Genomic DNA, 288,358 nt, shown 5'->3' with positions numbered 1-288,358 from the left:
GCTAGAAGACCGAGACCCCATTCGTTACCCCAAAGGGGACTCTGAGGAAGTGATAGAGGCGTCTGTTCGCCTCGAAGGCGGTGTATGGGCGGTCCTCCGGCCTAATGGGGAGCTGGTGGTATGCTGATTTTAGGTCGATGGTGGAAAACACCCGGTATTGCGCGATTTGGTTAACCATATCCGCTATGCGGGGCAGAGGGTAGGCGTCTAGCTGGGTGTATAGATTAACCGTCTGGCTATAATCTATCACCATCCGCTTCTTTTCGCTACCCTTAACTACTACTACCTGGGCGCACCACGGGCTGGTACTGCATTCAATGATACCCTCCCGCTTGAGTCTTTCTACTTCCGACGCAATGAACCGTCTGTCCTCCCAGCTGTACCGCCTACTCTTGGTCGCTATGGGTCGACAGTTGGGTGCGAGGTTGGTGAACAGAGAGGGCGGCTTGACCTTCAGGGTAGCCAGACCGCACACTGTGAGGGGCGGCTGGGACCCACCATAGGTGAGCGTGATACTTTGGTGGTGGCACTGGAAGTCCAGACCCAAGATCACGCTCACAGAGATCTGGCATTATCAATAGTTTAAAATCTCTGTAATCAGTGCCTTTTACCGACAACATAACCGCGCAGAAACCTGTAATTTTTGAGGTATGGGTCTTATCAGCCATGGCGATTTTGCCCTGTGTAGGGACTATCGTTAATGAAAGTCATTTTACCAGGCTAGGATGAATAAAGCTTTCGGTGCTCCCGCAGTCAATCAAGCATTTAACCTTGTTCCCGTTTACCTCTATGTCCATCATCGATCTAGACAACGGATGCGGCCTGGATTGATCCACCGTGATCGAGGCCACCAGTGGGTCCTTGAGGTCCGTGTAGTCGGGACAAGATGGTGGACTCCATGAGGGTGGACAAGATGGCATCCAAGATGGCCGCCCCCATGGCGCGCGCGCGGCGGTGGCGGAGTTGGAGGCTGGGTTCCCTCTGCAGACTTTGCTGAAATGTCCTTTCTTCCCGCATTTAAAACAGGTGGTGCCCTTCGCTGGGCACAGATGCCTGGAGTGTTTGTCCTAGCCGCAGAAGTAGCATTTCGGGCCCCGATGCATCGCGGCAGTAGTGGGGCTCCTGGGTGGAGGCTGGGGCTCCGATGGTGCTGGACTGGCCTGAGACCTGGGAGGTGAAGATAGCTTCCAAGATGGCGGCCCCCACGGCGTGCACAAGGCGGAGTGGGCCACGTGGCCTGAGGAACAGGATTCAGAGTTCCTCTGGGCCATATCCAGCGATCGCGCTATGCCCATAGCCTGTTTTAAGTCCAGTCCCTCCTTTTCAAACAGTTTCTGCCGAATGTAATTTGAACTGAGGCCCGCAATAAAGGAGTCTCGGATCAGCTCCTCCGTGTACACGATGGCAGACATGGCCTTACAGTTACAGTCTCTGCCCAGTAATTTTAGGCTTAGCATGAAGTCCTCTAGTGACTCACCATGCTGCTGCGTGCAGGTAGTCAGAAGATGCCTGGCGTACACCTCGTTTATTGGCCGCACGTAGTGGGCCTTCAGAATGGTGCAGGCATCCCCGTAGCTGGTGGCATCTCGGATGAGAGGGGAGACCCGATGACTCACCCAGTTTCGCAGGATTCCCAGTTTCACATCTCCGGTGGCGGTCGCGGCTGCGATGGCGGTGGCTGAGCTTTCGATGAAAAATTCGAAGCATTGGAACCAGTGTCCGAACTGTGTGGCTGCGTCTGAGGCATGGGGGTCCAGATCCAAGCGCTCTGGTTTCAGGAGTCGATCCATCTTCGTGTTTTAGTGATTAAAATTGATGGGCCATCAATAATTCAAAGACAAGGAATTAAAGGATTCAACTGAAGGCTTTTAATCACTAAGAACATTGCATGTCTTTCCACATCGGATTCATCTGGCATAAATGACTCATACAGCTCTTGAGACCTTTATATGACAAAAGACAGGGGCGGAGCCAATACACACAATAGGAAAACAGGGGGCGGTACACACAATACAATGCAGGTAAAACACAGGGGCTGATGAAGGCATATATTTCATCACACCGAGGCCCTGTCTGCTCTCTCAGGTGGACGTAAAAGATCCCATGGCACTATTTCAAAGAAGAGCAGTGGGAGTTATCCCCGGTGTCCTGGCCAATATTTATCCCTCAATCAACATCACTGAAACAGATTGCCTGGTCATTATCACGCTGCTGTTTGTGGGAGCTTGCTGTGCACAAATTGGCTGCCGCGTTTCCTACATTACAACAGTGACCCCACTTCAAAAAGTACTTCATTGGCTGTAAAGCGCTTTGAGATGTCCAGTGGTCATGAAAGGCGCTATAGAAATGCAAGTCTTTCTTTCTTCGGGCTCTTTTGCCAGCACTCCGATCCCCGGGGGCCCAGCTGGGCCCTGGATCGCGCTGCGCAAGGCCCCCCCTTTAAGAAGGAGAGGAAGGTCTGCAATACCGCGGTGCGACGTGCCACAGTGCATGGCGCTGCGGCACGTAACGCCGCAATATTCCCTCGCATCGCCCCATGAGGGAGGCCGGGCACTTCCAGTAGCTATCTTTCAGCCGTGCGGGCGCTAATTTTCCAGGGCGCTAAAAGTAGCTCCCCGGTGAAGTTAGTGCCCCAAAGGGGACGCAACTCAATTTTTTCCCCTTAAAGTTTTTTTTTTCTCTCTCAAGACTGAAATCTTGATTTTACTGCTACATCCGAATATTCTTTTGGGATGAAGATTCCAAAGAGATGCATTGTGCCATAAGAAATATCATGGAAACATTCTCAAGATGCAGTTTGGTTTACAGTATAGATAAGAGATTCCTACTCAATATACACCTTTTGGAAAATAATTTTCCATGGCGCACTGTATGAGATTACTGTGGATCATTCAAATGTAGTTCTCTTTCCTGAGGAAGAGTTGCATATTTTAAAAGATCAGGGGCTTATAACCAAACTGCTGCTGTTTCTGGTCCAGGGAGAAACAGCTGGCCATGCTAGATTAAGGGATAGTCTGTTCAATATACAAAATTAAACAAACTAAGACAACTAGCTTATGAGTGCCTTCAGAAAAATGGCAGATTGTATTTCCCGCTGTACCTCAACTAAACCTTTGAAAGTCCAAACTGGTCGATGCCTGCCTGTTGAATGCTGTGCAGATTTCTGTGATTTTGTCGCTATTGTCAGATTATGGGAATCATCGAGGAGACTGGTAATCACCTCTTTAGGGATCTCCAGAGACATTGGAACCTGTACATGGTCTACCCAGTGTCATCACACTTACACTGGGTAGCTCCTCTACTGAATGGATCAAAAACACTTGTACTGAAGTCAAACAAACCACCATCACAGCCCTTCTCTGCTCTTGTTCACATCTGTAATCTGAAGAACCTCCATCATTATGCTGGAGTCTAGCTCGTCCTCCTCAGAAGAGCTTTAACCTGGGCCCCCTATGCTGCAGTCTGCAGCAACCTGCACCCTGATCCAGTTTTCTAGGCAGTATGTAGTTCAGTGGTTGCCACTGCAGACAATCTGGAGGGATGCAGAATAGACTGAGAAATGCAAGCAGAGCTCGAATTCTTTTCAAATTAAATCTAAAAAAAAATGATTAATTGCTCCCTTGCAAAGAACAAGAGTGACTTAAATTTGCATTTAAATTGTTGATTTTAAACAGAAAAAAACACACACACATCTCTTTGGCATGAAACCCAATGGAAATACTCTCTTTCAGGTGAGATAAAAAAAAACTGCCCATCCTTGAAATGCGCGGCAGGTCTGTCAGCAGCTGAATCAAAGATTGATGAATGTTTCTGGCAGAGACTCTCCATCAGAACACAGAAAATAAAACCTTCACAGTTCTGGCAAAAGGTCTCTACCTGAAACATGAATCTGTCTTTTCTCTTCAGATGTGGACAGACCCACACGGTGCGTTTTCTATTTTTATTCCGCCATTTTAAGTACAGTTTACAAAAATATTGCAGAGGTGCCTCAAGAACCATCTTAAAAAACTTTAATAAATGAAAGGCAGCTGAAAGAATCTTTGTGTTGAAAAGCGCTGGACAGGTTATGATTATGTAATATTCATGATTAGAGAAGTGACATCAAATTTAAGAAAATAGTAAACCTTAAGATAATAGTATACGACACAGTAAGAATTGGACTATAAAACATAAGTACTTATAGCTCCAACAGTTGTGGCTTTTACTGATTATTACCAATGCAGTAAAGATGTTAAAGTGTTACCAAGGTAACAGTCTCAATTCACAAGCCATTCACAATTATCAGAGGTAGAATTCTGTAGCGATTCAAAACAAGTGTTTTATACAGATCTCTGCACCCTCCCAATAGACTATTGTTAGATTATAAACTAGCACTGAAGCATGGGCCTGCTTATATCAAAAACAAACATCAATGGCAGGAGTTCACACGACATGAATCTCTGAAACTAGCTGTCCACCTGTGCAGAAGCTTGCATGTGTGCTAGTTCCATTATTTCCTCACGACTCCCGTGATGCATGTAAACCCAGCCACCCACACAGAGCAATGTTCCACAGCGCTATCATGGATACACATTAACCAATCAATTAAAGCATTAAATAAAAGGTACCACCCCATTGCGAGAGACTAGACCACTACATTAACCACAGAAAACACCTGGATAAAAAGCAGTGAAATGTGAAACAATTTCACCTAGATATTCAACACAAATCACCTCAGATAGGTCCTGCTCCATCTGAAAAAATGTCTTTCCACTGCTAAGTGTTCTGCCTTCCATAAAACCTAATATAGTAGCTGGTGCAATCTTTGCCCATTGAACTCAAGCCATTGGGATCACTTAAATTTATGGACCTCCTCTGCCCATTAATTAATGGAATAATTCAGCCTTGATTCCATCCTCACCTTGTATTTGTGACATTAGGTAGCATTGTCGTTTACTCATTTGGAGTGGTTGGAGCAGTGACTTTGCCATTGAATGTCAGTCTTATATTGAATTTGCAAAGTGCATGTCTGTTCACTTTACTGGAATGGAAGACCTTGTTCCCCTTGCTGCATAACCTAAATCTACAAAAGCCAACCTCAGATTCAAGGAACAACAGGAAAAAAAAAGATAGTAATATATGTATTAACTGTAAGGTTTTTTTTGGTCTCCTTTTAACAAGGCTAACTCGTTCTTAGTTTTTATAATTTCTTGTTCAAAACTGCACTGATACTCCTGAATCCATGCAACTTGTTTTTTTAAACTGAATCATCACGGGGCAGCACGGTGGCATAGTGGTTAGCACTGTTGCCTCACAGCGCCAGAGACCCGGGTTCGAATCCGGCCTCAGGCGACTGTCTGTGTGGAGTTTGCACATTCTCCCCGTGTTTGCGTGGGTTTCCTCCGGGTGCTCCGGTTTCCTCCCACAGTCCAAAGATGTGCGGGTTAGGTTGATTGGCTATGATAAATTGACCCTTAGTGTTAGGGGGATTAAATACGTGGGGTTACTGGGATATGTGTTGGTGTAGGGGTTACGGGGATCGGGTGTGATATGTGTTGGTGCAGGCTCGATGGGCCGAAATGGCCTCTATCTGCACTGTGGGGTTTCTGTGATACTGTGATTTCTGTGATCACAATTTTTGAGGTAAAGCGAGGCTGTTCAGCACACAGTACTAGTGCTGGTGCTAGCTCCGCCAACTTTCACACATTTCATTGATTTCTCACATTGCACTTTTAAAATGCTGAAGGCAGCATTAGAAAGACATTATCACCTCAGTGGAGAGCTGCTGCGTTACCACATTGACAGCTAGGGCAAGTTTATGCTGCAGCAGATGTTACAATTACTGCAACATCAACCATTTCAAGCATGATATTTAAAAAAAACTAAGATATAACTAATAAATTGCAAGCAGCAGATAAGACCTGAGATGCATTGCTGCCCCCTCTTGCAGTTATAAATTATGTAGAATATGTTGCTGATACTGACCCTTTAAAACCTAATTGCAATTTACTGACCTTTGACTTTGTGTTTAAATTTAGATGTTATTGGTAGTAGAAGTTTAATAAATGCAAGTCTTTCTTTCTTTCCTCCATCAATAATTTGACTCTGAGTGCACTATAGGAGAGATGTGAGATTATCATCAGTTTGACATTGCAACAGGTATAGTATAACTCCGGTCCAATGCAAAACAGCATCTTAAAAGTGATCTCTTCAACCCCGTGTGAGTTCCACAACTTTACTTTTCAATGCTTTTAATGGTATTGGAAGAAAGTGGTTCCAGACATGGGGTCTCATAACACTCAAACTGAGCTGTCCTGGAGTTGCAGCTGTTCAATCTATCCAAGCATGCACCTGTGGTGCACTTTTGTCATTGCCTTCAGTGCACTCCTCAGCGGAGAGTTCCTGGTAGTATAACTCCTGTCTGCCTTGCAAAGAACATAAGAACATAAGAAATAGGAGCAGGAGTAGGCCAATCGGCCCCTCGAGCCTGCTCCACCATTCAATAAGATCATGGCTGATCTGATCCTAACCTCAAATCTTCTATCATTCTGCATCCACCCGAACTCATGTGATCTCCCAGGAGAGGCGAAAAACCAGATAAAGACACAATGGCCAATTTGGGAGAAAAAAATCTGGAAAATTCCTCTCCGACCCATCTAGGCGATCGAAATTCTTCCAGGAGATCACTCTGTCCCTATATTTTCTACAGTACTTACCTTCTGTAAAGGCGATCTCCACCCCAGCCAGGAACAGGAATAAAACCATCTCCTGAAATCTAACACAGAATTAGAACACAGTAGGAACAGAACCAGGCTACACGGCCCCTGGGCCCACTCCACTACCCACAGGGCCATGAACATTCCGAACCTAGACTCATGTCCAATTTCCTGCCCGCTCCCCGTAACCCTTAATTCCCTTTACTTCTAGGAAACTATCTATTTCTGTTTTAAATTTATTTAATGATGTAGCTTCCACAGCTTTCTGGGGCAGCAAATTCCACAAACCTACCACCCTCTGAGTGAAGAAGTTTCTCCTCATCTCAGTTTTGAATGAGCAGCCCCTTATTTTAAGATTATGCCCCCTAGTTCTAGTTTCACCCATCATTGGGAACATCCTCACCGCATCCACCCGATCAAGCCCCTTCACAATCTTATATGTTTCAATAAGATCGCCTCTCATTCTTCTGAACTCCAATGAGTAGAGTCCCAATCTACTCAACCTCTCCTCATATGACCACCCCCTCATCCCCGGGATTAACCGAGTGAACCTTCTTTGTACTGACTCGAGAGCAAGTATGTCTTTTCTTAAGTATGGACACCAAAACTGTATGCAGTATTCCAGGTGCGGTCTCACCAACTTGGCTTGTCCAAGACCATGGGGTGAATTCCCGCTGCAGTTCTCCCGCTCATTCATGGAACCTTCAACAGATGAGCTGCAGAAACCCTTAAAAACTGGCGTAACCAATTTGGCGACAAAGTTGCACCTGATGAGTGGGCGAAACCCCGTGGAATTTCACACCCCACATTTGTGGTATTAGCTGCAGTTTAAGTAAGATAATTAGATAGGTGAAAGCCTTGGCTCAGTGGTGGCACTCTCACCTCTGAGTCACAAGCTTGTGGGTTCCAGTCCCACTCCAGCGACTTGAGCAGATAGTCTAGGCTGACACTTCAGTGCAGTACTGAGGGAGTGTCGGTGGTGCTGTCTTTCAGATGGCATGTTAAGCTGAGGCCTGATCTGCTCTCTCAGGTGGACATAAAACATCCATGGCAGTATTTGAAGAAAAGTGGGTGAGTTTTCCTGGTGTCCTGGCTAAAATTTATACCTCAACCAACCACTAAACAGATTAGCTAGTCGATTATTTCAGTGCTATTTGAGGGCAAATTAGCTGCTATGTTTGGCTATATTACAGCAGTGGCTACACTTCAAAACTACTTCATTGGCTGTGAAGTGCCTTGGTACATCCTAAGAGTATGAAAGGTGCTATATAACTCGGGGGCGGGGTGTACAATGGGCAGCTGACTCATTGCCACCCACTTCCTGCCTAGTGGGAACAGTTAAAATTGACCCTTATGATTCTGCACTTTATTTTTGGAAAAAAAAGCAAGGCTGCCAAATACCATGCTAACATACAAGCTGGTGACTCCTGCAACCACCGCATGTCCCTCGAAATCCAAGCTCTTCAATTCAGGCACTAGCTGAAAAAAGCATAAACTCCCCACCCCTTCACCCCTGTAAAACTAAAACAAAAGATAATCCACAAAAGCTATTTTAAAACAGAGCTGCATGATGCGCTGCCTGTGATCATGAACAAGCTGGACATGCAGGGAATGGAACCCTTATCTATTGAGTAAGATACCATGCTGGTGATGGGGAGCATGCAAGACAATATGGGTGCAGTGTCTGGTACCTTGGATTCTGTGGAAGCCTGCAGCATGGGCAAGGACTAGTGCTCTCTCGTCCTGCTTTGATCTGTCCATTGGGAATGTGATGCAGGTGTTCCTCCTGGTGTAGAGGGCATTGGTGACCTCCCTGTTACAGAGGTGCACAGCAATCTGCAGTATTTCACTGATGTAACTTTCTTCAGCCTGGAACGAGCCCGTGATGTAAAAGTTAAGGGCCATGTTGACCTTGACAGCTGTCAGCCGCAGGCAGTGCTGTCCGTGCCCTAGTGTGAAGCTCAAGATATGGCTGTAGCAGGTGACATGGCCTCCTTGGTGAAGCACAGGGGCGTGACACATTGCTTCTCGGTGAAGTTGAGATATGAGAAGTCCTTCCCTGAAGACCCACTGTGGGTATGGTCTCTGGCACAGTTCCCTCCTCCACACTATTCTCCCAGCTGCTCCTGCTCCCTCCTCCCTTCTTCTCTGCTCTGTCTCGTCCTCCAGCCCCAAAGGTAGACCTACAAGACCACCCATGACTGCAATAAATCTGTTTCCAGAGCCAAAGTAGAAAACAGCAGTCCAGCACTATCACAAAATTATTCTCAGAATGAACTCTGGAAAATGTTTTTGCTGATTTCAAGTGGTTGATTTCAATTCTGATGAAATGCCTATAGGTGTTAAATAATTGAAGCTTCATTTTCAAAGCTTTCATCTATGATGGATTATTTACTGGATTCTTTCTTGCTGACTGGAGCACACACAGGGTTAAAATTGTTTGTTGATAGCTTCTTCTGTAAGCTGTGGAGGATTATAAAGTATGACCTGCTATGCTAAAGGCACCAGTATGCAGTTGTTTACCTTATTCCCATGGTTATTGGAGACTAATGAGGGTTGATTGAATTTCTCCTTTAGCTTTGAGGTGGCCATTGCCCTTGGATGGAACCCATCTCACAGATTAGTCAAAGGGCTCGATTTTAACTCAGCCGTCAGGCGGGCTTTGAGGCGTGTGGGGGGTTAAAATTGCAAAACCTGGGGGTCGGGACCCCCCCGCGCATGGATCCCGACACCTAGCCATTTTAACCCAGGCGTGTCTGATGGTCCCGATTCATTCCCGCCTGCCACCGGCGGGACTGGTCTTTAGGGCCCTTAAACAGCACTCATTGGCCTTTATAATCCCATTTTAACAGGCCCTTGCCTGTTTAACCCTTTTCCCACGTAAAACACGCCTGGTGGGGATCACGCCTGTGAAACCTGGCATGAACACTATTGGCTTGCTGACTATCAGCTGCAGGTCAACCATTAAAGAGGATATTTGATCAGTCCTCATTTGCAGGTGGCAGGACTTTGTTGTCTCAGGCCTGGAGCAACTTTTACCAGGCTTAACCACACCTGTGGAAGGTTGGAGCCTCACACACTTCTCCAGTGTGACCTCCTGCGAAACCCCTCTCGCCACCCTCACTCAGCGCTTCCTCAACTGAGGCATCTACCAGAAGCATGGGAGGCCTTTTTTTCCTTCCCTTCTTGGCATTAGAGGACCTCCAGCCCCATTCGCGAAATGACACACGCCACAACTGCAGAAGTTGCCATCAGAATTTTTATGCAAAACAAACTGATGGCATTTTTACAGAATACACAACATTTCACCCAAGTGACTACCCTTGTGATTATTTGTGCTTTATGTTCCTCTTACGCGTGCTCCTACATCGTGGTTCCCCTGTGGCTTCTGCAGATGTGGAGGCCGCTTGCTCACTTTCCCGCTGCTCCTGTCTCGACACCTTTGGCAGGCGTCCTCTGGGGTGGCAAGCCTGTGAGGGCTCGTCAGCAGTCTGCTACTCCTGCGGCTGTGCAGGAGTTGAGACGTCTATCTCAGTTGGGTATGGACTCCGGCGGGGCTCTGACCGAGGGCTCTGCAGTGGCATGGAAGTGTGAGCGCTTGGAGAGGAGCCCCCACTTCATTGAGGTCTGCCACCAACCTCCCTCTCATGGGTCAGGTCCCCCTCAGTGCCTGCAAGTGGCTTGAGAGCACCTTGTTGCACATCAGGGGGGCCATGGGGACCCGTATCTGCAATGGCTGTCCTACTCAGAAGGACTTCCATGAAGGTCTGGTTTCTCTGTTCAATAGATGCCCATCGCTCCTCAAGAGATGTCATTCTATTCTGAACACTCACCATGTTTTCCATACCCTGGCGACTAACCTCCTCCATGGCCGTAGCCCTCCTCTCCTCTACCGTAGCCAGCCTTACCACGGAGACAGCAATCATTTCCACGTAGGTAGCCATCCTTTCCGCGTTGATGCGTTCAGGCTCTGCTCATGTTCGCTATGGACCCCTCCATTCGCTCCACACTCACAGCGATCCTAGAGACAAAACCTGCCAGAGACTCCTGCATCTGTGCCTGGAGTTCCATCACCTCTGATCTTACGGATGGACCCAGAGGCAGAGGGTCGACATGCAGCTGAGCAGAGCTGGCAGAATCCCGCGCCCTCCGATGAGGACTCTCCACTGCTGTCCCTGTCTCCACAATCTGCTGATGCTCACTTGTGAGCTGTGATACACCAGGTGACAACTCTACTCTATGTCCCGAAGGCTCCACCGAGGTGCGAGTGTCTGCGCTGGTGCTGGGTGCGCTTATTTCTGCTGACGCTGCACCCTCAGAGGTTGCAGATTCCTCTGAGGAGTCTGGCTGCTCAGGCTCTTCCTCCTGCACAGTGGGGACGGGGGCTCTCGATGGTCTTGTGGGGGAGTCAAGGAAAAAGTTAGAGATGTGATGCCAAGGTTACATGCACATTGCATTTTGCAGATGATCATAAGTCCATATGATATAGCTTCAGAATCATTATCAGCGACTCATGCAATGCCAATGAGAGAGATGGAAAACTATTCTGTCACCAGCTTGCGGGGATGCACCTGTCTCTCCTTCCCCAACTCCCGCATCTATGTCAGCCCCGACAATCTCCAGGACGCCTTCCTCCCAGGGGGTGAGCTGGGTTAATGAGGGTGGCCCTCCTCCTGTCCTGGCTCGCTCTCTCCTGTTGTGAGCTCTCTTTTCCTGCAATGAGGGAGACAAGTGGAGGTTGAGTGAGAATGAAGGAGTGAGTGCAGAGATTGCATAATATAGATACTTAGAAGGAGACAAAGATGGGAGTGAGGTTGCAAGACCAAGGGCCCTCCCTGTGTGTTGTCAGTTGTGTTCAAAGCATCAGAGTGAGAGGGAGTGTGAGGGCTGCATGGTGGAATAGTTCTGTGAATGTGTGCATAGAGAGAGAGGGAATGGGTAAGGGTGCATGGATGTGACTGTCAAGTGGGATGTGGAGGAAGAGATTGCTAAAGCTGAGTGCTGGTGAGGAAAGGCAATGGGGATCAGATTGAGGGTGATGGAAACTTCATACAGTACTTACTTTTCCAGTGCGATGAAGGTCATGGAATCTTTTTCTGCACTGCATCCAGGTGCGCCATGTGAGCCCCAAGGAGTTGACTTCACCAGCCACCTGTAGCCACACAGCCTTGGTCTGACTGGGAGGCCTCTTTCTCCCTGAAGAAGAGAACAGGACCTCCCTGTGGGCCCTAGCACCATCCAGCAATGCCTGGAGTGAAGCCTCATCAAATTTGGGGGCAGCTCTTGCCCTCCCGCTGGCCGTTCCTCCTGCAGGCTCCTGTGCCATCTCAATGGTGAAGCTTGGAAGCCTGCAGAAGAAGCAAGGCTTGCTGTGGGCCCTAAAAGCAGCAGCAATGATGACATCATTGTAGTGTCCGTGTGTAGATAAAGACACTGAAGACAGGAGTTGGTTCATAGGTATTTACTAAGCAAGTCTGCGGGGGGTTCTAAAGGATATACACAATACACAAGCTTATATAGCCCAAGTGGCAATTACCGGCATTACGCACACCTGGGGCTCTTAAAGGCACATACACCACAATTCCTCCCCTTTTAGCTAACCAGTACATCATATTTTAAGTAATTATTAATTACATGTTATATGCAAAATAATATACATTGCTGTAATTAATTAATTAGAAGTTAGTCTCTCAGGAGGCTTCCTGACTCGGTCCGGATAACGCCTCGGGGGTGTAGTAGTTTCTGGTGGTGTAGTAGGTTCTTCTGGCAAGGCTGATTCGGCTTGAATGCCAGTGTCGGGTTCATCGGGTTCCAGTATCACCGGATCGGAGGTAGATATGGGTATCTCTACTTCATCGTTAGGTGTATAGAGTGGTGGTGTAGGTTGTCCCTTTTCGGATGACTTTATGATTTGGTTAGCATGGCGCCTTATTATGCTTTCTCCGATGTCCACAGTATACATCAGTGGTCCTAGTCGTGTGCAGATAGTTCCAGGCTGCCATTTCTCGGTACGGTAGTCCCGGGCCAAAACCTGTTGGCCTATCTGGAAGGCCCTAGTTGGCCTTTCATTCATGCCTTGAAACTGCCGGTTCTCCACGTCCCTTCGGATGTTGGGCTTGACCAAATCCAGCCAGCATCTTAGGTTTCTATTGAAGAACATCATGGCGGGAGTTTGGTTGGTAACCATATGTGTTGCATTCCTGTATGCGAATAAGAGGTTATCCACCTTGTGCTGAAGTTTTATGTCTTCATTACCCATGGCCTTTATGGCCTTCTTGAAGGTCTGGACAAACCTTTCAGCCAATCCATTGGTGGCGGGATGGTATGGGGCGGACGTGTAGTGCTTTACCCCATTGTTCTTTAAGAACTTTCTGAATTCTTCGGACACAAATTGCGGTCCATTATCAGAACATATCTGTTCCGGCAGCCCATTCCTGGCAAATATGGTCCTTAATACTGTGATGGTTTTTTCCGTGGTGGTGGAGGACATCTTTATTACCTCCGGCCACTTGGAGTGTGCACCAACCGCGATTAAGAACATTGAGTCCATAAATGGACCAGCAAAGTCGATGTGCACCCTTTGCCATGGAGATGAGGGCCACTCCCATGGATGTAGAGGGGCCTGTGGTGGAGCATTTTGGACCTTCTGGCATCCTAGGCAGCTCTTGGTCATGTCTTCGATGTCTCCATCGATACCTGGCCACAATACAAACGCCCTAGCTAGGTTCTTCATTTTCACTCCACCCAGATGCCCCTCGTGAAGCTCCTTTAGCACTTTATCCTGGAGTTTGGGTGGAATCACCACTCTGGATCCACACATCAAGGTTCCTCGGCACACTGACAGCTGTTCTCTTCTTTGCGAGAATGCTGGCAACAGTGGTTCGCCATGTGCTGGCCATCCCTTCACTGTTAAATCGTAGACCCGTGAGAGAGTCGGGTCATTTCTTGTCTCCCTTTCAATGGCAGAATTTGTCACTGGTAGTCATTCCACTATGGTAGAGTGGAATATCTCTACTGGGTCTACTGTAGGTGCCTCTTCTATCGTTGGCAACGGTAGGCGCGATAAACCGTCAGCATTCCCATGCTGTTTTGACCCTTTGTATTCTATGCTGTATTGGTGTGCCCCTAGAAAAAGGGACCACCTCTGTAGTCTTTGTGCTGTCATAATGGGAACACCTTTTTTAGGGTTGAATATGGAGATGAGGGGTTGATGGTCAGTCAACAAGGTAAATTTTTGTCCGTGTAGGTAATGGTTGAATTTCTTCACTCCCCATACCAGGCTGAGTGCTTCCCTGTCTATTTGGGCATAGTTATGCTCAGTTGAGTTTAATGAGCGTAACGCAAAAGCTATCGGCCGTTCTGAGCCATCAGGGAATTTATGGGATAATACTGCTCCTATGCCATAAGGGGATGCATCGCACGCCAGTCTGATTGGTAGTGATGGGTTGTAATGAGCCAAAACTTCTTCGGATGTAATTAAGTCTTTACATTTATGGAAGGCACGTTTACAATCTTCGTTCCATTTCCAAATCACTCCTGTCTGTAGAAGTTCATTAAGAGGGTGTAGAAGAGTTGATAAGTTCGGTAAAAATTTATGATAGTAATTTATTAATCCCAGGAATTACCTTAATTGTGAAACACTTTCAGGTGCTGGGGCTTTTATAACTGCTTCAATTTTTTCAGGTGACTTATGCAACCCTTCCTTATTAATTATGTGGCCACAATATGATATCTGATTTTGGAAAAATTCGCACTTGGGGCGACTTGCTCGTAGGCCCCGTTCTTTCAGCCTAGTGAGCACCTGCTCCAAATTGGCAAGGTGCTCGTTGTCGTTTTCTCCTGTTATAAGGATGTCGTCTAGGTAGCATTGAGTCCCCGGACTCCTTGCAGGACTTGCTCCATAGCTCTTTGCCAGATAGCTGGAGCTGATGCTACTCCAAAAAACAGTCGATTGTACTGGTACAGGCCTTTGTGTGTGTTTATTGTGAGATACTTTTTAGAGGCGTCCTCAACCTCCATCTGTAGATATGCCTGTGCCAAGTCAATTTTGGTGAAACGTTTCCCTCCGGATAGTGAGGCAAAAATATCTTCTATCCTCGGAAGAGGATACTGTACCGTGTGAAGGACCGGGTTTACAGTCACCTTGAAGTCTCCACAGATGCGAATTTTTCTCTGTTTTTCAGATTTATATTTATTCAACGTTTTCTTCATGACCGGGACGATGGGTGTTGCCCACTCGCTCCAATCTATCTTGGATAATACGCCTGCCTTTTCCAAATTCTCCAGCTCTGCCTCGACTGCTGGACGTATTGCGTATGGCACCGGCCTTGTCTTAAAAAATTTGGGAATTGCTGCATCTTCCACTTTTATTGAGGCGGTGATGCCTTTCAAGGTTCCTAGTTTCTCTTGAAACACTTCTTTGGCGTTGGCCAAGATGTCTTTTAATCGTTCAGGTATGATGTCATCATTGTTTTTTTCCTTACTGGTCACCGTCAGTGCCTGAATGGAGTGCCAGTCTAAACGTATCTTCCTGATCCATTCGCGTCCCAACAACGGTGGACCACCATCTTGTAGAATGTATAAATACAACTTTTGTATTTCTTTGCCGTTGTATACAACAGGCACCCTTATTTTTCCTTTGGGGTATACTTTCTGCCCCGTATATGTTTTTAAAATAATGGATGTGTCTTTTAGAGGTACAGATAGACTATCCTTTATCCAAAAACCTCGGGACCAGCCGTGTTTCGGTTTTCGGAAAATTTCGGATTTCAGAAGGTATTTTATAAGACTGGGAAATTTGTCGGGGGTGGGGGTCGGCGGGGGGGTCGGGGTCGGCGGGGGGGTCGGGGGTCGGGGTCGGCGGGGGGGTCGGCGGGGGGTCGGCGGGGGTCGGCGTCGGCGGGGGGGTCAGCGGGGGGTCGGCGGGGGGTCGGGGTGGGGGTCGGCGGGGGTCAGCGTCGGCGGGGGTGTCGGCGGGGGTGTCGGCGGGGGGGTCGGGGGCGGGGGTCGGCGTCGTGCGCACGACTTACGCTGAACAAAAAAACTTTCGGTTTTTAGAGGTTTTCAATTTTCGGAAGTTCGGATAAAGGATAGTCTACCTGTATATGCGAAAATAGCCTCTCGTAATCTCGTCGATTTATTACGGTTAGAGCTGATCCTGTATCTAGCTCCATTTTAACTGGGGACCCTGCTATTGTGAGGGTAACCCAAATGGTTTGGTAATCCTCTTTGGCAAGTACATTATGTAATTTGAGACAGCTTAGTCTCTTGTTTCCGGAGTCACTATCGCTCTTCTGCTCTTCGGAGCTACTGTCCGTCATCATTTGTACCTTTCTGTACTTTTCCTTATTGATTTTTTTTCTGTCAGTGGATTTTTTGTTTCCAGATCGGCATACACGTGCAATGTGTCCACTCTTTCCGCATTGCCTGCATGCTTTGTCCTTGAACCAGCAGTCCCTCTGGTTATGGGTGGATCTGCCGCAGCGATAACATCTTCCGAACCCCTGTGTCATTTCATGGGTGCCGAAGTCCTGTGTCTTTTGTTGTATCTCTGCAGCTCCTTTTGCTGCTGCTTCGTATGATACAGCCACACTGAAAGCTTTGTCCAATGTTAAATCTTTTTCAGAAAGCAGTCTTTTTTGTGTTCCTTCACTTAAGAGACCGCAAACAAATTTGTCTCGAAGATAATCCGATAGTCCTGCCCCGAAGTGGCAGTACTTTGATAGCTTTCTTAATTCGGTTAGGTAATCAGCGTTACTTTCATTCTTGGGTTGATTTCTCTTGAAGAACTTGAATCGTTCCGCTATCAGCAGCGGTATTGGGTTGAAGTGCTCCTGCAGGGTATCAACAATTTCTTTAAAATTCTTGTCCTTTGGTTTGGCTGGAGTGATTAAGTTTCGTAACAGCCCGTATGTCTTCACGCCCATTAAGTTCAGAAGTACTGAAGCTTTTTTTTCATCTTCTATTCCATTTGCAGTGCAATATACCTCTACTCTTTCCACGTATGTGGTCCAATCCTCTATTTCGCTATCAAAAGCATCAATATTACCAGATTTAGGCAAGTCAGAAAAGATATGGCGCTTCCCGCGCTTTTTTTTTTCTGTAGCAAAGATATGGCGCTTACCGCGCTTTCCCGCCGCTGCTGCTGATAACAACGCTGTTTTACTGCGGTTTCCGTTTATTCACTGTTGGAGACTCGTTCCTGCCGGAGGTCTGAACGCTGACCTGCTTGCCGCGCCGGCCGTCTCCAGAGTGCGCCCTCCCAGTCCGTTATTGCTTGCCTCCGATTTCGCTGCCTGTCTCAGCTGTACAGCCCGCCGCTGGAGCCCCAGCCTGACGCCCAGGAAGGATTAGCGCAGTATCTGCCACCAGCTTGGCCAGCTGGTGAAACCACAGTTTCTCTTACTTACTTGTGTCTTCTGGACGCCAGAGGAATCGATGTTCTTGAGGTGCTGCCGAATTACAGGTAAGTCCGTTTCCACTTCGTCGCCACTGTAGTGTCCGTGTGTAGATAAAGACACTGAAGACAGGAGTTGGTTCATAGGTATTTACTAAGCAAGTCTGGGGGGGGTTCTAAAGGATATACACAATACACAGGCTTATTTTGCCCAAGTGGCAATTACCGGCATTACGCACACCATGGGCTCTTAAAGGCACATACACCACAATCATATTCTGCGACTTTCTGACTGGAGCTACTCAATTGCCAAGGCTTCCCACACGTTGGAAATCAATTGGCCAATTGAGTGAAAATTACATCAATCTCACAGACCCATTTAGATTCGTGTGGGAAACACCAAATTTGGGGAACCCGACTATTCCCCGCACCTGCGTTAAAATCGAGCCCAAAGGGCTTGGAACAGATTAATGGGTTTTCCAAGAAGGAGTCAAGCCGTTCTATTGAATGACAAGCATCTTGTGGGGGTGTTTACAATATCTGTTTGTTTGGCAGCTGTAATTGTGCGGGCAAGTACTGTTTTCAATCCTGTGAAATGTAGTTATGAGAAATACTGTTTTTAGTGTCCTTTGTTGTAGGATATGTTTAAATTAGAAGCTATATCTCAGGCAGTATTGCAATTAGACGGTAGTCATTCTGAGGCCATCTTGGGTACAAGAGTAGTCAGAGGACTTCATAGTAGCAGAAATCCACTAAGAAGTAAAAGGTCCACTTTTGTATTGCGAGTTAGCACTGGGGAAGTGCCATTGTTATTTTTAACATTTTGAAGAGATTAGTAACGTTTGCAATTACTGTTTGTATCTGTCTATTGTTCAATAAATTTGTCTGGCGGATTGTAGCTGAGCTGTAGTCTAAGGGTAAATTCTTCTGCCTATCAAAGAAAAGGAGATCGCGTGGCAGATTTCTGTAAATTGTAACTGGGAGTCCAGGGTTCTCTGGTTGAGCCCTGGTCCTCACTACATCTACCCAGATATTGGGCAGGTAAAGGCATTCTCTGTAGGGGGATGGGAGGTCCACTTACAAGTGTGACCAATGGTGCTGAACCTAAGAATAATATCCACAGTAAAAACACCAAAATATACAACTGTTATACAAGAAGGATATTGCAATAGGAGCTGTATTCAGTGGATTATATTGGTTTTAGGAATTTAGTGGCTGCTTTACCACTGATAATCCAAACAAACTTGTATCCATACAACATCTTTCAGGTCCTCAGGATGCCCTACAGTACTTTACAATCATTGGATTACTTTGTAAGTGCAGTTACAGTGAACTTACATAAGTCCCACAAATAGCAAATGAATGAATAACCAGATACTGTAATCTGCTTCTTGACGCTGTTAGTTAAGGAAGGACTGTTGGCTAGGACACCAGAATAACTCTCTGCTCTGTTCCCAATAGTGCTATGAGATCTTCTGTATACACCTGAGCAAGCAAACAGGGTCTCTGTTTGCGAATGCATTTGAAAGATGGCATCTATGACAATGCAGCCCTCCCTCAGTACTGCCCTTAAGTGTTGGGGTAGATGATGTCCTCAATTCCATAATGGGGCATGAACCTACAACCTTTTGACGCAAAATTGAGAGTATTACTAACTGAGCCAAGCTGAAAAACCCATTCCCCCCTCCAGCTATTGACACATACGTAGTCATAGACGCTTCCCTGGTACGAAGAAGCTTAATAGCAAGGGCGAAAACCTTGAAAAAATTATAACTGAATGGTACTACTTGAAAGACTTTTGGATCATTTCTCCTGGGCAGTGAAAACTAGAAATTACTTTAGATGTCACTAGATGACATCGCATCTGTAGAGGTTCTGCTGGATCTCCTGTCATCCTTGATAATCATTTGGACCACATTATAAATGCTAGCATGAAATGGTTTAGAGCCATTTGCCAGTCCATTTGAGTCATTATACTACTTCAGCCCTCAGAGAACAGACAGTGCATTACTTACTCAGAAAATATGCTCAAGTGCAAATTGAATTTTTATGATGCTTTGTACATCATTTTAGATTTTAAATCTTTTTAGGAATTAGTATCAAAACATAAAGTGTAACTTTGTAGCTTGTGAAGAATATTTTTATCGCAGACATCTTTCGGGGAGTTTAAACTCCTTGGCAGTTGAACAGGCTGTCCGGGAGGTGCAAGCGGGCGTCCAAAGGCAGCTCGCCAGGTTTGGGCTGGGCCAAGGTAAATCACTGGGGGGAGTTCGGCGGGTTTCGGGAACACAGATGGGGGGAGGAAGCCTGGGGCGGCAGCAGCCCAGACTATTTTTGTAAGATCTGGAGGAGCACTCCTGGCCCTACATAAGTAGTTTTTTTTTACTCAGCTTGGAGGGTCTCCGCTTCTGCTGAGCAGAGCGTTCTCACTCAGCTGGCTGTAAAAATGGCTTTATCTAAGTAAAAGGACCCCGATTAGCATACATTCACGAGGCTCCCACCTCAGCTGCTGACAAGGGTGGTGCTATTGTTATTTGGCGAACCGACCTCTACCTAGCGGAAGCTGAACGCCAACTCTCCAACACCTCCTCCTACCTCCACCTGGACCATGACCCCACTACCGAACATCAAGCCACCGTTTCTAAGACTGTCACTGACCTCATCTCCTCTGGAGATCTTCCCCCCACGGCCGCCAACCTCATAGTTCCCCAACCCCGCACAGCCTGCTTCTACCTCCTTCCCAAGATTCACAAACAGGACTGCCCTGGTAGACCCATCGTTTCAGCCTGTTCTTGCCCCATGGAACTTATCTCTTCCTGTCTCAACTCTATTTTTTCTCCCCTTGTCCAGTCTCTTCCCACCCACATCCGCGACTCTTCCGACGCCCTCCGCCACTTTAACAGTTTCCAGTTTCCCGGCCCTAACCGCCTCCTTTTCACTATGGATGTACAATCCCTCTACACTTCCATCCCCCACCAGGATGGCCTGAGGGCGCTCTGCTTCTTCCTTGAACAGAGGCCCAACCAGTCCCCATCCACCACCACCCTCCTCCGCCTGGCTGAACTTGTTCTCACATTGAACAACTTCTCCTTTGACTCCACTCATTTCCTCCAAATCAAAGGTGTTGCTATGGGTACCCGCATGGGTCCTAGCTATGCCTGCCTTTTCGTGGGATATGTGGAACGCTCTTTGTTCCAGTCCTACTCGGGTCCCCTCCCTCACCTCTTTTTCCAGTACATTGATGACTGTATTGGTGCCGTCTCCTGCTATCGCCCTGAACTAGAAAATTTCATTCACTTTGCTTCCAATTTCCACCCTTCCCTCACCTTCACATGGTCCATCTCCGACTCTTCCCTTCCCTTCCTCGACTTCTCCGTCTCCATCTCTGGGGTTAGGTTATTGACTAACATTCACTACAAGCCCACTGACTCCCATAGCTGCCTGGACTACACTTCCTCCCACCCCGCCTCCTGTAAGGACTCTAATCCATTCTCCCAGTTTCTCCGTCTCCGCCGCATCTGCTCTGATGATGCCACCTTCCATACCAATGCTTCTGACATGTCTTCCTTTCCTTCAAACGAGGATGTCGCTCTACCGTGGTTGACACGGCCCTTGACCGTGTCCGTTCTATCTACCACACTTCTGCCCTCACCCCTGCCCCTCCCTCCCGGAACCATAATAGAGTTCCCCTTGTCCTCACCTTTCACCCCACCAGCCTCCACATTCAACGGATCATCCTCCGCCATTTCCGCCACCTCCAGCGTGATCCCACCACCAAATGCATCTTCCCCTCACCTCCCCTTTCAGTATTCCATAGGGACCACTCCCTCCGCGACACCCTAGTCCACTCCTCTACCACCCCCAGCACCCTTTCCCCTTCGCCCGGCACCTTCCCGTGCAAGCGCAGGAGATGCAACACATGCCCTTTTACCTCCACCCTTCCCACTGTTCAGGGCCCCAAACACTCCTTCCAGGTGAAACAGCGATTTACTTGTACTTTTTGCAATTTAGTATACTGTATTCACTGCTCACGATGCGGTCTCCTCTACATTGGGGAGACCAAACGCAGATTGGGTGACCGCTTTGCGGAACACCTCCGTTCAGTCCATAAGGGGGACCCCGAGCTTCCGGTGGCCTGTCACTTTAATTCACCGCTCCACTCCCACTCTGACCTCTCTGTCCTCGGCCTCTTACACTGTTCCACAGAAGCTCAGCGTAAGCTCGAGGAACAGCACCTCATCTTTCGATTAGGCACTTTACAGGCTGCCGGACTCAACATTGAGTTCAACAATTTCAGATCATAACCTCGGCTCCTATCACATATATATATTTTCTTTTTTTTTATCCACAATTTTTGTTTGGCCCTTTTTTCTTCTCTCCCACAGGACAGCTGTCCTTCATTCTGCCAGCGCAATTCACACCCCATCTAGAGCCATCCTTTGTTCCTTAACCTGTCCCATTATCACCTCCTCTCACCTTGAATATCTCTTAATGTCTCTCAATGTCTCTTAATCTCTCCTGCTTTCTATCCTATCACAGACCCTCTCTTTTGTTCTTTCATCCCCTCCCCCTTTTCCCAGCCCCTAAACCTGCTTTCTGTAGTGTATGTACCTTTAAGGGGAGAACTACTTTTTACAGCTCCTGTATACTGTAGTACCGGCAGTGACCACACCTGTATATAAACCCTGAGTAGGGATCTGTACGTTTAGTTTTAGAGTAACTCTCATCCAGTAAACACCTGTTGATTGTTCCCTGCAGTCTCGTGTCTAGTTATTGAAGGACACACAACTTCAAAATACACGGATCTAACATTGGCGACGAGGCAGATTCGAACCTACCTGCAACTCTGCATCACCTCCCAGGGATTCGTTCCTGGAGAACAGTGGAAGAAGGTCGAGTCCAGAGGCACGGGCGTCGACCACGAGCAACCGCCCAGTCATCCAGCGGAGATTTGAGCATCGCAGGGGAGGCTGTTGAGAGCTGGGCTTGGTTCTCCAGTCACGGTGGTCCAGCGAAACAGGCTGGCAACAGGTATGGCGCAGACCCTTCCCGGACAGCGGTGGCTAGAGCCGACCGACGGCACAGGAAAGGCCGAGCAGCGTCGACGGGAGAAAAGAGAGGGTAGAGCGCACAGGGCGCAGCCGGTGTTCAGGACCGAGCGGCGTCGACGGGAGAAGAGAGCGGGCAGAGCACACAGGGCGCAGCCGGTGTTCAGGACCGAACGGCGTCGACGGGAGAAGAGAGAGAGGCGCGAAGGAAAACGCACAGAGCGCAGCCGGTGTTCAAGGGACGAGCAGCGTCAGCGGGGAAGAAAGGGAAACGCGCAGAGCGCAGCCGGTGTTCAGGGGCCGAGCAGCCGCAGCGGAGAAGAAGGGAGAGCGCGGGAAACGCCATTTTGAGCCGCAGCGGAGAAGAAGGGAGAGCGCGGGAAAACGCCATTTTGAGCCGCGAGAAGAAGGGAGAGCGCGGGAAAACGCCATTTTGAGCCAGTCTAACCACACCCAGGGATGCCGAAGAGTGGCAGTATCACAGCGTTCGACAATGAAGTCGAAGATTGGACGACATATGTCGAACGCATAGAAGTGTACTGCAAGGCGAATGAAGTGCCAGATGAGAGGAAAGTGCTGGTATTGTTGAATTCAACAGGTGCAAAAAGGTATGGCTTACTGCGAAACCTAGTAACCCCAGAGAAGCCAGTGGAAAAGGGTTTGGAAACATAGGGCTAAAAATTCAGTTGGGCGCCGTTTGGGGTGCCAAGCTCGCCTGGGCGCTGGAATTACCGCTGCGAGCGGAGCCACTTGCGCCATCCGGATATTCAGTTTCTGCACCCCAAATGGAAGCGGGCCGCTACTCGAGGCTTCCAGTGCCCCGCTTGGGGCGCTCTCCCTGAATATCGGCGCGCTAAGGGCCGCAGCGCCACACGCTGTGGCACGGCACGCTGCGGTACTGCAGGCCTTCCTCCCACTGTTAAGGGGGAGGTGCCTGCAACAGCGCGATCCCCGCTCGCGAGTGCCGGCAAATGAGCCCGGCACCAAGGAGAAGTGCCGGGCTCTCGGGAAACAGCCGGCAATGCCGCGGGGGGGGTGGTGTAGGAGGCCGGGGACGGAGGTGCTGGCAGGCGGCGGCCGAAAAAGCGGCCGCCCCCACCTCCACCTTAACTAGCACCACTACCACCACAGGTAGGCCCTGCGAACCGGTCGCTATTTGCAACCGGCGTTAAAGAGGCGGGCGCGACCAAATATGGTCATCGGGGCGGGAGCGGGGCGCTGTGCACACCGATGACGTCATCGGTGGCGGCGCAGCGCTACAGGCTAACGCCACCATTAGCGCCCCGCTAAATGTCGCGGTAGGTGTGGCCAGTGGCGCTAAAGCCACTGAGTGCCCTCTTTGGGCGCAAACTGGTGGCGCAGCCCACTGAATTTCTAGGCCATAGTGTCAATCCTACAGGACCACTTAAACCCCACACCGCTGCTGATAGCAGAAAGGTTTAAGTTTCACAAAAGGAACCAGCATAAAGATGAAAGTAATGCTGAGTATTTAACGGAACTGCGCAAGCTATCGAAACACTGCCAGTTTGGAACAGGACTAGCAGATACTTTAAGGGACAAGTTTGTGTGTGGGCTTCAAAGTGAAGGAACCCAGAAACGGCTTCTATCAGAAAAGGATCTTACGCTGGACAAGGCTTTCAGCATGGCAGTATCACACGAAGCAGCCGCACGGGGCGCTGCAGAGATACAATGGAGACCGCAAGAATATGGCACAAATGAAATGCCATACGGAACAGTGAAGTGCTATCGCTGCGGCAGAACAACACACGACCATAATGATGGCTGGTTCAAGGACAAAGTGTGCAGACAGTGTGGAAAAGTAGGACACATAGCAAGAGTCTGCAGGTCAGGAAAGAAAACCAGCAGCAAGAAATCTCCACAGGAGAAGTACAAGAAGGTACATAAGGTGACGGAGAGTAGTTCAGACGAACAGAAAAGTGATACAGACTCCGGAAGCAAGGAGCTGGGTTGTCTGCAACTACATAAGGTGATCAAAATGGAGGATCACCAAACTATCTGGGTCACGCTCAAGATAGCTGGAGTCCAAGTGAAAATGGAATTGGACACAGGATCAGCCCTAACAGTCATAAACCGAAGGGACTACAAGTGGCTATTCTCACATGTACCCTTGAGAGATACAGAGATTGTCTTGAAGACGTACACGGGGCAAAAAGTCCACCTCAAAGGAAAAATAAGGGTGAACGTTATATATAACGGCAAGGAAACACCAAAAATGGACCTATATGTATTGCCAGATGGAGGACCATCACTACTAGGATGTAAATGGATCCGGAAGATACAGCTAGATTGGCATTCCATACAAGCACTGACTGTAGGACTTGGAACACTAAAAGGCATAACAGCGACGATCAAAATAGAGGAAAATGCAAGCCCAGAGTTTTTTAAGGCCAGACCGGTCCCTTATGCGATCCGCCCAGCCGTTGAAGCAGAGCTGGAAGGTTTGGAACGTTCAGGAGTACTGTCCAAATTGGACTGGAGCGAGCGGGCCACACCCATCATTCCTGTAATGAAGAGGTCGTTGAGTAATACGCCTGGGGAACCAAAGAAAGTTCGCATCTGTGGGGACTTTAAGGTGACAGTGAACCCAGTCCTTCACACGGTACAATATCCGCTTCCGCGGATTGAAGATATTTTCGCCTCACTATCTGGAGGGAAACGCTTCACTAAGATTGATCTGGCCCAGGCGTACCTGCAAATGGAGGTAGATGAAGCCTCGAAACAGTACCTCACGATCAACACTCATAAAGGTCTCTATCAATACAACCGGCTGGTGTTCAGGGTAGCATCAGCTCCGGCTATTTGGCAAAGGGCAATGGATCAAGTCCTGCAAGGGATTCCAGGGACCCAGTGTTATTTGGACGACATCCTGGTCACGGGCGAAAATGACAGTGCTCACCTTGCCAACCTGGAGCAGGTGCTCACTAGATTGAAGGAATATGGGCTCCGAGCAAATCGCCACGAATGCGAGTTTTTCCAGAAGCAGATCTCGTATTGTGGACACGTTATTGATAAAGAGGGGTTACATAAGTCCCCTGAAAAGATTGAGGCAGTAGTCAAGGCTGCAGCACCGGAAAATGTGTCACAACTGAGGTCGTTCCTCGGGCTGGTGAACTACTACCATAAGTTCTTGCCGAATTTGTTTACAGTACTACACCCACTGAACACCCTACTGCAAACTGGGGTACCATGGAAGTGGAATGACGAATGTAAACAAGCTTTCCAGAAGTGCAAAGAATTGATCACATCAAAAGAGGTGTTGGCTCATTTCAACCCAGCACTACCAATTCGGTTGGCGTGTGATGCATCACCCTATGGCATTGGAGCGGTGCTGTCGCACAAGTTCCCGGACAGCACGGCGAGGCCGGTAGCCTTTGCGTCTCAGTCACTAACCTCAGCCGAGCGTAACTACACCCAGATTGACAGGGAGGCCCTCAGCCTAGTGTGGAGAGTGAAAAAGTTCAATCACTATCTGCACGGGCAGAAGTTCACCTTGCTGACTGACCACCAACCACTTGTCTCCATCTTTAATCCAAAGAAGGGCGTTCCGGTGATGACTGCGCAACGGCTACAAAGATGGTCCCTTTTTCTAGGGGCGAACCAATATGAAATCGAGTATAAGGGCACGAAACAGCATGGAAACGCTGATGGGCTATCACGCCTGCCACTGCCTACTGCGGAGGAAGCACCAGCAGTGGACCCTGTCGAAATATTTTATTCGACTATAATTGAACGCTTGCCAGTAACTAACACTGATATAGAGAAGGAGACCCGAAATGATCCGACACTGTCTCGGGTATATGATTTGACGGTGAAGGGATGGTCAACACATGGCGACTCACTGTTGCCAGCATTCTCATCCAGAAGAGAACAGCTATCAATATGCCAGGGGACCTTGATGTGTGGATCCCGAGTGGTAATTCCACCCAAGTTAAGGGAGAGAGTGCTAAATGAGCTTCACGAAGGCCATCTGGGAGGGGTGAAAATGAAAAGCCTTGCTAGCGCTTATGTGTGGTGGCTGGGGATCGATCAGCAAATTGAGGACCTGACAAAGAGCTGCTCAGGATGCCAGAAGGTCCAAAATGCACCACCACATGCCCCTCTACACCCATGGGAGTGGCCCTCATCTCCATGGCAACGGGTGCATATTGATTTTGCTGGTCCATTCATGCACTCAATGTTTTTAATAGCCGTGGATGCGCACTCGAAATGGCCTGAGGTGATCAAAATGTCGTCCACCACCACGGAGAAAACTATTGCAGTCCTACGGACCATATTTGCCAGGAACGGCTTGCCAGAACAGATTTGCTCCGATAACGGACCACAGTTTGTGTCCAAAGAGTTTCGAAGATTCATGAAAAGGAATGGGGTAAGGCATTACACATCCGCCCCGTATCATCCAGCCACAAATGGATTGGCTGAGAGGTTCGTACAAACCTTTAAGAAAGCATGTGCGATGACGACATTCCACTGCAGCATAAGGTGGACAATTTCCTGTTAGCCTACAGAAATGCGACACATGCAGTCACCAACCAGACCCCAGCCATGATGTTCTTTAACCGAAGGTTGAGATCTCGTCTGGATTTGCTCAGACCAAATGTACGAAGAGATGTTGAGAATAAGCAATTCCAGCACATCAATGAGAAGCCGACAAGGAGCTTCAATGTAGGGCAACCAGTCTTGGCCCGCGACTACCGAACAGAGAAATGGCAACCAGAAACGATATGCACACGGCAGGGGCCATTAATGTACACAGTGGATGTTGGGGAGAACATTGTGAGACGCCATGTCGACCAGATCCTAGAGTCACAGGAACGAGTCAACCCCATGTCTCGCGCACCTGGTGTTGTACCCGACATACAGGTAGCATCTACCCCAGAAACAGTAGCATCGGAAGCTGATCACAGAATCACAGAATCTACAGTGCAGATAGAGGCCATTTCGGCCCATCGAGCCTGCACCGACACATATCCCACCCTATCCCCGTAACCCCATGTATTTAATCCCCTAACACTAAGGGTCAATTTATCATAGCCAAATCAACCTAACCTGCACATCTTTGGACTGTGGGAGGAAACCGGAGCACCCGGAGGAAACCCACGCAGACACAGGGAGAATGTGCAAACTCCACACAGACAGTCGCCCGAGGCCAGATTTGAACCACTAACAACTGACAACAGGGGGCCTCCGCACCAAGAGCAAGACACTCAGGAAAGGCGCTATCCAGAAAGGATCAGGAAGCCGCCCCAAGACTGAATTTATAAATGGACTATTTTCAGTTAATGTGCATGTTAAAAGTGTTAATTGTTAAATGAATGTTATGGTACTGTTAATCTAAAAGGGGAGGAATTGTAGTGTATGTACCTTTAAGGGGAGAACTACTTTTTACAGCTCCTGTATACTGTAGTACCGGCAGTGACCACACCTGTATATAAACCCTGAGTAGGGATCTGTACACTTAGTTTTAGAGTAACTCTCATCCAGTAAACACCTGTTGATTGTTCCCTGCAGTCTCGTGTCTAGTTATTGAAGGACACACAACTTCAAAATACACGGATCTAACACTTTCCATTTCCTGCTTTCTTCCAATTCTGACGAAAGGTCATCGACGTGATACGTTAACTCTGTTTCTCTCCCCACGGATGCTGTCCTGGCCTGCTGAGTTTTTCCAGCATTTTCTGTTGTTATTTCCCACCTGAGCTGTCTGGCTTTAAGATGGCCGCAGGGAGTAAAATCAATGTTAAGTGGACCATTTCGATTTTATCTCCCGTGCCACCTGGTTTCTGCCGGGCTGAGGAAGCTCAAATCTCCCCACTTGTATTTCCTTCTTTCGTTCTTCCTTTCTCTATTTCTGTCTGCTTTCTATTTTCAAAGGCTTTCTGCTCGATCCTTGGATCTCGTTACATCGACCTGGATATTAGACAGGTAAAGGCACACTTTGGTTCATGGGGCTTGCGAGATTTATTTATGGGAGTAGACTGTGACACTGAACCCAAGGAGAATATCTACCATTGAAACTCCACAATGTAGAGCCTATCAACAATTTAAAGAATTTATCTGAACTAGGAATGAGCCTGTATTTGAAATAAAGACTTGCATTTAAATAGCGCCTTTCACAACCTCAGGACGTCCCAAGATGCTTTGCAGCCAATGTAGCACTTTTGAAGTGTAGTCAATGTTGTAATGTAGGAAACACGGCAGCCAATTGGCACAGCAAGATGCCACAAACAGCAACAAAATAAATGACCAGATTACTTGTGTTAGGAATTGATTGAGGCCTAAATGTTGGCCAGGACATTGGGAGAACTCCCCCTGCTCCTCTTCGAATTCCGAGGGATTTCTATGTCCACCTGAGAGGGCAGCTGAGGCCTCGGTTGAAAGTCTCATCAAAAGACGGCACCTCCAACGTGTAGTGCTCCCTCAGTACTGCACTGAGATGTCAACCTAGATTACGTGCTCACGTCTCTGGAGTGGGACTTCAACCCACAACTTTCTGACTCAGGTATATCAAGGCGTCAGAGACCTCATTATAAGTAGTATAGTTCTCCTGTTTCTCGGAAAACTTTAGCATGATTATTTCATATTCCGTACGATTCACATTCTTCTTTATTCTCTGTCAGTTTCCTCTTTCATTTCCAGTTTTTAACAGAGGAGGGAAGAATTCCTATGGTCACCATTTGCGAAGATTTCCTCTTTTTGGTATTTCTCGTGATATTGTAAAAACATTGTAAAAGAAACCCAGGGTTAAGTTATTTATTTTAAGTGGGTTAGCATCTCTGAGAAAATAGTGAGCAAAGGAGCTTCATACAGATGTGTTAATTAATGCTCATTTTGCACAGTACAATTTAACCCCTTAGAAAAAAAAACTAAAAATATTTTTGTACATTTAGAGGTAATTTTCTGACTTTGTGTCCTCACAGGGAGCCTTGCCCGGCAGGAGCACATATCAAATATTTCTGCTGCGCAAATTCTCTGAGCTTAATTTCTGAAATGCGCTTCCGGTAGACGAGACTCCCCATCATTAACACAAAGTCAGTAAATTAGTCCTTTTAACACTTCTCTCCTTCATTGTCCACTTCAATTTTTCTCTTCTTACTTTGTCCCGTGTGTTTGGCCTTCAGATACTGCTTCTTGACTCCCCACTGCTCTATACTCAGTGTAGCATTCATGACAGACCTGGCTACCCACTGGGCAACAGTAGGCAGCTGATGCTAGCAGGAGCTCAGCCATTCAGATGCATAACAAAGAGTTGCCGCTCGCTGCCAGTCACAGGGATACCTATTATAGCTTGAGGATCTCGGCTAGTCCAAGAGATTTTGTAAGCAATTTTGACAGCCTACTGAGCAGAGTGCCCGCCATGGACAGGGTTGCCAACTTTGGTTGGATGTATTCCCGGAGATTTCATTATATGATCTTACATCTCCAACTGCCCCGCGCAGTTAAACATCCTTTCTTCCCCCCATCTGCAATATTTTTATAGCTAATAAACAAAAGTGTTCAAAGAAAATGAAAATAAGCCCCACACAATTCTTTTTCAAGCCCCTATGATTTTTCTCTCCGGTTGCTCGCAGCTGTGTCCAGCAGATTAATCTTTAATTCCTAGAGACTCCAGGATAATCCTGGAGGGATGGCAACCCTAGCTGTGGACGCGCCACTCAGTAAAATCTGGTTGTTATTGTGGGGCCCGAAGGAGCAGGAGACTTGCCTGACCGCCAGCCTGATGGCTTCCAGACTGCCCAATCTTGGTAAGCCCACAGTGCGGGCCATTGCCGCCCCGGTCTCCCCTCCACCCTTCCCACATACGAATTGCTCCCCCAGCTTCCCACCTCTACGCCTTACCTGACTGCCAGCAGCCTGGCGGCCTCTAGTCCGCTCAATCTTCATAGGCCCAAAGCCGGCGAGCTGCCTCTAGACGTTTCAGGCAGACAGTTGGCCAACAGCAAGTAACTGAGGCCTGCCCGTTAAATTAGTCGGGGCTTACCACTGAAGCTCTCGGGCAGGTGGGCTTTGCATCCCACTGGCTTTATGCCTGGGAGTTAAAATCTCCTGATGGCATTCTCAAAAATGGAAATAAAAGATAAAAACAGCTTCTTTTCAATTGGCGCAGCGACTACATTTTGTCAATCTTGCTGTATTATTTTGCACTTTGATAGATTTTGTATCTTCCTTTTTTCTTCTCCAACCATTACAGGGAGTTTAAAACCCCTTTTCTCCAAAGGAACAGACTGATTCTCACACACCTCTTACTTCAGCTCTCCCATGCTCCACGGCACATACTCCTCAACTGCCAGCCTTCCCCTCATTTAGTCTATCTTCATTCAGGAGAAATTGGCACACAATGCCCGCCAGAGCAGGCCACTAGAGTGGGTATTCACACCTTTAAACCCCTCGTGTCATATGAGGAGAAGACCATGGAACTCATGCCATGGAAGATGACAAGGCCGGTGGCATATTGCTGACACCAGGTTAGTGATTGAGCACCTACACTGTCACCCTGGCACTCCGGTGAAGTACCACACAGACACAGCTTTTTAATCCCCTTTTCTGTCTCCGTAATCCCAAGTATGTGCTGCTCACCCATACTTAGTTTTTATCCTCCTGTCCTACAGATCCATCACAGTAATGGTGGGGCAGAGGAAGGGAAAGGTGATGATGATGATGATGATGCTGAGGAGGACGATGATGATTAAGAGGGAGATGATGGCCAGACTGAAGCCCACACTCTGATCTCCAAGCTCTCCTAGATGAAGTTGAATGAGTTGGCACAGATCCCTGGATGTCCAAGCCAGCAAGCCTCCCAGGAATGCCACCCAGAAGGAGACTTAATTACCTCTACAACTACAGTAACACTGTCCCAACATTGGGGTAAATATTCTATTTTTGCATTCCTAGCATGTGCCGGGTGCATATACCATGAAATTGTACACTCCCAGCCCATGATTATCCATCCAGTTATTAATGAATAGAAAATCTCGGGCTGGAAAAGCACAATTTTGTGATATGCACACCCAACTTGCACCAGGTGTGCAGAAGGGAATTTGTAACCCAATTCTTAACATCAGCCTCAGAAAAGCAGTCCGCAGTGTACAATTGCAACATTTCGAATTCCTTTCCCAACCATCCTTGTGGTTTTGTCAAATGAGATTTAAATGAGAGTTAAACTTAATGACGTGCTGTGGCAAAGCCAACAAGAGACTCTTGCAGTAATGTATATAACAGCCTTTAACAGGGGTTTGTTACCTTTAAATGTTTGCTCTGTATAAATAGCGCGGGTTCAGTAAAATGTCGATCCAGCGCGATGACGTCATCATGCAGGTCACGTGATGTTCCCAACAGCGGGAAACATGATGACATCATGACGTCAGAGGGGAGAGGTGTGTCCTTTCAGTCCTCGTGGAACCAAGTATTGTACAGACCTGTTTAGAGTTTCTCCTGTGTTTTTGTTTGTAACTTTTACCAGTGCATTAAACCACGTTTGGTTAACTGCTAGTTTCAATCTCAGTACTTTCGTGACCCCGAATCCTCGCGGACGTTTTTCGCGGCGGAAACGGAACACAGGCCATGACGGAAGCCAACGCAGTGGCTTTGAAGCTCCCCCAATTTTGGGAACAACAGGCGGCCTCCTGGTTCGTACAAGCGGAGGCGCAGTTCGAGCTCCGCAACGTCGTGCAGGATCAGACCCGTTATCTTTACGTGGTCTCTGCACTCGACAGCTCGACAGCGTCGAGGATCATCAGCCTGCTGGAAAAACCCCCGGCTACCGACAAGTACGTCGCCATTAAGGCTTGGCTCATGCAGGTATTCGGCCTTACGAAGGCAGAGCGCGCACACCGCCTACTCACGCTGCCCGGGTTGGGTGACTCCAAACCTTCGGAGTTGATGAGCCAGATGCTCACTCTCCTGGGGTCGGAGCCGCAATGTTTCCTGTTCCACGAACTGTTCCTCACTCAACTGCCCGAACAGGTGCAGGCGACCCTCGCCAGATCGGACGCCGGGGATTGTATAGCGCTCGCCGAAGAGGCAAATAAAATATACGCAGTCCGACAGCAACACTGCGCCATAGCGGTACGCCCTGCCCCAAAGGGCCCTGCCTCGATGCCTCCTCCAACCGGTTTCTGCTATTACCACGCTCGGTTTGGCGTGAAGGCCAGATGCAGCCGTCCGCCTTGCAGTTTCGCGCCCAAAGCAACGAACAGACCCGTGCGCGTCAAGAGCACTGGATCCGGGGCGTGCCCCGCAGCCACGATGGCGGTCGGCAATTCTGGGAAATTACTTTATTTAACCGACTCCATCTCGGGCCGTCGTTTTTTGTGCGACACGGGCGCAATGCAGCATCCTTCCCGCGTCGGTCCTCGACCTTCGGTCTGGCAGGCGGGGTTCTCCCCTCCAAGCTGCCAACAGGGGCGCGATTCGTACTTTCGGGACCCACCGGGTCCAGGTCTGCTTCGGTGGCCAACATTTTATATGGGATTTCGTCACCGCCAGCATCTCACAGGCACTCCTAGGCGCCGACTTTTTATGCGCCAACGGCCTGCTGGTTGATTAAAAAAATTGTCAGCTCGTTCACGCCGTCATGTTCGACTGTATTCCATGTGTACGCGGCACGGTCGCGCCGCATTCGGTCTCCTGCGCTCGGCCACCTCCCGACGACTTCTCCCGCCTCCTTGGGGACTTTCCCGAGCTGGCCAAGCCCACCTTTTCGGCTTCGACCGCCAAACATGGGGTGGAGCACCATATAACGACGACCGGCTCTCCCGTCTATGCCAGGGCACGACGGCTCGAGCCCGGTAAGCTCGCGACTGCTAAGGCAGAGTTCACCGCGATGGAGAGGTTGGGGATTATTCGGCGGTCGAACAGTCCCTGGTCTTCACCTCTCCACATCGTCCCCAAGCCCGGGGGTGGATGGCGGCCCTGCGGTGATTACCGTTGCCTCAATGATATCATGACTCCCGACCGGTATCCCATACCGCACATACAAGATTTCTCCGCACATCTGGCGGGTACTTCGGTTTTCTCCAAGGCCGACCTCATCCGTGGGTACCATCAGGTACCGGTGCATCCCCAGGACGTCCAAAAGACAGCGGTCATCACTCTTTTTGGCCTGTTTGAGTTCCTCCGCATGCCGTTTGGACTTAAAAACGTGGTGCAGGCGTTCCAGTACCTGATGGATTCAGTGCTGCGGGATCTCAAATTTTTGTTCGTCTATCTGGATGACATACTGATCGTCAGCGCCACAAAGGAGGAACATCTCCAGCACCTGCGCATCCTCTTTCATTGCCTTCAACAGCACGGCCTCATTGTCAACCCGGCCAAATGCCAGTTCGGCCTGCAGCAACTCGACTTCCTCGGCCACCGCATCACTTCAGAGGGGGCCATGCCGCTTCAGGCCAAGGTGGAGGTGATCGCGGCTTTCCCGCAGCCGCAGTCCGTGAAGGCGCTCCAGGAGTTCCTGGGTATGGTAAATTTTTACCATTGTTTTGTTCCCAGGGCCGCGCAACTAATGCGGCCGCTCTACGACGCCCTCAGAGGGAAGCCGGGTAAGGAGCCCGTGGTTTGGACGCCGGAGATGGACCGCGCCTTCGGAGACATGAAGACCGCCCTCACGAATGCGACGATGTTGACACACCCCCTGCCAGGAGCCACCATCGCCCTCACAACTGACGCGTCGGACTACGCCGTTGGAGCCGTCCAAGAGCAATGGGTCGACGGCACGAGGCAACCACTGGCATTTTTTAGCCGACAGCTGCGACGGCACTAACGCCAGTACAGTACATTTGACAGGGAGCTGTTGGCGTTGTTTTTGGCCATTCGCCATTTTCGTTTTCTGCTCGAGGGCCGCCACTTTACTGCGTTTGTCGACCACAAACCGCTCATGTTCGCGATGGCCAAGACTGCCGAACCGTGGTCAGCTCGTCAGCAACGACAGCTTACATATATTTCCGAATTTACCACTGACATCCGGCACGTGGCCGGGAAGGACAACGTGGTAGCGGATTGCCTGTCCCGTGCCACCGTCCAGGCCGTTCACTTGGGAATTGATTATGCGCGCATGGCGGCCGACCAAGCTGCCGACCCGGAGACTCACGCCTTTCGTTCCGACTCCGCCAGCCTTCAGCCGAGGGATGTGCCATTCCATTCGGCTGGCACCGCTTTACTCTGCGACGTCTCCTTGGGGGACCCCCGTCCGATTGTTCCGTCTGCCTGGCGCCGGACAGTTTTCAACGTCATACACGGGCTTTCGCATCCTGGTGTGAGGGCGTCGCAGAAGCTGATGGCATCTAAATTCGTATGGAGAGGGATGCGCAAGGACATCCGTGGCTGGGCGAACACTTGTGTGGTTTGTCAACGAGCCACAATGCAGGGTTTCATGCACCTTCTGACGATGGTCGATCGCACCACGAGATGGCCCGAGGTGGTTCCCCTGACGTCTACCACCTCTGCGGATGTCGCTCAAGCCTTTATCTCGTCATGGGTAGCACGCTTTGGAGTTCTGACGGATATTTCATCCGACAGCGGTCCGCAATTCTCATCTGAGCTTTGGAACGCGGTGGCCTCGGCCTTAGGCACCACACTCCATCGCACCACGGCCTACCACCCGCAGGCGAATGGGTTGTGTGAGCGTTTTCACCGTTCATTGAAGGCGTCGCTCAGAGCTAGCCTCCTGGATGTGGCATGGGTCGATAAACTACCTTGGGTTATGCTAGGGTTGCACACGGCGCCGAAGGAGGACCTGCAGTCTTCTGCCGCGGAGATGGTTTACGGCCAGCCACTCCGGGTTCCAGGCGAATTCCTGCCAGCCCCTACACAGCCGTGGTCTGCGGCCAGCCAGCGGGAAGCCCACCGGGAAGCGGCCCAGTGCTTCAGGCCGGTTCTGACGTCGCAACACGGTTTTCCTGCCTCCCACATTCCAGTGGAGTTGATGAAGGCCAAATTTGTGTTTGTTCGTCACGACACCCACCGCAGCCCGCTCAGGCCTCCGTATACGGGTCCCTTCCGGGTTTTACAGACAGGGGCTAAGAGTTTTTTGGTCGACCTCGGGAGCCGGCCGGACCACATCTCCATCGATCGCCTCAAGCCTGCACACCTGGACCTAGAACAGCCAGTCGTGCCTGCTCAACTGCCGCGCCGGGGCCGACCACCGGCTGTTGCTGCCCCTGACCGAGCTGCTACACCCGCCAGCTCACCGCCTGCTCAGCGTTTTCCTCTCCGGGAATTTAAGAGTCATTCCAACAGGCTCGTCCGACCTCCTCGGCGATTGACTTTTCTTATTAAAGACAATTCTGGGGGGGCGTATGTGGCAAAGCCACCAAGAGACTCTTGCAGTAATGTATATAATTGCCTTCAACAGGGGTTTGTTACCTTCAAATGTTTGCTCTGTATAAATAGCGCGGGTTCGGTAAAATGTCGATCCAGCGCGATGACGTCATCACGCAGGTCACGTGACGTTCCCAACGGCGGGAAACGTGATGACGTCATGATGTTAGAGGGGAGAGGCGTGTCCTTTCAGTCTTCGTGGAACCAAGTATTGTACAGACCTGTTTAGAGTTTCTCCTGCGTTTTTGTTTGTAACTTTTACCAGTGCATTAAACCACGTTTGGTTAACTGCTAGTTTCAATCTCAGTACTTTCGTTAGGAGTTGAGAACTCCTACAGTGCAATATAAATGCCCACAACTTCTGATGGATAACATAACTCCTTTAGAAAATTGGCCCAGTAAATAAACATTGATGGCAAATTAATGGAGAAATTGTTAAATCTGCCTGGGAAACTGCAGGGTCTAAAATGTGCATAAAGTTTTCCTCGCAATGTTTTCCAGTCCATATTGGAATCTGGATAAATGAATTCCATTTAAAAACATTCTACCCCCAAATTATACTTCCTAGTTTTAAGGTTTATTATCTACATGTGAGCCCCAGGATTTTGTGAACTGGTGGGATGGCACATTTTTTGTATCAGGTCACACCACAAAGGCATCTGGGGTGCCCACCTATCCCATACAGTTGAAAACTCTGGTGTCTGGCAACCATTGGGGAGGTGCCCAGACCCATCTCCTCCTCAGTTTGTTGTGTAAGGGAGATGAAAGTGACATTATTGACACTTCTGTTCTTCTGGAGACCAGTGCGCTTCGATTCACCAGGTGTGCCCACCTCCAGTATTACATCGAGTCCCTTGCTGACCAAGGAAAGTGGGAACTCCCAATGTAGGGAGTCCCCGCTTCTGACCCTGTCTCTTCTGACATTGGGCCTGCTCCACTCAGGTTTAGCTGTGGCCTAGCCAGTTGCTGCCGATTTTTCCTAATTTTATGTTTGCGTGGAGCTTGGAGGGCTCCACAGCACTCCTGAGGGCCGCCACCGGCCCATGCTAGGTCCTTCCACAATTTACCAGAGGCCCACTGCCAACGAGGCAGCTGGTCCAAGTTGGAAATCTTCCAACCGAGGCACGACTGCTTGCTAGTAATATTGAAATGAGTCCCAGAGACCAATTTCAAGAGATCCTTGGGTCATCCTCGTTGGCTGTTTTGAGCACGTAGTCTCTTCCACAGCCTTTTGGATGAAAGGGTAACTGGAAGCCCCGACTGCCTGCTCAGATGGATGTAAAAAGTGGAGCAGGGCATTCTCCTGGTGTCTTGACCAATATTTCTCCCTCAACCAATACCATATCACTATTACAAAAACATACTCTGGCTATTCATTCATTTACTGCCTGTTGTTGTTCCGTATGATGGGAAAAGCTTATAATGGGATGTCTAGTTTGGTTATCCATTCGATGACCTCCTGAGATGCAGAGTGGATAAATGAGAGGCCTCCCCCCAACAGATCTCAGTGGGCTGGTTGATGTGATGTGTTCCACGGTCTGGCACTCATGGCCACAGTCGCACTTCGGGTCGTCCCTCATCTTCCACTTGTGGAGCAGCTGGCTGCATCGCCCGTGCCCTGTGCGGATCCGGCTGAGCGCTGTCCACCGTCTGCGAGGGAGGTCGAACCCAGGGACCTCTGCTGTTGGGTCTTTATGTTGCACGTGTCCCACGATTCCATCCGTCTGGATAGTGGGTCGATACCAGCTGCGTGAATTTACTGCCTGTGGGACCTTGCTGCATGCAAATTGGTTACCACGTTTGCTTATATAACAGTAGCAGCACTTTTAAAGTAGCCCATAGATTGTAAAGCGATGTTGAACTTCCTTAGGAAGTCATAAGGCTTTGAATAAGTCAAAGTTTTTCTTACTGATATTTTCTTTATATTTTATTTTGGAGTTTAAAGTTTTCACTTATTTTACAATGCCAAAAATTGTCTGTGCTTGTATCTGTGTTTGTGTGTGTGTGTATCTGTGTTTATGTGTGTGTGTGTCTGTGTTTATGTATCTGTGTTTGTGTGTGACATGAATTAACTGAGCGGCCTGCGGGTGCCGCTGTCCAGGGAGAGTATAAATACTCGGGCACGGGCTCAGCTTGCGCAGGACATTCTTAACAGGAACTAGTGAAGGACACAACTAGACCTCCATGTTGTAAAACAGTTGATTAAAGCTTTGTTTAATGCTTAGACAAAATGCCTAGTAGTTTTCTTACGTCAGTGTGTCTGTGTTGGTGTGTGAATCTGTGTGTGTGTGTGTGTGTGTGTGTGTGTCTGTGTGTGTGTCTGTGTTTGTGTGTGTGTGTATCTGTGTTTGTGTGTGTGTATATCTGTATTTGTGTGTGTGTATATCTGTGTTTGTGTGTGTATCTGTGTCTGTGTGCATCTGTGTCTGTGTGTATATCTGTGTTTGTGTGTATGTGTTTGTTTGTGTGTGTGTCTCTGTGTGTGTGTATATCTGTGTCTGTGTTTGTGTGTTTGTATGTGTGTGTCTGTGTTTGTGTGTGTGTATATCTGTGTCTGTGTTTGTGTGTGTGTGTTTGTGTGTGTGTGTGTGTTTGTGTGCATGTGTGTGTGTTTGTGTGTGTATTCTGAGGGACAGAATTAGCCTCCACTTGGAGAGTCGGGGATTAATCAGGGATAGTCAGCATGGCTTGGTCAGGGGGAGATCATGTCTAACCAATTTGATTGAATTTTTCGAGGGGGTGACTAGGTGTATGGATGAGGGTAGAGCAATTGATGTAGCCTACATGAACTTCAGTAAGGCTTTTGACAAAGTCCCGCATGGGAGACTGGTCAAGAAGGTAAGAGCCCACGGGATCCAGGGCAATTTGGCACACTGGATCCAAAATTGGCTTAGTGGCAGGAGGCAGAGGATGATGGTTGAAGGTTGTTTTTGTGACTGGAAGCCAGTGTCCAGTGGTGTACCGCAGGGATCAGTGCTGGGTCCTTTGCTATTTGTAGTGTACATTAATGATTTAGATATGAATGTAGGAGGTATGATCAGTAAGTTCGCAGATGACACGAAAATTGGTGGAGTGGTAAATAGCAAGGAGGGAAGCCTCAGGCTACAGGATGATATAGATGGGTTGGTTAGATGGGCAGAACAGTGGCAAATGGAAATTAACCCTGAAAAGTGTGAGGTGATGCATTTTGGGAGGACTAACAAGGCAATGGAATACATAATAAATGATAGGACCCTAGGAAGATCTGGTGTGCATGTACATAGATCCCTGAAGGCAGCAGGACAGGTGGATAACATAGAAACATAGAAGATAGGAGCAGGAGTAGGCCATTCGGCCCTTCGAGCCTGCTCCGCCATTCAATGAGATCATGGCTGATCATCCAAATTCAGTACCCTGTCCCTGCCTTCTCCCCATATCCCTTGATCCCTTTAGCCTTAAGAAATATATCCAACTCTTTCTTGAATATATTTAATGAACTGGCCTCCACCGCCCTCTGTGGCAGAGAATTCCACAGGTTCACCACTCTCTGGGTGAAGAAATTCCTCCTCATTTCAGTCGTAAATGGCTTACCCCTTATCCTTAGACTATGACCCCTGGTTCTGGACTCCCCGGCCATCAGGAACATCCTTCCTGCATCTAGTCTGTCCAGGCCTGACAGAATTTTATAGGTTTCGATGAGATCCCCTCTCAATCTTCTAAACTCCAGTGAGTATAAGCCCAATCGACACAATCTCTCCTCATATGTCATTCCTGCCATCCCAGGTATCAGCCTGGTGAATCTTCGCTGCACTCCCTCCATGGCAAGAACGTCCTTCCTCAGGTAAGGCGACCAAAACTGCACACAATACTCAAGGTGTGGTCTCACCAAGGCCCTGTACAACTGTAGCAAGACATCCTTGTTCCTGTACTCGAACCCTCTTGCTATGAAGGCCAACATACCATTTGCCTTCTTAACCGCCTGCTGCACCTGCATGCTTACCTTCAGCGACTGGTGCACAAGAACACCCAGGTCTCTTTGCACATCCCCTTCTCCCAATCTATTGCCATTCAAATAATAATCTGCCTTCCTGTTTTTGCCACCAAAGTGGATAACCTCACATTTATCCACATTATAGTGCATTTGCCATGTTTCTGCCCAATCACCCAACCTGTCCAAATCGTACTGGAGTTTCACGACATCCTCCTCACAGCTTACCCTCCCACCCAGCTTTGTGTCGTCTGCAAATTTGGAGATATTACATCCAATTCCCTCGTCCAGATCATTAATATATATTGTGAACAGCTGGGGTCCTAGGACCGATCCTTGCGGTACCCCACTAGTCACTGCCTGCCACTCGGAAAATGACCCGTTTATTCCAACTCTTTGCTTTCTGTCCGCCAACCCGATTTCTATCCAAGTCAATACCTTGCCCCCAATCCCATGTGCCTTAATTTTGCACGCTAATCTCTTATGTGGGACCTTATCGAAAGCCTTCTGAAAGTCCAAATACACCACATCCACTGGTTCTCCCTTATCTATTTTACCAGTTACATCCTCAAAAAATTCCAGTAGATTAGTCAAGCATGATTTACCTTTTGTAAATCCATGTTGACTTTGTCCGATCCTGTCACTGCTTTTCAAGTGCTCTGCTATTACATCTTTTATAATAGACTCTAGCATTTTCCCCACTACCGATATCAGGCTTACCGGTCTATAATTCCCCGCTTTTACTCTACCACCTTTTCTGAATAGTGGGGTAACATTAGCTACCCTCCAATCCATGGGTACTGTTCCAGAGTCTATCGAGTTCTGGAAGATGACCAGCAATGCATCTACTATTTCTAGGGCCACTTCCTTAAGTACCCTGGGATGTAGATTATCAGGCCCTGGGGATTTATCAGCCTTCAGTCCCATCAATTTTCCTAACACCATTTCCCTACAGATACTGATTTCTTTCAGTTCTACCCTTTCATCAGACCCTATGTTCCCCGGCATCTCTGGGAGGTTATTTGTGTCCTCCTTTTTGAAGACAGAACCAAAGTATGAATTTAGTTGGTCTGCCATTTCTGTTTCCCATTATAAATTCCCCTGATTCTGACTGCAAGGGACTTACGCTTGACTTCACCAATCTTTTTCTCTTCACATATCTATAAAAGCTTTTAAAGTCAGTTTTTATGTTCCCTGATAGCTTACTCTCATATTCTATTTTCCCTTTCTTAATTAATCCCTTTGTCCTCCTTTGTTGAATCCTAAACTGCTCCCAATCCTCAGGATTATTGCTTGTTTTGGCCAATTTATATGTCCTCTCCTTGGATCTTATGCTATCCCTAATTTCCCTTGTTAGCCACGGTTGGGTCACCTTTTTTGTTTTATTTTTATGCCAAACTGGGATGAACAAATTCTGTAGCTCATCCATTCGGTCTTTGAATGTTTGCCATTGCCTATCCACCGTCAACCCTTTGAGTGCCATTCCCCAATCAATCCTACCCAACTCGCTCCTCAGACCATCGTAGTTTCCTTTATTTAAATTGAGGACCCTAGTCTCTGAGTCAACTACTTCATTCTCCATCTTAATGAAGAATTCGATCATATTATGATCGCTCCAACCCAAGGGGCCTCGTACAACAAGATTGCTAATTAATCCTTTCTTGTTACATAATACCCAGTCTAAGATGGCCTGATCTCTGGTTGGTTCCTCGACATATTGGTCCAGGAAACCATCCCGTAAACACTCCAGGAATTCCTCCTCCACAGTATTGTTACTAATTTGGTTAAGAAGGCATATGGGATACTTGCCTTCATTAGCCAAGGCATAGAATATAAGAGCAGGGAGGTTATGATGGAGCTGTACAAATGCTAGTTAGGCCACAGCTGGAATACTGTGTGCAGTTCTGGTCGCCACACTATAGGAAGGATGTGATTGCATTGGAGAGGGTGCAGAGGAGATACGCCAGGATGTTACCTGGGCTGGAGCGTTTCAGCTATGAAGAGAGACTGGACAGGCTGGGGTTGTCTTCCTTAGAGCAGAGAAGGCTAAGGGGGGACCCGATTGAGGTACAAAATTATGAGCGGCATAGATAGGCTAGATAGAAAGGAACATTTCCCCTTAGTACAGGGGTCAATAACCAGGGGCCATAGTTTCAAGGTAAGGGGCAAGAGGTTTAGAGGGGATTTGAGGAAAAACTTTTTCACCCAGAGGGTGGTTGGAATCTGGAACTCACTGCCTGAAAGGGTGGTAGAGGCAGGAACCCTCACAACATTCAAGAAGCATTTAGATGAGCACTTGAAGTGCCATAGCATACAAGACTATGGACCAAGTGCTGGAAAATGGGATTAGAATAGACAGGGCTTGATGGCCGGTGTGGACACAATGGGCCGAAGGGCCTCTTTCTGTGCTGTATAACTCTATGACTATGTGTGTGTGTGTCTGTGTTTGTGTATCTGTGTTTGTATATGTGTGTATCTGTGTTTGTGTGTATCTGTGTGTGTGTGTGTGTGTGTATCTGTGTTTGTGTGTATCTGTGTGTGTGTGTGTGTATCTGTGTTTGTGTGTGTGTGTGTATCTGTGTTTGTGTGTGTGTGTGTATCTGTGTGTGTGTGTGTGTGTGTATCTGTGTTTGTGTGTATCTGTGTGTGTGTGTGTGTGTATCTGTGTTTGTGTGTGTGTGTATCTGTGTTTGTGTGTATCTGTGTTTGTGTGTGTGTGTGTATCTGTGTTTGTGTGTATCTGTGTGTGTGTGTGTGTGTATCTGTGTTTGTGTGTGTGTGTGTATCTGTGTTTGTGTGTGTGTGTGTATCTGTGTGTGTGTGTGTGTGTATCTGTGTTTGTGTGTATCTGTGTGTGTGTGTGTGTGTGTATCTGTGTTTGTGTGTGTGTGTATCTGTGTTTGTGTGTATCTGTGTTTGTGTGTGTGTGTGTATCTGTGTGTGTGTGTGTGTGTATCTGTGTTTGTGTGTGTGTGTATCTGTGTTTGTGTGTGTGTGTATCTGTGTTTGTGTGTGTGTGTATCTGTGTTTGTGTGTGTGTGTATCTGTGTGTATCTGTGTTTGTGTGTATCTGTGTGTGTGTGTGTGTGTGTATCTGTGTTTGTGTGTGTGTGTATCTGTGTGTATCTGTGTTTGTGTGTATCTGTGCGTGTGTGTGTGTATCTGTGTTTGTGTGTGTGTGTATCTGTGTTTGTGTGTGTGTGTATCTGTGTTTGTGTGTGTGTGTATCTGTGTTTGTGTGTGTGTGTATCTGTGTTTGTGTGTGTGTGTATCTGTGTTTGTGTGTGTGTGTATCTGTGTTTGTGTGTGTGTGTATCTGTGTTTGTGTGTGTGTGTATCTGTGTTTGTGTGTGTGTGTATCTGTGTGTGTGTGTGTGTGTATCTGTGCTTAAGGGCGCAATGTTACCAGACCTGGGGAGGCCGGTATGAATGCAGGACTGCCGGGAAAATGGCAGAATTTGGGGGCGGCTGCCCAACCCACCTCCATGCTATCTTCCCAGGAGGCGGGTAGCCGTCCCGCGCCGGATCCCGTCTCTTTGGAGGCATGAAGGGATTAAAGCCTATTAACTGCCAGGTAACAGATAGTTAACAGGCAGAAAATAGGATTATCCCCTTTTTGCCCTCACAAGTGCAGGCTTCCCGAAGGCTCCGAACCCCGCCAGGGTCACCGAAGTGAGTAATGGGTCTGCGGGCTGCCAGAGGGGTCCAAAAGTGCACTGTGAAGGTAAGTGATGGGTGCAAGAGTGGAGAGTGTAGTGTATGTACCTTTAAGAGAGAACTACTTTAACAGCTCCTGTACACTGTAGTACCGGCAGTGACCACACCTGTATATAAGCCTTGAGCATGCCTCTGTACCCCAGTCTTGAGACTACCCTACTCCAGTAAACACCTGTTGATTGTTAAGTTACAGCATCCGTGTAGTTATTTGAAAACATCATACTCTCATAATCACGGATCTAACAGTGGCGACGAGTGTCAATTCGAATCTACCGGCAACTCTGCATTTCCCTTCAAGGATTCGCTCCGGGAGGACGGTGGAAGAAAGTTGAGGCCAGAAGCACAGGCGTCGACCACGAGCAACCGCCCAGTCATCCGGCAGAGAGTGAACATCGCAGGGGAGGCTGTGGAGAGCCGGGCTTGGTTCCCCAGCCATGACGATCCAGCAACAGACGGACAACAGGTACAGCGCAGACCCTTCCCGGACAGCGGTGGCTGGAGCCGACCGACAGCATAGAAAAGGCCGAGCAGCGTCGACGGGTAAGAGAGAGAGTGAAGCGCACAGGGCACAGCCGGGAGTTGAAAACCAAGCGGCGTCGAGGAAAAACAAAAACAGAGAGAGAGAGGGTAAAGCAGCAGCCGGGTTCAGGACCGAGCAGCGGAAATGGGAAAGGCGCACAGGAGAAGGCGCAGAGCACAGCCAGGGCTCAAGGGCTGAACAGCGTCCGCGGGGAGAAGAAGGGAGAGCGCGGGAGACGCCATTGCGCCGCGGAGAAGAAGGGAGAGCGCGGGAGACGCCATTTTTAGAAGCCGCAACGGAGAAGAAGGGCGAGCGCGGGAAGAAAGGAAAGCGCGGGAGACGCCATTTTGTGCCAGCGGAGAAGAAGGGAGAGTGCGGGAGACACCATTTTTGACAGTTAAATCACACCCAGGGATGCCGAAGAGTGGCAGTATCTCTGCGTTCGACAATGAAGTCGAAGATTGGGCGACATATGTGGAACGCATTGAAGTGTACTGCAGGGCGAATGAAGTGCCAGATGCTAGGAAAGCACTGGTTTTGTTAAATTCCATGGGTGCAAAAACTTATGGCTTACTGCGAAACCTAATAACCCCAGAGAAGCCCGTGGATAAGAATTTCAGAAGCATAGTAGAAATCCTACAGGACCACTTAAACCCCACACCGCTGCTGATAGCAGAAAGATTTAAGTTCCACAAATGGAACCAGCATAAAGACGAAAGTAATGCTGAGTACTTAACGGAACTGCGCAAGCTATCGAAACACTGCCAGTTTGGAGTGGGACTAGCAGATACGTTAAGGGACAAGTTTGTGTGTGGGCTTCAAAGTGAAGGAACCCAGAAACGGCTTCTATCAGAAAAGGATCTTACGCTGGACAAGGCTTTCAGCATGGCAGTATCACACGAAGCAGCCGCACGGGGCGCTGCAGAGATACAACGGAGACCGCAAGAATATGGCACCAATGAAATGTCATATGGAACAGGGAAGCGTTATCGCTGCGGCAGAACAACACACGACCAGAAGGATTGTTGGTTCAAGGATCAAGTGTGCAGACAGTGTGGAAAAGCAGGACACATAGCAAGAGTCTGTAGGTCAGGGAAGAAAACCAACAGCAAGAAATCTCCACAGGAGAAGTACAAAAAGGTACATAAGGTGATGGACAGTAGTTCAGACGAAAAGAAAAGTGATACAGGCTCCGGAAGCAACGAGCTGGGTTGTCTGAAACTACATAAGGTAACCAAAATGGAGGATCACCAGACTATCTGGGTCACACTCAAGATAGACGGAGTCCAAGTGAAAATGGAATTGGACACAGGATCAGCCCTAACAGTCATAAACCAAAGGGACTACAAGCGGCTATTTTCACACATACCCTTGAAAGCTACAGAGATTGTCTTGAAGACGTACACGGGGCAAAAACTCTACCCCAAAGGAAAAATAAGAGTGAAAGTGATATACAAAGGCCAGGAAATACCTAAAATGGACATATATGTATTGCCAGATGGAGGACCACCACTACTAGGACATGAATGGATCCGGAAGATACAATTAGATTGGCATTCCATACAGGTACTGAAGGTTGAGGCCAAAAAGGATGACGACGTCACACCTGGACGACTGTCAAAAATGCTAACTGACGCAAAAGAAATGTTCCAGGAGGGACTTGGAACACTAAAAGGCATAACAGCAACGAATAAAATAGAGGAAAATGCAAGCCCAAAGTTTCTTAAGGCCAGACCAGTGCCTTATGCGATCAGACCAGCCGTCGAAGCAGAGCTGGAAAGGTTGGAACGTACAGGAGTACTGTCCAAAGTAGACTGGAGCGAGTGGGCTACACCCATCGTTCCTGTAATGAAGAGGTCGTTGAGTAATACGCCTGGGGAACCAAAGAAGGTCCGCATCTGTGGGGATTTTAAGGTGACAGTGAACCCAGTCCTTCACACGGTACAATATCCGCTTCCACGAATTGAGGATATTTTCACCTCGCTATCTGGAGGTAAACACTTCACCAAAATTGATCTAGCCCAGGCATACTTGCAAATGGAGGTAGAAGAAGCCTCGAAACAATACCTCACGATCAACACTCATAAAGGTCTCTACCAATACAACCGGCTGGTGTTCGGGGTAGCATCGGCTCCGGCTATTTGGCAAAGGGCGATGGATCAAGTCCTGCAAGGGATTCCAGGGACCCAGTGTTATTTGGACGACATCCTGGTCACGGGCGAAAATGACAGTGATCACCTCGCCAACCTGGAGAAGGTGCTCACTAGATTAAAGGAATATGGGCTATGAGCTAATCGCCACAAGTGCGAGTTTTTCCAGAAGCAGATCTCGTATTGTGGCCACGTTATCGATGAAGAGGGGTTACATAAGTCCCCTGAAAAGATTGAGGCAGTAGTCAAGGCTCCAGCACCGGAAAATGTGTCACAACTGAGGTCGTTCCTCGGGCTGGTAAACTACTACCATAAGTTCTTGCCAAATTTGTCTACGGTATTACACCCACTGAACACCCTACTGCAAACAGGGGTACCATGGAAGTGGAATGACGAACGTAAACGAGCTTACCAGAAGGTCAAAGAATTGATCCCATCGAAAGAGGTGTTGGCCCATTTCAACCCAGCACTACCAATTCGTTTGGCATGTGATGCATCACCCTACGGTATTGGAGCGGTGCTGTCGCACAAATTCCCAGGCGTGTTGGAGAGGCCAGTAGCCTTTGCATCTCGGTCACTAACCTCAGCCGAGCGAAACTACGCCCAGATTGACAGGGAGGCCCTCAGCCTAGTATGGGGAGTAAAAAAATTCAACCACTATCTGCATGGGCAGAAGTTCACCTTGCTGACTGACCACCAACCACTTGTCTCCATCTTTAATCCAAAGAAGGGCGTTCCGGTGATGACTGCACAACGGTTACAAAGATGGTTCCTTTTTCTAGGGGTGAACCAATATGAAATAGAATATAAAGGCACGAAACAGCATGGAAACGCTGATGGGCTATCACGCTTGCCACTGCCTACTGTGGAGGAAGCACCAGCAGTGGACGCTATCGAGATATTTTATTCGTCAATAATTGAACGATTGCCAGTAACTAACACGGATATAGAGAAGGAGACCCGCAATGATCCGACGCTGTCTCGGGTATATGATTTGACGGTGAGGGGATGGCCAACACAAGGCGACTCACTGTTGCCAGCATTCTCATCCAGAAGAGAACAGCTGTCAGTATGCCAGGGGACAGTGATGTGTGGATCCCGAGTGGTGATTCCACCCAAGTTAAGGGAGAGAGTGCTAAATGAGCTTCATGAAGGTCATCTGGGAGGGGTGAAAATGAAAAGCCTTGCTAGGGCTTATGTGTGGTGGCCGGGGATCGATCAACAAATCGAGGACCTAACGAAGAGCTGCTCAGGATGCCAGAAGGTCCAAAATGCACCACCACATGCCCCTCTACACCCATGGGAGTGGCCCTCCTCTCCATGGCAACGGGTGCATATTGATTTTGCTGGTCCATTCATGGACTCAATGTTGTTAATAGCAGTGGATGCTCACTCGAAATGGCCTGAGGTGATAAAAATGTCCTCAACCACTACAGAGAAAACGATTGCAGTGCTACGGACCATATTTGCCAGGAACGGCTTGCCAGAGCAGATTTGCTCTGATAATGGACCACAGTTTGTGTTCGAAGAGTTTTGGAAACTTATGAGAAGGAATGGGGTAAGGCATTACACATCCGCCCCGTATCATCCAGCCACAAATGGATTGGCTGAGAGGTTCGTACAAACCTTTAAAAAGGCGATAAAGGCCATGTGCGATGATGAAATTCCACTACAGCATAAGGTGGACAATTTCCTATTAGCCTACAGAAATGCAACACATGCAGTCACCAACCAGACCCCGGCCATGATGTTCTTTAACCGATGGTTGAGATCTCGTCTGGATTTGCTCAGACCAAATGTGCGAAGAAATGTTGAGGATAAACAATTCCAGCACATCAATGAGAAGCCGACAAGGAGCTTCAATGTAGGACAACCAGTCTTGGCCCGTGACTACCGAACAGAGAAATGGCAACCCGGAACGATATGCACAAGGCAGGGGCCATTAATGTACACAGTGGATGTCGGGGAGAACATTGTGAGGCGCCACGTCGATCAGATCTTAGCGTCACAGGAACGAGTCAACCCCATGTCTCGAGTACCTGAGGATGAACCCGACATACCGGTAGCATCTACCTCAGAACCAGTAGCAGTGGAAACTGATGAACTAACCGACGAAAAGGGGCCAGAATCGCCTCCGCACCAAGAACAAGAACCTCAGGAAAGGCGCTACCCAGAAAGAATCAGGAAGCCGCACCAAAGACTGAATCTATAAATGGACTATTTTTGTTTAATGTGCATGTTAAAGTGTTAATTGTTATTTGAATATTATGGGTACTGCTAATCTAAAAGGGGAGGAATTGTAGTGTATGTACCTTTAAGAGAGAACTACTTTTACAGCTCCTGTATACTGTAGTACCGGCAGTGACCACACCTGTATATAAGCCTTGAGCATGCCTCTGTACCCCTAGTCTTGAGACTACCCTACTCCAGTAAATACCTGTTGATTGTTAAGTTACAGCATCCGTGTGGTTATTTGAAACATCATACTCTCAGAATCACGGATCTAACAGAGAGGTGAGGATTTGAGGTGAGTGCAAAGTGTTAGAAAAAGTGTACTTACCTTTGTTTCTTCCTGCAGGCTTCAGTCGGTGGGGATGCGGAGAGTCTCGCACCTCCGCGGTGGAGATGACAGATGGCCGCTGCATTCTCCATTGCAACAGCCATCTCATTTCTGCAAAAGAAAGAAGTTTGATGAGGTCTTGAATTCAAGACCTCATCAAACTACATAGAATGTCAGTGTTTGACAGCTTCACAGGGCTGTCAAAGGATGACATTTCATCTGTCAAAAATTTTTGACAGATGAAATGTCGTACGTTGACGATCTCTGTAACCGGATTGCCCTTAATTGGCCTGCTAAGCCCGATGGGCGGGCTGAACAAGGTCAATCAAGGGAAAATAGCGTGGGTTGGCCAGAAGTTGATGGAGGCGGGACTGAAACCCGACAAGTGGGAGTCCCGCCTCCAAATGCTCCCCATTGGCAAAATCACCCCCTAAGTGTGTGTGTGTATCTGTGTTTGTGTATCTGTGTTTGTGTGTGGGTGTGTGTATCTATGCTTGTATCTGTATGTTTCATTGTTACTCTGGATCTCTCCGTACAGAATTCAGAACATTGTGGTTTTTAAAAAATCAACACCGTCCTGAATTTTCCCATATATAAAAGATTATGGTTTGATTCAGTCAATACAAATCCTACAATGGCAACGAAAAAAATTGATATGGTTTGAAAATATGAGCTTTTTTGAAATATAAAAAGATCCTGCATAATTAATATCCATGTAGGAAATGTCATGTTGAAATATTAAATTTTCATGACCCTCGTGTGTAAATGTTGCAGCAATGATTTAACCTACTCAAATCTTCATTTGCATTTTTCCACTGCATCACACAAAAGGTTAGAATCTGTAATTTCACACTAAATATAATCATAGTTGATCGCCTTTTATTTCCTATTTAACTATTCTGGTTTTATATAATTTTTTTTTTTTTAAAACAGCAAATCCATGTTTAATTCTGATATAAATATTTAAGGATAAAATGTTTGTAAAGAAATGATCATTTAAATGTGTTTAAACTAACCCTCGCTTTTAAAGCCTATGATGGTAAAACTAGCACGGTGGCATAGTGGTTAGCACTGTTGCCTCACAGCGCCAGGGACCCGGGTTCGAATCTGGCCTCGGACGACTGTCTGTGTGGAGTTTGTACATTCTCCCCATGTTTGCGTGGGTTTCCTCCGGGTGCTCCGGTTTCCTCCCACGGTCCAAAGATGTGCGGGTTAGGTTGATTGGCTATGATAAATTGACCCTTAGTGTTAGGGGGATTAAATACACGGGGATAGGGTGGGATATGTGTTGGTGCAGGGGTTACGGGGATCGGGTGGGATATGTGTCGGTGCAGGCTCGATGGGCTGAAATGGCCTCTATCTGCACTGTGGGGTTTCTGTGATTCTGTGAAGATTTGTCTTTGTGTTCCCTGGTGTTTTAATGGTTTGTGGTATTTTTTGAGTTGCATTTGACGGTGAACTAAACTGGGAGCACACAACATCCTCCATCACCGCAGCAACTGCAAAGTGCCTTTTTTTCCCCCCTAAGAGATATCCCGAGATTTTTCACCCACTGACTACGAACAGGCTGAAATATAGTCCATTATGTTGATTTCTCATGTCTAGTAGAATAAATACCTTTTGAATCATTCATATCTAACAAAGTTGTGGTTTTTGAGAACTTGCAAATTGCAACAAATTGAGAGAAAGGCCAGAATGCGATTATACTTTCAGGAGAGGTGTGGTAGCGCAGTGGTTCTGGTACTGGTCCATCAACCCGGTGATTGACGTTGGGAATTTCCTTGGGGGGTTCTCCTGATCAGCTGCCATAATTAGTTTTTCTAATTAAAAGATGAAGAGAGGGGGCCTCCCAGAAAATAACCGCATCTTATTTTAAAGTTCTTCACGTAAGGAAAAATAGAATTACATCAAAGAATGCGGTGAAGTTCGAGTAAAGTTCTGTGAATACATAACAGAACCTTTGAGGACAAATGTAGGCTGTATTCTTTGAATAGCGCACTTCCCTGTAATTTCTCTCAATTGATAATCTGTGAAAGTATGATGAATCTTGCAGAGAATGATGAAACCAACAGTAGAGCAAAATGCATAGAATTTTTCTCCTTATGTTAAATTGTGATAAAAATGGGATTCAGCACATTGGGAGTTAAGAGCTAATTCTTTCACTTGGAGATATGGGGGGAGAAATTTGGTATTGCCCCATTTGGGGTGCAATTATCAGACGGGCGTAAAGTTTATCACCTCCGACTGCAAACTTGGCTTCTATCGCCCCTGGAGGTCATTGGAGTGCTAAATCAGGCACTACACACCTCTCTTAAGGCGCTAACGCCGAGGAGCGAGCTGCTACCTCAGAGCGCTGACGAAGCTCAGGTAATGTCAGTCAGCAATGGAACACAGACACACTGGCGCCCGCCAGTTCTTAAAGGGGAGGGTTGATCTTGCTCTCCATCCACACCCTGCTCATTGTAGCCTTGAATCGCTCCAGAAGTCTCTCTCTCTCTTTCTCAGAATGCGTGGTGAACAAATGTCGCAGACAAAAAACGGCAGGAAGCGGTCGCCTTTAAATAGCACTCCCTCGGTCCCTTCCCAACTGCAAAACGCTCCCCTCAACCTGTCGTTGCTAGCGGCAGGCGGTAAGGCAGGGGGCGCCACTCAATAGCCGGTCCGGGGCGCTACCGGGGCGTTGCGCACTCGATTGACGTCATGATCTGTGGCCGCAGGATATCATGGCGGTAGTGTTTAGCGCCGCCGCAAAATGTCTGGTCAATTTTGCGAGCGGCGCAAACATCGCCGCGCCCGGGCGCTAGTTGCTTTGCGCCCCATTAGCGCCCTCTTATGGCGCTAATGGGAGGCGCAAAGCAACCGAATTTTTCCCCCAAGCATCCTCCTCAGATAGATAGGATGAACATTTCCTTCATCTGATGGCTGAGAATCTTAATTGAAGTGATTTTGAGCAGTCTGAATCTGATTCTGTATGATCTAGACAGTGGTAAAAGTGCTGTATTTCAGTACTTAGTGACATTGTTTGGTAAACTTTAGGTAGAAAGAATTGATCGGACATGGAACAGAAACACTAAAATAAACCAGGAATTGATCCAAGTCTCTTTTAAATGCTTGAACGAAGTCAGGATTTACTGTACTAGGTGTCAGTCTGTTCCATAAGTCGATGGCGCAGTTATTCTTTATACTAAGCTTAACGTGTGACTTCCTCAGTTTATAATCATGTCCTGTGTGGATTCTAGTTGCATGAATATCCAATTTATCGGTTCTTTTCATAATTCTAAAATTTGGAAACATATCCCCGTTAATCTTCTTTGTTTCCAATGAGAATAAATTTGCTTTCTCAGCATCTCTTCATAGCTTAATGACAGGGGTACAATGCGGGAATAATTGCGTTTGTGCAGACTTGTATAACCAGTTACAAGAAAGTCAACTCTGATGAAAATGGAATATTTGAAACATTCTTTCTACTCATCAAAGAATTCATAGAAGAATGCCTCAAGTTTAATTTATTTGGGAGCTGAATATTGTGTTATTTATGCCATTAAAGTTTCCAGGAAATACTGCAAAAGAAAACTCTATAAATGTATTCATGTAATGTAGGACTACAGTTCGTCAAAAATGGGACAGAAAATCACCACAAAAATTGACCTAATCACTCCTATCATCTGACTAATTCAATCTTTACACTTCTGAGCCTTAATTAGCTGAATAAATGATCCATTAAGCCATTTTCAGCCAATCGAAAGACACTTTTTTTGAATCTGGCTCCCATCTTCAAAATGGTTGGTGGGTTCCAGGAGGCTGAGAAAGAAAGGGAAGTTAGATGTTTTAACTTCATCTATTTTAGCAAAAAAGGCATGGGGGGGGGGTACTTTCAACTTGGGAATGTTTGTTCTACCGCCAAAACATTCGTGCTAAGGCACTGAAACATAGGTTGTGATCACTTGCCCATTTCGTGCACTGAATTCGCCGGTCGCCATTTTAAATTGGGGCTTCTTTTTGACAGCCGGGTGCCGAGTTAAACAGGCTAATTAGGATCTCGTGCTTATTTCAGGACCCGAAAGCCCTTTTCAACATCTCTGGTGTCCTATTCACCAATTCTAAACCACACAAATCCTCCAGAGCTCCTCTGGGCCCGAAGAAACCTCGGGCTTCTCCAGCCTGGGCTTCCCAATCAAGATGGAGTCCGTCCCCCAACACACTTACTGGGCTGCTGGGAATGATTCCCGTGGGTCCCCAACGGTGGCCAGTGGCCGTGCTCCTGCCCCCGGTATCCGCATCATTCCACCGGGTTCAGACAGGACTCGATCCTTCAGTACGGTAATGAGATCCCGGGAATTAAAATAGCCCCGGGCCTCACGCAGGTGAACGAATTCAAGCCCGTCGGCCCCAAGCTCGCTCCTCACCCTGGGTTAACATCGGGGCTAGTTGTTTCAGTACGGTCACAAAATCCACCAGCAATTTGAGGTTTCACGTGTGAATTGAAATATAAGTGCTGGTTTCCACAGTTTGGGTGTCCAGGAGGATGTGTATTGACTGCAGTTGCATCATTTACTCTGAATCACTCCTATGTGAAAAGAAAGAACTTGCATTTATATAGCACCTTTCATGAACTCAGGGCATTCCAAAGTGCTTTACATCCAATTAAATATTTCTTTTGAAGTGACAGGTGGGATCTTGCCAGCCCTGGGGAGGTGGGTATGGAGGCGGGACTGCCGGGAAAATGGCAGAATCTGGGGGCGGGTGCCCAACCCGCCTCCATGCCATCTTCCTGGGAGGCGGGTAGCTGTGCCGCGCCGGGTCCCATCTCCTTGGAGGCGGGAAGGTATTAAAGCCTAGTAACTGCCTGTTAACAGGCAGAAAATAGGATTATCCCCTTTTTGCTCTCACAAGTGCGGGCTTCCCGAAGGCTCTGAAACCCGCCAGCTCAGCGAGGCGAGTAGGGGGTCGGGGGGGGGGGGGGGGTGCAAAAGTGTGCTGTGAAGGTAAGTGATGGGTGCAAGAGTGGAGAGGTGAGGATCTGAGGTAAGTGCAAAGTGTTAGTTAAAGTGTACTTACCTTTGTGTCTCCCTGCAGGCTTCAGCCGGTGTGTATGCGGAGAGTCTCGGACCTTCGCGTTGGAGATGACAGATGGCCGTTGCATTCTCCAATGCAACAAACATCTCATTTCTGCAAAAGAAAGAAGTTTGATGAGGTCTTGAATGTCACTATTTGACAGCTTCACAGAGCTGTCAAACGATGACAATTCATCTGTCAAAAAGCTGGGCAGGCTTAACAAGGTCAATTATGGGAAAATAGCGTGGGTTGACCAGAAGTTGTTGGAGGTGGGACTGAAACCCGACAAGCTCCCCATTGAAAAAATCACCCTTGTAGACACTGTTGTAATGTAGGAAACGTGGCAGCCAATTTGCACACAGCAATGAGATAATGATCAGATAATCTGTTTTGGTGATGTTGGTTGGGGGGTAAATATTGGCCAGGACACCGGGGAGAACTCCCCTGCTCGTTTAAGAAATAATGCCATGGGATCTTTTACGTCCACCTGAGGGGGCCTCGGTTGAAGGTCTCATCCGAAAAATGGCACATCTGACAGTGCAGCACTCCCTCAGTACTGCACTGGAGTGTCAGCCTGGATTTTTTGCTCCAGTTCTTGGAGTGGGACTTGAACCTGACTCAGAGGAGAGAGTGCTACCAACTGAGCCATGGCTGACACTAATGTGCACAATGGTGGTGTGTCGCGATGATGACACCAGAAGTGAGCAAACATCCAAGCTCGTGATACTTCAGAATCACGGAGAAATTCAAATCTCTGAGTGGGAGTTTAATTGTGCCTTTGAAAACTCAGATGAACCAATCTCGTGCCACAATGCACAGTGTAATTGCACCTTATGGGTTAGAGTCAGTCATAGTCATATTTGGTTAAAAGGAATAAATGGTGAGATTCCCTCAGTGAGTAAAATTATGTCACTATTTCTTGTTCGATTAAATTTAACTCTCTTTCACATCAATTACGAGGTTGATTCCGGAGATGAAGGGGTTGTCTTATGAAGAAAGGTTGAGCAGGTTGGGCCTATACTCATTGGAGTTTAGAAGAATGAGAGGGGATCTTATTGAAACTTATAAGATTCTGAAGGGGCTGGACAGGGTAGATGCAGAGAGGATATTTCCCCTCGTGGGGGAATCTAGAACTAGGGGGCATAATTTCAGAATAAGGGGAACCCCTTTTAAATCAGAAATGAGGAGGAATTTCTTCTCTCAGAGGGTCGTGAATCTTTGGAATTCTCTTCCCCAGAGAGCTGTGGAGGCTGGGTCATTGAATATATTTAAGGTGGAGATAGACAGATTTTTGAATGGTAAGGGAGTCGAGGGTTATGGGGAGCGGGCAGGGAAGTGGAGTTGAGGCCAAGATCAGATCAGCCATGATCTTATTGAATGGCGGAGCAGGCTCGAGGGGCCGAATGACCGACTCCTGCTCCTAAGTCTTATGTTCTTATGTAGAAACATAGAAACATAGAAAATAGGAGCAGGAGTAGGCCATTTGGCCCCTCGAGCCTGTTCCGTCATTTAATGAGATCATGGCTGATCATCCAAATTCAGTATCCTGTCCCTGCTTTCTCCCCATATCCCTTGATACCTTTAACCTTAAGAAATATATCCAACTCCTTCTTGAATATATTTAATGAATTGGCCTCACTGCCTTGTGTGGTAGAGAATTCCACAGGTTCACCACTCTTTGGGTGAAGAAATTCCTCCTCATCTCTGTCCTAAATGGCCTACCCCTTATCCTTAGACTGTGACCCCTGGTTCTGGACTCCCCGGCCATTGGGAACATCCTTCCTGCATCTAGCCTGTCTAGTCCTGTTATAATGTTATAAGTTTCAATGAGATCCCCTCTCATTCTTCTAAAATCTAGCGAATATAAGCCTAATCGACCCAATCTCTCCTCATACGTCATTCCTGCCATCCAGGTATCAGTCTGGTATGTTCTTATGTCTTATGTTCTTATGTTCAATGTTACAATGAGATTATCTACAAAGTATTACATATGTCTAATTAATATTTCAATTATAATATATTTTTCATCATTAATACTAAATATATGAGGAAATCTAGGTTATAACCAATTGCATCTACATTTATATCACTGATGTCTGAGAAATGTATTAATTACCCTTTATTCACACCTTATCATGACAGCTTGACATCATTTACTCTGAATCACTCGCATGTGAAAAGAAAGAAACTTGCATTTATATAGCGCCTTTCATGAACTGAGGACATTCCAAAGTGCTTTACAGCCAATTAAGTATTTCTTTTGAAGCATAGACACTGTTGTAATGTAGGAAACGTGGCAGCCAATTTGCCCCAGGCCCCAGGACATCGATAAAGATTGAAAGTGTTTCCTTGAGCAACAAGAAAGAAACAAAAAAATGAAATCGACTTTGAAACTGAGAGTATCTTTCCACTGCTGATGCATCAACCATTAAAAATGGAAAGATGGATTCCTTTAAATTGAAGTAATAATGATAAAAAATTGTTGTGAAATGCTTCACTTGGCACAAATATAAAAACTCAAACAAATTGATTTTATCCTCACCTTAAAATCACACAAATAATAGGAGCAGAGCCTCCGTATCATTGCAATAAATGAAATTGTAGCTATTAACTTAACTGATTTGATTCCTATAAAATAGCTGGCATTAAGGGATTCTTTTTTGTAATAGAATTAACCTAATGTCAAGGTCATAGGTTTCTTATCACACCTCACACAATTAGTGTTCCGGTTCTAGTGAAGCTGGATGTACAAATGTAGCTCATGCTACTGTATTTGAACAGCTGCTGAATTCTGTGTAAGTATTCAAACTTGTACTTGTTATGCAAAACATAGTATAAAGACTGAGAGATATTGGCCCAGAAATTCGGGTCTCCATGGGTGAGTACCCCAATGGAAGTGCCGGTTTCCTGCATGCACTGCGCATGTGCGGGAAACCGGCACTTCCGTTCCCCTGAAAGAAGGGGTTCAGAAGTCAAATGTGTGCGCGGGAGAGGCTGCGCGTGCGCATCGAACTTACGTTTTTTTGCAGGTTTTCCTGGGAGGGTAAGTCTCCAGAAGTTACACATATAAAAAGCAGTCGCAAGGCCTGCTTTTTACAAGGTAAGTGGTGAATTAATTAAAATTAAAACATTTTCTCCACAGGTTTATTATTTTTAAATACTTTAAAGAAAGGTAAGTTTATTTTTAGCCCTGTTAGAAAATAAAATTATTTTTTTCAAAAATTTAAATTATTGTTTAAAATAGTTATTTCATGTAATTTATAGTTTATTTTAAAAATGTGATTTAAAAAAATTTATTTGAAGATTTAGTGATGTTTTGGGGCTTATAGTATTTATACATTTGACAGCCCTTCCTGTCAGACTTATGAATGAAGCATTCCCTGCTCCGATTGGCTCCCCATGGCCCACGTAATCCCAGGGGACACATCGAACTAACTGCGCCCCTGGGATACGCAAGCACTGCGCGCCAGCAGTTGGAGCAGGCCCAGGATCGGAATTCCACGGGGGCCCACAGCTCAACGGCCGGCGCGCAAGGTAAGTGCAGGTCGGGGGCTTACACCCGCGGGAAGCCCTCGACCCGAATTTCTGGGCCATTATTTTACTCAAAGTGAAATTTGTAGCCTAACCTCACCACTTTAAAGAAACGTGGATATACGTATAACTCTTGACTCTGCTATACAAGCTGAATCATAGAATCTTACAGCACAGAAGGAGGCCATTCGGCCCATCGTGCCTGTGCCAGCTCTTTGAAAGAGCTATCCAATTAGTCCCGCTCCCCTGCTCCCCACGTTCCCCTCAAATGTTGCTTTCATATAATGGTGAGTTCAGTATGCAAAAGGTTATAACTTCTACCTTCTGCAACCTACCTGACATATTGGGTGTAACGACACATTGCATTCCTCAGCACATGTCCGGACTGGCCAGTTCTCCAAAAGACATGTGGCAGTGCCATTCTAGTAATACGTGCAGAGATATGCAGATCTGAACTGACTATGACATCAAATCATTGTTTCCCAACTAAAGCGGATAAACGTCCACTTGCTGTAACGGTCATTTTCATCATTGACTCTGATGAACATAATAACATTTTCTTCACGTGGTGCATTCTTCACACCTTTTAACAGCAGTGCCACTTCTCTGCATCCCACTGTTACCGAAGAACATAGAATCATAGAAACATGCAGCGCAGAAGGAGGCCATTCAGCCAGTGGTGCCTGTGCTGGCCCTGTGAAAGAGCAGCTGTGTTTAGTCCCACACCCCCTGCTTTTTGTTCGTAACCTTGTAAGTTCCTCATTGTCAAGTACCTGTCTAATTTCCTTTTAAAATAATTTATGGAATAAGCTACCACCACCTTTTCAGGTCGAGCGTTCCAGATCCCGACAACCCTCCTCTTCTCCCCTCTAGATCTTTTGCCAAAGATCTTAAATCTAGTTATTGACCCACTCGCCAGTGCACAGGAATGCCTTAGTGAGCACAAACCAGGTATAAATACAGTGGTGGTACATACTGCATTGCTGATTGCATACATCTACCAGCAGATCACTGCACTGAGCAATAGAGTTCATTCACCCCGCAGTAACTCAAATTAGCTACTTTTCAGTATTGTGTATTTTGTTCATACTACGTATCCAATGTTACATTTTTGTTTCAGTATCCGATTACGGACGGTGAAACCGCAGCCATGCATTTACAGTACTCTACACCATAGGTACTGGTTTGACACTGATACCCACTAGGATTGATGTGGGATTGGCAGACCTGAGTTACATGGCCATCACAGGATAACAACAACTTGCATTTATATAGCGCCTTTAACTAGTAAAACATCCCAAGGTGCTTCACGGGAACGTTACCAAACAACGTTTGACACCGAGCGACATAAGGAGATATTAGGACCGGTGACCAAAAGCTTGGTCAAAGAGGGAGGTTGTGAGGAGCGTCTTAAAAGGAGAGAGGTAGAGAGGCGGAGAGATTTAGGGAGGAAATGCCAGAGCTTAGGGCCTAGGCAGCTGAAGGCAATGTTGGAGCAACTAAAATCGGGGATGCGCAAGAGACCAGAATTGGAGGAGCGCAGAGATCTCGGAGGGTTGTAGGACTGGGAAAAGGAGGACTCGGTGCCATCAGAATGCCAATTCAATTTTAACATCAGCAGAGCTATCAGCATTCTGCTAGCAGTAAAAAAAAAGTGATTTGAAAAGTTCCCAAACTGTTCAATGGGCCACCTGGGAACATTGTAATCTTCGCTGCACACTGCCTGCAGTTATGAAGCCAAAAGCGGTGTAAGAATACCTTCCGGAGTTACTCTGTATTCAAATCCCACTTCGCAATTGTGGTGATGAGAAGTCAAAACTGTGTAATATAATTGGCCTATTATTAACCATCAGCAATACTTTCATTTCGGGCAGCTGTCTTTCTTGAAGTGAGAAAGATGTGGGGGGGGGGGGGTGAAATCAACCATTAAATTGATAGTTTTCAGCTTTTGAAACATTATAGGACTATTAATGAGTTATTTACTATAATTAAGGTTATCGCTGATGGGATATCCACCCCTAGGCTAAATAATGTGTTGCTTTTTTTATTAAACTGACTGATCATTAAATAATTAATTTTATTGACCTGGTCTCATGACACACTCAGGATTCTAAGCAGCTCAGTGCTGCAGTAGTTTTTATTTTTCATTATTTATATATAACTGCTGAAAAAAATGGATGCTGCTGTTCGACATGCACTCCAGCAAACCAGCAAACCTGTCGGCTAAAAAAGTCCTTAGCCAAACCGTCTTTATGGTGTGTAGGTCATTTTAATAGTCAGGAAAATGACTGCTGCAACCTTTAAAAGAATGTAACACAAATCATTGGCTTTTAAGCAAAGGTCTTTGGAAACCCCATTTTATTTTCTTCTTGCAGTTTGTAAAATAATTTTCTAGACCAATGTTTCCTCATTCACTGCCCTCCCTCCTTGTTGGTGCATGGTTGCATGTGCAATCAGTGCCCTCTGGTACTTCACTCAAGAGGCCACTATTCACATGCAACTGCTTTAAGAAAAGACTTGCATTTATATAGCACCTTTCACAACCTTAGGACATCCCTTTACAACCAATGAAGTGCTTTTGAAGTGCAGCCACTGTCATAATGTAGGAAACGTGGCAGCCACTTTGTGCAGAGCAATTTCCCACAATCAGCAATGAAATAAGTGACCAGATTAGGTGTTTGTTAAGGGATAAATGTTGGCCAGGAAACCAGAAGAACTCGCCTGGGAGTGCCCTGGGATCTTTTACTTCCACCTGAGAGGGCAGACAGGGCTTTGGTTTAACGCACCATCCGAAAGACGGCATCTCCGACAGTGCAGCACTCCCTCAGTACTGCGCTAAAGTGTCAACCTGGATTATGTGCTGGAATCTCTGGAGTGGGCCGTGAATCCATGACCTTCTGACTCAGAGGCCAAAGTGCTGCCACCAAGCAATGGCTCACATCTAAAGGAAGTGATTCTTGGGCTGGACAATTCATTGAGAACATACACGCTATAAAAGAAAACCGAGGCCAAACAAACAGAACCGGATCAAGCGGTTATTGTATAGTGAATCAGCTAACTAAAAGGACTTCTTTTTTATTCCCAAGATTTATCTGTTAAGAATTTTTATAATTTTCTATAATTAACTACAGAAGTTTTACTTAAAGTAAACAATTCTTTAAAAATATTTTTTAAATGAATTAATAGGATGTGGGCGTCGCTGGCAAGGCCAGCATTTATTGCCCATCCCTAATTGCCCTTGAGAAGGTGGTGGTGAGCAGCCTTCATGATAACTGAATGGCTTGCTAGGCGGTAGTTAAGAGTCAACCACAGTGCTGTGGGTCTGGAGTCACATATAGACCAGACCGGGTAAGGATAGTAGATTTCCTTCCCTAAAGGACATTAGTGAACCAAATGGGTTTTTACAACAATCCGGTAGCTTCATGGTCACTGTTATTAATACTAGCTTTTTATTCCAAATTTATTTAAATAACTGAATTTAAATTCCCCAGCAGCCATGGTGGGATCTGAACTCATGTCTCTGGATCATTAGTCCAGGCCTCTAGGGTATCTGTTTTACACATAGCCTGGTTAGAACGACGTGAGCTAAGCAGCCCCGACCTATACTGTTGGCTGTGCACTGATTTCTGGTCAGAGAAAGAGAAGCTCCATTTAAGACATCCAAACAAAAACCCAGGATCAAACCGTCATTGCTCTGCTAACATCAAAAATATTAGAAGTGAAGCTTAAGATCCATTAGAACTTTTCAAACTTAGCTTGATGCTGGTTGTCATGTCGGAGTCAATGAGTAGCCACTTTGCTCCGAGACCACTGCCACAAGGTGGTCTTCCAGCTTTTTGGCCAACTTCACAGTTGCCGAGATTATGCAAGACAAAAAGCACTTTGCATCAATGTGCAGTATAATTGGCCTATTACTTAACAGAACAGGCAGCGCCCTGTATTAATGTGAATGTAAAAGAGATGGGGTTATATAAACGTAAGCAAAGTTTCTGGTTTTTGCAAAATGTTTATTTCTACATTGTCATACATGATTCAAAGCTGCTATACAAAAGTGCTTTGTACAAAAATAAATTCTGTTGATACAAAAGGATAAATGCAATGTTCATCGTCTTCTTACAGGAACCTTCAGCATGTTAAACATATCAAAATACCAATGTTAGAACCATTTCACATATTCAGATATTTCTTCATTTCATATAAGCAATAACCAATTTCTAACCATTTTTCACATAAAAATATTCAGTAACAATCCAAAATATTTCTGTCTTCCTGGGCAACAAAAGTTGTTTTTCTATTAATCTAATTACTGTGAAAGCACAGAGCTCAATGCAATGTTTTCTTTCATGATGAGATATACACTTAACAGAAACTTAAGCACATTAAGTGTGATAATGAGAGGGCTTTAATGAAGCATTGCCCCATTCCCAATTTACTCGCTTTCTCTCCCGAAGCTCATGGTCTTGTCAGGTACAGATCCATGGCCTCAGCAGGCCTCCATTAGCTCACCCAAGGTACCACTAGCCATGTGTGACCCTATTCGATTGACAGGGGCTATCGGTGCTGAGCCCAATCCTATTCTCGTCTCAAATGACACAAACACTTTCCAGCAGGCGTGGACCGATAGCAATCAGGAATGAGAACAGTGGCCATTGTCCCCCTCCCTACAGGTACTGAGATCAATTGTAACACACCTACTGCCGCCCTGACTGAGGTCAGATAACTTAGCCCAGAATAAGGATTTGTATTAATAAATCAGAGTTGGGGTGAAATTACATTGGGGTAGATCTCGACTTTGTGCGATAGTGTAAAATGGGTGATAGCGAGTCAGCAGCCTGCTTTACATCGCTCCCTACTTTTACTTCCGTTGACTTCAATCAGGTGAGACGTAAAGCGTGCTGGCGATTCACTATCACCCGTTTTACACTATCGCACAGTCAAGGTCCACCCCCATTGTATGATATTAACATACAAATGAATTAGTGAATCTGAATAGAAATTTTTCTGTAAAACAAAAAGCAAAAATACTGCAGATGCTGGAAATCCAAAATACTAAACAGAAAATGCTGAACACACAGCCGGTCAGGCAGCATCTCTCCACATATGCTGCCTCTCGTGTTTCCAGCATTTTCTGTTTGTATTTAAAATTCTTCTGTCCTTTTTTTAATCAAAGGCGTTAACCTGTTTAAAATAGAAGTGGCAGTAGGGTGTTATAATTTAAAGTAAATGAGTTAATACCTCTGTTAAAACAGCAGTCAAAGATAGGGACATATTAACACATCTGCATACTAATATTACAAAGTACAGTAAAATCCCAATTGTGATTGGTCAATGGATCAGAACTTATTGATTGTGAAACAAAAACGTGTGATAGCACCACCTAATTTTGACTGTTTCTGTTATGTATGCTTTATTACTGTGGTCCCAAAAGACTGTCTTCAATGACATATCCAGAGATGCATGACAAGGAATACTGCAATCTGACCTCCTCTGCACCGTACCATCTCACTGTCTGAGGGGGTTCAACTTCATTGTGGAAACCTTGACCATTTCATAATATTATGATCTCGTACAGAATTCAATCACAGGCTGTTTGTGTGTGGTGGAGACCGCATTTGATTAAAGAGAAAGGCTACATAATCTAGAATTGAAATTGGCATTTTTTAACAGTATAAACTAAACAGAGGTAAAGAACAATGCACATTGTCTAGCCAAATTATGGAGAGACTAAATGACTCTGTCTTTGGTCTTGACCTTCAGTTTTCCATCTTACCCCAAATTTCCAAAATCATACATCATAATTTTAAGACCCTGATATAAAGTAATTGTCACAAAGCTAATGGAAGTATTTAGCTACATCACTGAATATGGTTTACATAAATAATAAAGTACATCGCCATTTCTGATTGATCCCAGTAACAAGTACGTCTAACTAAAATAGTGGCGGCCATACCGGGAGCGGGAATGGCTCGGTCGGTAAGTGGTGTCCTGCCATTTTCAGCCCACTATTGTCCTGTTCCCACCGGGCGGAGGCCATAAGTTTAACGTTGATGCAAAGCCAAAAACCACTTTGCAGCCGAGTGTAAATTGGGTGCCAAGGTCTGAAGTGACGCCCCAAGGAAAATGCAAAGAAACTCCCTCTCTAGGGAATCGCACTCAGTTTGGTTCTTATGTCAGGTCAGGCCAAACCTCTTTGCACTGACTGCGCCCTGAAATGGGTAAAAGCCATCTCACACACATATAAGCCTGCTGATGTGCTTTGAATGCTCCGCTCCCGTTAAAAAATTAATGAAAAACCTTTTTTTCGATGAATGAATTATAATGAAAAAGTAAGTCATGATATAAGGTGACTACTCAATAGGTACGTGGAATACCATCCCGAATCATAATGCATAACTCTCATTTGTGAGTGTTTTCTTACTCAAGGGTTATGAATGAGATTCCATGTAGTCATGGAATGGCTAGTATTTGTTTTACTGGGCACTACGGTGCTCGGTTTCATATACTGTCACTCAGATGAGTCTTTTGACTCATAAAAACATTTATTTTAAAGAACTTTTACAAAATGGAACAAGGAGCTGTTAGCCACATATCCCTTTTTCACACATGTAACATTGAAACATTACCGTTAGGGTTTAAGGAATTAGTAATTATACCCATTGAATAGATTTACATTGTCATAATTTATGACTTAAGGATTCCCAATAGTTTCTCCCACTTTTTTCAATAAGAGGAACTCTTAAAATTAAAGTCATGTTTACTTCACACTCTCGCCTCTGAAGTGAATCTGAGGTTGAGTTTACTGTAGCAAAAAACTTCACTGGTTTTAATTCAAATAAAGAAATTCATCTCGCCTTGTAGTTTCCTTTCCACCAATTACCCCCCATTTTTCTCTTCTACTCTCCTCCTGAGACTGACTCTTACTGGGGTACACTGCCATAGGCACCATTGGACATGTGGTGCTTTGGCCAACTTGCCAGCCTTCATTTGCGAGCCTGGACATGGACGATGCTTCTACACTGGGTTTCTCCCATTGGGATTCTGCCACTCAGAAACCAGCAAGGTGACAAGAAACTGTATTCGCCACACTTAAGCTCCATCTACGTTTACCAGGAGTTTAGAATTAGCTGCATAAAGAGTCCCAGCGAAATGGTTCCCACTGTGCTGGATTGATGTGAAAAGCGTGCAATCTTTTTTAAACAATATATTAAAGATGTAACTTTCCTAATACGAGAGCGTGGGGAGGGGGATGGGTGGGGGGGGGCGGGTGGCGGGTGGGAACTGCCATCACTGAACATTGGAAAATCACGGGCAAAGTCCTCAGAGCATAAATTCTCAAAATATGAATAGGAACTTCAGGATCTACAGAATTCAAACACAAGGGTAAAGTCCCAGAACCGAGAATTAATATGTGGCAGACAAATATAAGCCAACGCAACACAGCTTTAGCCTCACAAGGAATGTTTTAACAAATGGAACTTGGTTCTCAAAGACTCTGCGTTAACAAAATGTAGCATTGCGCTGGTAAGAGTGTGACAACTAGGGGCACTGAATACAAAAAACAAGGAAGTCGTGCTAAACCTTTACAAATCTCCAGTTAGGCCTCAGCTGGAGTATTGTGTACAATTCTGGGAACCACACTTTAGGATGGAAGTCAAGGCCTTGGAGAGGGTGCAGAGGAGGTTTGTCAGGACAATTCTTTGATTCTATAACTCTGGTTCATATTATGAAATTACTGTGTATGGGCCACATCTTTAAAAATAATAAATAGAAGTTTAGGAATATAGAGCCCTATAGATGAGTTCATAATTAGTTATTTTTCTAGGGGAGAGGTTCAGGTTTCAAGTACAGGAAACTTTGGTTTATCCGGAGGTTGTATGGCCGGAAACTTTGCTCTAACGGCAGAAATCAGCAGCCGTTTTAGTTCATTTTTTTTTCTTCTCCTAGCATTCTGTTAACAGGCAGGCTCTGGAAAGCATCTTTGGAGCTTCGCAACAGCTTCAGAGACGCTTCAAGGTACGGGCCGAGTGTTTACGAGCAACCGTATTTGTTGTCAAATACGGAGATTTTCATCTCCATATGCTTCAACGTTGACTTTGCATGTCCGGCACTTTTGATAGATCGGCAACACGCCGGTCCCGTCGGTGCCGGATATCAGAACTTTTCCTGTATATATATATATATATATATAGGGGTGATTATTATATATATAAAATTAAACAATATTGTCTGTGTAATTGTGAGTGCTTCCTTCATAAAACAGCTTTGGTAAAAACTGGAACTGTAATCATGCTGAAAGCAATGTTTTCAGGGCAGCAGAACAGGGCACATTTTGCTGCTAAATAACCAAATACAGTGCCATCTCTTAAATAGGTGGAACAAAAAACAAAATGACCTGATTTAAGTAGGTAGCAACCACACAATCACCTCAAATGGGCAGATAATGCCAATGCTAATGTGCTACTGGCAGCAAATTGCAAAAATACATTAGATCTCATGGTATCAAGAGGGGATATAATTGTGCTTGTGAAAATTCTTACCGTCCCTCCACAATATGGCATTGAAAAGAGCCACATAAACCGTGATGGTCTTGAATTTACTTTGAGCGATACTGATGTATCCATGCTTAATGTGTTTATATGAGCTTCCTTTGTATGTTATTTTAAGAGGGCATTCGCTAATTTATTTGGATTCAATTAAGACCTCCGTTAAAACACGGAATTTCATGCAAACGTACAAAAACAGGCACATACCTGTCAAGCACAAATCAGGGTTCACAGTTAATTAGGTTGCTGATGCCCTCACTTTCAGTCTGAGTCCGCTTCATCTCCAGAGCTGCCTACCCAAACTGCATGGGAGATCTTTCTGCTAGTTTGGCATTATAAGCAATGAGGAAGACAGTGGGAGCTCACCATTGCAGTTCTATTTTTCTTATGTCTGAGATGTATAACAAGTGAAAACATATTCTGGTTTTATTTTGGCCTGTTGCTTAAATAGAAAAAGATGTCCATGTGCAGTGACATGCATCTTACTCATAGGGCTACACGGAGTTATCTCGAATTATATTAACTCACAGCACAGCATGATTTTTAGATAGCCGGGGGGGGGGGGGGGCGGGGGGAGGTGGGAATCAATTCACAAATTAATAATTGAAAACCAATGGGGTGAAAATCGTGCTGGTTCTCTGATGGGTGGACCAGATTATCACTCAAATGGTGAAGGGGACAATTGCTCCCTTCCCAATGGTGATTCTCTGTTGTACACAGACACCATTTGGCAGTCACTGACTGCTGGCTGCTTCCCTAGGATACAGCTCTGATTAATAACAGCCACCTACCAATCTTGTGTACATCTTGACTCTATCTGTGAGATCTGTCTGACTGCACCTTTCCAAACCACTTCCAGGTAGATGCATTTAGATTAAAAAAAAGAAAGATGGGTTCAATACCAGACTTGACCAGACAATGTCAGATCCGACTGCAATATATTGGGTTACACTAACTAATGGTTCTGAGTTATATCAGATGGGATAACAGCATTACATAGTACTTACCCTAATTCAAGAAGGGAAATTCAATGTGGTATCTGTTATACTTAAGCCAATGCTTTTAGTATTAACATTGCCTTGATTTGTTTATTTTTTGTGGTGAGGGGAAATCTTTTGTTGAGCCACCGTCAGATCTTTCTCTTTGTAGTTGGCCATTTCTATTTTTTTTCATTCAGCTCTTAGTGTCGTTCCACCTATGGTAGGTAGCATGCTCGTGCAGATCGGGTGGTGTGAGAAACATCATTAACTTGGCAACTAACCTGTTCCTATAATTGTTTTTTCCTGTTGAAGTCACTTTGCTGATTGCCTCTAAACAGCCTCCAATGTTCTTCTAGATATTGCACCTGAAATTGCGGCATCCCGCGGGCGAGTGCCTCCAAACCACAAGTAAAATCCGTACTTACCTGACGGCCCCGGGCCTACGAAGGCTCGCACTCCTGGGCCTGCCGGCGTACGCCTGCGTAAAGGCCCACGTATCCCAGGGGCGCAGGCAGTTTACAAGTGTCCCTGGGAACACATGGGCCGGCCCAACCAATCAAAAAGGGGGATTCTATTTACATACGGGCCATTGTTAATTTTCACCTGGGCTTGGTCTCTGCAGTTTCATCAATGGTATCTGCTAATGGTACAGCAGTTAACTCTATAATTGTAACAGATTAACTGCTGCACAAATGCAACGATAGTGACTAAGGATAGTGACGTTGCTGTATAGCTCCTGAACTCCACTTACTTCATATCTGCACACAGTTCATTTTGCAGCATGCATTGCATTAGCTGTGGTGCGAATTTGACTTGCAATCCAGATATGAATGATGTAATCTTGCCAGATAAATCCTGCTGCGGTCGCCATTACAGCAGCAGAGCACAATTGTGTGAGAATCAAGCTCCTTGGCTGAAACGATGCGATAATTTAAATGAAGATCATTATTAGCCTCCGTTAACAGCAGAATTGGAACTGCAGCAGCATTGCTTGGGCTGTGCGAGCAGTCTTGTCTCCCAGAGTAGCTTTAATTATGTCAAGGTGTGTTGATGCTTCTTAAAAATTTAAATAATTGCTTAAAAAAAATGCAATTTGTTTTGTGATTCGGAAATCTTTCCTTGACTCGGCTCAGTATGTGGGTAAATATTCAGGTAGTCATATATGCCCAGGTGATGGTGAAAAAATAGTAAAGTACCGTTGATACTGTTTGTTGTATTGCAATAAAGGGAGGTTGCCTGGTAATACCATGGGGGAGAAATTCTGTATCACCCCACTTGGGGCGCAAAGATTAGCCCCTGGTGCTAATTATCGCCTCTGACTGTAAACTTGGCTTTTATCGCCCCTGGAGGTGATTGGAGCGCTAAATCAGGCGCTACACACCTGTCTTAAGGCGCAAAGGTCGAGGAGCGAGGCGTTACCTCAGAGCGCTGGTGAAGCTCATGTGATGTCAGTCAGCAATGGAACACAGACACACTGACGCCAGCCAGTTCTTAAAGGGGAGGGTCGATCTTGCTCTCCATCCACACCCTGCTCATTGCAGCATTGAATCTCGGCCTGGAGAGACCTGTACATCAAATCTGATGGAAAGAACAAAGGAGAGGCCCAGGGAAAGAGCTCAAAGTGCAGCCCCCATATTCTCTTTTAAATCGATGCAAGGAAGATCAAATCAGAAAGAACTTGCAAAGTGCTGCTCAGTACCCAAAACTCCTCAACACTGCGTTGAATCTCTCCAGAAGTCTCTCTCTTACTCAGAATGCGTGGTGCAAAAATTTCACCGACAAAAAAAGGCAGGAAGCGGTCGCCTTTAAATAGCGCTCCCCTAGTCCCTTCCCGACTGCAAAACGCTCCCCTCAACCTGTCGTTGCTAGCGGCAGGCGGTAAGACAGGGGGCGCCACTCAATGTCCGGTTCGGGGCGCTACCAGGGCGTTGCACACTCGACTGACATCACGATCTGCTGGCGCAGATTGTGGCGGTAGTGTTTAGCGCCGCCGCAAAATGTCTAGTTAATTTCGTGAGCGGCGCAAACATTGTCACGCATGGGCGCTAGTTGCTTTGTGCCCTATTAGCGCCCTCTTAAGGCGCTGACGGGAGGCGCAAACCAACTGAATTTTCCCCCCCATATCTATAAGAAACTCAAACATCCTAATGTGGGAATTGTTATTGTTGCTAAGGATCTAAAATCCCCTCTATTTTTTTGGTAGTTACCACAGGATGTTACAACTGCAGCAAAGAGGGCAAGTAACCTGTTCCAGGCCTTCACCGATGGTGCTCAATGTCTGGTGCTAGAAGATACACAGAAGCAGCTCAAGGGTGACTCCCTGTAAAAACATCAAGGACATTCAAAAGGCAGCCCGCTGCTATATTGGATGAGCTCGGGTACGAGGGGGATGAGTTTCACTGGGCCGAATTGACTATTCTCATCTTTCACTTGTGCTATGTTCCTAAATTTTTCTTCTAAGAGATGAGGAACTTAACAAAGTGCAGGTGTTGAACAATTACCTAACCTGCACCTGCCCATACTACCGAAGGTATTAAGAACTGTTACATTCACGCTGGTTAATTCCAATGCGAGATGATAAAATCTTACCCCAATGTTATCAAATGACAATCATAGGTAATCAGTGCGTGGATTGAAACTGTTTTAGCTTTATAAACAAGTGGATGGGTTACTGTCCTGTTCACATAGACTGTATTCTTAAACATTTAACAATGGATTTAAAAAATATTAAATCTTGTAAGTTGTTATCATACAAAGACGTAACACACGTTTAATTTTTCTTTGCTATTTTGACAGCAGCATTAATCCAATCAAAACAAACAAGTTAACACCTCTGTTAAAATACTAGAGAGGAACTTCACACTACTGCAGTAATTGTTACCATCGTCAAAATCCCCCACTATCAACATCCTGGGGGTCACCATTAACCAGAAACTTAACTGGACCAGCCACATAAATACTGTGGCAACAAGAGCAGGTCAGAGGCTAGGTATTCAGTGGCAAGTGTTTCACCTCCTGACTCCCCAAAGCCTTTCCACCATCTACAAGGTGCAATTAAGGAGTGTGATGGAATACTCTCCACTTGCCTGGATGAGTGCAGCTCCAACAACAAGAAGCTCGACACCATCCAGGACAAAGCAGCCCGCTTGATTGGCACCCCATCCACCACCTTAAACATTCTCTCCCTCCACCACCGGCGCACCGTGGCTGCAGTGTGTACCATCTACAAGATGCACTGTAGCAACTTGGCAAGGCTTCTTCGGCAGCACCTCCCAAACCCACGACCTCTTCCACCTAGAAGGACAAGGGCAGCAGGCGCACAGAAACACCAACTCTAAGTTCCCTTCCAAGTTACACACCATCCTGACTTAGAAGTAAATCGCTGATTCTTCATCGTCGCTGGGTCAAAATCCTGGAACTCCCTCCCTAACAGCACTGTGGGAGCACCTTCACCATACGGACTGCAGCGGTTCAAGAAGGAGGCTCACCACCACCTACTCAAGGGCAACTAGGGATGGGCAATAAATGCTGGCCTTGCCAGCGACGCCCACATCCCAGGAATGAATTTCAAAAAAATTGTTCAAATAGTAACATAGCTGACACTAATTTCTCTTCCTATATGTCAAAATGATATAAAAGCACTACATGAAAAGTGCCAATAGTTTTTATGAATGCAGGTGTTTTTAGCATTAAACTAACTGCTTGAATGGTAACAATTACTGCAGTAGTGTGAAGTTCCTCTCTAGTATTTTAACAGAGGTGTTAACTTGTTTGTTTTGATTGGATTAATGCTACTGTCAAAATAGCAAAGAATAGATTTTAGCTCGGAGGTGGGGAGGGAGTGGGGGGCCTGTTTTGAGGTGGGAAAACCCAGAATACAGACTTCCCGCATGTCCTACAGTTAAAAACTGCAGGATGTCTTTACATTGTTTTCTGTAGGTTTACCGTCCACAGCCAGCCTGATTACCAGACTGAAGGCCAGTCGGGCCGGAACTCCTACAGCAGAAGGCCACAGCCAGACTGGCCGGAGAGTAGGTTGGTCTAGTGGGGGGTGGAAGAGATCAAGGGAGGAGGGTCCAATCGCAGTGGGCTTCCGATCGTGGGGGAGGTTCCGAACACGGGGATAGGTTCCGATTGCAGGGGGAGCAGATAGTGGTTGGGGGGGTCCGACGGTGATTGGGGGGGTCCGATGGTGATTGGGGGGGTTCGATGGTGGTTGGGGGGGTCTGATGGTGGTTGGGGGGGGTCTGATGGTGGTTGGGGGGGTCTGATGGTGGGCGGAGGGGTCCGATGGTGATTGGGGGGTCTGATGGTGGGCAGAGGGGTCCGATGGTGATTGGGGGGTCTGATGGTGGGCAGAGGGGTCCGATGGTGATTGGGGGGGTTCGATGGTGGTTGGGAGGGTCCGATGGTGATTGGGAGGGTCCGATGGTGGTTGGGGGTGTCTGATGGTGGTTGGGGGGGGTCCGATGGTGGTTGGGAGGGTCCGATGGTGGTTGGGGGGGTCTGATGGTGATTGGGGGGGGGGGGGTCCGGTGGTGGTTGGGGGGTGTCCGATGGTGGTTGGGGGGTGTCCGATGGTGGTTGGGGGGTGTCCGATGGTGGTTGGGGGTGTCTGATGGTGGTTGGGGGGTGTCCGATGGTGGTTGGGGGTGTCTGATGGTGGTTGGGGGGGTCCGATGATGGTTGGGGGGGTCCGATGGTGATTGGGGGGGTCCGATGGTGATTGGGGGGGTCCGATGGTGATTGGGGGGGTCCGACGGTGGTTGGGGGGGTTCGACGGTGGTTGGGGAGGGTCCGATGGTGGTTGGGGGTGTCTGATGGTGGTTGGGGGGGTCCGATGATGGTTAGGGGGGTCCGATGGTGATTGGGGGGGTTCGATGGTGGTTGGGGGGGTCCGATGGTGGTTGGGGGGGTTCGATGGTGGTTGGGGGGGTCCGATGGTGGTTGAGGGGGTCCGGTGGTGGGCAGAGGGGGTCTGATGGTTATTGGGGTGTCCGATGGTGATTGGGGGGGATGGTGTCCGATGATGGTCAGGGAGTAGGATGTCGTGGGTGACGGGGGTGGGGGGAGCAGACAGATCATGGGGCGAGGTGGTTTACAGGTTTGCTTGTTGGGCCTGGTGGAAACACTCCTGCTTCTCCTGGCCCACAAGCAGTGCTTACCTCATGGATTCAGCCCTTCTCACCTACTTTCAGCTGCCTGGTTTCCCGAGGCCTGGGAAACCCGGCTGCTTGTAGTTAAAAATAGAATGACTGTTAAAATGAAGGCATGCAGCCTCATTATAATATTTAAATGACCAACCTGCCTCCTGCGAGCGGATTGGATGCCCACTCATCGTCCCACCTCCGTTAAAACCGGTGGGTTTGAGGTGGGTTGCTGTTAGATTTTTTGGGCGTGATCTTACCTTTCGGTGCGAGTTGGGAGTGGGTCAGCTGTCTTGTGGGTTTGATCCCACCCCCAACGATGCCCGAACACTATTTTGTGTCAATTGGCCTTGTTAAGCCCCGCCCTGCGGGCTTGCCAGCCAATTAAGAGAAAGCCAGTGTCAGATGACATCAGTTGATGATGCATCATCTGCCGGTTTTCTTAAACGGGACATGCTCATTTATTTTGACAGATGATTTTTCAGTGTTTGACAGCATTGAGGTGCTGCAAACACTACCAATCACTGCACAATGGTGAGCCCTTGCACCCAGGCTCTCCAGAGACTCTCTCCTTAGGATAAAACAGATGGTAGCTGCAGGTGAGGTTACAGAAGTGATCTGTCACTGGTGAGAGAGTTTCTCCCAATGAGATGGGACTACACAAAAACTTCAAACTTTGTTACCTACAGAAAAGTCTAAATACATTAAAAATGTTTTCCCAACACTTTCTTACCTCTGAAACTCACCAGTGTACCATTGGATCCTTCGCATCATTTCTGCAGCTGTCATCAATGCACAAACCTTACAGTAGACCCACAGCACGCCACACTTACCCTGGCGTGGTGTCCGGATGTCGCGAAGCCTGCAGTCGACCTGGCAAAATTGAAAACAGCCTCTTAACTGCCTGTTAACTACCTGTTAACAGGCAGTTAAGTGCCTATAATCCTCTTCATGCCGCTAGGTGTCGGGTCCCTGTGCAAATCGGGGACCCGACACTTGGGAAGATTGTATGGAGGCGGGTTGACTGCGGGTTCGGGACCCGCTGTCAATCTTTGCTATTTTGCCATAGTCCCGCCTCCAAACCTGCCCCCTGAGCGCCGGCAAAATTCCCTCCTTTTTTTATTTTAACCTCTGACCTGACTCCAGCCCACCCATTTTTGGGAGTTGAGATTCAGCCCGTAGATTATGTCCAGACTGCTTCAGTGTTTAAAAGTATATATTCTGTGTGATATTGAGAATGACAAACAAATTTATTGTCTGCTTCAAGACACAACACACATAGCAAAGAATAACAGAAAGCTGTAGATGACTGAAGTGGTAGGCCCTGAAATTCTGCATGGGCTGCTCTCAGTCTCCTGCCGTAACTCTGGCAGGGAGACTGGGCAGTCGGCACAGAATTTCAAGGCTGTAATGTAATTAATGGGTTTGGATGATATCACTGTTATAAATCTCATCATCATGAAGAAGCTACTCATGAAATAACACTGAACAGCCAGCTGGTGGCGCCGTCCAATGAGTATAAATACTTGGGCGTGGGCCCAGCTTGCTCAGGGACACTTTGTAAGACAGGAACTAGTGAAGTACAACTAGACCTCCATGTTTTGAAACAAGTTGATTAAAGCCTTGCTTTATATTCAAACCAAGTGCGTAGTGAGTTTTATTACGTCAATCATGAACCATGAAAGCAAAGCTGGGTGGATTATGAATAACATTTGAATCCGAGAGAAGATTACTGCCTTGAAATCACTCTCGTAGTATCCTTTGGAGTTTGTGTGGTGGAGGGGGGTTCTTTTGATGTAATTGTTTTCTTTTTTGCTGACAGACATTGTCCACACAGACATCAATGAACACAATGCTCTGTGGCTGGTCAATACCGAAGGATCAATAACTGATGTCATCATTGCAAGTTTATCAAGTCATAATCTGTAGTTGATCACTAGGAAATAAGATAGAATATTGGATTGTTTTATCGGCAAACTGAGGGGAAGAGCTAAGGTCTGTAGTGCAGGACATCACCAAGGTTGAAAAGAACAGAAGAGAAGATGAGAGAATCGAAGAAGCAATAGTGAGGAAATGACAAGCTTGGGTTTCAAAAGCCTTTTAGGAAGAAAGGAAAACCATAGGAGACCTACTGAGGTCCTGAGAAAGGCAATTAATCTTGATCTTAACACAGTGATGATGCAGTGAGAAGTGAAAGAGCAGGTAGGACACCATATTTGGAGATCAGGAGGAGCAAGAAAGGAATGCCGCAGAGCAATAATTGCAATAGTATCCATGTAATGGAGAGAGAACAAGAAAGGCTGTGAGGGAGAGATTAAGTTTGGAGGCTGGAAGTAAGAGAAGGATCACGGGTCAGATGGAAAACATGCAGTAAATTGCAGGCAATGTACATATTACAGTAAAACATTGACAGCAACTTGCCTGTTCCACACTGCTACCGGCTATCAGTATAATATATTCTACAATAAGATTCCCAATCAACAAACCTAATTTTACCCTTTTACTTAAATTAAATTATACTTTTTCTCCCACTCTGTGGCACTATTTTATGAGACTAATACATTTAGAACGGTTTGTGATTTTCTCATTTTAGCTGAATGGATAGTTTAGATAAATTGGCTCATATTTTATTTAAAGTGTTTATTTTTAGTGACCCAGTAACTACAGCGTCGGAGTGGTGAGCCTCCAGCTGGGAAACCTGACTGAAAATCCTGATTTTGATACAGTTTTTTAAATCTGTTAATTTGCCATTATACTGTATGTCCTCAGGTGATGCTTATGTTGCAGTAAATGCAGTTCATATTTGATTAAACCAGCTAAATAATGAAACTACTCCAAGAATTAAAAGTTCATCATGCACAAACATACATGGCAAAAGGACTAAAATATATTGTAAGTGAGCAGGACCACAAGGACAAAAGAATCGAGCTTCGCCTTCACCATTATTCTGAATGATCGATTTTCTTTCAGGACCTCCTGGTGGTCTTGGTCTGTCCCATGCACCACCGTTAGCCAAGGCAGTGGTCAATTTGTTTCTGGGCATTTGTCGGTGCTTGGCAGAAGCTGTGTTATGGGGGACGGGGGGTGGGGGGTGGGGGGGAGGTGGTGGTGGAGGGGCGCAATAACTCTGGCCTCTTGGTTTCCTTTCACCTCTTGGGAAGATGCCTGGCTCTTTTCCCAGCAAGGTGGTGCAGTCAGGGAGGAAAAACTGACACAGTCCAGCTAGTTCTACATCAATCACACACTCTTTGTCGGCCAGCAATGCAACTAGCCTAAAGTGGAAGTAGGTCTTTTCTCCAGCCTGAAGGAATTTCACTGTGACATGAAGAGAAGAGAAACTACTTTACCGCTACATGTCACCAGTTTTGTCATGTACACCTCAGCAGATCTCCCGTGGCATTGCTCAGTGAATTAGAGTATGTTGTATTATTATATACTATTTAGGACATAGAAACCTAGGAACATAGAAAGAGCAGTGTTCCATTCAGCCCCTCAAGCCTATCAAGTAGCACGGTGGCATAGTGGTTAGCACTGTTGCCTTACAGCGCCAGGGACCCGGGTTCGAATCCGGCCTCGGGCGACTGTCTGTGTGGAGTTTGCACATTCTCCCCGTGTTTGCGTGGGTTTCCTCCGGGTGCTCCGGTTTCCTCCCACAGTCCAAAGATGTGCGGGTTAGGTTGATTGGCTATGATAAAATTGACCCTTAGTGTTAGGGGGATTAAATGGGGATATGTGTTGGTGTAGGGGTTGCGGGGATTGGGTGGGATATGTGTCGGTGCAGGCTCGATGGGCCGAAATGGCCTCTATCTGCACTGTGGGGTTTCTGTGATTTCTGTGATTCTATGGCTGATCTGCATCTTAACTCCATCTACCTGCCTTGGCTCCGTAACCGTTAATAACCTTGCGTAACAAAAATCTATCAATCTCAGTTTTGACATTTTCAATTGACCCCCAGCCTCAATAGCTTTTTGGGGGGAGAGAGTTCCAGATTCCCACTACCCTTTGGGTGAGGAAGTGCTTCCTGACATCACCCCTGAATGGCCCAGCTCTAATTTTGAGGTTATGCCCCCATGTTCTGAACTCCCCCCACCAGAGGAAATAGTTTCTATTTAGCCTATCAACTCCTTTAATCATCTTAAACACCTTAATTAGATCACCCCTTAATCTTCTAGACCAAAGTGAATACAAGCCTAGTCTATGCAACCTGTCCTCATAATTTTAACTCTTTTAGCCCAGATATCACCCTGGTGAATCTGCGTTGCGCCCCCTCCAAGGCCAATATATCCTTCCTCAGCTGTGGTGCCCAGAACTGAATGCAGTGCTCTAAATGGGGTCTAACCAGAACTTTACATAACAGTAATATAACTTCCACAGTTTTTATGTTGCATAAAGGGACGACCATGAGGAAAACTGCTTGCTGCTAGGGTAAAATTTGCTTAACTTGACCTTTAAGGCCAAAAAGTGGGAAAGTGTTCCAAACAGGCACATTCTATTCTATGATCAATTAGTGGCTAATTGCAGTTGGTAAGAGAATTTACAATTGTTTAAATTGTGTGTGGGTGGAATTTATAACAGTGAGAGACGGAGATCCAGAATGGTGGGGTGGGGGGCGGGGGTGGGTGGATCAAGAACACAGGGAGTTGCACGAGAAGAGGAAGACCGACAACAGTGGGAGCGAGTGGGGATCCACAATATGGGGACAACCCACAATAGAAGGACATTCATAAGAAAGGAGCTGCATAAGCGATGATAGACAGATCTACAAAACTGGTAGTGGGGAAATGGGGCTTGGTCTCTACGGGGGATCCATAATGGTTGGGGGGGGGGGCAGTAATTGACAATGGGGTGAAATGACGGGAGGAGAGATGAAAAGGGTGAGATATACAACAGGGGGAGACATCAATAACTGAGGGGAGGGATTCACAATGGGAGGGGATGGCAGAGCAGCAACCTTAATCAGAATTTTCCCACTTATTAATGCCAACTAATTAGATATAAAAGTTATAATAATTCTTTCCTGAATCCTTTCAGAAAGGCCTAAAATTTGCAAGTGGCCTCTCACTTTCCAGCATGGCACACTAGTGCATGGATGTTGAGCATATTTGCCTGGAATCCCCTCTCCATTATTTCAGATGAATGTGTTAAGTGTTCTTACACCAGTATCCCACAGTGTAATTACAGAGCAATAATGTGAAAAATACAGCATATTTGTACGTACAAATAGAAGTGTGTATACATGTTTAGTACATTCTTTTTCAATTATACTCTCAGGTTCCAACTACCTGTTGCCTCTGCATGGTGTTTGGTCAGCAAGGAGGGGAGGATAGTCTGGAACAGAGATCGTTTTACTATAGCTGTCATCAATGGGACTGCATAATGAGCCAATAGGAGAGTTCTCTCTGCCCACAATGAGCTCCACCTAGTAGCCTGGTCAAGAATTGGTAAGCCACAGAAAGTTAACAGGGTTCAAATGATAAGTTGAAGCTGAAAAGTGAACTCAAGTTCTTTAGAATCATAGAATCATAGAAAGTTACAGCACGGAAGGAGGCCATTTCGGCCCATCGTGTCTGCGCCGGCCAACAAAGAGCTATCCAGCCGAATCCCACTTCCCAGCTCTTGGTCCGTAGCCCTGCAGGTTACAGCATCCCAAGTGCACATCCAAGTACTTTTTAAATGTGGTTAGGGTTCCTGCCTCTACCACCCTTTCAGGCAGTGAGTTCCAGACCCCCACAACCCTCTGGGTGAAGAAATTTCCCTTCAAATATCCTCTAAACCTTCCACCAATTATTTTAAATCTGTGCCCCCTGGTTTTTGACCCCTCTACTAAGGAAAATAGGTCATTTCTATCCACTTTATCTATACCCCTCATAATTTTATACACCTCAATAAGGTCTCCCCTCAGCCTCCTCTGTTCCAAGGAAAACAGACCCAGCCTATCCAGTCTTTCCTCATAGCTAAGATTTTCTACTCCCGGCAATATCATTGTAAATCTTCTCTGTGCCCTCTCTAGTGCAATCACATCCTTCCTGTAATGTGGTGACCAGAACTGCACGCAGTACTCCAGCTGAGGCCTAACTAGTGTTTTATACAGTTGAAGCATAAACCCCCTGCTCTTGTATTCTATGCCACGGCTAATAAAGGCGAGCATTCCGTTTGCCTTCTTAACCACCTTATCTACCAGGCCTGCTACCTTCAGGGATCTGTGGACATGCACTCCAAGGTCCCATTGTTCCTCTACACTACTCGGTGTCCTACCATTTAATGTGTATTCCCTTTCCTTGTTAGCCCTCCCCAAATGCATTACCTCACACTTCTCTGGATTGAATTCCATTTGCTACTGTTCTACCCATCTGACCAATTTATTGATATCTTCCTGCAGTCTACAGCTTCCTTCTTCAGTATCAACCACACAGCCGATTTTAGTATCACCTGCAAACGTCTTAATCATACCCCCTATATTCAAGTCTAGATCATTGATACATACCACAAAAAGCAAGGGACCTAGTACTGAGCCCTGCGGAACCCCACTGGAAACAGCCTTCCAGTCACAAAAACATCCATCAACCATTACCCTCTGCTTCCTGTCTCCGAGCCAGTTTTGAATCCAACTTGACACTTTGCCCTGGATCCCATGGGCTTTTAACTTCGTGATCAGTCTGCCATGTGGAAACTTATCAAAAGCCTTGCTAAAGTCCATATACACTACATCAAATGCACTACCCTCATCTACCCTCCTTGTTACCTCCTCAAAAAATTCAATCAAGTTTGTCAGACACGACCTTCCCTTAACAAATCCGTGTTGACTATCCTTGATTTATCCGTGTCTTTCTAAATGAAGATTTATCCTGTCCTTCAGAATTCTTTCCAATAATTTTCCCACCACCGAGGTTAGGCTGACTGGCCTGTAATTACTCGGTCTATTCTTTTCTCCCTTTTTAAACAAGAGTACCACTTCAGCAGTCCTCCAGCCCTCCGGCACCACATCTGAAGCCAGAGAGGATTGAAAAATGATGGTCAGGGCCTCTGCTATTTCCTCTTTTGCTTCACTTAACAGCCTGGGATACATTTCATCCGGGCCTGGGGATTTATCCACTTTTAAAGCTGCTAAACCCGTTAATACTTCCTCTCTCACTATGTTTATTTCATCTAATATTTCACACTCCTCCCTCCTGATAGCAGTGTCTGTTTCGCCCCTCTCCTTTAATAAGAACATAACATAAGAAATAGGAGCAGGAGTAGGCCAATCGGCCCCTCGAGCCTGCTCCGCCATTCAATAAGATCATGGCTGATCTGATCCTAACCGCCAATCTACTATCACAGAACCAGCTCCTGAATCTAACAGAATTAGACACACGAAATAGGAGCAGGATAAGGCTCCACGGCCCCTGGGCCCGCTCCGCTACCCACAGGGCCATGACCGATCCGAACCTAGACTCATGTCCAAATTCCTGCCCGCTCCCCGTAACCCTTAATTCCCTTTACTTCTAGGAAACTGTCTATTTCTGTTTTAAATTTATGTAATGATGTAGCTTCTACAGCTTTTTGGGGCAGCATATTCCATGGACCTACCACCCTCTGAGTGAAGTAGTTCCTCCTCATCTCAGTTTTGAAAGAGCAGCCCCTTATTCTAAGACTATGCCCCCTAGTACTAGTTTCACCCATCATCAGGAACATCCTCCCCGCATCCACCCGATCCAACCCCTTCACAATCTTATATGTTTCAATAAGATCGCCTCTCATTCTTCTGAACTCCAATGAGTAGAGTCCCAACCTACTAAACCTTTCCTCATATGTCCATCCCCTCATCCCCGGGATGAACCGAGTGAACCTTCTTTGTACTGACTCGAGAGCAAGAATGTCTTTTCTTAAGTATGGACACCAAAACTGTATGCAGTATTCTAGGTGCGGTCTCACCAATACCTTGTACAACTGAAGCAATACCTCCCTATTTTTATATTCTATCCCCCTAGCAATGAAAGCCAACATTCCATTGGCCTTCTTAATCACTTGCTGCACCTGCATACTAACCTTTTGAGTTTCGTGCACCAGGACCCCCAGATCCCTTTGTACTTCAGTACTTTCCAGTTTCTTGCCATTAAGGTAATAGCTTGCTCTACGATTTTTCCTGCCAAAGTGCATAACCTCACACTTTCCAGTATTGTATTCCATCTGCCAAATCTCTGCCCACTTACTTAGCCTGTCTATGTCCCCTTGCAGGTTTTTTATGTCCTCCTCACTCACTACTTTCCCTCCCATCTTAGTATCATCTGCAAACTTTGATATGTTACACTCGGTCCCCTCCTCCAAATCATTAATATAGATTGTAAAGAGTTGGGGACCCAGCACCGACCCCTGCGGAACACCACTAGTTACTGATTGCCATTCTGAGAATGAACCATTTATCCCAACTCTCTGCCTTCTGTTAGATAGCCAATCCTCTATCCATGCCAGAATATTACCCCCAATCCCGTGATTTTTTATCTTAAGCAATAATCTTTTGTGTGGCACCTTGTCAAATGCCTTTTGGAAGTCTAAATACACTACGTCCACTGGTTCCCCTTTATCCACCCTATATGTTACTTCCTCAAAGAACTCCAGCAAATTTGTCAAACATGACTTCCCCTTCATAAAACCATGCTGACTTTGTCCTATTAAATGATGATTATCCAAATGTCCTGTTACTGTCTCCTTAATAATGGACTCCAAAATTTTACCTACCACAGATGTTAGGCTAACCGGTCTATAGTTTCCAGCCTTCTGTCTACTGCCCTTTTTAAATAAGGGTGTTACATTAGCAGTTTTCCAGTCTGCCGGGCTCTTTGCTGAGTCCAGGGAGTTTTGGAAAATTATTACCAATGCATCCACAATCCCTACCGCCACTTCCCTCAAGACCCTAGGATGTAAGCCATCAGGTCCAGGTGATTTATCTGCCTTGAGTCCCATTATTTTACCGAGTACCACTTCCTTAGTGATTTTGATCGTGTTTAGCTCCTCCCCCCCCTATAGCCCCCTGTTTGTCCAGTGTTGGGATATTCTTAGTGTCTTCTACTGTAAAGACTGATACAAAATATTCATTCAGTGTCTTTGCCATCTCCATATTTCCCACCATTAATTTCCCGGTCTCATCCTCTAAGGGACCAACATTTACTTTAGCCACCCTTTTTCTTTTTATATAACTATAAAAACTCTTACTATCTGTTTTTATATTTTTTGCTAATTTACTTTCATAATCTATCTTCTCTTTCTTAATCAATCTTTTTGTTATTTTTTGCTGTCTTTAAAGTTTTCCCAATCCTCTATCCTCCCAATAGATTTGGCTACCTTATATGCCCTTGTTTTTAGTCGAATACTATCCTTAATTTCTTTACTTAGCCACGGATGGCTGTCTTTTCTTTTACACCCTTTTCTTCTCAGTGGAATATATTTTTTTGGAAGTTGTAAAATAACTCCTTAAATGTACACCACTGATCATGTATCGTCTTACCCTTTAATCTATTTTCCCAATCCACTCTACGCAGCACGGTGGCATAGTGGTTAGCACTGTTGCCTCACAGCGCCAGGGACCCGGGTTCAAATCCGGCCTCGGGCGACTGTCTGTGTGGAGTTTGCACATTCTCCCCGTGTTTGCGTGGGTTTCCTCCGGGTGCTCCGGTTTCCTCCCACAGTCCAAAGATGTGCTGGTTAGGTTGATTGGCTATGATAAATTGACCCTTAGTGTTAGGGGGATTAAATACGTGGGGTTACGGGGATGGGGTGGGATATGTGTCGGTGCAGGCTCGATGGGCCGAAATGGCCTCTATCTGCACTGTGGGGTTCCTGTGATTTCCTGTGATTTACTCAATTCCGCTCTCATACCTTCATAGTCTCCTTTATTCAAGCTTAGCACGCTTGTTTGAGATCCAACCTTCTCACCCTCTAATTGAATATGGAATTCAACCATGTAATGGTCACTCATTCCAAGGGGATCCTTTACTAGGACATTTTTAATTAATCCTGTCTCGTTACACAGGACCAGATCTAAGGTTGCTTGCCCCCTGGTCAGTTCAGTTACATACTGCTCAAGAAACCCATCCCTAATACACTCAATGAACTTATCCTCAAGGCAGCCCTGCTCAATTTAATTTGTCCAATTAATATGATAGTTAAAATCCCCCATAATTATAGATGTTCCCTTATTACAAGCCTCAACTATTTCCTGATTGATACTCCGTCCAACATAGTTGCAACTGTTCGGAGGCCTATAGACTACGCCACTAGTGTTTTTTCCCCCTTATTATTCCTTACCTCCACCCAAATTGTTTCATTATCCTGATCTTTTGACCCAATATCATTTCTCTGTATTACAGTGATTCCTTCCTTTATTAACATAGCCACCCCACCTCCCCTTCCTTCCTGCCTGTCCTTCCTGATCGTTAAATAACCTGGTATGTTTAATTCCTGGGCATTGTCACCCTGCAGCCATGTTTCTGTAATGGCCACAAGATCATACCCATATGTAGTTATTTGTGCCATTAACTCGTCTATTTTGTTACGAATGCTACGTGCATTCAGATAGAGAACTTTCAAATATGTTTTGTGACACTTAGTTCCTGCTTTTGCCCTTTTTATTCCTTTACCTTTTACTCCATACCTTCTGCCCCTTCCTGACACGCTCTGGTTTTTAATTTCCCCACTGCTACCTAAGTCTATGAGCTTCTCTGTTGTCATTTTTATCATTTGCTCTCTAGGAACCTCCCCCCCACTAGTTTGTTTAAAGCCCTCTCTACAGCCCTAGTTATATGATCCGCCAGGACTCTAGTCCCAGCACTGGCCAAATGAAGCCCGTCCCAACGGAACAGCTCCCTCCTGCCCCAGTACTGGTGCCAGTGTCCCAGGAAGCAAAACCCATTTCTCCCACACCAGTCTTTGAGCCACGCAGTTAACTCTCTAATTTTATTTGTCCTAGCCAAATTCGCTCGTGGCTCAGGTAATATTACCCTTGAGGTTCTGTTTTTTAATTTGACCCCTAGCTGCTCATACTCCTTTAACAGAACCGGCTTCCTAGTCCTATCTACGTCGTTTGTACCAACATGGACCACGACAACTGGATCCACCCCCTCCCACTGCAAGTTTCTTTCCAGCCCAGAGGAGATGTCCTTAACCCTGGCACCGGGTAGGCAACACAGCCTTCGGGACTCTCGCTCTCGGCTGCAGAGAACTCTATCTATCCCCCTAATAATACTATCCCCTACCACTACAACATTTCTAGTTACTCCCCCCTCTTGAATGGCCCCCCATTCCATGGTGCTGTGGTCAGGTTGCTCATCCTCCCTGCAGTCCCTGCTCCCGTCCCCACAGGGAGTAAGAACTCAAACCTGCTGGACAAGAGCAAGGGCTGCGGCTCCTCCAGCTCTACCTCCTGGATCCCCGTACCTGCCTCACTCGTAGTCACACCGTCCTGTCCCTGACCATGGGCTACATCTGAATTAATTAACTTCATAGGTGTGACCACCTCTTGATACACAGAGTCCAGGTACTTCTCCCCCTCCCTGATGTGTCGCAGTGTCTGAAGCTCAGACTCCAGCTCATCAACACGGAGCTGGAGTTCCTGTAGCAGCAGACACTTGTCACAGACGTAATCACCGTGAGCCTCAATGGGGTTCACCGGCTCCCACATCTCACAACAGTAACACATCACCTGCTCCATTCTATGTAATTAATTAAATTTTTTATTGTTAGTTATGGACACCCTCTGCCCGATTATAGATGCTAGTATCCCCTTTAATTAATTGGATTTAATTTAAATCAATCCCTCTAATTACACCAGTAAAATGGTTTACCAACAGTCACTCTGCACCAGAAAGGCCTTATTAACTACAACCCACAGAGTTAAAGTTTGAAAAGAGCACCTAACACCCCACTTACCCTAACTCACACACTTACCCAAACTCACAGCACTCTCTGCTGACTCACACTCACTGCTTCCTCGCACTAGCCTGGTCTTTTTATACTGTTTGTTTGTTTACAGCCAAATGAGTCACCCCTGCTGATTGGTTAGAAAACTGGTTTCCACTGCCTGCTGTGCCAATTTACTCCTACTGCAGTGTAACCTTGTTTTACTCTTCTTAAACCAACAGAATCCCAAATATTTAACTTTTCCCCTTTACTTAAACTGCTTAAGTAATCTTATCAAGAATGATTTAAAGAGAAATAACAATTAAAGAACTCACACACTTACCCAAACTCACAGCACTCTCTGCTGACTCGCACAAACAGACACAAAGTATTCATTAAGAACCCTACCGACATCTCCTGCCTCCACACACAGATTACCCGCATGATCTCTAATAGGCCCTACCCTTTCTTTAGTTATCCTCTTACTCTTAATGTATTTAAAGAACATCTTTGGGTTTTCCTTGATTTTACTTGCCAAGGATTTTTCATGCTCTTTCTTTGCTTTCCTAATATCCTTTTTAATTGCACCCCTGCACTTTCTGTACTCCTCTAAAGATTCTGGAGTATTTAGCCCTTGGTATCTGTCAGACGCCTCCCTTTTTTTCTTTATCCTACCCTGTATCTCCCTAGACATCCAGGGGGCTCTAGATTTGTTAGTCCCACCTTTTTTCTTTAAGGGCACATATTTGGCCTGAACCCTTCGGATCTCCTCCTTGAATGCCTCCCACTGCTCTGACACTGATTTACCTTCAAGTAGCTGTTTTCAGTCCACTATGGCTAAATCCCCTCTGAACTTAGCAAAATTTGCTTTTCCCCAATTTAGAATTTTTATTCCTGGTCTATCCTTGTCCTTTTCCATAACTACCTTAAATCTAACAGAATTATGGTCACTAGCACCAAAATGTTCCCCCACTGATACCTGGCCAGCTTCATTCCCTAAAACTAAGTCCAGAACCGCCCCCTCCCTTGTTGGGCTTGCTACATACTGGCTAAAAAAGTTCTCCTGGATGCATTTTAGGAATTCCGCACCCTCTATACCCATCACACTAATTTTATCCCAGTTAATATTGGGGTAGTTGAAATCCCCTACTATTACTGCCCTATAGTTTTTGCACTTCTCAGAAATTTGTCTACAGATTTGTTCTTCTATCACCCTCTCACTGTTTGGGGGTCTGTAGTACACTCCCAGCAGTGTGATCGCCCCTTTTTAGTTTTTCAATTCGATCCATATGGCCTCGTTTGATGATCCCTCCAACATATCATCCCTCCTCACAGATGTAATAGTTCCTTTAATCAATACCGCAACCCCCCCTCCCTTTTTACCTCCCTCTCTATCCCGTCTGAAAATCCTGTAACCAGGAATGTTGAGCTGCCATACCTGCCCCCCTCTTTAGCTATAATATCATAGTCCCAAGTATCTACCTGTGCCCTCAGCTCATCTGCCTTGCTCGCTATACTCCTTGCATTGAAGTATACACCATTTAGTACAGGCAAACCTCCTTGTTGACTACTATCTAGCCGTTGATTCCTCTGTCCTTCCAATTTACTTTCTATGTTTTTGTTTTCCAATTCCAGTTTTTCTTCCCTCCCTATTGACTCTATAATTAGGTTCCCATCCCCCTGCCAAGCTTGTTTAAACCCTCCCCAACAGCACTAGCAAACCCTCCCGCGAGGATATTGGTCCCGTTCCTGCTGAGGTGCAACCCGTCTGGCTTGCAGAGGTCCCACCTCCCCTAGAAACGGTTCCAATTCCTCAGGAATCTAAAGCCCTCCCCCCTACACCATCTCTCCAGCCATGCATTCATCTGCTCTATCTTCCTATTTCTGTACTCACTAGCACGTGGCACTGGTAGTAATCCGGAGATTACTACCTTTGAGGTCCTGCTTTTTAACCTCTTCCCTGGCTCCCTAAACTCTGCCTGCAGGACCTCATCCCTCTTCCTACCTATGTCGTTAGTACTGATATGGACCACAACCTCTGGCTGTTCACTCTCCCCCCTCAGAATGCCCTGCAGCCGTTCAGTGACATCCATGACCCTGGAACCAGGGAGGCAACATACCATCCTGGAGTCACGTCTGCAGCCACAGAAACGCCTGTCTGCTCCCCTAACTATTGAATCCCCTATCACCATTGCTCTCCCTCTCCTCTTCCCCCCCCCCCCACCGCCTTTGTTGGGAACATAACACTCAGCCCCCAAAGGTACTGGGCTGGCACGTTTAGGACTCATAGGAGCTTCTTTCTTTAGTTGGAAATTGTCTTGCTCTCTCAAAATTAGCAAATTTTAGTGAACAGCCATGACCTAATATTACAGTAATGCTCTTAATCCTTTCAGAAATCATTGGTATTACAACCAAAACTGCAAGCATTGACCACTCATTGGACCTTAATGTCAGTCCGCTCTCAGTAATCCCTGATGGAATGGATTTTATGATGGCAAAAAATAGTATTATTCTTTCAATTCTTGTATTGATATTTCATTAATTCAGTAGCTTTGTTTTTATGCCCGCCTAAATCCCGATTAGGAGAGTGGTGTTAACGTTTAAAAATGTGATTTTTAATAGTTATGCAGTAGACCAGGAAGAAGCTTAATTGAAATTTACAATCATTGGTTCTTCTTTCATTCTAGTCACAAGAACATATACAGATGTAATTCTGTCTACAAGAATCACAATGAAACTGTCAAAACAAGAATATTTAATTTATAAAAGATAATGTGCAACTAATCCAGGGTGGGTGGAAAAGCAGTCTAGCCTGTTGATACTTAAATCTGTAGGACATGATGCATTCTGTGGCCTTGCATTCCCCTCGCTGTATAATACTATTTGGCACTAATGTTTACACCCAATATGGCTTAGGACAGACAACATATAAGTAATTCATACACTATTAATACAGGAGCTTTTTAAAAAAAAAAAGTTTGACTATTTTCTTCTATAAAAAGAAATATTTGAGGCTAGTGAGCTGAGAAGGTTGTAAAATACGTCACTCTGCAGTGTTACATAACCTTTACTTTAATTCTTTATTTAAAAAAAATCAAAATGTATTATTAATTGTCGAGTTTAATGTTGGCTGTCTAAATAAAAGCAACTAATTTCTGTGTCCTGATAATATTTCAATAATTGTTACCATGACAGCCACATTGCAATTTTTAAAAATTCTGCTCATTAATTTTCTTGAGTCATGGCCACAATTATTGAATAGAACAAAAAGAGGAAATAAATTCAATTTTTAAAAAATGTACAAAACTGCATATTATGCAGACAGCTCGAGGGTGAACCTTGGCGGTGGTGCAAAGCGGGCAATGGTGAATCGGCAGCCTACCTTACAGCCCGCCCATTGTTCTTTTCCATGGACTGCCGACTCATTATCGCCCGTTCTGCATGACTGCTGAAGTCAAATTTCACCCCCCCTAGTTTCTAACTTGAGAACCAGGCCACTTTGCCAATGTCTGATCTGTATTAAAATAACTGATCTTAATGATGTTCATTAGTAATGTGAAGGTATCACCCTTTTAGACTTTGCTGTTCAAGTAGATGTCTGCATACATTTTAACTATCTTTTATTCACTCTCGGGATGTGGGCATCACTGGCAAAGCCAGCAATTATTGCCCATCGATAGCTGCCCTTGAGAAGGTGGTGGGCCTTCTTCTTGAACTGCTGCAGTCCATGTGTTGAAGGTACTCCTGCAGTGCTGTTAGGTAGGGAGTTCCAGAATTTTGACCCAGCGACGATAAAGGAACAACGATATATGGCCAAGTCAGGATGATGTGCAACTTGGAGGGGAACCTGCCTGGAGGTGTGTGGGATCGATTCCTCCTGCCCCCAATGGTAAAAATATTGGACTATGAAATATGAAAACCCAGAACTGCAGAGCCCGCAAAAAGGGCTCGGCAATAAAGGGTTAATTCAAACATTGCAGCCGAAACTAAGAATCTAAAATCTGAACAAGAATATCTGCATATTCATGTACCTCAAGGGGTTACATTATCCACCTTAGACCATGGCCCCCGAATAACTAGTTTCAGTGCAGGCCTAGACAATGGGCCGGGCCTTGAACCCTTTGAATACGAATGCTAACAGAAACCAACAACTTCGCATATGCAGTCACTTTGGGAAGGTTGCATTGTCAGAAAGATATCTCAAATCAATGGACAATACCAGGGACAATTCACATATTTTGAAATGAATCGTATGCTCAGGAGGGGGCCAGGAAATACTGCAAGTTGGTTTTGGTTTAAAGTAAGATCACTTCGAAGACAGTGGTGGGGGAAGCCGACGGCAGAACAGTGAACAGAGATTCGGGCCTACAATCAACTCCAAGAGATGGCCGATCGGGAGTGGTGATTGTATGTTTCAGTCAAATCATACAGGGGGCTTTTATGATTGAGTCTGAGTAAGTTTGCGAGTTTCAGTCAGATCACAATAAGAGCTTTGTGATTGAGTCTGGGTAACTTTATATGTAACAGTCGAATCGCAGATGGGTTTAACTGTGTCATATTGTGTCAATGCAAATGACCCTTGCGTAGGGGTTTGTATTTTGGGGTTGATATAAATCGTAGGGATTTATACTGGGGAAGTAATTGTGTGTGTGTGTGTTCAGTAAACGAACAAATCAAAGTTGAGCCAAAACCCTGTGCCGTGTGTATTTTGTTCTGATAATTCCTGACGTCCAAGAACTGAGTGTAACGGGGGACCAGTATCGGAGAAAACCCCTTACAGGTGATAATGTTATCATGCACCTGCTGCCCTTGTCCTTCTAGGTGGTATAGAACACAGGTTTGTGAGGTGCTGCTAAAGAAGCCTTGGCGATTTGCTGCAGTGCATCCTATAGGAAGTACACACTGTAGTCATGGTGCACCAATGGTAGAGGGAGTGGATGGGTGAGGTGGTGTATGGGCTGCCGATCATATCAGCCACTCCATCAACCACTGATGGGCTTTATACACAAAATATTAAAATAATGTGACTAAGATACAAATATTAGGGTCAGAAAATTGGTTATTATTTCAGAAACAAAAACCTTACCCTTGTGTTACATAGAAATAATTTAATATTTTTCATGGAAGTTAATAGTGACCTAAATGTATGTGTTTATTTCAGTGACACATATCCTAAACTTTCATAGTGCTCTGCAAAATCTTGAAAATAAAGAGCTGGATGGGAACTAATAAGACCTCAACCTTGGTATACAGCCTCGAGCCACAAAGGGCAACGAAATGGCTAATGGGATGTGCAGGGAATGAATAATTGAACTTTCTTTGGGGAATTATAATGTAAATTAATTTGGCTTTGCAACTAACAACCTGAACGGTTCAACTTTTCAGAGAGGGTGCTATATGCACTCTCCTGTGTTTGCTCATTTTAAACAAATAAACTCAGAACCAGGCAGGACGCCATGGGGTAGATTTTTAACTTTCCAAAGGAAATGAAATTCATATAATCCCACAACGTCAGGTTTCTGCCTGGACGGTAAGTTGAAAATCTACCCAATAAGTCGTTCAGAAGGAACAACTACAGGTTTGCACTAAAAGAAGCCTGTTTTGCAATTCCTGGGTAGTGACTGTTTGGTTAGTTGGAATAAACAAGTGTGAGGGTTAATACAATTTACTCTTATAATCATAAAATTCTATGAACATCAATATTATAATGACTCACCCACAAATTGGAATTCATAAAAGCAGTGAAGTATATTAAAATATGTTTGGTGAATTTCCACATCATAAATTGTATCATACTAATACAGGTAGACTATCCTTTATCCGAAAACCTCGGGACCAGCCGTGTTTCGGTTTTCGGAAAATTTCGGATTTCGGAAGGTATTTTATAAGACTGGGAAATTTGTCGGGGGTGGGTCGGTGGGTCGGCGGGGTCGTCGGGGGTCCGCGGGGGGTCGTCGGCGGGGGTCAGGGTCGTGCGCACGACTTACGCTGACCCTCTGCTCAGCGTAAGTCGTGCGCCACTCTGGTCATGTCGTGCGCACGACTTACACTGAACGAAAAAACCTTCGGTTTTTAGAGGGTTTCGGTTTTCGGAAGTTCGGATAAAAGGTAGTCTACCTGTAGTAGCATACAGCTAAAGGAGAGTCCAGGCAACACCAAGACAAGAAATAGTTTGCACTTATTCAACCAGCGCAGGATAAGTAACCGACCAAAATGGCTCAGCTAAAATGCACTGTTGCCCTTGCGTAGTGTTAAGAATTTTGCGAAAGCTCCCCTGATGATTCAGTGAGTTATCAAGTGAGTATCTGGGCAACAGAGACCTGAAGGAAGGTCCCAAACTGTAATCTGACCTTTTTAAAGTTTAAAGTTTACAGCGATCTCATTCTTTTAATGTTAGTAAAGTGCCAACAGGATAATCAACAACAATAATTACAACAACTTACAGTTATCTATCTCCTTCAACTTAGCAAAATATCCCAAGGAGCTTCACAACTCAAGCAGGCAAAGGAGGACAATTCCAGGAGGTGGCCGTAGGTTTTAAGGGGGCTTGTGAAGGTGGGGAAGGATGCAGCAAGGTGGATTTAAGGAGAGACAGTTCCCGAGGGTGGTGTTGAGATGGCTGCAGGCTCTGCCACTGATGGTAGGGTGGATCCAGTGGGGAACGCTCATGGCAAGCACATAGAGGGATGTGACTGCAAGGTCAAGAATTTTGAGGTCAATGCACCGAAGGATGGGAGGCTGAGAGAGAACTGCAAGTACAGGGGTGATAGATGAATGGGACCTTCTGTAGAATAGGCAGTAGAATTCTGAGGGAGTTGCAGTTTATGGAGGATAGAATTTGGGAAGCCACTAAGAAGGATGTGGACAATTTACTCATTATTAAATGTCACTGGATTCTGTTGACAGTGAGCAGAGCATATGCAGAGATCCATTTTGCCAAGTGGAATTGACAGCACATTCAATGCCTTTGTAAAAGCAGGTACTGGTGCCAGTCTGGTAACTACAGTTTTAAGACAACACTGGATCAGCACTTGCAAAGAAAAATACTGCTGCCTACAATTTACACCAACTGGTCAACTAAAGTAGTTGTATTTAACCCATTAATTGTTGGAATATCAAGCATGTCACTGGGATTGTAGCCACTTTAAGTCAAATAATGACAGAGAGGGTTTTCGCTGCTACTTGATGCAATCCTGATTAACAAAACTAAATGCAGTGTCGGGTCATCTTCAGAACTTGTTTGTTGTCTTCAAGATGGTCACATGTTGAAATTATTCACTGAAACTAAGTAGGGAAATGTATTAAACAGAAATGCTGATCATTTTTGAAAGGTCATTTATATGTCCGTTTTAAGGCAAATGGTCACATTGGAGATGTGTCTGCTGATCCAGTTTAGAAAACAAATGAGAAAAGGGTGGGAAGAAAAATATGCTCAGTGCTAAAGTAAATTTGGATTTTTCAGACATTACAGCCTAGAAATTACTCTTTGATATTAATGTCCAAATGTTTAACACAATTGTATGATTGCTCTGTCCACTATTTTTAAATAAATGGGTTAATACCTCCATTAAAATAGCAGACAGAAGAACATCATACAGATACATTCTCATAGCAAACTGCGATTTCTAGGCTTGTAGCTTTTCGGCACTGCTTCCCCGGTGATTTTTAGGTCATTGGTACCTGTCTGTATTTTCACTGTAAAACATTCGGATAAACCTTTTCAAGCAAATGTCCACTATAACAGTCCTTGAAACAGATAGGCTAACAGCTCTCTTCTCATTTATAACTTAACTTGACACCGTTGTAATGCAAGGGTCAATCTTAGCACAATCACCTTGTGAGGATTTCTGAATGAGTTGTTGGAAAACATTTCCACATTCCTTAGAAAAGTGAATGGTATGCTGCTGTAAACAGGCTGCAAATTCTTTCTGATTTCGGTCTTATGGTGTAGGGAAACATCCTGGAATGGAAAGAGTTAAAGGAAATCCACCTGCACCTGTGCTATAAAAATTCCAGAGACACATGACGACAAGACTTAGGCCAAAGTAGTTTGTGTCACGCAATCCAATAAGACACATTTTTTCCTTGGCCCAATATCCCTGTCCGCTACAGCATGAGGTTATTGATCTATTTTTGTTAAGAAGCCCCACTCTTTACCCTTCTTTCTGATCTTTAAATGCAGTTGTCATCCTCACACTACCTTAGGAACACAGGCTTGAAGTGGTGATACATTGTTTACCTCTTTAGCTACATCATCTGGGCAGATACTCCATGGGTAGTCCTGTGAGGTTTTTCATTTTGAGAGCTTCATCCACCATCTCTATATAACTATTAATTACACTTTTCATTTCAAGTGTAAATGGATCAAAATCTTTCTGCCTCAGACCGGATCGTTTGAAGTTTCCGTCCTTTTGAGTTTCGACGCACAACAGTCTGTCGTCTGACACAGTGACATTCAGGAACTCCACCATGCGCCTCAGCTGCTGCAAGAGGTTTCTCTTCAAGTCTTCATAGTGAACGACTAGCACTCGATTGCAATATTTCAACCAATCCAAAGTATGGGAGGCCCACCAGGAGGCATAAGTGTTTACAAATTCTGGCCATTCTGCAGAGAAAAAGTTTGAACCTTGTTCAGTAATGATGCATATCAGAATACGGAGCTGCAATACTCCCTTTATTGGTTTACTTAACCCAGACTGCAAATCTCTCAGTAACTTTTTTTCTCAAAGCTTCTCCAATGGGTCAGCTGGTTGTCTGCTGCTTACCGTGAACTGAACCTTAGAGACCAGGAAGGTGCCAGGTACAGCCCCGTAACCTATGCTGAATTAGTGGCCTAGCAATTCGTCTTGGGCGGTGGCACAAAACGGGCGGTATCGATTGGCCGCCCGTAATACGCAGCACCTGATATCCAGTTAATTGCAGTTAACCAGCCAGTTAACCCCAGCTGGGTGGTTTTAAGGTTGCTACAATTAGCCTCAGCTCCCCGTTGCTTAGGAAAGGGAAAGTTCACCTGGGTTCCTGCCTCTAACTGACAGCCATCTGCTCCTGCCATCTACTAAGGTTCAACCCATTATCTTATCAATCAGCAAAACTGCTTACTTCCATCTTTGCAGCACTGCCTGCCTATGCCCTGCCTCACCTCCCCACTGCCGCTGAAACCTTATCGATGCTTTCATCACTTCTGGACTCAATGGTTCTTAATTCCTGGGGCTCCGCTCCACAGAAGAGCAGGGCCTCCAGCCATCATTCTACCCCCACCCCTGGCTCCATTCCAAATCCCAGGGTCAGGGTCACTTGCACAGAAGGGTGTGTGCCTGTGCCAGTTCCAGTGTTCCAAGGGTGTCCATCCAATAGGAGCCAGGAATTTCTTAGCAACACCTTGCCTCTTTGTCTGGGAGTGGGCCATTCTAGCTGAAGATCTTCAGAAATTTAAAAAGGAAGTTTTGAATTTAAAGTTGCCACTTTTCCAGTAAGAATAGATCACTCTGTCCTCTGCTTTTCAAGAACTGGCATTTGCAGCTTGTTTTTTTGCCCCAGTTCCACCAGAATCTGATCCTGGTGTGCAAATAGCCTTGCAGCATGCAGGTGTACTTCACATGGGACACTGGAGGTAGAACTGGTGGGATTTGAAATGGATAATGTCACCCCACCTCTTCTGATGATATCTGCATGGAAGGGATGGGAGCAAGAAGCTGAATTTCCCAACATAAGAAAAAAGGGATGGAAACGGCCTCAAATGATGGTCCATCCAGGCCCAGGAGATTTGGGACTATATTTTCCAATGTTCTACTTGCCAACCTCTTGACCTCCACCTTCCACAAACTCCAACTTCTCCAAGACTCTATCACCTGCACCCTGTCTCTACTCTGGCTCCCTGCGCCATCCTTCTCCCCCCATTCCATGTATCAAATTTAAGATTCTTGTCTTCATCTATACATCTCTCAATGGCTTTCCCACCTTATTTTTGCAAACTTCTTCAGTCTTATGTCCCCTATTATTCTCTCTGGTCATTTAACGCTGGCCTTCTGTGTATCTTCCATTCCTCCCCTCCACAATCAGAGGCCAGCCTTCAGACACTTCAATTATATCTCTTGAACTCCCTCCCTATACCTACCTAGCACTCTTTTTCTCTCTGTACCTTTAAAAGGCTGCACGGAGGATGGGCCTGAATATTAATTTCTCTGACCAATCCTACGGTCACCTCTCGTAACTCCCTCACAAAGGCTCCGTGTCCATTCCTCTCTTCCTCCGTGAAGCACCTGGGGCACTTTTCTACATTAAAGGTGCTATATAAATACAAGTTGTTGTTGTAAGGATGGGTCACAGTGACTCCCCATTGCGTTTCCTTCACTCATTTCAGAGAGTGCTTAGCCTTCACTTGGTGCTTAGGAACTCACCAAGTAGCAAGTCACAAGCAGAAACTGGCATCCAACCATTCCAGTCGCAGGACATCAATGCAACTATGAACACTGCCACTATACCAAAAAACTATCAAAATGAGTCGGTGATCACTGACATGACAAGCATCAAGGGGGAAAAATTCACTCGGTTGCGCAAAGCAACTAGCGCCTGGGCGCGGCACTGCCCACGCCTCCTGTAAAATTCAGCGGGAGGTTAGTGGTGGCGCTAACCGGTAGCGCCCTGCGGCGCTGCACCACTGGCGATGATGTCATTGGCGTGCGCAGCGCCCCGCTCACGCTCTTCGGGCGCGCCCCCTGACTTACCGCCGGACGCTATGTCCGACGGGGTCGGGGGGCGTACCTGCGGCCGGGGAGGTGCAATTTAAAGGCGAGGTGCGGGGCAGCCATTTTTGTTGCTGGCCGCCTGCCAGCACCTGCCTGCGCTCCCATCCCAGACCTCCTGAAATGCCGCCCCCCGCGGAGTGCTGGCTGCGCTCCAAGAGCCCGGCACTTCTCTTGAGTGCCGGGCTCTTTTGCCTGCACTCCCGATCCCCGGGGGCCCAGCTGGGCCCCAGGTCGCGCTGCACAAGGCCCCTCCCCTTTAAGAAGGGGAGGAAGGCCTGCAATACCGCGGCACAACGTGCCGCAGCGTGTGGCGCTGCGACACATAATGTCGCAATATTGAGTCACAGCGCCCCAAGAGGGATGTGGGGCGCCTCCAGCAGCGCCCCGCTTCCCTCTTGGGGCACAACCACTCAATTTCTGGCGTGGGGACAATAATTTTTCCAGGGCGCTACTTTTAGCAGCCCAGTGAAGTTAGCGCCCCAATTGGGGCACTACTCAATTTTTAGCCCCAAGTCTTTAACATTTAACTGCGCTGGATATCACTCTCCATGTTGTCTTGCCCAAAGTCATTCAATTGTTAGAGCTGGATGTGCCATTTTACCTTTGCTCTTCCAGTGGCGTTCCGATGCATATCCCAGATGACCAGCACGCTTTCTATTAAACTCTGCCATCAAAGCCTTGTAAGGGTTTCTGATCAACAAGATGGCTGCATCAAATGTTTCTATTTCTCTTTTCCCACTCTCATGAGTTTTTATACAGATAGTCCGGCCACTTTTCCAGTAATCCTTTTCCCCTTTGAAACCTATCAGAAGGAAACAGAAATTAGCAATGCCAATTGAGCATGCAACTGCACCTTTACATGCGCTGTCCTATGAAATTATGCACAGCTTATTCAAATGGAAGCCAAGGTTTTTATTTCTTTGGTTTCAGGCCGAATGCTACCATGATAGCTTCTTATACATGACAGTCGCCAATACCTTTATGAATGACATTGTTGCTGTACTAAATCTATTTTGACTGTTGCATGTGATCAATCCTAATCGTAAGTCTATTGGGTGTTGTTCCTTTTGTGATACAACGCCACATGCATCCAGATTTCATAAATGCAAAAAACAAATCAATAGGTTGCAAGAAATAAGGAGATTAAATAATGATACCAAGATGGCTGCATCAAATGTTTCTATTTCTCTTTTCCCACTCTCATGAGTTTTTATACAGATAGTCCGGCCACTTTTCCAGTAATCCTTTTAAAATACCAGTTGGAAAGTAGCTAAGGTACTTGTTTAGCTTAAAGGCATAGACACACAGAATGGCTAGATAAATTCACGTTATTTTATTGGTATGTGAGTCAGGTTCAATTTCAAATCATATAGTCATCTGTTAATATATTTTTCTGTGGATGTTTAAACAAATAAGATGCTGAATATGTCTTATTCAATTGACATGCTCAGAGATTGACTAAAATCTGTACTGTCAGATGTAACTACAAATGGAAGTGCTAGTGTTGAGGCTTCTGTTATCGAGGGGACATTGATATACTCATGAATCTCGATCAGAGGACAGTCTTTGAGTGCACCTTAATCCATTTGCTTGTATTAATCTATATGCAGGTTTAAGGAAAATGCTTTCTAAGCAGAGTAAAATCAACCTTTTATCAGAACCATTATACCATACAAATAAATGTGTAAATTGGCACTGCCTATTCCATTAGTTTTACATTGAGGAACAGATTTCATATCAATTTGTAACTGAAGTTCACATGAAATATACCACTGAAAATCTGGTTTTGTTTTTACGTTTCTCTAAACTGTTAATCAAATAAAATCTCAACGTAAGCTCGAGGAACAGCACCTCATCTTTCTATTAGGCACTTTACAGCCTTCCGGACTCAGCACTGAGTTGAACAGAGTGGGCCTTTGGCGTAGCGGTAGCATCCCCGCCGCTGGGCCAGAAGGCGTAGGGTTTCGAACCCCGCTCCAGACAGTCCCGGCAAGTGGAGTCGGAGCTCCGGCTCTAAATTCTGGGTTGACATCCAGCGGGATACTTGCGTCTGTGGGTGTGGGTGGCCCCCCCCCCCCTCGTATGGGTTGTGGGAGCCCGTAAAACCCTCCCGCCATAGGACTAACCACCCTAATGGCTGGTACGAAGATGGTTACGGTCACGGAAGGAGCGTTAATCGTGGCCAGAAATCCTTCTACCACTTCATACAGTTCCCCAAAGGGAACAGTGTGAAGACACGTACGACGACGACTGAGTTCAACAATTTCAGACTATAACCCCCCCATTTGTTCAGGCGGCAGCTGTTGATGATTCTGCCGTCCCCATTTGCAACATTTTATCCCTCCTGAGTTCAATCCTCGCACAGACCGTGGCTTTAGTTCCTCCCCCCACCCCCCCACCCCCCCTCCCCTCGGCCCACCCCCCCCCGCCCTTTCCCTGCCTCTGCACCTGTTAAATCTCCAACTTTTATCAGTTCTGACGAAGGGTCCCAGACCTAAAACGTTAACTCTATTGCTCTCTCCACGGATGCTGCCTGGCCTGCTGAGTGCTTCCAGCATTGTCTGTTGTTATAAAAGCTATTACTGCCTCCACACAATACTTAATCTTAGAAAACAGACTCCTCATAAACGTAATTGATTGGGGTTACTGAAACTGGTGAACAATTAAAAGCTGTAAATATAATTTCTGGAAATGTTATTTTCCCCATGAGGGTTGGGCACTAAGGCAGATGGTTCTCTGAAGCTACAACTTTACAATATAGTTCTTACAAGTAGTTGTTGAATAAATAGGAAGGAGAAGACTAACACCTACCCTTGTTATAAAGGGTCCCATCAAAATAATAGCTTCCAGTGTAGAATCCGGTACCGTGTTCTATCAAATGCCGTGCCCAGGTATTTCCAGCTCCTGGAAAGCTGGAGAGACCAACCATGACCTTCGGTTTTGTCGGCAGGAACTTCCTATCTGTACATCTGGTGTCTAGAAAAGAAGTGGAGGTCTATGAAATCTCTTATAGTTCCTGATTTGTTTTCCCCCTGATAGAGTTTCACCTCTCGCTGACCTTCCCTTTTGTTCTTTCATCCCCTCCCCCATTTCCCAGCCCCCAAACTTGCTTTTTAATCTGTTTCATTTCCTGCTTTTTTCTCAGTTCTGACGAAGGGTTTCGACCTGAAACGTTAACTCTGTTTCTCTCTCCACGGATGTTGCCTGGCCTGCTGAGTTTTTCCAGCGTTTTCTGTTGTTATTTTGGATTTCCAGCATCCGCAGTATTTTGCTATCGGACTATAAGTCAATTGGTTTGGACATTTCAAGTATATTTTGAGAAAAAAAACCTTTCATTTAATTTGAATCCAATTTGGATGATTTGGACGAAGATAAGCTTTCAAGTAAATTGTACTGCACATGTGCAGTGGTGTACTTTATCCTATTTGTGAAAATATACAATCCCATAAGAACATATTATGCAGTACCGTAAAGAAATGACTGAATGAAAATCTTTAACCAAAAGAAAAAGTATAATCATTGAGTTGTGTGATGAAATATGTCATTCATCAGACTCTGTAGTTAACTACATATATTGTGTTGCCTGCTCCGGTGTTTACCTGTGTTTACCTTGTATTGTGTATAGTGCACCGTCCCCTTTGTGTGTCGGCTCCGCCCATACCTGGCCCTACTTAAGACAAGCCCAGGCTTGTCTTGCAGCAGAACAGCAGCATGCTAGGTGAAGCTAGGTGAAGCCACAGGCATCTTTCCTTTGCTAATAAAAGCCTTGTTTTATTCAGTTAACTTTGAGTCTTGAAGTCATTGAGGCGCATCAAGTTGTTCCAATGTTTATAGTAGTCTCTCTGGTGGTCTTAGATGCTCGTCCATTGTGGTATGCAGTTGTCATGGATCGATCCATGACAACTTAAATCTATTCCAGTCTAGCGAGGGTTTCTCTCATGGACCTTCCTGCAGTTTTCTTTCTCTCTGAACCTGGTTTGAAATTTGGATTTTCAACTTGGATAATTACCACTTTGGGATTTAGGATCCAGAGTCAGAAATAAAGTGACTGCTCGTTCCTACTGCTTTGTCTTTAGATACTCCATCCAATAAAAAAGGATAATCAACACCCATCTGAGATTTACCAAACAGCTCATTTAAAAAAAAAGAGAAAATGTGTCTGATGTAAAATGACAACTGAGCTCTTGGTTTTGAGTATAAAACAAAGCTTTAATCAACTTGTTTCAGAACATGGAGGTCTAGTTGTACTTCACTAGTTCCTGTCTTACAAAATGTCCCTGAACAAGCTGGGCCCACGCCCGAGTATTTATACTCCTTGGATGGCGCCACCAGCTGGCCGTCCAGTGTTATTTCATGAGTCATTTCTTCATGATGATGAGATTCATAACAGTGTCCTCCTGATTCTAATTTGTTTTCTCCATTGTTTGCATTTCTATAAGCATTCCTGTTTTTGTTAATTATAATGAGAAATTAATTTGAGTAAAAGTGGTGTAATGTTCGCAGTCCATGAATAATGTTCATGTGAGAATATTTACAGCCCTGGTAATTTTGAACTCATGGAGCATTCAACAGGTGAACATTCAAATTGAAAAAAAATGAACATTTTAATCCTGGTCAGACCTGAGATTGCTGAGTTCAGTGAAGAGAAAGATTTGGAAGCATCACCACAGCAGGTATTAATAATGAACAGCACAGAGGAATATATATATGTAATATTGTTCAACTTAGTTGAGCGATCATGATAAGTTTCCTGCACTAAATTGGGGAATTGAGGATCGACAGGTCAATTGAAGGATGAGATTGTTAGGTCATGTCCTTCAATCAAACTGGCACTCCTCAATTTCCTGCTACGCTACACACAACCGTCCATTATTGTTACTTTATCAGCCTTCAGATTTTGATGGAAAATCTATTCCCACTTTGGGTTCTTTGCTGCTTAATTTCCATCTTTGCTTCCATCTGTCAACAGCATCAGGGACTATGCACTCACTCACTGCCGCAGTAGGGGCTTGTCATGCAAGAGCACCCACAATTGTGCCAAAGTATCCGCTTATCACATTCGAAACTGCGGTGCTCAGACAATCAGAACAGAGCACTTGGCCAGGGTATGATTGAATATGCAATACCTTCATCCAAAGATTAAACTGCAATAGATTGGATTAAATGGAACATTCTGTAAAGGAGAATAGGGTTCTAATTAATTCCCACCAGATAGCTTTTTGGAACATTTTATTCCTCTGCACATATACTGTATGCTGCTTAGAAAATAAACAAAAATGCAGAATAGATCATCTACGGTATGTAGAATCATCCCAATTGGGGCCGATGCAGATTAGTGTGTTGGATTTGGTGCTTGTCCTCCTGACTAGGACAGCAATGTGTTGTCTTTCATGCAATCCCTGGAGTATCATGTTGTATGTCTTCTTCAAAGCCAACTACACAGATTTCTGGTGTGTAGACTATGCTTAATGTGTCTTAAGGTGTATCTAGGTATGACATGTGCATGCCAGTTTGCCAGCATTCAACACATAAAAAAATAAGCGCCGCACAGTGTGAATTACACATTAGCAAACATAGCAAATTCACAGAAACCCTACAGTGCAGATAGAGGCCATTTCGGCCCATCGAGCCTGCACTGACACATATCCCACCCGATCCCCGTAATCCCTACACCAACACATATCCCACCCTATCCCCGTAACCCCACGTATTTAATCCTCCTAGCACTAAGGGTCAATTTTTTTATCATAGCCAATCAACCTAACCCGCACATCTTTGGACTGTGGGAGGAAACCGGAGCACCCAGAGGAAACCCACGCAAACACGGGGAGAATGTGCAAACTCCACACAAACAGTCACCCGAGGCCGGATTCGAACCCGGGTCCCTGGCGCTGTGAGGCAACAGTGCTAACCACTATGCCACCATGCTGCCCTGTGAATAACAATCACAAATTGCACCTAAAAGAGGAATAAAAGGAGAGATAAAGGTATCATAGTAATTTCCCTCCAATTTTTCAATTTACTCATCCTCTCCTGAAGACAGCTGAGGTATTAACCACTACCTGGAAATCAGCACCCCATTCAGAGCCGTCCTTCTTAAATGGTCCCAGACAATGTGTTATAGCATGGGGTCAAATGACAGCCCAGTATGACCTCACCCTCACATACAAGCACTTTCCAACAAGGGTCACCAACCAGCAATCATGAGAAGGAATACCTATTGTTTATCTCCCACTCCTTGGTCCAAGAATGTTGAGGCCAACTGAAGTGCCCTTGCCATATCTTGGTTGAGATAGAAATGTTCACAGAGGAGGAGGCCATTAGGCCTTCTTGCCTGTGCTAAATGTAGGACCCTCCCTGAGGCCGATATTATGTCGATCTACTAACTCAGCACAGATCAGGATTTGAAACTTTGCCCTTTCTCACCATAACTATTTATTCTCGTTTTTAAAACAATCCGGAATGTGACACAGTGACCTCTATGTTAATCAGTTTCTAAGTCCAGAGACTGACATTTTAAAATCACAGTATTTTTACTGTCCTTTTGTGGTCTGGATTTTCCTGACTATATCTTGAACTGCAGCAAATTAATATGCATGGATTCTGCTTTTATTTTTATTTTTCATTTTTTCCCTCCATTTTACTTCTATAGCTAATTCATAGATAGACCCATGTATAAAGCGTTAAAAAGGGGGTGGTTGGTTGGTATTTAGGGTTAGACACTGAGCTTTCGCTTTTCTGGCCTAGGTTCAAATCCAGCATAAACTGGTAGGTGAAAGGCTCCTCTGTCTTCTGCCTGTGAGGGCGCTATATGAAATGAGTTTGAGCAGTCTCAATCTAAAACCTAGTGAGCATCGGTCCACCACACAAACTTGTCCCTAATTTGGCATTAAATGTTTAATCTTACTCAGAGAGGTCAAAGGATGGCTGCTGTGGGAAACTGAATCATGTCCCACTGATGTAGTAAGTGGGCTCTCTTCAGAGGGCGAAGCTGAGGAACATTATTGGTAGTCCTTGAATCTGTACATAAAAGCAGTACTATACCTGACCTCCGAGTGCTTGATGACAACACTTAGTACTCATATTGGAAAGTGTCCCATTCCCCGGCATTAACATTGCTTGAAAATTCACACCCAAAAACAAAAAATTGATGGAAAAAAATAACATTTAAAATAGAATCATTGGATTATTTCAAGACCCTGGCAATATCCTGGGTACAGATCTATTTGTTGAATTTATGATTCAGACTGGAACAAATATATGCTACATTTAGATTTCAAATCAACATGTCACTGTTAAGCCACAGAATGTGATGTTCCAGTTTTACCTTGAACAGGAGTCTGATAGATAACACAATAATTTTCCTCTCCTAAGAACTCTGTTGTAGTGTCACTTGATAGTTTTCCACAGAGCTGGTCGTTCACAATGTCATGAAGTGTGAAGTGAGTTGTGGCAAATCCGCAGTAACATTCTGTCCTCCTGATGATAACGAGGGGAAACTCCTGTCAAGGAAAATTGCATGAAATTGTGATTTGATCCCCTGAATCTCTTTTTAAGCTGGTACCCTGTGTGTTGATGTGTCTGCCCTGTCAACTGAGGAAGCGTGTTCTTCCTTCTTCTGCTGACTGCACACTGCAAAATTCGTCAATTATTTTGCACTGCACAAACGTCCTTAGTAAAAAAGGACTGGTGCATTGTGCACTTTTTAGACCTTAGCTTTCAAAGTTGATAAGATTGTTCACATTCAGTGCATTCCATGCATATTTTACTTAATGCTAACTGTATACATACACATGCTGACCGAAATTGAAATCTGAAGATATAATACTGTATACTCTTTTGCCAAAACCCTTGGAGAAATATTTAATCTCATAAGAACAATATTTCACAACATATTTGCCTATAAGTACAATAATATTTTTTGTACTTTAAGGGAATCTTAATACAATGAAACATAGCCTAAAAATGACTGTTGGCGATATTGGTGGAAGTTTGCTTAATGTTCTTGCATGATATTCCTCCGTCTGCGAGATCCCCCTAATGCGATTCACATTGGGCCAGAAACTAGGATCGGGTGCTTGCCGCGCGTGCAAGCCCCCGATGTGCACTCACCCGGCGCGCCGACAGCTGAAGCCTGGGCCTGCTTGGAATTCCTGTCACTGGCCCGGTTCAGATGTCGGCGCGATGTGCTTGCCTGATCCAGCGGCGTAGTTAGTGCGATGTGCCGGCTGGGATCAGGTGAGCACTGTGCAGCCAATCAGGGGAGGGGAAACTTCATTCATGAGTTTGATAGTAAGAACTGTCAAACTCATGAAAAGTACGCGCGCCCAAAACACTAGTTTAACTTTAAATAAAATTTTAAAAAACATCCCAATAATTAAATAAACTATAAATAGCTTTAAAAAACTATTTATAACAATTAATAAAATTTTTGAAAAAAATAATTTTTTAAGAAATCGGTTCTAAAAATAAACTTACCTTACTGTAAAGTCCTTAAAAATAATGAAGCTGTGGAAAAAATGTAATAATTTTAAATAATAGACCACTTACCTTCAAGAATCCAGTCCTTACGCCTCCTTTTTATATGTGTAAAAAGTTCAGGCCCTTGCACACGGGCAAACCTGTCAAAAAGAAGGAAGTTCAACACGTGCGCGCAGAGTCCTGCGCGCATGCGTTGGACCTCTGAACCCCTTGGAGGAAATGCCGGTTTCCCATGCATGCGCTGTGCATGCTGAAATCCGGCACTTCCAACGGGCCCACGCGTGAGTACCCCGTCCGTACTCACGCATTGGGACCGGAATTACTGGCCCAAATACATTGCGTTAAGAGCCTCATGCCACAGTTGCTAGTCCTGATTCAGTTGGCACACTTCCATCAGAGGTTTCCGAGTTAGTATTAGATTGGTTGATGTTGCCCATTGCTATACCATTCTTATCTCATCGTATAAATTACTGTCATCTCCCTTTATCAGGCTTAGGGAATCTATGGCTGAGCCTATTACAGGCTACCAAGAACTTCACTCATTAAATGATGAATGTCAGAAAGCTGATTTGTTACCTGGTTCCAGCATGAGCCAGTCATAGAATCATTCAGCACAGAAGGAGGCCATTCAGCCCATCATGCCTGTGCCGGCTCTCTGAAAGAGCTGCCAATTAGTCCCACTCCCCTACTCTTTCTCCATAACTCTGTGCATTTTTCCTTTTCAAGTATTTATCCAATTCCTTTTGAAAGTTACAATTGAATCTGCTTCCACCGCCCTTTCAGGCAGCGCATTCCAGATCATAGCAGTCCTCTATCTAACAGCAGACATCTTCAATGGTTACACTAAATAGGCTACATTTTTAATGCTTAAGAAGCTGTTACTAACTCTAGCAACACTAGAGTTGCGTCCAGTTCTGGTCACCACACTTTTGGAAGGATGTGAAGGCACTTGAGAGGGTGCAGAGGAGATTTACCAGAATGGTTCCAGGGATGACTCTATGGGGGAGAAATTCGGTATTGCCACGTTTGGGGCGCAATTATCGGCCGGGCGCAAAATTTAGCCCAGCCGATAATTGGGGTGGGGGGGATAAATGCAAGGCAGACTAAGATGTGATTGGAGTGCATGTGCATAAATAGACAGAGCAAGGTAAGTAAGGTTGGTGAACTGCAGGCTCAAGTAGCCATATGGAATTATGATATAGTGGCAATAATGGATTCCTGGCTTAAACAAGGGGAGGAATGAGCACTTAATATTCCTCGCTACAATTTATTCAGGAAAGATAGGGAAGGAATAAAAGGACGGGGGGTAGCAATATTGATCAAAGATACTGTTACAGCACTAGAAAAGGATGATGTAGTTGAGGGTTCAAAGACTGAATCTATTTGGTTAGAATTAAAGAACAATAGAGAAGCTATGATGCTGCGAATGTGTACGATCGGCCACCAAACAGAGGGAAGGAGATCGAAGAGTAAATTTGCTGGCAAGTTGCAGAAAGATGCAAGAACTTTAGAGTAGTGATAATGGGGGACTTCAATTATCTAAATATAGACTGGGAAAATAGCATTGTAAAGGGCAAAGAGGACTTTCTTGATTAGTATGTTTCCAGCAAGTGAGGAAGCAGTGAGGGATCTAGTTCTGGGGAATGGAGTGAGGCAAGTGGAGTACGTTTCACTGGGGGAGCATTTGGGAAACAGTGATCACAATATGATTAGGTTTAGAGTAATTATGGAAAAGGACAAGGAGAAATCAAATGTGAAAATATTCAACTGGAGGAGGGCTAATTTTAGTGAGTTGAAAAAGGATCTGGCTCAAGTAGAGTGGAATCAAAGATTGGCTGGTGAAACAGTAAATGAACAATGGGAGGCTTTCAAAGAGGAGGTAGTTCGGGTACAGACTGGACACATTCCCACGAGGAGGAAAGGAAAGGCAGTCAAAGCTGGAGCTCCCTGAATGATTAAAGATCTTAAATGAAACAGAAAAGGACACTTATGTTAAATGTAAGGTTCATAATACAGTAGAGAACCAGGCTGAATAAAAAATTACAGAGGAGAACTGAGAAAGGAAATAAGAGGGGTAAAGAAAGTGTAGTTCTTTGTAGCCTGTATTAGGCTCAGCCATAGATTCCCTAAGGCTGATAAAGGGAGATGACAGTAATTTATACGATGAGATAAGAATAGTATAGCAATGGGCAACATCAACCAATCTAATACTAACTCGGAAACCTCTGATGGAAGTGTGCCAACTGAATCAGGACTAGCAAATGTGGCATAAAAGGCAAATTATCACCTCCGACAGCAAACTTGGCTTCTATCACCCCTGTAGGTGATTGCAGCGCTAAATCAGGCGCTACACACCTGTCTTAAGGCGTAAAGGCCGAGGTGTGAGGCGCTAACTCAGAGCGCTGGCGAAGCTCAGGTGATGTCAGTTAGCAATGGAACACAGACACACTAGCGCCAGCCAGTTCTTAAAGGGGAGGGCCGATCTTGCTCTCCAGCCACACCCTGCTCATTGCAGCCTTGAATCTCGGCCTGGAGAGACCTCAACCTCAAAGCTGCTGCAAAGAACTATGGAGAGGGCCAGGGAACGAGCTCAGCGCTTCAGCGACCGGGCCTTGGTGGCTCTGGTTGGCGCAGTGGAGCGCCAAAGATCAATACTGTACCCAGAGAGTGGCAGGAGGCCATTGCCCCGCGACTATAGAAGAGTGTGGAGGGAGGTGGCTCATCATGTCTCCTCTAGGAGCACGGTGCCCAGGACCCACACCCAATGTCAGAAAAAGTTCAACGACCTCACTTGGGTGGTCAGGATGAGTGGCTGCTTTTCAATACCTCTCCATCCCTCCATCTCAACCTCACTCTATGGCCAGAGGGTGTAAAGACCCCAATGCCCAACACTCATCCAAGACCTATGGCCATCTCATAAAACACGCACGCACATTCCACACCTTGCATACATTAAGGGCTATTCAACTATGGGAGGCACATCAGGCAAGCACATGGCTGCATATTTACTCAGACACCATCCTTTTTCTTGCAGGCCAAGCTATCTCACAACAGGCGGCAGCAGCAACGGACGGGTGGAGGACCGCCTCAGATGCAAACCCTCAGCGATCTGGAGGCGCGCGTCCACAGGATCGTCGCAAGCCAGGTGATAGGTCCCGTCATGGCTGGAGAGGTCGTCCCCTTCGGGACAGCAATGGTAAGGTCATCAGCTTTCTCTCCTCTCTCATTCCACTTGTCCCTCACAACACCAGCCTTTTACACTTTCAATCCAACTTACTAAATCGCTCCAGTCCTTGCTCCCTTACTGTCCCCCAACGTGATGCTAAAGCCACTCTTGTACCTCCCTGCTTTCAGATGGTGAACCACCAGCTGAGGAGACGGGCCCTCAACCTGCCAGTGGAAGCAAAGCCGCAGGCGAGGAGGAAGAGGAAGCCGGAGCCTCAGCGCCAGCGTCTCCTGAGAGAGCTCATGCCCACAATGGGACCACGTCTTCCCTGGAGGGGAGCAGGGGGGAAGGGTCTGATGAGGATGAAGCTCTGGGATCCAGCGGGCTGCAGCAATGCGATGGAGGTAGAGAAGCTCGGGGGCCTTCTCCCCGGAGGGAGAGTAGGCCAGCGAGTCCTGCTGCACTGGATGCAGAGGAGGAGCGGCTCATCGCTGAAATGAACACCCAGGTGGTGGACATGCACACTCAGCTCATGGGTGCAGTGGGAAGGGTGCCCGAAAGCACTGATGGACTGGCAAGGAGTGTGGAGCACTCCGCTGCAACACAGGCCGATGCAACGCAACTGCTTAGTGCTGCAATTCAGTCACTGGCTGCTTCGACCCAATCTCAAAGTGCTCTCATGCAGTCTCAGATTTATGTCACGCAAGCACTGACTGCTGTCATCGTCGCTGGGTCGGCCACGTTGCCCCGGGACTCTGACGGTGCCGCAGCAGGCCAGCAATCTGTGCTCGAGCAGATTGCTCCGGATGCTGAGGTGCTGCCCCGTGGGAGTGCCAGTGTGTCAGTCGAGCAGGAAGGTGCTGTCCTCTCTCAGGCTGACAGCATTCCTGCTCCCACCACTGTCACTTCCCCATTGCACTTGCCACCGCCTGCAACACAGCCAGCCCAGACTGCTGCCGCCCATGCAGAGTTGCTGCAGTCTGCAGCCGAGGTCTCCAGGCCCAGAGCTGGTCGAGGGTATTCTTCAAGGGCATCTGTAGTCTCAGGATCTGACATTCAGCAGCCTTCCACCAGCCTTGCTGCAGCCACTGGTGCCCCATCACGGAGGAGTAGTGGGGTGGGAAGGGGGGAAGTACACAAGGGGTGGAGATCACCCTCGAAGGGCAAAAAGTAGGAGGTCTCAAGAAATGTTGGGAATGTTTTCATTAAAGGCCGAGGTTCATCTGATAACTTTCATTTAGTGTTTTGGCCATTATCTCCAGCTTGTGTGAACCAGTTATGTTAATTAATGATTTTTTGTGTTTGTTTCTATTAGTTTGTCATGAACAAATGACACACACAGAGTTTATAAAATAAAAAAGTTGTATTCAAAATGTACATGTTTGGCCTTTGGAATTATTGCTGTCTTGGCCGGCTATAGGGGTTGCGGGTTGCTTTCCATCATGTTGTTCTCCATGCCAGAAGCCATCTTCTGAATAGGGGCCTAAAAGCGGCTTGTTATCAGCCGTTGACAGACAGCCCTTGCAGTTTCAACATTGTTGGCCTCCCTCCCGCCTTGGTGCTGCTGCTGATCATCCTCCTCTTTGTCCTCCTCCTCCTCCGGTGGTGCTCCAAGGCCTGGTGGCATTGGCTGGGTCCTGAGGATTGCCAGGTTATGAAGAATGCAGCACACAACTATGAAGAGGGAGACTCGCTCAGGAGAGTACTGCAGGGCTCCTCCTGAGTGGTCCAGACAGCTGAACCGTTGCTTGAGCAAACCGATCGTCTGCTCAATTATGTTCCTGGTGGCGGTATTGCTCTCATTATACCGCAGCTCAGCAGGGGTGTTGGGGTTACGGACCGGCGTCATCAGCCAGGTGCAGAATGGATAACCCTTGTCATCGAGGAGCCAACCACTTGGCTGGTGCGGTGCCTGGAAAAGGTCTGGCACACCAGTCTGGCGCAGGATGAAAGCATCGTGACTGCTGCCAGGATAGCGGGCATTGACAGCGAGTATCAGCTGTCTGTGGTTACAGACTAACTGGACATTTAAGGAGTGAACCCCTTGCGGTTTTGGAAACCCTCTGCATTCACATGCGGTGCCCGCAATGCCACATGCATGCAGTCAATGGCGCCCTGCACCATGGGGAAGCCCGCTATCCTTGCAAAGCCACATGCGCGTTCATGCTGTTTGGCCTGGGTCATTGGGAAAGAGATGTACTGGCGTCTCCTTTTATAGAGGGAATTTGTCACCTCCCGGATACAGCAATGGACCGCGAACTGGGAGATATTGGCGATGTCCCCAGTAGCTGCTTGAAAGGAGCCGGTGGCATAAAAATTCAGAGCCACTGTGACCTTCACTGCCACTGACAGAGATGTTCTGATCCTCAGTTGAGGCTGCAGATCTGGTTGCAGCAGGTGGCAGAGCTCAGTGACCACCTCCTTGCTGAAGCGCAGCCTGCGCAAACACTGCTCCTCAGACAAATGAATGCAGGAGAATTGCTCCCGGAATACCCTGGGAGGGTAAGGTCTCCTGTGCAGAGGCCTGTTGGCCTTCTTGCTTCTGGCCATGATTGCCACTCTCTCTCTGCGTCTCTAATGCCACTGATTCTGCAGGCGCAGGACGATGCCCCGAATCAGTGCAGCCCCCACAGTCTCTTGACAATTGAAGCAATGAAGGTCAAATCCAAAAGAACCTGCAAAGTGCTGCTCAGTAGCCAAAACTACTTCACACAGCGCTGAATCTCTACAGGAGTCTCTCTCGCCCTCTCAGAATCTCTCTCTCTCTTTCAGAATGAGTGATGCAAAAATGTCTCCCACAAAAAAAGGCAAGAAGAGGGCGCCTTTAAATAGCGCTCCCCCAGCCCCTTCCCGACTGCAAAACGTTCCACTCTCTGTCGTTGCTTGCGGCAGGCGGAAAGGAAGGGGGCACCACTCAATATCCGGTCCAGGGCACCACGGGGGTGTTGCACGTTCGACTGACGTCATGATCTGCAGGCGCAGGAGATCGTGGCGGTAGAGTTTAGCGCCGCCGCAAAAACTCTGGTCAATTTCGCGAGCGGTGCAAACATTGCCGCGCCCGGGCGCCAGTTGCTTTGCGCCCCGTTAGTGCCCTCTTAATCAACCAAATTTTTCCCCTATGACTTCAACGATTAAAATGTACATGGACTGAATTCACTAGCGTAGGCTACAAAACATTTTTGGCAGGCTCCTGAATTTAACGTCTAAATATCACTGAAGCAAAATATGAAAAATCACAAAAGAAATGACCCCTGCATTTCACACTTTAATCGACAAAATCAGCTGTAAATATCTAATGTTGGAATAAAGCAGTTAGAGAAATGTTCCCAACCATAGAGTATTTGGATTAATTCAAATATCCTGACAATTAAATGAATTCCAATCCAAGCCAGTGCTTTAGATGTCAGTTGGGAGAGGTTTCTGATCTATCAAAGAAATGGGAACCTTGAATCTCCCCAGACTCAAGGACATGGATTTACAACACAACCTTGAATATGCACAGAGTTACTGAAGTGGAGATGTGACACAATGAGCACGAGAGGCCAGTAAGAACGTATTTGTGTCCAAGTAGGATGATATTCACACCTTCCAGTCCAGTAGTCATTGGATAGCAATGAGGAGGGGGAACCTTGAGTGACTTTTCTCTCCCTATCTCAGTAGCATGGAGACCAACTGTAGTGTCCCCTCCCACTGCCAACCCAGCTGAGATAAAAGACTTGCATTTATATAGCGCCTTTCACGGCCTCAGAACGTCCCAAAGTGCTTTACAGCCAATTAAGTACTTTTGAAGCGTAATCACTGCTGTAGTGAAAGAAATGTGGCAGCAATGTGATAATGACCAGCTAATCTGTTCTTGTTATAGTAATATTGGTTGAGGGATAAATATTGGCCAGGATAACGGGGATAACTACCCTGCTCTTCTTCGAAATAATGCCATAGGATCTTTAACGTCCACCTGAGAGGGCAAACCTGGCCTCCATTTAATATCTCAACCGAAAGACGGCACCTCCGACAGTGCAGTGCTCCCTCAGTACTGCCCCTCCGACAGTGCAGTGCTCCCTCAGTACTGCCCCTCCGACAGTGCAGTGCTCCCTCAGTACTGCCCCTCCGACAGTGCAGTGCTCCCTCAGTACTGCCCCTCCGACAGTGCAGTGCTCCCTCAGTACTGCCCCTCCGACAGTGCAGTGCTCCCTCAGTACTGCCCCTCCGACAGTGCAGTGCTCCCTCAGTACTGCCCCTCCGACAGTGCAGTGCTCCCTCAGTACTGCCCCTCCGACAGTGCAGTGCTCCCTCAGTACTGCCCCTCCGACAGTGCAGTGCTCCCTCAGTACTGCCCCTCCGACAGTGCAGTGCTCCCTCAGTACTGCCCCTCCGACAGTGCAGTGCTCCCTCAGTACTGCCCCTCCGACAGTGCAGTGCTCCCTCAGTACTGCCCCTCCGACAGTGCAGTGCTCCCTCAGTACTGCCCCTCCGACAGTGCAGTGCTCCCTCAGTACTGCCCCTCCGACAGTGCAGTGCTCCCTCAGTACTGCCCCTCCGACAGTGCAGTGCTCCCTCAGTACTGCCCCTCCGACAGTGCAGTGCTCCCTCAGTACTGCCCCTCCGACAGTGCAGTGCTCCCTCAGTACTGCCCCTCCGACAGTGCAGTGCTCCCTCAGTACTGCCCCTCCGACAGTGCAGTGCTCCCTCAGTACTGCCCCTCCGACAGTGCAGTGCTCCCTCAGTACTGCCCCTCCGACAGTGCAGTGCTCCCTCAGTACTGCCCCTCCGACAGTGCAGTGCTCCCTCAGTACTGCCCCTCCGACAGTGCAGTGCTCCCTCAGTACTGCCCCTCCGACAGTGCAGTGCTCCCTCAGTACTGCCCCTCCGACAGTGCGGTGCTCCCTCAGTACTGCCCCTCCGACAGTGCAGTGCTCCCTCAGTACTGCCCCTCCGACAGTGCAGTGCTCCCTCAGTACTGCCCCTCCGACAGTGCAGTGCTCCCTCAGTACTGCCCCTCCGACAGTGCAGTGCTCCCTCAGTACTGCCCCTCCGACAGTGCAGTGCTCCCTCAGTACTGCCCCTCCGACAGTGCAGTGCTCCCTCAGTACTGCCCCTCCGACAGTGCAGTGCTCCCTCAGTACTGCCCCTCCGACAGTGCAGTGCTCCCTCAGTACTGCCCCTCCGACAGTGCAGTGCTCCCTCAGTACTGCACTGGAGTGTCAGCCAAAATTTTGCGCTCAAGACTTTAATGTGGAGTTGAACCCACAACCCTCTGACTCAGGGGTGAGAGTGCGATCACTGAGCCCCAGCTGACACCTGATCAGAGAAAAGTTGCCACGGTGCAGAGCTTATGCTATAAGTCACGGAGGAAGCCCATAATGTTCACTATTTTAATGCCTTCATGTGCTTTCTGCAGAATTGTTAGCAGCAGTATTTGCAAGTAAAAAAACCCCCCAAGGTTGAAAGCATTCATCCTAAGAAATTCAGCTGACCTCCGGCCACAACTGCAATCAAACACCTACTTTGGCCCCAGTGCCAAGAGATAAGAAATTGCTGAGGTGGGACCATTGTATCTCACGGTAATAGGGTGGAATCTCCAACAAGATATCAATGTCGCATCCCAGACTAATTGCCAAAAAAAAATCTCGAAATGGAATAAGTTATCTTGGCTGCCTTCACTTGAGTAATTTTTTACTACAAATTATTTTTGAGAATGTATAGGTTTTGCAACACATTTCAAATGCACAAAACAAGGATCATTTAACTCCTTATTCAAGGTGTCCTTCAAAAAGTAAGAAAGGAATAGAATTGGCAATGTGAAATCCAGAATTGGTTTATAGCAAGTAAGACTAGATTTCATTTCCTCAGCACCTCTGCCTACATTTTACACCACTCCCCGGTACCGGGGACTCATTGCTATGAAGGGGTGTGAACATAAATATGACCAGTAATCTGGCATCTACACCACTGCTAATGGGATTTTGATTCCTCTCTTAATGTCACAGCTCAGAGGTGTTGCAGATGGAATCAAAATGCAGCAAAATCCTACTGACCCCAATGTAACAGAGGTTCAAAAGAGCCTCTTTATCCCACTTCTGATCCCACGCTTTACTTTTGTCGGTCTCACAGCTTGGATAGTCACCCAGCTCCCGTTTAGACAGCTTTCTCTGGAAGTTTCTAAAATGATAAATTGGGTGAAAAATGTATTTCCCCACTTGCTTTTGTGTAGCAGGAGGTGACGGCACCAACAGTCGAGGTTTTTGATAAATATTAATCATCAGCAAATTCAACTTCAGAATTCAAGGGGAGAAGGCAGGGACAGGGTACTGAACTTGGATGATCAGCCATGATCTCATTGAATGGCAGAGCAGGCTCGAAGGGCCGAATGGCCTGCTCCTGCTCCTATCTTCTATGTTTCTATGTTTCTATGTTTCACCCCCCACCTGTTTGCTCTGTCCCTGTGTTGCTTCGTCTGGTCTTGCACCTGACAAATGGGGGGTGAAGGTGAGGGGATTAGGGCAAAGATGGAACCTTAAACTTGCAGTGGTTCATGAATCATTCTTTCCTGGCAACTTGAATATAATTCCAGCAGCATTTGTGCAAATGCACATCTCCAGAGGAGATTTAATTGAGAGTATCAATATTAATTCTGAGCTGCAAATCTCTGCATCATGGACCCAAATAAATTTGTATTTAACCACAGTACACATTACGCTTGCCAACTCGAATGGTAAAAGCAAAGTCTTGCCAGTAAGCTGTAATTTCAGTTATGTAAGCAAAAGATTAGTTTTTTTTTACTGATTTTCTGTTTCCACTGCATAAAATGTCTTCAGAGAGAAACTGTCCTGATCTGTTAATGATAACATTTGAAACGTGTCGATATCAAGATTCCTACCATTACTGACAAGCCTTTCAAATACTTCAGAGGAAGTAATGATCATTTTGATCATTAATAACTTGTTTGCCTGTGGCCTTTTGAAAAAAATGAACATGATATTAATATCCATCAGTTTACAGTGGTAGGAGGCTGGAGTGTGCTCTGTACTGCCGCCCAGATGTAACAACCTTAATAGCCAGAAGCTTTCTGATAAACACAAATATGTCAGTAAAGGGCCATCAAATGCAGATTCCCCTGCGGAGCAAAGTCCGTGTCCAGCTGCACTTTCTGAAATAACTGCAGATTCTAAGGTATAACTTTTCCTTCCAATATTTTCCCCTCTCCTTAAGGAAGTGCCTCATGTTGAGGTAGATAACTAGGCAGCAGCCCCCTGACACTTCACCAAAGTTGCCACAATTCATGTGCAGATGCTAGCTAATCCACCATGGAAGGCAGCACGGCTGAGCCCAATTCAGTCGTTATACAGCATCCACACGTGTAACTTACAGTGTGGATCTTGAGCCCTGGCTGAGGTTCCCTCTCCATAGGTAACTGATACACAGGCCAATTTTAGCAGCTTCAGATCAGACCAGCTAACTGAGCTGAGCCTGGCCTTCATTAACCCACTGAGTCATCAGGGGAACGTTGACGCATATTCGTTGTACTACGTGTCCACCTGTAGACCTGCTCCAAAAAGCTAACTTTAAATTGAGAAGCCCGATGCTATATTCTTAATACATTGTCCAATTAAAATTGCTTTCTTTTTGTACATCTAAAAGCATTTTAGATTTGAGAATGAGCTGGAAAGATTGAACTCTTGGTTTGGCTCCATTATGATGTTCAGATTATAATTCAGTTGGTGTTACAACCCATACTTAACCTCAGCTCCAGCACCAACCCAAGGGGGTGATTTTCTCAATGGGGAGCTTTTGGAGGCGGGACTCCCACTTGTCAGGTTTCAGTCCCGCCTCCATCGACTTCTGGCCAACCCACGCTATTTTCCCTTGATTGACCCAGCGGGCTTAGCAGGCCGATTAAGGGAAAGCCGGTTGCAGAGACCTCATCAAACATCTTTCTTTTGCAGAAATGAGATGGTTGTTGCATTGGAGAATGCAACGGCCATCTGTCATCTCCAACGCGGAGGTCTGAGACTCTCCGCACACACACCGACTGAAGCCTGCAAGAAGAAACAAAGGTAAGTAAACCTTTACTAACACTTTGCACTTACCTCAGATACTCACCTCTCCACTCTTGCACCCATCACTTACCTTCACAGCACACTTTTGCACCCCCCGACCCACGAAGACCCCCTACTCGCCTCGCTGAGCTGGCGGGTTTCGGAGCCTTCGGGAAGCCCGCACTTGTGAGGGCAAAAAGGGGATAATCCTATTTTCTGCCTGTTAACAGGCAGTTAATAGGCTTTAATCCCTTTCCGCCTCCAAGGAGACGGGACCCGGCGCGGGACGGCTAACCGCCTCCTGGCAAGATAACAACAGCCATCCAAAAATGGCTACATTAATACAATGCATTTGGCTTAAAACTGAAATTTGGGGCATGGAGGTTGGGCACCCGCCCCCAGATTCTGCCAATTTCCCGGCAGTCCCGCCTCCATACCCGCCTCCCCAGGACTAGGAAGATCGCGCCCCAAATTTCAGTTTTAAGTCAAATGCATTGTATTAAAGTAGCCATTTTTGGATGGCTGTTGTTATTTTGGTAAGCCATTTTGTAAATGAGGTCCACACAAAATCAATGCAATTCAGTAGAACTATCAATACAATTATAAAATATGTACAGTATCATTAATTTACAGATGTACCAGTGAAAGGCAACAACTAGAGCATGCAGCCACACTGAGAGCTTCTGTGTGTCAACAAATAAAAAGTTGAGGAGGATGAGGAAGGAACGGCAATAACCGCAGAAATAAAATGCAGAAATATCAATCTACTTTGTACAGGACTTAGGGCTGGCATTCAAATGCAAAAGGAAACTTTACTTTGGGGGAAATTCAAGACATTGTGAATGTTACCCAGGATAATAAGAATTTCACTCCTACATCAGACCTAAGTAAGAATGTCTCAGCTTGGCTCACTTGGTACAACTGCCGAGTCAGAAGATAGCATATCTGAGGCGCACACTGGAGGTTTAAATTTATAATGTAGGGTGGCACTCCAGTACAGAACTGAGGGACTGCTGCACTGTCAGATGTGCTGTCCTTTGGATAAGACGTTGAACCAATGGCCCTGTCTCCTTATTCTGGTATGGTTCAAGTAAATGTTAAAAATCTCACATCACTATTTCAGGAAAAGAGATTCCAGGTGTTGTGGCCAAAATTCATTCCATCAAAAACAGATTAACTGGATATTCCTCTCATTGCTTTTTCTGGGTTAGTAGGACAGAATGGCTGCCACCTTAAATACAAGTCAAGCTTACATAGAAACATAGAAGATAGGAGCAGGAGTAGGCCATTCGGCCCTTCGAGCCTGCTCCGCCATTCAATGAGATCATGGCTGATCATCCAAACTCAGTACCCTGTCCCTGCCTTCTCCCCATATCCCTTGATCCCTTTAGCCTCAAGAAATATATCCAACTCTTTCTTGAATATATTTAATGAACTGGCCTCCACCGCCCTCTGTGGCAGAGAATTCCACAGGTTCACCACTCTCTGGGTGAAGAAATTCCTCCTCATTTCAGTCCTAAATGGATTACCCCTTATCCTTAGACTATGACCCCCTGGTTCTGGACTCCCCGGCCATCAGAAACATCCTTTCTGCATCTAGTCTGTCCAGACCTGACAGAATTTTATAGGTTTTGATGAGATCCCCTCTCAATCTTCTAAACTCCAGTGAGTATAAGCCCAATTGACACAATCTCTCCTCGTACGTCATTCCTGCCATCCCAGGTATCAGCCTGGTGAACCTTCGCGCACTCCCTCCATGGCAAGAACGTCCTTCCTCAGGTAAGGTGACCAAAACTGCACACAATACTCAAGGTGCGGTCTCACCAAGGCCCTGTACAACTGCAGCAAGACATCCTTGTTCTTGTACTCGAACCCTCTTGCTACGAAGGCCAACATACCATTTGCCTTCTTAACCGCCTGCTGCACCTGCATGCTTACCTTCAGTGACTGGTGCACAAGAACACCCAGGTCTCTTTGCACTTCCCCTTCTCCCAATCTATTGCCATTCAAATAATAATCTGCCTTCCTGTTTTTGCCACCAAAGTGGATAACCTCACATTTATCCACATTATAGTGCATTTGCCATGTTTCTGCCCAATCACCCAACCTGTCCAAATCGTACTGGAGTTTGTGATGTTAGCCTGCAAAGCTTGCAGGCTAACATCACAAACGGTCAGAAATGGTTCGGATCTGAGCAGGTATGTAACCTGCTCGTATTTAATTGCTCACATGCCGGGACTGAGAGTGACCCTTGACACACATGTAAGACGATGGCGGTGGGGTGGGAGGGTGGTGAATACTCCTCCTCTTGAGCCCACCAGGAATGTCAGTTCGAGTAAAAAGATTTACCTTTTTGGGCCCCTTCTGGTCCGACTCATCTTCCTGTTAGGCTGACCTGCCGGAAAAGCCACAACGGCTTCCCACTCAGGCCCACAGTTAAGACAGCAGTCGTGCCCCGATGACAGATGTCCTTCTCGCCTGCTCAGAAGAGCAGGTTAAAACCGTAGTCAGCGGGATCATAGGGGGATGTCTGGGGGTGAGTCTCTTGAGTGATTTTAACTGTCCATACACATGGGGCAGGATTTTCATTGGGCCGTGGAGGCGGGATTGGAGGTGTGTGGGGGGTTAAAATCTCGAAATCGGGGGGCACGAACCCATCCCGCCCCCAACGTGCCTCCATGTCAGTTTCAAAGGAGACGGATACCCGACCTGTGCTGGGACCCCCGCCCAGAGGCGGGAAGGGGATTAGTGCCAATTAACTGCCTGTTAACAGGGAGTTTTTAGCCTAATCCCTATTTTTATTGCTGAAGTGTGGGATTCCCGACGGCTCCAAACCACGCCAAGTTAGCGAGGCGGGCCGTCGGGCTGAAGGACTTGGAGGGTTCGAGATGTCCGGTGTTCAGGTGAGTGATGGGTGCATGAGTGAAGAGTAAGTGTGTTTGGTGTGTGTAAAGTGTTCAAAGAAGTTTTACTTACATTTACTTACCTTTACAGCCTTCCTTCCTTCAGGTCTCGGGAGTCCCTCATCTCACCGGCACAGAAAGCAGAATGGCCACAAGCTGTCAAAAATTGCAGCATTCAGCTTTCTGTTCTGGAGAGATCTCTAAATCAGCCTGAGAGGAAGGAATTAACTTAGTGTTACAGATTGTCAGTGTTTGACAGCTTCAAACAGCTGTCAAACGCTGATATTTCATCTGTCAAAAGCTTTTAACAGATGAAATGTCAATCTGTGACGTCACCTGTTGCTGGGTGGCCCTTAATTGGCCTGCTGAGCCCACTGGGCGGGCTCAACAAGGTCAATCAAGTGAAAATCGCGTGGGTTGGCCACAACTCGATGGAGGCGGGACTACAACTACAACCCTGAAAGTTGTTGTGGTATCTTGAGGTGGCCATAGATGGAGATGGACACAGGTTAACTCCGTAACATGGTTTAATCAACACTTGCACATAAAAGCCTCTGCCATGAGGCAGCAAAAACAAAGAGTACAACCAGTACAGATCAGACTTAACTCAGGAGACCAATTGCCACAGCACCACCTGGTGGATCAGGTTACTCATAACCTCCCAGGTTACTATACTCCTCCCACCTTAAGATTGCCGTATGCAATTCTTAAACAATAACCCTTACTAGGTACTACGTTTTAATTAACCAGTATGCTCTAACCCCTGACTAATTTAACAGGTTTGTATAAGTCTTTCTGGTTGCTTGCGAATCCTTTGTGAACGTCTTAATTCCACTTGTGGTGGATTCTCAGGTTCATTCGCACTTGAGATTGGAGTAGTCTCTGATGTTGGTTTTACTCTGTCCCGCTGTGGCCTGGCAGTACCAGTGTCCGCTGGCACCTTATAAGCCGTGCTGGGTCCTGGAACAGCCTCCTCTACTGCCCTTTGTTCCATCTGAGGCAGTTCCCCCTGCTGCCGGCTGAAAAGCTGATCCACATGCCAACAAACCCCTCGACCATCCTCTAATAACACGGAGTACGACACAGGTCCTGTAATGTCCTGGATTAGTCCTGGTATCCATTTAGGTCCATAGCCAAAGTTCCGGGTGTACACAGAGTCCCCTATGGCGAAATGGCGAGCTTTAGTATGTTTGTCATGGTACGCTTTTTGGTTTGTTTGTTTTGTCTCAACCTTGCTTTTGAGATCTGGGTGTATCAGGTCTAACGTGCACCGCAACTTTCTCCCCATCATCAACTCAGCCGGAGAAAGCCCCGTGGTAGCTTGGGGTGTTATACGATAACTAAACAAGGCTCTATTGAGCTTGGTCTCCAGGGTGTCACCTGAGCTCTTCCTCATGAGCTCCTTAAAAGTCTGCACGGCTCGCTCGGCTAACCCATTTGAGGCTGGGTGATATGGAGCCGAGGTGACATGTGTGATTCCATTCCTTACCATGAATTCTTTGCTCCCTTCACTAACAAAACACTGTGCATTGTCGGATACAATCATTTCTGGAATACCATGCGTGCTGAAGCTGTTCCTGAGACAATTCAGTGTGGCATCAGTTGTTGCAGAGCTCACTGGATAAACGTCGATCCACTTTGAGTGAGCGTCTACCAGCACCAAAAACATTTTGCCCCTAAAAGGTCCCGCATAGTCTATGTGAATTCTCCTCCAGGGTTTGCTGGGCCACTCCCAGGGATGGAGTGGTGCCCCGGCAGGTGCTTTCCTCTGTTCCTGACATATAGTGCATGACTTTACCTTTGACTCAATTTCAGCATCCAAGTTAGGCCACCACAGGTAGCTCCTAGCCAATCCTTTCATTCTAGTCATTCCTGGGTGCGATTGATGCAACTGTTCCATCAAAGTAGAGCGTCCCCGCTCTGGGACTATGATGCGTGCTCCCCATAGCACACATCCATCTTGGACACTGAGCTCGTGCTGTCTCTGTCTGTACGGCGCGAACTCCGGTCCCTCACGGTGATCTGGCCAGCCTTTCAACACATACTCACGGACCGTTGACAGAACGGGGTCCTTGGCTGTCCAGCCCTGGATTTGCGCTGAAGTCATCAGGGGACTGATCTCCTGATCCAGCATCAGGACGTGCTCCTCAGGGGAAGTACTGCGAGGAGATTTTGAGAGGGGCAGGCAGCTGAGAGCATCCGCGTTCCCGTTTTCCTTGCCGGCTCTGTACGTGATCACATATTCATAGGCTCTTAGTATTACTGCCCATCTCATTATTCTCTGTGATGCCATTTGAGGCACCGCTTTCATCTCATTCAGTAAGCTAATAAGAGGCTTGTGGTCAGTACTGATTACAAACTTCCTCCCATATATGTACTTATGGAATTTCTTTACTCCAAATATAATGGCTAACCCCTCTTTATCAAGCTGTGTATAGTTATTTTCCGCAGCTGTGAGCGTGCGTGAAACAAACCCGATGGGCCTTTCCGCTCCATCTGGCATGCGGTGGGCCAACACTCCCCCCACTCCATAGGGTGATGCGTCGCAGGACATTATCAGCTCCTTCTTCTCGTCGTAATGCACTAACGCCCTGCTGGACTGAAGTAGCTCCTTTGACTGCTGAAACGCTTTTGCTTGCTCTGGCCCCCAACGCCTTGGCTCCTCCTTTCTCAGCAGTTTGTGCAGGGGTACCAGCAGCATCGATAAGTTTGGAAGAAACCGGTTATAATAATTCAGGAGCCCTAGATAGGCTTTCAGTTCAGTCAGAGGTGGGTGCAGGTGCATCCTATACTGCCCGCACTTTCCCTGGTAATGGATGGAGGCCTGTGGCATCCACCCGATGTCCCAGGAATGTAACTTCCTTCTCCATGAAACTACACTTACTCCGTTTCAGGTGTAGCCCCGCCTCTTCCAGCCGCTGTAGCACTTTGTCCAGTGTTTTTAAGTGATCCTGATCGTCACTTCCTGTTAGCAGAATATCATCTAAGTATACGGCCACCTTTGGAATGCCCTCCATAGTCCGTTGGAATATTGCTGGGCTAGAACTGACACCAAATGGTAACCTGGCATACGTGAACAGCCCCTTGTGCGTGTTCACCATGACAAACTTTTTTGATTCTTCATCTAGCAATATCTGCTGATACGCATGACTCATGTCCAGTTTGCTGAATCTTTCTCCCCCAGTGAGCGATGTTAACATGTCCTCCATTCTCAGAATGGGGTACTGTTCCAGTGATGATACTCTGTTCACTGTTAACTTATAGTCACCACACACCCTTACATTACTGTCGGGCTTCAATACCGGGACTATTGGTGCCGCCCAGTCTGAAAATTTCACTGGTTCTATTACTTTGTCCTTTAGCAGGCGATCTAGTTCCGCCTCAACCTTGGTTTTCATTGCAAAAGGTACTGACCTTGGTTTAAAGAAACAAGGCGTGGCATCACGGTGGCATAGTGGTTAGCACTGTTGCCTCACAGCGCCAGGGACCTGGGTTCAAATCCTGTGGCATATAGGCTGAGGGCACTGGTGACCATAGCTGATTTTGGTAGTGCAGTTCGGATGATTAACTATCCCTGCAGGTTTGTGTGGATCAGATGGCACACCTCAGTCACAGGTCTCCCTACTGAAGCTGAGCCTTGTCCTGCACTGCTGTCCCACCAGGTCCACGTAGCTACCTCTGCCGCAGTAGATCTGCTGCCTGGTGGTAGCTTGTTCTGCGAGTCAAATACTCCTATTCCCTCACAATAGGGTGATGCCCTTCTCCTGATCTTGTTGCATTAAGGGACAGCTGATTAGTGCTGCTGCACTCATGCTGTGATTTAGAAAGTTTCTCTGCATCATTCACTTCTGTCACTGCTGTGGTTAGTTGATATTAAATCTAAGAGAAAACCATCTCACACCTGTAATTAAATAAAATGCTAGTAAGTAGTTTTCACAATCACTATACTAATGTCACATCCACTGTCAGCTTTTCAGTTTTTGTATTTAATGAGCAGACCATCCCTGTCCATCTAGACTGCAGCCGCATTTGTGTACCAGGTCTGACAATACAGCTTTACATTTATTTTAGCTCTCAGATTATAAGTAATGTCCATTCTGTGTTTTATTGGGATTTTATATTCTGTAATATTCAATATTATGTTCAGGCCATCATTTCATGAAAAAAAAGAATTCTCAGAATCCAAAAAAAGTGCTGAAGTAAAAACAAAAAAATACCGCAAACGCACAGTAGGTCTGTCAGCATCTTTAAAGAGAGAAGACTTTTGAACATTTGAAATTGACAGGCAGGAAAAGTCTAGCTGGTCCACCAAGCCTCCCCTGCATGATGATATTTAAGAAGGAGATAGATAGATTTCTAGAGACAAAAGGCATCAAGGAGTATGGGGAGAGAGGGGAAATATGGTATTGAGATAGAGGACCAGCCATGATCATATTGAATGGCGGAGCAGGCTCGAAGGGCCGAATGGCCGACTCCTGCTCCTATTTTTCTACGTTTCTATGACCGGACCATCATGACTATACACCTCCCTTCCCCCCCTGCCCCGCCTTCTCCCACCCATCCCCGGTTAAGGTTAACGTTTCGAATGAAGAGCCTCTGAGCTCGATTTTCCCAGCCCCGAGGAGGCGGGTTTGGAGGCGTGCGAGTTGTTAAAATCACCAAAACTGACGGGCGGGCCCATTCCCACCTCCATCCCGCCTCTGAGCAATTTTCCCCAAGTGCGTGTTTTCTGACCCGCTTTCCATCCCGCCTCCAAGAGGTGGGATAGGCCCTTAACAACCACTTAATTGCCTCTATAATCCCATTTTCTGATTTTAACACATTTCCCCCATCATATACGCCTCCTCTGGAACATGCCAGGTAATCCTGGCGGCCTCACTAGTGGATTGCTTACGAACAGCTGCAGCTCCAACATTACAAAGGAGTTTTCACCGATGATCATTTGCAGGTGGCAGAACTTTGTTGTTTCAGGTCTGGGGGAACTTTTAGCAGGCATACACAGTGTTGTGGAAGTTTGGAACCTGACACCCATCTCCAGTGTGACCTCCTTGGAAACCCCTCTCCCCACCTTGACTAAGCGCTTCCTCAACTGAGGCATATACCAGAAGCATGGCGACCATTTAATTCCTTTCCTCCTGGACATCAGATTCGGATGAAGACCAGCCGCGGCAGCAGCAGAACCATGAGCAACAGCAGCACCAACAGCAGGAGCACCAACAGGAGCACCAAGCTGCTAGTCACCCACCTGAAGATGCACAGACCAGAAGGCGCCAGAGCGTCACCATATTGCTGCCCGGGATGCAAGGGATGTACTCATCCTGGCCAGATTTGCTTAGCCTGCACAATCAAATACGTTAGTCTCGCTCCTTCTTACCAGATCATCAACAATGGAGAAGAACCTACGGAATCCTGTCACTCTGACCACCATTCTGATAATCACAAGGCGCCCTAAGCCCTCAATGTGAAAGTCCCATTTGCAAAATGACACAGGCCACAACTTCAACAGTTTGCCATCAAAACACTTCATAATTGTGATGAAATAACTGTGTTCTGATATTTGTACTTGCACTTGTAATGTCTGGAATGTTCCACTAGGGGGAACCACTAATGCTCCTCCCTGGCCCCGCCCCTCTTCTGGTATGTTCTACCAAGGGCTCGGTCGATGATGGACTCTGTTAACTCTGCCATGATTCTTATTTAATAAAAGGCTTCAGTCTTAAGCTTTAACTTCGGATTTGGGCAGTTATTTGGCACATCAATAATACAATCACAATGATAGCTGGTCCAAAAACAAAACAACACAGCACCCAAGTGACTACCCTTGTGACTACTTGTGCTTTATCTTCCTCTTACGCGTGCTCCCACGTGGTGCTTCCCCTGTGGCTTCAGCAGATGTGGAGGCCCCTTGCTCGCTCTCTTGCTGCTCCTGTCTCGACACCTTTGGCGGGCATCCTCTGGGGTGGCGAACCTGTGCAGGCTCGCCAACAGTCTGCTGCTCCTATGGCTGTGCAGGGGCTGAGACGCCCATCTCATTTGGGTGAGGACTCTGGTGGGGCTCTGACCGAGGGTTTTGCTGTGGCATGGTCATGTGAGCACTTGGAGAGGGGCCCCCACTTCACTGTTGTCTGCCACCAACATCCCTCTCATGGGTCAGCCCCACTTCAGAGGTAGCAAGTGGCTTGACAGTACCTTACTGCACTTCAGGGGGGCCATGAGGACCCATTTCTGCACTGGAAGCCCTACTCCAGAGGACTTGCATGAAGGTCTGCTTTGTTTGACCAATAGCTGACCATCGCTCCTCAAGAGATGTCATTCTATTCTGAACAATGACCATGTTTTCAATACCCTTGCGACTTAGCTCCTCCATGGACCATGGAAGGAGTGAGTGTAGTAAATGCATAGCATAGATGCTTAGAAGGATACAAAGGACCCTCCCTGTGTGTTGTAAGTAGTTGTTGACATGGCATCACAGTGATAAGAAGTGTGAGGGCTGCATGGTCGAATAGTTAAGTGAACGTGACCATAGGGAGAGGGGGAATGGGTAAGGGTGCAGGGATGTAAGTGTCAAGTGGGATGTGGAGGAAGAGATTGGCAAAGCAGAGTGCTGGTGAGGAGGGGCGATGGGGATCAGATCGAGGGTGATGGGAAAGTCATACTCACTTTTCCAGTGCGGAGAAGGTCATGAAACCTCTTCCTGCACTGCAGCCAGGTTCTGCGGCTCATTGAAATGGTGTTGACAACCTGGGCCACTTGTAGCCACACAGCTTTTGTCTGCTGGGGTGGCTTTTTTCTCCCTGAGGAAAGGAACAGCACCTCCTTATTACAGCTGGCTCCGTACACCAGAGCTTGGAGGGAGGGCTCATCAAACTGAGGAGCACACTTTTGCTTGATCGTTGACATTTTCCACAATTCAACTCCTTCATATAAATTGCAGAGCCTTTACAGTCTCCAGAAGAATCAAAGCTGCTTGCAGGCCTTAAATCCAACAGCTTTGATGTCATCGGAAGTGACTTTCTGTATGAAAAGACTAATTGGGCCAGTGGTTCCCACATGCAGGAAATCAATTGGCCAATTAGGGGAAAATCGCACTTTTTCAACACATCACTTAGGAGTCGGGGTCCTGACACGATTTCCACCTGACACGCTCCCGCCCACCCACACTGACACGCCCCAGCCCGCCCACACTGACCCGCCCCAGCCCGCCCACACTGACACGCCCCAGCCCGCCCACACTGACACGCCCCAGCCCGCCCACACTGACACGGCCCAGCCCGCCCACACTGACACGCCCCAGCCCGCCCACACTGACACGGCCCAGCCCGCCCACACTGACCCGCCCCAGCCCGCCCACACTGACCCGCCCCAGCCCGCCCACACTGACACGCCCCAGCCCGCCCACACTGACACGGCCCAGCCCGCCCACACTGACACGCCCCAGCCCGCCCACACTGACACGGCCCAGCCCGCCCACACTGACACGGCCCAGCCCGCCCACACTGACACGGCCCAGCCCGCCCACACTGACACGCCCCAGCCCGCCCACACTGACACGGCCCAGCCCGCCCACACTGACATGGCCCAGCCCGCCCACACTGACCCGCCCCAGCCCGCCCACACTGACACGCCCCAGCCCGCCCACACTGACACGCCCCAGCCCGCCCACACTGACACGGCCCAGCCCGCCCACACTGACACGGCCCAGCCCGCCCACACTGACACGCCCCAGCCCGCCCACACTGACAAAACCCAGCCCTCTATCTTTCCAGTATGTAATGAAAAGGTACTCTTGTTTTCAAAGGGTTAATCTTTTGCTGATCGAGATACACAACCAGCTGGAGCTGATTCTGGTACTTCAGCTTGCTGCACAGTTACTGTACCAGGAGACTTGCTGATGTCAAGACCACAACCAACGTTCCCTTTAATTTGTTGCGTGGCCGTCTGCACACGTGTGCACGCACATGCGTGGTATCTTAGAGGGAACAGTTTGTGAGCGGCCTGCGTGGTACCATCCCGATTGCTGCGTGGCCCCGCACGCAGGCAGCTTAGCGGGAACGCGGACCACAATGCCAGGATTAACTGTTCAACTCGGGTGGGAATTTCCACCAAGCAGCTGGCTAGAAATTCTGACAAACCCATCACACTTTAACGTTCAAACCAACTTTCAGTGTAATTTAAACTTGCACTCACCTCCAGCATTTCGGAGTTTTCCCACACAACCCACACCTTTCACATTCAAAACAACGACCCAATCACTTCATGCAATTCTATCCTTGGTTCTCTTTAACGAAAGATTGCACCTACCTTTTTAGTGCAGAATTCGGTGCATTTAGCAACAGTCAAGTTAGACTGGACTGAATAGACCGGGAAGGTTGCAGTTAGATTCTTGGGTATCTTGAAACATCCTCGATAGAGAACATTCCTATCTGAAGCAACATAAAGTGCATATTACTTTAAATAAACAACAATGGCCCATCACAATTATTTGAGAATAACACTCTGTGCTATTGAAACACTTACTGGAAAGGTAATATCTTACTTTCTTAATGTAAGAAGTCACACAACACCAGGTTATAGTCCAACAGTTTTATTTGAAATCACAAGCTTTCCGAGCGCTGCTCCTTCGTCAGGTGAAGTGGAGAGATGCATAAAGACACAGCTTATATAGTCAGAGAATAATGCCAGATGATTACAGGTAATCTTTCTAACTGCCATTTATCACACCTCGGCAGAGAGATAATCACAGCAATCAAAGGTGTGAATGGTGTCCAAACAGGTCAGTCAGGAAAACATTGCATCAAAGAACAATGAGGTGGGGTCACAAGGGGTCAAATGTTGCAGATGTTGGGGTCTGTATGAAAAACAGACAAAAAACCATTTTTTTTGCTGGAAATCACAGCAGGTCCAGCCGCATCTGTGTAGAGAGAACAAGCCAACGACGACTCGAGTCTGGATGACCCTACGTCAGGTGGGGTTACATGTAGCGTGACATGAACCCAAGATCCCGGTTGAGGCCGTCCTCATGAGTGCGGAACTTGGCTATCAGTTTCTGCTCTGCGATTTTGCGTTGTCGTGTGTCTCGAAGGCCGCCTTGGAGAATGCTTACCCGAAGATCGAAGGCTGAATGCCCTTGACTGCTGAAGTGTTCCCCGACTGGGAGGGAACACTCCTGCCTGGCGATTGTTGCACGGTGTCCGTTCATCCGTTGTCGCAGTGTCTGCATGGTCTCGCCAATGTACCATGCTCCGGGGCATCCTTTCCTGCAACGTATGAGGTAGACAACGTTGGCCGAGTCACATGAGTATGTACCATGTACCTGGTGGGTGGTGTCCTCACATGTGATGATGGTATCTGTGTTGATGATCTGGCATGTCTTGAAGAGGTTGCCATGGCAGCAAATTACCCAGCTTTCAGGAGAACAGCGACCACGACACCACACAACTCTGCCACGGCAACCTCTGCAAGACATGCCAGATCATCAACACAGATACCATCATCACACGTGAGGACACCACCCACCAGGTACATGGTACATACTCATGTGACTCGGCCAACGTTGTCTACCTCATATGTTACAGGAAAGGATGCCCCGGAGCATGGTACATTGGCGAGACCATGCAGACACTGCGACAACGGATGAACGGCCACCGTGCAACAATCGCCAGGCAGGAGTGTTCCCTCCCAGTCGGGGAACACTTCAGCAGTCAAGGACATTCAGCCTCCGATCTTCGGGTAAGCATTCTCCAAGGCGGCCTTCGAGACACACAACGCAAAATCGTAGAGCAGAAACTGATAGCCAAGTTCCGCACTCATGAGGACGGCCTCAACTGGGATCTTGGGTTCATGTCACGCTACATGTAACCCCACCTGACGTAGGGTCATCCAGACTCGAGTCGTCGTTGGCTTGTTCTCTCTACACAGATGCGGCTGGACCTGCTGTGATTTCCAGCAAAAAAAATGGTTTTTTGTCTGTTTTTCATACAGACCCCAACATCTGCAACATTTGACCCCTTGTGACCCCACCTCATTGTTCTTTGATGTAATGTTTTCCTGACTGACCTGTTTGGACACCATTCACACCTTTGATTGCTGTGATTATCTCTCTGCCGAGGTGTGATAAATGGCAGTTAGAAAGATTACCTGTAATCATCTGGCATTATTCTCTGACTATATAAGCTGTGTCTTTATGCATCTCTCCACTTCACCTGACGAAGGAGCAGCGCTCGGAAAGCTTGTGATTTCAAATAAAACTGTTGGACTATAACCTGGTGTTGTGTGACTTCTTACATTTTTTTTTACCAATTACAGCTGATACTGTAAATCCATTCTAATTACATTTTTTTATATACAGTATATATACACTAAACATTTCAGAAATGCATGACAAAATGGAGAGGGAGCTAAAGCTACACTTGATAGTTGACACCTCAAGAAGTCAATTAAAATATAATAGTGGAATTGGGAGCTACTAAAGGATGCTGGAATAACATAATTTTTACTGTTGATTAGTCTAGGAAGAGAGTTGTCAGACAATGTGTAATGACTGTTAGTTACTATTGGTGATCCCATTAATAATTGTTCTGGTAGAATGAAAAATAAATATGCCTGATCTGGCAATGGTAGTGTTTTCTGGAAATTATGTCAAATATTTAAACCTTTTCTTTTAAAGTGTAGGGCTATGGATTAGAGTTGAGGAGATAATCATTCCCTTTATTGATCTGATTTTTAAAAACCTTTACTTATAGGGTAGCACAATCTTTTTTAATTCACGACAGAATTTTTGTGCAGTTCCTGTTCCTTCCGTTGGCTGCCCAGGCCCCACTCTCTAGAATATTCCCTCCCTAAGCCCTACTGCCTCGCCACCTACCTCTCCTCCTTTAAGACCCTCCTTAAAACCATTTCTTTGACCCAGCTTTTGGTTACTCTTCCTAATATCTCCTTGTTTGATTGGTGTCCATTTTTTATGTACGCCTCTGTGAATCAGCTTGGAGCATGTTTTACATTAAAGGTGCTATAGGAATGCAAGTTCCTGATGTTGCAGTGGAGACAAACAGCTCTGTCTTGTTTAAAACAAGATGCCTGAGCAGACATCTGCATTCTGAAATGGTCTGTTTAGATTAGTTTTAAAATGCATAGAGTTACATACATAATCACAATATGGCAGATCAGGTGCACCATTCTAATTCATTGAAAACAGGCTGTTTTTTTCCCCCTTTATCTCAGTCACTCTATTATTCACTGTTCAACTATCTAAGAAGCAGTGTTGCCATTTGTTGGCTGTTATAATGTACAGCACATATTGATAGGGTCGGCAATATTCGTTGGCATATTCCTGGAGGTGTCATTACATGACCTCCCACCTCCCAATTTAACCCTGAAAAGTGCGAGGTGATGCATTTTGGACGGACAAATAAGGCAAGGGAATACACAATGAGTGGTAGGACCCTAGGGAGTACAGAGGGTCAGAGGGACCTTGGTGTACATGTACATAGATCCCTGAAGGCAGCGGAACAGGTAGATAAGGTGGTTAAAAAGGCATATGGGATACTTGCCTTCATTAGCCGAGGCATAGAATATAAGAGCAGGGAGGTTATGATGGAGCTGTACAAAACGCTGGTGAGGCCACAGCTGGAGTACTGTGTGCAGTTCTGGTCGCCTCACTATAGGAAGGATGTGATTGCTTTGGAGAGGGTGCAGAGAAGATTCACCAGGATGTTACCTGGGATGGAGCGCCTCAGCTATGAAGAAAGACTAAACAGGCTGGGGTTGTTTTCCTTGGAGCAAAGAAGGCTGAGGGGGGACCTGATTGAGGTATACAAAATGATGAGGGGCATAGATAGGGTAGACAAAGAGGAACTTTTCCCCTTAGTAGGGGGGTCAATAACAAGGGGGCATAGATTCAGGGTAAGGGGCAGGAGATTTAGAGGGGATTTGAGGAGGAACTTTTTCACCCAGAGGGTGGTTGGAATGTGGAACTCAATGCCCAAAAGGGTGGTAGAGGCAGGAACCCTCACAACATTCAAGAAGCATTTGGATGAGCACTTGGAATGCCATTGCATACAAGGCTATGGACCAAATGCTGGAAAATGGGATTAGACTGGACAGGGATGGATGGGCGGCGCAGACACGATGGGCCGAAGGGCCTCTTTCTGTGCTGTAAAACTCGATGACTCTCTATGACTCTATGACTCCAACCGCCCACCCAGTCAAATAGCCTTTCTTATCCATCTCCAATATTTTTATACTAATAAACACAAGTAAATGAAAAAAACACGCAATTTCTTTAATGCCCTTATGATTTTTCTGCTTAGTTGCTCACAGCAGTGTCTAGAAGATCAATCTTTAATTTCTGGAGACGCCACAATCTTGGAGGGTTGCAAACCTTACATACGGAGTAAAATCCGAAAGTTCACTGGCATCTGGTACTGTGTGTATTTCTCAGCGTCAACTATTCTACAACTATACTGTAAACTGGGTAAGTTGTGACAGCAACAATAATAATTGCATTTACAAGATGCCTTGTCATGTCAACACATCTCAGAGCACTTCACATAGTGAATCGTTTTGAAGTGCAGATATTCTGTTCCAGTAATGTCCCACAAGCAGCAATGAGCCAAATGGCCAATTAATCTTTCTGATGGTAATCAGTTGAGAGAGGATTCCTAGGCTGGATGCCAGGAGATCTCCTTACTCATCTTCAAATAGCACATAGGACCTTTAATGTCCATCTGGACCACTGGAAAAAGCAGATCGGGCCTTGGTTTGGCATCTTATCTGAAGAATGAATGCTTAACACAGGAGCAAAGCCAATCTGTGAGAGCAAATGCTGCTCTGCTGTTGAGTAAGAAACCACTACAGGTAGACTATCCTTTATCCGCACTTGCAAAAACCGAAAACCTCTAAAAACCGAAAGTTTTTTCGTGGAACGTAAGTCGTGCGCACGACATGACCTGAGTGGCACCAAACATGACAGGAGTGGTCCGGGAGCTCTGCCTTTCCCTGGTGAGCAGGGCAGAGGGTCACAGAGTTCCCTCCTGGGTAGGAGATTGCAGGCCGAGCCGAGCAGTGTGAAGGAGGTACCGGGAGAGTGAACCCAACAATACAGCGGCCCATCCAATAGCTGCAGCGGCCCATCCGATAGTCTTTTCTCCCCCCCCCCCCGACCGGATTTGCAGGCCAGCTTAGTGCAGGAGTCAGCCGATATCCGGCTTTCCCACAACTGGCGTCGGCAGTCGAGTCCCAGACCCCCGCTAAGTCAAGGAATTCAGATACGGAGCAGGGGGAGCCGGAAACATCGATCTAACGGCAGAAATCAGCAGCCGTTTTGTTAGGTTTTTTTTCTTCCCCTAGCATTTTTTTTCTTCCCCTAGCATTTTTTTAAACAGTCAGGCTGTGGAAAGAGTCTCTGTAGCTTAGCAACAGCTTCAGAGACGCTTCCAAGGCAGGGCCCGAGTGTTTACAAGCTGTTGCTAAGCAACAGTGTTTGTTGTCAAAACCTTCTGAAATCCGAAAAATTCCGAAAACCAAAACACAGCTGGTCCCAAGGTTTTCGGATAAAGGATAGTCTACCTGTATTTGTTTTTACATATAATTACATAGGCCCAGATTTTGCGGTCAGCGGTGAAGGGACAGCGCTCGCCGCTGACCTCAAAGAAAGCTGGCCACAAAGATTTAGCAGGCTTGGTGGCATCAATTTCCCCTATTCCGACATGACTTTCAATCAGGCGCCATCTATAGGTGATCTATGACGTCCATGAACAGTGACTTCATCAAGGAGGCTGAGCAGTCAATCAAATTGAAGAATTCTCATGGACAGCAAGCCAGGAAGTAAAAAGCACTAATTATCATTCATTCTTTAATCATTTTGCAGAGAGCAAAATAAAGATTAAGACATACACATGGGATTAAGGTAAAATCTGAAATATCAAAAACAAATTTAAAAAAATTTAATTAAATTAATTTTTATTATTTTAAAAAATCTATGGATTTTTATCATGGAATGTTGGGAATGACACTCCACTCTTTAAATTAGCTTTTCAGGGCCAGAGAGGTTCTTCAGCAGTAATTATGACTTAGTACACTATTAAAAACTCTGTTACATCTCGTTCAATAAGGTTTAACCTTTTCAATGGTTTTTACAGCGCGAATAGTGCGTAAAAAGTTGAAGTTCACGTCAATTCACTGATTCTGTGTTGGTTGCATCTGTGAAGACTGCAACAGCGCACCCTGTGGAGGAGTGGGGTATTACTGACAGCACCTTCCGGATTTCCGCGTTTAACTGCGCATGTGCGGGCGCCATAATTTGCTGTCAGTTTTACACAGTAATGATGGCGAGCGCTGACAGTTTCACCATCATTACAACCGCAAATTCCAGGCCAGTGAATTACATTTGCCTGGTATCTCAGATGGTTAGAACAGCGATGCAATTTACAACATACATCTTCTGCACAAATGGTTCACAGCTCCTATATATGTGTGTGTGATATGAAGAAGGATTTTCCTCTTCCTGCACCTGGAAATGCTCACTTCCCAGACTTAGCAAAGCGGAAAAAGATGGGGGCCCATTGGGCAGGATTTTCATTGGGCCATGGAGGTGGGATTGGAGGCGTGTGGGGGGTTAAAATCCCAAAATCAGGGGTCCCGACCCCATCCCGCACCCAATAGCCTCCATGCCAGTTTCAAAGGAGGCGGGTACCCGCCTCGCACTGGGACCTGCCTCCCCGAGGCGGGAAGGGGATTAGTGCCAATTAACTGCCTGTTAACAGGTAGTTAACAGGCAGTTTTTAGCCTAATCCCTATTTTTAATGTTGAAGTGTGGGATTCCCAATGGCTCCAAACCACGCCGTTAGAGGAGGCGGACCGTCGGGATGAAGGGCTTGGAGGGGTCGAGATGTCCGGTGTTCAGGTGAGTGATGGGTGCATGAGTGCAAAGGTAAGTGTGTTTGGTGTGTGTAAAGTGTTTAACGAAGTTTTACTCACATGTACTTACCTTTACAGCCTTCCTTCCTTTAGGTCTCGGGAGTCCCTCATCTCACCGGCACAGAAAGCAGAATGGCTGCGAGCTGTCAAAAATTGCAGCATTCAGCTTTCTGCTCTGGGAAGACCTCTAATTCATCTTGAGAGGAAGGAATTAACCTGGAGTACAGATTGTCAGTGTTTGACAGCTTCAAACAGCTGTGAAACGCTGATATTTCATCTGTCAAAAGGTCTTGACAGATGAAATTTCAATCTGTGACGTCACCTGTTTCTGGGTAGCCCTTAATTGGCCTGCTGAGCCCACTGGGCAGGCTCAACAAGGTCAATCAAGTCAAAATCGCGTGGGTTGGCTAGAACTCAATGGAGGCGGGACTACAGCCCCAAAAGTTGTAGTCCCGCCTTCTACCCGACTTCTCAATAAAAATCCAGCCCATTGCATCTGGTCTTCACCCTACTGTGCTACCCCAGCGTAAAGCCTTGCCAAGAGTTGGGTCTGCACCCAGCAAATCTGAGCACTCTCCTCTCCTTACAGGCACAGCAGCTCAGATGTACTTAGTGCTTAGCTCAGTGTTTGCTTCAATGTGTTGTAAAGTGTAAAAATAACATTTAATATGATAATATGCCACAACAGCAATAAGTGAAAAAAACATGTAATTTGATATTACATCTTTACAGGAGAACATGACTACATGTTGCCAGTGCAATTTGCCATCAAAATGAAATAAGTGGATGTGAAATAAGAAACCTAAAAACAAATTAAATATTTTGAATTGCATGGAAGGAGGGTCAGTCTATAATTTTTACCGTTGTTAGGATAATTGATAGATGAGTCATAATGTGATGTATTTATCGTTACAATATTGCATAGTGTAATTACTAACCCATTGAATTTTCTTCCTATCACAGAGATTCCAACCCCCACCCCTCCCCCTCACTCAGACAATCTGAGTCAGCCACCACATCAAAGGAGTCTTTGCCCTTGGTGTTAAGAGCAAAAATAAAGACTGTCATTATAGTTGAACAAAAGGGAAGAGCTGATCTGGAAAGGGTCAAGTTGACCTCTGTTGCACAATGTATGCAACAAAATTACTCAATGTCAAACAGTAAAATAATAATGTTCTAATGTGAGACAGCATGGTATAAAATCGTTAGACTGAACTGTTTGATGCCAGTTAGGCTGTGTGTCAGACTGCAGTGTATAGTATCAAACAAAATTGGCCCTGAAATTAGATCGGGGGCTTGCCGCGCGTGCAAGCCTCCGATCTGCACTCACCCTGCGCGCCGACATCTGAAGCCCGGGCCTGCTTGCATTTCCTCTCACAGGCCCGGTTCAGCTGTCGGCGCGCTGTGCTAACCTGATCCAGTGGCGTAGTTAGTGCGATGTGCCGGCTGGGATCAGGTGAGCACTGTACAGCCAATCAGGGGAGGGGAAACTCATTCATGAGTTTGACAGTAAGAGCTGTCAAACTCATGAAAAGTATGGGCTGCCAAAACACTATTTAAACTTTAAATAAAAATTTAAAAAACATCCCAATCATTAAATTAAGTATAAATAAGTTTAAAAAAATAATTTAAACAATAATTTTTATTTTTGAAAAAAATAAATTTTTAATAAAAAGGGTCCAAAACTAAACTTACCTTATTGCAGATTCTTTAAAATAATAAACCTGTGGGAAAAAAAATTCTAAATTGCACTAAAATACCACTTACTTGTAAAAATAAATACTTACGTGTGCTTTTTACAAGCGTAAAGACCGGAGGCCTTTACACATGCGCAAATCCCCCAAAACAGAGGAAATCCAAGATGCACGCGCTGCCCCCAACAGCGCATGCACTAGCCTCTTCACCTCTTGGGTTAGAGGAGAGGAAATGCCGGTTTTCAGTGCATGCGCTGTGCATGCTGAAAACCGGCTTTTCCTCCGGCCAGACACGTGAGTACCCCTTCCGTACTCACGCGTTTGGGGAGGAATTACTGTCCCATTGTGTAGTGTCAGTTAGACTGAATTATATTGTGTCGGATATCATTGTATTGTGTGGACAGCGTTATATAATTTCATTTATCATATCATATAACCTTGAAATTCTATAGCTAACATACAAAAAAATCTATTATTCAATCAAATCAGTAATCACTAACTAAAAAACTCTCTATTCACTAACCTTTCCCCACCATCAACTCTGCATTCATTAACGCTCCCCCATCACCAAATCTGTATTCACAAACATTCCCCCATCATCTTTCTGTTATACTACAATGTGTGTTATATAGAACGGGTAAGACAATGGGCCAAATTTTGCTGAGGGGGGGTGAGGGTGCCGTTAGTTAGACTTTTTCCTGCATCTTTCAGCTCAGAATGATTTTGCACCGTAACTTGTTGGAAGTGTGAGCTGTTAACAGGGTGGTGAGGGCAACCGGGCATCTGGGACCTTAGTGAATGGCAGGACCAACAGTCCATCTCCTTAACTACTGAGATTTAAGGATTGAGGAAGAAACAAGATCGACGGAGGAGGAGGGTGAATTAGAGTGGGTGAATTCAATATCAAATCAGGTACAGAAAGAGGAATAAAGAGAGGGGGGAAAAGATTGGATTAAGAGAGAAAAAGGAGACAGAAAGTAAAAGTAAGAAAAAAATGTAGAAATTGAATTTTTTAAAATCTCTATGAAAAATTTACAACTTGCAGGAATGAAACTGAACAGTTTAAATGGTTCTCTCTCTGGGCCAGAGAGGTCGATTGGCATTGCAGGAACAATTATCATGTCGTTGAAAGAGTACTTATGCTCTTAATTAACAGCCCTAACGTTCTGCAGCGAGTTTAATGGGAAATTAATGTGCAAATTGAGCAAGTTCTTAAAAATAACGGGGCGTCTGCGGGCGAGATGTCATTTGTGCGAAGCAAACAGTAGAGCGGTGTAAACCGGCCAGTAAACTTGAGCTCATCCAAAACTCTGCTGCCGGTATCCTAACATACAAGTCCTGTTCTCCCATTACCTCTGTGCTGGCAGGCCTACATTGGCACCCAGTCCAGCAGCCCTTCAAATTTAACATTCTCATCCTTGTGTTCAAATCCCTCCATGGCCTTGTTCCTCCCTATCTCTGTAACCTCCTCCAGCCCTGTAATTGTCCGAGAGCTCTGCTTTCCTCCAATTCTGGCCTCTTGTGCGTCCCTGATTTCCTTTGCCTCACCATTAGCGGCCGTGCTTTCAGCTGTCTAGGCTCCAAGTACTGGATTTCCTTCCCTAAACCTCCCCAAATCGCTAGCTCTTTCTCCTCCATTAAGACGCTCCTTAAAACCTCTCTCTTTCACCAAGCTTTTGTTCACCTGTCCAATATCTCCTTATGTGGCTCGGTGTCAATTTTGTCTGACAATGCTTCTGTGAAACGCCTTGGGGCGTTTTACTATGATAAAGGCAAGTTGTTGTTGCTCAGGCAGAAGATGTCACTTCTTTCACTACATTGGGCCATAATTGTGCTGTGGCAGGCCATGTAACGCCATCTGCTGTTAGTTAGACTTGCCCTTGCACGTTTTAGGTTTTTTGCGTGGCAAGCTGCTGAAAGTGCGAGCTGATAACATCGCAGCGAGGGAAACAGGGCATCTGGGATCTGAGTGAACAGGGCAAGCAACTGTGTATCTGCTTAACCAATCAGATTGAAGGACTGTGAAATTAACTGAGAATGAAGTGTAAATTAGAGTGGGTGAATTCAATGTCAAATCAAGTACAGAAAGCGAAATACAGAGAGGGAAAGAAAGATTGGATTAAGAGAGAGACAGAAAGGAAAAGGAAAATAAAAGAATTTAAAATTTAAAATTTTACATTTTACATCTCCAACAATTAAAACCTGAAGGAATGAGACTCCACACTTGTAGTAGTTAATTTTCAGTGCAAGAGAGGTTGATTGGCAGTAATTAACACATATCACATCATTAAAGGGGACTTAGACTTGAAATGACAAGACTTAAACTTGCTGTGTTGAGCTTAGTTCATATCTACCGTGCAACTTCACGCCATTCAATGCATTTCAATGGTGAGCCAGATAGTGAGATGCCGTTTTCTCGAAGCTAACAGCAGAGCAGCGCAACTCAGACAACATATTTTGGATATTTGGGTTTAACCGCGCATCTGCACCTCGCCTGAAGTTGCTGTACCATTTGCGCATAAATAACGAGAAGCTCCATTCGTCGCACCATTATTCTGACAGCAAATTCTGGCTCAATGTCAAAGGTTTGTTGCCTTAATAATGCAGCAAATGGTCCCAGACATGAGCAATAGCAGCTGACTCAGCTAAAGGCATTCCTTTACAAGGACTAGTACATGAAAGGAGCGGTTAAGAAGACGGGTTCACAGAATTGAACTTTGGAGGGAAGAAAATTCAGAAGGAATATAACCCAGTACTTCAAAATGCTAAAATATATGGATAACACAGATGTAACTAGTTCATTTAACTTAAACTGTTTTCGTAGAACTACACGACGTGTTTAAAAAAAAAAGAACAATCCTCAAGGGAGACTTCAGATTGCAAGCATTTTGTTCCCACAGTGGTAGATATGTGAAAAAGAATCCCATTGGAAGCAATTATTCTAATTATTCTAAGCTGATCCACTCCTTTAAAAAGGATCTGGACGTTGTTCTTAAATTCAGAAAGCAAGGTGAAAGGTCAAGACCCACAGTGCATGACACCAGCAGAGTTTGAAATAGCAAAACAGATGAGGTTAACCAGAACATAGTGTTATGTGATTGGGCATTAAATATCCGAAGATTGTAAGAGGAAGGATAGACGGAGGGAGAGAAGATGTTCACAAGTTTTGAGATATTGTGAAAGCATGTGATAAGAGGAGGAGATATGGGTCTGGGTTTTCCAAAATTTCAGAGGTGCAGTATCAATAAAATAGAGAAAGATGAAAAGAGTTGCCGGGCAGAATGAAGGAGGCTCGAGTCTAGATACAAGAAAGATCAAGCTATTTTATTGACTATGAGCTGCCAGTATGTCCCTTTGGATATGGGAGCAATTCAAGTCTTGAATATCTTAGGCTTTCTAGCGAGTTAAGAACTTTTGAAAGGAAAACAAATGTTTGGCACAAAAGAGAAACTTCTTGATTTTTTTTTTTATTGAGCAACCAAGATGAAAGGTTGGGTCCATAACGCAGGATACCACCAAGATTGTAAATAGTAAAATAAAGTTGAGGCAAATCAACCAAGTTGAGCTTTAAAAGTCTGAAGACAGAAGGAGCTTGAGAAATGGAGGCTATCTGGGATTCTAATTGAATTCAGTAAGATATTGAGGCCAAGAATGCCGACAAATGAAGAAAGACTCTAATTGGAACCATTAAAGATAAGTGATGATAAATATCAGTTAAAAGTCAAGAGATAGAGACTGAGAAAAGGGGTATAATTCTTCCTGTTACACTGGGAACAAAATGATTGATCATCTGGTTGAAAAAGAGACTAAAAGCTCTCTAATAAATACCCAACCCACACAGTCCAGACTAGAAAGGTCCCAGTTTCAATCCTCAGTTTGTGCTGAGTTAGCTGATATCTGCTCTGGCATTGGCAGGCTGCTACAATTCACCTCAGTAATCTTGGATTAGAGAGGAGAAAATCAATCTGGGCTCCCACTCCTGATCATTATTCAGCAACGACTGCTGGTAATGGGTGTGCATGAATGTCAGCATGGGATTGATTCTGGCTGTCAATTACTGTGCCAACACTCATCGTTAAAGCTCCCGTAAGAAAAATGGCCATTTGGGCGCGGTATCAAAGGGTGACTGGCACTAAGAGCTATACTCCAGAAAGAGCCAACATCTTCAGGAGGGGAAGGGAGGGATAAAACTGGCACAAGAACTTAACAAAAATAGCTTTGAGGGTGAAGATTATAAGGATAAGTCGAGATTTATGGGTGCATTTGCCAAGCTTGCACCATTGGTGAGGCACCATTGGTGAGGTACCATGCTTGCCGGTAGCACATAGCAGAAAACTGTTCACGATTTTCCATCCACTGATTTCAATGTACAGGAAATTGTGGGACAGCCCCATGCAAATTTCAGTGTAGACGAAGAAGATTTCCACTGGTGATGACATAATACAGAACATGATAAATCCTGCACTGCTGGGGTCCACCTGTCACTCTGTCTTCAAGAAGAACTTTATTATATATATGGGTATATATAAAGGATGAGATTTTACGGGTATATATAAAGAATGAGATTTTACATCAGGTGATTTGCGAAAATGTTATGTGCAAGGAATGGACATGAGTCCCTTGCTGTAGGGCAAGTGCAAGAAATTATTGAACTCAATCCACAAACTTTACTTATAGGAGATTGACTGTGATCTCTAGCATTTACGTGACCATAGCATTTCTTCAAAAAAAAAACTGATGCTGCTAGTACCGGTTGGGAGGTGGGGGACATTTAGAAATTGTTCTGGTATCTTACTCATGGAAATTTTGGTTTGTTTGTATGACTGTAGAGATGAATGAATGTAGAGTTCCTTCTGGCTTTCTGATTGGTCTGAGTTAACCACTTGGTAGTAAACATATTTAGCCCAGGCCAATTCAATTCCAGAATCAATTTGAAAGAAAGTGCCTATGTAGGTCTAAACTCCAAACTCATCTCATGTCCCATTTTTGTTTGCTGCTGGCGGTTGTTCTATCTGAGCCACGGTTACAGTTAGCACCATTCCCTTCTGCCCGTTCAATATTGTAATAAATGATCCCAAATATGAGCAATAGTATCTGACCCAGTTAAAGACACCCCTCACTCTGACTGAAACATGAAAGGAGAGGTTAAGAAGGCAGATTCACAGAATTGGACTTTGGAGGAAAGTAAATTGAGAGGGAATATAACCCAGTTCAATTTGCTGTTGCTCAATGTATCAAGGGTCACATCCAGAATTTGTGACTCCATTTTACATCCACTCTCCCAGCTTCAAACCTGATCCATCTCCATAGCTTCTTGGCTCTCAGACTAACCCACTCAGCCACTCCTTTCCCAATCTGACCTGAGCGAGGGACCGCAAGGATGTCCGCATCACCCGCGCCATGACATCTGCTGACAACTGCTGGACAGACCACCGCCTAATCCGCTCCGTCATCTTCATCAACGTAGCCCCAAAACAGCGGTGGCAACAGAAACAATGCCGCAGGGAAATCAACGCTAAGAAAGCCCTATTCAGCCTGTGCCTCACAACCAACCTGACGACTCCCAGTGATTCAGAGACACAGAGGCCTAGAAATTCAGTGCCCTTAGCGCCGATTTTGCGGCGCTAGAGGGCCTAGCGCTGCAATTGGCGCCGGCGCCTAAATTGCCTGGGGCCCTTCCGCCGCGGTAGACCGGTAGCGCTGCGCCGGCACCGATGACGTCATCGGTGTGCGCAGCGTCCCGGTTGCCATGCCGACGGGCCCCAGCGCCGAAATTCAGTTGCGGCCGCCTCGCCCGTGGCAGCCGCAACTAAGACTCTGGCAACAGAGTCCAACATGTTTTTGCGCCGGCGCATTAAAGGCCCCGCGGCGGCCGGCTGCTTTCCCGCCGGCCGCCTGGCCGCAGCTCCCTCCCCGGACTTCCCCCCCCCGGAACAGAAGCAAGCCCGGCACTTGTCCGAGGTGCCGGGCTCATTTTTAAAAAGATTTTCGCGGGCCGCGGCCGGGTGCAGGCAGCTCGTCCTTAAGGGAAGGAGGAGGCCTGCACTTCCCGAACCTGCCGCACCGCAGCGGGCGCCGCAGCGCCGGAATAGCGCCGAAATTCAGCGCGTTGCGCCAGTTTTCAGGCGCAAACAGCTCTCAGCAGCGCCGGCAGCCGTTTGGGCGCAGAACTATTGAATTTTGGACCCGACCAGCGCGACTTAGCTCCGGCACTAACTTCCGGCGCTAAAGCCCTGGCTGCGCCAAAACTCAATTTCTAGGCCACAGTGTCCACAGCGCCTGGTCTGCACTCAAGGCCTCCATAATCAGCACCTGTGAAGAGACACTCGGTCACTCGACCAGGCTGGTCCCCACTGGAGTGGAGCTAATCTACAGAACAAAGGGGAAACTGTTCAACCTCCATCGCCTCCAGTCCAGATCCAAGGTCGTCCCATCCTCTGCCATCGAATTACAGTATGCAGACGACGCTTGCGTCTGCGAACACTCTGAGGTCGAACTCCAAACCATCGTCAACACCTTCACCGAAGCGTACGAGAGCATGGGCCTTACAGTAAACATCCGTAAGACAAAAGTCCTCTACCAACCTGCCCCCGCCACATAGTACTGCTCCCCGATTATCAAAATCCATGACGAGGCCTTGGACAACGTGAACCACTTTCCATATCTCGGGAGCCTACTGTCAACAAAGGCAGACGTTAATGACGAAGTCCAACACTGCCTTCAGTGTGCCAGTACAGCCTTCGGTCACCTGAGGAAGAATGTGTTTGAAGACCAGGACCACAAACCCAGCACCAAGCTCATGGTCTACAGAGCAGCAGTGATACCCGCCCTCCTGTATGCTTCAGAGGCATGGACCATGTACAGCAGGCACCTCAATGCTGCCTCCGCAAGATCCTGCAAATCCATTGGCAGGATAGGCGCACAAATGTCAGTGTTCTCGCTCAGGCCAACATCCCCAGCATCGAAGCTTTGACTACGTTTGATCAGCTCCGATGGACGGGCCTCATCGTCTGCATGCCCGATACAAGACTCCCAAGACAAGCGCTCTACTCGGATCTCCGACATGGCAAGAGAGCCCCAGGTGGGCAGGGGAAACGCTTCAAGGTCATCCTCAAAGCCTCCTTGAAAAAGTGCAGCATCCCCACCGACACCTGGGAATCCCTGGCCCAAGACCAGACAAAGTGGAGGAGAAGCATCCGGGAAGGCGCCGAACACCTCTAGTCTCTTCGCCGGGAGCAAGCGGAAGCCAAGCGCAAACAGCGGAAGGAGCGCACGTCAACCCAAGCACCCCACCCACCCGCCCCTTCAACCACCGTCTGCCCCACCTGTGAAAGAGACTGTAGGTCCCACATTGGACTCATCAGTCACCTGAGAACTCATTTTTAGTGTGGAAGCAAGTCATCCTCGGTTCCGAGGGACCACCTAAGAAGAAGAAGAAGAATCTGACCCGAGCTGGCTTTGCAGCCTGCCCTTTCCTTATCTGACACTTTAGCCTTCCCACTCACTCGCCGCTCTATTTAGTTTGAGTTTTTGTTTTAGTCAGAACATAGGGAAAGTTTACAAATAAAAACAGAAAATGCTGGATATACTCAGCCGGTCAAGCAGCATCTGTGGAGAGAGAAACAGAGTTAACGGCCCAGAAATTCGGGTCGGAGGCTTCCCGCGGGTGCAAGCCTCCGACCTACACTTACCTAGTCCGCCGGCCTAGCGTGGGATTCCGATCCTGGGCCTGCTCCAACTGCCGGCGCTCAGTGCTTGTGTATCCCAGGGGCGTAGTTAGTTCGAAGCGTCCCCTGGGATCACGTGGGCCATGGAGAGCCAATGGGAGCAGGGAAATGCCCATTCATAAAATTGACAGGAAGAGCTGTCAAAACTATAAATACTATAAGCCCCAAAACATAACTAAAACTTCAAATACATTTAAAAAAATCATCACATTTTTAAAATAACTATAAATTACATAAAATAACTATTTTAAACAATAATTTAAATTTTTGAAAAAATTAATTACATTTTCTAATGGGGCTAAAAATAAACTTACCTTTCTTTAAAGTATTTAAAAATAATAAACCTGTGGAAAAAATGTTTTAATTTTAATTAATTCACCACTTACTTTGTTAAAAGCAGGCCTTGCGCCTACTTTTTAAAAGTGTAACTCCTGGAGACTTACCCTCCCGGAGAAATCTGGAAAAAAAGCGTAAGTTCCAGGCGTACGCGCTGCCTCTCCCGCGCACGCGTTCCACCTCTCAACCCCTTCCTTTAAGGGAACGGAAGTTCCGGTTTCCCACGCATGCGCAGTGCATGCACGAAACCGGCACTTTCGTTGGGCCTACGCGCGAGTACACCATGCGTACTCACGCGTGGGGACCTGAATTTCTGGGCCAACATTTCAGGTCGATGACCTTCGTTTCAGGTTTCCAGCATCCATAGTATCTTGCTTATGTAATAAGGAAAGTTTATGTTGAACCAAAAATAGCTGAATGTTGTCTGTAAATTCACTACAAGAGTGACTGCAATCGAAGCATTTATGAAACTTCAGCAGAACCGGAAGAGTTTAAAAAAAAGATGGGGCATAAAACACGAGTTCTCACAGTACAAGCTTTCACTGGAGCTCAGGGAGCAAAAAGGCATTTAAGTACAAGCTACAGAGTACAGTAGCAGCTGGCAAGTCAAGTTAAAATTAATGATTGCAGTTGATTTTAAATACTTCCAATACGGTATTTCATGGTAAAGTACCACAAAATGTGAAAGAAGGCATGCCAGAGAAATCAACAGGCACCAGAGAATTTTGTTTATTCATTCATGGGAAGTGGGCGCCACCAGCAAGCCCAGCATTTATTGCCCATCCCTAGTTGCCCTTGAGAAGGTGGTGGTGAGCCGCCTTCTTGAACCACTGCAGTCCGTGTGGCGAAGGTACTCCCACAGTGCTGTTAGGGAGGGAGTTCTAGGATTTTGGCCCAGTGACGATGAAGGAACGGTGATAAATTTCCAAGTCAGGATGGTGTGTGACTTGGAGGTGAAGTTGGAGGTGGTGGTGTTCCCATGCACCTGCTGCACTTGTCCTTCTAGGTGGTAGAGGTTCAATCTGGGGGCGTGGCCTGTTTTGTGGGCAGGGCCGGCTTATAGCACGATTTTTAAAAAAACTAGTGCAAAGGATCGCGGAAACCCGATTTGCATTGAATGTAATCTGCGCGTAAAATTCCGTGATCTTTTGCACTGGTTACACCGAGTTCGGGCGAATTGCACCGAAAAAACCCAACGCAACCGAGAGGAAACTCCAGACCCTGGTGTTCTGAATTGGAATGGTATTATTTGACACTAATCTACTCATCTGCATTGATTTGCAAACCATTAATCTCCTGGCATTTCACCAACTAAACTGAACTCAGAGCTTTTACAAAGATGATTAAAGGAGCTAAAATCAATGGTGTTACATAATCCCCATGGACTTCACACATTCCATAACCAACTTCATGTAAATTGTGAAATGTATGGGGATTACAGAGCCGCATTTACATGGGAATTAGAAGAGAGGTGTTAACTGATATTATTTGTACTCAAAACACCGTGTATTGGTACATAAAGCATTGGTTTGAAAATAGGGGTAGATTTCATGAGTTAGCGCTGCTGGTGCAGAGGTTTTGACAACAGCTGTGTTTGTTAGGAATTCAGACATGGAGAGATCAGCAGGCCCCATGCGATTTTCTGTCCATTTGAGTGGAGAATTGTGTAATGCATGCTCATCTTGTGAAGGAATAAGTCACATAACCTATTCAGAAAAAGACACCATCTTGTGAAAGAATTCTGGGCTTATTTAAACATGACAAACTGGGTTTGGAAATTTAGAAACTTAACTATGAAAGCATTCTGGCTATTGAGATAAGGCAGTTGTTGACCCTGAATAAATAATTTTATTGAAACAGAAGGTGCATGGCTCCGGTAAGCTGATCTTTTGGGAAAAAAAAACAATGGTTCACCCGGGATAAGATGTTCCAATTTAAACTTCGTAATGATGGCACATAAGATAAGGAACATCTGCCCTCATAAAGATGACATAAAATAAGGAACACCTGCCCGTCACACCGTTTCTTTATGGTCAACCTAGAACACCTGGAGATGAGACAAGATTCTGGCTGATGTGGCAGTAAGAGTTGCAGAGGTCAGCAGAAAGATGAATAGAGATAATTAACTTGCATCAGCAGAAAACCTTAAAGGAAATATCACTGGAAAAGGGTATAAATATTGAACTCTCAAATGGGATATCAGACTCGCTTTAATTGGGCAAAGCAATTCACAGCTTCAGAGGCGGCTCTGTAGTCTACCACTCTTTATACCTCGGGGATCAAAGGTATTTGATATTGATGGATATCCTGTATAAGAAACCTTTAAGAACTGTAATACTGTAGCGAAGTTAAGATTTAAAAGTAAGATTCTCTGTTAAAAAGATAGTATTTTTTCTCTTTTTAGAACTGTTAATGTTGCAATTGACTGATTCACCAACTGTAAATTGCATGTCGGTTCTTTAATAAATCTCTATATATTTTTAGAATTATCTCACATAAGTCTTCTGTATCAAAAACTCGCAAACTCAATCTCTGTACACTCTTTGGTGAAGAGTTGCAGAATTCTGAGGGAGTTTTCTGGACCCTCATAATATCCGTGATGTTACAGTCTAGATAAACTTATTAAAAGCGCTATCTGGAGGACGGTAACATTCTCGGGCTGTTCCTTTCCTTTAGGGAGAGATAGTCCGGACCTTTAGACCCAATTAAGCGTCTTTAGGATTCGGCTACCTTAAACTTTAGTTGAAAGTGAACGTCTGAGAAATACGTCTGATTGGGGTAGCCCTAAACGGGCTATAGGACTAGTAAATATCCCTTCAATCGCCACACCCAAATTCTAGATCTGCACTCCTATTGCTCAAATTTTTAGAGGACTGGGTCTAATTTGTCAAATCTAGATACAGTGGGGAAAACTAAGAAATGGAAACAGGGAAAAATTGGCAGGGAACAAATTCTAAGGTATATATTAAAGTCTGTGGTGATTTCTGTGGCTGGGAATCATAGAGTACTTGTGTGGGCCTGACTTTAGACTAGAAGTCACTGTTCTTGGGTTAATCATGGGCTAACTGTGGGTCACAAAGTTTTTTGGGAGAGATATCCCATGCTGGTTTTAGACCAGAATTTGCTGTTTTCAGTCTGTGGGCTAAAATGCGGGAAGCCTCTTGCACACTCTAGGCCAACCTATGAGAAGGGTTCAGCACTAAATCCTCTAAATTTCCCTCTGGTAATCTAACCCTGATGAAGGTAATGTCCTGACAGAGAAGTAAGTGTGAATTCTCCAGGCTCACAATAATGTTTAGTTGTTTGAGAGACTGCTCCTTGGACCTCCTCCAGGGAGCACGACGAGACAAGCCCGTAACCTAGGTAATGTCTATGTGTAATCACAGAGAGGCAATTTGTAATAACTTAGTTTGAAGAGACTAGTATTGATTACATTTGCCCAGCACATAGAAACATAAAAATGTTTCCATTTTCTGATGATTATTCAAAAAATAAACACCTTTAAGGTCTAATAGCTACCGTGACCATTTTGAACTCTTCCCTTTTTTGGAATGGTTCAGGTTCCTTCGGCTCAGAATGGGGCCAAATGCGTCTGTCCTTTTAGGAAGAGGACAGGCACAAAGAAAACCAAAAACTACAATACATCTCTTGAACGGTTTTCTCACAAGATGGATAGCTTATGCTGGGACTAATGCCAATGGCAGATGAAAAAGAACTGAAGCTGATTCATCAAGGGGACCCTTATAGACACAATGAGGACAGATCATTTGGGTTTTGGCTGAAAAAATCTCTTAAAGAAACAGTCATCCCTCTGATTTTCTTGGCTGCATATCTTACCTTAAGCTCCATATTCATGGTATATAGAGTACACATATATAATTGAATAAAAATAATAATTTCCCTACAAAAGAGACAATATATTAAAAGAACTAATAACCTGAAATATAAACCATAGTAATATGTCACTACCAATCAGTGTAGCACACATACATGGCCTTTGCAGAACTTTGATAAATTGGTTGAAGTAAATGTTTTGCTGAGTGCAGAGGAATCCCCATTAAGGGGCTTATAGACAGACTAGATGCAGGAAGGATGTTCCCGATGGCGGGGTCACAGTCTAAAGATAAGGGGTAAGCCATTTAGGACTGAGATGAGGAGGAATTTCTTCACCCAGAGAGTGGTGAACCTGTGGAATTCTCTACCACAGAAGGCGGTTGAGGCCGATTCATTAAATCTATTCAAGAAGGAGTTAGATATATTTCTTAAGGCTAAAGGGATCAAGGGATATGGGGAGAAGGCAGGGACAGGGTACTGAGTTTGGATGATCAGCCATGATCTCATTGAATGGCGGAACCGGCTCGAGGGGACGAATGGCCTACTCCTGCTCCTATCTTCTATGTTTCTATAGTAAATATTGGTGCATAATTATTGCCAAATTACTATATATACTGTTGCATCATGCTCTTTGAAATATTTCCAAGGAAGAAACATACATCGTTTGTTGCTTGGTCGAAGATCTTCTACTTTGTACACTGACAGTCTATTCACACCACCACAGACTGTGTGTTTCTCCCCTTTACACTCCATGTTGCAATCCTCTTGCCTTGCATTGGTTGAAGTAACTCGATTTCCACAGTAACATTCTGCACCATATTCCAGACCAGCATAGAGATAACCTCTGTAGAAACAAATCTGCTGTCAGATTACTAAGAAAGAAAAACTATTAAGAAAGCGCTGTAAAATGTTCTGATTCTAGGCCTTCAGCTAATGAAAAAGCCTGACTCTGATGATGTTGAGAACCAGAAGCTCAAACTGAAAGACAAGTTTAGCTTTGTAGCAAGTCATTTTTCTAATCGTTCAGCTCTTTACATAAAATCCAACAAATTGAATGGCCTGGTAGCAACATTGCCGCTAAGTGCTTAATTCCCAATCAGCGAGCTCAAGTCCCGGGTGTTCTTGTGACTTAAGCTTGTTATAATGGTTGGATGAGTTTCACCACTGAATTTCGAGAGGAGAGGCAAGGATCCAAAAATCTTTAAGATCAACCGGTTCTCTAACAAATCCCACATCATCTTAACAGGGTCCCAATCGTAATCACCGAGGAAATAGAACAAGAAAGAAATGTGGAAACACAAAAGGAGACTGTAAAATGGGTGTAAAACCCAGGCGAGACACTGACATTTTCCCTTACCTTTCTGCACAACTGTCTTGACACTGCGAAATACTCATCTTTCGAAAGTCATAAAACACTGCTCCTTTCAGAGCCTTCTCCTTCGATTCATCTCTGAAACATCCTATGAGCGTGGCTGAAAAACACAACAGAGACACCTTAATTTCTACATCACACTTTACATATTGTGCTCACTGATTGAAAATTCAAAGGATTATCTGTTCCAAGCAACAGCACATATTTCATAATAAAAATGTAATGCTGAAACTAAATTCCATTCAAATATTTTTTTTAAACGGTTCAATTTTCAGTCAAATTTCACTGACTCAGTCATTCATTTGTTTCCAATACTAACAATTGGCTTGAGTTAGTCAAACTGTGTTGCCTATTGCTGGTGAATTGGGAAGTCATTATGCAGTAGATGATGAACATACTGTATTATCTTTAACTGTCAATGGGCCGGATTTTGTTCTCAGTGGCAAACGAACGGTGCCAGCCATTAATTACACTTACACTCGCCCACAGACTTTCTATGGGCTTTGACACTAGAAGTTGCGGAGATTAGAAATCTCTTTCAGCACGACACACTCTACAGGGGATCTGGGACCTGTGTGACCAGGACAATCAACTGTGTATCTCCTTAACCAATCAGATTGAAGAATTGTTAATGTGAAGCGCAAAGTCTGAACCAGAAAGTGTCAGTTAGAATATTTAATTCGATGTCAAATCAGTTACAGCAAGTGAAAGAAAGATGGGATTAAGAGAGAGAAAGAGATAAGAACATAAGAAATAGGAGCAGCAGTCGGCCATTTGGCCCTTCGAGCCTGCTCTGCCATTCAATGAGATCATAGCTGATCTTCGATCTCAACTCCATTCACCGGCTCTATCGCCATATCCCTTGATGCCTTTACTAGTCAGAAATCTATCGACTTCTATTTTGAATTAACCCAATGACTGACCCTCCACAGCTCTCTGTGGTAGAGAATTCCAAAGATTCACCACCCTCTGTGTGAAGAAATGTCTTCTCATCTCAGTCCTGAATGGCCTACCCTTTATCCTGAGGCTGTGGCCCCTGGTTCTAGACTTCCCAGCCAAGGGAAACATTCTCCCAGCATCCACCCTATCAAGCCCTGTAATAATTTTGTATGCTTCAATGAGATCCCCTCTCATTCTTCCGAATTCAAGAGAATACAGGCCTAGTTCACTCAATCTCTTCTCATACGACAGTCCCGCCATCCCAGGAATCAATCTCGTGAACCTTCGTTGCACTCCCTCTATGGCAAGTATATCCTTCCTTAGGTAAGGAGACCAAAATTGTACACAGTACTCCAGGTGTGGTCTCACCAAGGCCCTATATAATTGGAGTAAGACTTCTTTACTCCTGTACTCAAATCCTCTTGTAATGAAGGCCAGCATACCATTTGCCTTCCTAATGGCTTGCTGCACCTGCACATTCACTTTCAGTGACTCATGTACAAGGATACCAAGTTATAGTCCAGCAGTTTTATTTGAAATCACAAGCTTTCGGAGCGCTGCTCCTTCACAACTCCTCAGATAATGAAGCAGTCCATGCCCGCATGCAACAAGGCCTGGACGACGTTCAGGCTTGGGCTGATAAGTGGCAGGTAACATTCGCACCACAGAAGTGCCAGGCAATGACTATCTCCAACAATGGTGTTGAGATGCCGGTGTTGGACTGGGGTGGACAAATGTAAGAAGTCACACAACGCCAGGTTATAGTCCAACAGTTTTATTTGAAATCACAAGCTTTTGGAGCGCTGCTTCACCTGAAGGTGACTTCACCTAACGAAGGAGCAGCGCTCCGAAAGCTTGTGATTTCAAATAAAACTGTTGGACTATAACCTCAAATCAAATCAAATCAACTTTTATTGTCATTGTTAGTGCACAAGTGTAGTACAACGAAATGTAGGCTTGCGGCTCCCGAGAGTGTACATTTAGATTAAGACATTTAAACATTCAACATACATTTGGCTTGTAATACATTATCATAAACATAACCATAATAAAGTGCATTGGCAGATGTGCAGGCTTTAGAGTTTATTTGTGGAGTTCAGTAGGATGACAGCCCTGGGAAAGAAGCTGTTCCTAAATCTGGTCGTACGGGTGCGAATGCATCTGTAGCGTCTCCCAGATGGCAGGAGGGCGAACAGACTGTGGCTGGGGTGGGTAGGGTCTTTGATGATGGTGTTGTGTGACTTCTTACATTTGTTCACCCCAGTCCAACACCGGCATCTCCACACCATGTACAAGGACACCCAGGTCCCTTTGAGCATCTGCATTCCCCAATCTTTCACCATTTAGGAAATACTCTGCCTTTCTGTTTTTCTACCAAGGTGGATAACTTCACATTTATCCACATTATATTCCATCTGCCATGTTCTCGCCCACTCACTGAGCCTGTCGAGATCCCCTTGAAGCCTCTTCGCATCCTCTTCACAACTGACACTGCCACCTAGCTTTGTATCATCAGTAAATTTGGAAATGTTACATTTAGTCCCCTCATCCAAATCATTGATATAGATTGTGAATAGCTGGGGCCCAAGCACCGACCTTTGTGGTACCCCACTAGTCACAGCCTGCCATCCTGAAAAAGACCCGTTTATCCCTACTCTTTGTTTTCTGCCTGTTAACAGATGAAAGAGACAGAAGGAAAAAGTAAAAAAAATTGAATTTTTACATTAAAAAAAAATCTCCAACAATAATTAAAATTTGAAAGAATGAGATTCTACACTCGTAACAGTTTCAGTATAATTTTCAGTACCAGAGAGCTTGTTTGGCAGTAAGTAAGACTTATCACGCCATTAAAAATTTACTTACACTGGAATGGACAAGCCTTAACTTTTTCTGGCAAGTTTAGTGGGTATCTATCACGTTAAGCACAGCAACTTCACGCCGTTCCATGTGTTTCAATGCTGAGTCTCTCAGCGAGATATCGGTTAGAACACAGCCTCTGGAGGGGCGGGGTAACTCGGACAGCAACTTCCTGATTTCCATGTTTAACTGCGCACGTGCGATCGTCGGACGTTGCTGTCCGATTTACATGCTAATAACGGTGAGCGCTGATAGCCTCACCATTATTTCTACAGCAAAATCCAGCCCATTCCCACTGGTGAAAGACTCCTTTACTAATGTTTGATACAACAGAATCTAGCTTTTGCCTTCTGAATCTACAATTGATTCTCCAAGGAGTTACTTGCATTAAGGATGTCCAAATTGTTCCATTTTAACTGACATCTCAAAGTACTTAATGTGAAAGATCTTGGAATATTCTTGGGCATTTTACAAAACTTGATTTGAATAGCATTGGTAGTTTGCACCATTTTAATTACATTTTTAATTTATTTGCATGGAGCCACATCACCCTCATGCTCAGGAACAATTTTATAGCAATATTGCTACTTTTTAATACTAATCTGGATTTACAGAAGACTGACGACATAATTTGCATCTTCCTTTCTCAAATTGGCACCTTCCGTGTAAGAAATGTTCTCAAAGACACAAAACAATAATTATCTAAAAATTGCAATTACAGTACAGAATATATACAGTATTGCTCTAGTATAGCAGAAATATGTAAAATAGATAAGTTCTGAACATATTCACAGTTTTTAGCTGATCTTTTTGAAAATCAGTGCCAAGTGGAGATGTGGTGGCAGAGTGCTGGAGCAGCCAAAGGCAGCTTTATTACTGTAGTGGGACACAGGTTCAATCATTCGTGCTGTAAGACTCCAAGTGCTGACTGGAGGCCAGGTGTTTCCCTACAGGGTGTATTTACAAAGAAACCCTAAGTGTAGTCACTGTTTTAATGTAGGAAATGCAGCAGCCAATTTGCGTAAAGCAAGGTCCCACAAACAGCAATGTGATTTTGACCAGATAATCTGTTTCAGTGACTTTGATTGAGGGATAATTATTGGCCTGGACACCCCTGCTCTTCTTCGAAATAGTGCCACGGGATCTTTTACGTCTTGCTACAGGAGTGGGCAATAGGGGGGGAATTTTGCCAGCCCTGGGGAGGCGGGTATGGAGGCGGGACTGCTGGGAAAATGGCAGAAACTGGGAGCGGGTACCGACCCCACTCCCAACCCGCCTCCGTGGCATCTTCCCGGGAGGCGGATCCCCGACTCGCGCAGGGACCCGTCTCTTCGAGGCGGGAAGGGGATTACAGCCATTTAACTGCCTGTTAACAGATAGTTAAATGGCAGTTTTGAGGCTTATCCCCATTTTACCCCTGCAAGTGCAGGCTTCCCGACGGCTGCGAACTTTGCCAGGGTCAGCGAGGCGAGCAGTGGGTCTGCGGGGGTGAGAGGGATCGAAAAGTGCGCTGTGGAGGTGAGTGATGGGTGCAAGTGTGGAGAGGTAAGTATGAGAGGCGAGTGTAAAGTGTTAGAAAAAGTTTACTTACCTTTGCTTCTTCCTGCAGGCTTCAACCCTTAGGGACCTGGAGGTGCCTCATCTCAATGGCAGAGATGACAGAATGGCTGCTGCATTCTCAGATGCAGCAGCCATCTGATTTCTGCTGAGGAGAGAGGTTTTGGTGAGTCTTTGTGCAAGGGCTCACCTTAGAACAAAGATTGTCAGTGTTTGACAGCTTCACTAAGCTGTCAAACACTGACAATTCATCTGTCAACGGCTTTCCCTTAATTGGCTGGCTAAGCCTGCAGGGCGGACTTAACAAGGTCAATCAAGGGAAAATGGCATGGGTTGGCCAGACGTCGTTGGGGACGGGACTGAAACCCGAAAACCAGCAGTCCCGCCTCCAATGCGCTCTCATTGACAAAATCCAGCCCAAGAATTTCATGCAAATGTGTTAATACATTCGTCACTAATATTGAACAGCACAACTTCAAGGCAATAAAGCAACAAAACTACAAATGATAAAGCATTCGCCAATTCAAAGTGCCTTAGCAATATTCTGTTTTATTCTGAGCCTATTCTCTCCTCCCGTCCCTGCACAGATCTAGCTTCATTAATGTGCAAGCTATTGGCCTTATTAGCATTATGGTCAGGAGCAGGCTTGCCTTGGGACGACCTATTTCAAATATGCTCTTTGTTCTTTCACTCGGTATGACAATTTATCTCATCACATCCCTCATCGCCCTTCCATTCATTTCAATCGATTAATGACCCCTTCCCTTAATCAAACATTAAACAGCAAATAATGGTTATACTTTGAATAAAAATAACAAAATGTAAATGATTTTGTGTTTGAAATGTGAACTTACAGTCAATGGCTGTATTACTGTTTCACCTTAAGTAGTGAGCATTAATACTCAGTCAGGTATTGAAGTATTATTTCTGTGGTAAATGTACATATTATTACAATGGAACACGTATTTCTGTTTGGTTCTTGCTGCATTGTTTGAAGAGCAATTCCTAATATAACAAAAAACAGCTACGACACTGTTCTCTTATCCCTTGGATTAGGATTACAAAAGGCACGGGGAAAGTTAATTTGTGGGCAGAAGTGTGGCTTCCCCTCCAGAAGAGGTTAATGCTGTGTAGTTGCTCTCTTGAAGTGCACCTTTTATGTGAACCTAATTTGTATGATGCATTTTAAATGTCAACAGGGCAAAATGACAAATTGTTATACCATTTACCAAATTAGTATGAGTTAAAGGCTTATTAAAGATAATTAAAAAGCAATCAAGACGCTTTTAATTTGCTGCAGTGAATGTCAATTAGTCCAGTAAATCTATCACCAATGAATATGTCCACCATTCTAGATGTTGAGTGCAGCAGTTAACAGTTCTGCACAAATGTTTCAATTGTACAGTGCAATTCTGACACATTAATTTTGGAAATGAAATAATGTGGTCAAAACCAATAGTTCAGGTAATTAATGGATAATATAACGAGGGTCTAAAATATAAGTGGGAATATGAAAAAAGGACATAAAAGCTATACAGACTCCAGATATCCACTGCTTGGAATTAATGGCTGTGTGTAGACAATGAGATAAGGTCACCTCGGCGTGATGCAGTAAAGGAGACTCCTTTCCCTATTCTTATGCTCCTGCAAAGCAGCTTGGGACTTTCTCCTACGTTAAAGCTGCCATGTAAGTGCAAGTTGTTGTTGTTTCAATAAAAAGAGCACCTATCCTTAGATTATACTACATCGGTTTTCATCTTTAGTATGCATTGACAGCCAAAGCCAACAGAAATCATGAACAGTTGCATTTAAAATCTGGGTTGCTCAATACAATAGCTCTGCCTCCACGCCACCCCTCCCCCTCCCCCCACGCACCCCTCCCCCCACCTCTGCTGAAGAATCCAACACATTAATCCACTATAGCAGAGAATGGGAGATTCAGATAGAAATCACAGCCATTCCTGATTTTTACACTAAAAACTGCCCCAGATGGAAAGTTGCTGACAGGGGGCTGTTGGCAGCAACCTTCAAATTTTGCAGATTCAAATACTGCCGCTCTGCTGCATGTTAGGAGTGTTCCTAGCAAGGTCATAGCCTCCCAGTCCACCCTTCTGTGCAAAATTTGCATTAAAAAGTTGTACGTTCTGGTTGATTTTAGAGCCCTTTTCACAGCTGTTACAGGAAGAAGTAGTATTAGTTTGAGCCAATTTATGTGAGGTTGGAGACTCCAGTGCCAGCTTATGGTAAGAGACATTATGAGTAGCTGAATCAAATGTGATTTATTTCATCTGTTAGCATAAAGAAGCAGAACGGATATGCAGAATTAAAATTTACTTTATACTCTACGACCCTGAAAATCCTTGGGTAGCGATCCGGCTATTGTGCCAGGATTGTGCCTGCCAGGTTCCTCCAGCGCTGACACTACTGGAGTATGCAGAGTCATCTGCGGCAAGATTTAAAGGCCTGCAGCTGCTTAAAGCGGCAGGCATCATCCGCGTTATCTGTGGAGCGCCCAAGCAAAGGATCTTTCTAAAAATGTCACTGAGGTCACCTGCAGGGCACAGATGCTTCTCGGTTGCTGCAGTGGAAGACCTGCTATGGGAGATCTGGCAGAGGATGGAAACAAAGTTTGGAAATAAAGTGAAGCAGGCTGACGTAAGAAAACTCACTAAGCACTTGGTTGAGTATAAAACAAGGCTTTAGTCAACTGTTTCACAACCATGAGATTCTAGTTACATCACTAGTTCATGGTTACAAAAACGTCCTGGGCAAGCTGGGCCCACGCCCGAGTATTTATACTCCTTGGGCAGCGCCACCAGCTGGCCGCCCAGTGTTACTTCATGAGTCATTTCTTCATGAATGATAAGATTCATGACCCAGGCCCCCAAGGAGATCTGCCCAAGAACAATGGAAGGAGATGGCCAGGGCAGTAAATGACAACTCCAATAGCCCATATGTGAGCACTCCAAGCCAGACCTTGACAGGCCATGCGAGGTAAGAGGAACCAGCCACACCATCCAAGAATGTGCATGTCTGCCACTTACAATGACCCCGCTCATATAAAGTGCTCATCATAAATGTGCATGAAGCAACGCAGAGCTCTTTCTGCCCCTATCCTTCCCCTGCAGTGTTACTTCACTTAATGCCCTACATATTTTCCTTCCAGTCAAAGCCTCTCATCAGATGTTGCACACACGTCATCATACCCATTATGGGTGGCATGCTTGAGAACTGGAAATTCCTGCAGAGCAGAACTGGATAGCGGGTGGTGGTGGCACATGATGGAGTAAGATGTTAGTTGTCGTAGAGTCAGAATGCCTCTTCTCTCAGCTGAAGAGTCTGGGCATCTAGATCTCACTTATCCTATTTTTGAAAGGACAATTCTGGCACAGCATCAGGTGTTGGTGCAGGCTTTAGAGGTCACGTCACAAATTGTGCTGTAGGTGGCACTGGGGTAGCCACCAGCAGCATGCGTAGTACATTAGAGGTTGGCTGCACTGCAAGGGTTTGTGGCAGCTCCAGGACATCTGCAGCAGGGGCCCCCATGACAAAGGTTCGTTGGTTGCTGCCATAGAGGCCTGGGTTGCCACATTGGAGAGAGTTGTCATGCCCAGCTTCAACAAGTGGTTACAGGAAACCTTGAGACAGATTTCACTGATTTTATTGGTACCATTCAGTCTGCTTTCTCGCAGATCACTGCTTAGTACCGGAAAGGAATACACACAGTTGATGTTTCAGGATAGCAGCACAGCTGACCATCCTGTCAGCCCCTCTGAGGTCTCAATATGTAGCAGAAAGAAGGAAGGGTCAGACATCACATGCAGCAGCACAAGAGATGCAGCTTGCAGGAGGTCTATTTCAGATCCATGCAGCTAACTCTTTGTAAGGCAAAGTTCTGTAGCATACAGCACACAACCACAATCCATGCCAACTTAGTAAGTTTAGATTGCAGACCTCAAACCCAATGTTATAAATCTCATCATTCATCAAGAAACTACTCGTGAAATAACACTGGACACCCAGCTGGTGGCGCCGTCCAAGGAGTATAAATACTCGGGCGTCGGCCCCAGCTTTCCAGGGACATTTTGTAAGACAGGAACTAGTGAAGTACAACTAGACCTCCATGTTCTGAAACAAGTTGATTAAAGCCTTGTTTTATACTCAAACCAAGTGTGTAGTGAGTTTTATTACATCAATCAGCACTAAGCTCATGGTCTACAGAGCAGCAGTGATACCCGCCCTGCTGTATGCCTCAGAGACATGGACCATGTACAGCAGGCACCTCAAAGCACTGGAGAGGTACCACCAACGCTGCCTCCGCAAGATCTTGCAAATCCATTGGCAGGATAGGCGCAGCAACGTCAGTGTTCTTGCTCAGGCCAACATCCCCAGCATCGAAGCTCTGACCACGCTCAATCAGCTCTGATGGACGGGTCACATTGTCCGCATGCCCGATACGAGAATCCCCAAATAAGCGCGCTACTCGGAGCTCCGGCACAGCAAGAGAGCCCCAGGTGGGCAGAGGAAATGATTCAAGGTCACCCTCAAAGCCTCCTTGAAAAAGTGTAACATCCCCACCGACAGCTGGGAATCCCTGGCCCAAGACCGCACAAAGTGGAGGGGAAGCATCCGGGAAGGCGCCAAACACCTCGAGTCTCTTCACCGGGAGCAAGCGGAAGCCAAGCGCAGGCAGCGCAAGGAGCGCACGTCAACCCAAGCACCCCACCCACCCGCCCCTTCAACCACCGTCTGCCCCACCTGTGACAGAGACTGTAGGTCCCGCATTGGACTCATCAGTCACCTGCGAATTCATTTTTAATGTGGAAGCAAGTCATCCTCGGTTCCGAGGGACTGCCTGAGAGAAGAGAGACATTGCAGGGCATCCCCAGATTGATCCAGGCACTTTAAGCATGACTTCTGTTGTGTATGTAATATGTATGTTACTTTAAACCTATGGCCAGGGCGGCACTACTTTGTAGGGCGTAGTGATACCATAGTACCACTCCTGGCCATAGGGGTATAAATAGTACTGTGGGTACTGATCTCCCCTCAGTTCCCACCTGTTGGTATTAAGTAAAGACCTACGTTGAATCTTCCAAGCTGTCTCTTCATTATTGGATTAAGTATAGACACATACTTTACACTGGCGACGAGTAAGGTTCGAACTCACCAGTACACGGTGCAACAAAGGAACGGTAGCAGTACGGAGAGAGAAGGAGAGAGGCTTCTTACCAGCCAGCCTGCAGAGTCCAGCATCGACCAAAGGAAACCGCCCAGCACTCCAGGTTCGGGAGGAGCGGCAGCAACAGAGCGAGAGAGAGAGGTTTCCAGCGGAGGCTGCGGCAGCTGAGAGAAGAGGCTGAACGGGCGCTCCAGCCGCGGGGCAAAAGTCCACCCAGGGCCAGGTAAACTGAAATCCTTCCCGGGGAACGGGAGCTGCAAGGGCCAGAACGGGCAGGCGATCTGGGGAACAAACGGAGCCACGAGGACTAGCAAGCCACGAGAGGGGAAGGTCGTTGTTAATAGCGGCGGTGGCAATAACGGGAGCCGCAAGGGCCAAAAATAACGACGCTGGAGAGAGGTCGTTAGCAGCAGCAGGAGAAAAGGCGGGAAAAACGCCATCTAGTGGACAAAGGGGAAAAGTTTTTTCTCTCCAGCAGTTTAAATTTTTTTTTAAAAAACGCCATCTAGTGGACAAAGGCGGGAAAAGCTCTTCAGCAGTTTAAAATGTCTAAATAAGGTTGGTTGTCAGAATTTGTTGAGGACACAGAAGAGTGGGATGCCTATGTCGAAAGGCATGAACTTTATTGCATAGTACACAAGGTGAAAGATGACGAAAAGGCAGCAACCTTATTAAATTTTATGGGGGCAAAAACATACGGTCTGCTGAGGAATCTTCTTACTCCAGAAAAGCCAGCAGACAAAACGTATGCCCAAATTGTTGATACGTTAAGGGAACATTTAAACCCTAAGCCACCATTTATAGCGGAAAGGTACCGCTTCTACAGACGCGACCAAAGGAATTATGAGTCGCAGGCAGCCTATTTGGCTGAGCTCAGAAGGTTGTCCAAACATTGCCAGTTTGGAGCCTGTTTGGCGGACGCGATCAGAGACAGATTTGTCTGTGGCATGTTAAATGAGAGTACACGAAAACGGTTGCTAGCCAAGAAACAGCTCAGCCTAGATCAGGCGATTGAAATAGCATCAGCCCATGAAGCAGCAGCACAGGGTGCTGCTCAAATGCGACAAAACACAACCTGCTATGACACCCATGAGGTGACATTTCACAAAGGTAAATGCTACCGTTGTGGCAAAACCACCCACGACCAAAGTAATTGTTGGTTTCGTGATAAAATATGCCGGCAGTGTGGGAAAAAGTGGCATATAGCGAAAGTTTGTCGGTCGGGTACGAAACCCAATAGTGGGGGCAGTCCGAGCAGTACCAAGGCAAGGACAAAAATACATAAGATGTCTGACAGTAGCTCAGACGAGTCACAGGAAGGCACAAAAGCAGAGCCTAAAGGTCTGGGATGTCTCAAGTTATATGGTGTAGACAAAACGGAGGACCACAGCACAATGTGGGTTAAAATGAAGGTAGCAGGCGTCGAAGTTAATATGGAGCCGGACACGGGTTCAGCCCTATCAGTAATTAATGAACAAGATTATAACAGGCTGTTCAAACGCATTCCCTTAAAGGATACGGAAATTAAATTAAAAACATATACAGGACAAAAAGTTTACCCGAAGGGAAAAATGCAAGTAACAGTTAAATACAACGGCAGAAAAGTGCCAGGACTTTATTTATACGTCCTACCAAATGGTGGACCACCACTTTTGGGTAGGGAATGGATAAGAAAATTCCATTTCGACTGGAAGTCGATACACGAGATAAAAGTAGAGACCACCAAGGATGATGCAACCATTACAAGCAGGCTGTCGAAAATATTGGCAAAAACGCCAGAGGTGTTCCAACAAGGGCTGGGGACCTTAAAGGACATTAGAGCAAAAATAACTATTGCTCAAGACGCAAACCCCAAGTTTTGTAAGGCCAGACCGGTGCCTTACGCCATTCGGCCAGCTGTGGAAGCAGAACTGGATGCCTTAGAGAGTGCAGGTGTCCTTACAAAGATTGAGTGCAGTGAGTGGGCCACGCCCATCGTCCCAGTTATAAAGAAATCTGCAAATAACACACCGGGGGAACCAAAGAAGGTTCGCATTTGCGGGGATTTTAAGATAACTATTAACCCAGTCCTGCACACGGTACAGTATCCGCTGCCACGGATAGAGGACATATTCGCATCGTTAGCTGGGGGTAGACACTTTACAAAGATTGACCTTTGTCAAGCTTATTTACAGATGGAGGTGGAACAGGACTCGAAAAAGCTCCTAATGATTAACACACACAAGGGATTGTACCAGTACAATCGCCTGGTATTTGGTGTGGCGTCCGCCCCGGCAATATGGCAGAGGACCATGGAACAGGTCTTACAGGGCATTCCAGGAACGCAATGCTACCTGGATGACATCCTGGTGACAGGACAAATGGATAACGACCACCTCACTAGCCTGGAGCGAGTACTTCTGCGGTTACAACAATACGGACTCAGGGCGAACAAGCAGAAATGTGAGTTTTTCCAGGAACGTATCTCATACTGTGGTCACATTATAGGCAAGGAAGGCCTGCATAAGTCCCCGGAAAAGATCGAGGCAGTAGTGAAGGCCCCGCCCCCTGAGAATGTATCTCAGTTACGATCATTCTTAGGCCTTATAAACTATTACCATAAGTTCCTCCCGAACTTATCGTCCATTTTACATCCACTAAATTCCTTGCTGCAAAAGGGAGTCTCCTGGAATTGGGACGAAGCGTGTGAGGCTGCTTTTAAAAAGGGTAAACAACTCATTACATCAAAGGAAGTGCTCGCACACTTTGACCCAAAAATGCCAATGAGGTTGGCATGTGACGCATCCCCGTATGGTATAGGGGCAGTGTTGTCACACAAATTTCCCAATGGGATGGAGAGGCCAATAGCATTTGCCTCAAGGTCGTTAACTACAGCCGAAAGAAACTATGCGCAAATCGACAGGGAGGCCCTCAGTCTGGTGTGGGGTGTAAAAAAATTCCACCACTACCTACATGGGCAACGTTTCACACTACTGACAGATCATCAACCGTTGGTGTCGATATTTAATCCAACAAAAGGGGTGCCCCTGATGACGGCCCAAAGGCTACAGAGATGGTCACTGTTCTTAGGCGCACACCAGTACCTTATCGAATATAAGGGTACCAAACAGCATGGCAATGCGGATGGCCTGTCGCGGCTACCATTGCCTGCCGAGATCGAAGAGATAGTACAGGACCCCGTGGAAATATATCATACGGCTGTTATGGAACACTTGCCCATCACCAGTCAATGTATCGAGCGGGAAACACAGAACGACCCGACACTGGCAAGGGTTTACGAATTGACCGTGAAAGGCTGGCCGGCGCAGGGTGACGCATCATTGCCGGCGTTTTCGGCAAGGAAGGACCAGTTGTCCGTCTGCCGGGGCACATTGATGTGCGGAGCCAGGGTGGTGGTCCCTCAAAAATTACAACATAAAGTGTTGCGGGACTTACACGAAGGTCATCTGGGGGGTGTCAAAATGAAAAGCCTCGCCAGAGCCTATGTCTGGTGGCCCGGCATTGACAGGGACATCGAGGAAGTAGCAAAAGCGTGCCAAGGGTGCCAGATGGTACAGAACGTACCACCCCAAGCCCCACTACATCCGTGGGAGTGGCCCTCAACGCCGTGGCAAAGGATCCACGTGGACTTTGCTGGGCCCTTCCTGGATGCGATGTTCCTTATTGTAGTGGACGCCCACTCAAAATGGCCGGAGGACATAAAGATGTCATCAACGACAGCCGAAAAGACGGTCGCAGTCTTAAGGACCATTTTTGCCCGAAACGGGGTGCCCGAGCAAGTCTGTTTGGACAATGGGCCACAATTTGTGGCAGAAGAATTTCAAGCATTCCTAAAAAGGAATGGAGTGCGACATTATACGTCCGCACCATATCATCCGTCTACAAATGGGCTGGCAGAGCGCTTTGTACAGACTTTTAAAAAGGCCATCAAGGCGATGGGGGAGGAAAGGTTGCCACTACAACACAAGGTGGACAATTTCCTATTCGCGTACCGTAATGCTGCACATACGGTGACCAACCAGGCCCCCGCCGTCATGTTCTTTAATAGAAGGTTAAGGTCTTGCCTTGAATTGCTCAGACCAAACATCCGGAGAGATGTGGAAAACCGAGTATTTCGTAGGGCTCCTGACAGACAGACACGGAGCTTCGAGGTGGGGCAGCAAGTGTTGGCCCGTGATTATAGAAATGAAAAGTGGCGGTCTGGTACGATAAAGGCCCGCCAGGGACCTTTGATGTACACAGTGGATACAGGGGACGGCATAATCAGACGACATGCTGATCAACTTGTGGAGTCCAGAAACCCAACTGATTCACTACCTCAAACGTCTCAGCACATTGCTACAGCAGAATCACGGCCCAGCTCGTCGTTACAGAGGTCTCAGGATTGCGAGGAGTTCAGCACTCCAGTGATCTCCACGGCACAGGATGTGCCATCAGACACCGACGACTCCAGCGATGAAGTGGTGACGGAAGTACCGCCGCCTACACCGAGACCGACTAGAGAAAGACGTTATCCTAGTCGAGACAGGAGGCCTCCTCAGAGACTGAATCTATAACATGTTTCTTTTTATATATATATATATAGGTAGACAACTCTGATGTAAATATGTTATGTATATTGTGTTACCAAATGTTATTAGCCCTAGTTATGGTGCATCTGTTGACTTAATTGCACGGGTACGTTTTAATTAAAAGGGGAGGAATGTTGTGTATGTAATATGTATGTTACTTTAAACCTATGGCCAGGGCGGCACTACTTTGTAGGGCGTAGTGATACCATAGTACCACTCCTGGCCATAGGGGTATAAATAGTACTGTGGGTACTGATCTCCCCTCAGTTCCCGCCTGTTGGTATTAAGTAAAGACCTACGTTGAATCTTCCAAGCTGTCTCTTCATTATTGGATTAAGTATAGACACATACTTTACAACTTCGACATACTAACGATGTGCACAATTACTACACTGGTCTTTGAATGGACTTCATTATATCAGTGCTCAACTCATGTCCTGGAAAACTGCATAGGTTTCATAAGCCATAGCTGCAAAGGATAGCCATGATCTCCCAAAAACCACCTGGTGTCTGATGTCATCAGACACACTTTCCAGCAGGGGTCCTTAAATGCCAATCAGAGGTAGGAACCCTGGATGATTTCTTCCCTCCCTAGTCTTGTGTCGCTAAAAGTCATCCCGATGCTCGGTTGCAATCAGCTAACTCAACATCAGCACAGACTAGGAAGTGAAATTGGGACCTTCTTGATATGGCTGGCTGTGTTTTGAAACACAATGCAACAGAAACACATGGGGAGACACTTAAAGGAAGATGGATGGAAGCTCAGGAGTTAAAATTTTGAAGAAGGGAAAAAATATTAATGGCAGAGGTTAAGAAGTTAAGGACAAGAAGTCAATAGTGGCACCATTTAAAGGGAAACACAAAGGATGATGCTGAAAATCAGAAACTATGAAATAGAACAGAGGGAAAGCCGAAGTCAGAAACAGGCATCGTCACTTTGAGAAGGCGAGATAAAATCTAATGGCAAAAAGGGAGAAAAGAAACTGTACAAGGGAAAATGATCGGATAGTAGCAGTTTTTTAAAAAAAAGGATTATTTTGTACATTTTTCAGAATGTTGATAATTACAAATGGAACTTTACTGAGAGAGGGTCTTTTATATGATTTCTCTGTTAATGAAGGGACCATAAATAATTGATACCATCTAATATATAGCGGTTATTTTACATATAAGGAATATGAAATTCAAGTCACAAAGATGAGAAAAAAAATCTCAAAACATAGCTATCGCCCTGGGACTGCCAGCAGTTGGAAGTAAGTTCCAATATTGGTACTTGTGAGCACTAGCCAGATCCCCTCAATTCATGCTTAATAACTGTTGTTGAACTTTCTGTCCTTTCATACCACAATCAAATATCTTTACATTGTCTCACCATAGACTACTTCACACCAGTCCTTTCTGCTCAAGAAATAGGACTCCCATATCAAACCAAAACACGTCAGGCCAAAACTTCACCAATAAAAAGGTAAGTCTGTTTAACTTTAGCAAAATAACACAAAACTGGAACTCATATGTGTAAGAAGATGCTGGGACCTTTATTATATTGTGATTATATTGCTTGTGAATTATGTGGAGTCCTTCACTTGTGAAATTAACTTACTATTCAATATCTCCCTATGCAGTGTCCTCTAGTCAGTCATTGCTGTATTTTTCAGCCAGCTTTCAGCATTCGAAAGGATGTGTGACTTCATTAAATTTTAAAAAGTAATATTAACTGGTACAAAAAGGGCCCAAAATACCACATAGAGTATACATATTCTAAACAATATCAAACAGCAGTGAGTAACTTCAAGATCACAATTTAATCTTCAAGGTCAGAGATTGTTCACTGTGGTGAAGAGTTTAAATGCTAGAGGGTACACGTTAAAAATTAGGCAGTTAAGTGTAAGAACGGAAGTCAGACAAAATATATTTTTTTAATGAACCGTACTGAGCTTTGGAATTAGTAACCCGGGAAAGTCATTGAATCAAAGCATATAAATAGGTTCAAGAGCCAACTAGATGTGTTTCTGGAGAGAAGGAATTGCAAGATACTACAAAAGTTGGGCCTAATGGCCTTTTCCTGTTTTTAAAATTCTTGTCTTTTATGCTGACCATTTTACTTTTACGACATCTTCTTAAGCTTTTTATAAGCTACAATGTGGGGACACCTAGAACTTCTTTCTGGGGAGGGGACCTAGCACCCTCCTGGAACCAGCTACTTGAGCTGGACTTTCCAGTATCATATAGCTTGTGAGTGCCTTCGATCAACCCTTAATGGTGCAGGCACCTGTCATTGGCATGTAAGATAAGAGACCTTCCTTCCCCGAGCTGTACCACCATTGTCACTTACACAGGAATGAGCCTCCCCACCACAGTTTTTGGGGCTCCTTTTTGCAATTGTTATCCTCCATTTAACTTCTTCTTGTTACTTCATCCATTAATTATTATTTGGGTACCCCAAAATATTGCACCTACTTGCTCTATTTGCATATTGTCCACTCCAAGGTCAATTTTTGGGAGGTTTTACATCTGCCGTCAGTACTACGCCCTTGGCATATCTTAGGTTGTATATCAATTTTTTCATTTATGTTGAAATCAAATTCCAAATCATTCAAGCTGAATGTAATAATGAATTCATATGTTACAAAGACTAGCTGACATAATGCAGCCCGGTCTTACTCTCCTCCTGCTCTTTGTCTATTTTGTTAGCTCATTCATAACTCTTATTTTGCTTCTTGTTCCCAGTAAAGGTTTGCGATAAATCTCAGGTCTTTCCATCAACTCCGACTCTTTGCTGAACACCGATTCACCTTTCATGCTTCACCCTTTCAAACGCTTTCTCATCATCTGTGAAGTACTGATACACTTTCTCCTGATTTCCATTCTGTTCACGAATTATTCATAAGCTAAGTATTCCTTTGTGAGTTCTATTCCTGCTTCTAAAGCCAAACTGTCCCTCTTAACTCCCTATACAGTTTCCTTTTCATTCTTTCTAATATGATTTTTAAGAGCACATCACAGCATGCTTCATGAAACTAATGTTTCTCTGTTCTGTACATTCTGTACCCTTTGATTTTTTTTTTTAGGGAGGGGGTGGTGGAGTGTTGTGAATATTAAATCTGGTAAATCCATAGGTAGGATTCCTGAGCTATAGATCATAAAACACAGTTGGGCCATTTTCTGTAACCACGTCTCTCTCCCCTAATCTGCCTCGCTTGCCTTTTCTACATTCATAAACTTCATGGCATACTCAACCTCTGTTGCTGCTTTACCACAGAAACCAGCAAAGCAGTAAAACAGCAGGGCCCGAGCTCCTGCCAGCATTCTTTCTCATCGCTGCTTGGTAGAGGGTATTTATTTCCAACATTGGGCCCGCAATACACTAAATAAAAGGAAAAAATCCTAAAGCTGTTGATGACATGAATCAGTCATTCATGAAAGAAAGACTTATGAAATAATACTGGGCGGCCTGCGGGTGGCGCTGTCCAGGGAGAGTATAAATACTCGGGCACGGGCCCAGCTTGCGCAGGACATTCTTAACAGGAACTAGTGAAGGACACAACTAGACCTCCATGTTGTAAAACAGTTGATTAAAGCTTTGTTTAACGCTTAGACCAGGTGCCTAGTAGTTTTCTTATGTCAGTTGACATTAGCTTACAGCTTTGAGACACAGAACTAAAGCTGAAAATGGGAGGTTGTTAAAAGAGATAGAAGGGGGTGAAATATGTCTTTGGCGGTAGCGCAAACGGGTGATAGCAAATTGGCAGCCGATATTCCTCTCCAGTTCCAACGGGCGGAGTGTAAAACGGGCTGCTGATTTGCTATTGCCCGTTTGCATTAATGCGCAAGACGCATTTCACCCCCACAATGACACTGACACAACAAAAATATCCCCTGTCGATTTTCAATAACAACAGAGAAATACATCATTTCAAGGCTGTTATCGAACCTTGGAAATTCAGAGGATGTGTGTAAGGGTCGATGTGAAACCCACTGAACTTAACGCTCTTGAAAGAAGAGTGAGCCAATACTGTCCACTGTCATCCATTCTATCTGATGTTTCCATCAGAGATGTGTTGCGAGGGCCTCAGAATGTCTGCTGCAGGCATTTCTAAAAGTACTGCAGCACTGATGGTATTGTGTTGTTGGTGACTCACCTGGAGATCTAACGCATTCTACTTGCCACTTTGACTGATGGGCTAACCAGTAGAATATGACGGGGTGGGTATCCCCAAAGGGGAAACCTCAAAGATATTGACTGGATAAAACATGGGTCGTTGGTCCCAGCTGTTGATTTATATCAATACCTGGGGGTCACAGCGTATGTCAGCTTCAGCTGGACACAGTTCTTTGTAACTATGATGAGAAGAAAGGGCACTTTGTTCTTCCTTTCATTTTTCTTTAATGACTACAAAGTCCCAATATAGATTAAGCTTGTGATGTATAGGACATGTGGCTAAACTGTTAGAATCATAGAATGGTTACAGCACAGAAGGAGGCCATTCGGCCCGTCGAGCCCGTGCCAGCTCTCCGCAAGAGCACTTTCGCTAGTCCCACTCCCCCGCCCTTTCCCTGTAGCCCAGCAATTTTTTTTCCTTCAGGTACTTATCCAATTCCCTTTTGAAAGCAGTGATTGAGTCTGCCTCCACCACCCTCTCAGGCAGTGAATTCCAGATCCTAACCACTCGATGCGTAAAATGGTTTTTCTTCATGTCGCCTTTGGTTCTTTTGCCAATCACCTTAAATCTGTGTCCTCTGGTTCTCGACCCTTCCGCCAATGGAAACAGTTTCCCTCTATCTACTCTGTCCAGACCCCTCATGATTTTGAACACCTCTATCAAATCTCCTCTCAACCTTCTCTGCTCTAAGGAGAACAACCCCAGCTTCTCCAATCTATCCACGTAACTGAAGTCTCTCATCCCTGGAACCATTCTTGTAAATCTTTTCTGCACCTCTCTAAGGCCTTCACATCCTTTCTAAAGTGCAGTACCCAGAATTGGACACAATACTCCAATTGAGGCCGAATCAATGCTTTCTAAAGGTTCATCATAACTTCCTTGCTTTTGTACTCTATGGGCAGGATTTTCATTGAGCCGAGGAGGCAGGATTAGAGGCATGTGGGGGGTTAAAATCTTGAAATCGGGGGGGGCACGAACCCATCCCACCCCCAACCCAGTTTCAAAGGAGGCTGGTACCCGACCCGCGCTGGGACCCGCCTCCCCGAGGCGGGAAGGGGATTAGTGCCAATTAACTGCCTGTTGACCGGTAGTTAACAGGCAGTTTTTAGCCTAATCCCTATTTTCATTGGTGAAGTGTGGGATTCCCGATGGCTCCAAACCACGCCAAGTTAGCGAGGCGGACCGTCGGGCTGAAGGGCTTGGAGGGTTCAGGTGAGTGATATGTGCATGAGTGCAGAGGTAAGTGTGTTTGGTGTGTTTAAAGAAATTTTACTTACCTTTACAGCCTTCCTTCCTTCAGGTCAAGGGAGTCCCTCATCTCACCGGCACAGAAAGCAGAATGGCTGCGATCTGTCAAAAATTGCAGCATTCAGCTTTGTGTTCCGGGGAGATCTCTAAATCAGCCTGAGAGGAAGGAATTAACTTAGTGTACAGATTGTCAGTGTTTGACAGCTTCAAACAGCTGTCAAATGCTGATATTTCATCTGTCAAAAGGTCTTGACAGATGAAATGTCAATCTGTGACGTCACCTGTTGCTGGGTGGCCCTTAATTGGCCTGCTGAGCCCACTGGGTGGGCTCAACAAGGCCAATCAAGTCAAAATCGCATGGGTTGGCTGCAACTCGATGGAGGCGGGACTACAACCCCGAAAGTTGTAGGCCCGCCTCCTACCCGCCTCCTCAATGAAAATCCAGCCCTGTGCCTCTATTTATGAAGCCCAGGATCCCGTATGCTTTTTAACCACTTTCTCAACCTGCCCTGCCACCTTCAACAATTTGTGCACATATACCCCCAGGTCTCTCTGTTCATGCACCCCCTTTAGGATTGTACCCTTTAGTTTATATTGTCTCTCATCATACTTCCTACCAAAGTGTATCACTTCGCACTTTTCTGCATTAAATTTCATCTGCCATGTGTTCGCCCATTCCACCAGCCTGTCTATGTCTTCTTGAAGTCTATCACTCTCCTCCTCACTGTTCACTATATTTCCAAGTTTTGTGTCATCTGCAGATTTAGAAATTGTACCCTGTACACCCAAGTCCAAGTCATTAATATATATCAAGAAAAGCAGTGGACCTAGTACCAACCCCTGGGGAACACCACTGTATACCTTCCTCCAGTCTGAAAAACCGTTCATCACTAATCGCTGTTTCCTGTCACTTAGCCCATTTCGTATCCATGCTGCCACTGTCACTTTTATTCCATAGGCTTCAACTTTGCTGGCAAGCCTATTATGTGGCACTTTATCAAACGCCTTTTGAAAGTCCATATACACCATGTTAATCGCATTGGCCTCATCAACCCTCTCTTTTACCTCATCAAAAACTCAATCAAGTTAGTTAAACACGATTTGCCTTTAACAAATCCATGCTGGATTTCCTTAATTAATTAATCCATACTTGTCCAAGTGACTGTCAATTTTGTCCCAGATTATCGTTTCTAAAAGCTTCCCCACTACATAAGAACATAAGAAATAGGAGCAGGAGTAGGCCAATCGGCCCCTCGAGCCTGCTCCGCCATTCAATAAGATCATGGCTGATCTGATCCTAACCGCCAATCCACTATCACAGAACCATCTCCTGAATCTAACAGAATTAGAGACACGAAATAGGAGCAGGATCAGGCTACACGGCCCCTGGGCCCGCTCCGCTACCCACAGGGCCATGACCGATCCGAACCTAGACTCATGTCCAAATTCCTGCCCGCTCCCCGTATCCCTTAATTCCCTTTACTTCTAGGAAACTGTCTATTTGTTTTAAATTTATGTAATGATGAGGTTAAACTGACTGGCCTGTAGTTGCTGGGTTTATCCTTACACCCTTTTTTGAACAAGGGTGTAACATTTGTAATTCTCCAGTCCTCTGGCACCACCCCCGTATCTAAGGAGGATTGGAATATTATGGCCAGTACCTCCGCAATTTCCACCTTTACTTCCCTCAGCATCTTAGGATGCATCCCATCCGGTCCTGGTGACTTATCTACTTTAAGTACAGTCAGCCTTTCTAGTACCTCCTCTTTATCAATTTTTATCCCATCCAGTATCTCAACTACCTCCTCTTTCACTATGACTTTGGCAGCATCTTCTTCCTTGGTAAAGATAGATACAAAGTTTTCATTTAGTACCTCAGCCATGCCCTCTGCCTCCATGCGTAGGTCTCTTTTTTGGTCCTTAATCGGCCCCACCCCTCCTCTTACTACCCGTTTACTATTTATATGCCTATAGAAGACTTTTGAATTCCTTTTTATGTTGGCTGCCAATCTATTCTCATACTGTCTTTGCCCCTCTTATTTTCTTTTTCACTTCCCCTCTGAACTTTCCATATTCAGTCTGGTTCTCATTTGTATTCTCAACCTGACATCTGTCACATGGACTCTTTTTCTGCTTCATCTTACTCTCTATCTCTTTCATCATCCAGGGAGCTCTGGCTTTGGTTGCTCTACCTTTCCCCGTCGTGGGAATGTACCTCGATTGTACCTGGACCATCTCCTCTTTAAAGCAGCCCATTGTTCGATTACAGTTTTGCCTGCCAATCTTTGATTCCAATATACCCAGGCCAGATCCGTTCTCAACCCGTTCTCAAAGTGGCCTTCCTCCAATTAAGTATTTTTACTCTAGATTGCTCCTTGTCCTTTTCCAGAGCTGTATGTATGTACCTTTAAGAGCCCCTGTGTACTGTAATACCGGTAGTGACCACTCGGGTATATAAGCCTGTGTAGCGTCTTGTATCTTTTAGTTCACCTCCAGACTTTGTTCAGTAAACACCTGTTAAACCAACTCCTGCATTCCGTGTCTCCATTAACACACGGATACAACAGTCTAAACATTATGATACTGTAATCACTGTTCCCTAAATATTCCCCTACTGATATTTGCTCTACTTGACCCACCTCATACCCCAGAACCAGATCCAGCAATGCCTCCTCCCTCGTCGGGCTGGAAACAGACTGATCAAGAAAGTTCTCCTGAACACACTTCATAAATTCTTCCCCCTCTCTGTCTTTTACACTATTACGATCCCAGTCTATATTAGGATCGCTGAAGTCCCCCATTATCACTACTCTATAGTTCTTGCACCTCTCCCGTCTACTTCATGGTTTAGGAATTCCTCCAGCACATCTGTGGGATACAAAACCAAATTAGGAAATGGCTTTGTGACAAAAAAAGGGAGATAGTTAGAGGGACAGAGGGCTCAGGCCTACTCCATTTATTATTGAGTTCTCTGGAAAGACTCAACCACATAGTGGCCTCACTTCTTTACCAAAGCTCTGTGCAGGTTCAGCTGGTTAAACTTCAGCAGTACCCCTGCACATACTTGGGACTCCCTAAGCATGCAGTCTGCGAACTTGCACCTAAGCTCTCTGGATTGTGGTAAGTGGGGAGTGTTCATATGGGGAAAGACTCTTCACCCCATATTGGGCAAACAAACAGTGTAGATGTGTAGATTTCTCAGTAGCTTGGTTTGTAGACTCTTAAAAATTGTGATTGACACCTAAACAGATCAAGATACTCAGCTCACCAAAAATAAATTCAGAACATGGTATAAGCTACCAAAACTTCACAATCCTGTACTTTGGCATCAGCTGAACTCTGATTCGATTGCAATCACGCAACCGTTCAATATCTTTAAAATTAAAAAAAAAACTCATCAATTTCAGCCTTCCTCTTCTGAGGGTGTTGGCTCCTTGTTTGGTTATGGCTTCATGGGAATTAGTTTCCATGCACTACCTCACCCAAGTGGCCATTACTGCGTGTTATAGCTGTAAAAATAAACGTTGGTTGGGGGTGTAGACAGTGGAGTAGGATCTTGTTCTGTGTGTGAATTTTCTGCAAGTTTAAATCTATTATAGTCTCAGGCCTACAGAATGCAAATATGTGCAACCTCTGTCCCAGAATGTCTGATACTGCTTCCATATAATTGTTTTTGCATACAAGTGAGTTAATGAATGCTGTAACAAAGGGTGTTGGCACATACTGCTTTACATTTATTGATCAATAGAATTCTGGCAAATATAAACTGAATATATAGTGGAGTCATGCAATAATTTACCAGGAGTTACATTGTAGCAGCCAGTATAAAAGGATTCAGGACCTACTAGTTAAGGATAATCGGCTGAAATTCCTCAGCCACTCTGCTGGATTCCCACCACAACTCCAGTGGAAGTCCAGCAGGAGGGCTTGGAAGAAGCCTGGCAGCAAAATTCACCATCTCGGGTAATGGTCTCGGGTAATGGTCACCATCTCGGGTAATGGTCACCATCTCGGGTAATGGTCTCGGGTAATGGTCACCATCTCGGGTAATGGTCACCATCTCGGGTAATGGTCACCATCTCGGGTAATGGTCTCGGGTAATGGTCGCCATCTAGGGTAATGGTCTCGGGTAATGGTCGCCATCTAGGGTAATGGTCTCGGGTAATGGTCACCATCTCGGGTAATGGTCTCGGGTAATGGTCGCCATCTAGGGTAATGGTCTCGGGTAATGGTCTCGGGTAATGGTCACCATCTCGGGTAATGGTCACCATCTCGGGTAATGGTCACCATCATCAGAATTCGGAATTCAAAGGCCATTTATGCCCCACCCCTCCACAAAAAAATTCAAATTATCCAGTAATTCAAATTTGGCAATTTAAATAAAATAGCACAGGAGGCTTTTTTTGCTAAAAAAGAAATCAAATTAACAGGTAACTATGAATTCAGACGAGTAGACTCCGTAAAAACACCTTTAGACACAGCATTGCCCAGAATAATGCTAAGCAAGCAACCTATTCTTAGGCCTCTTGTACATTGTGACCAGTTGCTAGGCGATGTGTGAACGCTCTAAGAGTGATTCATCCACTAATCTTCTCTCTCTCACTCATTCTCTGTCAGGAAACACATAAAACTTTGTTTTCAACCCTGCCTGAATGCCTCACTGAGATTGGAAATGTGTTTGGATGCGAACACCCCAGCACACTGTCCCACTGCTTTGTACTTAATCCTCCTGTGTATCAGAGCATGATTTTTTCACTGCCAGTAGTGACACATAGGTTAGGAGAAGGACAAAATTAAACTGAAATAAAATTCTCACTAGTAAATTCTGCAAGAGTTCTTCTGATTTCCTGCTGTTACTTCGGTGGAAAATGAGCGGAAGCCTCGGAGAAAGGTATAAACGAATGAATACGTGGCTTCTCGGGGGGTTCAGCTGATCTTTCACCTTAAGTTAAACAACAACAACAACTTGCATTTATAGAGCACCTTTAATGTAGGAAAACGTCTCAAGGCACTTAACAAGAGCGTCATCAATTAAAAACATATTTGACAACGAGCCACAGGAGGAGATATCAGGACAGATGACCAAAAGCTTAGTCAAAGAGGTAGGTTTTAAGGAGCACCTTAAAGGAGGGGAGAGAGGTAGTGGGGCGGAGAGGTTTAGGGAGGGAATTCCAGAGCTTAGGGCCAAGGCAGCTGAAGGCACGGCTGCCAATGGTGGAGCGATTAAAGTCAGGGATGCGCAAGAGGTCAGAATTGGAGGAGTGCAGTGATCTCAAAGGCTTGTAGGGCTGGAGGAGGTTACAGAGATTGATAGAAACATAGAAACAGAGAAGATAGGAGCAGGAGTAGGACATTCGGCCCCTCGAGCCTGCTCCGCCATTCAATGCGATCATGGCTGATCATCCAAATTCAGTACCCGGTCCCTGCTTTCTCCCCATACCCCTTGATCCCTTTAGCCTTAAGAAATATATCCAACTCCTTCTTGAATATATTTAATGTATTGGCCTCTATTGCCTTCTGTGGTAGAGAATTCCACAGGTTCACCACTCTCTGGGTGAAGAAATTTCTCCTCATTTCTGTCCTAAATGGCCTACCCCTTATCCTTAGATTGTGACCCCTGGTTCAGGACTCCCCGACCATCGGGAACATCCTTCCTGCATCTAGTCTGTCCAGTCCTGTCAGAATTTTATAAGTTTCAATGAGATCCCCTCTCATTCTTCTAAACTCCAGCGAGTACAAGCCCAATCGACCCAATCTCTCCTCATACGTCATTCCTGCCATCCTAGGTATCAGCCTGGTGAATCTTCGCTGAACTCCTTCCATGGCAAGAACATCCTTCCTCAGATAAGGCGACCAAAACTGCACACAATACTCAAGATGTGGTCTCACCAAGGCCCTGTACAACTGCAGCAAGACATCCTTGTTCCTGTACTCAAACCCTCTCGCTACGAAGGCCAACATGCCATTTGCCTTCTTAACCGCCTGCTGCACCTGCATGCTTACCTTCAGCGACTGGTGCACAAGAACATCCAGGTCTCGTTGCACTTCCCCTTCTCCCAATCTATTGCCATTCAGATAATAATCTGCCTTCTGTTTTTGCCACCAAAGTGGATAACCTCGCATTTATCCACGTTATATTGCATCTGCCATGCTTTTGCCCAATCACCCAACCTGTCCAAATCATCCTGGAGTTTCTCAGCATCCTCCTCACAGCACACACGCCCACCCAGCTTTGTGTCGTCTGCAAATTTGGGGATATTACATCTAGTTCCCTTGTCTAGATCATTAATATATATTGTGAATAGCTGGGGCCCAAGGACCGATCCCTGCGGTACCCCACTAGTCACTGCTTGCCACTCGGAAAAAGACCCGTTTATTCCAACTCTTTGCTTTCTGTCTGCCAACCAGTTCTCTATCCAAGTCAATACCTTGCCCCCAATCCCATGTGCCTTAACTTTACACGCTAATCTCTTATGCGGGACCTTATCAAAAGCCTTCTGAAAGTCCAAATACACCACATCCACTGGTTCTCCCTTATCTATTTTACCAGTTACATCCTCAAAAAATTCCAGTAGATTAGTCAAGCACGATTTACCTTTTGTAAATCCATGTTGACTTTGTCCGATCCTGTCACTGTTTTCCAAGTGCTCTGCTATTACATCTTTTATAATGGACTCTAGCATTTTCCCCACTACTGATGTCAGGCTTACCAGTCTGTAATTCCCCGTTTTCTCCTACCACCTTTTTTGAATAGTGGGGTAACATTAGCTACCCTCCAATCCATGGGTACTGTTCCAGATTCCATTGAATGCTGGAAGATGATCAGCAAAGCATCAACTATTTCTAGGGCCACTTCCTTAAGTACCCTAGGATGTAGATTATCAGGCCCTGGGGATTTATCGGCCTTCAATCCCATCAATTTCCCTAACACCATTTCCCTACAAATACTGATTTCTTTCAGTTCCTCCCTTTCATCAGACCCTATGTTCCCCGACATCTCTGGGAGGTTATTTGTGTCCTCCTTTATGAAGACAGAACCAAAATATGTATTTAATTGGTCTGCCATTTCTTTGTTCCCCATTATAAATTCCCCTGATTCTGACTGCAAAGGACCTACGCTTGACTTCACCAATCTTTTTCTCTATAAAAGGTTTTACAGTCAGTTTTTATGTTCCCAGCAAGCTTACTCTCATATTCTATTTTCCCTTTCTTAATTAATCCCTTTGTCCTCCTTTGTTGAATCCTAAACTGCTCCCAATCCTCAGGTTTACTGCTTTTTCTGGCCAATTTATATGTCCTCTCCTTGGATCTTATGCTATCCCTAATTTCCCTTGTTAGCCACGGTTGAGTCACCTTTTTTGTTTTATTGTTATGCCAAACTGGGATGAACAAATTCTGTAGTTCATCCATGCGGTCTTTGAATGTTTGCCATTGCCTATCCACCGTCAACCCTTTGAGTGACATTCCCCAATCAACCCTACCCAACTCGCGCCTCAGACCATCGTAGTTTCCTTTATTTAAATTTAGGACCCTAGTCTCTGAGTCGACTACTTCATTCTCCATCTTAACGAAGAATTCGATCATATTATGATCGCTCTGACCCAAGGGGCCTCGTACAACAAGATTGCTAATTAATCCTTTCTCGTTACATAATACCCAGTCTAAGATGCAAGTTAAGATACGGGCAGCAGAGTTTTGGATGAGCATAAGTTTATGTAGGGTGGAAGATGGGAGGCCGGCCAGGAGTGCATTGGAATACAAAAGCAAAATACTGCGGATGTTGGAAATCTGAAATAAAAACAGAAAATGCTGGAAATGCTCAGCAGGTCAGGCAGCATCTGTGGAGAGAGAAACAGAGTTAACGTTTCAGGTCGATGACCCTTCGTCAGAACTGGAAAAGTTGGAGATGGAACAGGTTTTTAAGAAAGTGTAGGGACAGGGAAAGGGGGGAGGGGAGGAAAGAACAAAAGGGAAGGTCTGTGATAGGGTGGAAGGCAGGAGAGATTAAGAGACAAGAGGGATGATGGTGCAAGGCAAAAGGAGATGGTAATGGGACAAGTTCAGAAACAGAAGATGACTCCAAATGAAGTGTAAATGGCAATGGCAGAATCATCAGCAGCTGCCATGTGAGAGAGAAAAAAATGGAAAAAAAGATCGGGGCCGAGGTTATGGTCTGCAATTGTTGAGTCCAGAAGACTGTAAAGTGCCTAATCGAAAGATGAGGAATTAGCATTGGAATAATCAAGTCTAGAGGTAACAAAGATGGATGAGGGTTTCAGCAGCATATGAGCTGAGGCAGGGGCGGAGTCAGGTGATGTTACGGAGGTGGAAATAGGCAGTCTTGGTGATGGTGCGGATATGTGGTTGGAAGCCCATCTCGGGATCAAACACAACCCAAGGTTGCGAACGGTCTGGCTCAGCTTCAGACAGTTGCCAGGGATGGAAACGGTGGCCAGGGAATGCAGTTTGTGGCGGGGACCAAAGACATTGGGCTGGATTTTGCTACGGGGGCGGGTTGGAGGTGGGAAACCCACATTCGGGCTTGTTGTCCCGCCTCCATGGAGATGTGGCCAACCCATTGGATTTTCCTCTGATTGACCTTGTTGAGTCTGCCCTGTGGGCTCAGCAGGCCAATTAAGGGCCACCCGGCAACAGGTGACGTCAGAGATTGACATTTCATCTGTCAAAAGCTTTTGGCAGATGAAATATCAGTGTTTAACAGCTGTTTGAAGCTGTCAAGCACTGAAAAACTGCTAATTCAGCCTCAGTCCTTTCTCAGGATAACTTTAAAATCATTTTGCTGCAGAAACCAAGAAGCTGATTTTTTTTTTTAAATCGGAGCTTCTGTGGTTCTTGCAGCCGACTCCCGACACCAGAATGCAGGACTCCTGTAAAGGTAAGTAAAAGTAAGTTAAACTTATTTAAACACTTGCAAAACACTTACCTTTGCACTCCTGCACCCCTCACTCACCTGAACACTGGGCATCTCGACCCCTCCAAGACCTCAGACCCACGTCCCGCCTCGAAAACTTTTCGTGGTTTGGAGCTGTCGGGAAGCCCACAAACCAGCAATAAAAATCGCGAATAGGCAAAAAACTACCTGTTAACTATCTGTTAACAGGCAGTTTAATTGCCTTTAATCCCTTCCCGCCTCTGGGAGTCGGGTTCCAGCACTTGTCGGCAACCCGACTCCTATGAAATTGACATGGAGGCGGGTTGGAGGCGGGATGGGGTCGGGACCCCCGGATCTCCGATTTTTATCGCCCGCACGCCTCCAACCCGACTCCAGGGGCTTAGGAAAATCCAGCCCATTGTCTTCAATCTTCCCAATATTTAGTTGGAGGAAATTTCTGCTCATCCAATATTGGATGTCGGACAGGCAGTGTGACAAATCAGTGACAGTGGAGGGGTCAAGAGATAGAGCTGAATGTCGTCAGCATACATTTAGAACTTGATATTGTATTTTTGGATGATGTCACCGAGGGGCAGCTTGTAGATGAGAAATGGAAGAGGGCCAAGGATAGATCCTTGGGGGACACCAGAGGTAACGATGCAGGGGTGGGGAGAGAAGCCATTGCAGGTGATTCTCTGGCTACGATTCGATAGATAAGAATGGAACCAGGCAAGGGCAGTTCCAACCAGCTGGACAACGGAAAAGAGGCGTTGGAGGAAGATGATGTGGTCAACTGTGTCGAAGGCTGCAGATAGGTCAAGGAGGGATAGTTTACCATGGTTACAGTCAACTGGAATCTCATTTGTGACTTTGATAAGGGCCGTTTCAGCACTGTGACGGTTTGGGGAATCCCTGCGGAACATCTACCACTCTGTTCTTAACAGAATTTTAAAATATTAAATTTCAACTAGGACCATAGAAGCAGCGCTCTGTTTTCAAGCTATTTTTCTTATCTCTTTGGTAGTTTCGTCTACTACAGAAGAATCTGGCTTGACTGATACTAATTATCTTCTGAAGTGATGTGAAAGTAATGGGAATGTTATGTGTAATCCAGAGGCAATAACCGGGTCTAGTGCTTGCCAAGGCATGTCATCCTAGAGTACTTTATACACAGCATCTCACTTTAGATCCTAGCAGGCACAGGTTTCCCTATGGGAATTAGCTTCTATGTTGGGTATGAGGAGGAAGTATCTGAAGAAGCCTGAATTATAACATGTCCATCCCCACTGACCTGCATTGGCTACCTGTCCCCCATTGTACTACCTTCAAAATGACCATCCTCACCCTTGAACACCTCCATGGCTTTTAGCCAAGGATCCAGATGAGAAATTATTTGAGCATTAACATAAGAAAACTACTACTAGGCACTTGGTCTAAGTATTAAACAAGGCTTTCATCAACTGTTTTTCAACATGGCGATCTAGTTGTGTCCTTCACTAGTTCCTGTTAAAGAATGTCCTGAGCAAGCTGGGCCCGTGCCCGAGTATTTATACTCTCCCTGGACAGCGCCACCAGCAGGCCGCCCAGTATCATTTCATAAGTCATTGCCACATGAATGACAAGATTCATGTCAAGCATGTATGAGACTAATGTCATTTTATGTCTGAGTTGAGGTAGGTCCCATTTCTGTTACACAACTGACAAACAATGTGGTTGTTCGTTTCTACTTTAGATAACACAATGACACATTTAAAAAAACACTACAGGGTAAATTCAGCAATCCAGCACTCACAGTGAGGAGCTGCACTGGCAGAGAGTGTGGGCTGGAGAATTAGCCACTGGTCTTGCAGCCCTATCTCCAATCCACATTCTCTTCAAACCTAGCTCCCTGCTGGGAGCATGGGTCCGTTAAGTTTACTCTTACATTTGAAATCTGATTTTGGGCCGTCACGAGTAATCAGTTCGGACCTTTCTGCAGAAATAAACATTGTTTTGCAACTTTAACTCTGACAACCATCTGGCCAGAGAATGCCCTCCAATAAATTGCACAGAAATCCCTCAAGCTGACAGGTTAACCCTATTAATAACATTGATGACATTATCCATTAATCACAAGGCAGTTTCTTTTAACCTGTGTTTCATTCAAAATACTTAGTTCTATGGAGTTGTCTGAATAGAATAATTTGACTCAGTGTTGTCATTAGGATTTCACTAATGATTAATACTCAGGATGTACAATTTTAAAACTATTTTCAGTTCAGCTGTGAAAAAACACCCAACAGCACAGCTGTAGGCTTTGTCCTTCCAAACAGGTGGTTTCTTGAGAGTGCTTTAAGCTATTTAACATTACTGTGGAGGGCAGGTGTCACTGGTGGTATTGCACACAAAGGCCTAGATTTTCAGTGTGCCGTGAGGCGGGCTTTTAGGCGGGCGGGGGGCAAAAATCCCGAAATCGGGGGTCCCAACACCATCCCGCCCAAAACCCGCCTCCATGTAAGTTTCAGAGGAGGCGGGTACCCGCCCCGCACTGGGACCTGCCGACCCGGGGCGGGAAGGGATTAGTGCCAATTAACTGCCTGTTAACAGGTAGTTAACAGGCAGTTTTTAGCCTAATCCCTATTTTGAGGGGTGTCGTGTGGGATTCCCGACGGCTCCAAACCACGCCAGGTTGGAGCAGGCGGGCCGTCGGGTTGAAGGACTTGGAGGTGTTGCAAAGGTAAGTGTGTTTGGTGTGTCTAAAGTGTGTAAAGAAGTTTAAATTACCTGTACTTACCTTAACAGCCTTTCTTCCTGTAGGCGTCGGGAGTTCATCACTCAGCTGGCACTGAAAGCTGAATGGCTGCGATCTGTCAAAAGTGACAGCCTTCAGCTTTTAGTGCCGGTGAGAGTTCTAACTGAGTCTGTGTAGAAAGACTCAGGTTAGAAGTCAGACTGTCAGTGTTTGACAGCTTCAAACAGCTGTGAAACACTGATATTTCATCTGTCAAGACCTCTTGACAGATGAAATTTCAATCTGTGACGTCACCTGTTGCCGGGTGGACCTTAATTGGCCTGCTGAGCCTGCTGGGCGAGCTCAACAAGGTCAATCAAGGGAAAATCATGTGGATTGGCCGGACATCGATGTAGGCGGGACTAAAACCCAAAAGTTGTAGTCCCGCCTCCTTCCCGACAGCTTAATGAAAATTGACCCCAAAGTATATTCCAGTACATCAGAATACATCGGTCTGGGAATAAACTTCTGTACATGACTAAACTCTGCTTGAGGGCTACGTAGTGACTTATTGAGGCACCACTCTGACAAACTCGACATAAATCAAATTACACAGGAGCAACTGAACTGGAGCAGTAGCAACTGGAGCGGACCTGGGGGAACAGGTTTGCAGGAGATCTACTGGAGTGGTCTTAGTAGGAGCAGGCCTGGGTCAGAGCAGCTGGAGTGGACTCCAGCAGGAGAAGCTGAAGTGCATTGGGGAGTCAAATCATTTAACCACGTCAATCACTACTGAAGCATGGACGAGAGGACTGCCTGCCATCCAATTAGATCAGATTGGATTCAATCCAAGGGTTGCAACAGAGGCTTTGCAAGGGCTGCAGTTAGCCTGAAGGCTATATAATAGTACCATTGCATCAAATAAACCCAGTGAAAATATGACCATTGCATCAAATAAACCCAGTGAAAATCTGTAACTGAAGCTAGGGCAGGTATCACTCTTCTGATATCCTGGTAGTATCGCTAAAGTGCATTCAATAGTTTTAATAAAGTATTACATTACAACAGTGACTACATTCCAAAAGTACTTTGTTGGCTGTAAAGTGCTTTGGGACGTCTGGTGGTCATGATAGGCGCCATATAAATGCAAGTCTTTTTTTTACTAAAAATGTTCAGACTGCTATAATTAATAATTCAAAAAATTGACAAAATGAAGTGTTGCTTTATGTTCCAAACCAGCATTTTGAATTATATCACACTAGTATAAGAAAATTGTTAAACCTTTTATTATTGGTTAGAACAAGAACAAGACCAACAGTCCATTCAATTTGAAAGCAAACACCTGTCAAATGTACTTAACACTTCACATGTAACCCAGTGGCACAGGGGTATGAGAGAGCTTAGGTTTGTACTTTAAAGAAATCCATCAGTCAAAGTCCTGATTGTTGCAGTTCTTGCCCAGGCCACTTACCCGAGAGTCCTGCAGTAATAGGGCACTCCAAATTAGGAGAGAGAAAAACTGACATCATTTGTCACACCCCCACAGCAATCCTGCTCCCTGTCAAGCAGCAATGAAGCAGAATCAGGGGCAGCCATGGAGAAATTTAACTCGGGTTACTCAATTCCTCTGGCTGTCAGCTGCAGCTCATCTTCCTTGTGGGGACAGTGTAAGCAGAAATCATGTACAGCAGGACAAAACACCCTGGGAAACAAGATACCAGTTTAACTCACATAAGTGTGCAATCATCAGCAACAAGGACTAACCAAGCAGGTCAAAAGCAAAAAAAAAAAAATCATTTTTTATCGCCTGTTAAATAAATTCAGGGTCAACAAAGAAGCCAAATACTGTAATTTTCAGGGTCCCCCTTCTTTGAGTGGAGGGAGGAAGTAATTTAACAATCTTTCTCCTCGTCCTTGTCTCAGATCTCCCCATCCTTCCTCACCATTTATAAGATCCCAAGATGTGTTCAGATGAAGAGGGGTTCTTGGAAGATTTGACTTTATAATTCCAAAGTACCCACCCTATGAACATCTCACAGGGAGTGGTTTTCACCTTCACCACCTGGGTAGTGATTTGGCAGAGCAGGTCGCCTGCCCATTCCAGAACCCACCCAATTTTCATCCCATTTGATTTTAGTGGGGTGAAATTTGGACAGGTGATACAACCGGTGCGCAATCAGCTACACCAAATTACCAGCCAGGCGGTGACGGTGAATATTACCCATACCATTGAGTCTAGAATCCAAGCCTTAGCCACCCTTCCTGGCAATTAATTCCCTAACAAAAAGGGTCAGCAACTGGCCTGTTGCTAAGGAGCCAATGTTTGTGTGAAATATTTCACTATTTGTAGTCTGTTGAAAATGTAATACATACAAAATACAATGGCCTATTTAAAGAAAACAGCCACAGGGATTGGAGACAGGAAGGAGAGGAAGAAATAGGAGTAGGTGTAGGCCATTCGGCCCTTCGAGTCTGCTCCACCATTCAATGAGAACATAGCTGATCTTCTGCCTCAACTCCATTCACCGGCCCTATCGCCATATCCCTTGATGCCCTTACTAGTCAGAAATCTATCGACTTCTGTTTTGAATATACCCAATGACTGAGCCTCCACAGCCCTCTGGGGTAGAGAATTCCAAAGATTTACCACCCTCTGTGTGAAGGAATTTCTTCTCATCTCAGTCCTGAATGGCCGACCCTTTATCCTGAGGCTGTGGCCCCTGGTTCTAGACTCCCCAGCCAAGGGAAACATTCTCCCAGCAAAAAGAAAATGGATTAGCTTTTAGCGATCAGTACCTTTGCTTCCAACAGTTTTCTTTACTGTTCCGATCTCCAGTTTTTGCCTCGGCTCTTGCTCCTTCACAAAGCTGTTAAACCACCTCCTTCTCAAATGGCCAATTTCTGGATGTCCTGATATCAGCCAACGCGGTCCAAATTTCCTATTAAGAACTGGCTCATCCCACACCTGCATGCTTACTGGCATTTTGGACTTGTACTTCATGCTGTATATTGTTTCGGGATCAGGGATAACTTTCTCTAGGACAGTTGTGGCAGAAGCTGGCACTGCCTGGCTGTTGGAGGCACCGCGTGGGCCCAGTTGTATGGAAAACCCTGACCGCTGCAGTAGCAGCAGGCTGCCAGCCATCAGGTAGGCCACAATCAGGAAAACGAAGAGTATGGGTGTCCGCCGGAGAAATCTCTGTAGTCTAACAAAGGGTTTGGCCATGCCCCTTCTCCCTCGCTTCCACCTCAAGCACTGTTAGACTTTGAGGCTGGGAATCATTCCATCCCTCTGAAGTTTTCGAAAATCTGCATTTTGTTAAACTTTCACTTTCTTCTCTTGGACAGGCATCAGTGGAGCAGCACACATCACCACGTGTAAATGAGTGAGGTTTCAAAGCACTGAAAAAATACTGCTTCTGTATTTGAATCCTCTCCCTTGAGACAGGTGTTTAGACAATGCATGGTGAAGCCTGAGCGAAGGAATAATGAGGCAGGTGAATGAGTCCAAAAGCAGTTATGAAACCTAAAAAGAAAAGAGACACAGTTGAATTTGTCCTTATTTCCATTCAGTTATCCATGCCCCTCCAATAAGTTAATTTGCAATTATTTTACAGCTTATATATAGTAACAATATGTTAAAGTCAAACTATTCTGGGTCATTTTTATAACATGAAATAACCATGATTTCACAGATACATAACATTCAGAGTGTCATGACTAAAGTTAAGCTTTCCTAGTAATGATCCACAAAACATGGCTGAAATAAAATTAAATGTACCACTTATTTTCAGGTAACATCTATTGGTTCTGTAATGCACTTTGACCAAGAGTGTCAGGATATGGGTTTGTGAGTTATACTCTTCATTGTGTTGTTGGGAATGGTACCAAGAACACGTTGAGTGCTTTCCAAATAGGAAAGAGTCGAAAAAGAATTGCCAGGCAAGTCAACTCAATTAACTCTCAAGCACTTCCTTCGAGGTCAGAGAGAATGGAGCATGACTTTACAAATGTGGTTATGATTTTGCGAAATTTAATGCCCAGTGGAAATCTTCCCCATTATATGGTGGGGGGTTTGTGGTGGGGGGTGGGGAGAAGGCCTTAAAAATAGAAGGCAACAAAAAAATCTCTGTTTTCAGGGGCAATAGGTTTGATCTCTGATTCTCCCTTGAAGTAAGCACAGAAAGTTCAGTTTATTTGGTATCATAATTGTGTGGACAGGCTGGATGGACCAGAGGGTCTTTACATGTCCATCATTGTTTATATGTTCGTACTTGTTGGAAAAAATATCTACCTCTTATCATTCTTAGCTTTAAATTTTGTGATGGTCAATTTTTCAATATTTCACAAGTCCTGCACCTATCTTCCTCTGCTGATTTATGGAACTGGGCCAAAGCGGTGAGGGGTAAGAGATAAGGACACACTCGATCACATTGCTGACCAGTTTCACACCCATTAGATTTCCTGCTGGAAGTGACTGGTGACATTCAATGCATCCATTGCTATATGGCTATGGATCAAATAAGAACATAAGAACTAGGAGCAGGAATAGGCCATTCGGCCCCTCGAGCCTGCTCCGCCATTCAATAAAATCATGGCTGATCTTCTACCTCATCTCCACTTTCCTGCACTATCCCCATATCCCTTGATTCCCTTAAGATTCAAAAATCTATCGATCTCTGTCTTGAATATACTCAACGACAGCCCTCTGGGGTAGAGAATTCCAAAGATTCACCACCCTCAGTGAAGAAATGTCTCCTCATCTCAGGCCTAAATGGCCCACCCCTTATTCTGAGACTGTGACCCCTGGTTCTAGACTCCCCAGCCAGGGGAAACTTCCTCCCTGCATCTACCCTGTCAAGCCCTGTAAGAATCTTGTATGTTTCAATAAGATCACCGCTCATTCTTCTAAACTCTAGAGAATATAGGCCAAGTCTACTCAATCTCTCCTCATAGGACAATCCCCCCATCCCAGGAACCAGTCTGGTGAACCTTCGTTGCACTCCTCTATGGAAAGTATATCCTTCCTTAGGTAAGGAGATCAAAACTGTACACAATACTCCAGGTGTGGTCTCAGCAGGACCCTATATAATTGCAGTAAGCTGAATTTAGGGAGTTAGGAGCTAAATTGAAAAGTAGGACCTCAAAGGTAGTAATCTCTGGATTGCTACCAGTGCCACGAGCTAATAAGTTTAGAGAGAGTAAGATAGATAAGCTAAATACGTGGCTTGAGCAGTGGTGCAAGGGAGAGGGATTTAAATTCTTGAGGCATTGGAACCAGTTCTTGGGGAGGAGTGACCTGTACCAAGGGGACGGTCTACACCTGAACTGGGAGGGAGCCAATGTCCTCGGGGTAATATTTTCTAGGGCGGTTCGGGAGGATTTAAACTAATTTGGCAGGGGGATGGGAACCTAGGTAGTGGAAAAGAGGGAAGTCATATGAAGTTAGAAATAGATGGTAGAAAGGTGAGAAGCAATAAGCAAAGGAGAGAAACACAAAGGGCCAAACTAATTCATAATGAGAGTGTGAAAAAAGCAAGCCTGAAGGCTTTGTATCTTAATGCTAGAAGCATTAGGAACAAGGTGGATGAATTAGTTGTGGAAATAGAGGTAAACAAGTATGATTTGATTGGGATTACAGAAACGTGGCTGCAGGGTGGGCAAGGCTGGGAACTTAACATCCAGGGATATACAATATTTAGGAAGGATCGGCAAAAAGGTAGGGGAGGTGGGGTAGCATTGCTGGTAAAGGAGGGGATTAATGCAATGGAAAGGAAGGATATTAACTCGGATGAAACGGAATCTGTATGTGTAGAAATGAGAAATAGCAAGGGGAGGAAAACGTTAGTGGGTGTGATATATAGGCCTCCAAATAGTAATATGGAGGTGAGGGAAGGCATAAAAAGGGAAATTAGAGAAGCGTGCGATAAGAGCACAGCTGTCATCATGGGTGACTTTAATTTACATATTGATTGGACTACCCAAATTAGTAAAAATTCTGAGGAGGAGGAATTCCTGGAATGTTTTCGGGACGGTTATCTGGACCAATATGTCGAGGAGCCGACTCGAGATCAGGCCATTTTAGACTGGGTATTGTGCAATGAGAAGGGACTTATCAGCAATCTTCTTGTACGAGGCCCCTTGGGTCAGAGCGATCATAATATGATCGAGCTCTCAGTCGAGATGGAGAGTGAGGAAATTGAATCAGAGACTAAGGTCCAGAACTTAAATAAAGGGAATTACGAGGGTATGAGACGGGAATTGGGTAAGATTGATTGGGTGGTGTTTCTGGGGGGATTGACAGTGGATAGACAATGGCAAGCATTCAAAGATAGAATGGAAGAATTCCAGAACATGTTTATACCGGTTTGGCATAAAAATAAACCTAAAAAGGTGACTCAACCGTGGATAACGAGGGAAATTAGGAACAGCATAAAATCAAAAAAAAGGGCATATCAACTGGCAAAAAAAAGCACCAGACCGGAAGATTGGGGGCAGTACAGGATACAGCAAAAGAGGACAAAGGGATTAATCAGGAAGGGGAAAATAGAATACGAAAGTAAACTTGCAGCAAACATAAAGACAGACTGCAAAAGCTTTTATCGGTATATCAGGAGGAAAAGACTGGTAAAATCCCAAGTCGGTCCCTTGCAGTCCGATTCGGGAGAATATATAATGGAGAATAAGGAAATGGCAGACCAATTAAACTCATACTTTGGTTCTGTATTCACAAAGGAGGACACAAATAACCTCCCAGGAATATCGACAAACATAGGGACTAATGAGAGGGAGGAGCTGACAGAAATTAGTATCTCTAGGGATATGGTGTTGGGTAAGTTGAGGGGACTGAAGGCCGACAAATCCCCGGGGCCTGATAAACTACATCCTAGGGTACTTAAGGAGGTGGCCCTGGAGATAGCAGATGCTCTAAGGATCATCTTCCGGAACTCCATTGACTCGGGAACAGTACCCGTGGATTGGAGGGTAGCTAATGTTACCCCAATATTTAAAAAGGGGGGTAGAGAGAAAGCAGGGAATTATAGACCAGTAAGCCTTACATCGGTTGTGGGCAAAATGCTAGAGTCCATTATTAAGGATAAAATAGCGGAGCACTTGACAAATGGGGAAAGGATCGGACAGAGTCAACATGGATTTACAAAGGGTAAATCGTGTTTGACTAATCTGCTGGAATTTTTTGAGGAAGTAACTGGTAAAATAGATGGGGGAGAGCCAGTGGATGTGGTGTACCTTGACTTCCAGAAAGCCTTCGATAAGGTTCCACACAAAAGATTATCATGCAAAATTAAGGCTCATGGGATTGGGGGCAAAGTATTAACGTGGATAGAGAACTGGCTGGCGGATAGAAAACAGAGAGTTGGAATAAACGGCTCGTTTTCGGAGTGGCAGGCAGTGACCAGCGGGGTGCCGCAAGGATCTGTCCTGGGACCCCAGCTGTTCACAATATATATAAATGATCTGGATCAGGGAATTGGATGCAATATTTCCAAATTCGCTGACGACACTAAACTAGGAGGAGGGGTGGGCTCTGATGAGGATGTCAGGAGGCTACAGTGCGATTTGGACAGGTTGGGGGAATGGGCGGATACGTGGCAGATGCACTATAATGTGGATAAATGCGAGGTTATCCACTTTGGGGGTAAAAACAGGAGGGTGGATTATTATCTAAATGGCAATAGATTGGGAGATGGGGAAGTGCAGAGGGACCTGGGTGTTCTTGTGCACCAGTCACTGAAGGAGAGCATGCAGGTGCAACAGGCGATTAAGAAGGCAAATGGTATGTTGGCCTTCATATCAAGGGGGTTCGAGTATAGGAATAGGGATACCTTACTACAGCTGTACAAGGTGCTGGTGAGACCGCATCTGGAGTATTGTGTACAGTTTTGGTCGCCCCATCTGCGGAAGGATGTTCTTGCCATGGAAAGAGTGCAGCGGCGATTCACCAGGCTGATACCTGGAATGGCGGGAATGACCTACGAGGAGAGATTGAATAGTTTGGGCTTGTACTCACTGGAGTTTAGAAGATTGAGAGGGGATCTCATCGAAACATATAAAATTATGGCAGGCCTGGACAGGCTGAATTCAGAGAGAATGTTTCCAATGGCAGGGGAGCACAGAACCAGGGGCCACAGTCTAAAAATAGCAGGCAAATCATTTAAAACAGAGATGAGGAAGAATTTCTTCACTCAAAGAGTGGTGAGCCTGTGGAATTCCCTGCCACAGAGGGCTGTGAAGGCTAATTCAATAAATATTTTCAAGAGAGAATTGGATATATTTCTGAAGGCTAAGGGGATTAAGGGTTACGGAGAAAAGGCGGGGACGGGGTACTGAACTGGTAAGATCAGCTATGATCTCAGACGAAGATCAGCCATGATCTCATTGAATGGCGGAGCAGGCTCGAAGGGCCGAATGGCCTACTCCTGTTCCTATCTCTATGTTTCTATGTTTCTATGACATCTTTACTCTTATACTCAAATCCTCTTGTAATAAAGGCCAACATACCATTTGCTTTCCTAATTGCTTGCTGTACCTGCATGTTAACTTTCAGTGATTTGTGTACAAGGACACCCAGGTCCCTCTGAACACCAACATTTCCCAATCTCTCACCATTTAAAAAATACACTGCTTTTCTATTTTTCCTACCAAGGTGGATACCTTCACATTTCTCCACCTTATATTCCGTTTGCCATGTTCTTGCCCACTCACTTAGCCTGTCTATATCCCCTTGAAGCCTCCTTGCATCCTCCTCACAACTTACATTCCCACCCAGCTTTGTATCATCAGCAAATTTGGATATATTACACTTGGTCCCCTCATCCAAATCATTGATATAGATTGTAAATAGCTGAGGTCCAAACACTGATCCTTGTGGTACCCCACTCATTACAGCCTGCCAACCTGAAAATTACCCATTTATTCCTACTCTCTGTTTACTGTCCGTTAACCAGTCCTCAATCCATTCTAGTATATTACTTTGGTAGGAAAAATAGAAAAGCAGAGTATTTTTTAAATGGAGAGAGATTGGGAAATGTTGGTGTTCAGAGGGACCTGGGTGTCCTTGTACACGAACCACTGAAAGTTAACATGCAGGTACAGCAAGCAATTAGGAAAGTCAATATAACGGCCGATGTATTGCTGTCATTTAAATTTCAATTCAATACGCCTGGCCAAAAAATGAACAAATGTTTACAGCATATCCCATAATTTCCGGCAGGAAATCTAATAGGTGTGAAAATGGGCGGGGATGACCAGTTCCATCTACTGACTTTGTGCTGCCTTTCTTTAGGAATTTATGTTAGTTTTCCAGTTAATTCAGGGGTTTGAGTAATTTGGGTCGATTTCCATTGTGTGCCGCCACCTAGTGGATATTTGGTACCTAGCAAGTGCAGTAAAGTGCAGTAAAGCGCAGTAAAGTAAACTGTATATCACAGACCTGCAGCTCGACACATGGTCTGGGAAGTTATTTTCTTGTTACGCTCCGGCCTTGGACACTATTTGTCTGTAAGTACTTGAGAATGTTATAGATGATTAGTGTACACTGTATTTTGCAGAAAATGTTTAGTTTGTAACTTTTCTCTGTAAGCAAACTTACACAGCTAGCCGTGAAGTGCTCGCTCTCTGTCTAGCTGGTTAACTTGTAGCTGTATTTGATGCACTATGTACAGGGCTAATTTAAAGTGAATGTAAGAGAATGCCTTTCAGTTTGCTAAATGTATATTCACAGTAAGCTGTGTTTCCACGTGTTTTGGTAAGTTACATGCCAAATGTACTGTGTTGCTCAGGCTTACCTAAATTTGTGTATGCATATCAGTTATGTGCTTGTATACTAATGTGTGCTTCCATTTCTGTATTGTATTTCAGTTTCACAATAAGAATCTTTCAGTAAAGTTTACAAGAAAAGTCAAGCCTTGTGATTTTTATGGGAAGATATCAAGTTGTTAGCTACCTGTCTAGCTCTGCATAGGAACGCGTTGCAAGGGTAGAAAAGACTTTCAATGAAGGAATGGCAGAAGATCCCAGGCAAAGGATCTAAAAATAAAATACACTGAAAGGCAAAATTAAGGGCGCACCTCCTCCCACCTCTCACCTCCTCCCACCCTATAGTGTTTAGCTTGAACCGTGAAATGTTCCAATCACTTTTTCCTTGAGTGGTGAATAATTGTAATGACTGTGAAGAATTAATTTAATAGACCTGCTATCACCCGATCCTCTTACCCACCTTATCCCTTAAGGCATCTTCAACACGCCTGTGATGCATAGAAACATTCCTGTCTTTATTTCATACAGTTTTTTTTTAAATGACGAGTGTTGAAAAGGAAGGGGTCTTCCCTTACCAAATTTCTAAATAGAGGCCATATAAGCAGCAAATGCCTTTGTTCGGAAACCAATTAACTCAAGGGACGGCTGGACCAGCCATGCAAAATGTTAATATGTGTGCATTGACAGAAAGTGGAATAGATAATTGTATTCTGTCTGAATGCTGAGCCATTCGGAGAATCCATTCGAGAGGCAAACTCCATTGAGGGAAAAGCAATATTTATACATTAATAATGTATGAATACTGTTCTGATGAAAGGTCATCGACCTGAAACATTAACTCTGTTTCTCACTCCACAGATGCTGCCTGACCTGCTGAGTGCGTCCAGCAATTTCTGCTTTTAGCATCCACAGTATTTTGCTTTTGTTCATACATTAATACATCAGTTCACAAGGTGCGAAATCTGTTAAAACTTTCAATTGCTTTGTTTGTTTGAATAGAAATAGGAGTCCCATTGAATAAGTCGCAGCTCTGGTTCCTAAGTTTTAGTTCTGCCCAAGGCATCCGGACTCCACGGATGAACTGGAATTTGCAATGTCCATTAAAACATCTTATAGAAAGATCTGCCAAGAGATCACCTTGACTGGAACATTGAAAAGTCCTATTGCTTATCAGACCCTCAGATTGTACTCTATCTCCACTCGCTTTCATCTTTGCGAGGATTTAAATATGCATCTCTTTTTGGCTGTGAGTGAAATAAATATATTGACTGGCATACTGGGATAGTTCTTACTTACCTCTGCTTTTTCCTTCATGACCTGTACACAGATTCTAGTATTGAGAACAGAAGATGTTAGACGTATGAGTTAGTCTGCGTGTGAAAGAGAAAGGCAGGTTGAAATTTCATAAAGATCCCTTCATCGGAACTGAAAAGTTAACCTGATCTTTCTCTTTCAGATGCTGATGGACCTGTTACACATTCCCAGCATTTTCTGTGTTGTATTTTGGATTTTCAGCATTACAGTCTTTACTCTTTATCGGTATAGATTCTTGCATTTGGATCAGTGGTAGCACTTTCCATCAGAAGATTGTGGCTTGAAGCCCCACTTAAGGGACTAGGGTACATAATCTAGGCTGACACGTGCTGTGCAATACTGAGGGTGTGCTGTGTTGACTTTGGATGAGATGTTAAACCAAAACCCTGTCTATCTATTCAGGTGGATGTAAAAATGCCAGTACTTGAAGAACAGGGGAGATCTCCTGGTGTCCTGGTCAACAGTTATCTTTCAATTAATGCAATCAAGAAACAGATTAACTGGTCATTTATGTTGTGGAACCTTACAAGGTGCAAAATGGCTGTCCCATTTGCCTACATAACAACAGTGGCTGCACTTGGAAAACAAATCATTGGCTGTAAAACGCTTGGGACATTCTGAGGATGTGAACGGTGCTATATAAATGCAAGTTTGTTATTTTCTTTAAGCATACTTGTTGATGCATTTCTGGACTAGCTTGCTTTTGGGTTTGAAGTTCCAACATGTTTTTATGCCTCATTCTTCCAATGTTATGATGTTGAATCATTGATGGTGAGGTGGTTGCTATTGTTTTCTTTTACTTGAGTGTTTCCAGGTTTTGGCTTCAGTACATTAGGCCTTTCTTTATCCAGGAGGGCTTAGAGCTATCCATTAGTTGCCATGGATTCCTTACTATTCAGAGTTGATTTTAGAGGAATATTTATACAACAACAACTTGCATTTATATAGCACCTTTAATGTAGTAAAACATCCCAAGGCACTTCACAGGAGTGTTATAGGACAAAAAATTGACACCAAGCCACATAAGAAATTAGGACAGATAAGAGGTTGGTTTTAAGGAGCATCTTAAAGGAGGAAAGAGAGGTAGCGAGGCGGAGAGGTTTAGGGAGGGAGTTCGAGAGCTTAGGGCCTAGGCAGCTGAAGGCACGGCCACCAATGGTTGAGAATTATAATCAGGGATGCTCAAGAAGGCAGAATTTGAGGAGTGCAGATATCTCAGGGGTTTATGGCGCTGAAGGAGATTACAGAGATAGGTAGGGGTGAGGCGATGGAGGGATTTGAAAACAAGTATGAGAATTTTGAAATCAAGGCGTTGCTTAACCGGAAGCCAATGTAGGTCAGCGAGCACAGGGATGATGGGCGAACAGGACTTGGTGCGAGTTAGGACATGGGCAGCCGAGTTTTGGATCACCTCAAGTTTACATAGGGTAGAATGCAGGGATGTGCTAAAGCTATTTGTACCTTTACTTGGATTTGCCCCATTCCCTGGATTCTGCTGGCTCCTGAAGAAAGATAATAGCTTTTTCAAACAGAAGCACTTGGCCCACATCTCAAGATGATGGGGTAGATTTCCCCACCCAGAGTGGACTTCTGGTAGCTGGTCAGTGGCGCGCGCCAGTCAGCCGCTTGGTAGTTGCGGCGGGCGGGAGGACTCACTGGCATTCAGCTGGTAGGCTGCGGGTGGGAAACGATACAACCCGGGGCTGCCCGCTGACTCTGGTTCTCCGCAATATTGGGCGGCCTGGTCCTCGGTGGAGGTCCAATCTTGGGATGGGGTGGGGGAATGGAACGCGGAACAATGGCGGCCCAATCTGCAGGAGCGCCCCCACTTCTCCCAACACCACAAAAATAAACACAAACTTGTGTGTTCGGCTCCTTTTCGGTTGGATCAACAGCTGATACTGGCTGGAGCATGTGCAGCACACGCTTCGCCCAGCACCGACCTAAAATGGCAAACAGCGTCCTGTGTACGCCGTAGGACCCCAATCTGCATTTTAAATGGGCCTACCACCTGACAGCGCTCTGGCTCTCCCACAGAAAGCCCAGGCAAAGATTGCGGCGGCCACAGCGACAGCGGGAATGGAACGGTAAGTCATTCCCCACCATTTCCGGGGCACCATTGCTCCGTTTCCGCCAGCCAGGAGGTCTCTAAATCTACGCCGATAGCACTAATTACATTCAACTGAATCTTAATTGATTAGAGTTCAGCATTGTTCAATAGTGATCTGGGATGAAATGGAAACCGTACTGGCTCCCCACTTCAGAGCTAAGATGAGCACTCAAGTAAAATCAAATGTTATTATAATGATGCCAGCAGGCAGTCCTTTTGCGATTCGCTCCCACCTGTTTTGCACCCCCACTGAAGTTGAATTTCACTCCTTCTATCTTAATTCTTACACATTGGCTGTATTTGTGAATTTATGCATTAATACAGGGCAAAGACTGATCTGGTTGTGTTAATGATATGCCCACATCAATCTTATCAGTTTGGATCTTCCACTGGCTGAGAAAAGAGTTGCTAACAATAACAACTTGCATTTATACAGTACCTTTACCATCGAAAAATGTCCCAAGGTGCCTCAAAGAAATGTAATGAGGCAAAACTCATGCACAGCCTAAGAAGGAGATATTAGGAGGGGTGACTAAAAGCTTGGTCAAAGAGATGGGTTTCAAGAAGTGTCTTAATGGAGGAGAGAGAGATGCAGAGGCAGAGATGTTTAGGGAGGTAATTCTAAAGCTCAGGGCCCAGATGCCTGAAAGGGTGGCCATCAGTGATGGGGCAAAAGGAGTTGTGGATGCATGAGGCCAGAGTTGGAGGAATGCCTCGGCCCTCCCTATCTCTGAAACCTCCTCCAGCCCTACAAGCCTCCAGATCTCTGTGCTTCTCCAATTCTGGCCTCTTGCACATTCCCCATTGGCAGACGTGCCTTCAGATGCCTAGGTCCCAAGCTCTGGAATTCCCTCCCTAAACCTTTCCCACTCGCTAACTCTCTCTCCTCCTTTAAGACGCTCCTTAAAACCTACCTCTTTGACCAAGCTTTTGATCATCTGTCCTATTATCTCCTTATGGGCCTCGATGTCAAATTTTGTTTGTTAACGCTCCTGTGAAACACCATGGGACTTTTTACTATGTTAAAGGCGCTTTATAAATGCAAGTTGTTGTTGTTGGTTGTTGGGCTGGAGAAGGTTACAAAGATAGAGAGGGGTGAGGCCATGAAGGGATTTAAGCACAAGGATGATAAATTTAAACTGGATAGGTTGGGGGATTAGAAACTAATGGAGGTAAGCAAGCACAGGGGTGATGGGTGAGTGGCACTTGGTGTGGGATAGGATGCGAGCAGCAGAGTTTTGGAAGATACTTAGAGGGTGGAGGATGGGCGACTAGCCAGGAGAGCACTGGAATAGTCAAGTCTGGAGAGGACAAAGGCATGGAGGAGGGTTTCGACAGCAGATGGGCTAAGGCTAGACAGAGATGGGTGGTGTTATGAAGATGGAAGTAGGCAGTCTTTGCGACGGATAGGATATGGGGCTGTAAGCTCAGCTCGGCGTCACATAGAACACTACCAACAGTCTGGTTCAACCTGGTAGAGTGGCCGGGGAGGTGGATGTAATCGGATGTAATCGGTGCTGAGAGTACGGAGCTGGTTTTCAATCAATGAAACCCTGGTTTTATTTGGAACTTGCTGATACCTCAAAAATGGACTTGAGCAACTAGGGGAAGTGGCAAACAAGTGTTTAGATTTCATTTTAAGGTTACAAAAGTATCCGTTTCGATATATTAGGTTAGACAATATTAGATTATAGAAGCAAAAAATTAAAGTTGAAATAGAAAAAATAGTAAAGAAAATAAATGGGGAAGGAAAGAGAATATGAGGAGAAAGAATGATCAGAATTAAAGTAATTCAGTTTTCTATTTTAGTTTAAAGTTGTGTGCAGATGGATTTATTTTTCAGTTTAGATCGATGTTGCAGTAATAAAGCTACTCCTAGCATTTGAGTATTGTAATATTATGGTTTGTTTCAGCAACAGGTACGTGAGCTGAAAACCACCCAGCCTCCGGAGGCTGTCAGTTCCCTGCACAGCCCAGCAGTTGAAGGATTTTTTTGTACATTAGGATCTGGCAGATACCAGGGTAAAGCTTATACTTGCGCAGTTTTAATAAATATTACCTGGAGCATTTATATAAGTAAATGGTCTATGATATGAAGTTTAATCACTCCGGCTCCCGAGCTCTTACATTTTTATGATACAAAGAGAATAACTAAATGGGGATCTGTGCTTATTGCTTTTCTGTATGTTGTTAGCTAAATTCTTCCCCATCTCTGAAACCTCCCTCCAGCTCTACAACCCCCTCCCAAACGCTTCATTCCCCTGACTCCATCCTCTTGTGCATTCCCCTCCCCAGACTTGTCAACGGTGGCTGTGGCTTCAGCCGCCTAGGTCTCAGTCTCTGGAATTCCTATCTATGTAACTGTTGTTAGAATCATAGAATGATAGAAGGAGGTCATCTGGCCCATCGCGCCTGCACCGGCTCATTGAAAGAGCTATCCAATTAGTCCCACTCCTTGGCTCGGTCTCCAGAGCCCTGTAAATTTTTTCGCTTTGAGTATTTATCCAATTCCCTTTTGAAAGTTACTATTGAATCTGCTTCCAACACACTTTCAGTCCGTGCATTCCAGATCACAAGAACGCGCTGCGTAAAATAAAAATCCCCTCATGTCGCCTCTGGTTCTTTTGCCAATCATCTTAAATCTGTCCTCTGGTTACCGACCCTCCTGCTACTGGAAACAGTTTCTCCTTATTTACTCCATCAAAACAATTCAAGATTTTGAACACCTCTATCAAGTCTCCTCTTAACCTTCTCTGCTCTAAGGAGAACAATCCCAGCTTCTCCAGCCTCTCCACATAACTGAAGTCCCTCATCCCCTGGTACCGTTCCAGTGCATTGCTTCAGCACCCTCTCGGAGGCCTTGACATCCTTCTTAAAGAACGGTGTCCGGAATTGAACACAATACTCCAGCTGAGGCCTAACTAGTGTTTTATAGAGGTTTAGCATAATTTCCTTGCTTTTGTATGCTAAGCCTCTATTATTAAGCCAAGGATCCCATATGCTTTCTAACGGCCTTCTCAACTTGTCCTGCCACCTTCAAACATTTGTGCACGAACACCCCGAGTCTCTCTGTTCCTGCACCCCCTTTAAAATTGCACCATTTAGTTTTATTTTGCCTCTCCTCATTCTTCCTACCAAAATGTATCACTTCACACTTCTCTGTGTTAAATTCCATCTGCCACGTGTCTGCCCATTTCAACAGGCTGTCTATGTCCTCCTGAAGGCTGTTACTATCCTCATCATTGTTTACTACATTTCCTGCGTTCCTACATTGTTTCCTACATTTACTACATTACTAAATGTTGTTGAACTGTGCCACAGTACTGTCTAATGGTTCATCTGAAGAGAAAAGTTCATCTCTCGCTCGCTTCTATTTTACACATGAACTGTATGCTTGGTGCATTTTGTTGAATTGAATGGAAAATTCTAAGCCAAAATCTCTCATATATTGGTTTTGCTATTAATCATTAAAATGCTCCAGCTTTGATTTTTTTCAATATTCAACCTTCTCTCATTAGAAAGTCGTATGAAACAACTTGAATTTGCATAGACCGGAGAAGACTTTGGACAGAGTATTTTTTATTTTTCACAGGAAGTACCTGTTTGCTGAGTTCATGCTGTAAATATTGTAATCAGGCAGCAGCTGGATTTTGAATTACACTTGAGTAGCAGGAAGACAACAGGCTTTTGTTTGACGTCCTCGACCTTCAAAGTTTGAGAGTTCCCATCCATCAGAAGGCATCTGTAATGGTTCAAGCTCACTTCCGGAGACTTGCTTGGATTTCCTGCTGGATTTATGTTGGGAGCCCGCAGAACTCCAGTGGCATGCAAGGCAAACTTCCTCACCGGTTCCTCACTTGTCCCGCCATGCCCAGCATTTTCTGTCGGTAGTGACGTCGGGCATATAGCAAGTCCACCCAAATATGGGTGGTGTATTATAATTAATGTGAACAGGAGAATGTCGTACAATGTACTTACCATCATCTGTGCCTCAGCAACACTGAGCACAAGGGATACCGGTTCATCCCTCACATCCGATGTTGCTATGGGTGGCGGAGAGGTGATTTGAAATTTAAAGGGACAGAAAGCTTATGCCATGGATTAATTGGCCATGCTACAGTTTTTTTTCAATGGTAACCTCTTTGGCCAGCACAGAGGCTGCTGGCCATCTCTGACCCCCTCCAGGTGGATTCTCCGGCAGAAGTCCACTTCCATATAAACATATACAGCACAGAAGGAGGCCATTCGGCCCATCGTGCCTGTGCTGGCTCTTTGAAAGACCCATCCGATTAGTCCAACTCCCCTACTCTTGCCGCACAGCCATGAGAACTCACTTTAAAAATCTGTGACATTCAGACTTTCTGCCCTCAGAGAGAGAGCTGCAGTTCCGCTGATACCTCACAGTGATATGTGTTGTATCACACCAATAAAACTTTAAGCTACTCAAACTTCCAGGCTAAATTATCAGTGCAATAATCAAGGGTTAACGAGCTCTATCTTTTGATCATATTGGCGTAGAAAATCATTAAATATCTGGTGATGCTGCAACAGTGAATCCAGCCTCAGTTATTACAAAACTAAGGTGGGGAGGGGAAAGAAATGTTTCTTTTGCCTTTTCTTGTGAGTTCACGCTGACATAGAATCGTACAGCACTGAAGGAGGCCATTCAGGCCATCATGCCTGCACCAGCTGTTTGAAAGAGCTATCTGATTCGTCGCACCCCCCTGCTCTTTCCCCATAGCCCTGCAAAGTTTTTCGTTGCAAGAATTTGTCCAATTCCCTTTTGAAAGTTACTGCTGAATCTGCTCCCACTGCCCTTTCAGGCAGCGCATTCCAGATCATAACAACTCGCTGCGGAAAAAAAAATCTCCTCATCTCCCCTCTGGTTCTTTTGCCAATTTAAATCTGTGTCCTCTGGTTACCGACCCTCCTGCCAGTGGAAACAGTTTCTCCTTATTTATTCTATCAAAACCCTTCATAATTTTGAACACCTTTATTAAACCTTCTCTGCTGAAAGGAGAACAATCCCAGCTTCTCCAGTCTCTCCACATCACTGAAGTCCCTCATCTCCGGTACCATTCTAGTAAATTTCCTCTGCACCCTCTCCAAGGCCTTGACATGCTTCCAGAATAGGCCACAATACTCCAACTGAGCCCTGACCAGTGATTTATGAAGGTTTAGCCTAACTTCCTTCCTTTTGTACTCTATGCTTCTATTAATAAAGCCAAGGATGCTGTATGCTTTTTTAACAGCCTTCTCAACTTGTCGTGTAACCTTCAAAGATTTGTGTATGTGAACCCCCAGGTCTCTCTGAAACCCCTTTAAAAATGTTGGCAGTTTTCCAGTTAGACTTATTTCTGGAGCGGATTGGACTGCACACCATAATCGGAACAAAAAAACTAAACATAGTGACAACGAAAGTAAAGTGATATAAATCATTTCCTTTTTTAAAGAAAAATTACTATACAGCTGTTTGATCTGAATTTGCACTGTCCGTGAGATTCTTTTCAGACTCTCGTTCAAAGCAGCCTCCATTTGTGAAGTTCTGCCTGGCAGCGAATGACAAGCTGGCCAGATGGATCTATGACCTGTTGCCAGATTTCACGATAAACAACGGGAACAGTTCTATCAATTTAATTCATCGCTGGGTGCCAGAGCAATCGCTTCAGAAGGGGACTGGGCGACTTTGAAACTCGAATCACTGAAGAAGCTCATGATATTGTGAGCCAATTATCAGAAACTGAACACAGATGGCACTGCAATGCCCAAAGGAATAAGGGAGGTCGGAAATGACCTGTTATGAATCATCCCTGCTGATACCCTTTGAAGTCATATCAAAAAGGCAGAAGCAAAGCACCATAGAATCATAGAATGATACAGCACAGAAGGAGGTCATTCGGACCATCATGCCTGTGTCGACTCCTTGGTAGAACTATCCAATTAGTCCCACTCCCCTGCTCTTTCCCCGTAGCCCTGTAATTGTTTTCCCTTCAAGTATTTATCCAATTCTCTTTTGAAAGTTACTATTGAATCTGCTTCCACCGCCCTTTCAGGCAGCGCATTCCAGACCGCAACCACTCGCTGTGTAAAATAATGCTTCCTCATGTCGCCTCTGGTTCTTTTGCCAGTGCAGTCATAGACTGCATTTCTCAGGCAGTTTGATACCCTAGCGGCCATGTTTGAGTATACAGGAGTGCGGCAATATCAACATCAGAAATCCAAACATATGACAATGAGGAGCATTTTCCTCATTTATTTGTAGGAATCCAGGTGATTTCGTCAAAACTGTTATATCGAACTGTTACCTGAGACTCCTCGCCAAACTTGTAGCAAGGAATGCACACTGATCTGATGATGTTGTGGTGCCACTGATTGTATTTACATTTCAAGCGCTCCCAAACATGGGTTAGATGCAGGGTTAAAGTTTTTTCGCCTGTACTGTCCCAACAATGCTCCCACACTTAATTTCAGAACAGTGCTAACTTTACTTGTATTACCACTCAACTGACCTCTGACAGCAGCCAATTTAATAGCAACTAGACAAAAGTAGACAGTGTAGCACTCTGGAGCAGCAGCCAGTAAAACAGGACAAGGCTCGCTTAACTTAGCCCTGTACAGCTATCAGAGGAGACTTTCATGCCATGAAGTCTCGATTTCTACTCAAATCCCACAGGTGAAAGGACAGTGTTCTCAGCAACAACAACAACTTTCATTTATATAGCGCCTTTAATGTAGTAAATGTCCCAAGGCGCTTCACAGGAGCGTTATCAAACAAAATTTGACACTGAGCCACATAAGGCAATATTAGGACAGCTTGGTCAAAGAGGTAGGTTTTAAGGAACATCTTACAGGACGAGAGAGAGGTCGATAGGTGGAGAGGTTTAGGGAGGGAATTCCAGAGCTTGGGGCCTAGGTAGCTGCACAACTCAAACATCCCTCCTCCCCTGCCAACTTCAGTTACATGTAGTTTACTTTACCCTACTTACAAAACCCCTATGCATCAGTACAAGTGTCACTGTATCTATAGCGCAGAATGCCCTGTCAGTGCTCTATCAGTTCTAGTAGTATTTAAAATGATCAGACTTATTTCTATGTAAAATGGGGCTGGAATAGCAGTGGAAGCGGCCGCAGTGTTGTTGACATATCACCATAGCGACGGTGATCTAGTTAATTTTGCACACTGTTGGTGATCTGATTTTCTGTGAAACAGAGTTTATTTTTCAAATACAGCAGGATACTGAATCAGGAGGTATGGAGGGGGGCGGGGGGGGGGGGAAATGACACTGAACTGATGGAAATCATGTTTTGAAGAACTTTGACAGTGCTTCGTGAGATTTCTCAAGCAGTCTTTAATTGTTCATTAACTGTTCTTAGATGAATCTCCATTAACAAAATCCATCTTTGATGGTACTTGAATAATTTCAAAAAAATAGATATAAGAATGCATGTGGAAAACATTACCTGGTGTAAATCTTGAGCTGAAATTCACTGCTGAACACTTTCATTAGATTGTCAGTGGGCAGACTGCTAATGGCCAAGGAACAATCACAGTCACGGAAAAAATGAGAGTTCATTCATTAAAGTGCTATCTAAATATCAGTGAAGAATATCATAGTGATATAAATCATATCTACATTCACAGTTTTAAATAAATATTCTTTACCAAACTATACGGTGAAAATTCATTAATAAGAACAGGAACAATGAGGCAAGAAAAGGTCATTAGCCCAGCACGTCTTTTTGTTTTACAGACCTCAACCCTATTCTGCCTTCTCCCATGTCCCTCAATACCCTCTCTTTCCAGAAACATATATAATTGCTGCTCGAGCCCATTTATACAATCTGCTCCATTTATTCAACATTTCAATTACTCTATGTGTAAAAAAGTTGCACCTGTCTTCCCTTCTTACTCAACAACAACTTGCATTTATAGAACACCTTTAAAGTAAAAAAAAGTCAAAGTATTTCACAAAAGCATACAAAATCAACATCGAGCCAAAGGAGATATTAAAAGGTTTGATTAAAAGCTTGGTCAAAGAGGTCGGTTTTAAGGAGTGTCTCTCTCGGCATTCTCCAAAATGCCCAACGAGGCACCCATCACTGCCTCCTTATGAGCAGTAACCCCAAAAGCCCCACCCTCCTCTCCTGCTGACCTTCCCATCCAGCGTGCCTGATGGGGGCTAATCTCACCAACCTCCTTCCCATCCCACTCACCCCACCATTGATTCTTTAGACTCTGCCAGTGGATCATCCCCTCTCCGCAATTCCCTCCAAATATTCCTAACTTCCTCATTTTAATCTTGTTTTTTTGTAAACTCATTCTTGGGATATCGGCCTCACCAGCAAGACCAGCATTTCTTGTCCATCTCTAGCTGCTCTTGAGAAGGTGGTGGTGAGCCGCCTACTTGAACTATTCATCATTCACAAAACCAGATTATATTATGGATGAAGGATAAAAAATTGTACATTCTAAGTTCAAAGGCCATGCTTAGCATTTTAAATATAATTTTTAATTCTACGTACATGCCCTACCATCATTTAAGGACAGCTCAAACTTGATAAGATCATATCAATAAATATTACAAATTGCATTCTATCACAAATTTGCAAAACTTTAATTGTTCATCGTGTACTTGGATGAGTGGGAGGACAGATCCAGTCACACCACATAAAACTGCAGTTCCATCTCTCTTAATGATATCAGTTTCCACAATACGGACAAGTGAATTTTAGTGGATGGATAATATTCTGAGAAATAAAAGTTACTTTTATAAAACATGCTGTAAGGGATTTTAAACAAACTACTGCCTAGCTTAGATTATAAATTCAATTCAATGCATTTTAGAGTATTGTGTTTGGCAGTCTTTGGTTTCATATAACACTCCACTAGAGGGCAAAGACAGAAATGTCTTTACCACGAAAATTCTAACAAAGCAGAAGCACTGACACTTACGCCTAACTAGGACTATGTTACTACTTTGTGTTTTCAGCAAAGATCATATTCCATGTATAATATTTCTGAAAGGATTACTCATTTACCAAAATATAAAGAGTAAATTTGTTTATGTTCTATAGTGTGGGGGGTGAGTTAAAAATGATTGATTCTATCAAGTGGCCGGGTTGCTGCCTATGTTTATTAATACAGACTAACAATTACACTGGAAGCTTCAAAATTGCTATAATGCAGAATATGATGTATGATTTAATTAGGCTTAGGTTACACTGGTTGTAGCTTGTACTGTTTTACTGTTACTAAGGTTGGGCCTGTTAAGGCTTTAATTCTGAAACAAGATTATATAAGCCTAGAAATTACAGTTTGCAATAATAACAGCCAAATGCTTCACACATTCATGTGACCACCATCTTTTTATTTTTAAATCGGTAAATGTCTACACTAAAATAGTAGGCACAGGAATGTTACTCAATGTTCACCTGTTGATATCACCAACAATAATTTCTAGGCTATACAATCATTTGAAAAACTGGCAAAAGTAAGTTAGTAAATGTGTCAAGAATAGTTAGCATATTATGTACTTTAACTGCCTCAAAGTCTATCCCAGTAAGTCATTTTGAAGAAATAATTTGCATCTGTTGAATAAATGAAAACATGGAACTAATAACATGGATTTTTCTGGTCACAAATAAGTTACTTTAATCCTTAACATACACATTTGTTTGCTTCTTCAAGTAATTTGTTGAATTGTACACGCTGTTCTAGAACTAAAAAGCTGCAATTTGATGTTAGTTAACTAAACAAGCTTGATATAATTGGCTGAATTATTATTTTACAAAATATATAATTGCTTAAGTTAATTCACAGATGTTCAATGGGGATATGCAAAGTAGCTATGATCAGTTCAACTGGGCAATCTACAATTGTAAGGAATTATAATGAGTTAGTGAGAAGAAATACTGTGAACAACACCCACAGAGAAAGGCTCCATTATGAACGTACGAACAATGAAGGACAGGTAAAGACCCTCTGGTCCATCCAGCCTCTCCTACGCAGTTGTGATACCTTGTGTATGGACTAGTACTAATCCATCTTATTACTCAATATGATGCTCATTATAACTTGTGTCGGTAGCAACAGAGAATGAGAATTCATACTGTGTCGTGAGACTCTTATTTCACTACAAAAACTGAAAATGTGTCTTTTTTCAGGGAAGGGCAACTCATAATGATGTGCTCATTAAGGAAAGTAAAAAAGTACTGGGAAATTGAAAAAGATTCTGTCGCTGCACTTACTTATACTTTTTACATTGGCGGGTTGCCAATGACAGCAGAAGTGCAGTCTCACCCTTGACAGATGCTCTTATATAAAGCAGACAATCTCCAGGTAGCATCCAATGGTATCGGAGACCATTAAGAGACGACGGCCAATTTTAGCACCTTTACTGCCACCTTGACCAAGGTTGACCTACCCAGCAGAGACTGGGGATCAAACCTAGGAGCTTCCCAGTTTGTATGGCTCAGTTCAACACTTGGCATTACATTTACTAATTGAGCTAGTTGGGGAGGGGCAAAAGCATTTTATTTAATTAAGATTAATTTTTATTATAGATTTGCGTAGGAGTTTTAATTGAAAAGGTTTCTTCTATGTGTGCTCAGCAGTCGCCATAGTGTCCATTTTAGTTTATTAAAATTGATTGCTGTTGACAGAATGTTGGAGGATGGGGTCAGAGGGAGCAAAGCACACTTTAAAAACATCTATTAATAGGCTGCATAGCCCCATCTGCAAGACTTACGTCAATGCTGTGGAAACAGAATTATTTCCATGAGTCTGACACTTATACAAGTGTTATCATACGGCATAATTGGCTTTGCAGGCATCAGACCTTACTATAAATGGACACCAGACCAGCTTATTATTTCAGCATTAAAATGGCACGGTGGTTTTTAAAGGTCTGGCTCATTCATTATTTAAGGCAGAATGTGTGAGCGCCTCTGGGAAAAGGGAAAGTAGTTTTCCTTCCTCTGGAAAAAAACCCAGTAACCGGACCATTAACTTGCACCGAGTTCGTCAAGATCTAAGACTTCTGTGCATCTCGAGTGCTCAGTCATTTTTACATGGGGATGCATTCAGGCAGATATTTTCTTCTTGAACTTCTTGTTTACCACGGATTGAAAGGTAGCAAATGTAACCCCACTATTTAAGAAAGGAGGGAGAGAGAAAACAGGGAACTACAGACCAGTTAGCCTGACATCAGTAGTAGGGAAAATGCTAGAATCTAGTATTAAGGACATGGTAACAGGGCACTTAGAAAATAATAATAGGATTAGGCAGAGTCAACATGGATTTATGAAAGGAAAATCCTGTTTGACGAATCTGTTAGAGTTTTTTGAGGTTGTAACTAGCAGAATAGATAAGGGGGAACCAGTAGATGTGGTGTATTTGGATTTTCAGGGGCATTCGATAAGATGCCACACAAGAGGTTAGTAAACAAAATTAGGGCTAATGGGATTGGGGGTAATATACTAGCATGGATTGAGGATTGGTTAACGGACAGAAAACAGACAGTAGGAATAAACGGGTTGGCAGGCTGTAACTAGTGGGGTACTGCAAGGATCAGTGCTTGGGCCTCAGCTATTCACAATCTATATCAATGATTTGGATGAGGGGACCAAATGTAATATATCCAAGTTTGCTGATGATACAAAGTTGGGTGGGAATGTAAATTGTGAGGAGGATGCAAAGAGGCTTCAAGGGGTTAAAGACAGGCTAAGTGAGTGGGCAAGAACATGGTAAACGGAATATAATGTGGAGAAATGTGAAGTTATCCACTTTGGTAAGAAAAATAGAAAAGCAGAGTATTTTTTAAATGGGGAGAGATTGGGAAATGTTGGTGTTCAGAGGGACCTGGGTGCCCTTGTACACAAATCACTGAAAGTTAACATGCAGCTACAGCAAGCAATTAGGAAAGCAAATGGTATGTTGGCCGTTATTACAAGGGGATTTGAGTATAAGAGTAAAGGGCCTAGAAATTGGGTTGGGGCGCCAAAGTGGCGCAAAAGTCGGCGGAGCGCAGGATTTAGCGCAGCGATCGGAGTGATACCGATCGCCAGATATTCAGTTTCATTGCCCCTCGAGGGACACGGGGCGAGGCTCGAGGCACTCCGCGTCCCTCTTAGGACGCTGAAACCGATTATCGCAGCGCAACGTGCCGCAGCGCCATATGCTGCGGCACGGCACGCTGCGGTACTGCAGGCCTTCCTCCCACTGTTAAGGGGGAGGTGCCTGCAACAGCACGATCCCCGATCGCGAGTGCTGGCAAATGAGCCCGGCACCAAGGAGAAGTGCCGGGCTCTCGGGAAACAGCCGGCAATGCCGCGGGGGGGGGTGGGGTTAGGAGGTCGGGGACGGAGGTGCTGGCAGGCTGCCGCCGAAATAGCGGCCGCCCCGCACCTCCACCTTAACTTGTGCTGCTGCCGGCACAGTAAGGCCCCGTGAACCGGGCGCGGGTAGCGAGTGGCGCAACTGTGGTGTTCGCTACCAATATCGCGAACGGGGCACGAATGGGGTGCTGCGCACACTGATGACGTCATCGGTGGCGGCGCAGCGCAAATGCCTAACGCTACCATTAGCGCCCCTACTGAATATCGACGCAGACGCAGCCAGTGGCGCTACAGCCACTGACTGCCTCTTTAGGCGCTAACAGGTGGCGCTACTCACCCAATTTCTCCCCCAAGATGTCTTACTGCAATTATATAGGGCCCTGGTGAGACCACACCTGGAGTATTGTGTACAGTTTTGGTCTCCTTACCTAAGGAAGGATATACTTGCCATAGAGGGAGTGCAATGAAAGTTCACCAGACTGGTTCCTGGGATGGGGGGATTGTCCTATGAGGAGAGATTGAGTAGACTAGGCCTATATTCTCCAGAGTTTAGAAGAATGAGAGGTGATCTTATTGAAACATACAAGATTCTTACAGGGCTTGACAGGGTAGATGCAGGGAGGATGTTTCCCCTGGCTGGGGAGTCTCGAACCAGGGGTCAAAATAAGGAGTTGGCCATTTGGGACTGAGATGAGGAGAAATTTTTTCACTCAGAATTCTCTACCCTAGAGGACTGTGGAGGCTCAGTCATTGAGTATATTCAAGAAAGAGATTGATAGATTTTTGGATATTAAGGGAATCAAGGGATATGGGGATAGTGCAGGAAAGTGGAAGTTGAGGTTGAAGATCAGCCATGATCTTATTGAATGGCAGAGCAGGCTCGAGGGGCAAAATGGCCGACTCCTGCTCCTATTATGTTCTTATTTCTGTCCATTACATTCAACTGAAAACAGCATCTGCCAACAAGCCCATCAGTGCACGTGGAGTGGAGTGGAGGGATTTGCTGGACTCTCACCACCACTAAAATGCTTCAGGCTCATGCAGATCCCTTCCACAAGGGGCAACCACAGCTGCCTTTCCATCAGCTCCCCGGCACATGGATGCCTTGCAGCTAGTAGCACCCGAAATCTAGATAATGATTTCAATAATAAAAATACTTAATTGTATTCTCTAGGCATATGGCCAGAAATTACCCCCAAGAGTTTGACTCAAAAATCTTTTTATTATGTCCCCATGTCAAATTAAGTTTTCCAGAGTTTTTAAGGAGTGGATGTGAATTTTGGCTGCCCAGTGCTTGTGGGAGGGTGCAGTGCTACATTGGGTTTCTCTTCGCGGCTTTGCATAGCCTAGGGGCAAATGCAGCAGCAACCTGCTGGTTTTAACCCCTGAGATTCAGATGGGCTGGTGGGGAAAACAAAGCACTGATTTTAACTCCCCCACTGCGTCCGAACACGAATGGGACATGCGGCTGGTTAAAATAGGAGCAGAGTACTTACCTCCCCAATCGTGTCGCACTCTTGCCGATCGCTATTTTAACTCCCGGGTAGTGGGAGGCGTGTGAAGCCCTTGACGCAAAAATTTAACGGTCTCATGAATATTCAAAGTCGGGGTCCGATGACATTATTCGGACCCCGACGCTAACTTATCCCTGGGCCGCACAAATCACGTTGCAGTGCTGACTGTGCCTCAACATGGATTCAGCGCCAGAATGCACCCAGGTAAGCAAAAAATGTTAATTTTTTGAAGGTTAAGTTGTGGGCCTCAAAGAGCAGGAGTGCTCCTCCGGGCCCCACAACGAATGCTTGGGCCTCCCCCCTTCCTTTCTCCTTCACACAACCACGATTGCCTCGGATCACTAACCTTACGCTGGGCGGACCGTTTCCTTGGGTTCCTGATGGCGGCCTGTTGCCACATTATTTTCCGCTCCCTCCCACCGGCCATCTTGTGGTTCACCCCGAGTTAAAATCAGGGCCCAAGTCTTTCTTACTTTAACTAATGGTTCTATTGGTTGGAGTCAGTCTTGTCAAAAAATGTTTTTTTAGGGATCCAAAATTCAATGGGCAGTATGATAGCACGAATACAGAGCACAGTCTAGCCATGTTGACATCATCCTTCCCAGAATGCATCATACACGCCACCAATAATGGCCCTTGCTGCATTTCACCATAAAACATTAGCATGTTCAGAATATTGGCAGAGTATGCTTTTTTGCAGATCAACTATTACAATTTTAAATTGATAAAAAGGGAAAATGCCTCTCCTTTTAATAAAAATTGTCAAAGGCCATTGAACGCTATCTGTTTTGTCTGCGCATAAAACCTACAACATTTTTATTTAATTACACAAAAATGAAGACTGGCTGTCCAAAGGTTTATGTCGTCCTGGAGGCATTTTGTTCAAGCCTATAAATAGGTGTGTGCCAATGGAAAGGTCAGCTGAATGGTGCAGTACCTTCCTGCCACTGCAATTTGTGTTTAACTTTGCCACTCTCTCCCTCTCTCTCTCTCTCTCTCTCTCTCTCAATAGCCTCAATTTTATTTCCCCCTCTTGCCTAACAGAAACCAGATGGTGGGAGGGGGAGTTAAAATGGCGCCGTTCTCACTCCATTCTCACCCCGTTCTGGCCAACTGCAATTCTAAAATGCAGGTGGCAAGGACACCCACGTCAAGCCACTGGGGTCTTCTTTAAATATGCAGGTGACGTCATCAGAGCCCGATGTGTGATTTTAACCAGAAGCCAAGCCGGTGGGAGCAGTGGTGCCTTCCACGCTTCGCAAAAACTGCCGGGATCCAAGTCAAGGGTCAGAAGAAGCGCAGAAAGGTATTCTTTTATATTTTTTCTCTATTTCTGGGCCAGGAGGAGCAGTAGTGTTAAAAAAAAAACATAAAGAACAGGTTGTTAAAGCCTGATTATACTGAGGGGCTTTTAGCTTTGATGTTGATTGGAACTTTAGCGGTACGTGTGTGTAGTTAGGGAAAGAGCCGGGTTCTTTTTAAATTATTGATAATGCACAATAGACAGCAATACAAAACCATGATTAAAAAAAATACAGCACAAAAAAAATAACCTTGGACTGGTAAGTACAGATAAAACTGAAGAATGGTATCAAACTGAGTGACTGGAGCGAGTGACAAAAGTCCCAGTACTATTGTGACATGGTTGACAACTTGTGTCTGTAACATCTCTAAACATACATTCTCCTACAAAGATGTAGATAATTAAGCATATTCCCCAATGCGTGAAGCACTTTCTGCAAAGTACAATTATAACATTAAAAATAATACCCTGTTCTTGCAAAGGCTGAGTGGAAGCTTGCCTTTGCAATGTCTACATTATTACATTTTTCAGAACCAGCTACTTCAGTAAGACACCAATAACTCTGCGTTATCGTGCTAGATCCAATAAAGGTCCCCACACAATACAAGGCTATTTCAGTGTCTACAGTCAATAATATAAAGGGGGAAAAACATACAGCAGCATTTTTATTAAGTGCATGCTATTATTTTGTGCTTACTCTGTCTTCTTAGGCAGTCCCTCGGAACCGAGGATGACTTGCTTCCACATTAAAAATGAATTTGCAGGTGACTGATGAGTCCAATGCGGGACCTACAGTCTCTGTCACAGGTGGGGCAGACGGTGGTTGAAGGGGCGGGTGGGTGGGGTGCTTGGGTTCACGTGCGCTCCTTGCGCTGCCAGCGCTTGGCTTCCGCTTGCTCCCGGCGAAGAGACTCGAGGTGTTCGGCGCCTTCCCGGATGCTTCTCCTCCACTTTGTGCGGTCTTGGGCCAGGGATTCCCAGGTATCGGTGGGGATGTTACACTTTTTCAAGGAGGCTTTGAGGGTGTCCTTGAAGCGTTTCCTCTGCCCACGTGGGGCTCTCTTGCCGTGCCGGAGCTCCGAATAGAGCGCTTGTTTTGGGAGTCTCGTATCGGGCATGCGGACAATGTGACCCGTCCATCGGAGCTGATTGAGCGTGGTCAGAGCTTCGATACTTGGGATGTTGGCCTGAGCAAGAACACTGACGTTGGTGCGCCTATCCTGCCAATGGATTTGCAGGATCTTGCGGAGGCAGTGTTGGTGCTACCTCTCCAGTGCTTTGAGGTGCCTGCTGTACATGGTCCATGTCTCTGAGGCATACAGCAGGGCAGGTATCACTGCTGCCCTGTAGACCATGAGCTTAGTGCCGGGTTTGAGGTCCTATTCTTCAAACACTCTCTTCCTCAGACGACCGAAGGCTGCACTGGCACACTGAAGGCAGTGTTGGACTTCGTTGTCGACGTCTGCCCTTGTTGACAGTAGGCTCCCGAGGTATGGACTCTGTACAGATATTATTACTGGCAATAAAATCTGGGTTTTCAATGGAACGGCAAACGTTTTGTTGCAATTGTTATGCAGGAGGCCAATTCCTGACACCGTGCATTGTTTATTAAGTTCTAAAGTGAAATTATAAAAATTAGCACATTTTAAAAAAAAGAATACTAATTTCTACTCAAGGTTTTACCTTCAGCTATCATCGACACTCATACCAAAACCTGGACTATTCACACCACGAGATAACACTCATCACACAAGTCTTGTATGTAATTGTTTTCATTCATTATGCGGACACCTTCGAATTAATCGACTACTCATGCAAAGCTCAGTTAGCTGTCTCCCATTGTCAGGGCAGACGTCGACGACGAAGTCCAACACCGCCTTCAGTGTGCCAGTGCAGCCTTCGGTCGCCTGAGGAAGAGAGTGTTTGAAGATCAGGACCTCAAACCCGGCACTAAGCTCATGGTCTACAGGGCAGCAGTGATACCTGCCCTGCTGTATGCCTCAGAGACATGGACCATGTACAGCAGGCACCTCAAAGCACTGGAGAGGTACCACCAACACTGCCTCCGCAAGATCCTGCAAATCCATTGGCAGGATAGGCGCACCAACGTCAGTGTTCTTGCTCAGGCCAACATCCCCAGCATCGAAGCTCTGACCACACTCAATCAGCTCCGATGGACGGGTCACATTATCCGCATGCCCAATACGAGACTCCCAAAACAAGCGCTCTACTCGGAGCTCCGGCACGGCAAGAGAGCCCCAGGTGAGCAGAGGAAATGCTTCAAGGACACCCTCAAAGCCTCCTTGAAAAAGTGCAACACCCCCACCGACACCTGGGAATCCCTGGCCCAAGACTGCACAAAGTGGAGGAGAAGCATCCGGGAAGGCACCGAACACCTCGAGTCTCTTCGCCGGGAGCAAGCGGAAGCCAAGCGCAGGCAGCGCAAGGAGCGCACGTCAACCCAAGCACCCCACCCACCCGCCCCTTCAACCACCATCTGCCGCACCTGTGACAGAGGCTGTAGGTCCCGCATTGGACTCATCAGTCACCTGAGAACTCATTTTTAATGTGGAAGCAAGTCATCCTCGGTTCCGAGGGACTGCCTAAGAAGAAGAAGATTGTCATGCAATGTTATGTAGCCGGCAGAACACTCCCTTGGCGAACCTCACTGTTACCCACAAGACACCCTTAAAGACCGAGATTCAAACTGACAATAAACAAAACGGCCTGGAAGCAAATCCGTGACAATAATTCTCAAACAAATAAAATCACAGTGAAACCATGGATGACATCATAGCCTCTACATTGCCTCTGCACATCTGCAATAACTGCCTTTGTTTTAACTTTTACAAATCTTTTTGCAATGCTTACTATTCTTCACTTCGTTTGGGTTCTCTTGTTGGGTGTAATATTTTTCCAATGAATTTTCCCAATTATGGGAAAAAGGTCATACCCAATGGTTCTCCAGTATTTGTCTTTCTATATTGGAGAATTCACTATTCCCCAAGTACCTTCTGATCCAATTTTTCACTCACTATATGGGCAATGCTCTCCACTGCTTGTTAACTATAAGAAAAAAGTAAAGGTAGATGAGCAAGGCCGACAGAAATTGGTAACGTACTTTTCGTCTATTTCTACTAATGATCCAAACCACAGTGCCTGCAGTTTAAACTGCAGCTGCAGCAGAACAACTGTTATAGGTTAGTGCTACTGTACCCAGGTTATTCTTCCCTCTAATATTATCTCGTAAAATTACCTTCTCTCCTAAAGGTGTTGCTTTGCCCTGGGGTGAAGTTTAAAGTTTATAATATAATTTACCTGCAAGTATAAAGTAATGAGCGCCAGAAAAAAATGGAAAGAGAAATCTAAATCCATTCATTAAATAATAAGCCATCTAACACAAAGTAACATAATCAGTGAGTGAATTCCAAGAGTTTGGCTAATGTTTATAAATTCTAAGGCCGCGAAATTCAGGGCTGCAGCACCGGCCGTTAAGGCCAGTTTTGTTGAAAAAATGGTGGCTGCCTTGCTTCTGCCCGCTTCCGGCGCGGAACAAGGCAGCCGCCATTTTGGCGAGGTCAGCAGCGCTGTCGTTGCCTGCGCTCGCCTCTCCCATGTAGATATGCAGAGCGTGACATCAATCGGCATGCAACACCTGAATTGATGCACGATTGTGATTTTGGACATCGCCGCTCTCCATACCGCCCTCTCCTAACCACGCATGGAAGAACATGTGTGCAGCAGTTCTACAGAGACACTGTCAGCGTTTCTTAGAGGGATACACACATCTTTCAGGCAAGTTTCGATTTCAGCTTTTGGACTTTTAAAAAACTTTTTTTGGAGTAGTGGTTTGGTGCAATACATTTAAAAAGTTGTTAAAGTGCAGAGTGTGCTGCTGGATGCTTGCAAGGCTTTGGATGTTAAAGGAAGGTCTCTGAGAACGCTGCTTGCTCACAGTTCTGGTGGCTCTAGTTCAGTCCCCCTTGGGCTGCAACATCACATGGAGAGGAAGCAGGGGCAACAAAGAAGACACGCTGCTCGCAGAGGGAAGAAGAGGAGGCGGAAGAGGAGGAGGCAGAAGAGGAGGAAGCAGAAGGAAGGAGGCAACCCAGACAGCCCCTTTCTGGCTGGGATATCCAGGACCGAATCATCCACCTCTGGTACCAGTGAACACAACCCCAATTCCCCTTTCAACGTTTGTCCCACACCTTAACTTCCCACTGCTCCTGACTATCACAGCATCCTCTTACCACGATGCTGAAATAAAAGCCACCACAAAGCAAACTTTCCAATCCAACTTTATCCATATATGCATCCAATATTACATCAAAAAATCAACTAATCACCCTTGTGTATTCCCTTAGTGACTGTCTTGTGTGTACCTTTGCCTATTCTAGTGATGTCATGCAGTGCTACCCCAGTGGCTGCAGCATGGCTGGTGGAAGGCTGCTGACTTTCAGCGGGGGACACTGCAGATGGCCTTGCAGGACAACCTCGAGGAGTTGGTGGTTGGGAGTGAAATCGAGTGATGGTGTTTCTTCTTCTTCTGCTTCTTCACTCTCCTCTCCCTCTTCTTGGCCAACCACTGGCTGGGCAGGCTGGATTTCTTGCATGTCTTGGAAGGCACAAGGGTAGGTTTGTGGTGAGGGAAGGGTGGGAAAGCAAGAAGTGCATGCTTACACCATGTGCATCTTGTAAATAAGAAAAGATTGTGGGATGAGGGGGAAGTGCAATATGAGAAGGAGGATAACGTATGAGGATACCGGCATCTTGTATTCTTTCAGTCCCGCCACTGGCCAAGGCCTCAGCCATGCCCCTGCTAAGAATGGGCAGCACCGTCTCCTCCAAGGGGGTGAGGTGAAGCTAGGAATGTGAGGTATGCCTCGTGTTTGGTAGAGATTGTTGGTAGGTGAGTGATGGGGTGGGGAGGTGGGGTTTGTGCATTGAGCAGTGTGTGAGGCTAGTGGTGCAGTTGGCAGAAGATGGCTTTTGAAGATATATTCACTGACCTTGACCATTCGTCTGAGGTTAAGAAACTTCTCCGGGCACTGGAGCTAGGTCCTGGGGGAGACACTGCCAGCAGTGATGACCTCGGCAATCTGGTCCCACATCCTTCTTTCTGGAGGGCCTCCTGGCCCTCTGTGGGTAGAGGACCTCTCTTCCAGTGTTGACACCCTGCACAAAGCTCGAGTGCTGTGTCTGAGACCCTGGGTGCCCTTTCCCTGGCTTGTTGAGCCATTTGTGTTAGTGCTGAAGCACTTTTACTAAGTTTTATGTGTAGTAGGCAATTCAGCTTTAAGAGCTGTACATTGTCTAGTTTAGAATGATTTTTTTTTGCAGAGGGCAGTTGAACTTTAAGGGCAAGAGACTGCTTATTTTTGAATTATTATTTTTTTTTTTCAGAAGGCAGTTCACTTTTAAGGGCTCGAGACTGCTTTCAAAACTGACAGCCTTGCTTTAAGGAAATGCAGTGTCACTAGTGACACAACCTTAGACCTCCTGCTGAGCGCACAGCCAGTCAGCAGCGTGGTCGTCGCTGGGCTGTGCGCTAAAATCATTCAAATTAGAAGGCAGCACCAAATTAACGTGCTGCCTGTGCTTTCTAAATGGGTGCGAGCAAATCTCTCCCCACAGTGTCCCCGCCCGTTTTCGGGCCTTATCGAATTTCTAGGGCCTAGAAATTCACTTTGGGCCCGCCAGCTGGCGTGCGCCCAAAAGTTAGCGCTGAGCGCGGAGCCAGTTGCGCCCGTCAGATATTCAGTTTTTGCGCCCCAAGTCGGAACCGGGCGCTATTCCAGGGTGTGCCCGCCCCCGCTTGGGGCGCTGAAACTGAATTTCAGCGCTCTAGGCGCCGCTGCGCCACCCGCTGCGGAGCGGCAGGCTGTGGCACTGCAGGCCTCCTCCTTCTCTTAAGGGGGAGGTGCCTGCAACGGGGAGATCGCCGCTGGATAGTGCCGGCAAATGAGCCCGGCACCACGGAGAAGTGCCGGGTTCGCGGAAAGCAGCCGACAATGCCGCGGGGGGGGGGGGCTGGAGGAGGCCGGGGAAGGAGGTGCGGGCAGGCGGCCGCACCTTAAAGCGCCCCACTAAGGCTACAGGACGGCCCCGTTTTCTGATCGCTGTTTGCGGCCGCTGCGGAAGAGGCGGCCGCAACTAAATATGGCGGGCGGGGCGGTAGCGGGGCACTGCGCACACCGATGACGTCATCGGTGGTGGCGCAGCGCTACTGGCTAACGCCGCCATTACCGCAGCGCTGAATATCGGCGAAAGCTCAGCAAGTGGCGCAAAAGCCCTCTTTGGGCGAAAACTGGGCGCAAAGCCTACTGAATTTCTAGCCCTAGGTCTTTTACACAAAAATCATTTTAACAGTTTTTATCTGATTTTTCTAATCAATGGGACTCTTGTTTAATATGGTTTCCAAGATGAACTGTGCTGCGAACTAAATGATGCTGACAAGAATTGAATTGATTATGGGGAAACAGCCCAAACTTCGAAAGAGTCGATGGTAACATCTCTGTTCCAAGCTCCTCTGAATTGTCATTTCTTTCTCCAGATGATGACTGTGTAATGAAATGCATTTCCCAGACAAAGTCATGAGTGAAGCTTCTCCAGTGGCTGGAAGCAGATTAGAAAAATTAAAAATATAGTAGTATTTAACTCACCGCATCAGCTAGTATTAAAGCTGAAATAACAACAGAAAATGCTGGAAAAACTCAGCAGGTCAGGCAACATCCGTGGAGAGAAATTAGAGTCAACGTTTCGGGTCGAACCCTTTTTCAAAACTGGAAAGGAAATAAAATAGATCGAAGGCAGGGCTGCGATAGAACAAAAGAAGTAAAGAGGTATTCAAAACCAGACGAGATGGTAATAGGACAGTGGAGACAAAAGACGGCTCAGATTAGGTGTGAAGTGTACTGGCAGGATGAGAGACAGCTGCCATGTGGGAGAGAGAGAAAAAAAGGAAAGGGACGGGGGGAGGGAAAACCCAAAACAAAGGGGTGGAAAAAAAAATAAGTAAAAATGTAATAGGGGCCGAGGTTATGATCTGAAATTGTTGAACTTGATATTGAGTCCGGAAGACTGCAAAGTGCCTAATCGGATGATGAGGTGCTGTTCCTCGAGTTTACATTGAGCTTCCATGGAACAATGTAAGAGGCCAAGGACGGTGAGGTCCGAGTGGGAATGGAGCAGTGAATTGAAATGACAGGTGACCGGAAGCTCGGGGTCATCCTTACGGACTGAACGGAGGTGTTCCGCAAAGCGGTCACCCAATCTGCGTTTGGTCTCCCCAATGTAGAAGAGACCGCATCGTGAGCAGCGAATGCAGTATACCAGATTGCAAGAAGTACAAGTAAATCGCTGTTTCACCTGGAAGGGGTGTTTGGGGCCCTGGACAGTGGGAAGGGGGGAGGTATAAGGGCAGGTGTTGCATCTCCTGCACTTGCACGGGAAGATGCCAGGCGAAGGGGAAGGGCTGTTGGGGGTGATAGAGGAGTGGACTAGGGTGTCTCGGAGGGAGCGGTCCCTACGGAATGCTGAAAGGGGAGGGGGGGAAGATGCGTTTGGTGGTGGGATCACTTTGGAGGTAGCGGAAATGGCGGAGGATGATCCGTTGAATGTGGAGGCTGGTGGGGGCTTGTATTAAAGCTGCCAGTGGCCAGAGTACTATTCATTCCCAGGTATTCATTACAATATATAGGACCATGGATTCAGGGCAGTAGCCAGGCAGTAACTTAATCTAAAATAACAACAGAAAATGCTGGAAAAACTCAGCAGGTCAGGCAACATCCGTGGAGAGAAATTTGAGTTGACGTTTCGGGTTTGACCCTTGAAGAAGGGTCAAACCCGAAACGTCAACTCAAATTTCTCTCCACGGATGTTGCCTGACCTGCTGAGTTTTTCCAGCATTTTCTGTTGTTATTTCGGATTTCCAACATCTGCAGTATTTTGCTATCGTACCAGTAACTTAATCTAGTCATTCAAGTTATATAAGCCAGGACACCTTGAGAGATAATTTTCAAGGGTCCACTTGCTAGACAGAAACGCAGATCAGAAAATCATCCCTATAATCTTATAACTCTCTCTCTCTGACTTGCACTCCCATCAGGCAAGCTCCTCAAAGCTTAAGTGGTCGGTGAATTTCAGCTGAACCTCGCTATGGAATCACTGTCCTGTAGCACAGTCCCTAGATTATTTGGTTCAATATTTACTACATATAAGGGTTAAGTCAATGTAGACAGCAGGAGAGCTTCACCTGTGACTGCTCCCATACAGTTATCCCCTGGTCAGGTCTACACTTAGGAACCTGTATCGCCCTGCCTGGCGCCTCTTCAGACTCTGTAGATTCAGTGTCAGCTGTGGCTCAGTGGGCAGCACACTTGCTTCTAAATCAGAAAGGTTGTGGATTCAAGTCCCTCTCCAGGGACCTGAGCACATAAGTCTAGGTCTGACACTCCAATGCAGTGCTGAGGGAGTGCTGCACTGTCGGAGGTGCCGTCTTTCGGATGAGACGTTAATCCGAGGCCCCGTCTGCTCTCTCAGGTGGACATAAAAGATTCCATGGCACTATTTTGAAGAGGAGCAGGGGGAGTTCTCCCCGGTGTCCTGGGGCCAATATTTATCCCTCAATCAACATAACAAAAACAGATTATCTGATCATTATCACATTGCTGTTTGTGGGAGCTTGCTGTGCGCAAATTGGCAGCCGCGTTTCCTACATTACAAGTGACTCCACTTCAAAAGTCCTTCATTGTCTGTGAAGTGCTTTGAGACATCCAGTGGTTGTGTAAGTCTTTCTTTCTTTCTTATAACTTACTGTAATCCCTGTGTTTATGTTGCTCATTTAATTAAGTCCGTCTCTCATCAGAAAGGTTTGAGTTTTCTGTTGTTCGCTGCCAGAGGAGGAGATTAGTGTAGAGACTGGCTTTTTACAACAAGGATATTCGTTAGAACTAATAATTAGAAGACCAGAACATATTTCTCTTTATATTTACAATTTAGAATCAGTTCCTGTGAAATCAGTGGCAGGTCAAGATGATTATACATATGAAAGTATAATAACTGATAGTTTTTTTTCTCTTCCGAAGGTGCAGCAGCAAGGGGCACTACATGATTCATGCTGGGATATGGTATTTCACTCAAATGCCTATTCAGCAGTGAAGACATCACAACTGGCCCAGTCCCTGGCCTAAGCTGGCATCCAAACACACAGATCTTCAAGCAGGAGTCACTGGATAACACTGGATCAGGAGCAAGAACCCATGCTGGCGTCTTCTCCTTCAGTCTAGTGCACTGAGGCCAACTGTAGTGTCTCTTGCTGTTCCACCGGCTGAAATCTGCTAAATCTGCATAGACCTGGAATTAAAACCAGGACTTCCTGCCTGTTTGATGCAATTCCACAATGTACAGGGCACTTAACAATTGAGCCAAAATTAATGTTATCGTATTGGGCAAGGAAGTTAGCTGTGTTGTCCAGCTATCATTGGGTGTATGTACATACTATATTACAAGCTCAATGTAGATATTGAGGGCCCATTACAGTTACATGGTTCTTCACATTAGGATTGGTTAGAGTTGATGATAAATCTTTCTTAATCAGGGAGCTGGGTGGTTACAAGGGAGGGGAGAGGAGGGAGGAGATCGTTGGGCATTGGGTTAAAGCCACAGTGGATGTCAACAGGGGTTGGGCAGGGTGGTGGGATCTACTTCTTCAACATAGGCCTAGGAACATTGTGGCTGTGGGGGATTTAGGGTGGGAGGGTGGAAGGTCCACAAGAACCAGCATCCTACCTCTTGGTGCTTTCCCAATCTCAAGCACAACTTATTCTGAAATGCTGGCCTGATTGCACATAATATATCATGAGTGATGTTGTGTGCCACCATTTTCTCAGTTTTATCTGTGTGAGGCAGAGAAACGTCCTCTGTCCACATGTTTGTTGTGGAATAGTGGGGGGGGTGCACAGTGCAAGTGTAAGACCTATGCAATTGTGGGAGTGGTCGGGCTTCCTTGCCCGGCTGGCAGCAGTCCAACTATGCATAAGGTTGAATATAGGGTGATGGCTAGGTCAGTCATAGCTTCAGTGGCCTCCAGGGTTTCTGTGCAGTAGGACTGAAGGCAAGGGTAGAACCAAAATGTGTGTAAGAGTGTGGCCAATACCACCAACATTCATCTGTTAGGAATGGATGGAATTGTTAGTTTGCATGGGGTGAGATATGTGCAATGGAGGATTCTGAGATGACTTTCTCTCATTCTGCTGAAGGTGGAGGTCATTGTGGTCAATCTCAGGCCCTCCTTCCAGTACTGCCATGAATGAACAGCCAAAGTTTCACTGATGTGTAAGGAAACAATATTGAGTAGAGGACTGAGATATACCTCAGGGCAGACAGGGTTTGTTTGTATTTTGGATTTTACAAGGCACAGCAAGAGGTGTCACACTTGGAAGTAGTAAAAGTAGTAAAAAGAAATTTGTCAACCAAAATCTGGAAGGACATGCTTTAGTCATGGTACAGCAGCCTGCCTAGCCCCACTGATACCCATCTCATGCCATGACTTGAAACCACTGCCATAGAGGTAGAACTCTCTGATGTTAATGTTTTACTTCAAGAACATTAAGTGGCAGTTTTTGCTGTATAACAACATCCCAAAGGGGATTATATAAATTGGGGAGAGTCTATGACAGTAGAAATTGTACAATATCTATTGGAAAGAGTAGATTCAATGGGCTGAATGAGCTTTTTTTCTCATTATGTTTTTAGCTGACTACTAGGAAGTAGCATTTAGGGCTAATGTTTATTATTACAGTGCCACAGCTAAATTGCATTAGTGTTGCTGACAGTGATGTTAATCCAACTGGACAGCATAAAAACATATTATGTTTCTGATTAGTGGCATTAAAGGATTTTGTGGAACATTGCTCCGGAAAGGTATTATTGCAAATCTATGGATTTTGTTATGGTCACACCTTTCTCTGCCCCACACAGGGATTACTCAGCAAAATGCTGGCATACAACAACAACTTGCATTTCTATAGCGCCTTTTATGTAGTCCTGTGTTGTACTCTCCAGGAATTTCCTCACGGCTCTTCTGACCAGCCGTTGTAAATTCGGGAGAAGGTCAGTGGAAACCCTATTTCCATGGCATAAACAAGGTTCTGCTGAAGTTATGAAGCCAATCGGGAGAACCCCCAAGGAAATTCCAGCTGACTAGCTCAATGGGAAAACCCATTATAAAAGTGTAAACAATTAACTGCCTGTAGGTGGTCCTGTGATAGAAATTCCCAATGTTAAATGTCACGTAATGTTAGCTGTTAAAACAATACAGCTATGTAATATATTGAGAATTAATACCGAAAAGGACAAGCATGTTTTAAAGTTTCTTAATATTAACACTACTAATTTTTTGGCCTCAACAACTCCCCAAAATGGCCTCCCACCTCACCTGCCCCATTTTCAATGTTCCACTTCGACCTCTTCTCAACTAGACCTTCATCCCAAAGGCCTAAGGCATCAACAGCTCAATCACCCACCCCCAGTATCAGCCCTTTGCCACCAGCAACCAATAAACTGCCTGCCTCACCCATCACCCCTGTGCTTACTGGCCGGTCTGGAAACCCCTCGATTTTAAAATTCTCATTCATGTGTTCAAAGCCCTCCATGGCCTCATCCCTCTCTATCTCTGTAACCTTTTCCAGCCCTCCGAGATCTCTGCACTCCTCCAATTCTGGCCTTTTGCACATCCCCGATTTCCTTCACTCCACCCTTGGTGGCCATGCCTTCAGCTGTCTAGGCCCCAAGCAATGGAATTCCATCCCTAAATCTCTCTGCCTCTTTTTTTCATTCATTCCTGTGATGTGGGCATTGCTGGCAAGACCAGCATTTATTGCCCATCCCTAATTGCCCTTGAGAAGATGGTGGTGAGCTACCTTCTTGAACCGCTACAGTCTGTGTGGTGAAGGTACTCCCACAGTGCTGTTAGGGAGTTCCAGGACTTCGATCCAGCGACGATGAAGGATCGGCGATATATTTCCAAGTCAGGATGGTGTGAGATTTGGAGGGGAACTTGCAGGTGATGGTGTTCCCATGCGTCTGCTGTCCTTGCCCTTCTAGGTGGTAGAGGTCGTGGGTTTAGGAGGTGCTGTCTACCTCACTTTCCTTCTTTAAGATGCTCCTTAAAACCTACCTCTTCAACCAAGCTTTTGGTCACCTGCCCTAATATCTCTGTATGTGACTTGATGTCAAATTTTTTCTGATATTGCCCCTGTGAAGCACCGTGGGACATTAAAGGCTACGTTAAAGGCACTATACAAATGCAAGTCATTGCCCACCTGCTTGCTGTGGCACCATTGTCACTATACGCTTCCACGGACCACCTGCTTGCTGTGGCACCATTGTCACTATACGCTTCCACGGACCACTTGCTTGGCTCCCTGGTCACCCGCCAGCCTGCTCCCACCTACGTCTGTGCCCAGCTGCCTGATGGCTAATTACAGCTTAGCACTTTTCCTTATGTTGCTGCAGCACACTGCCTCTCCCCCAGGATCACCATCGTAGCTTCCTGCTGATTACCACCTACCACCCTCCCTCAGCTGATGAATCAGTACTCCTCCATGTTGAACACCACTTGCAAGAAACACTTAGAGTAGCAAGGGCACAGAATGTACTCTGAGTGGGCAACTTCAATGTCCATCACCAAGAGTGGCTCGGTAACACCACTACTGACCGAGCTGGCTGAGCCCTGAAGGTCATAGCTGCCAGTCTGGGCCTGCGACAGGTGGTGAGAGAACCAACATGAGGGAAAAACCTACTTGACCTCGTCCTCACCAATCTACCTGTCGCAGATGCATCTGTCCATGACAGTATTGGTAGCAGTGACCACCGCACAGTCCTTGTGGAGACGAAGTCCCGTCTTCACAATGAGGACACCTTCCATCATGTTGTGTGGTACTACCACCGTGCTAAATGGGATAGGTTCAGAATAGATCTAGGAGCTCAAAACTGGCCATCCATGAGGTGCTGTGGGCCATCAGCAGCAGCATCCCTCACTCTACCATTACCATCAAGCCAGGAGACCAACCCTGGTTCAATAAGGAGTGTAGAAGAGCATGCCAGGAGCAGCACCAATGAGATACCAACCTGGGGAAGCTGCAACACAGGACTGCATGCATGCTATTGACAGGGCTAAGCGATCCCACAATCAACGGATCAGATTAAAGCTCTGCAGTCCTGCCACATCCAATTGTGAATGGTGGTGGACCATTAAACAACTAAGGGGAGGAGGAGGCTCCATGAATATCCCCATCCTCAATGATGGTGGAGCCCAGCACGTGAGTGCAAACGACAAGGCTGAAGCGTTTGCAACCATCTTCAGCCAGAAGTGCTGAGTGGATGATCGATATCGGCCTCCTCCTGAGATCCCCACCATCACAGAAGCCAGTCTTCAGCCAATTCGATTCACTCCACGTGATATCAAGAAATGGTAGAGCGCACTGGATACAGCAACAGCTATGGGCCCTGACAACATCCCAGCTGTCGTTCTGAAGACTTGTGCTCCAGAACTAGCTGTGCCTCTAGCCAAGCTGTTCCAGTACAGCTACAACACTGGCATCTATCCGACAATGTAGAAAACTGCCCAGTTATGTCCTGTCCACAAAAAGCAGGACAAATCCAATCTGTCCAATTACCGCCCCATCAGTCTACTCTCAATCATCAGCAAAGTGATGGAAGGTGTCATCAACAGCGCTATCAAGCGGCACTTACTCGCCAATAACCTGCTCACTGATGCCCAGTTTGGGTTCCACCAAGACCACTCAGCTCCCGACCTCATTACAGCCTTGGTCCAAACATGGACAAAGGAGCTGAAATCCAGAGGTGAGGTGAGTGACTGCCCTTGAGATCAAGGCAGCATTTGACTGAGTGTGGCATCAAGGAGCCCTAGTAAAACTGACGTCAATGGGAATCGGGGGGGAAACTCTCCACTGGCTGGGGTCATACCTAGCACAAAGGAAGATGGTTGTGGTGGTTGGAGGTCAATCATCACAGCCCCAGGACATTGCTGCAGGAGTTCTTCAGGGCAGTGTCCTAGGCCCAAACATCTTCAGCTGCTTCATCAATGATCTTCCCTACAACATAAGGTCAGAAGTGGGGATGTTCGCTGATGACTGCACAGTGTTCAGCGCCATTCACAACTCCTCAGATAATGAAGCAGCCCATGCCCGCATGCAACAAGACCTGGACGACGTTCAGGTTGGGCTGATAAGTGGCGGGTAACATTCGCGCCACACAAGTGCCAGGCAATGACTATCTCCAACAAGCAAGAGTCTAACTACCGTCCCTTGACATTCAACGGCATTACCATCGCCGAATTCCCCACCATCAACATCCTGAGGGTCACCATTGACCAGAAACTTAACTGGACCAGCCACATAAATACTGTGGCAACAAGAGTAGGTCAGAGGCTAGGTATTCTGCGACGAGTGTCTCACCTCCTGACTCCCCAAAGCCTTTCCACCATCTACAAGGCACAAGTCAGGAGTGTGATGGAATATGCTCCACTTGCCTGGATGAGTGCAGCTCCAACAACACTCAAGAAGCTCGACACCATCCAAAACAAAGCAGTCCACTTGATTGGCACCCCATCCACCACATTAAACATTCACTCCCTCCACCACCGGTGTACTGTGGCTGCAGTGTCTACCATCTACAAGATGCACTGCAGCAACTCGCCAAGGCTTCTTCGGCAGCACCTCCCAAACCCACGACCTCTTCCACCTAGAAGGACAAGGGCAGCAGGTGCATGGGTGCACCACCACCTCCAAGTTCACCTCCGAGTCACACACCATTCTGACTTGGACGTATATCGCCATTCCTTCACCGTCGCTGGGTCAAAATCCTGGAACCTCCCTCCTTAACAGCACTGTGGGAGTACCATCACCGCACAGACTGCAGCGGTTCAAGAAGGCGGCTCAACACCATCTTCTCAAGGGCAATTAGAGATGGGCAATAAATGCTGGCCTTGCCAGCGATGCCCACACCCCATGAACGAAATTTTAAAAATGCCTCCTCCCCCCATTCACCAAGACTTCATCCTTTGCAATCCCTTAACTCAGCAGGGCAAAGAATCAATCCAGTCCCACACTAAATCCCCTCCACTGAAGAGGGAAATATTGCTGCCCAAATGTCACCCCACCCCACAACTCTGCCCAACACCCCCCACCCCCCAGCACTCCACCCCACCACACTGGGAAGAAGAACTGACCCTGGCCCACTATAATGCTCCCCTCTACAGCAATTAGGGAAATGGTATCTAGCCCACTGCCCCCCTCTTCTACAGTGCATCAAAACCGGCCCTGAGAAACTGTTCCCTCCCCCACAACCAGTATCATCCAAACCTCCTTCACTCCTTCCTCTTCCCCCCCACCCTCCTCCAATTGTCACCTCCTATCTCTCCCTTGTCTCTCACTGTCCCTGTCTCCTGTCCAATTCCCCTTCCCGCAATACCATCCCCCATTCTCCTCACTCTCTCCTCCTCCATCTTGCATTCCTGTCCTCCCTGTTCACTTCCCATCCTCGTCCCACATCCTTCTCTCCTCTCCTCTCCTCTCCGCCCCCTCTCCTAACCCACCCCTCTCGCTCTCCCCATCCAGCTCCCAATCACCCATTCTCCTCCACTCCCTCTGCTCCTCTACCCATCCTCTTCCCGCCTCTCTTCGACTCCCTCCCCTCCCATCAGCCTTCTTTCCCCACCCTTCCCTCACCCCGTCTGGGTTCTGTTAGCCCCCATTCTCTAACCCTGCTTGACCTGAATATTCCATTTCATCTCGATTCCCCAGGTGTAACCTACACTTATATCATTATCCTACATCACCAAGTCAAATCGGAATGTTGTCACACCTTGGTGCATGAAATCACACTTGTATCAGGATTAGCACCAGAGAATATAACACAGATAAGACTTAGCTCACAGTCTAGATTTTAGTAGAGGGTATGGGAAAGGTATGTTGTAGTTCTTGAAACAAATACAGGTAGACTACCTTTTATCCGAACTTCCGAAAACCGAAACCCTCTATAAAAACCGAAGGTTTTTTCGTTCAGCGTAAGTCGTGCGCACGACATGACCAGAGTGGCGCACGACTTACGCTGAGCAGAGGGTCAGCGTAAGTCGTGCGCACGACCCCGACCCCCGCCGACCCCCCCGCCGACCCCGACCCCCGCCGACCCCCCCGCCGACCGCGACCCCCGCCGACCCCGACCCCCCCGCGGACCCCCACCCCCGACCCCCCGGCGGACCCCCGCCGACCCTGACCCCCGCGGACCCCTGCCGACCCACCCCCGACAAATTTCCCAGTCTTATAAAATACCTTCTGAAATCCGAAATTTTCCGAAAACCGAAACACGGCTGGTCCCGAGGTTTTCGGATAAAGGATAGTCTACCTGTACAAACATGGTGAAAATAACAAAACTCATTTAAGCAAATTGGGGGAATGACTATCTGCTAACAATGGAGTTCCTTTTCCCTGCCGGCATCTATCATTCTTCTATACTCATCCTCTCAAAAACTTCTTAAGTGATGGTTGTTTAAACAGAAGATAATTAATAACTGGGAGAGATAGAAATCTTAATGGTAATTAATGGTCACGGTTTCAATTGTGAAGAAGTACTAATGGAGATTCCTTTAAAATGACATGGACAAGCCTAGGCTGTGATTGCACTGTTTCTGCGTCAGAAGGTCGAGGGTTCAAGCTCTACTTCAGTGATTTGAGCACATACTTGTGTCTGACTCTTCAGTACAATATTGAGGAAGGTTTTGCCTTTCAGATGAAAAATTAAACTAAGGCCCTATCTGCCATCTCAGTTAGATATGAAAAAAATCCTACGTCACTATTTGAAGAAGAGCGGGTGGGTTCTCCCATTGTCCTGGCCAACAATTATGCCTCAACCAACATAAAAAAAAATTATCTGGTCACTTATCTCATTGCTGTTTGTGGGACCTTGTGCCCAAATTAGAGGCCGGGTTTGGCCATATTACAACAGTGACTACACTTCAAAAGTAGTTCATTACCTGTGAAGCACTTGTGATTTCCTGAGGATGTGAAAGGAGCTATAAACTCTACAAGTTCCTCATGATCTCTCCCTAAAGACTTCGCTCCTGAGTCATTCCTACTTACAGCTGATTCAGTCTTGAACAAAATCAGATTGATTCCCTCCAAAATATGAAACAAATTGCTGATAAATAATTAATGGAATGACAGATTATTAAATCTTGTGATGGATAACGGTTAGGATACCCAGAGAAATAAAACTTACCCAGATTTCTACAAGATGTGGATTAATCATCAAGTGCATAACAGCAAACTGCATCACAGTACCTCATAAAAACAGCCATCAACACCCACAGTGATGTAAAAAAAAATTAAAACTCTTTCTTAAATGATGGATTTTAATATAAAATGTGTCTGATTTAAAGACCTGATATGAATGTTGTATAGGGTGGCAGAAGGGTTTGAAGAGGTAAGCGATTTGTTCAGTATTGTCGGTATATCCATGAGTCATAAGGCCTTATTATCACTTTGTGATTTACTTAGTTGCAGAAATCACGAAGTGAAGACTAATAACTCCCAAGCATTTCAAGCACACTGGTCCCATTGAGGAAATGGTTTGATCTGGTAAACTGCCCTATGTTTTATTTATAACGACACACAATAGCTGCCTCACATATTCTAATGTCAAATTTTCATCAGATTATTTTTTTCTTTTTTTTTCTGACTGATAGAATGACACTGGCCCATCAAACTCATTCTTCTCACAGACCATGTTTAAACCATCATAGACTCTACTGAGAGTCCTGAGGGAAAGTTGGGTATAAACACAGAAAGCAATTTAAAAAATAATCCGGAATTCTCATCCTTTCCAGCATCCCTGCTATTCAACTTTGTCTTACTGCCCTCCACAGATAATACCCCCACTCCCCAGGCCTCAACAGCACAGGAGATATCACGCCCCGTGCACATAAGGATGCTTTTCTCAGGTTCTGCAATATGGTTCTCCAATGTGCAATTGGGGCGCTGAAACCGTAAACTGTGAGTAATAAAAATTAATAACTGGTGATAATCGCAGTGCCTGGTGTAATGTTGGGTACTATATGGCAACTAAGGATTATATTATAGGTATTTTTTTACAAAAAAGTAGACATGCATAAACAAGACAGGCAGAAAGCACTAGTGGGCTTTGCTGACAGATTTTTAGCACTACTCGGAGTCTTACGTCAATGCTAAAAAGTGTTAACAAACATTAAGCCATTAAGGATTGTTATGGCCTATTAAAGGCCAATAAGGAGAAATCATGCAGAATTACTCAGTGGGGATGGAAACTAACATTAAGTTATTACGTCACCTAAGACCTATGAATTAGTCATACAAAGGTAGGGCATAATCTCAAAGTACCACCAAAGCTTGTATTTAGTGCTTAAAAATAAGCTAAACATACAAATGTCCAATTAATACACAGAAACAAAATTATATTATTAAAACTGGTTGAGTGTTGAATTATTCAATCAGTTACACATATCTAATTGTTATAAAAATACACACAATGACCATAAAGGGAAACGTTTTCCTCTGTGGTAAGGGTAGCAGAATCATGAGCTGTTCTTGCGCCTGTAAATGAAGGTGGTATTCTGATGGCCAACTGCAGTGCTTTCTAGCTACCGTCCAAAAACAGCAGCCAGAAGACCACCAAGCCTGAAGGTCAATGGGTGACCTGAGAAAAAAATGGCACTAACCTTTTCAGGTCCTCCATGGCCCCTCTCCGATCTGAGGGGCACCGGGGCAAAAGGCTTAAGCTCTGCTTCTCCTGGTGTTTGGGGGAGAAAGATGAGGTTGGAGGTACCAGGAAATGACTCCTGCTGAAGTTATAGTCAATTTGAATGTTTACAAGCACTCTGCCCCAACCCCTCCTCCCCCAGGGCAATCCAAAGGGAAAGAGACCCAACTTTATGGGTCTCTGTCTCTTTTTTTCTTTGCTTTTCCCACAGGAATTGAGTGTTCCCTGGGTGCAAAGCAGAGAAAAATTGGTCCTATTTATATTCATTTTCTTCGATTTTTGAATAAATGGTACTTCCTTTTACTGCACAGTAAGGGAATCACAAACTATAAGATATATTTAAAATGACATAATTTACTAAGTATGTGGTCTTAGACTGTATATGGTGTAAACCTTCAAGATTTTTTAATGTGTTTGAAATCACCCCCTGTATTTCTATGTATTGCTTGTGTTCTATTTCTAAATGCTGCTCTTGCTGAGGGAGTAGCAGGGATGGTTGACTGCTGGGCCAAATGGCAAGTTCCTGATGTTTCAGAAGGCCCACTACCTGGAGTGCAACAAACTCGAATGTATGTACAATAGTACTAGGTGTGCCTTCTACTATAGTCGTTTAGGGTGTATTACTTTCTGCGGCAGTCCTTGCAATCGTTTGTGCAGAGCGATGTGGTGACCCAGTTGTGCCTGTCACTCAGTCTTACTGTCACTCAGTCGCTTCTGTGCTTCTCGATCTATCCCACGGCTTGATGCCCAATGATCTATCTGAGCATAAAACGTGGGACTCTGAGATCTTTGAATCCTTTCCTGATTACTTTCTATAAACATTGAGTTCAAGCCAATCATCAATGCTTCTTAGATTTTGGATCTCATTGTAGCAGTGTGCAATGCTCTGACTGCTGTTAATGGCCTGTGTTAATACAGTCAGCATTGCAGTTGCCACAGGTGTTCAATGTCAGACTGCAGTGCAGACAACCAATTATCCATCCCTTGTACTAATGTGGACATGGAGTAGAATGTTTGCTCAGCACAGTACATTTTGTTTTATTCATTCTAGGTATGAGGGCTACAAGGTCAGCATTTATTGCCCATCCCTAGTTGCCCTTGAGAAGGTGGTGGTGAGCCGCCTTCTTGAACCACTGCGGTCCATGTGGTGAAGGTCCTCCCACAGTGCTGTTAGGGAGGGAGTTCCAGGATTTTGAGCCAGCGACCTACCATAACTAATTTCAAGGTTGTGATATTTTATGGCCTCTTATTACATTAAGACTGGCCACTGCTGTCATCAAAGGTTAAATGGTTTCAGACCATGCTGTGTACCATTTAAAAGTGCCATGACATCAATACTTTACAAGTCAGAAATATATAAATAGTCATTGATAGAAGGAAACTAAACACTGGAAATGAATATCCCTGGCATGTTGCAATTTCTACAATCCAGATTGTGCATCTTTGAAATTGGGCAAATACCGCATTGTTGCAAATAGCACTCAAATGTCTGTCGTCAATTCTGAACCCCCTGAACTCATCAACATTTGCATAAAACACCCTCCTCAATATTTATTGCATACAGCTATTTTGTATTGTAGGAGGTCTGAAAATCTATACAGATGGGGTTGTCAGCAATGATACTCAAGTCCCCCATGGGCACCCAGACCATGGTTTTATACCAAACTGCTTCTGTCTGAGTCAGGCATCTTGACCCTGCACATTTTGAACCCATAGCTACCAAAGCACAATCTTATTTTATTAAAAATTGTTTACTGCTGTGTGTCATATTTTCCCCATTGTAGTGTATGTGCCTTTAAGAGCCCCCTGTGTACTGTAATGCCGGTAATGGCCACTCGGGCTATATAAGCCTGTATATTGTGTTGTATCAGTTAGTTCCCCTCCAGACTTTGTTCAGTAAACACCTGTGAAACCAACTCCTGTCTTCACTGTCTCTATTAACACACGGATACAACAGTGGCGACGAATTGGAAACGGACTTACCTGCAATTCGGCAGCACCTCAAGGACATCGATTCCTCTGGCGTCCAAAGTCGAAGAAAATCAAGAAAAAGAAAAAGCTGTGGTTTCACCAGCTAGCCGAGCTGGTGGCAGGTACTGCAATAATCCTTCCTGGGTGTCGGGCTGGGGCTCCAGCGGCTGGCTCTGCAGCTAGGCCAAGCAGCGAAGGCGGAGGCAAGCAGTAACAGACGGGGAGGGAGCACTCGGGAGACGGCCGGCGCTGCAAGCAGGTCGACGTTCAGACCTAGCAGAGAGAGTCTGGCGGGAACGAGTCTCCACCTGTAAATAAATAAATAAAAAGGGAAACCCGCGGGAAACAGCGTTGTCATCGGCAGCAGCGGCGGGGAAGCGCAGGAAGTGCCATATCTTTCTACAGAAAAGAAAGAAAAGCGCGGGAAGCGCCATTTTTTTTTTAGGATGCCTAGGTCTGGCAATATTGATGCTTTTGATAACGAGATAGAGGATTGGACCACATATGTGGAAAGAGTGGAGGTATATTGCACCGCAAATGGAATAGAAAATGAAAAAAAAGCGTCACTACTTCTAAATCTAATGGGCGCAAAGACATACGCGCTGTTACGAAACTTAATCACTCCAGCCAAACCAAAGGACAAGAATTTTAAAGAAATTGTTGATACCCTACAGGAGCACTTAAACCCAACACCGCTGCTGATAGCAGAACGATTCAAATTCTTCAAGAGGAATCAACACAAGAATGAAAGTAACGCTGATTACCTCACCGAATTAAGAAAGCTATCAAAGCACTGCCAATTCGGGGCAGGACTGGCAGATTATCTTCGAAACAAATTCGTCTGTGTTCTCCTAAGTGAAGGAACACAGAAAAGGCTGCTTTCTGAAAAAGATTTAACACTGGACAAGGCTTTCAGTATGGCTGTATCATACGAAGCAGCTGCAAGAGGAGCTGCAAAGATACAACAAAAGACACAGGACTTCGGCACCCATGAAATGACACAGGGTTTCGAGAGATGTTATCGCTGCGGCAGATCCACCCATGACCAGAGGGACTGCTGGTTCAAGGACAAAGCATGCAGGCAATGCGGAAAGATTGGACACATTGCACGGGTATGCCGATCTGGACAAAAAAAAATCCACGGACAGGAAAACAAAAATCAATAAAGAAAAGTACAGAAAGGTACAAATGATGATGGACAGTAGCTCCGAAGACCAGAAGAGCGATAGCGACTCCGAAAACAAGAGACTAAGCTGTCTCAAATTACATAATGTAATTGCCAAAGAAGATTACCAGACCATTTGGGTTACCCTCACGATAGCAGGGTCCCCAGTTAAAATGGAGCTAGATACAGGATCAGCTCTGACCGTCATAAATCGACGGGATTACGAGCGGCTATTTCCGCATATACCTTTAAAAGACACATCCATTATCTTGAAAACATATACGGGGCAGAAAGTATACCCCAAAGGAAAAATAAGGGTGCCTGTTGTATACAACGGCAAGGAATTACAAAAGTTGTATTTATACGTTCTACAAGATGGTGGTCCACCGCTGTTGGGACGTGAATGGATCAGGAAAATACGTTTAGACTGGCACTCCATTCAGGCACTGACGGTGACCAGTAAGGAAAAAAACGATGATGACGTCATACCTGAACGATTAAAAGACATCTTGGCCAACGCCAAAGAAGTGTTTCAAGAGAAACTAGGAACCTTGAAAGGCATCACCGCCTCAATAAAAGTGGAAGATGCAGCAATTCCCAAGTTTTTTAAGGCAAGACCGGTGCCATACGCAATTCGTCCAGCAGTCGAGGCAGAGCTGGAGAATTTGGAAAAGGCAGGCATATTATCCAAAATAGATTGGAGCGAGTGGGCAACACCCATCGTCCCAGTCATGAAGAAAGCGTTGAATAATGATAAATCTGAAGAACAGAGAAAAATTTGCATCTGTGGAGACTTCAAGGTGACTGTAAACCCAGTCCTTCACATGGTACAGTATCCTCTTCCAAGGATAGAAGATATTTTCGCCTCACTATCCGAAGGGAAACGTTTCACCAAAATTGACTTGGCACAGGCATATCTACAGATGGAGGTTGAAGAGGCCTCTAAAAAGTATCTCACGATAAATATACACAAAGGTCTATACCAGTACAATCGACTGGTTTTCGGAGTAGCATCCGCTCCAGCTATCTGGCAAGGAGCTATGGAGCAAGTCCTCCAAGGGATTCCGGGGACTCAATGCTACCTAGACGACATCCTTGTAACAGGAGAAAACGACAACGAGCACCTTGCCAATTTGGAACACTAGGCTGAGAGAACGGGGCCTACGAGCAAATCGCCCCAAGTGCGAATTTTTCCAGAATCAAATATCATATTGTGGCCACATAATTAATAAGGAAGGGTTGCATAAGTCACCTGAAAAAATTGAAGCGGTCATAAAAGCCCCAGCACCTGAAAATGTTTCACAATTAAGGTCGTTCCTGGGATTAATAAATTACTATCATAAATTTTTACCGAACTTATCAACTCTTCTGCACCCTCTTAATGAACTGCTACAAACAGGAGTAATTTGTAAATGGAGCGAAGACTGTAAACGTGCCTTCCATAAATGCAAAGACTTAATCACGTCCAAAGAAGTTTTGGCTCATTACAACCCATCACTGCCAATCAGACTGGTGTGCGATGCATCCCCTTACGGCGTAGGAGCAGTATTATCGCATAAATTCCCTGATGGCTCACAACGGCCGATAGCTTTTGCGTCACGCTCATTGAACTCAGCTGAGCGTAACTATGCCCAAATCGACAGGGAAGCACTCAGCCTGGTATGGGGAGTGAAGAAATTCAACCATTACCTACACGGACAAAAATTTACCTTGTTGACTGACCATCAACCCCTCATCTCCATATTCAACCCTAAAAAGGGTGTTCCCATTATGACAGCGCAAAGGCTACAGAGGTGGTCCCTTTTTCTAGGGGCACACCAATATAACATAGAATACAAAGGATCAAAACAGCATGGGAATGCTGACGGTTTATCGCGCCTACCGTAGACCCAGTAGAGATTTTCCACTCTACCATAGTCAAATGTCTACCAGTAACAAATTCTGCCATTGAAAGGGAAACTAGAAATGACCCGACTCTCTCACGAGTCTACGATTTAACAGTGAAGGGATGGCCAGCACATGGCGAACCACTGTTGCCAGCATTCTCGCAAAGAAGAGAACGGCTGTCAGTGTGCCGAGGAACCTTGATGTGTGGATCCAGAGTGGTGATTCCACCCAAACTCCAGGATAAAGTTCTAAAGGAGCTTCACGAGGGGCATCTGGGTGGAGTGAAAATGAAGAACCTAGCCAGGGCGTTTTTATGGTGGCCAGGTATCGATGGAGACATCGAAGAAATGACCAAGAGCTGCCTAGGATGCCAGAAGGTCCAAAACGCTCCACCACAAGCCCCTCTACATCCATGGGAGTGGCCCTCATCTCCCTGGCAAAGGGTACACATCGACTTTGCTGGTCCATTTATGGACTCAATGTTCTTAATCGCGGTTGATGCACACTCCAAGTGGCTGGAGGTAATAAAGATGTCCTCCACCACCACGGAAAAAACCATCACAGTATTAAGGACCATATTTGCCAGGAATGGGCTGCCTGAACAGATCTGTTCTGATAATGGACCGCAATTTGTGTCCAAAGAATTCAGAAAGTTCTTAAAAAACAATGGGGTTAAGCACTACACGTCCGCCCCATACCATCCCGCCACCAATGGATTGGCTGAAAGGTTTGTCCAGACCTTCAAGAAGGCCATAAAGGCCATGGGTAATGAAGACATAAAACTTCAGCATAAGGTGGATAACTTCTTGTTTGCATACAGGAATGCAACACATATGGTTACAAACCAAACTCCCGCCATGATGTTCTTCAATAGAAGCCTAAGATGCCGGCTGGATTTGATCAAGCCAAACATCAGAAGGGACGTGGAGAACCGGCAATTTCAAGGCATGAATGAAAAGCCAACTAGAACCTTCCAGATAGGTCAACAAGTTTTGGCCCGGGACTACCGTACCGAGAAATGGCAGCGTGGAACTATCTGCACACGACTAGGACCGCTGATGTATACCGTGGACATCGGAGAAAGCATAGTAAGGCGCCATGCTGACCAAATCATAGAGTCATCCGAAAAGGGACAACCTACACCACAACTCTATACGTCTAATGATGAAGTAGAGATACCCATATCTACCTCCGATCCGGTGATACTGGAACCCGATGAACCCGACACTGGCATTCAAGCCGAATCAGCCTTGCCAAAAGAACCTACTACACCACCAGAAACTACTACACCACTGAGGCGTTATCCGGACTGAGTCAGGAAGCCTCCAGAGAGACTGACTTATAATTAATTAACTGCAGTAATGTGTAAATTATTGTTCTTGTAACATGTAATTAATGATTACTTAAAATATTATGTACTGGTTGGCTAAAAGGGGAGGAATTGTAGTGTATGTGCCTTTAAGAGCCCCCTGTGTACTGTAATGCCGGTAATGGCCACTTGGGCTACATAAGCCTGTATATTGTGTTGTATCAGTTAGTTCCCCTCCAGACTTTGTTCAGTAAACACCTGTGAAACCAACTCCTGTCTTCACTGTCTCTATTAACACACGGATACAACACCCATGATGAGAAAATCTCAAAGCTGACCCTGCTGAGATACAGGAGATCTCACCATGTATACTGCTGAGCTGACTGAAGATAGTGTCCATTACCATCATTCAGAATCTGACCATTGACAGGTGGGAAGCACCTACGCACAATGTGACGACCAGACTAACCAAACACCAAAATAATTTTTAAAGTAAGTTCTCTGTGTTTAGATATCAGTTCCAAAAAATGTATATCTAATCCAACCAAAAGTCTGGTCCAAAGGTGGAATTCCAATACAGCAAATCTATTTCAAATTCACACAGGATGCTTGACCCACATATATCAAATGCATAGATGTCTAATCCTTATCCAACCAGACATCTCCTATCATTTAACTTTTAAAAGGTCAAAACTGAATATTAACAAACCATTGCCTAAAGACAGGAACTCATACATCTTAAAGGTTTTATACATTATCACTCAGTTTAACAGGGGAAGAAAATGGTATTGAATTTAGCGTTATTTTTGGCTTCCAGTATGACTTAATTATAAACACAGAGGTGGGAGCAGAGGTACAACTATTTTTTTTTGCAAGAGTAATTTTCATTGGGATCTAAGTTCAAATCGTCAGATTCTCTGAAATAAAAAGAATTATTTAACCACCTCCTCTTAATGCGGAGCCCTGTCGTATTGCTATTAATAATAAAGTATTTTAAAACATCTTAATTTGGATTAACAGTAACTTCAAATATTATAAGTCACACTGTTTAAAAAAAATCAATAAAAATACTAATCTAGTGTCAGTATTTACAGTCAAGCTCCTTCTGCATTTATGCAGATGAATATGCAGTGGATAATGAAATATATATAATTTAAGGAATGTATGTACTAGACATCAAAAAGAACTGCATATGGAAAATAAACTTTCTCCAGTATGCCTTTATCATCTTAAAACATGTATTGATTGTAGACGTAGTGTCAAAAATATTCCATTTGTTAACACATTACCTCAACAACAACTGCTTCAAGCTAGTTTCGGACTATGCTTAATGGAAAAGTGAAATATGTGAGTTGCATTGATCGCTGCCTATTATATTAAAAGATGCAGCTAGTATTTCATGTGGGAATGCTATCTCTTTTTATTTATAACTTGTATTGCTTTAGGCACATTTGCATTCACAGATTTATTGCTAAGCCACAAAAAGCTGCTATAATGAAGAGCAGGTCAATAGCTGGCTCTTGAGCGATCTGATTGCCAAGCCCCAGGTCACGCATTTTTATTGACCAACACAAAATCACATTGTGTGGTTGCACTTGTGTTTTGCAATGCATTCCACAGAATGTAAGACCCCCACCTCTTACACCAAGAAAAAGCCCCAGTAACCACAAGCACCCTGGGGAGCGCTCTCTCGCTCACCCTCACTGCAAGTTGTTCTTTCAATCAGGTTTCCTGCAATATAGAGATGGAAAAAGCCATTCTCTCCCAACAGAAACATGTTAGATCACAAAGAGCTGGAGCTGTCGGGTCTGCTTTATCTGTGCAGTAGAGACCCATGTTCAAGCCAGTACCTTAAAACATTAGCTCCTTCACCGACACAGGTCTATTTTTCAGGTTTTTGAACATAAAGCACCCTGACGAGCATTAACCTAGATATTACATGTGTTATTCCCCAGTAATCTAATGTAATTTAACACTTAAACTTCCAGTGGTGCCAAGCAGTCACTATTACCGCAATATCCACATCACTGCGTATGAATATCATGGAGTGCATATATGTTGACATCTGCCATGATGTTCACTGCTAAATAAATAAAAGGGACCAACAATAAAATAAAACAACTCCAAGAACCCTAGTATGATACAAATACTGCAGATGCTGGAAATCCGAAATAACAACAGAAAATGCTGGAAAAACTCAGCAGGCCAGGCAGCATCCGTGGAGAGAAAATAGAGTCAACGTTTCGGGTCACAACCCTTTGTCAAGACTGAAGAAGCACAGGAAATGAAATAGATTAAAAAGCCAGTATGGGGGCTGGGAGAGAACAAAAGAGAAGTGAAGAGACATTAAGAGGTATTCAAAACGAGACGAGATGGTGATCGGACTAGTGGAGACAAAAGACGGCTCTAGATTAGGTGTGAAATGCGCTGGCAGAATGGGAGACAGCTGCCATGTGGGAGAGAAAAAAAGGGAGGGGGAAGGGCCAAAGCAAAGGTGTGGATAAAAAATATAAGTAAAAATGTAATAGGGGCCGAGGTTATGATCTGAAATTGTTGAACTCGATATTGAGTCCAGAAGGCTGTAAAGTGCCTAATCGGAAGATGAGGTGCTGTTCCTCGAGCTTACGCTAAGCTTCCGTGGAACAATGCAAGAGCCCGAGTACAGTGAGGTCTGAGTGGGAATGGAACGGAGAATTGAAGTGACAGGCGACCGGAAGCTCAGGGTCACCCTTGCGGACTGAACGGAGGTGTTCTGCAAAGCGGTCACCCAATCTGCGTTTGGTCTCCCCAATGTAGAGGAGACTGCATCGTGAGCAGCGAATACAGTATACTAGATTGCGAGAAGTACAAGTAAATCGCTGTTTCACCTGGAAGGGGAGTTTGGGCCCCTTGTCCTCACCTTTCACCCCACCAGCCTCCACATTCAACGGATCATCCTCCACCATTTCCGCTACCTCCTAAGTGGTCCCACCACCAAACACATCTTCCCCTCCCCTCCCCTTTCAGCATTCCGTAGGGACCGCTCCCTCCGAGACACCCTAGTCCACTCCTCTATCACCCCCAGCACCCCTTTCCCTTCGCCTGGCACCTTCCCGTGCAAGCGCAGGAGATGCAACACCTGCCCTTATACCTCCCCCCTTCCCACTGTCCAGGGCCCCAAACACCCCTTCCAGGTGAAACAGTGATTTACTTGTACTTCTTGCAATCTAGTATACTGTATTCGCTGCTCACGATGTGGTCTCCTCTACACTGGGGAGACCAAACGCAGATTGGGTGACCACTTTGCGGAACACCTCCGTTCAGTCCGTAAGGGTGACCCCGAGCTTACGGTCGCCTGTCATTTTAATTCTCTGCTCCATTCCCACTCTGACCTCACTGTCCTCGGGCTTTTGCATTGTTCCACGGAAGCTCAGCGTAAGCTCGAGGAACAGCACCTCATCTTCCGATTAGGCACTTTACAGCCTTCCGGACTCAATATCAAGTTCAACAATTTCAGATCATAACCTCGGCCCCTATTACATTTTTACTTATATTTTTTATCCACACCTTTGTTTTGGCCCTTTCCCCCTCCCTTTTTATTCTCTCCCACATGGCAGCTGTCTCCCATTCTGCCAGCGCATTTCACACCTAATCTAGAGCTGTCTTTTGTCTCCACTAGTCCTATCACCATCTCATCTCATTTTGAATACCTCTTAATGTCGCTTCACTTCTCTTTTGTTCTCTCCCAGCCCCCATACTGGCCTTTTAATCTATTTCATTTCCTGTGCTTCTTCACTCTGGACAAAAGGTTGTGACCCGAAACGTTGACTCTATTTTCTCTCCACGGATGTTGCCTGGCCTGCTGAGTTTTTCCAGCATTTTCTTTTGTTATTTCCAAGAACCCTATATAGTGTATACATTATTAAATAAAATGGGCAATGAGAGTGACTTCAAGGCTATAATCTTGTTCCGGGATTCAGATAACAGTAATCTGAGCCATTCAATGAGATTACTGTTGTGTAATCAGTCCTGGGTAACCAGTGAACTCTCTATTTTTAATTCTACCATTTTAAAGTTATTTTCTCCTTTCTTTTAAGTTCTCCAACCTAGTGCCACATGCCATTGCTTATCTGAAAAGACAGGGAGAGAACATGCTGTGGGCCTTTGCCAATATTACTCTGTAGTCCATTTTCCAGAAGCTGTAGGAGAGTGGACAGGGGGTGACAGCCGCTGATTTGTCTTTGCTCCCTGTGGGAAGCACTTTTCCCTTCATCGCTATCTTCTTCACAGGACCGAATGAAATCAGGAGCTGTCAGTGCAGAGGTCGTGGCTATGAGATCACATTCCACCGCCTACTTATTTTATATCCCTGTTTGCACTGGTAACGTTATCTTTAGTTCAGTCTCTCGTACATCCCTGGCCTTCTAAACATGAGTTGTGCGTGAAGTGGATGGAAAAGCAATTTTAAGCAAAATTATCAAAAGTTATAATTTACGAACAGGAACAAGAGAAAACAGTTTCCACATATTTATATCTGTAGGTTATTACACAAGAGGTTTTACACAAAATTAGGACTTATGGGATTGGGGGTAATATATTAGCATGGATAGAGGATTGGTTAAAGGACGGAAAACAGAGAGTAGGAATAAACGGGACTTTTTCAGGTTGGCAGGCTGTAACTAGTGGGGTACCACAAGGATCCGTGCTTGGGCCTCAGCTACTTACAATCTATATTAATGACTTAGATGAAGGGACTGAGTGTAACGTATCCAAGTTTGCTGATGATACCAAGTTAGGTGGGAAAGTAAGCTGTGAGGAGAACACAGAGTCTGCAGAGAGATATAGACAGGTTGACTGAGTGGGCAAGAACATGGCAAATGGAATACAATGTGGGGAAGTGTGAAGTTATCCACTTCGGTAGGAAAAACAAAAAAGCAGGATATTTATTGAATGGTGAGACTGGGAAATGTTTGCACTCAGGGACCTGGGTGTCCTTGTACATGAATCACAAAAAGTTAACATGCAGGTACAGCAAGCAATTAGGAAAGCAAATTTTATGTTAGCTTTTGTTACAAAGGGATTAGAGTAAAAAAGAAAGATTTACACCTATATAGTGCCTTTCACGACCACGGGATGTCTCAAAGTGCTTTTCAGCCAATTAAGTATTTTTTTTGGAGTGTAGTCACTGTTGTAATGTGGGAAACGTTGCAGCCAATTTGCACACAGCAAGCTCCCACAAACAGCAATGTGGTAATGACCAGATCATCTGCTTTTGTTATGTTGATTGAGGGATAAATATTGGCCAGGACACCGGGGTGCCATGGGGTCTTTACGTCCACCTGAGAGAGCAGACGGGGCCTCGGTTTTAAAGTTTCATCTGAAAGACGGCATCTCCGACAGTGCAGCACTCCCTCAGCACTGCACTGGAGTGACAGCCTAGCTTTATGTGCTCAGGTCCCGGGAGTGGGACTGTGACCCCGTGTTCTAGATTCCCTAGATTCCTCTGGAGTGGGACTTGAACCCACAACCTTCTGACTCAGAAGCAAGTGTGCTACCCACTGACCCATAAGAGTAAAGGAGTCTTACTACAATTATACAGGGCATTGGTGAGGCCACGCCTGGAATACTGTGTACAGTTCTGGGGCTAGAAATTCAGTAGGCTTCGCGCCCAGTTTTCGCCCAAAGAGGGCTTTTGCGCCACTTGCTGAGATTGCGCCGATATTCAGCGCTGCGGTAATGGCGGCGTTAGCCAGTAGCGCTGCGCCACCACCGATGACGTCATCGGTGTGCGCAGTGCCCCGCTACCGCCCTGCTACCAGCCCGACCGCCATATTTAGCTGCGGCCGCCTCTTCCGCAGCGGCCGCAAACAGCGTCCTGCAGCCTTAGTGGGGCGAGTTAAGGCGGAGGTGCGGCCGGCCGCTTTTTCGGCGGCCGCCTGCCCGCACCTCCTTCCCCGGCCTCCTCCACCCCCCCCCGCGGCATTGCCGGCTGTTTTCCGGGAGCCCGGCACTTCTCCGTGGTGCCGGGCTCATTTGCCGGCACGAGCGAGCGGCGATCTCGCTGTTGCAGGCACCTCCCCCTTAAGAGAGGGAGGAAGGCCTGCAGTACTGCAGCCTGCCGCTCCGCAGCGGGTGGCGCTGCGGCACCTAGCGCGCCGAAATTCAGTTTCAACGCCCCAAGCGGGGGCGGCCACACCCTTGAATAGCGGCCGGCTTCGGCTTGGGGCGCTGAAACTGAATTTCCGGTGGGCGCAAGTGGCTCCGCGCGCAGCGGTAACTTCTGGGCGCAAGCGAGCTGGCGGGCCCAAACTGAATTTCTAGGCCCTGGTCTCCTTACCTAAGGAAAGACATACTTGCCTTAGAGGGAGCGCAGCGAAGGTTCACCAGACTGGTTTCTGGAATGAGGGGATTGTCCTATGAGGAGAGACTGAGTAGACTAAACCTATATTCCTTAGAGTTTAGAAGAATGAGAGGTGATCTAATTGAAACATATAAAATTCTTGTGGAGCTTGACAGGGTTAATGCTGAGAAAATGTTTCCCCTGGCTGGGGAATCTAGAACCAGGGGTCACAGTCTCAGAATAAGGGGTCGGCCATTGAGGACTGAGATGAGGAGAAATTTCTTCACTCAGAGGGTGGTGAATCTTTGGAATTCTCTACCCCAGAGGGCTGTGGATGCTCAGTCATTGAGTATATTCAAGACAGAGGTCGATACATTTTTGGGAACTTAGGGAATTAAGGGATATGGGGATAGTGCGGGAAGGTGGAGTTGAGGTCGAAGATCAGCCATGATCTTGTTGAATGGCGGAGCAGGCTCGAAGGGCCAAATGACCTACTCCTGCTCCTATTTCTTATGTCCTATAGGGATAATACTATCAAAGGAAACTTCAACCAACCAGAATTTTGTGATGCAATATATGGCCTTTTTATTATCATAAATTGATACTGAGAGATACATTGATCAAATAACTCTGGCATCTGATTAAAAAAAAGACTAAGTAAGGCATTTTGAAGGGAAGGAGCAACTAACCATAAGATATCCCTAATCTACTTGAAAGTGTCTAAAAAATTGCTCTTAAGGCCTCAGGTACATCTAAAGTAAGAGGAGAGACAGAAGATTCGGTTAAAGATTGAAATCAATTATGCAACTGGGCAGCTAAATTATATTTAACACTGGTAAATGTAGCTCAAAAAAATGTGGGTCAGAAGTATGCATTGAACTGTGATGAATTAGCGCAGGGAAACTTTTTTTTAAAAGAGGCCTGGGAGTAATAGCTACTTTCATGCAACAGTCCAGACCCTGTGATGAAGCGATCAAAGAAAGGTAATAGAATGTTAAGATACAAGGGTAAATTTTTCCAAGTCCGTCCCGAAGCAGGGTCCATGCCCGCGTTGAGCATGCATTAGAAAGTCACCGCTAGTGGTCTTCCGACATGTGTTTGTAGTGGTTGTGTTACTGGACTAATCCAGAGGCCTCGACTAATAATCCAGCAACCCTGAGTTCAAATTTTACCAAAGCAGTTTGAGAATCTTTAATTCAGTTTAAATTTTTCAAAAAGCTGGTCTCAGTAAAAGTGACCATGAAGCTGTTGGATTGTCAGACAAACTCAACTGGACCACTCATGTCCTTTAGGGAAGGAAACCTGCTGTCTTTACCTGGTCTGGCCTATATATGTGTTTCCACTCCCACAATAATGTGGTTGACTCTTAACTGCCCTCTGGTGTGGCTTGTAATTCACTAACTTGTATCAAACCACTTTCAGTGGTTCAAGAAGGTGGCCACCACCACCTTCTCACGGCAACTAGGGATGGGCAATAAATGCCCGCCCCGCCAGCGATGCCCACACCCTGAGAATGAATTGTAAAAAAACATGCAAGTTGCTTCACTACCGGCCAGGGCTCGGAAAATCTGCCCAGTTCACCAGACCTGTGGATACAAGGCTGTCGAAGCCGTGCGAAGACAGAATGAATTTAGCAATTTTCACTATAGACTAAATACCGTCAGGTGCTGTGATAAGAGATTTAAAGTACAGGTCGGATGAGCTTCAATAGGGTGAAGGTCTTTTCCCATAATGGCTTTACTCATGTTGTTATGAGACCACAGTATTCATATACACAAAACTTGAGATTAATTTTATGCTTAATAGAATTTAAGAATAAATCTGATTCACTAAGTTTGAAAATACTTTAAATTTTACACACTATTTTACTTGCGCACTGTTTTAAAATATTTTGCGTAATACTTGAAAAGGTTTTAGCTACAGCTCCACTCCCCCAAAACAAAGTGGTATATGAAACTAAAACAAACATCTTGTGCCAAATATCAGTGTGGCTGATGCATTTAGTAAGAGCTCCGGACCACCTGCTCCATCTCATTTTTTTTCTCCCCCTCCAGTTCTCTAATATTTCCTCTCTGCTTCCGAACTCCACAAATTGTGACTCATTCAAACATTTTCCATGTCCTCACCCACATTATCACCCCAATCCTCTCTAAGCTCCACTTGCACCAACAAATTGGCTTGAAGATCCTCATCCTTCCTTTCAAAATCCTCTGTGGTCTCAACCCTTCAGGGATCTCTTTCAGGGATATGCGCCTGCATATACTCTCCATTCCTCCAACACTGGGTGACTCGTTGTTCTTCGCTCCTTCCACTCCACCCTTGGTGGCCACTCTTTCAGCTACTGAGCTCTGCCCACTGGATCTCTCCTGCTACATTCCACCAACTTGCCACCTTCCTGAAATAAAAACAGAAAATGCTGGAAATACTCAGCGGGTCAGGCAGCATCTGTAGAGAGAAACAGTCAACGTTTCAGGTCGACGACCCTTCGTCTAAACTGGAAAAAGTTAGAGATGCAACAGATTCTTAAGCAAGTGTAGGCGCAGGGAAAGGGGGGAGGGGAGGAAAGAACAAAAGAGAAGATCTGTGATAGGATGGCAGGCAGGAGAGATTAAAAGACAAAAGGTATGATGATGCAAGGCAAAAGGAGATGGTAATGGGACAAGTTAAGAAACAAAAGATGGCTCTAGTCCATTCTATTTCCCGCACTTCTGCTCGCACCCTTTCCCCTCCCTCCCAGAACCATGATAGGGGTCCCCTTGTCCTCACCTTTCACCCCACCAGCCTTCATATTCAACAGATCATCCCCCGCCATTTCCACCACCAAACACATCTTCCCCTCTCCTCCCCATTCAGCTCCCTTCGCGACACCCTGGTCCACTCCTCTATCATCCCCAACACCCCTTCCCCTTCCCACAGCACCTTCCCATGCAAGCGCAGGAGTTGCAACACCTGCCCTTTTACCTCCTGCCTTCCCACTGTCCAGGGCTCCAAACACTCTTTCCAGGTGAAATAGCGATTTACTTGTACTTCCTGCAATGTCGTATACTCTATTCGTTGCTCACGATGCAGTCTCCTCTACATTGAGTAGACCAAACGCAGATTGGTTGAGCGCTTTGCGGAACACCACCGTTCAGTCTGTAAGCGTGACCCCGAGTTTCAGGTCACCTGTCACTTTAATTCTCCGCTCCACTTCCACTCTGATCTCTCCATCCTCGGCCTCTTGCACTGTTCCAACAAAACTCAACATAAGCTCGAGGAACAGCACCTCATCTTTCGATTAGGCACTTTACAGCCTTCTGGACTCAACATCGAGTTCAACAATTTCAGATCATAACCTCGGCCCCTATTATTTTTTTTTCACATGGCAGCTGTTGATGATTCTACCATTGCCATTTACACCTCATCTAGACTCATCTTTTGTTTCTTGACTTGTCCCATCACCATCTCCTTTTGCCTTGCACCATCATCCCTTTTGTCTTTTAATCTCTCCTGCCTTCCATCCTATTACAGACCTTCCCTTTTGTTCTTTCCTCCCCTGCCCCTGCTTAAAAATCTGTTCCATCTCTAACTTTTTCCAGTTCTGACGAAGGGTCATTGACCTGAAACGTTAACTCTGTTTCTCTCTCCACAGATGCTGCCGGACCTGCTGAGTATTTCCAGCATTTTCTGTTTTTATTTCAGATTTCCAGCATCCGCAGTATTTTGCTTTTGTATTTGTGCCGCCTTCCTGGCTGCATTCAAAAATCTTCTCAAAACCCTTTACTTTGACCATGCTTTGACATCTCCAGTCTTTTCCATGTTCTCTTTTTCTCTCCTGCTCTGCGTCCACTGTTTCTCCCCCTCAGCTGTGAAGCACGTCGATAGTTGGTGGCCCCCAAAACCCTGGAACTACTTAAGAAACAATTGGATGCCACAAAGGGTGGTGGGAAATAACTGTCAGGACGATCTGAATGGACCAACTAAAATAACCTTCCTCATCTATAATTACCATGTGATATTGTGTGAGGTATCTTTCTGTGAAAGTGCTATGGAAATATAATTTTTTGTTGTTGAAAGTGGTGACCCATGCCATGTTAGCACCCATTACTTAATTACCCCAAGCCCTGTACTGTAACTAATGCAGTACCTCAATAAACCAAATAATATCCTCTGCAAGGTGATACGGTCTCCATGATATCACTGTGTATGCCTTGCAACATTCGTCACAGACAAGTGACTCAACAGATGAATCTTATTTCTGCCAAGTTAAAATACCACCAATACTGAGACTATCACTGAGTTACTTCCATCAAAACTGTTAAATGCAAAACTGTAAATTCAAACTTGGATAGGTATAACCAGAGATGATGTATAGTATTTTCATTGGTTTTACTGAATACTAAACTGCACATCCATTAGATACTGCCAAACCATGGCTGATAATCTCTTGCCCCTGATAAAATCTTGTCTGTTGGTAATTTCGATGATAATAGTGCAACACAGCGCACTCTCAACTAAATGAACTTTACTCTCCTCTCCTTTTCTTTTGTCTTAACCCTTTACGTTTCTTCCTCTGCTTACTTGATTTTTGTTTCTGTTTTGTTTTCCAACGTATCATTGTCGATGCATTCTCTATGTCAATGAATATATTCCACAGGCTTACGATGGATTTCAGTCACTAGAATGAAGCAGTGCACAATATTACACATATCCTTTGTGCTGTCTACTGGATGTTACATTGTATAATTCTGTTTGCAAGGGGAAATAAAATAATTAATAGCTATTGCATCCTTGAAGACGCTTCTTAAAACCTACCTCTTTGACCAACCTGTCCTAATATCTCCCTATGTGGCTCAGTGTCAATGTTTGATTACTATGAAGCATCTTGGAACATTTTACTATGTTAAAGGTGCTCTTTAAATGCAAGTTATTGCTTAAAAAATGTAATTACACAAATATATGTAATATATTCAGTTTCCATTCAGTCTTGTATAGCTTATATCATAAGAATAGCAGCGACCTGAATATAATTCCATTATTTATGTAATAAATCTTCAGTCCATTAACTGCAGGTATCACACAACTCATTTTGAAAGGAACGACCATATCTTACAGTTAAATCTGCCAAAAATACAGTATTTTATAATATGTGTTATCTCCAAATGACCCGTCTCGAATGAAATCTTGGCAATCACGCAGTGGCCCTTTCACAAGTATAACCTGTCAGTCAGAACCGGGTCGCACATCAACTGAATGGAATGTCTTAACTGTTGATGTGGATCAGGAAGCCCGCTGACCAAAAAAAGCAACAGTTGAGACTAGATTTACAATAATGGAACAGGATTTGTTCTTACATTGGATGATGGGTAGAAGAGACTAAAATAATATATATATATAATAAAATCTTATTATCTCAAGGTTCGGGTAAAAATAAACTGCTCGATATCAATGGAACGCCTTCCTGAGAATTTTTTTGTGGTTAGCATTTTCAGTCAGCCTTTCCGTAATGTTTAAAATAACAGCTCTGGGCACTGTAGTCAAGACTGCACCCCCGCTGTCAGCCCCGGAATCAGAGCAAGTAGCTGAGTCTGACGAAGGGGTCATCGACCTGAAACGTTAACTGTTTCTCTCTCCACGGATGCTGCCTGGCCTGCTGAGTATTTCCAGCATTTCCTGTTTTTGTTTCAGCTTTCCAGCATCCGCAGTATTTTGCTTTTGTATTAGCTGAAGTCTGGTGCGAGTTACAAGCAGAGCTCCAGCAGCGAAGTGGAGCTTCTCTGAAAGACGCCACACAGTTAGTTGGATCTGCAAGAGTAGCACATCCAGTCGCGAACTCCCTCCACAAATTTCGGAAAAAAAACCCCGCAAGCGGTTCATTTCTAACTTACGTTTAAAAAAAATAATGCTTAGGTTAGGGGTGGGCAAGTCATGTTTTGCTCGAAATCCCAATGAAACCTGCAAGGTTCCATAGCAAGTTAAGGGTATCCCGGCTCCGTGTTTGCTATAGGTGCAGTATTAGAGAGGTGATATATTATAGATGGTATAAATCGCACGCAATGTGCTACAATGGAAAGTACGGCCGTGTCACAGAAGAGCACTTGGAAAGTTAATCTTTACCTGAGCTCGTTTTGGTCACCCTCACGATCTGGATAAGCGACTCAAATTCAGGCGAGCAACTGACGCCAGTTGGTGTCAAAAGTGTCGCCCAACTCAACCTAATAATAATTGCAATTCCGAATTTAAATGGACAAACTTGAGTATGCGCCTTAATCCCAGTCACCTGAAAGGCGCCGTTTCTCAATCGCGTCTGCAGATTTATTTCAACCCGAATTCGCGCGTCTCATTTTACACAGGACCAGATGAATTTTTTTTGTATTTAATAAAATACCAATGCGTCACCCGGCGATAAGATAATGCGGCATTAAAACAAAGCGGGTGGGGGTGGGGGTGGGGGTGGGGGGGACGTGTGTTATTCTGCTTTTTCCTAATCGCCTACTATACAGTTGGGGAAAACGCTGCCTCTACTTGCTGATTCATATCATTAAGTCATGAGCCTGTCAGTGGGGTCCGACAAAAAAGCATTTACAATTTAAATAGAGATCGTGAGCACGTCAGATAAAAACCGCTTCGTGTTAATCTCCCTCTCTCCTTTCGAATTGCAACAAGAATCGAGAACATTAACGCTACATTGTCCATTTCTAGCCATCCTCTGCCAATTTCATGTCAGTTTCACACAGACAAGCCCCCCCCCCTTCCTAATCTCTGGATTATCAAATCGATTTAAAGGCGGGATCATTATCAAATACTTCTTTTGAATGCCGCAGTAACATTTAAAAAGGACTGTTAAAAGTGACGAAGACTTAACATTAGCAGCATATTCATTAAAGCCAGGGGCAAAGTACTTTGTAAAGGTCTGGATAAACGCGCATAAAAAAAGATTGAACAGGAGAGAGCAAACCTTTAACTTCGGTCAGAATGTAACAGTTATCCTTTTAATCTTGTTTTCTTTAATTCCACGTTACTTTTCCGGGTGGAAGTGAAAGCCGAGATTGTGGCTGAGGGTCCGTCTCCTCGCCATTGCCAGGGTTAAACGGTGGCGAGATTGTGACTCTGCGTCCCCTTGTGTGTAAACTGAGAACTGTCCATCGTACAGCTTGCTACTTTCCAGATCAAACCTTGCGCTAAAATGATTGTCTCCCGGGTGTTTACCATTTCGGAATTGCATTCTAAACATTGACATGTTTTCTTTAAATAGTAATGGAAATGTGCTTTTTTTAAAAAAAAACCCACCAACATTTGAATGCAGTTCTTGTGGCTGTAATGTGAGGGCTGTCTCGGGGATTGGGTCGCAGATCTGATCCTCTGTTACAAAGTGAAGCGTGCAGAATTAGTGTGTTTTCAACTAAAAGGAACGCATCAACTCACCTCCCGCACGAACGCTCTCCTCGGCACTGTCGCGAATTCAGCAAAGTGCAAAAAATCAGCCCCCCAAAAACAGACTGGTTGCAGATTTTACATAATGCAACTGCTGATTTGTTTTTTTTTAATGTCCAGTATCAAGGACTGTTTCTAACTCGGCTTTACTTTGTTATGTTCTCCGATGCTGATGAGATTGAGATTCGACCTCCCACTTCCCACTGTTTGCGTCTCTTAAGTTCATTTTCAGAATACAATTGCGTTCATGCGCAGTGGCAGTCCGACCACTCGCCCAGATGTCTTCCGGGTCCTAAAGTCCCACCAGACACACTCCGTCCTCTTCCCGCAGACACACGCCGTCCTCTTCCAGCAGACACACGCCGTCCTCTTCCAGCAGACACACTCCGTCCTCTTCCAGCAGACACACGCCGTCCTCTTCCAGCAGACACACGCCGTCCTCCTCCAGCAGACACACTCCGTCCTCTTCCAGCAGACACACTCCGTCCTCTTCCAGCAGACACACTCCGTCCTCTTCCCGCAGACACACTCCGTCCTCTTCCCGCAGACACACTCCGTCCTCTTCCAGCAGACACTCCGTCCTCTTCCAGCAGACACACTCCGTCCTCTTCCAGCAGACACACTCCGTCCTCTTCCAGCAGACACACGCCGTCCTCTTCCAGCAGACACACTCCGTCCTCTTCCAGCAGACACACTCCGTCCTCTTCCAGCAGACACACGCCGTCCTCTTCCCGCAGACACACGCCGTCCTCTTCCCGCAGACACACGCCGTCCTCTTCCAGCAGACACACTCCGTCCTCTTCCAGCAGACACACGCCGTCCTCTTCCAGCAGACACACGCCGTCCTCTTCCCGCAGACACACGCCGTCCTCTTCCAGCAGACACACGCCGTCCTCTTCCACCAGACACACGCCGTCCTCTTCCCGCAGACACGCCGTCCTCTTCCCGCAGACACGCCGTCCTCTTCCCGCAGACACACGCCGTCCTCTTCCAGCAGACACACGCCGTCCTCTTCCAGCAGACACACGCCGTCCTCTTCCCGCAGACACCACTGCATTTTCGGAAAGCAAAACACGATGGATAAATGTCCCCAAATCATTTCCTTTGCTCGCGTGTTCTTACTTGTTCTACGGTATAATTGTTTTAACAATGTTTGTTATTTTGTGCGAATTTAATTTTTAAAAGGTATTTGAACTGATCTGCAGTTCTCTTTATGAACAGTGCACGTTTCAAATTGGAGTGAAATATGTGTTTTTAACGTCAATAAAGTGTGCTGTAATTTCCAAAGTACAGCAAATACATGCGGGGAAATGATTCGCAGTATAATTGTTTCAAACGAACTTTTACTGCCAATTATTTAAATGAACTGTATAACATTCAAATTGCATCAAATGGACAACTTATAATGAATGAACTGTCTTAAAGATCTAACCACTTTTTTTGCACTTTTACCTGCAAAAAATGTTTCAGTGCTGTCGGTTGTTACTTATTTTCAAACCGTGATGAATTATGAAACCAACATGCGATGGGCTTCTTAATATGCAGAAGTTACATCCAATAATCTATGTACTGCCTAATTCTGGCAGTGTTTTAGACACTGGGAATATTCCAGGACAGAACGCTCTGGGATTGGTATCTTGTTTAGCGAGCAGGCTGGAAAGGAACAATGAAAACGGAATGACTTGAGGGGCATTCCCGGTGTGCTGCGGCCGGACTCTAGGACCCTGTCATCGGAGGTGGAATTAGTCTTCGGACTTTCCGCAGAAAAGTTGAATTTTCATGCACTGGAGCCGGGATCCGTGTTCCAGACTGACTCATTCATTATCGGCCACTGACAGCATCAATTAGCGCAACTCCAGCCCGCAGTACAGCCGTCAGCCACGCTTAAGACTTTTCACTCAAATGAGGACAGGATCTTTCTGGCCAGTAACTGGAGCCACAGCTCGCTGTTTACAGACTGGTAAAACAACAATGCCAACTTACATTTATGTAGCTACCTTTACAGAAGGAAAACGTCACAAGGCGCTTCACAGAGGCGTAATCAAACAAAAAATGAGGCGTAAATAAGCCGTATTGGAGGGAGGTGAAATTGGTCTTTGGCAATAGGCAAAATGGTCGATAATGAATCGGCAACCCCTTTTACACCCCGCCAGATTTTAACTTCAATTCACCCCCGCGATGTTACAGGGGCGGTCATAAACTTGGTTCAAAGAGATGGATTTTAAAGGAGGGTCTGTTCTAACCTTGTCACTGATGGGACCAGATCAATTCTTGATGCATTTTCTCCAAAAGGACCGTGGTCCACAGAGTACGATTGCACACGAAGACGTTAACTTTTCTGTGACATAACAAGGGTTAGGTTAGCTTATTGTCATTGCCTGCTCGATACCACAGGACAGCTAGAAATTTGCAAGCAGGAAGACTGCACTGCAGGGACTCATTAACAGTTTCACAATATACATTTGCATTACAAGTCTAGTTGAACAATGTCCCAGATGAGAACAAAGAATTCATTAAAATGATGTCTTGCCTTTAAACTCTTAAAAAATAATAGCTTTTTAAAATTAAGCTTTCAAAAAATCAGAAATTAAACAGTTATATATTCCAAGTTTTGTATATCTGTGCATTATTATAAATCAGTCATCAAGATTTATGTCACAAACTGCAAATTTGAAGCTCAGGACTTCAACTTATCAAGTGATTCTTTACAATCTGTCGATTGGGGAAGAAAGCTCCAAATAGTTTCGGCTCCACTTTTTTGTTCCTGTCAGCTCCAATTATCACGCAGACGTCGACCCAGTTTGGGCTGGTGATGCCCATGCTGAAGATTAATGATTGTGATACAATCACTTCAGGTTTATCGAGTGGATCATCTGCACTTTGATTACCAGAAAGCGAGTCAGCATGAATTATGTGACTTTCGTGTAAACGGGTGAAGTAAGCAGAAAAAGGAACAACAGAAGACAAATGAAAAGGAAATACTTTGAAAATTACTTCGTCAGTAAAAAAAATATTTATGTGGCACCTCAACCATTACTAGAGCAACAGAAGCACCCCGCCATGGTAGTAAATTATTCATTGTATAACCTATTGTGTAATGAACATTTCACTGAAAAGGAGAAAATTGCCACTCAAAAGTCTTCACTTCTTATTCCCTGTGAAAGCTTAGCTTTATTGACAATGAATTGGATAGCTATCCAATTCACTTGCTACGGCTATGCTTGTGCGTATCATCATAGCACAAATCAGCTATAAAATAGAAGCTTGAACTCATGAATATATTGCCTGGAAGTAAAAAAAAATCACATGAAGCTACTGAGGCTGACTACTCAGTAGCAACTTGTGAAGGAAAACCTTGTTGACAATGAACGATAATGACCATCTACTTCCTGACAGCAAAGAAGCAGTGAGATGGACTAACATCGAATAAATGTGACTGTACGAGCTATCTGGTTTCAACTAACCAATTGCTTATTACTGTACCACATTTTACTGCAAGCTTTTGATGTTAATGATACTGAGCATTTTTGCTATAATCCATGCTCAGTGTATTGTATGTTTCTATTTTTTACCAGTGCATGTATTATACTCACGATAGTTAATAAACACCCTCCATAACAGTAATAACTTTGTTAGCTGTGGCTCAGTTGGCAGCACTCTTGCCTCTGAAGCAAAAGGTTGTGGGTTCAAGTCCCACTCCAGGGACTGGAGCACAAAAATCTAGGCTGACACTCCAGTGCAGTCCTGAGGGAGTGCTGCACTGTCAGAGGTGCCGTCTTTCTGATGAGACGTTAAATGTCTGCTTCTCAGGTGGACGTAAAAGATCCCGTGGTACTATTTCAAAGAAGGTAAAATTGATAAGGGAGAACCAGTGGATGTGGTGTATTTGGACTTTCAGAAGGCTTTCGATAAGGTCCCGCATAAGAGATTAGCGTGTAAAGTTAAGGCACATGGGATTGGGGGCAAGGTATTGACTTGGATAGAGAACTGGTTGGCAGACAAAAAGCAAAGAGTTGGAATAAGCAGGTCTTTTTCCGAGTGGCAGGCAGTGACTAGTGGGGTACCGCAGGGATCGGTCCTGGGACCCCAGCTATTCACAATATATATTAATGATCTAGACGAGGGAATTGGATGTAATATCTCCAAGTTTGCAGATGACACAAAGCTGGGTGGGAGTGTGTGCTGTAAGGAGGATGCCGAGAAACTCCAGTATGATTTGGACAGGTTGGGTGATTGGGCAGAAGCATGGCAGATGCAATATAATGTGGATAAGTGTGAGGTTATCCACTTTGGTGTCAAAAACAGGAAGGCAGATTATTATCTGAATGGCAATAGATTGGGAGAAGGGCAAGTGCAATGAGACCTGGGTGTCCTTGTGCACCAGTCGCTGAAGGTAAGCATGCAGGTGCAGCAGGCGGTTAAGAAGGCAAATGGTATGTTGGCCTTCGTAGCAAGAGGGTTCGAGTACAGGAACAAGGATGTCTTGATGCAGTTGTACAGGGCCTTGGTGCGACCACTCCTGGAGTATTGTGTGCAGTTTTGGTCGCCTTATCTGAGGAAGGATGTTCTTGCCATGGAGGGAGTTTAGCGAAGATTCACCAGGCTGATACCTGGGATGGCAGGAATGACGTATGAGGAGAGATTGGGTCAATTGGGCTTATACTCGCTGGAGTTTAGAAGAATGAGAGGGGATCTCATTGAATACTAACAGGACTAGATAGACTGGATGCAGGAAGGATGTTCCCGATGGCCGGGGAGTCCAGAACCAGTGGTCACAGTCTAAGGATAAGGGGTAAGCCATTTAGGACTGAGATGAGGAGGAATTTCTTCACCCAAAGAGTGGTGAACCTGTGGAATTCTCTACCACAGAAGGCAGTAGAGGCCAATTCATTAAATATATTCAAGAAGGAGTTAGATATATTTCTTAAGACTAAAGGGATCAAGGGATATGGGGAGAAAGCAGGGACAGGGTACATGAATTTGGATGATCAGCCATGATCGCATTGAAAATACTCAGTGTTCTTGAAGAAAACATTTGAGAAATCAATTATTTATTTTGCGCTATATATTCAAAGATGTGCATTATTTACAGTATAAAAGTGCAACAATTGGATCTATGACCTGTATTCTTCCTTATTCCTTACTGTGGGCTTATGAAGTTTGAAATACATTTATGTTATTCCATACATTGTTACTTGCTTAATTTATTCAATTAAACTGACTACTACTTTCTTACTAAATTGTCAATCCCGCATGGGCTGAATCCACAGCTACATATTTATCATTAGATACATTATTGAATCTTTGTGAGTCTGCTGGTTGAAAAAGTGCCATTAATTCCATTGTGTTTTATAACTGAAATAGGGGACCTCAAGCTCATTAAAACATTCAGCTTTCAATCAGCTCACTCACCCTTATTTAAGGATAAACGATTCTGGAATGTTCATCATAAAGATAAAGTAAGGAGTTGTGGAATACAATGTGCTGTTGGCTGCACTTGGAGATGTCTTAAATCCTGTTCTTTTGAAAACAAAATCATTATGTCCTTTAGCTATAAAATGTTCTAGTTAATTATATCCCTGAGTTCTGATAATGCAGGTAAATAGTTAAGGGTAATTACCTGTGTGATATCCGTGCTTCTACATATAATTGAATACTAAAAATGTCTTTACCCCAGTGTTTTTAATTTTGACTATATAATAGCTTGTTCTTAAAGGAAGTATATACCAAGAATACTGTTAAGGATGGAGTGTGCAGAGCAGTCATAAAAAACATCTGAATATAAGAACATAAGAAATAGGAGCAGGAGTAGGCCATTTGTCCCTTCGAGCCTGCTCCACCATTCAATAAGATCATGGCTGATCTTCTACCTCAACTTCGCTTTTCCGCACTATCCCCATATCCCTTAATTCCCTTCGTTCCCAAAAATGTATAGACCTCTGTCTTGAATATACTCAACGACTGAGCCTCCACAGCCCTCTGGGGTAGAGAATTCCAAAGATTCACCACCCTCTGAGTGAAGAAATTTCTCCTCATCTCAGTCCTAAATGGCCGACCCCTTATTCTGAGACTGTGACCCCGTGTTCTAGATTCCCCAGCCAGGGGAAATATTTTCTCAGCATTAACCCTTTAAGAATTTTTTATGTTTCAATGAGATCACCTCTCATTCTTCTAAACTCTAGGGAATGTAGGCATAGTCTACTCAATCTCTTCTCATAGGGCAATCCCCCCATCCCAGGAACCAGTCTGGTGAACCTTTGTTGCACTCCCTCTAAGGCAGGTATGTCTTTCCTTAGGTAAGGAGACCAGAACTGTACACAGTACTCCAGGTGTGGCCTCACCAATGCCCTGTCTAATTGTAGTAAGACTTCTTTACTCTTATATACTCTCATCCCTTTGTAACAAAAGCTAACATACCATTTGCTTTCTTAATTGCTTGTTGTACCTGCATGTTAACTTTCTAGAATTCATGTACAAGGACACCCAGGTCCCTCTGAATGCAATCATTTCCCAGTCTCTCACCATTCAAAAAATAGGTCTAAGATCACTGGTGTCAATGAAGGCTGACTTAAGGTACATATTAGTCACTTCTGTAGATGGCCCATGCAAGAGAGGTGAATCATTGAGTTTTACCTTTTTAAGCCTTTTTTCATCTTTTTAATGGCCCCTGTTTCAAACGTTGTTGTAACTGGTGAAGAACATCCCACACTTTAGTGTCTCTCTTGAATAATAATCCCCTCCAGGAAACCTTAAATTAAATGGAAAGTTTCTCATTCTCCTGTAAAGTCTGGAGCCCTTCCCCCAAAATACCCCATGACAGCCGTTTTATTACATAAATGAGAATGATCTCACTAGGGTGTAGATTTCACAAGAACTGCGAGTTCACAGTAACATAACAGTTTCGCAGATCTTAGTAGGGGAATGATGCCTTACCCTTCCACAGGGACCGAATAAATGAATGGAGCGTTAGCTCTCTGACCGGATGAGTAGGAAACGGATGAGAAAAATTAGCAGTAATCAAATAGCGTGAATAATAGGTAATATAATGAAAGGACTGGCTTCCCCACTGGAGTTTACTGCCCCCTTAATAAAATATTCTGGGAACTTTTCATCTCATTACTTTGGGATGAGCTGCAGAATAGTACTGCAGGTCTCAAAGGGTGAAGTGTGCAATGTACTTTTACATTGAAGTAATGCTGTAGGAACAGGAGAAGGCCATTCAGCCTCGAGCCTGTTCCACCATTCAATTAAAACATGACTGATCTGTGTCTTAAATCCATCTACCTGCCTTGGTTCTGTAACCCTTAAAACCCCTGCCGAACAAAAATCTATCAATCTCAGTTTTGAAATTTTCAATTGACCCCCAGCCTCAACAACTTTTTGGGGAGAGAGTTTCAGATTTCCATCCCTTTGTGTAAAGAAGTGTTTCCTGACATCACCCCTGAACAGCCTGGCTCTAATTTTAAGGTTATGCCCCCATGTATTGGACTCCCCCCCCCCGCCAGAGGAAATAGTTTCTCTCTCGACCCTATCAAATCCTTAAATCATCTTAAACACCTCAATTACATCACCCCTTAATCTATACTCAAGGGATTACAAGTTTAGTGTCTGCCACCTGTCCTCATAACCTGTGTCACTTTAAGGCAAAGACAGCAATATATTTATAGAGTGACGTTGTCAAGTTCGGCCAAGGAGTGTAGACCACCTCAAGCTTTTGGCTTTGTACCACCTGCAGTGTAACTGCAACTGGTGAGAAGCAGACATTTTAAACTTTAATTAATTTTTTAAAAATTTTAACGTTAGTAAAGAGCAGACTGTCCTGTCAGCTCATCACTAATTTTTAAAAGATAACTGGCATTTGGGTGCCAGCGAGCAGAACTCAGCACATAGATGTAAATACACAGGCTTGTCTTCACTTTGCCTCACCAGAGAGCGAGCTGGAATAACTGCCTGCTGCCAGCAGGCAATCCCATGTTTATCCAATTGTATTCTACATCACCCCCACTTGACCTCAGCTGAGGGACTATGACTGTCGAACAATTCCCTGCAGTGCAACAGCCCCATAACACTTTCAGGCACATAACATTATTGATATGTATTTAGTTTAATGTCAGAAATGTAAGTTAAATAGCCACCTCTAATACAAACACACCCATGGAAAGCAAAGCATTTTCTTCAGCCAATTACTCACCATTAAAAGCACCCTTAGTGAATCTGGTTTGCAGTAAAATTTCTTGCAAGTGTTCATAAAAGAAAAATTGTTAATCAAACCCTAATAGTAGGTTTACATTAGGTAAGCAAGCAATATAAAAATATCCCACTGAGTTCTCCAGCACCAAGCGTAGTAACAGTAGGGTCTTAAGTAAAATCCCCTCAAACAATCATGCTAGTTATAATTTTGTATTAATAGGAAAAAACTAAACAGGATATTATAAAGGGTTGCAGTACTTAGGTAACTATATGAAAATTCAACTATGAATATAGTCTTTGTTGAAGGTAATTACATGGCCCCGATTTTCGGCTTGTGTGGGGAATGGTCGGATTTCCCCGAATGTGGGGTTTCTAACACACATAAAAAAGTGTCAGCCAGCCCCACGCAATTTTCCCTCAATTGGCCAATTAATTCCCAGCATGTGGGAAGCCTTGCTACGCCGGCACGCTCGAGCTTTTTCGTGACCGGTGGGCGCCGCGGGGACTGGAGTGCATAATTAATCTGGGCAACCAAATTTTAATTTGATTGGTGGAGGGCTCTTTAAAAGGGTTATTGGTTTTTTTTGTTAGTTAATTTGTGCACTGGTTTTTGGTCGAATGAAAAGAGAGGGAAGCCTTGCTAATTGTCTAAATCGAGTCAGAAATCCCCACACTAGGATGTCATCATTCGTGGTGCTTTCAAGGTCCATGGCAAGCACTGCATCCTCTGAAGGCTTCCAAATGAACCATACAGGATGGCAGAGGAGCCTGCAGCAGCTGGTGCCAGTGCCAGACCCCGAGCTGCCTTCAAATTCAACGAGGCTTCACTGCAGGCATTATTGGATGGGGTTAGGGCCACCCACTGAGACCAATGCTGCATGGATGCAGGTGTCAGCAGATGCCAACTCGCTGGGAGTCACCAGAAGAACCTTGGCATTACATCTCTAACTCCTTCCTTTACTCCCCCACAGTACCATCCAGAGCCCCCGTCCTCACTGGAGGAGGAAGAGGCTGTGCAGCCAGACTCCTCAGAGGAAGCTCCAACCTCTGAGGGTGCTGTTGTGTCCGTGTGTTAATAGAGACACTGAAGGCAGGAGTTGGTTTCACAGGTGTTTACTGAACAAAGTCTGGAGGTGAACTAACTGATACAACACAATATACAGGCTTATATAGCCCGCGTGTCCATTACCGGCATTACAGTACACAGGGGGCTCTTAAAGGCACATACACTACAATTCCTCCCCTTTTAGCCAACCAGTACATAATATTTTAAGTAATCATTAATTACACGTTACAAGAACAATAATCGACATATTGCTGCAGTTAATCAATTATAAGTCAGTCTCTCTGGAGGCTTCCTGACTCGGTCCAGATAACGCCTCGGTGGTGTAGTAGTTTTTGGTGGTGTAGTAGGTTCTTTTGGCAAGGCTGATTCGGCTTGAATGCCAGTGTCGGGTTCATCTGGTTCCAGTATCACCGGATCGGAGGTAGATACTATGGGTATCTCTACTTCATCATTAGGCATATAGAGTTGTGGTGTAGGTTGTCCCTTTTCGGATGACTCTATGATTTGGTCAGCATGGCGCCTTATTATGCTTTCTCCAATGTCCACGGTATACATCAGCGGTCCTAGTCGTGTGCAGATAGTTCCAGGCTGCCATTTCTCGGTACGGTAGTCCCGGGCCAAAACTTGTTGACCTATCTGGAAGGTTCTAGTTGGCCTTTCATTCATGCCTTGAAATTGCCGGTTCTCCACGTCCCTTCTGATGTTTGGCTTGATCAAATCCAGCCGGCATCTTAGGCTTCTATTGAAGAACATCATGGCGGGAGTTTGGTTTGTAACCATATGTGTTGCATTCCTGTATGCAAACAAGAAGTTATCCACCTTATGCTGAAGTTTTATGTCTTCATTACCCATGGCCTTTATGGCCTTCTTGAAGGTCTGGACAAACCTTTCAGCCAATCCATTGGTGGCGGGATGGTATGGGGCGGACGTGTAGTGCTTAACCCCATTGTTTTTTAAGAACTTCCTGAATTCTTCGGACACAAATTGCAGTCCATTATCAGAACAGATCTGTTCAGGCAGTCCATTCCTGGCAAATATGGTCCTTAATACTGTGATGGTTTTTTCCGTGGTGGTGGAGGACATCTTTATTACATCCGGCCACTTGGAGTGTGCATCAACCGCGATTAAGAACATTGAGTCCATAAATGGACCAGCAAAGTCGATGTGTACCCTTTGCCAGGGAGATGAGGGCCACTCCCATGGATGTAGAGGGGCTTGTGGTGGAGCGTTTTGGACCTTCTGGCATCCTAGGCAGCTCTTGGTCATTTCTTCGATGTCTCCATCGATACCTGGCCACCATACAAACGCCCTGGCTAGGTTCTTCATTTTCACTCCACCCAGATGCCCCTCGTGAAGCTCCTTTAGAACTTTATCCTGGAGTTTGGGTGGAATCACCACTCTGGATCCACACATCAAGGTTCCTCGGCACACTGACAGCTGTTCTCTTCTTTGCGAGAATGCTGGCAACAGTGGTTCGCCATGTGCTGGCCATCCCTTCACTGTTAAATCGTAGACTCGTGAGAGAGTCAGGTCATTTCTCGTTTCCCTTTCAATGGCAGAATTTGTTACTGGTAGACATTCGACTATGGTAGAGTGGAACATCTCCACTGGGTCTACTGTAGGTGCCTCTTCTACCGTTGGCAACGGTAGGCGCGATAAACCGTCAGCATTCCCATGCTGTTTTGATCCTTTGTATGTTATATTGGTGTGCCCCTAGAAAAAGGGACCACCTCTGTAGCCTTTGCGCTGTCATAATGGGAACACCCTTTTTAGGGTTGAATATGGAGATGAGGGGTTGATGGTCAGTCAACAAGATAATTTTTTTGTCCGTGTAGGTAATGGTTGAATTTCTTCATTCCCCATACCAGGCTGAGTGCTTCCCTGTCGATTTGGTCATAGTTACGCTCAGCTGAGTTCAATGAGCGTGACGCAAAAGCTATCGGCCGTTCCGAGCCATCAGGGAATCTATGCGATAATACCGCTCCTACGCCGTAAGGGGATGCATCGCATGCCAGTCTGATTGGCAGTGATGGGTTGTAATGAGCCAAAACTTCCTTGGACGTGATTAAGTCTTTGCATTTATGGAAGGCACGTTTACAGTCTTCGCTCCATTTCCAAATTACTCCTGTTTGTAGCAGTTCATTAAGAGGGTGCAGAAGAGTTGATAAGTTCGGTAAAAATTTATGATAGTAATTTATTAATCCCAGGAACGACCTTAATTGTGAAACATTTTCAGGTGCTGGGGCTTTTATGACCGCTTCAATTTTTTCAGGTGAGTTATGCAACCCTTCCTTATTAATTATGTGGCCACAATATGATATTTGATTCTGGAAAAATTCGCACTTGGGGTGATTTGCTCGTAGGCCCCGTTCTCTCAGCCTAGTGAGCACCTGCTCCAAATTGGCAAGGTGCTCATTGTCGTTTTCTCCTGTTACAAGGATGTCGTCTAGGTAGCATTGAGTCCCCGGAATCCCTTGGAGGACTTGCTCCATAGCTCTTTGCCAGATAGCTGGAGCTGATGCTACTCCGAAAACCAGTCGATTGTACTGGTACAGGCCTTTGTGTGTATTTATCGTGAGATACTTTTTAGAGGCCTCTTCAACCTCCATCTGTAGATATGCCTGTGCCAAGTCAATTTTGGTGAAACGTTTCCCTCCGGATAGTGAGGCGAAAATATCTTCTATCCTCGGAAGAGGATACTGTACCATGTGAAGGACTGGGTTTACAGTCACCTTGAAGTCTCCACAGATGCAAATTTTTCTCTGTTTTTCAGATTTATATTTATTCAACGTTTTCTTCATGACCGGGACGATGGGTGTTGCCCACTCGCTCCAATCTATCTTGGATAATACGCCTGCCTTTTCCAAATTCTCCAGCTCTGCCTCGACTGCTGGACGAATTGCGTATGGCACCGGCCTTGCCTTAAAAAACTTGGGAATTGCCGCATCTTCCACTTTTATTGAGGCGGTGATGCCTTTCAAGGTTCCTAGTTTCTCTTGAAACACTTCCTTGGCGTTGGCCAAGATGTCTTTTAATCGTTCAGGTATGACGTCATCATCATTTTTTTCCTTACTGGTCACCGTCAGTGCCTGAATGGAGTGCCAGTCTAAACGTATCTTCCTGATCCATTCACGTCCCAACAGCGGTGGACCACCATCTTGTAGAACGTATAAATACAACTTCTGTATTTCCTTGCCGTTGTATACAACAGGTACCCTTATTTTTCCTTTGGGGTATACTTTCTGCCCCGTATATGTTTTCAAGATAATGGATGTGTCTTTTAAAGGTATATGTGGAAATAGCTGCTCGTAATCCCATCGATTTATGACGGTCAGAGCTGATCCTGTATCTAGCTCCATTTTAACTGGGGACCCTGCTATCATGAGGGTAACCGAAATGGTCTGGTAATCTTCTTTGGCAATTACATTATGAAATTTGAGACAGCTTAGTCTCTTGTTTCCGGAGTTGCTATCGCTCTTCTGGTCTTCGAAGCTACTGTCCGTCATCATTTGTACCTTTCTGTACTTTTCTTTATTGATTTTTTTTTTCCTGTCCGTGGATTTTTTTTGTCCAGATCGGCATACCCGTGCAATGTGTCCAATCTTTCCGCATTGCCTGCATGCTTTGTCCTTGAACCAGCAGTCCCTCTGGTCATGGGTGGATCTGCCACAGCGATAACATCTCTCGAAACCCTGTGTCATTTCATGGGTGCCGAAGTCCTGTGTCTTTTGCTGTATCTCTGCAGCTCCTCTTGCGGCTGCTTCGTATGATACAGCCATACTGAAAGCCTTGTCCAGTGTCAAATCTTTCTCAGAAAGCAGCCTTTTCTGTGTTCCTTCACTTAGGAGACCGCAGACGAATTTGTCTCGAAGATAACCTGCCAGTCCTGCCCCAAATTGGCAGTGCTTTGATAGCTTTCTTAATTCGGTGAGGTAATCAGCGTTACTTTCATTCTTGTGTTGATTCCTCTTGAAGAATTTGAATCGTTCTGCTATCAGCAGCGGTGTTGGGTTTAAGTGCTCCTGTAGGGTATCAACAATTTCCTTAAAATTCTTGTCCTTTGGTTTGGCTGGAGTGATTAAGTTTCGTAACAGCCCGTATGTCTTTGCGCCCATTAGATTTAGAAGTACTGACGCCTTTTTATCATTTTCTATTCCATTTGCGGTGCAATATACCTCCACTCTTTCCACATATGTGGTCCAATCCTCTATATCGTTATCAAAAGCATCAATATTGCCAGCCTTAGGCATCCTGGAAAAAAAATGGCGCTTCCTGCGCTTTTCTTTCTTTCCTGCAGAAAAGATATGGCGCTTCCCGTGCTTTCCCGCCGCTGCTGCCGATGACAACGCTGTTTTCCGCGTTTTTTTTTAATGTATTTTAAAAAAAAAATTATTTACAGATGGAGACTCGTTCCCGCCGGACTCTCTCTGCTAGGTCCGAACGCCGACCTGCTTGCAGCGCCAGCCGTCTCCCGAGTGCTCCCCCCCCCCGTCTGTTTCTGCTTGCCTCCGCCTTCGCTGCTTGGCCTTGCTGCAGATCCAGCCGATGAAGCCCCAGCCCGCTGCCCAGGAAGGATTATTGTAGTACCTGCCACCAGCTCGGCTAGCTGGTGAAACCACAGCTTTTTTTTTTCTTGCTTTTCTTCGACTTTGGACGTCTGAGGAATCGATGTCCTTGAGGTGCTGCCGAATTGCAGGTAAGTCCATTTCCAATTCGTCGCCACTGTTGTGTCCGTGTGTTAATAGAGACACTGAAGGCAGGAGTTGGTTTCACAGGTGTTTACTGAACAAAGTCTGGAGGTGAACTAACTCATACAACACAATATACAGGCTTATATAGCCCGAGTGGCCATTACCGGCATTACAGTACACAGGGGGCTCTTAAAGGCACATACACGACAGGTGCAGCATCAGCAGAAGTAAGCGCACCCAGCACCAGCGCAGACACTCACACCTCGGGGGGACCTTTGGGACATAGAGTAGTGTTGTCACCTGGTGTTTCACAGCTGACAAGTGAGCCTCAGCAGATTCTGGAGACAGGGACAGCAGTGGAGAGTCCTCGTCGGAGGGCGCAGGGCTCTGCCAGCTCAGCTCAGCTGCACTGCATCTCGACCCTCTGCCTCTGGGTCCATCCGCAAGAGAAGAGGTGATGGATCTCCATGCACAGATGCAGGAGTCTCTGGCAGGTTTTGTCTCCAGGGTCGCTGCGAGTGTGGAGCGAATGGAGGAGTCCATAGCGACCATGAGCAGAGCCTTTGTGGAGTCATTGGTGCATGAACGCAGCACCATGGAAAGGTTGGCAACCTCCATGGAGGAGATAACTTGCCAGGGTACGGAAAACATGGTGAGTGCTCATAAGAGAATGACATCTCTTGAGGAGCATTGGCCGTCTGTTGAACAGAGAAACCAGATCTTCATGGAAGTCCTTCTGAGTAGGACTGCCAGTGCAGAAACGGGTTCCACTGGCCCCCTAAAGCGCAGCAAGGTGCTCTCAAGCCACTTCCAAGTGCTGGCCCCTTCTGGCTTGTGCAGCTTCAGGTGAGTGAGCAGCAGCCTGGTGCTCCTGGTAATCATCCTGCTGTTCCTGGTTCTGCTGCTGCCACCTCTGTTGTTGGAGATCCTCTAATGCCAGGAAGGGAAGGTGCCAAAGGCCTCCCATGCTTCTAGCAGATGCCTCCGTTAAGGAGGTCCTGAGTTAGGGTGGTGAGAGGGGCTTCCCAGGAGCTCACACTGAAAAAGTGTATGAGGCTCCAACTTTCTGCAGCAGCTCCTAAGGCTTCAAATAGTTCCCCCAAGCCTTGATCAACAAGGTCCTGCAGCCTGCAAATGCTGCCTCTTTAAATATCTTCAGCCCTCAGCGACCTGCTGCTGCAAGCAAGCAAGCCAGCTGTTTTCACGCCAGCTCTCATCAGCGGGGTTCCCCGCAGGCGGGTTTCAGGTGGGGAAAGCCCCAAAGTCGCAACGGCACGGGAAAATCGTCCTTAACAAGGTGATCATTGGTGATTAGTGCTCCGACGAGCAGTCCCGCCAGCGGCGGGCGGGACTGAAGCGGGGTGCGTGGAAACGGCGGTCCGAAAGTCGGACGGGGCGGGGAATCAGGCGGGGGGGTCCCGACCCACTTTTTCCGCGATTTTCGGACCACGGCCGCATGAAAAGCCGCCCGACAGCTGCCCGAAAATCGGGGCCCATCTTTCTGCTAAACCTTTATAAATTACTGGTTCAGCCACAGCTGGAGTATTGTGTCCAATTCTGTGCACCACATTTTAGGAAGGATGTCAAGGCCTTAGAGAGGGTGCAGCAAGACCTAGATGACATTCAGGCTTGGGCTGATAAGTGGCAAGTAACATTTGTGCCACACAAGTGAAAAGCAATAACCATCTCCAATAAGAGAGGCTCCAACCACAGCCCCTTGATATTCAACAGCATTACCATCGCCATATCCCCCACCATCAACATCCTGGGGGTCACCATTGACCAGAAATTTAACTGGACCAGCCCCATAAATACTGTGGTTACAAGAGCAGGTCAGAGGCTGGGTATTCTTTGGCAAGTGTCTCACCTCCAGACTGCCCAAAGCCTTTCCACTGTCTACAAGGCACAAATCAGGAGCGTGATGGAATACTCTCCACTTGCCTGGATGAGTGCAGCTCAAACAACACTCAAGATGCTCGACACCATCCAGGACAATGCAGCCCGCTTGATTGGCACCCCATACATCATCTTAAACATTCACTCTGTCCACCACTGACGCACCATGGCTGCAGTATGTACCATCTACAAGACCCACTGCAGCAACTCGGCAAGGCTTCTTTGACAGCATCTCCCAAACCCGCGGCCTCTACCACCTAGAAGGACAAGGGCAGCAGGCGCATGGGATCACCATCACCTCCAAGTTCTCCTCCAAGTTAGACGCCATCCTGACTTGGAAATATATCACTGTTCCTTTATCGTCGCTGGGTCAAAATCCTGGAACTCCCTCCCAAACAGCACTGTGGGAGTACCCTCACCACACGGACTGCAGTGGTTCAAGAAGGTGGCTCACCACCACCTTCTCAAGGGCAATTAGGGATGGGCAATAAATGCTGGCCTTACCAGCGATGCTCACACCCCATGTACGAATAAAAGAAAAGATTTACTAAGATGGTACCAGGGATGAGGGACTGTAGTTAAGAGCAGGGGAGTGGGACTAATTGGATAGCTCTTTCAAAAAGCCGGCATAGGCATGATGGGTTGAATGGCTTCCTTCTGTGCTGTATGATTCTATGATTCTATCTCCTAATCAAATAATGAATCAGCTCCAACTCTGACTAAGAATGCTGTCTAAACATAAACAGCAGAACCCATACTAATCTGGTTTCACATACGAGCAGGGTTGACGTCGGAATATATGGGGTGTGTTTGACTACACTAATGTTCCCTTCTTCTGAGTGCTTCCATGATAGTACCCAACCTTCAATATGCAATAACTAGAATTGCTTCGACATCAAAATGCTTCTTAGCTTTTACCATACATATCACAGAAATATAAATAATTGAAGAAATTCTTGACACAAATTTGCATTTCACTATGAAAACCGTAGGTTGGACACAAAAAACTCAATGACAAATTCACAGAGCACATTACAAAATAGATTGAATTATCTACATCACATCTAGAAAACCTCATCTTACACCCCAAAAGAGAGCCTCAGAGATTTTTTAAAACATCATGATGAAAGATTGAGGGCCAGTTATCCTGAAGATATATTAATAGTTCAAGTGGAAAAATCCATAGGATTGTCACAAATTACAATTTGCTTCCAGTTACTGTGTATATCGCTACATAGTTATTCTTCCTCCTCTTTTTCTATTTTTCCAACTTTAATCTCTTGGTGCACACTCCATATATCATAACCTGTTCTTCTCCCTTCACAGATACTTACTGACCTGCTGTGTATTTCCAGCATTTTTCATTTTTTATATCATACTGAAACCTCCTTCAATCAATTCATCTGCAGAACAATAGCTTCTTCAACCACAGAGAGGGAATTAATTTGTTAATTGACTTGAAAACTGCTTAATCGAAAACAGTAAGCTAATATAAAAGTGAGATGATGCAGAGAGAAAGTTCCACCACACCCACGTTCCATCTTTTAACCTTCAGTCTGCTAACGGGTACGCACACAAAACATCATAATCTGCCTTTTCACAGATGCTGACTGACTTGCTGTATATTTCTAGCACTTCCTGTCTTTATCTCAGATTTTCATTTTTAATTTTATTTTGATATATCTGTGTCAGTCTACGATACCTCACTGTGAAAGCTGGAAAGTCAGGTTTAGTTTGCAAGTATGAAACTCGTGAGCTTCACTAGGGGTTAACACAAGATGGACAATTGCAGTGGACTTTTGGGTAAGCAAGGGCCTTGGAATCATTTAAGAGACAGCTTGATGCTGTGATCGGGTGTCTTTTAGATGGTTCAATTAGCCTTCCTCATCTTGTGAAATAAACTCTGTGTTCCACCTCTGAGAAGAAGTTCCCATACTCTGCATTTATTAGTTATTTTTCACCAGTCTTTATGGTTCCTTCCACACTCTTTCTTGACCGAGAGAGTTGACACAGAACTCACTCCTGAACCTCTGATTATGCCAATCTGTAACTTGCCACCAGTAGGACGAGCAAGAAGGTCCAGGATAACTTTTTCTCATTTTTGCAATCATTTCTTAGATGAAATGAGACACTTTTGCTTAGAACTTCTCTGCGATCAGGAAATCACTGTGTTGGAAATCATGGGTGTAATTGTACATCCCGCCACTGAGTGACTTCCAATACAATGAAATACCAGGCTGTCTGAGATAGTTGTTAATTTATGTATGAGGTTTTTAAGTTGAACATTGTATTGTTTTAGATGGGATATGTTTTAAATGGTGGATGAAGACAAACTGGGGGATGAGCTCCACAATGCAGTGGAGTTTACAATTAATTACACTTGTGTCATCAGGCTGAACATAATTACATGGAAGCTACATAGTGATGATGTAATGTGTCATGGAGCTCATACCAGGGTATTTCACAGTTTGACCTTGGTACCTTTTACTTAAATGTACATTAGCTTGAATGTAATATATAGCCACAAGACGCATGGCAGAAAGTCCAATCGATCCATTTTATTTTTATCTTACTTTTTTCCTCAAATTATGTACAGGACATATGAATCAATTCAGCTTTAATTTAGCTATTAATATACAACAAGAGGGCTAACACAGTGTACATGTGTTGTAGACTGTGCTTCGATGGCCCAATTTTCAATTAAATACAGATGTATTTCACAGTGTGATGTATCTATTAGTTATAGGGAGTTGAAGAAATAACTGATCTTTAAAAGGTATTTCCTCTTCAGTATCAAAAGAGTTAAGCTGACATTATCAGCAGAATTGAAGTTTGCTGTTTTGACCACATGCTTGTTGTTCAGCAAGGGCAACACACAATCTCTTTCACAGCAGATTTCTGCAAATTACATCCTGTTATGTTTCCATTTCAAAAATACACATTGGCATTTGTACAAGTCATAGCCTTCAACAAAAGGAAACTTAAGAGCAGCAAGACCCATAAAATGTATTGCTCACAATAGTCATACTCACAGAATCACACCTTTCAGCCAACGTCCCAAACTCCTCCATCACCTGGGTATGTCCTCTCCCACCGGCAGGACAGGCCCACCACAAGTGGCGGCACAGTGGTATACAGTCGGGAAGGAGTGGCCCTGGGAGTCCTCAACATTGGCTCCGGACCTCATAAAATCTCACGGCATCAGGTCAAACATGCACAAGGAGAATTTCCTGCTAATTACCACCTATCACCCTCCCTCAGCTGATGAATCAGTACTCCTCCATGTTGAACACCACTTGGAAGAAGCACTGAGGGTAGCAAAAGCACAGAATGTACTCTGGGTGGGAGACTTCAATGTCCATCACCAAGAGTGGCTTGGTAGCACCACTATTGACCGAGCTAGCCGAGTACTGAAGGATATAGTTGCCAGACTTGGCCTGCGGCAGGTGGTAAACTCATGGCCCGGCATATCCCTCACTCTACCATTATCATCAAGCCAGGGGACCAACCCTGGTTCAATGAGGAGTGTAGAAGAGCATGCCAGGAGCAGTACAAAATGTACTTAAAAATGAGGTGCCAGCCTGATTCATTTTTACAAGAACAGGATTTAAGACATCTCCATTGGCTGGAGTCATACCTAGCACAAAGGAAGATGGTTGTGGTTGTTGGAGGCCAATCATCTCAGCCCCAGAATAAAACTGCAGGTATTCCTCAAGGCAATGTCCTGAGCTGCTTCATCAATGACCTTCCCTCCATCAGAAGGTCAGAAATGGGGATGTTCGCTGATGATAGCACAGTGTTCAGCTCCATCTGCAACTCCTCAGATAATGAAGTAGTCCATGCCCGCATGCAGCAAGACCTGGACAACATTCAGGCTTGGCCTGATAAGTGTTAAGTAACATTCGCACCACACAAGTGCCAGGCAATGACCATCTCCAAAAAGATAGAGTCTAGCCACCTCTCCATGACATACAATGGCATTGCAATCACTGAATCCCCCACCATCAACATTCTGGGGGTCACCATTGACCAGAAACTTAACTGGACCAGCCACATAAATACTGTGTCTACAAGAGCAGGTCAGATGCAGGGTATTCTGTGGCAAATGACTCACCTCCTGATTCCCCAAAGTCTTTCCACCATCTACAAGGCACAAATCAGGAGTGTGATGGAATACTCTCCACTTGCCTGGATGAGTGCAGCTCCAACAACACTCAAGAAACTCAACACCATCCAGGACAAAGCAGCCCACTTGATTGGCACCCCATCCAGCACCTTAAACATTCTCTCCCTCCACCTCCGGCGCACCATAACTGCAGTGTGTACCATCTACAAGATGCACTGCAGCAACTCGCCAAGGCTTCTTTGACAGCACCTCCCAAACCCGCGACCTCTATCACCTAGAAGGACAAGGGCAGCAGGCGTATAGGAACACCACCACCTCCAAGTTCCCCTTCAAGTCACACACCAACCTGACTTGGAAATATATCGCTGTTCCTTCATCATTGCTGGGTCAAAATCCTGCAACTCCCACACTAACAGCACTGTGGGAGAACCTTCAGCACATGGACTGCAGCGGTTTAAGAAGGCGGCTCACCACCACCTTCTCAAGGGCAATTAGGGATGGGCAATAAATGTTGGCCTTGCCAGCGACGCCCACACCCCATGAATGAATAAAAATAAAGGCAGTATCATCACTGCCTCAAAATACCATTTGTTCATGGTGGTATCAAAAGCTTTATGTTTTGTTCGTGGCATCAAGCATGCGGTCTGTAAGACTAAATTAGATTAGTGTTTACACAACCTTGAAATCACGCAGGCTTCTCTTAAAAAAGAAACAAAAGAAAAAAGTTGACTTCGAAATCTCAATTTAGATTATTTTATAATTGCAATTCTCATTCACATGTGGCCTAAATTAGGCGTAATCAAGTCTGCAAATGTTTTAATTTACTGTACATTCTGATATGAAATATAAACCTACAAAATTGTTCATTGAACCAATAATTGAAATTCTTTATGCTTTTCTGAGAAGCAATTTGTTTAATGCTACACTGTAGCTATCTCTTCATTTAGATCAAGTGACATACCAAATGCTTTATGATAATACGCTGAGAATATTTCTATGAGCAACACTATGACTACAAAGAAATATTATCAGACACACTTGCTAGTTGAGAAAGCTATTAGCTGAAGCACAATAGTGGTAATTATTTTGTCGTGTGAGTCTATCTGTTCTAATTGTCTGGTGGATAACAAGTATGAATAAATATAAAACTATAACATCAAAGTTTTACATTAGAGTATTAATGATTTAGTTAAGATGCGCATTTCTCTTAAGTTGTGAATTGTAAATTGTGAGTGCTCTGACAGGTGCGATACTTTAGTTTTACAGTTTTTAAAATCTATTTTAATGAGTTTCTTATTCAACAGTTCTTTAAAAATAGCAAGACTTGCACAACACAGTAATGTCTGCCTCTATAGTGCCTTACCATTTGTACTAAGGATGGAAAAATGATATGTTACAGAATGTTGTTTAATTCAGCTGAGGTTAATATTAAGTTATTCTGGTTAAAAAATAGTTACTTATTTCCTTCAGTTACATGGTATTCCAGTTAGTTATATTGCTGCATGCTGTTAGTTCACAAAAGTGATGAAGAGCTTCCTGGGCCTAAGTGTTTATGTCAGAGAATAATTAAATAAAGGTGCCTCAAGTACAATTCTTTATGAAATAACTAATGTGTTGGCACAGCTGAGTAAATTGTGGAAAGTCCCTAGTTGTAGTTATTTGAAGTCCAACACAGTCAAGCAAGGGGGACTGCATTTTAGGAAGACTTGATTAAAAGTATCATTAATTGGAACAGGCAGTTATACATAAAGTTTTAACCTAGGGTTGGTTCCTATTTGTAGACATTCCGAATAGAACCCAAACCATTATAGTTCTGGTTATCAGAAGTGTGGTCATCTGTCTTTTTGAATCTATAGTGAGTTTTCCATCAGAAAAAAAGAACCAAAAATGGTGAAAGCTACACTAGAGAAAATTAAGCAGCTCTCGGGGCTATGACCATTGTAAAGGGAAAAGCTGAAGTTAGAACAGACCCACTGTAATACAAGAAGAGTGTCACCATTAAATGGAGGGACACCATAGAGATTGGCCCAGAAGAGCAAAATAGCCATTGTAGAAAAATAATCAGGAATGACAAGCAACTGGAAAGCATTGGACTTTGCAGGTCAAAGTTCAATGATAATTTAAAAAACTCATCACCCCCACAGTGAACGTGACTAATCCAACTAAGTTCACAGTTGGATGCGTGGTGCAGTGTAAGTACTGGGAATTCCATTTATATGCTCGTTCATCGAGAAATAATGATTATACTGTTGGGGCCTAGTGATAATGGCAGAATAATTGAATTGAAGCAGCCCAATTTTGAAACATTACAGGTTGTTCTAACAGTGGTGGATGAAAATCCATCAGCTGTCTGGTGAACAGGCTGATTCCACATGCAAATGAAAGTGCTGAAGATCAAACACAGCCTTGATGGAATAGCTGGGCTCAACATGTCTCTTAGGAACAGAATGCCATAACAGGGAGAGGGTAAATTTGAGGGGAAATTGCTCTCTAGATACAATAGAATTTATTCTCCTCATAGAGTAAAGCAAATGTTAATGAATATTTAAACCCACAATAGGTTACATTTATACTGAAACTTTAAATTTAAAGAAGTTCAAATGCTTTACAAGGAAAAGAAGTAATGGACACGGAGCGAGATAACTAGGAGAGATGACTGAAAGGCTGGCCAAAGAGATGAGTTTTAAGAAGACTTTTAAAGGAAGAGAGGTACAGGGGTTAAAGGAGGAAGTTCCAGAGAATAGGGCGAAGGTGGCTTAAGGCTCCGTCACCAATGGTGAGGTGAAAGAAAGGGATATTGCACAAAAGGACAGAGTCAGAGGACTAAACGGCATGAAAATGGATGTAAGGCTGAAGGGTGTTGCATAGCTATAGTAAAGCAAGAGAGATTGAAGATGACGACCGGCATTTTAAATTCAATATGTAGAGAACAGGAAACCATTATAGGTGAGTGAGGAATAACAACAGAAAACGCTGGAGAAACTCAGCAGGTCAGGCAGCATCCGTGGAGAGAGAAACAGAGTTAACGTTTCAGGTCGAAGACCTTTCGTCAGAACTGCAAAAAAACAGGAAAGGGGATGGATTTTAAAGCAAGGGGGGGCTGGGAAAATCTCTCCTGCTTTCTATCCTGTCGCTGACCTTCCCTTTTGTTCTTTCATCCCCTCCCCCTTTTCCCAGCCCCCCCTTGCTTTAAAATCTATCCCCTTTCCTGTTTTCTTCCAGTTCTGACAAAAGGTCTTCGACCTGAAACGTTAACTCTGTTTCTCCCTCCACGGATGCTGCCTGGCCTGCTGAGTTTTTCCAGCATTTTCTGTTGTTATTTCGGATTTCCAGCATCCGCAGTATTTTGCTATCGCATAGGTGAGTGAGGATGTGGAGGGATGGGTGAGTGGGACTTAGTGCTAAAGAAAATGAGGACAGCAGAGTTTTGGACCAGTTGGAGTTTATGGAGGTTAAAGAACAGGGGCTGACAAGAAAGACATTGGGGAAATTGAGTCTAGAGGTAGCAACTTGAGTATAAGGGGAATGAGGTAGAGGGGGAGGCAGGTGATGTTACAGAGATAGAAATAAGCAATGATGGCGATAGATAGGATATCTGGTTTGAAACATAACCCAGGGCCAAGTAGGACACTGAGATTTCAGACAGCTTGATTCAGCCAAAGCAAATGGGTGGGGAGCGGCTGGAGTCAGTTGCAGGTTGGTGGAGTTTCTGACGCAGGCTGAAAAACGATGGCTTCGATCTTCTTGATGTTCAATTGGAGAAAATGTTGACTCATCCATGGCAGCACCTAGATGAAGAAGAGGAGGAAGACTTTCACTAAGTAGAATATGACCAGCAACAGTATCCTTCCTAGAGGCAAACAGCATTAAAATGGTGGCAGCTGATCAAAAAGCTGTCAAAAGCACTGTTAGTCAATGAGATGGAATAGGTAGAGCCATGAAAAGCACAATAACCCTTTTTAAGATTTGAAGAAACGTAAGGCTATGGTTCTCTCGTAGATTGTGATTTGAATCTAATGCTGTTCTTTGAGTAATGATAATTTGGGAGTAGGCCGGCACTGGATACCGACTGAAATCCCAATGCTGGAGAAATAACCAGTTTTGACCTATGACAAACTAAATTAATGAACACGGACCTGCAGATGATCCCAAAATAAAAATAGATCAAATAGTGCAAATTGGATGAGACTAAAATCTTGCTCTAAAGACATGTAAAATTGTACAGGCATAATGGGATAGGCCTCTCATCAAGAATTTGTATCTGTACAGGTGGTGGAAATCTGGTAGTCTGGCAATCCGGATGCCTCAAAGCACATTAGAACAAGCGCTTGCTCAACTATATGTTAATGGTTGGATACTCAGGCAGGCACCTAGGCATTCCAAAGACTGGCAAGAGGACAGTAGTGCTGTTACTAGGCTACGACGGGCAGAGATGTAATCAATCATTCCTCTATCGTGTCCAATAACAGTTCACGTAGTGCAAGTCTTATGACAAATGTACATCAAGGGAAATACACCGAGATGTAAGTGCACCTGCAATTCTGCCAGCTAGCTATCCCTTAGATAGAATTGCAATTGCTATCCCCCCGTAACTGACTTATAACATTAGTAGTTGGAGCCTATTTTATCAATTAATTGCAAGCATTCCCCAAAGAGGGTAAATATAGTCACAACTGTCTTATGGATGAATTCAATTGTGTATTATAGCTTTGAAGGCATTCCATATTGTATAGTGACAAAGGGAAGAACAGTACTGCAGCTAAATTAGTGGAGATGTGTCACATTCTCTGCTTCCAGAAACCCTGATCCTCCCTGGGTGGCCTGGTTGAATATTTGTATAAGCGAATGCTTTAAAAGTTAGTATCGGCAAATCAGAGAGACTGAAACTGTCTCTTGACAGTGCCACTTGCTATTATGCAATTCATAAAATGGGAACCTGAGAACCAAATGAGAAGATTGATGCAACAATTTCAACTGCGCAAGCTGAGTGACTGTATGATATCAAAATCTGCCAAATATGTCCAAAGGCCAAGGGAATGACTGGACAACATTTAAGAATATATGCTAGACCCCATTTCAATAAGTACAGCTGCAGAAAATAACAACCTAATTCCACCTTTTGCTATGAGGCAGGCAGTTTGAGAAGACAATCAACAAAAGGAGATGAGGGCTCTGCCCTAACTTGTTACGACTATAGCTGAATCATAGCTAATCACTGTGATGTAGACAGGATCCAGAAATGCTCACACCTTATCTAACCCTGAGGTAGCTTATATAGATAGATCATTATAGATATCCTCAAATCATTTCAGGGCAAAGACTCATTTTGTTTTTCAGAGTCATTGATGGCAGAGGGGGACTGAGAGACTGATGCCTAGATTTTCATTTGAATACTGCCCGATTTTCTGCTCCACCGGAAAACCATCCACTTTACATCCTGACACATTCTACAGTGAGCCGGGGAAACACCCCTTTCAAACAAGGGGCACCTCATTTAAAGATGCATTTGGGGTAAGTCATGCTATTTTTTGCTGATCTGGTGTGCAGGTCATCAAATGCAAATTGCACTCATTCGAAATGGGTGTCCCAGATAGCTGGGCAGAGGTAGGTAGAGTCATGAGTCATAACAGCACAGAAGGAGGCCATTCAGCCCATCGAGCCCGTGCCAGCTCTCTGTAGAGCAATCCAGTCAGTCCCATTCCCCCGCTCTATCCCCGTAGCCCTGCAAGTTTATTTCCCTCAAGTGCCTATCCAGTCTCCCCTTGAAAACATTGAGTGCCTCCGCTTCCACCACTTCTGTCAGCAGCGAATTCCATGTCCTCACCACTCGATGTGTAAAAAAGTTTTTCCTCACATCCCCCCTGTATCTCTTGCCCAAAACCTTAAATCTGTGTCCCCTAGTCCTTGTACCATCAACTAGTGGGAACAGCCTTTCCCCATCTAGCTTATCCAAACCCGTCATAATTGGAAGTCAGGGAAATAACACAGTAATGTAAAGGTAAGTGTATGTCAGCCATTGCCTAACTATGTTTTCTTCATTGGTTTTGTTTTCCCCACCCCCTGTTGGTACTTAGGTTCTCATGAGCCTTTGTGCCAGTTGTTGTAAGTACTTCATTTTTTCTCACCCAGCACTATTTGTGGCAACAGTGAGTTTCCTAATGCAGATCCACTTATCTGGAAGAAGAGGAGTGATGCGAAACAGGTTAGGCTGCAGAAGAGATTTGATGGAGGTGTTTAAAATCATGAAGGAGTTAGCTAGGGTAAATAAAGAGAAACTGCTTCCAATGGCTGAAGGGTCGATAACCAGAGGGCACAGATTTAAGGTGATTGGCAAAAGGAGCAGAGGCGACATGAGGGAAAACAAATTTACGCAGCGAGTGGTTAGGATTTGGAATGCTCTGCCTGATTGGGTGGTGGATACAGATTCAATAGTAGCCTTCGAAAAGGAATTGGATAAATACTTGAAAGAGAAAAAATTGCAGGGATATGGGGAAAGAGCGGGGGAGTGGGACTGACTGGGTTGCTCTTCGAAAGAGCCGGCGCAGACTCGATGGGCCGAATGGTCTCTTTCTGTGCTGCACTATTCTATGATTCTACTAGCTGGGGGGACCCGGCGTTGCCAAGGCTTTTTTGTAAAATGGCAGTTTACAGGGCCGCGCGGTTGACGGCCGGCCGCTGCTGCTCCCCCACTGTGTGTCTCGGGCCAAGCGGTTGTCAGGCCCGGCCCGGCCCGAGTGACCCCAACTCACCACCCACTCCGGCGGGCCGCCGCAGCTGCCCCGCTCGCTGTTGAGTAAAAGCAGTGAAAAAAATGGCGGCTACGTTTCGGGAGGCTGCAGGATTAGGTCCCGCCCACACACGGAATGAAATGCCCCCCGTGACGCACCGATTGGTCAACCATCAGGTCACTGAACTGTAGGATTGGTCAACCATCACGTCACTCAACGCTAATGAGCGGTAGGATTGGTCAACCACTCATGAGCGGATTTTTGAACGTTTTTTGTATACTGTCCGAACAATTTTTGTCTGACCAAAAAGTAAATATGCCTATGAGACTCCCCTAATCATAAGCTTTGTTTTGGTATAACATATGTGTAGGTACGCTCTATAACTTTTGAGACAAACAGACAGACATACAGACAGACAGACAAACAGACAGACAGACATACAGATGGATGGATCCTTTTATATATATAGCTAAGAGATGCTCTGTGCCCACCTTTCCCTTCACTGTTAACTGCCTCTTCTTAGTCCTATGCCTCTATAGCTGCTGAAATCACCGTTTCATTTATTTTAATGGATCCATTAAAATAGCAGACAAAGGAATTCCATACAAATGTGTTCATTTTGCTAATATACATGCTGTAAGCTCAAGTCCTAAATGAAAAAGATAGGGAAAAAAAAAATAAGAAAATATTTTTTTTAATTCTAGCTTTAGAAAATGTTTCTTTCAACTAACTAATATTTAGTTCAGAGAGGGCCCAGATCCAGTTCTTCACTAAAAACTGTTGTGTCCTAAACCATTATGTGTCCTGAACATATACGCAGCTAAATTGAATATCCCCTGAAAATGGGCACGGGGATCGCGATGCGCGATTAACCTGCTCGATGTAATGCAGGCAGCACAGCATCTTTGTGCTGCCTGTTCATTACATGATTTCTGCGTGCAGCCAGCGCTAACCGCGCTGTTGATTGGCTGCGCGCATCAGCGGGGGGACCCAAAATCGATACTTGCTAGCACTACTTAAAGCTAGCCTGCATCTCTTAAAGGGAAGGTGCATTGTGGATGCTGGAGGTGCTGACATCATTCGGAATAGTGCTGTGCAACGAAGAAGAAATGGCTGACCATGGGAGAGAGCAGGCACCGAGGTTTTCAGACGCTGCACTGGAGGTCTTGGTTGAGGAGGTGGAGAGGGGGAGAGATGTCCTGTATCTGCAGGAGGCCAGGAGTCCCTCTAGACACACGGTGCAATGGCAGCGGGAGTAGATAGCTGCGGCGGTCAATGCCAGGAGTCTAACCCCGAGGACCTGGATGCAGTGCCACAAGAAGTTCAATGACCTCACACGAGTGGTCAAGAATGCATCTTCAAATGCCATATCCTACCAACTGCACCACTAGCCTCAGCCACTGCTCAATTCACCATGCCCTCATCACTCACCTATCAGCAATCTCTATCAATCAGGACTCGTACCTACCATTCATATGCTTCACCTCACCCTCACACACTTAGCACTGGTGCAAGCCTCACACCCACATCTCACAGCTTGCACACACTACCAGCTATTCAACTGTGACAGCCACATCACCCAAACATATTGCACGACACTCACTGACACACTTCCCTCTCTCTTGCAGGAGAAGGTAGCTTACAACTGAAGGCAGCCAAAACTAACCGGAGGGGGAGAGGTGCGCCTGCATGTTCTAACCCCCATGGAGGAGATGGTGCTGGCCATTATGGGAAGGGCCATTACTGAGGCCGTGGCCACCGGCGGGGCTGAATCCATTGAAGGTAACGGTATCCTCATACCTAATCCTCCTTCTCACATATTATTTCCTCCTCATCCCACAATCTCTCCTTACTTACAAGTAGCAGATGGTGTAAGAATGCACCTCTTACTTTCCCCCCTCCCTTCTCCACAACCTTACACTTGTGCCTTTTTCCTTTCAGATACCCAAGAAGTGCAACCTGCCCAGGCCGTGGAGGCAGACCAAGAGGAGAGTGATGATGAAGACAAACCCTCACTTGATTTCACACTCCCAGCCACCAGCTCAAATACCGACACTGCACGTATCTTAAAGAATAGATTAGAGGTGGCATCCTCACATGGTGAGACACCGGGTACAAGTGCGCTGCAGTCAGGGCAGGGGGCAAGGATAGCGCAAGTGCCAGCTCGCCGGAGGCCGAGGTCACACAAGAGTGCTGCTGCAGAGGACTCAGATGAGGACTATGATGGGGCAGGCTACAGAAGAAGGCTGATGAATATACACAAATAAATGCTTGGTGCATTGCGAAGCCTGTCAGAAAGCCTGTGTTCAATGTCAAGGAACATGGAGGAGTCCAGCACTAACTTGGCACAGGGCTTTGTGCAGAGCTTAGCACCCATCCTTTCCAGCATGGAAGTGATGGCCAACTCCCTCAATACACTTGTGGACCCAACCATAATGCAGCACCTGATGCTGATGTCTCAGCTTCCATTGCAGAACAAGCAAATTCCAATTTCCACCCTTCCCTCACCTTCACATGGTCCATCTCTGACTCTTCCCTTCCCTTCCTCGACTTCTCTGTCTCCATTTCTGGGGATAGGCTATCGAAAAACGTTCACTAAAACCCACTGACTCCCACAGTTACCTGGACTACATTTCCTCCCACCCCGCTTCCTGTAAGGACTCTATTCCATTCTCCCAGTTTCTCCGTCTTCGTCGCTTCTGCTCTGACGATGCAACACCAGCCCTTTTACCTCCTGCCTTCCCACTGTCCAGGGCCCCAAATACTCCTTCCAGGTGAAACATCGATTTACTTGTACTTCTTGCAATGTAGTATACTGTATTCGCTGCTCACGATGCGGTCTCCTCTACATTGGGGAGACCAAACACAGATTGGGTGACTGTTTTGCGGAACACCTCCGTTCAGTCCGTAAGCATGACCCCGAGCTTCCGGTCGCCTGTCACTTTAATTCTCCGCTCCACTCCTGCTCTGATCTCTCTGTCCTCGGCCTCTTACACTGTTCCAATGAAGCTCAGCGTAAGCTCGAGGAACAGCACCTCGGCCTAGAAATTCAGTTGCGTTTGCGCCCACTTATTGGCTATAAAGTGGTTTGCGCCTGAAGTTTGTTATCGCCCGAAATTCAGATGGACCCTAACATCGGCGTTAGCTGGTAGCGCCGCGCCGGCACCGATGACGTCATCGGTGTGCGCAGCGCCCCGGTTGCAATGCTATTCCGGCCCGATGGCCAAATTCAGTTGCGGCCGCCTCGCCCGTGGCAGCCGCAAACAGCATTTGTGAAACGGGGTCTTGCAGCTCCGAAAGGCCGGCGCATAAAGGTGTAGTGGCGGCCGGCCGCTTTCCCGGCGGCCACCTGCCCGCACCTCCCTCCCCGGACTCCTGCACCAACCCCCCGCGGCATTGATGTCTGAGTCCCGCGAGCCCGGCACTTCTCCGTGGTGCCGGGCTCATTTGCCGGGGGAATCCACCGGCGATCTGACAGCTGCAGGCAGCTCCTCCTTAAGAGAAGGAGGAGGCCTGCAGTACCCCAGCCTGCCGCACCGCATCGGGTGCCGCAGCGGCAGCTGGACGCCTGAAAGTGACATTCATCGCCCCTAGCGAGGCGGCCAAACCCTGCAATAGCGCCCGCCGCCGTCTTGGCCAGTCGCAACTGAATTTTAGGCGGGCACTACGGGAATCCTGGCGAGCGCAAAATTTCGGGCGCAAAAGACCTGGCGGGGCCATACCGAATTTCTAGGCCCTCATCTTTCGATTAGGCACTTTACAGCCTTCTGGACTCAACATCGAGTTCAACAATTTCAGACCATAACCTCGGCCCCTATTATTATTTCACATGGCAGCTGTTGGTGATAATGCCATTGCCATTTATACTTCATCTAGACTCAGCTTTTGTTTTTTATCATGTCCTTTTGCCTTGCACCATCATCCCTTTTGTCTTTTAATCTCTCCTGCCTTCCATCCCATCACAGACCTTCCCTTTTGTTCTTTCCTCCCCTCCCCCCTTCCCCTGTGCCTACACTTGCTTAGAAATCTGTTACATCTCTAACTTTTTCCAGTTCTGACGAAGGGTCATCGATGTGAAACGTTAACTCTGTTTCTCTCTCCACAGATGCTGCCTGACCTGCTGAGTATTTCCAGCATTTTCTGTTTTTATTTAAGCAAATCCCACCTGAGTGTTGCAGCGGAAGCTCAGACTGAGGTGCAAGGTCACCTTGCTGCCATGCAAACTCAGACTGTTTTCATGCAAGCACAGCTCAGTCGCCCCATGGCCCACATGTCTGCTGTCCTCTCTCAGGATGATAGCATTCGTCCTCCCACTCCTGCCACTGTGCCAGTGCCCTTGCTGCTGCCTGTCAGCCAGCCAGCCCAGACTGCTGCCACCCATGCCGAGGTGGCGCAGTCTGAAGCCGGGCCTTCTAGGCCCAGAGCTGCTTTAGGTTATCCTCCAAGGCCATCTGCAGTCTCCTCCACTGAAAGTTAGCAGCCTTCCACCAGCCATGCTGCCACCACTGGGGTAGCACTGCGTAGGAGCACTAGGACAGGCAAAGGCACATGGAAGACAGGCACTAAGGGAATGCACAAGGTGATTAGTTTATGTCTCTTTGAATAGAGAGCCTCAGTACCCTTATACAACAGTGGACGGCAAACTGCGAGATGTTGCAAATATCTCCAGCTCCAGCTGGGAAGGAGCCTGGCGCATAAAAGTTAATCGCCATGGTCACCTTCACAACCACTGGCAATGTGATCCTTGCCCCGCTCTGAGGTTGCAGTTGTGGCTGCAGCAGTTGGCAGATTTCAGTGAGGACCTCCTTAGTGAAGCGCAGATGTCTCACACATTGTTCTTCGCTGAGGTTCAGGTAGGAGAATTGCACCCTGAACACCCTGGGCAGATATGGCCTGCTGCTGAAAGCCCTTCTCCCCCTCCTCCTACTCCCTCTTCTAGCAGCTTGTCCTGCTCTGCATGGCTGCTGCTCATTCTCCCAGTCATGCTCTATTCCAAGAGGAAAGCCTACTAGTGGACCCATGTCTGGGAGCAACTGGTTTGTGCAGAAGCCTTGAAGTCAGCAAAACGTACTTCAGCACCTGTCACACCACACCCTGTGGACCTTTGAAGCTTGAAACAAATATGGAAAGCATCAAAAACGTATAGATTTGCAGCAACAGCCAGAGGAAATCAACCAGCAACTTGATGTGCCTCAATAAATCCGAGACTCGATGTTAGCGAAACAAAACAAGGCTTTTATTGAGTTAGAAGGTAACACACAGAGGAGAGGTATCTTCCATCCAGAGGTCTGCCGTACTGGATGTGATGCAGGCTGGGCCAGCTTACATAGGGGCCAGGTATGGGCGGAGCCCTACACACAGTACAATACAATGGTGAGGAAACAGAACTGAGGTAAGGGAAATGAAACTGAAACCAACCACAGTCACAGGCAGAGAATACCAATGAGTGATGAATGGAATATTTCATCACACAACTAACCTGCAAGTAGTTGATGATCCCTTTAAATAGCGCCGGTGGGGGCGTCCTTCCTGCTGCTTAACGCGCGTTCAGCTGTGCAAGGTTCAGAGGGGGTGTTGGCTAGATGGTTGAGCTGCAAAATGCCAGCGCTGGCGTCAAATCAGCATTGCACACTGATTGACGTCATGATCTGCCTGCTCTGCATAATTCCGGCGGATGTTCACTGCGCACGCGTTGACACCAGCACCAAGATAGTGTCCAGTGTGCTTCACATCACAAGTGTGCGCGCGTGTGCCGCGGACGCCATTTTGAAACTCTAAGGACATTCGTAGCGCCCAAAAAACGGGCACTACTGAGCCCAGTTTCTCGCCCAGTGTTATTAAAGTAATTTTTGAAGCCACTTACATAATTTGAAAGTTATGCTCTGTGCCTGAGATATACTTTATGCTAATTTTATGGTTTTAATACTGACTTCAGGTAATTGAAAATGCCTATAAGTTAGTGAGAATACATTTATTTGGAAATATCAGACTTAAAGGAGCAGGCTACGTTACTTGTAGACATCACGTGACATTTTTTCCTCTTTGTATTTTATGCCACATGAATGGATCCAGTAACAGAGGAACAGCAATTTAGTTTTCCTGTAGGTCTACTTTAAATAAACAACTCGTCTTAAGCAAATGATCAGGGTTGACGATTTAAAGGGACAGTCCACCATAGCCATATTTTCTTCTGTACGTTTGTTAAATTTAACAAAGAAAGTAGACATGAGTAAGGAGATGTACAAGGCCAGTCGACCTAGCACAATAGGAAGGACTAGTATTCCATGAGTATGCAAAAGATATGCAACACCCACCAGAAAATAATGCACACCTCCCTAACTGCACATGATGTTTTCATTCTCGGGCAGTCAAACGCGATACAATGTGTGTGGCGGGGGTGAAATTGGTTTTGGGTGGCAGTGCAAAATGGGTGATACTGAATCGGTAGCTCATTTTACGCACCGCACGATTTTCTTTTCCATTGATGTATAGGGAAGTTTCGAACCCCTGTTGTTTTGAACAAAGAAGGATGAAATACTTTTCATATTTTCATATAATTGGAAGTCACATGCAGTGGTTGAGTTAAAAGTGCTTGCGAACCGTCGCCTTCTTTAAAACCTGGATGAATGTACAACTTATAATTTCTGTTGACTAGCACCTTAAACATAAATACGTAAGCTGCACTGCGTTGATGTATGAAGAAAATCACAAGATGTGCCTTGATGCCGACTGCACGTATTTTGTATTTATCCAAAGGATTTTCACTGAACATGACTTTTCAATGCAAGGCAAACTTTCTTCAACAGTTAATGAATTCTCTCACCTCGAGTAACAATTTGCAGGTTGATATGAAGTGTTGAGTTTGGCAACTATTTTGAAAGGGTACTACAACAATGCAATGTCACTCGGCTTTACAAATGTCCTTCTTTTCAGCAGATTCCCCACTGAAAGACCCAGTGCAGCAGTCACCTGAAGACTGTCAGTGAAAGCGCGTTGCATTGTAAATTGCAGCAGATGTTTTAATTCCATGTGCGAGACCTTACGCAGTAACTTGACATTTGTTCAAAATAAAAGGTCAAAGATTGTCATAAAGAGCAAGGAAATGGTACTTTGCTCATAGGCTCTAGTGTGAGAAAGAAAATGCTCACAGTGAATATCTCAAGGGCAGGCCGATAATTAAAATGCTCACAATTCCTATTGAAAGTTTTAGAAGAAGAAATAATGGAAAATTGCTTTTTAAAACCATTATCATTCTTCAGAAAAAAATATTGTACTTTGACAGCTATTATGACTCTTTGAAAGAAAATCAAAACTGATGTTTGATAGGCCATTTAAAGTTGAATTGTGCTTCCCCATGAAGCAGCCTTATACTCATTATATAAGTGCACTGTTTTTAAAGATTTTGCACCAGCTATAGGGCTTTTGGATAAAATTATTCCAGACCTCTACTTCTGCAGCTTCCACAGAATTATGCAAAATGTATAGTCTCATAAGTTTTTATTGTTCAGCTGCAGCTTCTTGGGTGAGAGACATCAATATGAAAAGTATTTTTCATTCTCACTATTTAGATGGCTCCATGACTAAGACTGTTTTGTGCCAGGGGCAGATGGTTTGACAGAGTGACACTAAGTAAGCTCAAATATTTTTATGAAAGGACTATACTTAAAGCAAACAATGATAATTACTAAAAGGAGTTCACCACAGATACAGAGCTCATAGGTCATATTTTTCATAGAATCATAGACATTTACAGCACAGAAGGAGGCCATTTGGCCCATCTTGTCCGTGCCGGCCGACAAAGAGCTGTCCACCCTAATCCTACTTTCCAGCACTTGGTCCGTAGCCCTGTGGGTTACGGCACTTCAAGTGCAAATCCAAGTATTTTTTAAATCCGATGAGGGTTTCTGCCTCTACCACCCTTTCAGGCAGTGAGTTCCAGACCCCCACCACCCTCTGGGTGAAAACATTTCTCCTCAAATCCCCTCTAAACCTTCAACCAATTACTTGAAATCTATGTCCTAGGTTATTGACCCTTTTGGGGTATTAAGTTTAACAGAAAGTAGCTGCGAGTAAACTGGTGAACCAGACTGATGGAGAGTGGTAACAGGCTTCTTGTCTTATTATTATTATTATTGCTACCCTGAGTTTTTCTATCATCTTAAAATGGGTGAAAGGAAATTAGGGAAAAACAGTTTATGCTAAGGATGGTAGGGCTATGTTTTAATTTCCTGCAACATCACTAAGATCTGACATTCACTTATGTTCTTGTATTTAATTTAAATGATATGGCTGTTTCACTTACTGCTAATGGTAGAAACCAATTTTGCTCACTTTCCAGCCACATTCCTCAAACGGCTTATCTTTCGAGCATGCACTTAATTTTATCCATTTTGCCATTGGAACATGCCGCACAGTGGTTGTTTTTTTTTTCTGCCACAGCTTATGCATGCTTTCCCAAAGTTTGGGCAACTTTTGGGACTATGCTCCATTCCAAACCATCCCCCATCACAAAATTTGTCATGCCTGTCCCCTGAGTCATTCATCAACAAGAGTAAAATTAGAAATAAATTTCTAATGAAGACTATTGCTAAGGTAAATCTAAAATTCAAGATAAAGGCTCAGTGGGTAGCACTCTTGCCTCAAGTCAGAAGGTTATGGGTTCAAAGTCCCACTCCAGAGGCTTGAGCACAAAAAACGAGGCTGAGATTCCAGTGCCGTGCTGAGGGAGTGCTGCACTGACAGAGGTGCTGTCTTTCAGATGAGACGTTAAACCGAGGCCCTGTCTGTTCTCTCAGGTGGACGTGAAAGATCCAAAACACTATTTTGAAGAAGAACAGGGGAGTTCCCCCCGGTGTCCTGGCCAATATTTATCCCTCAATCAACATCACTAAAAACAGATAATCTGGTCATTATCACATTGCTGTTTGTGGGAGCTTGCTGTGCGCAAATTGGCTGCCGCGTTTCCTACTTTACGACACTTCTAAAGCACTTCATTGGCTGTAAAGCGCTTTGGGACATCCTGAGGTCGTGAAAGGAGCTATAGAAATGCAAGTCTTTCTTTTCTTAAATTAAAATTACTTCTAAGCCAAAGATCTTGTCAGTATTTTACAACCTTTGGAATTAGATGTTGGAAATTGACAAACCAGCTCCAGTTTATTATTTCCTCAACAATTCTGACACTTTTAAACAGATAAATTGAAAAAATGTCCTGAAAGTATTAGAACAAAAATATGGAAACCAAAACCATACATATTTGACTATCGTTTGCCAAGACTAAAACTAAAAGATGACTCACACTTGGAAACAAAAAATGAGACAAACATTAGGAATAAGAATTTATCCTTGAAGATGAAGAGATGAGATTAAATTGTAAATGATTTCTGGGATGAAAGTAACACTCACGGTAAGAATAAGTACAGCTGGATATCATCACGAAGTGTTTTGTGAACAGTGTGTTTCTGTGACTGTGAAGTGAAATTATTTTAAATATAGAAGCCGCCTACACATAATAAATAACAGATATCCAAAAAATGCTGGAAGTAAACAACATTGATAAAACATTGCTAGAGTGAGTGTTGGAACTATGTTGATATTGGCTTATAATTCAGTTTACTACGGTGCAATGGATGGTGAGTGAGAAACAGCAGCTGACAACTCCAACAGAGTGGCAGACATAGAAGACCCAAATTCACAAGTGTAGTCTACTGGCAAAAAGCCTCAGCTGTCAACTGTGCATCTCAGGAAATCCTGGGTGAGCTGCCCACAAATTTGCATTCATTAAAATGAATGGAAGGAAATCACATTCTCCTAATCTGTGTGGCTAGCTCTCCATCGCTAGTGTGCATTTGTAAAATCATCCCTATAGGATAGATTGCTATCAAAGTCAGCTGATGCCACTTCAATTAAACCTTTTTTTAAGGGGAACTGCATATGGTTATAATAAGACCAAAAGATGTAAGGATAAATACAGATTGAGATAATGAAATAATCTGTAGAATGCTATGATTTTGGCTTATTGGGAACATAGACATGGTATTTGTGGGAGGCAGCAGGCCAGAGGTGAATAATGTACAATGTAAGGGAAAATTCTATTGAATTATTATGAGCAATAGCAGCCTTGCCCCAGCTTTGCTGAAGCTGCTGGGGGAGCACTTTGTAGGAGTAGTAGATTAATTTTTTTAAAAATTGAAGGACAGGAAAATGGGTTGACACTTGGGTGAGAAATAATGTGAAGGCGATTGTTGTTGGAGACATTAAAGACTTTGCGATAGAAATTCGTCATAGCCAAGGAATCACCTTACTGGGCGGTGTCAGTAGAAAAGTTAAAGAATTAGCGCCAGGTGCAAATGCTTTAGACTGCACGCAAAATTCATGCTCACTGCTCAATAAAATGATTAAAGTCCTAAATCAAGTCTTAGGCCTAGAAATTCAGTTGGGCGCGCCAGCCGTTAGCGCCTTAGGGGGAGTAGATCTCGAGCGCTAGGCACTTATCGCCCGGGCGCAGCGCTATCTGCGCCTCTCCCCAACTTCAGGACACATTTAGCGCCGGCGCAAAGTCTTAGCGCGCGCCCTGCTGCGCGCGCAGATCATGACGTCATATAATAGTGCAACGCCCTTTGTGCGCCCCAAACCGGAACTTCACTCGCGCCGGCCCATTGTGCGCCGGGCGTCCCGAGCGACTGTGAAGTGGAACGGTACACAGGCCAGCCGGGCCGGGGGGAGCGCTAATTAAAGGGCACTTACCCAGCAGTATAAAGGCCAGCCATTTTGCAGCATTCACTCTTGTGCAACGGTTTTTTGGACAGAGACCAAGGAGGAGAGTTTACTGGTTTGGACCAACACTTGGACAGGTATTTTTGGCTCAGGCCAGAGCTTACCAATTATCTTAGCCTTCATTCAGAGCTCAGTGTTTGCCAGCATATAATGGGGGCTGCATTGGGTGGCAACGCTGAATTTCAGCCTTATGCCAGAAGGGCTTACAGACGCCGTGAGAGAGTGGCAGCCCTGGCTAGACGCAGAGGGGGCAACAGGCGTCGCCAACTGAGGCCTTACCCACGCAGGGTATACCGCCAGCAGACCTCCTATCTGACCATGTCTGCCGCGATGTGTGTTAGGAGGCTGCGATTCTGAAGGGAGGTGGTTGCAGGCATCTGCCGGCTGCTTCAGAGGGATCTGCAGCCACAGCTGATGCGCAGGACGTCTCTGTCGGTGGCAGTGAAGGTGACGGTGGCTCTCAACTTCTATGCCTCCGGCTCCTTCCAATCCGCTACTGGGGACATCGCTAACATCTCCCAGTTCGCCGTGCATTGCTGCATCCGCCAGGTGACCGATGCCCTTTTCAGAAGGAGACATCAATTCATCTCCTTCCCCATGACCCTGGACAAGCAGCAGCAGCGTGCAGTGGGGTTTGCAAGAATAGCGGGCTTCCCCATGGTGCAGGGCGCCATTGACTGCACGCATGTGGCTTTGCGGGCACCTCTTGAGCATGCCGAGGATTACCGCAACCGGAAGGGCTACCATTCCCTCAATGTACAGCTGGTGTGTGACCACAGGCAGCGCATCCTAGCTGTCAATGCCCGCTTTCCAGGCAGCAGCCACGATGCCTTTATCCTGCGACAGACAACTGTGGCTGACATGTTCCAGGCACAGCCTCCCCCAAGAGGATGGCTTATCGGGGACAAAGGCTATCCTTTGTGTACCTGGCTCATGACCCCGCTCCGCGCGCCCACGACCCCTGCTGAAGAGGCATACAACGAGAGCCATCAAGCGACGAGGAACCTCATAGAACAAACAATCGTCGTGCTCAAGCAACGGTTCCGCTGTCTCGACCGCTCCGGAGCAGCCCTCCAGTATTCGCAGGATCGAGTCTCCCAATTCGTCGTCGTTTGCTGCATGCTGCACAACCTGGCTATCCGCAGGACTCAGGCACTGCCACCTCACGTTGGACCACCACCTCAGGAGGAGGAGCAGGAGGAGCATAAGGACGACGAGGACAAGGAGTACCAGCCCAGGAGGGACGCACAAGGTCCAAGGGCCGCCCGTCGTCGGCTTATTGAACGTCACTTCTAGGCCCCCTGTCAGGGAATGGCTTGTGCCAATGATAGAACATGATTGCAGCCGCTCCGCAAGCCCTCAGCCGGTTAAGGCAACAAACACTTCAAAGATCAAACATGGACAATGTGAATAAATAAAATGCTTTATTGTACAAACTCTGGGCCCTTCCCACATGAAAACCAAAAACAGAGGAAACCCCCAAAAAACACTCAAACACATTACTCGCTCCCACAACCTGGGGAGGATTAACAAAAGAGGGCAACTAAAATGGCCGTCATTCTCGGCCTTCGTCCAAAACAAACATCACATCATCGGCCTTCAAAAAACAAACATCCAATTCTCGGCCTCAAGAAACAAACACAAATGGCCACACATTCGACTATTTGGCCCGCTAGGGCGATGCCTTGGCCATCTTTGGGTGGCCCCTGCCCGCCCTGCTGCTCCGCCTCAAAGTAAGGCCATTGCCTGCTGCAAGGCTGGGGGCAGGCTCCTGAGGGGCACATGTCGTGACGGCAGATGCCCTTGAGGGTCGGCCTAGTCGAGGTCTGGGCGTCGAGCGGCCGGCTGTTGATTGCTGCAGCTGTGGCTGGCCAGCATCAGTCGCTGCAGCAGCTCCTGGCAGCTCCACTGGAGGAGTGGCAGTGGCGGCTGGAGGAATGGCGGCAAGCTGGCGGATGGCAGGCGCTCGCTGGTCGCCTGTGACACTGGCACTCGCCTGGGCCAGCACTGCAGCATGCGCACCAATCTGCCGAGGGACAGACCGATGTGCTGCTGCAGCGCGCCGGGTGCCCTGGCGATGCCTGGCTGACACAGCGAGTGTGGCAGCAGTGAGTGCCTGTGTTGACCTGTTCACTGACCGCAGCAGAGCAGCCAGTGACTGGACGGCACCACTAATCACCTGGCCAGTCGCTGAAAGATCTGCCCGGTATTCCGCCCGACTGGTGGCCTCTAAGGGCCCGAACACGGCCACACTCCGAGAGAGGGAATCGATGGACTCAGGCAACCGTGCCACTGCCGCCATGAGCTCCGTCTGCCGGCGCTCCGAGTCCGCGGACAAGTCTTCGAGGCGTTCCATCTCCTCGGCGAAGAGCATCTCCTGACTGGAGGCCGGACTCTCCCTCTGGGGAGAAGGCCGCCGAGCTGGCCGACCCTTCCTGCGTTGCTGGAGGCCGCTGGGACCAGCAATTGGACTCCCCTCCGACGCAGCCCCCCTCTGGGGAGAAGGCCGCCGAGCTTCCACCCCCCTCCCGCCTTTCTGCAGCACGCAGGTCCCAGGAGCTCCCCTCCCCTTCGACACTTCCGCCACGCTGCCCTCCACGGAAGACGTGTCCCCTACATTGGCCTGGGTGGCCGCGGCTGAGGGTTCCCCTGATGGGCCGCCTTCCTCTTGCTCCTCCTCCTGCTCCTCCTCGGAGGGTCTGTCACTGGCAAGTTGAGGGACCTCCTCTTGACCATCTGAAAGCAGGAAGGCACAAGAGTAGCTTTAGAGTGAGGAGAGGGCGTCAGTGCGGGATGCATGAGTGGTGGCATTCAGCGCATTGGTCGGACAGTGGCAAAGGATGTAGATCTGATGCGCAAGTGGGACGAGAGAGGTGCAAAAGGTGATGTCCTTACCATTGCTTCCCAGAACAGGGTCGGCATCTCCACATGCAACGGGCCCAATCACCCGGCGACCCATGAGGCGCTCCACGCGATGTTGCAGGTCGGTGAGTGGCTGGATATGGGGTCGTCCTCCCCCGGTCGCAGTCCGGCTCTTGCGATTATTCGCCAGCTTGACCTGCAAGAGAATGGATGGCCTCTAAGTACAGTGTGTCGCCGTGATCTTGTGTGCACTGCCTCCCATGGTGGAATAGCCTGGCCAGTGTGTCGCCATGATCTGGTGTGCACTGCCTCCCATGGTGGAATAGCCTGGCCAGTGTGTCGCCATGATCTGGTGTGCACTGCCTCCCATGGTGGAATAGCCTGGCCAGTGTGTCGCCATGATCTGCTGTGCACTGCCTCTCATGGTGGAATAGCCTGGCCAGTGTGTCGCCATGATCCGGTGTGCACTGCCTCCCATGGTGGAATAGCCTGGCCAGTGTGTCGCCATGATCTGGTGTGCACTGCCTCCCATGGTGGAATAGCCTGGCCATTGTGTCGCCATGATCTGCTGTGCACTGCCTCCTATGGTGGAATAGCCTGGCCAGTGTGTCGCCATGATCTGCTGTGCACTGCCTCCCATGGTGGAATAGCCTGGCCAGTGTGTCGCCATGATCTGCTGTGCACTGCCTCCCATGGTGGAATAGCCTGGCCAGTGTGTCGCCATGATCTGCTGTGCACTGCCTCCCATGGTGGAATAGCCTGGCCAGTGTGTTCAGTGCAGAATGTGCAATTGATGCTCATGCCTGTGCCATAGCTGCTGGATGAAGGCTGACCATTAGGCCTTTGAGGTCCCTTTGCCCATAATGTGAGGTGCACATGCAAGGATGAGGAGGTCACTGGAAAGGGTACTCACCCTGACAATGCGTGTGAGGTCATTTAACTTTTTGCGGCATTGGGCACCGGTCCTGGGGACGTCGCTGTTGGCTGACAGCTTGCTGGCGATATGCCTCCAGGCTCTCCTGTCGACGCGGACCGTCGCCTTCTCGCCATTGTCCGGGTACAAAATATGGCGCCTCTTCTCCACAGCAGCAAGCAGCACACTCAGATCACGCTCTGAGAAGCGCTGCGCACGTTCACGGGCCTTCTCCATGTCTTCAGGCGCTATTTGGGTCCAGCAGCAGTGTTCAGGCCTAGCTGGAGGGCTCCACTATCCAGGGCGTGGCAGCAGACACAGTCGACCCTTCCCCCTTAAGAGCTGGCCGGCGCCAGGGTGTCTGCTGTCAGTCACGAGATGGCCGCACCTGCGCTGCGCCCGGCCTCGGCGCTATCGATCACCACCTCCGGCTTAGCGCCCAAAGAGAGGCGTCCAACAGCAGTTTTAGCGCTCGCCCGAACTAGTAGGGCGAAGCTAATGAATATCGGAGAAGTGGCCTAGATTTGGGGGCGGACGCAAACTTTAGCAGACGCCCCACTTTAGCGCCCCAAAAGTGGCGTCAATGAATTTCTAGGCCTTAAAACCCAAGTTTATTAGACTTAAAGGGTGGAGCAATATTGGGTGCAGTCTAATCGCAACTCATCACTGCCACAGGCTCATTCCATTTCTTAAAGGGGAGGTTCATTGATGCTGCAGCACCTCATTCTCAGTATTGCTGGCTGTGCAGCTGCCAACAAGCAGAAGCAGATCAAGGAGAAGGAGTCGGAGGACAGGAGCAGGTGTGCTCATGGACGGTCCATGCCCCAGAGATTCTCTGGTGAAGCATTGGAGGCACTGGTTTTCGCTGTGGAGAGACGGAGGGCAGTGCTCTACCCGACAAGTGACAGGAGGCCCTCGCCACAAGTCATCTGCGCCAGGTGGAGGGTGCTAGCACAGCATGTCTCGGGCAGCACTGTGGTCCCCAGGACCCACACACAGAGCAGGAAGAAATTTAACGACCTCACCCAGGTGGTCACTCGAGTGAATGCTTCAACAAATGTTATATACCACCATCTGTACCACAATCTTCACACACTACCCAAAGCACCACACCCCAGCACTCACCCACCAACAATCTCTACCTACCAACACTCACACCCACATCTCACACTTTGCACACAATGACAGCTATTCAACTATGGCAGCCACATCACCCAAACACATTGCTCCACACTCACTCACACACTTTCCTTTCTCTTGCAGGCCAAGGTGGTGCATAACAGGAGGGAGCAGGAGTGCACAGGTGGGGGACAAGCTGACACCCAACCACTGCCTGCGCTGAAGAATTGAGTGCTGCAGATTATTGGGCGCCAGGTGGTGGGCGCCGTGGCCACCGGTGACGTTGACCCCCTTGGGGACAACAACAGTATGTTCATCCCTACTCCTTATTCTCACATCCCACTTCCCCCTCACCCCACAAGCATTTTGCACTTTCCAGCTAATCATGCTGTATGCATGCCTTTCTCCCTTCCTGCCCCCCTCCCCTCACCTTAACCCGACTCTTGTGCCTTTCTGCTTTCAGATAATGAGCAAGCAGCTGAGCCGCCTGTCCCTGAGGGCACCGCAGAGAGCGAGGCGGGAGAAGAGGAGGACAAAGAACACACCGCAGGTGTCTCACCCACAGGCACCAGCTCAAATACAGACGCTACACGTTCTTTAGAGGCTTGTATGGTAACGGGATCTGCATAGGGTGATGCACTGGGGACGAGCAGGCTGCAGCAAGGCCAGGGGGAAAGGGTAGCCCGGAGGGCGAGTTCGCGCGCGAGCTCTGCTGCACAGGACTCAGATGAGGACCTTGATGAGGAGGCCTTTAGAAGAAGGGTGATGGCATGCACACAGAGATGATAGGTGCAATGGCAAGGGTGTCCGAGAGCGTCTCGGCAATGGTAAGGAGCATGGAGGAGTCTGCCTTTAAACATTACACAGAGCTCTGTGCACACCATGGAGTCCATCATTTGCAGCCTCCCAGAGAGACCG

At 45.6% G+C, this 288,358-nt stretch overlaps 1 protein-coding gene across 2 annotated transcripts; it reads right to left on the bottom strand.

Moving 5' to 3' along the window:
• Window positions 1-89,515: 89,515 nt before the first annotated feature.
• Window positions 89,516-245,498, bottom strand: wscd1a (WSC domain sialate O sulfotransferase 1a). 2 transcript variants are annotated; one of them, XM_085965030.1, is made up of 9 exons: window positions 245,068-245,498; window positions 180,639-181,368; window positions 146,711-146,825; window positions 146,013-146,197; window positions 125,148-125,269; window positions 101,588-101,762; window positions 97,072-97,236; window positions 94,862-95,062; window positions 89,516-92,120 (listed from the first exon to the last, which is right to left on the bottom strand). In XM_085965030.1, the coding sequence occupies exons 2-9, from the start codon at window positions 181,066-181,068 to the stop codon at window positions 91,768-91,770; spliced, it is 1,746 nt and encodes a 581-aa protein (XP_085821156.1). In that variant the 5' UTR covers window positions 181,069-181,368; window positions 245,068-245,498; the 3' UTR covers window positions 89,516-91,767. The 2 variants fall into 2 exon arrangements, with proteins under 2 accessions (XP_085821156.1, XP_085821157.1); XM_085965031.1 differs by lacking the exon at window positions 245,068-245,498 and adding an exon at window positions 244,601-245,059.
• Window positions 245,499-288,358: the final 42,860 nt, after the last annotated feature.

This window comes from Somniosus microcephalus, chromosome 22, assembly GCF_052327205.1.
Source record: "Somniosus microcephalus isolate GS21.2 chromosome 22, FLI_Smic_1.0, whole genome shotgun sequence".
Classification (NCBI taxonomy): Eukaryota; Metazoa; Chordata; class Chondrichthyes; order Squaliformes; family Somniosidae; genus Somniosus; species Somniosus microcephalus.
This window is presented reverse-complemented; position numbering and strand designations above follow the sequence as displayed.

Bases quoted from the DNA above. Each gene is read 5' to 3' on its own strand.
- wscd1a (XM_085965030.1), bottom strand. From the start codon at position 181,068: ATGGCCAAACCCTTTGTTAGACTACAGAGATTTCTCCGGCGGACACCC. The intron at 146,198-146,710 runs GTAAGGGAAAAT...TTGTTTCTACAG, and splicing joins CAAGACAGTTGTGCAGAAAG to AGGTTATCTCTATGCTGGTC. The intron at 97,237-101,587 runs GTAAAACTGGAA...CTTCTTTTCTAG, and splicing joins CTATCAGACTCCTGTTCAAG to ACACCAGATGTACAGATAGG.